The sequence below is a fragment of the Patella vulgata genome, chromosome 5 (assembly GCF_932274485.2).
Source record: "Patella vulgata chromosome 5, xgPatVulg1.2, whole genome shotgun sequence".
Taxonomy (NCBI): domain Eukaryota; kingdom Metazoa; phylum Mollusca; class Gastropoda; family Patellidae; genus Patella; species Patella vulgata.
In genome coordinates this window covers 2,617,234-2,885,063 of record NC_065883.2, presented here as the reverse complement: position 1 = coordinate 2,885,063, position 267,830 = coordinate 2,617,234, and the positions used below count along the sequence as shown (strand labels likewise).

The 267,830-nt window shown below is 36.7% G+C and overlaps 6 protein-coding genes and 1 long non-coding RNA gene across 12 annotated transcripts; 4 read left to right on the top strand and 3 right to left on the bottom strand.

Annotated features, from left to right (window-relative positions):
* The first annotated feature begins 8,443 nt into the window (after nt 1-8,443).
* LOC126821643 (protein-glucosylgalactosylhydroxylysine glucosidase) lies at nt 8,444-17,053 on the top strand. Its single transcript, XM_050550105.2, has 8 exons — nt 8,444-8,620; nt 10,620-10,843; nt 11,739-11,922; nt 13,010-13,219; nt 13,497-13,706; nt 15,075-15,178; nt 15,931-16,059; nt 16,706-17,053. Exons 1-8 carry the CDS (start codon nt 8,554-8,556, stop codon nt 17,051-17,053), a joined length of 1,476 nt encoding a protein of 491 aa, XP_050406062.2. The 5' UTR covers nt 8,444-8,553.
* An 8,656-nt stretch (nt 17,054-25,709) lies between these two features.
* Nucleotides 25,710-29,064, bottom strand: LOC130013043 (uncharacterized). The gene is made up of 4 exons (XR_008788327.1): nt 28,970-29,064; nt 28,443-28,543; nt 27,193-27,312; nt 25,710-25,984 (listed from the first exon to the last, which is right to left on the bottom strand). It is a non-coding gene; the product is annotated as an uncharacterized LOC130013043 (long non-coding RNA).
* A 1,032-nt stretch (nt 29,065-30,096) lies between these two features.
* On the bottom strand, nt 30,097-53,095 carry LOC126821015 (uncharacterized). The gene is made up of 23 exons (XM_056100882.1): nt 53,020-53,095; nt 51,854-51,897; nt 51,038-51,065; nt 50,102-50,161; nt 49,289-49,356; nt 48,155-48,210; nt 47,042-47,066; nt 46,095-46,123; nt 45,441-45,496; nt 44,305-44,519; nt 43,603-43,664; nt 42,636-42,797; nt 40,825-42,228; nt 39,888-40,138; nt 38,997-39,092; nt 37,910-38,019; nt 36,291-36,375; nt 35,622-35,738; nt 34,390-34,477; nt 33,139-33,243; nt 32,642-32,681; nt 31,784-31,930; nt 30,097-30,274 (listed from the first exon to the last, which is right to left on the bottom strand). The coding sequence occupies exons 2-23, from the start codon at nt 51,889-51,891 to the stop codon at nt 30,097-30,099; spliced, it is 3,420 nt and encodes a 1,139-aa protein (XP_055956857.1). The 5' UTR covers nt 51,892-51,897; nt 53,020-53,095.
* A 4,534-nt stretch (nt 53,096-57,629) lies between these two features.
* Nucleotides 57,630-70,595, top strand: LOC126821026 (adipocyte plasma membrane-associated protein). Its single transcript, XM_050549280.2, has 9 exons — nt 57,630-57,798; nt 58,309-58,407; nt 59,227-59,342; nt 60,139-60,231; nt 60,539-60,655; nt 61,264-61,435; nt 63,158-63,292; nt 63,649-63,841; nt 65,787-70,595. Exons 1-9 carry the CDS (start codon nt 57,683-57,685, stop codon nt 65,994-65,996), a joined length of 1,251 nt encoding a protein of 416 aa, XP_050405237.2. The 5' UTR covers nt 57,630-57,682; the 3' UTR covers nt 65,997-70,595.
* Nucleotides 70,596-81,808: 11,213 nt separating this feature from the next.
* LOC126821017 (protein PALS1) lies at nt 81,809-168,298 on the top strand. 5 transcript variants are annotated; one of them, XM_056101137.1, is made up of 15 exons: nt 81,809-81,915; nt 83,092-83,221; nt 107,709-107,818; nt 112,321-112,378; nt 131,013-131,996; nt 133,347-133,633; nt 143,705-143,857; nt 149,682-149,757; nt 156,937-157,106; nt 157,676-157,881; nt 158,344-158,483; nt 159,245-159,406; nt 160,338-160,540; nt 161,210-161,323; nt 162,537-168,298. In XM_056101137.1, the coding sequence occupies exons 1-15, from the start codon at nt 81,823-81,825 to the stop codon at nt 162,720-162,722; spliced, it is 3,072 nt and encodes a 1,023-aa protein (XP_055957112.1). In that variant the 5' UTR covers nt 81,809-81,822; the 3' UTR covers nt 162,723-168,298. The 5 variants fall into 5 exon arrangements, with proteins under 5 accessions (XP_055957112.1, XP_055957117.1, XP_055957114.1 ...); XM_056101142.1 differs by lacking the exons at nt 81,809-81,915; nt 83,092-83,221; nt 107,709-107,818 and adding an exon at nt 111,969-112,200 and having other exon boundaries at nt 112,321-112,369; XM_056101139.1 differs by lacking the exons at nt 81,809-81,915; nt 83,092-83,221; nt 107,709-107,818 and adding an exon at nt 111,969-112,200.
* Nucleotides 168,299-171,684: 3,386 nt separating this feature from the next.
* Nucleotides 171,685-178,980, bottom strand: LOC126821025 (CCA tRNA nucleotidyltransferase 1, mitochondrial). The gene is made up of 8 exons (XM_050549279.2): nt 178,802-178,980; nt 178,057-178,441; nt 176,742-176,871; nt 175,704-175,830; nt 174,517-174,602; nt 173,766-173,873; nt 173,168-173,280; nt 171,685-172,104 (listed from the first exon to the last, which is right to left on the bottom strand). Exons 2-8 carry the CDS (start codon nt 178,432-178,434, stop codon nt 171,706-171,708), a joined length of 1,341 nt encoding a protein of 446 aa, XP_050405236.2. The 5' UTR covers nt 178,435-178,441; nt 178,802-178,980; the 3' UTR covers nt 171,685-171,705.
* Nucleotides 178,981-182,397: 3,417 nt separating this feature from the next.
* Nucleotides 182,398-266,041, top strand: LOC126821016 (circadian locomoter output cycles protein kaput). 2 transcript variants are annotated; one of them, XM_050549263.2, is made up of 10 exons: nt 182,398-183,027; nt 184,170-184,342; nt 243,718-243,771; nt 244,327-244,487; nt 247,230-247,338; nt 249,740-249,855; nt 250,551-250,735; nt 251,977-252,083; nt 253,782-253,926; nt 256,151-266,041. In XM_050549263.2, the coding sequence occupies exons 1-10, from the start codon at nt 182,993-182,995 to the stop codon at nt 258,531-258,533; spliced, it is 3,468 nt and encodes a 1,155-aa protein (XP_050405220.2). In that variant the 5' UTR covers nt 182,398-182,992; the 3' UTR covers nt 258,534-266,041. The 2 variants fall into 2 exon arrangements, with proteins under 2 accessions (XP_050405220.2, XP_050405221.2); XM_050549264.2 differs by lacking the exons at nt 182,398-183,027; nt 184,170-184,342 and adding an exon at nt 210,454-211,039.
* The last annotated feature ends 1,789 nt before the right edge of the window (nt 266,042-267,830 follow it).

Below are 267,830 nucleotides of genomic sequence, written 5' to 3'. Positions count from 1 at the left end.
GCGCCATCATTTCTATTTATTTTATTGGTTAGATAAACGAGATGTCACGTAGTAGATAACCCAATCAAAGATAACAGAAGTGTCATCTAATGTCAAGTTAAACTACGTGTGATTATAGAAGACGAGTGGAGAATATATGGTATTTAACTTAACGACAGTCGACATTATCCATATAAGGTAAATGAAATGAAAAAAACACAACACAATTTATATGGAATACAATCACTGGTTTATACACATATAGCACCAAGTATTCTCTTACCGTTATCAGGGGATCACGTGGCTAAGTGGGTGAGACGCTAGCTCGCTAGCCTGGAGATCGGGTGTTCGATCCCTGCATTGGCCGAGAAAGTTCATCCAGAGTTTCCGGCGTGGTTCTCCCTTGTCAGTGATGCAGGACGGAGGGGCTGACAAGGAAAGCTGTCTAGTCGTTCGGATGTGACGAAAAACCGAGGTCCCGTGTACACATTGGCGTGCACGTAAAAGATCCCTTGGCAGTTGGAATTCGATATAAGAGTAGGCCTTAGTGCCGCTGTCCGGACAAAATTTCCCTCATAGCACACTGTATGGCGTATGCCCGTCTTCATTAGCCCAGGTTAGGAGCAGAACAGTAGGACGTTACACCCCATTTCATTTCATTTCATTTGATCATGAATTTTGTATTTGATAACGATAAGAGAATACTTGTTGAAACGTTGTGCTATATGTGTATAAACCAGTGATAGTATTCCATATAAATTATGTTGTGTTTTTTAATGTGCTCAATAACTAAATGCCACTCAAGGATTATAAATGAAATGAACGGGGGGGTTTAACGTCCTACTTTTCTGCGCCGACTGGGCTAATGAAGACGGGTTTACGCCATACACTGTGCTGTGAGGGAAATTTTTCCCGGACAGGAAGTGACGCTGCCGTTTACTTTTATTTAAAATTCCAAATGTCTAGGTTTCTTTTACGTGCACGCCAATCCTTACAACTATACGTTGTCCCTTCTATAAGGTGATTGTTTAGGTGCAGAAGGGAGGCGGATGACATTGAGAGTAACACATCGTAATTATTGTAAATGAGTCTGGTACACGAAGCAGTGTATGCTTAGATGTTTTGATTTTAGTCTTGTATTTTAAATAAATTATTCTAATGTTTGATCCACATTACTGTTAGTAAATTGTTCAATTAGCTAAGTCGCTTTGATTTAGGGAAAGAAAGAAAGAGCGAGGGAGAAACTAAAAAGAGTTTAACGTCACTCGACACAAGTTAGGTCATTTCGGGACTAATATATGGTTCAAATTTATTTTGATAATTCGCTTGCGTGAGGAGCAAACCGGACAACCCGGAGTAAAGCCCCAAGGTTGGACAGGACTCGTGTCACATAAAGCGTAATGTATCTTTAATCCGGTCCTGACCACGGGGGGGGGGGGGGCTGAATGGTTAGCGTGTGCGCGCAGCATCATAAAGTCTGTCATTGAGTCAACTGGCGTGGTTTCGAATCCCTGGTTGAACGTGACAAGGAGTAGGGTCGCCTGTCCAACCTCGTGGGTTTTCTCCGGGTCCTCCGGTTTCCTCCCACTACTAAAAACCCCTACGCACAAGCGAATTATTGAAATAAGGTTAAACCATATGTCGGTCCCGAAATGACATGTGTCGAGTGGACGTTAAACCTCTCTCTCTCTCTCTCTCTCTCTCTCTCTCCCTCTCTCTCTCTACTCTCGTCCTAGATGTTGTATATTGCTGGAGAGAGCCATGGTGGCTAAGTGGGTAAGACGCTGGCTCGCTAGCCTGGAGGTCACGTGTTCGATTCTTGCATTGGCCGAGAAAGTTTATCGGGATTGTCCGGCGTGGTTTCCCCTTGTCAGTGGTGCAGGACGGAGGGTCTGACAAGGACAGCTGTCTAGTCATTCCGATGGGAGGAAAACCGAGGTCCCGTGTTTACATTGGCGTGCACGTAAAAGATCCCATGACAGTTGGAATTCGATATAAGAGTAGGCCATAGTGCCGCTGCTCGGGCAAAATATTTTCCTCATAGCATACTGTATGGTGTATGCCCGTCTTCATTTTCCCAGTCGGAGAAGAACAGTAGGACGTTAAACCCCATTTCATTTATATTGCAGGAACATGATCGCTGTTTTTCTGTTGGTGGCGCTATCTGTAAATACAGAATGTACCGAAGAAATACCAAAAAGATGTCAGATCGTTCATCAGAACAAATATACTGATGTTCCATGTGCAGGCTTGGGTGATTATAGATATGGTGAACTTCCTGAAGCAGCCACAGTTTTACAAACATCAGAGTAAGTTCACTGTTTATAGGAGAGAGAGGGAGGGGGAGTGAGAGAGGGTGGGGGGGGGGGTACTCGACACAACTAGGTCATTTCGGGACTATCATATGGTTCAATTTTATTTCAATAATTCGCTTTCGTGTAAGGGTCTTTAGCAGCGGGAGGAAACCGGGGGACCCGAAGAAAACCCACGAGGTTTGACAGGCGACCCTACTCCTTGTCACCCGGAATCGACACTACGCCACTTGACTCAGTGACAGACCTTATGATACAACACGCACGCGCTAACCATTCGGCCATCTGTGACTAACCATCACTATCAACGTTGGTGTCCAATAATGATGACACGTACATGTATGCCAGGGGCGGATCTAGGAATTTTGAAAAGGGGGGGGGGGCGCCGCAAAATGAGGGCACTGACGATCACAAAAATTGACTAACCTGAAGAAATTCACGATTTTCGCGCATTTTGCAGCAATGGCAGTCTTCTCCTTCTCCAATTCGTTGCGTTTTATTTCACGCCTCGGTATTATGATGGGAAAAAAGACGAATCTATTTCCTAGCCACTTCACTATTTTAGCCTTGTAACTTGTACTGTCCACACATGAAACAATGCTACATCAAGTTGCACCCATGCGCGTCGGTGAGGGGCATGAGTGTATACGCCGCCGATTCCACAAGATGCTAGCATTGATGTCTGTCTATAGTCACTCTATAGGATTAGGGCATCATCAACTAAACAAGTCGATGTTTTGAGTCATTTGGGATCCCTGCAACGGGTTGGGAACGGACATATTTGGGTCTGAGAAAAGGCACTTTCAGCAGTAAAAAAAGGGCACTGTTGAAAATTACCCCCCCCCCCCCCCCGGATCCGCCTCTGTATGCATAAGATCAAATAATATTTGTTAACGCAATTATTGTTCGAGATCAGTGACGTTTTATTCATTTTATTACGAAAAAAAAAGTCGTGCCATGTGTTAATTAATTCTATTGACAGGCTTCACGCTCAGTAGTTCTTTATAATAAAACCTACCTGCATTTATAAAAAAAACACCTGTATTCAATCCTGTCTCACGCAAGACTAGACAGGTACGCTGCATACAACTATGGATGCATTTAAACAATAGTTAGATTTTTTTAAATTTAGTGATATTTATTCAAGGTGTTTTTTTATTTAAACAATTTCAATTTAAATACTGTACATTATAGATCTAGTAGAAATCTAACAATAAACGTACATTAAACATTACAAGGCCAAATCGAAACGATAGACACCTAACTTCCCAAAATACAGATCCTATTTCGTTTCGTTTTTTATAGTTTTGTAGTGTAGGCCATCGAAACGAAATATAGATCTGTGTTTTAATTAGATTGGTAACTTTCTAAAAGGAAATGAAATGAAATGGGGTTTAACGTCCTACTGTTTTGCTCCGAACTGGGCTAATGAAGACGGACATACGCCATACAGTGTGCTATGAGGGAAATTTTGCCCGGACAGCGGCACTACGGCCTACTCTTATATCGAATTCCAACTGTCAAGGGATCTTTTACGTGCACGCCAATGAGAACACGGGACCTCGGTTTTTCGTCCCATCCGAACGACTAGACAGCTGTCCTTGTCAGCCCCTCCGTCCTGCATCACTGACAAGGGAGAACCACGCCGGAAAATCGGGATGAACTTTCTCGGCCAATGCAGGGATCGAACACCCGACCTCCAGGCTAGCGAGCCAGCGCCCTACCCACTTAGCCACCGTGATCCCCCTTTCTAAAAGGGCGAGCGTATGGAAATAGCGGTGAATATGAAAGAAAGGTATTCACATGAGTGTTTAATCTAATTTGAAACTCGTCATTACAAAATCGATAAAAAAAAAATAAAAAAAATGTAATGAACTGCCGCGGGTTATCTTTGGGCATCCGCATTCAATGGCGTAATTAGAGTTTGTGCCACCGTTGGCGATATATGGAACCCCCAACCACCACCCCTTAAGAAACACAACTCTATATACATCCCTTTACGAGAGGGAGAGAGCAGTGCTGTCGTTGAAAATTAGAAATGTGTCGGGCGTTCCCATTCTGCACACAGATTAGTGAGTAGGCTCAGTGAGTAGGAGGTCCCGTGTTCGATCCCTGCGTTGTCCAGGAGAGTTCATCGGCGGAATTATCTGGTGTGATGCAGGTCACAGGGACTGGCAAGGGACAACGTATAGCCGTTCGGATGGGACAAAAACCCGAGGTCCCGTGTACAGATTGGCGTACACGTAAAAGATCCCTTGACAGTTTGAATTCCATATAAGAGTAGGCCGTAGTGCCGCTGTCCGGGCAAAATTCCCCTCATAGCACACTGTATGGCGAATGCCTATCTTCATTAGCCCTGTTGGAGCAGAACAGTAGGACGTCAAACCCCATTTAATTTCTAAAATCATCGGTTTAGGACTTAAATTTCGGTCGACTAGCTAAGTGTCTGTTCTCAATGGGAGCTGATTGTAGTCAGACTGTAGCACTACATATAACAGACTTGAAAAGAAACACACAGTGGTCCGTTAATCATACCATAATCTGATAAATAAACTATACCAATATATGATGATGACTCTTATACATCTTCCCTACTGTCGGACGTTATATAACCAGGAGTTTACTGACAGTAAGTCACACTTAGAATAGAGCTCATCCCGATTTATGCCTATTTCATGTTTTATTAGAACACAGACAATTCGTGACTAACATAAATATATACAGAGTTGAAAAGTCAATATAATGTACTATCAAAAACCAGCTGGGGTCAGTAAGTTCTATGCACCTAAATGATTGATCAATTTGATGAAAAACATAGACCACTTTGTCACAAGTCAACCTATAAATATTTACAGGGTGTGGAAATATGTTCCCGATTGGCGTTGAATAGAATTTAAAGGATATGTTCGGTGGAAGACTCTAGGACTTCCACAATCATGACAGAGGAGCCCCCCCCCCCTCCCCTCCCCTCCCCTCCCCTCCGCCTCCATTTCCCTCGGACGTTCCGGTGTTCCTGGTTGATGCCCGGGAGTTGGGAATATGTTCATTATCAAACGTGTTTTCGGTGTGTTTTAATTTAAAGATCATCAAATGATCCATGACTGATGCACCAGACTGAGGAATATGTTCACTATATTACGTGGGTTTTTTTTTTTAATTTAAATGTTTATGCCCAAGACCGGGGAAAATTTTCGTTATAACACCCGATGTTTATTTTTCTAAAAGTGATCCACGGTTGATTAACTATTATTATTTTTAAAGGTTACCAAAAGATCCCCGATTGATGCCTGAGATTGGTAATGGTCATATAGCTACAGTAATTCAGGGAGATGCCATGTTTATGAATGGTTTATATAATGGTTATAATTGTACAAGTCATCGAGCACGTATAGCGTCAACATGTGGTGTTATTACTGAATGTCTCACTAACTGTACTAGTAGATTATATAAACTAGATCTAGCTAGAGGTAACTGTACTAGTAGAATATATAAACTAGATCTAGCTAGAGGTAACTGTTCTAGTATAATATATGAACTAGATCTAGCTAGAGGTAACTGTTCTAGTATAATATATGAACTAGATCTAGCTAGAGGTAACTGTTCTAGTATAATATATGAACTAGATCTAGCTAGAGGTAACTAACTGTACTAGTAGAATATATAAACTAGATCTAGCTAGAGGTAACTGTACTCGTAGATTATATAAACTAGCTCTAGCTAGAGGTAACTGTTCTAATAGATTATATAAACTAGATCTAGCTAGAAATATATTAAAGGTACAACAACTACCTGATTACCTGTTTCGTGATTAAAAACACCTTTACAATATGAAATATCGTTGACAATAACGTAAAAAAACGTTTCTGAATATGTCCTGTGTGTAGAATTAAACGAAATTGTTTAGCAAATATGTTTTTAAAAAATAGAAGCACGCCCTGGGCCATAAACCCTGAAAGACTAAAAGTGGTTAAAGTTTCTTTTTAATTATTGCAATGGGTACCTTAATTTCTAAGCTGTTTCCTTTTTTCATTCCTGGTCTTCTGAGACCTCTTTCCCTTATTGTTTTGGGGGGCTCTTCAACTTATTGTTATTTTGCGTTTTGATACCTCTACCCCCTCTTGTTGTTTTTGTGTTTTGATACCTCTACCCCCTCTTGTTGTTTTTGTGTTTTGATACTTCTACCCCCTCTTGTTGTTTTTGTGTTTTAATAAGTCTACTCCCTCTTGTTGTTTTTGTATTTTGATACGCCTACCACCTCTAGTTGTTTTTGTGTTTTGATACCTCTACTCTTGTTGTTTTTGAGTTTTGATACCTCTAACTTCTCTTGTTGTTTTTGAGTTTTGATACCTCTAACTACTCTTGTTGTTTTTGTGTTTTGATACCTCTACCTCCTCTTGCTGTTTTTGTGTTTTGATACCTCTACTCTTGTTGTTTTTTAGTTTTGATACCTCTAACTACTCTTGTTGTTTTTGTGTTTTGATATCTCTACCCCCTCTTGTTGTTTTTGTTTTTGATACTTCTACCCCCTCTTGTTGTTTTTGTGTTTTAATAAGTCTACTCCCTCTTGTTGTTTTTGTGTTTTGATACCTCTACTCTTGTTGTTTTTGAGTTTTGATACCTCTAACTACTCTTGTTGTTTTTGAGTTTTGATACCTCTAACTACTCTTGTTGTTTTTGTGTTTTGATATCTCTACCCCCTCTTGCTGTTTTTGTGTTTTGATACCTCTACCCCCTCTTGTTGTTTTTGTGTTTTTATACCTTTACCCCCTCTAGTTGTTTTTGTGTTTTGATACTTCTACTCCCTCTTGTTGTTTTTGAGTATTGATACCTCTAACTACTCTTGTTGTTTTTGAGTTTTGATACCTCTAACTACACTTGTTGTTTTTGAGTTTTGATACCTCTAACTACTCTTGTTGTTTTTGTATTTTGATATCCCCACCCACTCTTGTTGTTTTTGTGTTTTGATACATTTACCCCTCTTGTTGTTTTTGCATTTTGATAATATACCACCTCTTGCTGTTTTTGTGTTTTAATAAGTCTACCCTCTACCACCTCTGGATGTTTTTGTATTTAAATGTTGTTTACCTGTTATTATTTAGGTATATTTATAGAAAGATATGAAGGTGATGGGTTTTATATGGAAATCAGAACGTACGCACATCGTGTTTTAAACCGATTGTTTGTTGTTGAAATAGAGATGAGTCGTCAAGGTAACGAGAATGTTACTATGGGTATCAAGGTGAACAGTGGTAAACCCAGCACTGATATCAAATATAACACACAACTAAAATACCTTAATAACGGCAAGTAAGTGTAGCCCTGTGAAATATATTACAGGGAGAGAGAGAGAGAGAGAGAGAGAGAGAGAGTGAGACTAACATATGGTTTCGTTTTATTTCAATAATTTGCTTGCGCGTAACGGTCTTTAATAGTAGGAGGAAACCCGAGGACCCGGAGAAAACTCACGAGGTTGGACAGGTGACACGTACAACCGGGGAATGAAGCTCACGCCAGCTGACACAATGACAGACCTTATGATAGAAATGAAATGGGGTTTAACGTTCCACTGTTCTGCTCCTATACTGGCTAATGAAGACGGGCATATGCCATACAGTGGGCTATGAGGGAAATTTTGGCCTACTCTTGAATTCCATCTGCCAAGAGATCTTTTTCGTGCACGCCATAGTATACACGGGACCTCGTTTTTTTTATCCCATCCGAACCACTAGACAGCTGTCCATGTCAGGCCCTCCTACCTGCACCCCTGACAAGGGGAAACCACGTTGGAAAATCGCGATGATCATTCTCGGTCAATGCAGGAATCGAACCAGTGTCTTACCCACTTAGCCACCGTGGCTCCGTTATATCACAGGAACGGAACGTAGAGTTGAGAGTGGGTCTCTCCCCTTGCACGAGTACATTTTCAGCAAATTCCCGTTACATTATCTAGTTTTTAACTATTATAGTGAGAACTGCCAGCTCTTTATCTAATCTTACATAATGTATCTTTAATAAACAAAAAAAACAAAATCTATAATTTCAGAATTTTAGTTGGTAGAACAACTGAACCGGAATATCCGTCTATTATTGGGGATCTACCTGTGGGTATTATATATGATGAAACACCTGATATTATAATTTCAGAATTTTAGTTGGTAGAACAACTGATCCGGAATATCCGTCTGTTGTTGGTGATATACCTGTGGGTATTATATATGATGAAATACCTGAGACTATAACGATACCTAATGGTATATCGGCCATGACAGTTTACTTCTTTACTGGTATTAGTCTACACAGTAGTGAATCTATCACTTATTATAATAAAGGTAGGCTATAAGGAAAAGGTGGGGTTTAACGTCCATTCGACACAAACTAGGTCATTTTGGGACTAACATATGATTCAATTTTATTCCAATAATTCGTTTGCGCATAGGGGTCTTTAGCATTGGGGGGGGGGGGGTAACCAGAGGACCCCGAGAAAACCCACGAGGTTGGACAGGCGACCCTACTCCTTGTTACGCCATTTGACACATTGACAGTCCTTATGATCTATAGCGGAGAGCCGAAAAAACCCATGCCGTTGGACAGGCGACCCTACTCCTTGTTAGGCCACTTAACTCAGTGACAGACCTTATGATTTATAGCGCATACGTTAAGCCATTCGGTCAACCAACCCTCCTAGGTTGGATATATAATACAGTTGACGAGTTGACGTCATGACCAACATCAGATAAATGTACAAAAATTCCATTATTAGTGACACGTTTTATTAAACATACAATATGCAAGAGCTACATGTAAATCTGTCTATTGCAGGTCTTTCTTTAGGCCTGAAATGTTATATAAATTATCAATTAGACATTATGTAAGAGGTAAATCTGCCTATTGCAGGTCTTTCTTTAGGCCTGAAATGTTATATAAATTATCAATTAGACATTATGTAAGAGGTAAATCTGCCTATTGCAGGTCTTTCTTTAGGCCTGAAATGTTATATAAATTATCAATTAGACATTATGTAAGAGGTAAATCTGCCTATTGCAGGTCTTTCTTTAGGCCTGAAATGTTATATAAATTATCAATTAGACATTATGTAAGAGGTAAATCTGCCTATTGCAGGTCTTTCTTTAGGCCTGAAATGTTATATAAATTATCAATTAGACATTATGTAAGAGGTAAATCTGCCTATTGCAGGTCTTTCTTTAGGCCTGAAATGTTATATAAATTATCAATTAGACATTATGTAAGAGGTAAATCTGTCTATTGCAGGTCTTTCTTTAGCCTAAAATGTTATGTAAATTATTAATTAGATATTTATTAAAGATGCATTTTATGGAAGGTAACGAGCTGACAGTTCTCACTATAATAGTTAAAGACTAGATAATGTAAAGGGAATTTGCTAAAAATTTCAGTTTTTAGAGATTGGATTTTCGGCCTAGCCTCTATCCTCATTACTAAAATCGGTACGATAGAAAACATAGTCTCGATTATCCATTTCATGATTAAATCATGAATGAAAGTTAAGCATTAAATCGGTCCCTAATCCAATAAATATCGAAGGATAGCGTTGACATGATCTGGATAAGTTAATTAATGTCTAATTAATCATTTAGATCACATTTCAGGCATATAAAAAAAGACCGGCGATTGGCTGATTTAGCTCTTGCATAATGTATGTTTAACATGAAAAGACCATAATCAACTCTCGATGCAATCTTATCTGTCCGATTTTCATTGGATTTGAATCCGATCTGCTGTTCAACGTCCGTTGATGATTAAGCGCAAAAATGGATAACCGAGACTTTGTTATTATCGTGACAGCGGTAACAATGACAATCGAGGCAAGGCCTAAAATTCAAACGCTAATATCTCGGTTCAGAGTGGAACAATTTGATTAAATTTTCAGCATATCCCCTTTACATTATCTAGTTTTTAACTATTATAGTGAGAACTGCCAGTTCTTTAAAATACTCGACGGATGACGTCTGACGTTTGGTGGTGACATATTTAATCCCGACCTGCTAATAGGATGAACTAGGAACCGACCATTAAGGTCTAGGGCGTTATCGCGACCATTTTGGAATTAGCCGGACGTCACCACAACAGAGATAAATGGGGTTTAACGTCCATTCGACACAAACTAGGTCATTTCGGGACTAACACATGGTTCAATTTTATTTCAAAGTAATTCGATTGCGCGTAGGGATCTTTAGCATTAGGAGGAGCCCCTCCCCCCCCCCGCCTCCACAACCCCCCCCCCCCCCACCCCCGTCGCCACAGATAACTTGGTTACTGGTACAAGAAATATTTGAATAATATTTGATTCAGGTATGGATTTGATGGTCAACCGAACTCTTCTTTCAACTCATGTGGATGCTTGGTTGGACGTCTGGAATAAAGGTCGCATTGACGTGGAAGGCAATGATGAACTGGCTAGAACCAACTATGCCACGTTGTATTACTTACTCAGTTCTCTCCCTTTACAAAGTGATCAACATAACTGGCCATTTTGGGGACTGGCACCGTGTGGTTTAGCTCATGGTGGCACAGGGGTACGTATTTTGGGGACTGGTTTAGCTCATGATATTTTAAGCTGAAAGCGGTAATTTCATATTTTCTAAGAAAGTCAAAACATAATTATTTCTATGTCTTTTGCTCAATAGGTTATCAACTCACTATTATACGACCATGGGCATTATTTCCCACCCTTCAAAATCATTGACACAGGAAATAATAACACAATTACCTCCATGCATTAGCTACCTTCAAACGTTGGAATTTGAAGTTGAAAATGATATTTTTGCCAATTTCTCAGCCGGCAATAGTGACTTATAGGATTAATAGGATTACTCTTTAACAAGGTAGAACGGTTTATGGATACCATCTATTTTAAGGCTTTATTTTAAAAAATTTTAAAAATATAACTTAAAAATATGAATTTGCAGGTTTAAAAAGTACGATAATCGTGCCTTCATATCAAAAAAGAGGTCAGTCAAAATATGCACAATTGTCCAAGGAACAAGCAGGTCAAGTTTCATGCCGATCGTTTTTGATGTTTCTCACGGTACCTTAAATCTCATCCCATTCCCTTCTTACAAGGGAGCCGCGATGGTTCAGTGAGTAAAACGCTGCCTATCTAGCCTGGAGGTCCCTTGTTTAATCCTGGTTTAGCCGGGAAAGTTCATCGGGATTTTCCGGCGTGGTTTTCCCTTGTCAGTGCTGCAGGACAAAGGGGCCTGACATGTGACAGCGTCTAGTCGTTCGGGTGGGACGAAAAACCGTGGTCCCGTGTACACGTTGGCCTTTCGGGCAAACTTTTCCTTGCAGCACACTGCATGGAGCATACCCGCTTTATTAATTCATTTGCCCGGTAGGCCTAGAGCAGAACAGTAGGTCATTAAAACATATCAGTTACTCCCCTTCTTACTACATGCTTATTTATTTTAGGATTATCGTGGCCGCAAATTCTGGGACCAAGAAACCTGGATGTTCCCATCGATTCTTCTACTTCATGTTGATATTAGTAAACTGATCATAGATTCTAGAGTGAGGAAGCTGGTTTCAGCGCAGGCTAATGCTGGTTTCCGTGGTTACAAAGGAGCCATGTATCCATGGGAAACGGCGTTCACAGGTAAGATGATTTAGATTAGCCAGAAAACCATCAAGATTCAAATTCAATAGAATTGAGAATTAAAGGAGCTAAACCCCAAATTCAATAGAATTGAGAATTAAAGGAGCTAAACCCCTAATTCAATATTTTCCATAATATTTGAAATTAAAAACAGGAATTAGAATTCATTATTGGTTCATTTCAATCAATATTGATTTAGTTATCTTGCCGTTAAAATATAGTATCCTAATATCCAATATTTAAGACATAATGAGCATTTTAAGATCATTACACGAGTCGTGTGTATATACTCTTCAAAAAAAGTAGGGGATATTCAGAAACAATATAAAACAGCGGAAATGCGCTGCTGTTTTTATTAGAGGTAACCAGTATATGTTAATAACAGGCCAATTTCCTACACATGAACATAAACAGTTCATATGGGCGGCTTATCTGACGGCCCCATTTCACTCGCAAAGAGATACGCCGTCAAAAGTGAAAACTGACGTTTTTGATTTTTGTCTTAATAATGAGTAATTGCTCCACCAATCCTCAGACATTCAGCAATTCGTCGTGGCATGCTCCTAATCAACCGTCCAATCATGATTTGGGGCAATCTGACCCACTCCTCTTGCAGTGCCACGGCCAATTCTTGTGGTGATGTCGGTTGACGTTGACGTCGACGAACACGTCTCCCGATCAAATTAAACGTAGCACACTAAAGCAGCGATAAGCTAAACAGTAAATCTTATGCAAGAACCGATAGGAAAGCAAACATGGATAGATAAACCAGCACACGGCAGTTTTCATCAACCCTTCCTTGAAGTGTCAAATTTCACATTGAACCCCTTCCACGTGTTTAGCGCTATTGCGTGTCGCATGTGCAACTCAGTGGTTCTGTTGGGGCGATAAGTTCTTCATCTGTGAACATACTCTCAAAGCATGTCAAGTGTCCATGACTATTTATCATATCACAACCTGCATAGGTATTTACATTTCAATATCCCCTACTTTTTTTGAAGAGTATATATGGTTTCGGGCGCCATTTGTAATGAAACCGAAGTCCCGTTGCACAGAATGAAAACGTTAAACCACATTTTCATTTCAGGTCTAGAAGTTGACTGCCCTGGTTCTATGGGATTCTCGGAACTCCATCTTTCCTCTGACATATCGTTTGCCATACGACAGTTTTTCTACCTGACCAATGATACGGATTTTATTTTACATGAAAAGGCTGGTGAGGCGATGCTAGAAATAGCTAAATTCTGGGAGTCGTACGTCTACCTCAATCCGACAACCAACATGTACGGATTTAACAGTAAGTTTTTTTATTCATGCTGTATTCATCAGTGGCGCACAGAAAGGGTGGCAGAGGGGGTGATGGTCAGGCATCCATTTCATGGGGGCATCCAATAAATTGAAATTAAGATATTTGAAATTTGAAATCGTCGATATTAACTTTGTTGTACAAGCCGCCATACTCTTAATTTGAATAAAGACTTCCTGACTTACAGTTATATCAATACCGGGCCCTGTACTTGAGTCTTAGGGTCAGATCACCAATTTCAATAATTTTGCGTTTCGTTTTGTTTTAGATGTAACTGGACCTGATGAATATAACGTTGGGGTGAACAATTCAGTTTATACAAATATTCTAGCAGCAATGAGTTTACAATCAGCTCAGATGGCTGGTAAAATGATGGGACAGGAGACACCTAAAATCTGGCAGGATATCCAAGACAGGCTATATATACCTTATGATCAGGATACAGCGTATCATCCCGAATTTGATGGCTATAAAATCGGTAAAAACATTTATCACAGCATACAGTCCTAGAGTACGGTAATAGTAATTATCATAGCGTACGGAAGAACAAAGAAGAAATATATTACTCGGCCTTGTGTCCTCAAGGTTTCGCCCAACACTGACGAATAACGATTGGAAATGAATGAAATGAAATGGGGTTTAACGTCCTACTGTTCTGCTCCTAAACTGGGCTAATGAAGACGGGCATACGCCATACAGTGTGCTCTGATGGAAAATTTTGCCCGGACAACGGCACTACGGCCTACTCTTATATCGAATTCCAACAGTCAATGGATCTTTTACGTGCACGTCAATTTTGTACACGGGACCTCGGTTTTTAGTCCCATCCGAACGACTAGAGAGCTGTTCTTGTCAGGCCCTTTTTGGATAACGGAAATTATACAGCTTGATAAGTAGTCCCCGACAGTGGCGGACTGAGTCTGAAAATATTGGTTGCCAGGAGACAAAGGGGGCTCACCCACCAATACAATTATATCATTTAATTCTTAAAATGAATAGATTAAATTTACAAAAAAATATGTAAGTGGACAATAGTAATTATCATAACCCGTAATAGAATTGAAGATATAATAGAACTATTAAAATATTTTCAGGCTAATAATTTTTAACTAATATTTATATATTTTTTGATAATTTATATTTTAAATATATTGTCTAATTTCTAAGGGGACCCACTTCCTCAGGGGCCCACTGACAACCTGGTCCCCGACGTTTCATTTACTATAGGTGTGTTGTCTACTGACATGCCGTCGCTGACAAACCATTAGCGTCGTCGCCGACAAACGCCGTCGCCGACAAACCATTAGCGTCGTCGCCGACAAACCTGCATGCCTTCAATTGTTAGTATTTAGACAGGTGTAAGGATATTTTCAAGCAAGTTTTAATGTTTTCACTTTTCGAATTACTTTACGAATGTCCAAAATATTTGTGATTAATGGGGCATTATGGGAGATAAGATAAAGAGTTGACAGTTCTCGCTATAATAGTTAACAAATAGATAACGTAAATAGAATATGCTGAAAATAAATTTCAGTCAAATTGATCCACTCTGAACCGAGATATTAGATTTTGAATTTTAGGCTAGCCTCGATCATCATTACTAAAGTTGGTACGATAACAAAACAAAGTCTCGATTATTCAGTTTTACGTTTAATTATTTTTCAAAAAATGTATTCCAGTCCGCTAGCGATGGCATCGAGAGTTGATTATGGGCTGATAAGTTAATTAATGTCTAATTAATAATTTATATAACATTTCAGGCCTAAAGAAAGAACTACAATAGGCAGATTAAGCTCTTGAATAATGCATGTTTAATATGAAGAATGTTTTGTCATTTATATTCCAGGAAGTTCTATTAAACAAGCTGACGTCATACTGATTGGGTTTCCCTTCATGTATAAGTATGAATCAGATGAGACCAGAAGAAATGATCTCAATATTTATGAAAAGGTAAAAAAAAAATCAGAAGTTCTAACAAATGTAACTGTTCATATCTGTCGGTTTATTTTTACTGATGGGTTTAACGACCTACTTTTCTGGCGGTGGTGGGGGCGAATGGTTAGCGCGTGTGCGTTGTATCATAACATCTGTCAACTGGCGGGGTTTCGATTCCCCGGTTGTACGTGACAAGGGGGTGCGTCGCCTGTCCATACCTCGTGGGTTTTCTCCGGGTCTTCCGATTTCCTTGCACTACTAAAGACCCCTACGGACAAACGAATTATTGAAATGAAATTAAACCATATGTTATTCCCAAAATGACCTATTGTGTGTCGAGTGGACGTTAAACCCCATTTTTCTCTATCTCTTTAAGTAACGTGCATTCCATATTATTCATTGTGTCATGAGTTACATAAGTATATAGACGCATTGGTCGAGAAAGTTCATACAGATTTTCCGGCGTGGTTCCCCCTTGTGAGTGATGCAGGACGAATGACCTGACAAGGACAGCTGTCTAGTCGTTCAGATGGGACAAAAAACCGAGTACACATATGTAGCGTGCACTTAAAAGATCCTTTGACAGTTGGAATTCGATGTAAGAGTAGGCCGTAGTGCCGCTGTCCGGGCAAAATTTCCCTCATAGTACACTGTATGGCGTATGCCCGTCTTCATTAGCCTATAAGGAGCTTGCGTTACTTATGACCAGGTGTTGGAAATGGGACAGTATGTGAACTAAAGGGGGGTTTTCCTTTTTTATCTTATAGGTTGTAGGAAATGGTCCGGCTATGACGTGGGGAATGTATGCCGTTAATTGGCTGGAACTTGGCGGGAATAAAAACCATGCTGACGAACTCTTTCTGCGGGGAACTAAAAATGTCCAAAAACCATTCTACGTGAGTAGCTGTTGAGGGCAATATGATTAAATTAAAATTTTATACTTTCGATGGACTCTATTACACGAAGATATGACCGGTTGTAGTGCAAGATCCCGTCAGAGGTCATACGAGCGGCTTTTGACCCTATGACGTTCGTGGCGTGCGATGCACGGAACAGTGGGTACTCTACTAGAAACATCAACGCTGATTGGTTAATCAAATTTCTGACGTCATACGGTCAAAACCCGGTCGTATGACCCCTGCCGCGACCTTCCACTACAACTAGTCAGATCTTCATGTAGTGTAGGCCATCGAAAGTATAAAAAAACGAAACGAAATATAGATCTGTATTATAATCAGATTGGGTTCACTTCACCCTATTTCCAGTGGAATTAGTAATAATTCGATATGTTTTATGAATGCAGAATGTACACAGAGAAACATGTCGCTGTAAATTAAGAACAGTTTCCAATCTATCGAATTAAGATAAGTTCCCTTTGTGTCTTTGTATCATAAGGTCTGTCATTGAGTCAACTGGCGTGGTCTCGAATCCCCGGTTGTACGTGACAAAGAGTAGGGTCGCTTGTCCAACCTCGTGGGTTTTCTCCGGCTCTCTCTCCCTTTGTGTCTTCCGGGTACGATAACTTGGTTCTTTCTTTTTCAGACTTGGACTGAGAATGCCGATGGAAGCGGTGCTGTTAACTTCCACACGGGAATGGGTGGATATCTTCAGTCTGTTATTTATGGTTATGGAGGCTTCAGAATTAACGAAAATAACCTGACTTTTAATCCCCAGATGTTGCCAGACACTTCACGATGGAATATAACTGGTCTGGATTATCGTGGAAATTCTTTAGATTTTTCCTTCCAAGTGAATGAAATGTTCGTGACGCTTACAAATCGTGTATCAACAATGGTTAAAATTTATCTGTTTAAAGATAAAACAACTAAAAGTTTATCATCGACGACACAAACTTTTTTGGTACAAAAAGCTGAAATTACTGTAGAATAAACACAATTAAAAAAATTGGTACTTTTTTTTAAAATCAAATGGAAGTGATAAAGCGTTTAACACCCAGGTATCAGACCACTGTGCTATTTAGCGTTGACTTCAATGTTAAATTCCGGCTATTTCTTGGCCTTAATTTATGTTTACCATTCCGTTGTTTGTAATCCATTTTATACACAGAGAGTCAAATGTTATTCGCTTCTCTGTGATCTGGTTTGGGGGAGTCTACATTCTCTGTAATCTGGGAACGCTTCCGCGTTGGTTCTCAAGCTCTGCCCTGGCGCGGTTTCCGATCCCTGCTTGTACGTGACAAGGAGTAGGGTCGCCTGTCCAACCTCGTGGGTTTTCTCCAGGTCCCCTGTTTTACTCCCATTGCTAAAGACCCCTACGCGCATGTGAATTATTGAAATAAAATTAAACCATATGTTAGTCCCTAAATGAGCTAATTTGTGTCGAGTGGACGTTAAACTCTCTCTCTCTCTATCTATGATATTGGGCAATTCAAGATGACCCTGGGTAGCGATTCCTGATTACATGGCTATTAAAGGCATGGGGTGCGTTCTTCCTTTGATTGTATTAAGGGTGAAATTTTTTTACTGTTTGAATCTTATACATAATATACAGAATGCACGATGCGGACAGAACTATTGTTTAAAACATATGTGCTTGAATTATCTTTGTCGTCTTCCAAACTATGTGGTAACCGATTTTAACCACTCGACTCAGACTAGGTCATTTCGGGACTAACATATGGTTCAATTCTATTTCAATAATTCACTTGCGCGTAGGGGTCTTTGGAAGTGAAATGAATCGTGAGCACCGTGTGACAGTATTGGTACTTTAATCAGGTTCTTGGATGACAACACTGGTATATACATCTAATAATAGTTTTATTCTGCTTCTTACAATATTAGGTACAAACATCGTGATGTAAACGACCGTAGAACTAACTATATGGAAGGAGTCATGACTTAATTAGCTTGGCTTAGCATGAGTGTGCTAACTCCAAAAGCTGTCGTCTCGTACCGTCTCGTGCCAAGGCGCCCGCCTAGCATGGCCTCCTGGACCCGCCTTGAGATTCGTTTCTGTTCCGAGTTTATAAACGTATTCGAGACAAAGGAGCTCATTAGACACCTGTCTAATGTATCAAGCATCATATGAAGGTTTAACATTCAATATAGTTTATCAGACAAAGAAAGTTAGATAAGACATGCCAACAACAAGTTATAGTTACGCAATGACATAAGGAATACTACCAAGATCTCCAGCCGGGTATTGATAGCGACAGGTTTATGTTACAATCACTAATACGTATTTTAATATGGCAGGACGCCTCTATGACATAAGTCATTATGTTATATACCTCTCTTTGTTTGAATAAAGTTATGAATTATATGAAATAACTTTTAAAGACTATTACAAAATTAGATACCTATGGAGTCGATAATTACTACTCTTATAAAGATATAAACAACAATAATAATAATGAAAAAATATATAAAAACAAACAACACTCGTAAAATGTCGTATACAAAAATGTCTATAAACAAAAAGAAAAGGTAAATGAAACACACACGAATTTAAAAGTTATATATACATGTAAAATGTCATAATATCCAAAAATGAAAAGGTCAATGAAAAACACACGAACTTGAAAGTTATATACACACAATCGGTCACACACGCGAGTCAATGAAAAAAAAACACAAACGAGATCCTGGTCACGGCACCAATTTATATGTGACAGTATTGGTACTTTAATCAGGTTCTTGGATGACAACACTGGTATATACATCTAATAATAGTTTTATTCTGCTTCTTACAATATTAGGTACAAACATCGTGATGTAAACGACCGTAGAACTAACTATATGGAAGGAGTCATGACTTAATTAGCTTGGCTTAGCATGAGTGTGCTAACTCCAAAAGCTGTCGTCTCGTACCGTCTCGTGCCAAGGCGCCCGCCTAGCATGGCCTCCTGGACCCGCCTTGAGATTCGTTTCTGTTCCGAGTTTATAAACGTATTCGAGACAAAGGAGCTCATTAGACACCTGTCTAATGTATCAAGCATCATATGAAGGTTTAACATTCAATATAGTTTATCAGACAAAGAAAGTTAGATAAGACATGCCAACAACAAGTTATAGTTACGCAATGACATAAGGAATACTACCAAGATCTCCAGCCGGGTATTGATAGCGACAGGTTTATGTTACAATCACTAATACGTATTTTAATATGGCAGGACGCCTCTATGACATAAGTCATTATGTTATAACCGGGAGGGACCGCTATTATACTCCTTGTCACGTACAGGTTGGGATGAAGACTACATACCGGGACTCAATGACAGATATACATGTAATGACCTAAAGCGCACGTCTTGGACGACTAGACTACAAATAGCGTTCAACCAAGGCCAACTGCAGATTTGGTCAAAGGTCACGGGATGTAAACAGGGCTAGCGCTAACACTAACACTAACGCTAACACTAACCCTAGACATAACCATATACCACAAGCTCGTCAATAATCACGTACCCTAACCCTATTTACATCTCGCAACCCGACCATCAAAATGTGAAACGGGCCAGAGTTAAGACTAGCAAATGTCTGGAGCAGCAATTAAAACCAATTATTTATTTCTAATGATTGTCTGTACCGATTTTGAATTGCACCACTTCGAAATAGATGTTTTATTTTAAAATCGCATATATGTGCAATGCTCCGAATAGAAAACATAATTGACACTATATGGCTCATTTTGGACAAAATGTTTCTTCGTCACTTCGTGCATTGAAAACTATGTTACCAAACGAGACATAAATTTAAATCTAAACATTGATGTAAATTGGAGAAAAATCGGTAACAGTGGCTTAGTGGATAAGACGCTGGCTCGCTATCTTGGAGGTCGCGTGTTCGATCCCTGCATTGGCCGAGAAAGTTCATCGGGATATTCTGACGCGGTTTTCCCTTGTCAGTGATGCCGGTCGGAGGAGGGTCTGGCAAGGTACAGCTGTCTAGTCGTTCGGATAGGACGCAAACCGGGGTCTCGTGAACACATTGGTGTGCACATAAAATACACCTTGGCAGTTGGAATTTGACATAAGAGTAGGCCATAGTGCCGCTGCCCGGGCAAAATTTCCTTCATAGAACACTGTATAGCGTATACCCGTCTTCATTAGCCCAGCCGGGGCAGAGCAGTGGGACGTTAAAGCCCATTCCATTTCATTTCTTTGAGAATATTCCATCACGGTATGCTTTTTATTTATTTATTTATTTTTTTCCCATCCAATCCTATAATTTTTTTTTAAAAAGTAATTAATTTTGGTTGGCCTGAAGATTAGATTTGGGTAATGACTGCTGTATAATTTGATGAGTATTGAAAACTATCTAAACATCGTGAATATAATTTTGAAGTTATATGATTAATTCGTTGAACAATTAGTTCAATCAGCCAAAGAGGTGTGCATCATTGTGACCAGGGACCTGTTTCGCGAAATTTTATCTAAGATAAAATCCAAATTTTAGTAATTTGATTGGATAATATTAGATTGATTTTAGTGCTTAGCCAATCAAAATCGAAGTATCTACTAAAATTTGGATTTTATCTTTAGTTAAGATTTCGAGAAACAGGACCTAGTATTAATTTGTAGTGTATATCGACTGGATAATCAAGTAAGGAATTAATCAAGGCAGATAACTCTGGATTAAACATGGCCACAAAACTAACTTGATTTTTATTTTCAGCTTGTAAGTTATTTAAAACCATATCAACTAGATTCATTCATTTACAAATATTTGAGTTTAGTGAATTACGTCGACACTAAGATGTAACTAGTCAAATTAGATCCCCTTTTATATGTCTGTCACCAAAATCTAACGCCGATTCGCCTTGCCCTTGCATCGGACTTTTCGCAAGACACAATCACGGTACCCACAATCACAACATTCAACATTTACATTGTCTAAATCAAAGAAGAAGCGAAGAATTATCGGCTATTGCACTTTCTCGCCTCTTCAAGTCTCTACGTCCACGGGAACTGGTAGAGGTGCGAAAGTGCAATAGCACCAAATTCTCTTAGTAAATAATATATAACAGGCATTGTCTGAGTAGAGCGAAGCTGATGTGATTGTTGTTGTTAATCAATTAAGTTTCTCAAGTGATACAGTTACAAATAATGTTAAATAATTCAATTTCGTTTTCCAAAGTGATTTTAATTTAGGTCTAAAATGTGGTCTGAATTTTTTTTTTTAATGAACAGTCTGTAGGCAACAGTTTTCATTTCACTATGGTGTTACCGGAAAAGAGCTTTGCTCAATGCTTTAGAGCGTAGCTTTATACTAATACTAGAAGAATGCCCGGCTTCGCTCAGGGGTCATAACCCCAAAAACGGAAGTGGTAGACTAACGCCACCTGGCCTATGTTACTCCCCGGTCCGAGCTAACCCTATAACCCAAATTTCAGACTCGGGGCAGACCTAGTGTAGCCGCCAACCCCGAACAGACAGACAAACAGACAGACAAATGACAGTCACAAATATTAGTATAGATAAGCTCTTTTAGCGGATTTTGAACAATCAAATATGAGAATATATAAAGCCACTTGTATTGACATGTAAGGCAAGCACAATTAGAATTTCTCTGTGCATTTTCTCTTATCACATATTTTCGTAGGTCTCAGCTACATACAGCTGAAACACCCAATTACATTTATTTCCATATTTTTTTTGTTTCAGTCATTAGAAAACCGCTTTTGTGCCAGAAAAAGGCCTACAGCATATCAAAAGATTGAAAAATGAATTTTATAAAGTCTTTATCAACTTATGCAACAGGCACAAGGTTGTTCAGGTACGGTGAATAATAAATAAATACATCAGAAAAGTTTGATTATAGAATTTTTAAACTATATTTTTCTTGCACAGCTAGAACTCTCTTTATTTACTGCATTTGAAATACTTGTAATGTTTTTTGGTGGACAGATTGAGATAACAAAATTGATTGCACAGCGATTTTTAAGTTTTGCTTCCCCCATTGTCAGTGGTGCAGGACAGAGGGCATGGCAAATAATGACTAGTTGTTTGGATGGGACAAAATTAATCACAATGTGACAACCTTGACATATCGGGCAATTTTCCCTCGTCACTGATGCGGGTGTAGGGCTTGGTAAGTAACGCCTAGTTGTTTGGGTGGAGCGAAAATAATCACAATGCAAACACGTTATGGATAGCTCAGACAACTGTGGGTATGTTTTGTTGCCAGGTAGTTCATCTTTCAGGGAAAATATCATAAGGTATTTCTATTATTTTTTATTTGGTAGGGGAGCCACATGTTGGCCGAGAAAGATCATCGTTATTTTTTTTTGGCGTGGTTTCCCCTTGTCAGTGGTGCAGGACAAAGGGCCTGACAAGGACAGCTGTCTAGTCGTTCGGGTTGTACAAAAAGCCAAGGACTAATGTACGCATTGGCGTGCCGTAAAAGATTCCTTGGCAGTTGGAATTCAATATAAGAGTAGGTCGTAGCGCCGCTGTCAGGGCAAAATTTCCCTCATAGCACACTGTATGGCGTATGCCCATCCATCTTCATTAGCCCAGTTGGAGCAGAACAGTAGGACGTTGAACCCCATTTCATTTCATTTATTTGGTAGATTATGTGTGTTCCTAAGACCTTTAATCAATTTAATTCATTTCATTTCAGTACAACACCGTGTCTGCACGAGATCAGAAAGTTGGCCAGGATGAGAGTAGTAGATAACAGTGCTCTAGGTAAAGCTGCTCGGCTTTCAGGAAAACCAGCGCGTGTTATTCACGTTTACAATAAAACTAGTGTCGGGACTGTCGGAGATAAAGTTTTAGTTGCTATTAAAGGACAAAAGAAACGCGCTTATATCGTGGGCGTGAAACAAAACCAGAAACCAAACATGCCCAAATTTGATACAAATAACATAGTTTTAATAGAAGACAACGGTTCTCCGACAGGAACAAGAATAACAGTACCGATTCCGTCAGCTTTACGAAAGAGAGGAGAATTTTCTAAACTATTATCTTTAGCGACTCGGTTTGTGTGATAGAAATTTATTTTAGAGACTGTGTGGGTGATGTAGTTGAATATGTGAGAAATAAATATTTGATATGACTTGGTTTTATCGTTTGGTTAATTAAGTGTAATGGTCGAGTTTATATAACAAATACAGCCAACTACAAAGTTTAATGGTTGAGTGCCAGACATTAAGTAATATATTGATATTGTACGAGTGCGATAGCATGAGGGCAATATCTGTATATTACGCAATGTCTTGCACAAGACCATTAAATAACTTAAAATACAGACAGTATCCAGCACTTGCATTTCAATGAAATACATCACGCCGGTCCAATATTACCACTAGTATAAATAATGTATGCTTGGCACATTGCACGTACGATTATTTGAAATAATGCTACGCCAACATCAAAGGATGATGTCACATCTGTATTTTAATTCTGGTTAATCGGACACAGTAAACCAACAGGACTTATTTGCAAATGTTAAAATTAGCTCTTATAAAAAAAAAACCTCCCCATATTTAAATATGGAGAATTGTATCATGATAATGAGAGTGCGTTAGATATAAATATTAAGGCCACCTGCGGATTTTGTCAAGGTCACAAAAAGTACACAGGGCTAACCCTAACCCACAATCACATCCCCTAACCCTGTTTACATCTCGTGACCTTGACGAAATCTGCAGGTATCCTTGATATTTAAATCTAACCAATGAGAGTGATTTCTTTCATTCATTAGGCAGGACAGCATTCCAAGTAGTATACAGGGGGGTTGGATGGACGAGTAGTCTAAACGTGCCGTGAACATTGAGTCAACTGGCATGGTTTTGAGAGCAAGCTTGTATATGCCGATTTTTTGCCCGCCCAACAGCCTCAGTTTTCTTTCTCTGGGTCCTCCGGAGAGAGAAATGGGGTTTAATGTCTACTCGATGCAAAACCAAGTCATAGGGGCCTTTAGCAATTGGGGGGGGGGGGGGGAACCAGAGGACCAACAACTACTGCTCCCCTCCCTAAATGATAATGAAACCTACATTTTGGTTGTTATAAAATGTTTATCAATCAATGAATATGGGTGATATATTTACAAATATTAACACAAATGGCAATTCTAAAATACATATAAGAAACAACACAAAGAAAAAAGCTGAGAAGGAAATAAAAAAAGAGAAGAACTAGGATAACGACTTAGAATGACCTCCCTTGTCTATTGTAATATGGGGGATGCTCGATTCACAGCCCAGAACGTTCCGAATTGACAGAATTGCAATCGAGTGACGCGGAATTCAGTCCTGTACTCCTGTCACTCCCAACGACGGAGGTGGTGTGAGTAGAATTGTGACGGCTGCATGGTTGGATGAGATATTTATATATCCAGTCGACGCATGCGTTGTAGTCTGAAGTCCCCATTTTCACTCGATTGTCACTATTTTTGGGATTGAGAGAATTCAATTCCGGAACGTTCAATCGAGTAGGCCCTATGATTATAACAAAAGAACAACATCACCTATTTTTCTAGGTCATGATTTGAACAAAATGAGGATTCACAATGGTGGTGGTTCGGTGACTTTTGTGCTGTCTCACTAACCAGGACTTTCCATTTAAACATTATGTTTTTGCAATTCTGACTTTCCATTCAGGAATTATGTTTTTCAATTCTGACTTTCCATTTAGAAATTATGTTTTTGTAATTCTGACTTTTGTTTACATGAAAATATTCAATGTATTTATTGAGAAAAGAAAATGCAAAAGAATTACTGAATGGTGCATCAACATATTTGTTCAATCATGACCATAAAAACTAACAACAAAACAAATTATAAAAAATCTGCCAACAAATCTTAAAAATATTAAATAAGTAAAAATCTAGCACTATGAGGATTTTTGTAGAACTGAATATTTGATGATTCTAGAAAAACATATTTAAAAATTGAACAAATTGTTATAATATTTTTTTGGCAATATTTAGTAAATAAATTATTGGCATTTTGTTAAAGAAACAATTTTTCTACTCAATTCTACATCAAACGGTTGTTAGATCAGTCAATTTCTGTAAGGCTAAACCCTAGGGGATTCCCGGTGAAATTCATATTGAATCCCTAAGCATATTTCACTGCAAATTTTTAATTTACTCTACAATTCTGGAACCTAACTCTTGTCAACATACAATAAGTTGCTTTCATTTTTTACTGTACAAACAAAGACGCATATTTTTATTAGAAATATTACTGACATGAATTTGAAGTCTGTATGGAAATTAAATATGAAAAATAGAGAGGTTCACCTATTTTTATTTTTGGTACTAATCATAAATATTATTCAGAACACGATAATGCTACATAGCATAAAAATATTTATAGTTGATGTCTATTAAAGGGAATGGAACCTTATTAACAACGACCTCTAGTGATCTTATTCTGGCCTCTATTTACTCTGGTTAAAAATATCCATATACTATAATACAGGTGACAATTCTATGGAATACAATAACTGCTTATTACTGAGCATTGCTTGATAATGACTAGAGAAGCCTAGATGAAACGTCGCCCAGTAATAAGCAGTAATTGTATTCCATAGAATTGTCACCTGTATATTCCAAATTATATATATACTAAATGCCATAGAAACAATTTAAAAATGTCCAAGGAGCAAAATATTTATTTTAACAGCATCCCTGATATCTGCCTATGACATGAGTGCAGTCAGTGCCTGAGTGTATACAAGTTTTATAAATCTGACAGTATGATGTATACATGGTCAGTTGATATTTAAATCGGACAGTATGATGGTCAGTTGATGTTTAAATTGCTATAAAATCTTGTATAAGTTTTAGTATTTGTTTCATACAGCCTCTTCCACTACATTCTTCCAGTTTACCTTGTAAACCTTCCACCCTGAAACAAACCAATATATTGCTTAAACATACATTATGTAAGAGCTAAATTAACCTATTGTAGGTCTTTGTTTAGTCCTGAAATGTTATATATACTATTTATTAGACATCAATTAATGTACCATGACTATAATCAACTCTCGGTGTCATCACTAGCCTGCGATATTTTCCTGGATGGGAATCCGATCTGCTGCTCAACGCTCATTGATGATTAAATAAAACCAGGATACGCCCACATTTTGGAAGAGATGGACAGAGAATTACAATTCAACAAAAGGCATCCTAATCTAAACCATCAGTTGTCAACCCTCTGTACAACCCTGGTTAGCGAGATACAAACCCCGGTAATAAAATCACAAACCCGGTAACCACGCCAATTGGGAACCATGGAAACCCTGGTAATAGTATAAATAAAAAGTCTGCCATGTGAGTCCAATCAGTCTGATACAAACAAAACTAGTCACTGACAACCAGGCTAACCAGGTCTTCATAGCCACTCTTATTGTTGTGGTTTCCCCTTGTCAGTGATGCAGGATGGAGGGCCTGACAAGGACAGCTGTCTAGTCATTCAGATGGCACGATAAACCAAGGTCCTGTGTACACATTTGCGAGCACATAAAAGATCCCTTGACTGTTGGAATTCGATATAAGAGTTTATCGTAGTGCTGCTGTCCGGGCAAAATTTCCCTCGTCTTTATTAGCCCAGTTCAGAGAGAGAGAGAGAGAAATGGGGTTTAACGTCCACTCGACACAAACTAGGTCATTTCGGGACTAAGATATGGTTCAATTTTATTTCCATAATTTTGCTTGCGCGTAGGGGTCTTTAGCAGTGGGAGGAAACCGGAGGACCCGGTGAAAACCCACGAAGTTGGACAGGCGACCCTACTCCTTGTCACGTACAACCGGGGATTCGAAACCACGTCAGTTGACTCAATGACAGACTTTATGATACAGCGCGCACGTGCTAACCATTCGGCCATCCAACACCCCAGTCCAGTTCAGAGCAGAACAGTAGAACATTGAACCCCATTTCATTTCATTTTATAGTCACAGTCGATCTTGTCACACACAGACCTTATAATCATTTAACTTTAGCCTCTAGAGCGTACACAAGATTTTTAATAGTCATCAAGGACCATAACTCTGGCACTTCAGATGGACAAACAGGGGCCCATGACAACTAAAATGTGGTTGTATAACAAAACTTACTTGATGTCACCAATCATTGGTTTCAGATCGATCTTGGGTTTCAGAATATTCACAGGGTCAAAGGTCACATAAACTTTAATTTTCTTCACAGTTTGTATATTCAGTACATTAAACTCGACTCTAGAAATAAAAAATATAAATCTTCAGATAGCTAAACTCAACTCTAGCAATAAAATACATAAATATCTAGATCAGATAGTTAAACTCAACTCTAGAAATATAAATATTCAGATAAACTCGACCCTAGAAATAAAATATATAAATATTCAGATTGTTAAACTCTACTCTAGAAATATAAATATTCAGATAAACTCGACCCTAGAAATAAAATATATAAATATCTAGATCATTCCCCAAAAACTCCAAATATATAAACATCCAGTACCCTAAAATATAGATATTATACAATCTGATTAAAGTACAGATCTATATTTCGTTTCGTTTGGTTTTTTATACTTTCGATGGCCTACACTACATGAAGATCTGACCAGTTGTAGTGGGGCTTCGTGTCAGAGGTCATACGAGGGTCTTTTGACCCTATGCTGTCAGACATTTGATTAACCAATCCACCATTGATGTTTCTAGTGGGTTACCCACAGTTCCGTGCAAGTCATGACAAAAACTTGCCTAACTGACCGTTTCATTGGCTAATACCTCACATCATGGAGAAAGCTGGTTATATAACAACTATTCCAGATCTTAGTGTAGTAAAAGACAAGTAAAACAAAATTTTGAACTATAAAAAACGAAACGAAATAGAATCTGTGTTTTAATCAGATTGGATATTATATAGATTAGAAAACCAGTGGGGGAATAGCAACACAGTATTAATGGATATAACGAGAAAAGTGGAGGGGACGGGGAGCGGCAACACTCCCTTAAAAAGAGTAGTAGAGGCTAAACAGGCCGGTAGATGTATGTAGCTGCTGGATCAAATGATTGTACCGGCGGAGAGAGAAGCTGGTCAAGCCAGTAGATATGTGGCACTGCTGGATAAAACGATGATGCCGACAGAGAGAGGGAACATTAATATTCAGACGTAACGGCAAGTTAACGACATGTTAATGTTAACAGGGTTTCCAGCAACAGACTTTCTTTTAAAGATAACAATCCATTAACTCCATGTTAAAAGTTCTTCTTTCTAATTCCCTAATTCCAACTGCCAATGGATCTTTTACATGCATACATTGCTGGCCCTAGGCTTTTCGTCTCACCCGAAGAACTATGACTATCCATTGTGTTTATCTTACCTATACTGTTGTATATCTACCATATATAGGTCATCAACTCGACAAACATCATTTATTACATTCTCTACTGTACACATAACATCTGATACCACATCTAATAACTATAATATAATACACATAACATCTGATACCACATCTAATATCTATAATATAATTATATATTAACATTTCGGGAGAAAACCCACAAGGTTGGTTAGGTGACCTTACTACTGGTCATGTATGGGTCTTAAAGATACATTATGGAATATTAGATAAAGAGCTGGTAGTTCTCACTATAATAGTTAAAAACTAGATAATGTAAAGAAATAATGTTGAAATTTCAGTCAAATTGCTTAACTTTGAACGAGATATTAGCCTCATGACAGCCATCTTGGTAATTTAAATTTTCTCAAGATTGCCAGGTTGGCATCATCCAGATTCTTAATCTACACATATTGAAGATATATAATCCATCAAAAACATCAGGTGGACTATATTTCCATGTTTGTCGACCTGCTGCCGGACTAATTGCATAAGTCAAAACTTACCTGTGGTAATCGTGTTTGTCCTAGGTATTGAGATAATAACGGTTGTAAATTCAAGTGGTCCACAGCTAACATATGACCCAAATGAAACCATGGAGACGACGAATCTGAAGAAACAAAGATAGGTTGTCAGGCAATGTAACATAGACACAGCAGCTAAATTGACCAAACAGTTCAACCAAGTTGATGCTGGTTTATTCTGTTGCAGGTAATAGGAGTAGTTAGCAGAGAGAGGGTGTTTGGGTAAAGAGAGTTAGGAGTTTAACTCGAGTCAACACAAATTAGGCAATTTCGGGACTAAAATATAGTTCCATTTCATTTGAATAATTTGTTTGTATTCAAGGGGTCTTTAGCATCAGGAGGAAACTAGAGGTAATAGGAGCCGTACACGTTTCTTGTAAACTCCAATAACTATATCGTCTTTTAACACTTTTATTCTGCCATTCACTTCCCTAACTCACTCTCTCCACTCCCGCCATATTCCACACATCTAACAAGGACAGCTGTCTAGTCGTTCGGATGGGACAAAAAACAAAGGTCCTGTGTATACATTGGCATGCATGTAGAAGATCCTTAGACAATTGGTATTTGATATCAGAGTAGGTCGTTGTTCCGCCGTTCAGGCAAAATTTCCCTCATAGCACATGCCCATCTTTATCAGCCCAGTCGGACATTAAACCCCATTTCATTTCTAAACAAACAACCCATGAAGTAATTATCATAAATAATTAAAACTTGATTGGAATACTGTTCCTCATAGTGATATGTATCGGTAATCAGATGATAATCTGTTTGGATTATCGCAAATGAGAGAGAGAGAGAGAGAGGGAGAGAGAGTTTAACCTCCACTCGACACAGACTAGGTCATTTTGGGACTAACATATGGTTCAGTTTTATTCCAATAACTTGCCACGTAGATGGTCTTTCGTATGGGAGGAAACCGAAGGACCCAGAGAAAACCCACGAAGGTTGGACAGGCGACCCTACTCCCTGTCATGTACAACCAGGGAATCTAAACCACGCCAACTGACTCAATGACAGACCTTATGACACACCGTGCACGAGCTTAACAATCGGTAATCAAACCCACCCCCCGTGCACAGGATAGACCCTTCAACCCCCTCATGAAATTAAACATTGTGTATAAATTTGTTACCTTGTAAAAGAGACTGTATTTTTATTCCACGTATTTGATGTTGATTATCGGTTATTTTATAATCTACGATAAATTGGATGGTATCTTGTAGAAAGAGGAAGGTAGCTTGACTTGTTGTATAATTCTCCTCTAGTATACACCAGTAATGTAATCTTATCAAGTAAAAAGAATAAACAGTATTTATTAAGGATACATCAAGTAAAAGAATAAACAGTATTTATTAAGGATACAGTATTTATTAAGGATACATTATGTAAGATTTAGATAAAGAGTCAATCTGATTACAACACAGATCCTATTTCGTTTCGTTTTTTATAGTTCAAAATTCGTTTTATTTCTCTTCACAACACTAGGATCTGGAAGAGTTGTTATATTACTAGCGTTTTGGTTGAAGTGAAGGATAAGCCAAAAGCCGCCTGTATGACCCTTGACACGACCTTCGAGTACAACTTGCCAGATTTTAATGTAGTGTAGGCCATCAAAAGTATAAAAAAACGAAACGAAATATAGATCTGTATTTGAATCAGATTGATAAAGAGCTGACAGTTCGCGCTACTATAATCGTTCAAAAATACAAAATAAAAAAGGAATATGTTGAAAATTTTACTCAAATTACTTCATTCTGAGTGGAGTTATCATCGATTACAGTGTAGTCATGATTGTCATTGCTACCGTTGTTACGATAATAAAAAATGTCTTGATTATCCATTTTTACCTTTAAGTGCGTAGGTCGTTATATAACGTCCTGGACAACTGCCACTCACTGTGTGTAGTGCGTAATATGCCGCCTTGGAGGTATTTTCCCCAACCTATTCTTAGAACATAGTACATAGTTCTTCGTCACTTCGTCAAATTAATTACACAATAGGGGGTATTTAACGTTTTAAAAACGTCTCGCTTAACGGGTTAAATTATATCATTAACTGCCAATTCTATTAAATCTAGAGCATCTGATGGCATTGAGAGTTGATTATGGCCTTGGTAAGTTAATAAATGTCTAATTAATAATTCATACAACATTTAAGTCCTAAAGAAATAGGCCGATTATAAGTATAATGATCTTCAAGTTCAATTTCAATACGCCTGGGAATGAGATATCAATTCTTGAAATTCTTTCTTAGTGGGCGAGGTCTAGAACATTTATTTAGGCGACAAGATCTTGTACATTTTGTTAACAGATGAGACAGGTTTTTTGTTGGTAAGGATTTGAACAACTTAGCTGTAACTATTGGCAACTAACGATGACCAGCTGCTATGACCAGTGAAGGAAGACTATATAGCAAGAACGTGAGATAAATTCTTAGCCAGATAATTTTTCTAAAATAGGATTGGAACCAGTGTGAGTCCCAATTCAAACGGCCAGAACCCAAGTTCACAAAGCATTCTCAGACTTAAGTTAAGAATTTACTCAAAATTGTTCTCCTTTTAACTAAAATATAGCCCATTATAAAACTTTTGTTGTTTTAATGTATCAAATACATGAATAAGAAACTATGTTCACAGTTTTGTGTTTCTGGATCAAAGATATTTCTCATTATAACCAGTGATTGAAAGTTGACTAAATTCTTAACTTAAGTCTGAGAATGCTTTGTGATCTCGTGGCCTGAGCATGGCTCCCGCAGCCTGGCCAGCCCCGTTTAAAACTGTTATAAATATCTTACATTTCCTGATGTTGTAAGTTTAATTTGAGTTGTTTAACTTGAGCATGATGATCGACAAGTTTATTATGATCGTGATGATTTCGTTGTTCAAGTTTTTGCAGATCTTTCTGTATTTCTGATAACTCTTCTTCCTTCTTCATCTTCACACTGAAAAAAAAAGTTAAAATTTCCTAGCATCCATTGTTTTTTATTTCACCTGCATTATGGTGTAACGGTGATATATTTAAACGGTTTTTAAAATAGACCTCTAGAGTGTCCACAAGCTAAAAATACAATTTTCTTACAATTAGGGGCCATAATCCCTGAAAATATGGTCCTATACATGCCAATATCTGTCAAACACACAAAGACTAAATAAACAATTTCAATTTCATTCAATGGAAGGGGAATAAATCATTCTCATAATACTTAGTGCTTTTCAACTAAAATCTTTGAAGTAAGGATTAAAATGTCCGTCAACTAGCTTCGTGTTCCAAGCAGGACTGATTGAAGACAGAGAGAGAGATGGGGTTTAACGTCTACATGACATAAACTAGGTCATTTTGGGACCAACACAACGTTCAATTTTATTTCAATAATTCGCTTGCGCATAGGGGTCTTTAGCAGTTGGGGGAAACCAGAGGACCCAGAGAAAACCCACAACAGGCGACCCTACTCCTGTTCATGATCCTACTGCTTGTCACGAACAAACAGGGAATCAAAACTCGATGACAGACCTTATGATCCAAAGCGCATGTGTTAACCATTCGGCCACCCACCCCATCCAGATTGGTTTGAAGGATTGTATAATAATTTGTAAAAAGGAAAAAATCTGATACCTGTACCATAACTAAATACTTTTAAAAACAAGTAAATTACCTTTCAACTTCTGCCAGTTTTATTTTCTTCTCTTCCATAACTGAAAAAAAAACCACAAAGACTTTAAAATATTGCGACAATTATACAAGAAATTGTTCCAATGTGAAATAACAGCATTTTGCCCTTACAGTGGCATTTCTTACTTTATACCCAACTTTTGGGAGCCACGGTGGCTAAGTGGGTAAGACGCTGGTTTGCTAGTCTGGAGATCGCATGTTTAATCCCTGCATTTTTCCGACGTGGTTTTCCCTTGTTAGTGGTGCAGGATGAAGGGCCTGACAAGGACAGCTGTTTTTTTTTTCGCATCAGACGGAATAAAGGCCCCATGTATACATTAGGACGTTAAACCACATGTAAAAGATCCCTTGGCAGTTGGAAGTCAATATAAGAGTAGGCTGTAGTGCCGCTGTCCGGGCAAAATTCCCTCACAGCACACTGTATGGCGTATGCCCGTCTTCATTAGCCCAGTAATGTTGATTCATCAATACTAGGCCTACCTTTTTTCAAATCATGTTGACGTTTTTCAATTTTCTCTCTTTCTGTCAAATCAGCTTTAGGTTGAGCTTGTAAACGGGCTATTTCTTTATCAATATCCATGTGAACTGAAATAAAACAAACAATAAAAATAACGTTGATTTACATTCACATACTGGTAGTCAATCTGATTAAAAAACAGATCTTATTTCATTTTGTTTTTTATAGTTCAAAATTTCGTTTTACTTGTCTTTACTGCACAAGGATCTGGAAGAGTCGTTATATTACCGGCGTTTTGGTTGAATTGAGTGCTAAGCCAATGTTACGGCGACTTCATGGCGACTAGATCTGGAAGAGTTGTTATATTACCGGCGTTTTGGTCGAATTGAGTGCTAAGCCAATGAAACGGTCTGTTAAGGCGACTTCTTGGTGACTAGAAACGTCAAAGGTTGGTTAATTAATCAATGTCTGACATCATAGGGTCAAAAGCCGCTCATACAATCCCTGACACGGCCTTCCAGTACTACTTGTAAGATCTTCATGTAGTGTAGGCCATTGAAAGTATTAAAAAAAGCAAAATGAAATATAGATCTGTATTTTATTTAGATTGACCAGTCGTTATATTTCTATCAAATCTTGTACTGATCACTTGGCTTCCATCCCATATTTCAACCAATGGGAGAGAAAATAAAGTAGATCTGCATGTGTAGCGAACACAGAGATAGATATGTGAATTTAACATCCACTCGACATACAGTACACCATGAGGGACATTTTGCCTAGACTGTGGCTCAACTTTATATCTGTCAAGAGTTATTTCAAGTACACGTCAATGTGAATATGGGACCTCGGTTTTTCATCCACCGAACGACTATATGTTGTCCTTTCCGAGCTATCTGTGTTGCACCACTGACAAATGAAAAACCAAGCAGGAAAATCCAGATGAACTTTCAAGTTCAACACATATCATAAGCGTGGTTACGATTCCCCGGTTGTACGTTACAAGGAGTAGGGTCGCCTGTCCAACCTCGTGGGTTTTCTCCGAGTCCTCCGGTTACCTCTCACTGCTTTAGACCCGTACGCGCAAGCGAATTATTGAAATAAAATTAAACCATATGTTAGTCTCAAAATGCCATAGTTTGTGTCAAGTGGCCGTTAAACCCCATCTCTTTCTCCCCCCTCTCTCAATTCCTCTTTCTCTCTCCCCTCTCCCTGTGGCTCCTAGGCCTACATCAGTACATTGTTGTTTATATGATATATATTATATATATTACCTCTGTCTACATCAGTACATTGTTGAGCCATGTCTGTTGTATGATCCAATATCTCTGAAACAGCTTTCTCTAATTCTACACTTTCTACCTATAATTATTATTATACTTTATTATTTATATTTCTAGCGTTTTCCGAGATTCTATCAAGATTATTGTTAAAATTGTTTGACGTTCTAACTCACGACGTCAATTGGCAGACTACCGCCATTCACGGGATGACCACCATCAAAATCAGTCGAATTATCTGTATTATTTATTTTTTTAGCATTTTCCAAGATTCTATCCAGATTATCCCCCCTTTTGTTAAAATTGTTTGACGTTCTAACTCATGTCGTTTAACACTACAGATAACAGAAGATCAGCATAATTGAGACCTTTATTGAGAACATGAAAGACATAAACCGGGAGGATCAATTTGAATGAAATTATCAGCATATTGCCTTTACATTATCTAGTGTTTAACTATTATAGTGAGAACTGCCAACTCGTTACCGAATCTCCCATAATGTATCTTTAATTACTTATCATTTACCACAATTACTTATCATTAACCACAATTACTTATCATTTACCACAATTACTTATCATTTACCACAATTACTTATCATTTACCACAATTACTTATCATTTACCACAATTACTTATCATTAACCACAATTACTTATCATTTACCACAATTACTTATCATTTACCACAATTACTTATCATTTACCACACAATTACTTATCATTTACCACAATTACTTATCATTTACCACAATTACTTATCATTAACCACAATTACTTATCATTTACCACAATTACTTATCATTTACCACAATTACTTATCATTAACCACAATTACTTATCATTTACCACACAATTACTTATCATTTACCACAATTACTTATCATTAACCACAATTACTTATCATTTACCACACAATTACTTATCATTTACCACAATTACTTATCATTAACCACAATTACTTATCATTTACCACACAATTACTTATCATTTACCACAATTACTTATCATTAACCACAATTACTTATCATTTACCACACTTACTTATCATTTACCACACAATTACTTATCATTTACCACAATTACTTATCATTTACCACAATTACTTATCATTTACCACAATTACTTATCATTAACCACAATTACTTATCATTTACCACAATTACTTATCATTTACCACAATTACTTATCATTTATCATATAAAAATAAATTGAATTTAGATTTACCTTTAATCTTTGATGGAAAGTTTTCTCGGTTTCACAGCGTAAACTTTTCCACTGTTTTTTCGCCAGTCGTCTACATGCCTGAGATAAACCAACTATCTCTTTATGTAACTCACCTCGCTAAAAATATAAACAATATATAAATTGTATGTAAGATAGGTTGCGAAGCAACGAAACATACACCCACAGCAGCTAAGCCATTTATGTTGCCCGACGTGGTTACCCCTTGTCAACGGTGCAGAACGGAGGGCCTGACAAGGACAGCTGTCTAGTCCTTTGGATGAGACGAAAAACCGAGGTCCCGTGTATATATTGGAATGCACGTAAAAGATCCCTTGGCGGTTGGAATTCGATATAAGAGTAGGCGATAGTGCTGCTGTCAGGGCAAAATTTCCCTCATAGCACACTGTATGGCGTATGCCCGTCTTCAGTAGCCCAGTTCGGAGCAGAACAGTAGGACGTTAAACCACATTTCATTTCATTTCATTTATGTTGCTGATCTTAATGTTTAAGTCCGCTTCCACCGAAGGTGATATCGCAGACAAGTTGTCTTATTTTCATTTTTATTATAACTTTAGTCTCTAGATCATTCACAAGGAATTGTAGCCGACAGACGGGAGTGACGACAATCTACAACCAATCGCAACATGGGCGTACAATAAAAACACGAACCTGAGGTGCATCTCTGACCAAAGCGAACAACTGGGGTTCACATTTACTGACTTCAGCATTCAACTCCTCCAATTTATCATTCTCTCTATAATAACAAATTTAACACATTACAAACTTTTCGTTAACTCTAGAATAACAAATCTTACATAATTTAAACTTTTTGTTAACTCTTTAACAATTTGAACACATTTTAAACTTTTCGTTAACTCTATAACAAATTGACCACATTTTAAACTTTTCGTTAACAGGCTGAGTGGGGAGTCATTAGGTACCCCAACAGTATACTAATATTTTAAAAATTTTCCCAGAGGCAAACCAACAGATCCAATTATTGGTTTAAAACCAATTTCATTCTTTCAGGCATGTCTGATTGATCATCATTATTGAAGTTTTTGTTAATGTCCCATAATTTCATCATAATTGTATCATCGTTCTTAACTTAGGCTGTCTGCCTACAGTTAGCTCCGCTTAAGAACAGACACTAAGCTAGTTGACCGACATTTTAAAGTCCTAAATCGACGATTTTAGTCGAAAACACTTAGTAAACTTCGAAAATCTTGAGAAGTATTTATTCTGCTTCCATTTAATGGAAATGAATAATTTTTTTATTCTTTGTGTGAATGCCAGATGTGAAACAATATACTTTGAGAATTTTGTTACATGTTTATTTAGTCTCTGTGAAACTGAAAGAAATCACGTTACAAAACAGTATACTAATATTTGGATATGGCGGTAATTTAGGGCAGAGATCTATTCTCAAGGAATGAAGAAGATGGAGAGAAAGAGAGAAGTGGGGTTTAACGTCCACTCGACACAAACTAGGTCATTTCGGGACTAACATATGGTTTAATTTTATTTCAATAATTTGCTTGCGCGTAGGGGTCTTTAACAGTGGGAGGAAACCGGAGGACCCGGAGAAAACCCACGAGGTTGGACAGGCGACCCTACTCCTTGCCACGTACAAACGGGGATTTGAAACCTCGCCAGTCGACTCAATGACAGACTTTATGATACAGCGCGCGCACGCTAACCATTCAGCCATCCAACCCCCCTGAAGTGGATGGATCTCTGTGTGAGGATGTTGTATCATTTGCTTTATAAAGACTATATAATCCTGATAAAAATGTCACTCTGTAGAGTCTGTACTATTAATTGATTACTTAGTATTATGTCCATTCACTACTACCAATATTTGTTCCAATGTTCAACTGCTGATATCATAGAATCTAAACCCTGTACAGATAATAAACCTACCGCTTTTTTACAACTGTTTCTACAGAATACTGTTTGTAATATCATTAGAATCTAAACACTGTACACCTATTGTTTCTCACAACTGTTTCTACAGAATACTGTTTCTAATATTATTACTATTAGAAACCGTAATACATCTACTGTTTGTTACAATGTTCAACTTTTTCTATAGAATACTGTTTATACCAGACCAGCTGTTTGATACAACTGTTTCTAAACTGTTTGTTACAACTGTTTCTAAATTGTTTATAATAGACCTACTGTTTGTTTCAACTGTTTCTATAGAATACCTTTTGTTACAATTGTTTCTATAGAATACTGTTACAACTGTTTCTTCTATAGAATACTTTTTATAAAAGACCTACTGTTTGTTACGCTGTTCAACTGTTTCTATCATAGAATCTAATATTTCACATTCCGGTACTTTAATTACTTTAGCTGCCAAAACTTCCTGTAAAACTTCTAGGTTTACTTTCTGAAATAAACAAATGTAAACAATTACAACATGTTTATGTAAACAATTACAATATAATGGCATGTAAACAATTACAACATAATGGCTACGTAAACAATTATAATACCGGCATATGGAACCAATGTACAACGCAAATATATGTAAACAATTTACAACGCAAATATATGTAAACAATTACAAATACATGTAAACAATTACAAATACATGTAAACAATTACAAATACATGTAAACAATTACAAATACATGTAAACAATTACAGATGTGAACAATTTCGAATGTAAACAATTATAGTTGTAAAAAATTACAAATATAGGTTGCTCGGCAACAAAAGATACACCTGCAGCAGCTAAGTTGTCCGGGGTGTCAACGAGGGTTGCATATATTTTTACTTTTTTTCGAAAATGAAATCATTTACAAGACACTCAAATCTGATTACAAGTAACAACCCATTTGGCTTCTAGTTCTGCTCTATTCTAACATATAATAATGTAATATCAATGTATATAAACTCATTACATTCAACCGTTTCTGTTTTTACTGTAATTTCTAATCAATTATGTTCGGTGACATATGCAAAGAGTCCAAATTGAATGGCAGTCTTTCACGTCTGGTTATTCCAGTCTACACCAGTAGTATTCTCCTGTGGGATATGTTTAGCCTCGTTCATCGAGTCGCTTCATTACAAATGGTGCACGAAACCATTCTAGCATGCAATTCGTGCGCCAATTTTAAAATTTTCATTTTGTCTTAAATATTGGATATCAGAAGCCCATCTTTTCACGGTAAGATAACAACATCAATGTTGATTTAAATTGACCAATAAGTTGTAATTGCAATGTCGAAGACTGTGGATATTACTGAGTTAGAGGCTTGCCTCCTTTAAGTTAAAACTTATAAAGAGTTAAAATGGTGGTCCTTTACATTATAATATATGAACATATCTATCAATATTTAGTAAAGAAGTGATAAAATTTACCTCTCTGATAACAAGACTACTTCTTCTAGCTGCCTCAATATAATTAATAGACATCTTCTCACAGAATATATCAAACGTCCATGGACCACACATAGACTATAAAAACACAAACAGAGATGGTATATATTTATAACATTATAGTATTCATTCACACAGGGCACATTTTGATTTAGCAGTGGGAGGAAACTGAAGAACCCCAGTGGGTATTGTCACTGCAGTCAATATATGACATGAATTGCAATTCATATCACGATTCACAACCAGGTCAATATTTACCAAGAAAACAACAGGATCAATTGATATTTTTAGTCCTGAAGAAATGAAACTTTTTATATCTCGATATTGATGTGGATCAAAATAAAGACCAAAACAATTTAAGAGTGTTTGTGTAGGCCTACCTATGACATGTGACATGGATAATTGCCGCTGTGCCTCATAGCACACTGTATGCCCGTCATCATAAGCTCAGTTGGAGCAGAACAGTAGGGAGAGAGTGAGAAATGGGGTTTAACGTTCACTCAACACAAATTAGGTCATTTCGGGACTAACATGGTTCAATTTTATTTCAATAATTTGCTTGCATGTAGGGGTCTTTAGCAGTTGGGGAAAACCGGAGGACCCAAGAAAACACACGAGGTTGGACAAGCGACCCTACTCCTTGTCACGTACAACCAGGAAATCGAAACCACACCTGTTGACTCAATGACAGACCTTATGATATAGCGTGCCCACCACCCCAAGAACAGTAATACGTCAAATTCTATTTCATTTCTGTTTCAGTCGAATGAAGACAGTTTTACACAGACCTAATTATCTAAAGCGCACGTCTTAACCATTCAGTCGCCCCCCTCCCCCCCACCCCCATTAAATTATCAATTAACAATATCTGACCTTAGACATGGAGAAAGACAAACTACTATTGGAACTGCCGTGAGATATAGAAGAATTATTAGATGTTGAAGTCCGTGTCACGGAAACAGTGTTACTAGTATTGACATCTGAGGTATTATTGGTCGACTGATGATCTACCCGGTCGCCATTTTTAACATCATGTGACAAGGTTGTTGTTACGGTAACATCTGTCTTCAACATGGCTTCCGGCATTGGTTCATCATCGATATCCAAATCGGTACTTGGTGAAACTAGAATAAGGAAAGAAATGGATTTTATATTTAAGGTTTTTTCCTGAAAGAGAGAGAGAGAGAGAGAAATGGGGTTTAACGTCCACTCGACACAAACTAGGTCATTTTGGGACTAACATATGGTTTAATTTTATTTCAATAATTTGCTTGCGTGTAGGGGTCTTTAGCGGTGGGAGAAAACCGGAGGACCCGAAGAAAACCCACGAGGTTGAACAGGCGACCCTACTCCTTGTCACATACAACCGGGGATTCGAAACCATGCCAGTTGACTCAATGACAGGCCTTATGATACAGCGCGCACGTGCTAACCATTCGGCCATCGATCCACCCCCCCACCCCCCCCCTCCTGAAAAAGAACGACTGTGTATGAAATTCAAGACAATCGGATGATAACTTTAGGTCCTAGAGTGGATACAAAATTTTTCTAGTGATCATGGGTCATAACTCCGACAGCATCTTTTAGCCTCCAGAGAGTACATGGATGAATGAAAGAATGAAATAGGGTTTTATGGCACATCAGCTTCAACCCGGATATATTGCGCCAAACACATGGTGAATAGTATGAGACAAATTAAAGTTAGGATATCACATAAAGTATTCATATACACAAATAAAAACAAATATCACAGTATATTAAATAATTAAAAATGGGGAGAAATTTCATGTGAATACAATATTTTTATTACCTGACTTTACACTGGATGTATCGCGATTCAGCTGTTGACCGTCTGATGTCATTTCAACACACTTTTCAACTTGAGCAGGTTCTACTGTCGCCATTTTTTCTTCTTGTTCATTTACTTCCATATTTTCTCCTGTATTTTCATGTGTTGATGTTTGCGATTTAGACAGCGAATCAGTTCTATGTTGCTTGATTCGTGCCTTCGCTTCAGCTTGCGTGGCATCCAAACTCTGAAGTCTTCGTTTTAGACTTGGGTTCTCCTTTCTAACCAGATCAAACGTTGAACGAGTAATGTTAGGGTTGGTTTCTGTTTTTTCAGTTTCATTTGCCACATTTTCTTCTGGTTTCCTGTCTTGAGAGAGAAAGACGTCATTTTGCGTATCCACATCAAGGATGTCAATTCCACTAAAATCAGCATGTGAGACAGTTGACAAGCTCGGCAATCTTGCAGATGGACGTTTATCAACAACGCACTTTTCTATTTTTGGCACAGCTTCTTTAGCTATTGGTTTCTCTGCCATAACAATGGAAGTACGAAGTTGACTGTCTTTCGATTGTGATGCATTCGGTGATTTAGCGTCCGTCGTGTTCATGGTGACATTGAAGTCCAAATCCAAATCCATGGCCGAGGTTCCAAAACAAAGACCCGCTGACTGAGCAGCTGGTTTATGTAACTGGTTAAATTTCTCTTCCGCTTTTGTGTAAAGACTCTTATCGTGAACTTCTAAGTGTACTAAAGGATTTGTAACGCAAGTTGAATTGTCAAACGACGATTTCGATTGAGAATTTATGACTGATTCTGCATCTCGCGTTAAGCTGACCTGCGGCATTACATTCATTTGAGATTCAATTAATTTTTTATTTGTTTTTAAACCAGCAGAGATTTCGGCAGTTTTGTCCTTGAAAGAAACTTCATCATCTTCTTCTTCGTCCTTATTTAGAAATAGTGATAGATCTAGCTTGGAATTAACATCAAAAAGAAGATGTTTATTTTCTTTATCATCACTGATTGGCGGAACAAAGGTTGAAGCAGGAGGAACGGAAACAGGATTTATCAATCCCATTGATATCTGAATATTTTCTTTGTCAGAATGATTGGTCAAATCTGCGATGCCGTCCACGCACGTTAATTCCATGTTTGCCGATACACCCGATGAAAATCTACGAGTTACGTCAGTCAGACTTTGTCTCTTGTCCAACATCAAATTTTTGGTGAGTACATCGGTCAGCTCCATGTTGGCCCCAGGTTCACTTTGTGAAAACCTTACTGTTGACGTTATGTCTGCTAAACTTTGCCGTTTTTCAAGGGTTGGGTTTTGGGGTAATACTTCCGTCAGTTCCATGTTGGCGTCGCTGTCAGATGCAAGTTGAATAGTTGGTATGACCAAAGCAGGATTTGAGTTCTGACCTGAAATATTTTGATACAAACACAAATTAATTATCAGAATAATTCTTTAGATGGTATAGAATTTATTTTTTTTATTGAGAAACATCAATGAAGGAACTGTGTCATCCTGGAATCAGAACCATTTATATTCTGTACTAATGTAATAATAATAATAATAATTTATTTATAGAGCGCCTATAATCCAATATTGTATTGCTCTATGGCGCTATTACATTATGGTAAAGTCCAATATAAAAATATCATGAATCAAAAACCATAACAACTCTAAGGTATATAAAACATCTCAAAAATAAGATTTAAAAAGAAACAAAAGAAACACCACCAACATTTCACAATTAGAATAAAATATGGTATTTCAGTTATTATTATCAACATATCACAGTTCACAGTAGCCATGACATTTGTACCTGGAATTATGTTGGTCGGCAGAACGTCAGTCATTTCCATACTGGCTTCACGTTCATTGGTCGGAATTACAAGACCGTGGTTATTCTGATTTTCATTTTGTTCTGCAAGGGCTGCACCAATGATTCCTGTAAAACCTGCCGTTATTTCACCGAAATCATCATCTAAATAAAACAAATTCATGATTAGAGATTAGATTGGGGACAGGCTTAACATCAATCTGTTTCACAGAGGATTACAAAAGTCTTCTAATATCTCTGTAAAAGATGACTACCTTCAACATCAGCGGCAATCATTGGCTTAATGGCGTGTGCATTGCTTACATAAGACCTTACTTGTTGGGGCTGAATGGAGCCTTTTACACATTTTAATACCCATTTACACTAAATAGGAAATAACTTTTACCTACAAATACTTCAAATGTCTTTATTTATTTTTTTAATACATAAAAATAATGTTTTAGAATTTAATTTGTCGGAGGAAAAAAGGTAATATTTGTGGCTCATTAAGTCGCATCGATGTCATCCTTATCAGTGATTGTCGCGGCCTAGTGAATATTCACTGCTGATCAGTGTGGCCTAACATGTGCTCTTTAGATCATAAGGTCTGTCATTGAGTCAAGTGGCGTGATTTCGATTCCCCACTTGAAAGGTAATTTAATTGTTTTTAAAAGTATTTAGTTATGGTACATATGTCAGATTTTTTCCTTTTTACAAATTATTATACAATCCTTCAAAACAATCTGGGTGGTTTGGGTGACCGAATGGTTGGTGGCCTGAATGGTTAACGCCTGCGCTTTGGATCATAAGATCTGTCATTGAGTCAACTGGCGTGGTTTTGATTCCCTGGTTGTACGTGACAAGGAGTAGGGTTGCAAGTCCAACCATTGTGGGTTTTCTCCAGGTCCTCCTGTTTGCTCCCACTGCTTAAGACGAGATTATAAAATTACATGTTGGTCTCATAATTTACCTGCATCAAACATCAAGCCAGCACCACGTCGTCTAGGTTCAGGTACTGCATTACTGGAAACACTACAACCAAAGATGCAGAACAATTAATCAAACACTGGGATTGGAAACAACAAAAACACGGAAATATTATTCATGGACAACCAATACATCCTTTAATAAAAGTACTTGTGATTATTTATATGGTCTTAATCCCTATATTTAACTTTTCTACTGACACATTTGTGCTTTAATCTCTATATCTAACTATATTCTGGCATTTTGGGGCTTTAATCTCGATATTTAACCCTTATTCTGGCATTCTGGGGCTTTAATCTCGATATTTAACCCTTATTCTGACATTTTGGGGCTTTAATCTCGATATTCAACCTCTATTTTGAGATTTATTCTGACACATTCGGGTCTTTAAAACATAAATATTTAACCTGTATTCTGGCGCATTGGGGCTTTAATCTCGATGTTTAACCTTCATTCTGACATGTAGCGGGGGATTTAAACTATATTCTGGCACATTGGGGTTTAATTTTGATATGTAACCTTTTTTCTGGCATGTTGTGGCTTTAATCTTGATATTTAACCTTTATTCTGGCATGTTTGGGCTTTAATCACTATATTGAATGCTATTTTTGGTTGGGGCTTTAATAAAGATTTGTTTTCTGTGATCCCTGGGGTTATACATAAAATAAAATTGATTGATATTTACTCCATTCCTGATGCCAGATGTGATAAAAAGGACAAAGCTGTTATTTTATTCTCTGGAGGTGGTGCTGGTTGTTGATATGTTGCTAGGATACTAGTATTATGGTTGTCATGACGAACGGACATATCACCACAACAAGCTGTCATGTCCATATCCTCCACATCTAATCGTGTGTTGTTCAATACAGATAAATGATCGGGAACCTGGAGACCATAACTCTAATAAATAAAAATAAATCAAACAGTAACACATGGAACTAATGGAGAGTTTCATCATAGGTTCATGGTTCTCCACTCTCCTGAGAAATGACATCCAAAGGTGACATTTTTGGTTCTACTTTTGGGGGGTGGTCGAATGGTTAGCGTGTGCGCATTGAATAAGGTCTGTCATTGAGTTAGTCAGCGTGGTTTCGATTCCCCTGTTGTACGTGACAAGGAGAAGGGTCTCCTGTCCAACCTCGTGGGTTTTCTCCGGGTCCTCCAGTTAATTACTGAAATAAAATTTGTCTCCTCTTTCTTGAGAAATGATATACCAAAGGTGACATCTGTTATTCTACTTTCAAATGGATGTCTGTTCTTCCTGTATTATAGTGCTATTAGTTCTGTATAAATTATTTTGTCTTCATCGATAACAGGGAACTAGACATGAACCTAGTGGCATGGAAACTCAGTCTGCTGTGTTACAGGTGGTCGGCAAAAGGTAAATTTTTCAAACTCAAATTTTTTCGTGCGACCTTTTTGACAGATGGACAGATGGATGAGTTTCTATTTGAAAGTGCAGTAATCTCATGTAATAGCAAACTTAAATTACGATGGAAACACTTTGACACGGGCCATTGTTTTCGGCGGCCATCAGACTTAATGAAAGCAAAAGCGTACAACCATAGGTAGGAGTTGGATCACTCGGCTCATGCGTTGATAAAGAGCGCAGCCTGGCGCGCTGAGTAACGTCAATTGCAGTGAAGATCATCGACGTCTCGAACAAACACGTTTCAATCACAGTTCACATGTTGAAAAGTTTAACAAAAACAGAAACATTAGTGACAATCAAAATTTATTTTTGGTTGTAGCTGTCGACTAATGAAATTTTCACAAAATCATGAAAAATAATTAATGAAAGTGTAAGTAAATCATACGAACCATTGAATCGTTAGCCGAGAGAGTTTGTATTGGACCTTTCAATAGTTGATCCAGACCTGAAATATAATATCATATTAATTAATTGTTTTAGCTCCGGAAAATAAAATCAATATGTTTATTCCAATCGTTGGTTAGTAAAGATACAGATTCACTGCCAGATTTGGATGAAGAGAGGCCTTAGAGTATTCCATTCATCAAAGTATAATTTAAACACAGCGGACTAAAGACAAGGGAAAGAGAACTGGGGTTTATCGTCCATTCGACACAAACTAGGTAATTTCGGGACTAACATATGGTTCTATTTTATTTCAATAATTTGCTTGCACGTAGGGGTCTTTAGCAGTGGTGACGGAAATCAGGGGACCCGAAGAAAACCCACGAGGTTAGACAGGCGACCCTACTCGAAACCGTGCCAGTTGACCCAATGACAGACCTTACGATACAACGCGCACATGTTAACCATTCGGCCATCCAACCCGGCCTCCCATTGATAGAAAAGCTCTGTAACTTTTCAATTAACATTGATTTAGTATTTACTAGTCTGTATTTAGACTTTCGTATCTTTACTGATTTTATTAAAATATTCATTTTGTTAAGAACATTAGAATAAAAATTAAGATTGATAGTTGCTAAGGAAGAACATAAACTTCTTACCTGATATATGTCCAACATCATCCTCCGTTCTGGAAATATAAAAAACATGATTCTATTGATGAAAACTATTGTCTACAATCAGACATTGTAATCACCTCAATTTGTGTTTGTAGTTTATTTTGTGTTACACAGAAAAACAGACAAGCTGTGAAGTGTTCATGGAATCAGGAATAATTTTCCAGTAAATTTTTTACGTTACTAGATTTTGTTATAAATGAAATGAAATGGGGTTTAACGTCCTACTGTTCTGCTTCGATTGGTGTAATGAAGACAGGCATACGCCATACAGTGTGCTATGAGGGAAATTTTGCTCAGGCAGTGACACTATGACTACTCTTATATCGATTTCCAACTGCCAATGGATCTTTTACGTGCACATCAATATTTACACAGGAAACGATTTTTTTGTCTCATCCAAAAGACTAGACAGCTGTCCTTGTCAGGCAAACCTTCCTGCATCACTGACGGGGAAACCATGTCAAAATCACGATGAACTTTCTCTGCCAATGCAGGGATCGAACACGCGATCTCCAGGCTAGCAAGCCAGCGTCTTACCCACTTAGCCACAGTGACCCCTAGATTTTGTAATTGATGTCATAAATGTACTGTAAGTAGCTATAAATCAAGTTTGTCAGGCTTGACCCATTTTTAGAGGGATAACAACAGTTTAAATTAAAGACTTTTTTGTCATGCTTTAAAATGTGCAATTGTTAATAAACTAATGATTAATAAAAAAAACTTGTTAATAGTAATAATAGAACACTAATTGTTAATAGAACTATTTATTGATAGAAAACATGTCAATAGAACTATTTAATAATAGAACTAATTATTAATAGAAAACTTGATAATAGAACTAATCATTAATAGAAAACTCGTTAATAGAACTAATTATTAATAGAACACTTGATGAGATGTGATGTTTTATAAATAAACCTAGTACTTACAACTCCACAGTATCATCTGCATTATCTGAAATAAAATTTACACAATTCAGTTCTTAAATCTCTTTGAAACTCTTAAAGAAGAACTTATATCAACCTTACAACTAAGATCATCTGGCGTTTCGGTAACTGGGAGCAACTGGCTTCAACTGAAACCTGAGCACCACTTACTCTTATAACTCAAAGCAGCTAGTTCCAGTCAGATAAAGCGAGTTGTCCATGTTTAACTCTCTGTAACTTGATTCAACTAGCGGTAAGCCCTCTTACAAATGGCATCAACTCATTTCCATGGAAATAACATCAAACGATAAGAAACATGTGACTTAATAAATAGGAAAAATGGAAGCGAACGAAGGCATCTACTTTTCAAATGTCGATAATAAAATAGTAAGGTATTCGCCATTTTGATGATCACATGATAAATAAATTAAAAGTTACATAATCGCCATCGACATGAGTCCAAATTCAGTTGCTAAGAAGTTGCCAACACTTGCAACTGTTTAACAAGCAGAAACCTGGGGCCTGTTTCACGAAATTTTAACTAAGAAAAAATCCAAATTTTAGTAATTTAATTGGAGATTGATTTTAGTGCTTAGCCAATCAAAATTGAAGTATCTACTAAAATTTGGATTTTATCTGTAGCTAAGATTTTGAGAAACAGGGCCCTGACCTGAAACGATTTCAAATGTTCAAGAACGGTCATACAAAGCTACTGGATCAGAGAGGAGAAATGGAGTATAAAGTCCACTTGACACAAACTAGGTCATTTCGGGACTACCGTTTCTTCAATTTTATTTCAAATTTCGCTGTCAAAAGGGCTGTCATGTTGCTGTACTTGGGATAAATTTGATTGAACGGGAAGAATAGACACACTCCCTCAAAAGCTCAAGTATCAAAAGTCAATCCAGCAATGGCCAGAGATAGATTTCTCGAGCCATTGTTTCGGGAATATGCACCAATTCAAGTAAGATCGAAATGAAACTTGGCATGTTTGTTCCTTGGACAACTGCGCTTTTATTTTTGATGTGAAGTCAAGATTTCAAGATGGTTGCGATGATGTCTTGCTCAATTCCGGGTTCATGCGAGTAAAATTAAGAAATGTAAAGAATACAGTACCATTTTTAGTATCTGGGCTGTCCTGCCATACTCTTGGTGAATGTTTTGGGAATTCTCTAAAAAAAAAAAAAAAAAATTAAATTGATTCATGTTAACCAATATGTGGAAATATTACATAAAATTAGGTTGCTAAGCAATTCGACATATGTTAGACAATAGCTTTTTCTCAAGTAGGCTTAAGTATTTTATATGAGTGAAAGAGAGAGAGACAGAGAGGATTTAACGTCTACTCGACAGTCGACACAAACTAGGTCATTTCGGAACTAACATATGGTTCAATTTTTTTTCAATAATTCGCTTCCATGTAGGGGTCTTTGGCAGTGGGATGAAACCGGAGGACCCCGAGAAAACCTATGAGGTTGGACAGACGACCTTACTCCTTTTAACATACAACCACGTACAATCGAAACCACGCTAGTTGACTCAATGACAGACGTTATGATACAACACAAACGTGTTAACCAAAACAATGTTTAAAGATACATTCTCACAAAAGTATTTATAGGGTAGTTATTTCCAATAAAAGTATGGCAAATATGGTTTAAATAGAAGGTAGAGATGCCCAATCTTTTAAGAAAAATACCGGATTCTCTGAAAAACACACATGAGGCGAGCACTGGGCAAAAATGTCAGAGCATCATCTACTGGCACTCGACAGATTATTGTCTGAAATCTTTAGTTAGAGAGCGGTTGTTATTTCTTGATCGATTGTTTAGGCAGTTTTGGGAACATTGAGAGGTTTAAACGTACAACAGACTCTGCAACTAAACGACAGAAAAGTAATTGGCAGAAGATAATCTAAGAATTTACTTTGGTTTCAATATGCATGGCAAATGGACAGTAACGACAAATACATTCTTAAAATGAGCCCTCCCTCAATCAGGACACAATATAGACAGCACAAACAACAAAACGCACATATCAGATCAAGTGAATGGATCCGTTGGGTGTATAAAAACATAATGGCAGATTGCAATCAAGTGACGCAGAATTGAGTTCTGTCACAGTTATGTCAGTCCTAAAAATGGAGGGGGTGTGAGTAGAATTGTGACATAACTAAACACAACGATTGTGTTTCAGCTGTCATGGTTGGTTAAGATATTTTCTTATGCAGACGGCGCATAGTATACTTACTTGATACTACATCTCTCAGCAAAACTGACTCGTCTTGATATTCTTTTACCATTAACAAATACATCACTCTAAATAAATATAAATACATCACTCTAAATAAATATAAATACATCACTCTAAATAAATATAAATACATCACTCTAAATAAATATAAATATCTTTCATTCTATAAATACATCACTCTAAATAAATATAAATATCTTTTATTCTATAAATACATCACTCTAAATAAATATAAATATCTTTTATTCTATAAATACATCACTCTAAATAAATATAAATATCTATTATTCTATAAATACAGCACCCTAAATAAATACAATATTATAGCTATCCGATTGAAACTGTAATAATCGGTTCGTTCGTTAGTCTGCTTCCAGCTAGGGTGATATTGTAGACAGTGGGATAACAATTACATGTAATACATTTAATATAGAAAGCTGTTATTCTATAAATACATCACTTTAAATTCTAAATAAATATAAATATCAATTATTCTATAAATACAGCACTCTAAAAATTCATTGACCTAAAGTGATTTATACTGACCATAATGAATACATGGACCATCGGGATTACATGTTGACAATAGTGATTACATACATTAATGGTGTGATTACATTGAAAATGATGATTACATTGACAAGTCATTAAATTAGATTACATTGACCATACTAATTACATTGACCATACTGATTACATTGGCCATACTGATTACATTGGCCATACTGGTTACATTGGCCATACTGGTTACATTAGACAAAGTAATTATATGGGAAAAAAATATATGGAAACATATGGAAATACACTTACCCTCTCTTGAACCTGGGTGGCATCCAGTTCTGTCAAACATGATCTTTTGATTTTTAATATCTAAAACAAAAACAAAAACAGGTTGTTAGGCAATAAAACATATACTCACAACAGCTAATTATATCATCGGGGGGGTGGGGGGGGGGGGTGGATGGCTGAATGTTAGCGTGCGCGCGCTGTATCATACAGTCTGTCATTGAGTCGACTGGCGTGGTTTCGAATCCCCGGTTGTACGTGGCAAGGAGTAGGGTCGCCTGTCCAACCTCGTGGGTTTTCTCCGGGTCCTCCGGTTTCCTCCCACTGCTAAAGACCCCTACGCGCAAGCGAATTATGTAAATAAAATTAACCCATATGTTAGTCCCGAAATGACCTAGTTTGTGTCGAGTGGACGTTAAACCCCATTTCTCTCTCTCTCTCTATATCATCAGAGTATTGCACACATGTAGAAGTTATCATATTTAATTCTACGTCACTGTCCTTTGTCACTCCGAGATTTAGTGAGATGATGTATAGCATGGGAACTATACATCTTAGCACTTGAAGATATCACATTTTTAATTAATATTGAAACCCAATAAATTAATAGTTCTTGCTAGCGCCAATATAAAACAATTTTATATTTATGTATGTTTACTGACTAATCAAATCAAACATGTACCAGTACGTCTACTGATTCATCAAATAAAAAATGTACCGATAAATCAGATAACTTTAGCTGTTCATGTTACATGTACCGAAAATTGAGGAAACTCAATGGGTTTAAAACACTGTGTATAAATTTTTAGTCAAATGGACAGATAAAATTCCCCCGCCCCCCTAAAATTTCTCAGATATTTGACTATACTGATCTCTTTCTATTGTCAAACTAAAGGTCATTTGAATGACATCTTTCAAAAAACAAATAATGGTGTAAAAAAAATTTAAAAAATTAATTACCCCTGATGATCGCCGTCCATCTTTTTTCCTGTAATGTAATATTTCACAATTAATAAACAACGAGCCAACTGATAAATAGATAACATGGACAATGATTTATAGCATTAGTACCAATCGGATTAAAATACAGATCTATATTTCCTTTCACTTTTTTTATACTTTCGATGGCCTCTACTACATGAAGATCTGACCAGTTGTAGTGGGAAGTCACGTCAGGGGTCATACAAGCAGTTTTTGAGCCTAAGATGATAGACATGTCATCAACCAATAAGTGTTGATGTTTCTAGCAGGATACCCTCAGTTCCGTGCATCGCACGCCCAGAACTCACTGCAACAGACCATTTCATTGGCTAATCTCTCACATCAACCAGAAAGCGGGTTATATAACAACTCTTCCAGATCAGAGTGTAGTAAAGACAAGTAAAACGAAATTTTGAACTGTAAAAAACGAAACAAAATAGCTTGCATACAGTGTGCTATGAGGGAAATTTTGTCAGGACCCTTCTTCAGTTTCTCTCTGCAAATTGGATCTCTTTGTTTTGTACCACCCGGAGCACTAGATTCTCTTTTTCTCACCAGGCCTTTCATCCTGCAACAAAACCAACCCAGACAGGAAAATCCAAATATAATTTCTTGGTCAACACAGAGACTGAATCCAGGGCATTCAGGTTAGTCAGCGAGTACCAACAGAAGGAAAGATATATTGGGGTTGACTGTTCAAATACAAATATTTGAAGACGGGGAATCATTTAACCGGCATTTAAATTCCCCCTTTTGGCACCTTGGATGCTAGCATGAAAAAAAGAGAATATTTACCCCAAGCCTTTAGGTTGGTCATTTTCTTCTTCATACATTTTTTCCTAAAAATAAAATACAAAATGATACTCATTAACAGTCTACATATGAATTATGAAATGGGGTTTGAAATTCCACTTTTCTGCACCGACTGGGCAAATGACGATAGACAAACGGTATACAGGTTTCTTTTATGTGAACACGGGACCTCTGTTTTTTGTTTCATCCAAATGATTAGACAGCTGTCCTCATCAAGCCACCACAGCTTACTATATGAATTATGTTTCTATGCCAAGGTTTATTTCAACTACATGACCCGACGAGGTATATCAACAAGCCAAGCAACTGTCTGTCAATGTCCGACTGTCAAAATTGCTAATGCTCAACTAAAAAGGAGACTTATTTTTAGCGTGCGCATTGTATCATAAGGTTTGTCATTGAGTCAACTGGCGTGGTTTCGATTCCCTGGTTGTATGTGACAAGAAGTAGGGTCGTCTGTCCAGCCTCTGGGTTTTCTCTGGTTTCCTCCCACTGCTAAAGATTCCTACTAACAAGTGAATTATTCAAATAAAATTGCACCATATGTTAATCACGAAATGACCTAGTTTGTGTTGAGTGGACATTAAGTATTAAGCCCCATTTCTCTTTCTCTCTGACGAAATTGGTTTTAATTGTGAATGCACTGTCCAACTATTGAGTCTATTGATACATGGACCAACATCTTGACCAAAATGTTTTTTGCAGTATGCCAAGACCTATCAAACTAACATAAATTTTAGATCCCTGTACTGGGTTGTACGCTAGTAAGTCAACAACTTGTACGCTGAGACTCTGAGTCTGAGTGTGATTCAAATAAATAAGGTCCACTCCCAAGTCCAAATGGAATGGATTCTGGTGAATTGACAGAATAGGTAGGATAGTTATCTTAGCCACTCCCCACACCACTAAAAAGTGATAGACCTACACTAATGACTTAGTTAATTTGTATAATACCGTACAGTCTACAACTGTACGTTTTGTGAGTGAATTGGATAGCCTACTCATCATAACCATTGATATTCATACTGAAATGAGTGACAGAATCGTTAAATCTAACGTTTATGATTTACGATAATTTCGGAGCCTACGATTTGTGTGAAAAACATAACAATAAATAAATTATAAATATGTTTAAATAGGTAACATACGGTCGTATCTAAACGATGAGAAAATAAATTTTCTTTCAAAACAAAACATTCGAAGTGTCCGCCATATATTCACGCATGCGCCCTAGAAATATCCGGTAAACAATAAACCCGATTAGCTCACAAACAGTGCTTGGGAATACATTAAATATTTTGTTTGCTTAGAATAACACTAGCTAACCGAATCTTTATAATCTAAACAATAAAACTTGTATTGATTTGATTTTGATGTTAATTACTGCGTTATTAACAAAAATATGTCCATGATTTGGCCAATAATTTGGAATTTGACGCGAGTAAGTCACCCCCTGATGGGGGTCTTTCATTGTAATTTATACCACGTACTGGAAAATATAATTCAAATTTGCCGTGTTACTTTTGTGTATTTCACCAAAATGAGCCCTATTATGTAAATGTAGATAGTTCTATTGTAAATGACACTTTGTTTTTTCTATATTTTTTTTTTTCATTACACCAATTACTGTTGTTGTTTTTTTGTTTTTTTAATACTATATATTATTATATTTTCTTAATGTGCGAATTGCTGCAATAAAATCTCATCAATTTTATCTTAACTCAGCGATATCAGTCTCGACTGAAGCGAACGTTAAGCCCGACGGAAGTTAAGCCATACAAACGAAACCCTCTGCGGACAAACTTAGATGTTTCTTTTGCTTTGAGTGTATTTCGCCGATTTTCTTTATCCATTGTATCCTAATGCGAAAATAATTACATTATGTAAGAGATAAATATGCCCATTGAGAATTTGGGACTTATATGTTACCTAAATTATTAATTAGACATTAATTAACATGATAAGACCATAATCAACTCTCGATGCCATCGGCTGGCTCCGATTTTAAGTAGATTCGGTCATTTGGGGATTTAATTTAAAAATGAAGAAGCGAGGCTAAGACTCGAATGACCAGTTACGAACCATGCACACATCTTCGCTCAAAATAAGGTAATTGAATGAAATTTTCAATATATTTGTTTTGCATTACATGTATCTATTTTTGAACGGCCAGCTTTTTATCTAAATCTTACATAATGCCCCTTTAATTGATTGGTTGAAAGTCGTGTCATTATCAGACCAGTTTGTGGTAAATATGTATTCTGAGATGATTATTATACTGTTTGTCCTGTTAGTAAATGTGTAATTATGTAAAATTATCATTTGTCTTGTTTGTAAATACATGTATATATCTATTATCTGTTATACTATATCTTTATATACATGTTCATATTGTATGCTGTCCTTAATGGATGTCTTGATACAATAAAATCTTATCTTATCTTATCTTATAATACAATGCATAAAAAGTTCGGGAGGTAGAAAACACCGGGTATAAATAAAATCAAATAAATCTCTAGTGGGGGGAAATTGTATTGGAGTTTTCTAACAACTGCTAGAAATCTTTAATATCATATCAGAAAATAAAAATAATCTCTTGAGTAAATTCAGGATCTATTTGTACAGGTCAAATGCTAGCCCAATCGAGTAGAAATATCGGACGTTAATCACCACTTCATTTCATTTTGACAGGTCAAACGCCGAATTTAAGAGGTTACGCGAGAGCTTGTTCATTTTATTCTGATTTTTTAAGTAGATCGAGGCATTTGCCATCTAAGCTTCAACTACAAGGATACTTGCGCACTAAACTTATTAAAACCTTTAAAAAGTTTTATGGCCGTCATATTGATTTGATTGGTAAATATAACGTGTCTCTCTCGGCTATTATTCTAGATATATTTAATTGACACGTATACTATTACTATCTCCCTGATAATGTCTACTACATCGTTAACACAGTTCATCGCGTGCATTTTGCATACCGATAGTTCATTGGCCAATCACGCTATTTTACCGACATTTCGCCTAATAGTTTGGATGCAGCTATGGCGGGTGTGGCGCAAGGCAGGGTAAGCTTACTCTTCCGGACACCTGTTACCACTGTTTGTCGTGTATTTTGTACACGAGGAGCAGTCCATTTGCTGATTACACTATTTTGCTTTAATACACTATTTTGCCTATAACGTTTTTTAGGACTTCGAATTCTGTCTTATGGTTTGGATTGTTCGTACTTGGTTTTATTTTATTTATTTAGCTTCGTTTATCAGACGTACGATTTTCATTATTCAATACAATTCTTTTCGCTAATCACCTTGTAAATAAATAATTCACTATGGCAGTGGTTCTCAACCTTTGGAACACATGAAAATATAGCGGCGCATCTGGTTAAATATATATGAAAAATATTTGACTTTTGCAAAATAAAAAAAATAGGTAAGTCAGATGGCATACAACCGTAGACAGAGACTAGTCATGGACACATAGAATGACTCGAACTAAATAAAGAAAAATACAGTTATGAACTTATCAGTAGACACCAGTGAATACTCAATTGGGATCACGTGATTTTTCGCATTTTCTTAGTGAGCAGTTCAAAAATTCGCGGAACACTTAGGGGATCTCGCGGGCGTCGCGGCACTCCTGTGTGCCGCGGCACACTGGTTGAGAATCACTGCACTATGTACATGTAACATGTAATTGTCTGCGATATTACTTCTGTAGAAACGGACGTTAAATAAATAAAATAAAACCAAGTACGAACAATCCAAACCATTAGACGAAATTCGAAGTCCTAAAAAAAAAAAAAAAAAAAAAACGGTATAGGCAAAATAGTGTAATAAGGCAAAATAGTGTAATCAGCATATGGACTGTTCACCGTGTACAAAATACACGACAAACAGTGGTAACAGGTGTCCGGAAGAGTAAGCTTACCCTGCCTGGCGCCACACCCGCCATAGCTGCATCCAAACTATTAGGCGAAATCTCGGTAAAATAGCGTGATTGGCCAATGGACTATCGGTATGCAAAATGCACGTGATGAACAGTGTTAACGATGTAGTAGACAGACATTATCAGGGAGATAGTATACGCGTCAAATTAAATTATACGCGTCAATTAAATATATCTAGAATAATAGCCGAGAGAGGCATGTTATATTTGCCAATCAAGTCAATATGACGGCCATAAAACTTTTTAAAGGTTTTAATAAGTTTAGTTCGCAAGTATCCCTGTAGTTGACGCTTAGATGACAAATGCCTCGATCTACTTAAAAAATCAGAATAAAATGAACAAGCTCTCGCGTAACGAATTAGTTGAGACACAAACACTCCATAAGCTGGTGATATTGGAATGTTACTACTAATAAATGGAAAGTTAACAATCGGAAAATCAAAGTCATCACGTTTAACACTAAGTTTATGGCAATTGTCAAAATCGAGACTCAGATCCAAGTAGGACGCGTAATTGTCACTGTCAGTAGTGTTTTTAATTTCGAGCTCATCAGGATATATGAATTTTACATAATCACTAAAGCTATTTCATACATACAAACACATTATACGAACAACTAACTCAGTGATTTTCAACCGGTGTGCTGCGGCAAAAAGGTGTGCCGCGAGATCCCCTAATTGTTCCGCGAAATTTTGAACTGCACACTAAGAAAATGCGAAAAACCACCACGTGATCACAATTGAGTATTCACTGGTGTCTACTGATATGAGGGGGTTGGATGGCTGAATGGTTAGCACGTGCGCGCTGTATTAAAAAGTCTGTCATTGAGTCAACTGGCAAGGTTTCGATTCCCCGGTTGTACGTGACAAGGAGTAGGGTCGCCCGCCCAACCTCGTGGGTTTTCTCCTGGTCCCCCGGTTACCCCCCACTGCTAAAGACCCCTACGCGCAAGCGAACTATGGAAATGAAATTGAACCATATATTAGTCCCAAAATGAAAATGACCTGGTTTGTGTCGAGTGGACGTTAAACCCCATTTCTCTCTCTCCCTCTCTCTCTCTCTCTCTTCAAAAGACTTGGTGTATCGGGGCTCTGATAAGGTCCCGATAATGTTTCCCACTCTTTTTTTTACCCGCTCTCTTCTGCCCTCTGTCTTAATAAACTGTGGCGAGGTAATAGGTCATGGTCTATCTTTTGGGGGCTTTATTTCGTTTTTAATGTTGTTTTACCAACGGTGTGATAAAACTGAACAAGGGCTAAACCTATTTGTTAATGCCAGCTCAAATTTCGTCACGGTCGCTGTGATGTAAATAAGGTTAGGGCACGTGATTATTGTCGAGATTGTAGGTTAGGATTAGGGAAAAATTGTAGTTCGTCTATTTATAGCAATTCTCTCTCTGTCTCTTTTCTAGATTGCCTTTTTGCTTTTCTCATGCCCATTTTTTGTTCAAGAATGGACGAAGAGGGTGTGAATTAACATTTCCTGCCAGGTTTTGGTAAATATTCATGATTTAGAGGCGGAAAGATAACAGAGTTTACAGGTTGGTTACGGTGATATGTGCGGCGAATAGTTGCATGTTCTTAGTATGCTTCTTCAAGTTTGTGTATCTCAAGATTTTGGTGGTCAACCTCATACTAAGTTTGGTGCAAATACATGACCATTTGTTTCTCTGTCTGTAGTGAAAAGCATTCAGCCCAACGAAAATTTGGGGATAAGTTGGAGCCGGGCAAAGAGGCCAGAATTAACATTGAACTTCAATGGGGAAATTAATGGTGGTCTGCCTCCAGATATTATGCAGTTACCTCCCATTAGTGCGACAAGGGAGGTAACTCCCATCTTTCCTGTTTGTAAACAAAAATAAAGATGTATCAAGAGCAGCGAAGTAACGTTCGACAAAGACGAACAGATGAGCAACAAGAACCGGATTCCACAGATGAAAGAGATACTACTACAAATACAGACTCTAAAAGATCGAGCGGGTAAACTGATCAAGCTTTACTAGTAAAGTTATTATGCACTTGGGCTATGACATCGGCTTTTGTGGGTTCAGACCACAATTAATGACCCTTGAAATCATAAATAAATTCAGTGGCATTTAATAGTTGAACTGAAAAGACACAGGAAAGACTTACTGTTTACTACTGGACGACGTTTCAACTTTTATTCACTAATCTTTATCAAGCAATGATGAAATATAAAATATGATGGGACATTTTATAGCCTACCTAATAAAATCAGGTACATGCAACTAATTTTCAAAGAGACCAGGCCCCGAATTCACAAGGCATTCTCAGACTTAACTCTTAACCGGTCTATGTCATTTTGACGACATGACGTCAAGTGGTCATGCTAAATAAAGGCTAAAGTGAAATATTTTGTATGCCTATTTCAAAAGACTATTGCCGGATAATTATACGTGATAGACTCTTGACACCAATATAGGCCTAAATGTATACATGTGTACTAATTTTTGTTTTCTTTATTTCCAGTTGGTGTGAGTTTTTAGCATCAGTTATTCTTGCTGTAATTCTGCTGATTATAATTATAATACTGGTCATCCCTTCTCCAATAGAACCTAAATCTTTCAGGTATAATTATACTACATATCATTCCTTCTCCAATAGAACCTAAAACTTTCATTCCTTCTCCAATAAAACCTAAAGCTTTCATTCCTTCTCCAATAGAACCTAAAACTTTCAGGTATAATTATACTACATATCATTCTTCTCCAATAAAACCTAAAGCTTTCAGGTATAATTATACTACATATCATTCCTTCTCCAATAGAACCTAAAACTTTCATTTCTTCTCCAATAAAACCTAAAGCTTTCAGGTATAATTATACTACATATCATTCCTTCTCCAATAGAACCTAAAACTTTCATTCCTTCTCCAATAAAACCTAAAGCTTTCAGGTATAATTATACTACATATCATTCCTTCTCCAATAGAACCTAAAACTTTCAGGTACATTTGCTTTGAATATTAAGAAATATTCTACTGCCATACGGAAGCTCATTTTAGATATGACAATTTCTAATCTCTGTTGCCAATCAAGGTTTAGGTGGCTGAATGATCTAACGTGTGTGCTTTAGATCATAAGGTATGTCACTGAGTCAAGTGGCATGGGTTCAATCCCCCACTTTTATTAGACAAGGAGGAAGGTCGTATGACTAGCCTCGTAGGTTTTCTCTGGGTCATCCGGTTTCCTTCCACTGCTAAAGACTCCTACACGCAAGCGAATTATTGAAATAATGACCTGGTTTGTGTCGAGTGGACGTTAAACCCTCCTCTCTCTCTCTCTCTCTCCCTCTCTTTCTCTCTCTCTCTCTCCTCTCTCTCTCAGGAAATGAAATCTTAGGAACATTTATAATGAAGTCAAACTAGGTAATATTATTTTGTTTCAGTGTTCAAAAAGCTCCCGAGTTAACAGGGGCATTAACTCCCAACACCAAGTTACGTAGTGCTCAACGTGTGTATATTGGAGAAGTAAATGGACCGGAATCAATATGTGTAGATGGAGGTAAGGTTGTTATATAATTTACATATGTTGATGCACAGGCACAGTTAGTATGATTGAGCCACAGTAGCTCAGTGAGTATGGAAATGAAATGGAGTTTAACATCCTACTGTTCTACTCCGACTTGGATAATGAAGACGGGCATACGCCATACAGTGTGCTATGATGGAAATTGTGTCTGGACAGTGGCGCTATGGCTACTCTTATATTGAATTCCAACTGCCAAGTGGTCTTTTATGTGTATAGCAACTAGACAGCTGTCATTGTCAGGCCCTCCATCCTGTACCACTGACAAGGGGGAACCATGTCAGAAAGTTCCAATGAACTTTCTCAGTCAACCTCCAGACTAGCAAGCTGGCATCCTACCCACTGAGCCACTGTGGCTACCTCACTGAGTATGGTACTGCCTCCTTAACTAGCAGGTTCTGTGTTCCATCCCAGTGCTGGTCAAAAAAGTGGCTCGAGATTTTTTCAGACTGTTTTCCCCATATCGCAAACAAAATGAGTAGCAAACCCATAATTACTGTCTTATGTGGTTATTATTTACCCTTAGACAGCTATATTGTTCAGCTTGGATGGCCATATTAGCGTTTATTATAGATTTGGCAGTCTGAATCTAATCCACTTAATATCTAAGCCATCTGATGACCTAGAAAGGTGATTATAGGCTTGTCATGTGAAAAGATGTCTAAATAATAATAATATATTTAATGTTTAAAGGTAGAAAAACGCCCTGCAATAGGCAGATGTAGCTCTCACATAATTTTTCTTTAATAGTTTTATTGATGTCTATTTTTAGAACATGTATACACTGGAACGATGGATGGTAAAATATTAAACATTCACAAAGGACAAATAACCGTGTTGGCTAAACTTGGTGAACCCCCTTGTGGTAAAGTATTATAGAAATATTGACCAAATAAGATGAAAGCAGTATTCATTAGCATATTTATGCTTGCTTTCATATTCATATTATACCTCTGCTAAAGACCCCTACGTACAACTGAATTATTGAAAAAAAGTTGAACTATATGTTAGTCTCAAAATGAACTAGTTTCTGTCAAGTGGATGTTAAACTCTCTCTCTCTCTCTCTCTCTCTCTCTCTCTCTCTCTCTCTCTCTCTCTCTCCGATTGGATTTCTGATATAAAAATAACAAGAGCCTCAAGTATCTTTATATAGCTTAATATATTATTGTAGGTGGTTTTGAGGATGAACCGACATGTGGACGGCCATTAGGTATGAGACTAGATCACAATGGTTATCTTGTTGTAGCAGACGCATACCTGGGTCTATTTAGAGTTAACGTAGCCACAGGTATGTAATAAAATAATCATTCTGTTTTACAGGTCTTCATTAGATAGATGCTAGTGATCTAAGCTTCCCTCTATCTTGTTGGGGGCTGACCAAGTCGTTTGGACTGAAGGAAAAGGCTTTATTAATATCAAATATGTATACTATCATAGGAGGCCTTAGGATATTTAATTAGGAATATGATATTTAATTAGGAATACACTATGTTATTAGAAAAACAATATTTAATTAGGAATACAATATGTTATTAGGAATACAATATTTAATTAGGAAAACAATATTTAATTAGGAATACAATATTTAATTAGGAATATCACATATCATATTTAATTAGGAATAGCATATTTAATTAGGAATACAATATTATTTCAAACATCCACATCCATATATAAAAATGAGCAGTGAAAGGCCAAATGGAGGGTGTGTGATGATGACAACCCATATTTAATTAGGAATACAATATTATTTCAAACATCCACATCCATATATAAAAATGAGCAGTGAAAGGCCCAGTGGAGGGTGTGTGATGATTACAACCCAGTAACCCCCTTCCAGCCCTTTAATATCAATTAATGTTCCATCGATCAATATAATTTATTATATTTCTTCAGGAGATGTCCATTCTTTGGTTCTTTCAACTCAGATGATTAGTGGAACTCAAGCCAAGTTTTTTAACGATCTAGATATTGCTCAGGATGGTACGATATATTTTACTGATTCCAGTACCAAATGGGGCAGACGACACAATCGCTATGCTATTGTTGAAGCAGACGATACTGGCAGGTAAGAGACACAGGATAACTGTGCATGGTTTGCATTTTTTGCTCAAATTTTTCTCAAAGCTTAAAAATACTTTCCCAGAAAAGTATTTATCGGGTGGTTATTTCCAATAAAAGTATGGCAATTTTAATAATAATAATAATTAATTTTTCATACAGCGATTTACATTAACAAATCCCAAACCGCTGTACATAAAGTTTATAAACATGTAAAAACATTAATTGGTCACTAAACATAAGCCATTTATGTTGAATAATATTTTAGAAAAAGGTATGTTTTTAAAGAGCATTTGAAAGATATTAATTTTGTAGTAACCAGGCAAGGAATTCCATAGGGTTGGTGAAAAAACACTGAACGCACGATCACCATAAGCTCTTGATGGTTTGGGTCGAAGTGGTTAATACAAAAGTTTCACACCGTCAGCACTACAGAGATTTCTCACCGGTGTAGCAACAGAAATCAGCTCAGTGAGATAGAGTGGCGCAGAAGTTGTATGACGGATCAACTTGAAAATTATACAGTTGGTATATGGAAAGTAGAAACATCCAATCTTACTAGAAAAATACTGGTTTTCCTGAAAAACACCCATGGAGTGCATACAGAACAAAAATGTAAGGGTTTGCCTAACCGGCCACCCAACGATTAGGGATGTCTGCTTGTGTGATGTCAAAGTTTGCACGCAGAGATTGTCTGATTTCTCAACCTTAGTGAGTTCTTGATGCATATATTGATAAAGTAGATGGTGAGCTTAAGCGTACAATAGTTTCTGAGATAAAAAACATGGAAAAAAACATGGGCAGTGAATAATCTGAGAATTTAATTAGGCTTCGATATTTTTAATAAATGGACAGCGATTAAAGACAACATCCTATTTCGTTTCGGTTTTATAGTTCAAAATTTCATTTTACTTGTCTTTACTACACTAGGATCTGACAGAGTTGTTATATATCCTGTGTTCTGGATGACGTGAGGGGTTAGCTAATGAAACGGTCTGTTACAGCGAGTTATTGCCGTGAGGTACGCGGAACTGTGGGTAACCCTCTAGAAACATCAACTCTGATTGGTTAATCAAATATCTGACGTCATTGGGTTAAAAGCCGCTTTTATGACCTCTGACGTAACCCTCCACTACAACCGGTCAGATCTTCAAATAGTAGAGGCCATGGAAATATTTAAAAAAAGACGAAATGAAATATAGATCTGTATTTTAATCAGATTGCACAATGGTTGAAAACTAAACTGATTATTGTAGAAATGTAGACTGGTGTACTTGACAAATTCTGTCAAGAAAAAGAAGCGAGAACAACAGAAAAAGTAAAGTGTACCATTTATATAAGGAGAAGCATTAATCAATGGAATTTTAGTTCATCATGTCAGTAAATATTGAACTGAATTGAACCATTTTTGAACTGATATTTCTTTTAAAGAATCAACTTTTACAATATCAATCATGCTGAGTGACTTTAAATAACAACATTGATTATATATTTATTGAATATACATGTATTGATAGGTTATTGAATATATGTATAGATTATTGTATATATTGATAGATTATTGTATATATTGATAGATTATTGTATATATTGATAGATTATTGAATATATTGGTAGAATATTGATTATTGTATATATTTATTGAATATATTGATAGATATTATATATATTTATAGGATATTGAATCTATTTCTAGATTATATTTATAGAATATTGAATATATTTATAGATTATTAAAGTATAATCCTAAAGACAAATCAGTTGAACAGTTAGTCAGTGGTCTGAGTTTTGCTAACGGTGTTCAATTATCGTCTAACGAAGATTTCCTGCTCGTCTGTGAATCAACTAAATATAGAATATGGAAGTAAGTAGGGTTTTATATTTATAATAAAATCTTTAGTCATTCGATGGTGATGCGAGAGCCATGGTGGCTCTGCGTTGGACGAAAAAAGTCATCAGGATTTTTCGATGTGGTTCCTCGTCATTGGTGTAGGACCAAGGGCCTGTCAAGGGAAAACGTATAGTCATTCGGAGGGGTCGAAAAACCGAGGTCCTGTGTACATGTTGGCTTGCTCATAAAAGAACCTTGGAATTCGAAATAAGAGTAGGTCGTAACAAATTTTCCTCATAGCACACTGCATGACGTATGCCCATCTTCAATAGCCCAGTCCGTGCAGAAAAGTAGGAAACTAAACACAAATGTATTTCATTTCATTTCAGGTATCATTTACAAGGATCAAAGCGAGGTGAAATGGAAATATTTGCTGAGAATTTACCTGGTATACCTGACAATATACGACGAACACCGCGAGGTACCTACTGGGTGGGACTAGCCGGGGCTAGGTACGCTGGAAAATTCAGTTTCTTAGATTATGCAGCAGATAAACCATGGTTACGAAAAATAATAACAAAGGTTTGTAGTTAATAAAAAATTTAATTAGTTTTAATTCCATCAACCCCTTTAGGAATGGTTTCGCTGTGAGTTCAAGGCAGTGTTGGGATTTCAACATTTTTCTTGTCGGACATTTTTTACCAAAAATAAAGGGGCATAACTCCTGTCGTTATTTAAGCAGGTGGTTTCAGACCAGTTGATACAGGGTTTTACAGTAAACTCAATCACAGTCGATACAGGGTTTTCCTGTAAACTCGATCAGAGCTTATACATCAATCACAGTTGATTCAAGGAAATGAAATGGGATTTAACGTCCTACTGTTTTGCTCCGAACTGGGCTAATGAAGACGGGCATACGCCATACAGTGTGCTATGAGGGAAATTTTGCCCGGACAGCGGCACTTCAGCCTACTCTTATATCGAATTCCAACAGTCAAGGGATCTTTTACGTGCACGCCAATGTGTACACGAGACCTCGTTTTTTTGTCTCATCCGAATGACTAGACAGCTGTCCTTGTCAGGCCCTCCGTCCTGCATCACTGACAAGGGGGAACCACGCCGGAAAATCTAGATGAACTTTCTCGGCCAATGCAGGGATCGAACACCCGACCTCCAGACTAGCGAGCCAGCGTCTTACCCACTTAGCAGGGCTTGCCAAGAGACGCGAGCAGTTGCTCGCGCTCGCGCTGTGCTCGCGTAAATCTACATTTACGCGAGCGGTTCGTTGCTCGCGTAAAATTTTAAGAAAAACCTGTAAAAATAATCAAAATATTGATAAGTTTATTGCCGAAACTAACCCGACAGTGTCAATAACGTCATAAATTGGTCTGTCAAACTGAGATTCACCCAGCTGCACGCGGCATTTCCTCCTTAAATTTGATTGGCTAATGAAGTTGCTCACCACTCGTGTTACTAAAAATACACTTGAGACCTGAACATCATGACTGGTTTTCCCACGAACACCAGTAACAAACGCGTGATAATCGAGTCTAAAGTAAAGAATGTTTACATCCGGCATTTGGCATTCACGCTAAATAAACACGTTTCAAACTAATATTTATCGGTATTTCTTATTTTATCAGAACTTCGGTTTTTATTCCATTGTGCAGTCGTATAATTTTAAATCTAAGCGTAATAATGGCCAAAGGAAACCCGATTGCCCTATCTACATTGATGTATCCACATTTATGTCGTGGGGTGAAGAAATCCATACGGTGATTGGTTTTAAAGAAGAGTCGTATGACTATGACTGTCAAAAACAGAAAGCGATGGTCACACATGTTTACTGCAAAGCCAGGAATAGCCATTTCATATGATTTTAAATTGAAACAATGTTACAAAATGTGTGCTCACGGAAACAACATTTTGCGTGAGCAATTTTTATTGCTCGCCTTGCTCGCCCAAGCCTAAATTTGCGTGAGCAGTCATCTGCTCGCCATCAATTTATTAGTGGCCAGCCCTGCTTAGCCACGTGATCCCCCACAGTTGATACAAGGTGTTACAGTAAAATTGATCACAGTTGATACAGGGTTTTACGGTAACCTCAGTCACTGTTGATAAGCGAATTATTGAAATGAAATTGAATCATGTGTTAGTTCCGAAATAACCAAGTTTGTGTGGAATGGACGTTACACCCCATTTCTCTCTCTCTCTCCCCCATTCATAGTGACAAGGAGTAGGGTCGCCTGTCCAACCTCGTGGGTTTTCTCCGGGTCCTCCGGTTTCCTCCCACTGCCAAAGACCCCTACGTGCAAGCGAATTATGTAAATAAAATTAAACCATATGTTAGTCCCGAAATGACCTAGTTTGTGTCGAAAGGACGTTACATCCCATTTCTCTCTCTCTCCTATTCTATTTAGTTTTCATAGATTATCTCCCTTGAAGATTAATGTTCTCACTGATTGTTTATGTTTTTATTTGTGAATATCATAGTTATAATAAGTACATTGTTTATTCTGTATTTCAGATTGTTTCACAGGAAACGTTAATTAAATTCGTGCCCAAATATGGTCTTCTGCTTGAATTGAATAATCAAGGGGAGATAATCCGTAGTTTTCATGATCCTACTGGAGAGAAAGTGCCTGCTATTAGTGAAGCTGAAGAAAAGGATGGAGTTGTCTACCTTGGGTCGTATAATTTACCGTATATGAGTAAATTAAACCTGCAGGGTTTATAGTTGGCCTCTTTTTCAATCTGATTAAAAAAAAGGGCCCTTATTCACGAAAACTTAAACTAAGTTACAACCTAAATTTTAAGAAATACTGCAACTTCATTGGATATATGCAAATTGATTTTACTGGTCAGCCAATGGAATTGCAGTATTTCTTAAAATTTTGATTGTATCTTAGTTTAAGTTTTCGTGAATAAGGGCCCAGATCTATATTTCGTTTCGTTTTTTTTATACTTTCGATGGCCTACACTACATGAAGATCTGACAAGTTATAGCGATAGATCACGTCAGGGGTCAAAAGACCGACTTATGACCCTTTTAACGACAGTTATTTGATTAACCAATCAGCATTGATGTTACTAGTGGATTACCCACAGTTCCGTGAAAAACACGCCTAAAGCTCGCCGTAACAGACCGTTTCATTGGCTTATCCCTGACGCCATTCAGAACACGAGTTAAATAACAACTCTTCCAGATCCCAGTGTAGTAAAGACAAGTAAAACGAAATTTTGAACTATAAAAACGAAACGAAATAAGATCTGTGTTTTAACCAGATTGCCTCTTGTTAAACTTGAGCTATCACTTTAGTAATCAGTATAAACAAATTTCATTTGACAGGATTTTAATATGTGTGGCCCGTGACAGCAAAATGAGCCAAAAGTCATTGAATATGATAAATGAACAAAAAATGTCGAAATAAACTAAAAATATCATGAGAAAGATATTTTTATACGACCACATTTCGTTGCTCCAGAGGTTATAGGGTAGAACTAGAAAGGGTTGTTACTCGTAATCAGTTTTTAATGTGTTGTAATGTGATGTAACTGACTTGCGACTCATTTACTATGACTGGTCACATATGGTTCAATCAGGGAATGTTTAAAAAAAGTTTTCAATATTGGAATCCCATTTGTTGATGCATTGCTAAAGTCTAGCACACTCAGATAATTTTGTGGGGTTGGATGGCTGAATGGTTAGCGTGCGCGTGCTGTGTCATAAAGTCTGTCATTGAGTCGACTGGCGTGGTTTCGAATCCCCGGTTGTACGTGACAAGGAGTAGGGTTGCCTGTCCAACCTCGTGGGTTTTCTCTGGGTCCTCCGGTTTCCTCCCACTGCTAAAGACCCCTACGCGCAAGCGAATTATTGAAATAAAATTAAACCATGTTAGTCCCGAAATGACCTAGTTTGTGTTGAGTGGACGTTAAACCCCATTTCTCTCTCTCTCTCTCCCAGACGATTTTATTAGGCATTTCTTTAAATGCTTTTTAATTACCCCCATATTCTTAGAACAAAAATTCTTGCAACGGCAATAGATATTGAGTTGCTAAATTTTTCTAACTTGTTGGATGTTTCTGTCAAAGAATTACTTGTTGCTCTGAAATCATACATCAATGCGACAGCTACCAATATCGAATGGGTCCATTTTGTTGTTGGACCAATCAGAGCATATATATATTACCATGTGATTTTATAAAATGACAGCTGCAATCTGATTACAATACAGATCTATTTTTCATTTCGTTTTTTATACTTTCGATGGCCTTAACTACATGAAGATCTGACTAGTTGTAGTGCAAGGTCACGTCAGGGGTCAAACGAGCAGCTTTTGACCTTGTGACATCAGACATTTGATTAATCAATCAACATTGCTATTTCTAGTAGGTTACCCCCACAGTTCTGTGCACCTCACACTCAAAGCTCCCTGTAACAGATCATATCATTGGCTAATCCCTCACATATCCAGAATGCAACTCTTCCAGACCCTAGTGTAGTAAAGACAAGTAAAATGAAATTTTGAACTACAAAAATCAAAATAGAATCTGTGTTTTGATCAGATTGCGTCAGTGAAAACAGAGACTGCAACCCGAGAACGGTTGCCTGCTATGTGGCAAGAACCAATCCCAATTTGGTCAATTTTTTTGTTAGACCAATCAGAGAATCTGTATTACCACACACTTCACAACATGCCCGATTGCCTAACAATTACTCATTGCTTCAGTAAACAAAAAAAAAATGTTCACTAGGCTTTACATTCAGAGTGGGGCTCCGGGCCTGACTAGAATCGCGTGGCCTCTAACGAGACGAAATGATTATTTCATATCCTTTTGAATGGCACACATGTGTAACACACAATTGAACGATTTGCAATACAAGAATAATTACATATTGTAACATGCTTAAGGGTGAATCTTGCATTTTGATTGGTCAATTAGACACTGTCATTTGGACAATCACACCCCTCTGTTTTAGTAATTTTTTTTAAAATGCTAAAATAGCATGTTACAATGTCGATAAACACTACCTGCGAAACAGGAAGTGTTTATCACTTAAATATCTGATCAAATACGAAATCTGTTCAGTTCCGAATGGCATACAATGCACGGAAATTGCATATAACAGCGGTTACCGTAAAACTTTCATCTGGAATTTGAATTTTTTCTCATTTTGCCATGAACTGCGGGGCCCCCTAAATCGCAGGGCCCCTCAGGCCCATGCCTAAGCTGGGCTTTGCATTCAGGTGTAAATATTATGGTTATCATAAAGTTTAATATATGTTGATGTAACTAGGCTAGTTGAGTGTTTTAATAATTGAAGTTATTTTGTGTATGATGTTTGAATATAAAATTGATAAATTAGTTTCTGAAAATGTTTAAAATTAAAATTGTTGAAGGTTTGGCATGAAGATGATTGCTTTTAGTTCAATACAATCATTTCAATAGAAATTTATTTGTGCAATGGTTGATGTTCTTATCGCAAATAATCTCTTGGTTTCAAACAATGTACATTTATATGTTGTCTTTGTGAGGAGGTTGAATTGTGGTGCCTTTGTATAAAGGTTGAACGATTGTATAATTTCAAATTTAAGATGTTTGAACCATTAAGCAAGACTTATGTCGACCTTGCAAGTGAAAGCAGCTGGGAGCAACTGGCATCAACTGAACGCAACTGAGAAAAGTCAACCTAAGCGCATCTTACAACTCAAAGCAACCACTTGCCTATGTTTAACTTTCTGCAACTCGCTTAAACTAGCGGCAACTATTTGCTGTCAACATGAGCGCTCTTATTACTGGCGTCAATTTGTTTCCATAGATATAACATCACAAGATAAGTGACATGAGTTATGTGACTTTATAAAAAGGCAACATGAAAGTGAACAAAGGCATCCACTTTTCAAATGTCGATGATGATGTCGACAATAGTGCAGTAATAGAATTGTGGTAAGACTGACCATGCCTTTGGGGTCCGTGTTCTTAGGTATTCACCATTTTGAAGATTGCTATCAGTTCCGAGTCAACCTGAGTGCTCTGAATTCAGTTCCTCTCAGTTGCTGATTCGATCGACATAAGCAAACTTGCAAGTGGTAAAGTTGACATAAGCCCCGCTTAAAACATATTTTAGTTAAATTTCAACTTTTAAGTGTCATTTAAATTTTCTACTATTATTATTTGACATCTGAATCATGTTGGTGAATGCTAGGAAATATGAGTATTTGATGTATATATACCCATATAATATTTACTTATATGAATTATAAATAATTTTCCTGTTTCAGTATTTCTAACCCAGCACCATAAATATGCAACTTAAGTAGCGCTTGGGAACAGTTCCTGATCCAATAATAATGTGAATAATTGTTTAGATTAAAAGTAATTGTTTAGATTAATAGTAATACTAATAATTGCATAGCTTAAGAATAATATAAACAATTGTTCAGATTAATAATAAGAACAAATGTTTAGATTTAGAATAATGTGAACAATTGTTTAGATTTAGAATAATTGTTCAGATTAAGATTAATAATAATTGTTCAGATTAATAATAATAATAATAAGAAGAAGAAGAAGAAGAAGAAGAAGAAGAAGAAGAAGAAGAACAACAAATGTTTAGATTAAAAATAATGTGAATAAATGTTTGGATTAAAAATAATGTGAATAAATGTTTGGATTCAGAATAATGTGAATAAATGTTTAGATAAAAAATAACATGAATAATTTTCTAGATTAAGAATTATATGAACAGCTATTTAGATTATGATAATAATTGTCTAGATTAAGAATTATATGAACAGCTGTTTAGATTACGATAATAATTGTCTAGATTAAGAATTATATGAACAGCTGTTTAGATTACGATAATAATTGTCTAGATTAAGAATTATATGAACAGCTGTTTAGATTACGATAATAATTGTCTAGATTAAGAATTATATGAACAGCTGTTTAGATTATGATAATAATTGTCTAGATTAAGAATTATATAGACAGCTGTTTAGATTACGATAACAGTTGTCTACATTAAGAATTATATGAACAGCTGTTTAGATTATGATAATAATACGAATAATTGTTTAGATTAAGAATAATTGGTTAGATTTGAAAAAATAAGAATAATTGAATATGTATTTAGATTATGAATAATATGAATATATTATTTAAATAATTGTTTAGATGGAGAATAAAAGAACAACAAATGAATTGTTTATTAGTGGTATTGGTTTAGAATTGGATGTATTTAATGTATAATTGTTACTGTTTTATTTGGGCTGATATTCCCAGTTATATTGTGTTCAAATGGCTTTAAATAATAAAAAAATAATTTTCTTTTTTTATGTATTGTTCTTAGTACTTGGGATAGGCAAGGCATGGATTTCTTGGTTGTGGGGGTGGGTTTGGGTGGCCGAATGGTTATAACACACACTTTAGATTTAAGGTATGTCAAGGAGAAGGGTCGCCTGTCCAACCTGATGGGTTTTCTCCAGGTCCTCTGGGTTCCTCTGACTGCGAAAGACCTGTATGCAAAAGCAAATTATTGAAATAAAATTGAACCATATGTTAGTCCCGAAATGACCTAATATGTCAAGTGGATGTTAAACCCCATGTCTCTCTCTCACTCTCTGATTCCCCGGTTTTATGTGACGAGGAGTAGGGTCGCCTGTCCAACCTCATGGGTTTCCTCCCACTGCAAGCAAATTATTGAAATAAAATCCGAAATGACCTGGTTTGTGTTCAGTCCAGTTAAGCCACCCCCTCCCTCCCTCCCTCTCTCTCTCTCTCTCTCTCTCTCTCTCTTTCTCTCTTGGTTGTCAACCTCCTACTATTCTGCACCATCCTGTCTAAAGAATATGGGTTTATTTATTATAGGTGTTGCATAATAAATTCTTTAAATTATATCTTTTATTAAAGACATCTTTCTTGGCTTTAGAAAATCCAGTTAAAAATCTCAACAGTTCGCCACTGGGATGTATAAAATGCTCTTCAGATCCCATGCAACCTTTGATTTGCCTATATATGGCAGCTACAAACCACACTGGGGTGCCAGAATAATAATAGAAACTATGCCAGATATCACGATTCCACTTATAAAAGATGATGAACAAGGTTTGTTGATGGGAAAATCATTGTGAAGTCCAGACAGGTTCCCATACCATGACATGAATATGAAATGGACTTTAACGTCTTGCTATACAGTACCAACTGGGCTAATAAAGACGGAACCCATTCTATCTATACTGAAAGAATTTGGGATATGTTAAATAATGCTACGTTTCCACTGTCGTGCGATGCGTTACGATAGGATTGTCTCTAATGAGTCCACGATCTTGTACGAGCAGATACATTCGGATATGTTTCAATACTATTAACACGATTGCTACGACTGACCTCAAGATATGATAAGACCTGATAGGATCACCACGATTACTCCACGATTAAAACCACGATTGTTACGACTGGCCACAATATATGACAAGACCTGATAGGATCACCACGATTACTTCACGATTAAAACCACGATTGTTACGACTGGCCACAATATATGACAAGACCTGATAAGATCCCCACGATCACTCTATGATTAAAACCACGATTTCAATCATAGCCCGAATCGTGACAGTGGGAACATAGCATAAGACAAAATTTATGTAACAAAGCCCATACAGTATACAATTATATAAATCATATTTAGTGCAAACTTTCCGGCGTGTTTCTCCCTTGTCAGTGACCTGGCAAGGGACAATGTAAAGTCTTTCGGATAGGACGGAAAAACGAGGTCCTGGGTACACAAGTTGGAATTCAATATAAGAATAGGACGTAGTGCCCCTGTCCGGGAAACATGTCCCTTATAGCACACTGAATGGCGTATGCCCGTCTTCTATAGCCCTTTAAGATACCACAATCAAGATATATCACCACCGAACGATGGTGACAAACATCTGACGATGGCAAGACACTCTGAACTTCAGATGGTCATCATCAGATACTCCCTTCTGAGACAATTAAAAATTTAATGGTGAGCAAACATTTTGATGTCCATAAAGATGTCTGGTGATGGTTAGTCAATCTGTATTCTCAACACCACCACCAAGGGATAGATGGAGAAGAGTGTGCTGGGCTAGGGGTCTCTAAAGAAGTTAATTGGCCCACATACTTTTGGCACACTCATAGCCAGTCGGGACAAGGGGTGTAGTTTCCCTCCAACAAATGATTTGACCCCTCCCCCCTTCCGAAAAAAGAAGTTGCCGATCATAGTTCCAAAATGTTCATTGTTCAGAGTGCGCTAGAGAAAGATTTTCTGGGCTGTCGTTTTGGTCTCACTCTTCTCTATAGTGCTATACATGGACCTAAATGGGCAGAAATATTGTCCCGGGGCTTCCGTTTTATATACTTCTGGGGTGATTCCCAGATCTCACACCAAACTTGACATTGTCTCCACCCTGGAATCTCCCCTGTTATTATTCCTGCAGAAACAATGTGTTTTTTCCAGTTGAGCGTGGCGCAAAAACTGCAATTCCATTCACTTAGCCCCGTGTGCAACACCCGCCACAAATTCTTTAAAGATCAGGTCCTAATAGTTTCACAAAGCATTCTCAGCCTTAAGTTAAGAATTTACTCAAAATTGTTTGCCTAATTATTTTAACTAAAATATAGCCCTTTATAAAACTTTTGTTGTTGTAATCTATCAAATACACCAGTTTCACAAAACAGTCTCAGGCTTAAAGATACATTATTGGAGATGAGATAAAGAGCTGGAAGTTCTCACTATAATAGTTAAATCTAAAGATAGACCAGAGCAATAGCAATTGGCAATGTACCGGTATATTTAAGTTCGAGAATGTTTCGTGAAACCGGGACCTAGGTGTTCATGTTGGCGCAAAGTCTTAGATTAATGTAATTCAATACATTCATATTTCAAATACTAAAAAAAAGTTCGGCAATATCTACGGTATCTTTTTTTTTCTTTTCGAACATTTGAATATTTGAGTTTGAAGTTGGGAATCTGCAAGTCACGTGAGGACATAAGGCACGTGGTTCAATCTGGCAAGTCAAGATGGCGGTGTTATTGAAGTTGTGTCAGAAAGTTGTCATTGGAGACATTTCGGATTTCTTGGTTGTTATTTAATTGTTAGTCTATGAGTAAGTGCAATGATGTCAAAGGGTAACGTTTTTATATCTTTACTGTGTATTATTTTTATGATAAATTCTTTCATCTTGATCTCAGGTAGGCAGAGTTTGTCAATTTTGTCTTGTTGAAAATGTCAACAACAGAATTTTATTTATAAATTCATTAGATCTACTTACTTTACGGGGTAGCAAATTAACGTTTTTGCTTTCAGATTTTAAGAGAAAAATTTGAAAACAGCCCCTGAAGTTGAAAACAGCCCCTGAAGTCAAACATCAGATTTCATTGTTCTGCTTGAATTATTGATCAAAATCTGACAGAATATTCTCAGGGGGAGACCACTCCCCCCTTCAGGCTGCTCAGTGTTATAGCCACTGCCCCTAAGGTTCACAAAAATTTAATAACAAATTCAGTAACAATCATATATGACATGAACTTTATGTCAACTCGAATAAAACAGGCAAAATAACGAGCCGCGAACAACTATATATAGGCAATACGATCTATCTATGTTCTACTGGGGCGTTCAGTGTACTATAGCCAATATTTTGTTGACATTCACTGTCGATGGGATTATGGATGGTGCCCTAGATTTGTATCCCCCTCTTAATCTCAGCTTCTTGATCCGCTACTGCATAAATATATATTTTCTGAGTTAAAAATTTCAGTCATAATTGTGCATTTTTCATCTGATTTTTTCAACTGCCCATTCATAAACTCGCTCAAAATAAACGTAATTTGACTGAATATTCAATACATATTCAATTTTCATTATCTATTTTTGACCTTTTTCTCTAATTTTTCATAATGCCTGTTTAAGTCAGTGCCATTTATAAATAAGAATAGGTGAGTTAACAGCTTGTAATAGCCAACAGGTGCATGATTCTTATAAAGGTGGAATAATCAATCATTATTATATCTTTTATAATATTATCAATCTACAATTGTTCATTGATTGATATGCAGTTTGCCTAGAATTTTCTTTTATTGTAAAATACAATTGTGGCTAAACTCTTTATCTGCTCTCTTACTGTAGTATGTACAATCAAGGTTAGTTTTAGATTTTATTGTAAAATCAGGGTTAATTTTAGATATTATTAGATATTATTATGAAAATCATTCTATGGATAAACAAGTAAAACAGGTACATGGAGAACAGGTACTAGTGTATTTTAAGGCGACGTTTCGAAGAGTTGTTATCAAGCTAATAAAGGTAAAGTAGTTTGGCTCTTACAGTCTTAACACAAGGTACAATTTTATGGATACACAATTACTGAGTTTAATACTAAGCGACGTTTTGACGAGGATCCCCTCTCGTCTTTATCAAGCAAATGATGTACAGGTATGTGAATAGTAGGCAAATATATACACAGTGCTGGATTAACCATAAGGCAAATAAGGCACGTGCCTAGGGCCAGCCAAAAATCCAGGCCACAAAAATAATAAAGTAAAACTTTTTTGATAATTATCAGGTGGTGACAAAAATGCTTGCCTTTATTTTTATGTAAATAAATTGCATCCTTCTTCATCTACGCGTTTGTCGTAATCTAGCTAGGCAGTGAATGGGAATATGTAGGCTACTTATAGTAAATACAGTACTGTCAATGTTCTGAATTTGTTTGTAATAAATTTTCTGTTGCTAAATTTAACTTAATTCCTTTTGTCAATGAGCCCAACATATCTGTATTTTCAGGCCACCTATCAAAATGTGCCTTAGGGCCAGCAGAGCCTTACTCCTGCACTGTATATACAGAATATGCAACAAAAATAAGAATCAAATACAATTAAATCTTAACACCTTTGGTTAGGGGCCATTTAAACAAAACCTACACAACAGAAACTCTTACAGGGATTAAAAAAGGAGAATCCTATTATTTATAAAGATAAATGTATTAACACTATTAATGGGAAACCAATTAACCTGAGCTATAGATAAACAAAAATATAAAGAGAAGTGTGTATGTATGGGAGTATGAGTGAACAAGAGTGATGCTGATGCAGTTGTAAACAACAACCTCCTTAATGAGTGTGGGGGTTTGGATGGCCGAATGGTTAGCATGTGCGCGCTGTATCATAAGTGTGTTATTGATCAAATGGCATGGTTTCGATTCCCTGAAATGGAGTAGGGTCGCCTGTCCAACCTTGTGGGTTTTCTCTGGGTCCTCCGGTTTCCTCCCACTGCTAAAGATCCCTACGCGCAAGCGAATTATTGAAATAATATTGAACCATATGTTAGTCCCAAAATGACCTAGTTTGTGTCAAGTGGAGGTTAAAGCCTACTCTTATATCGAATTCCAACTGCCAAGGGATCTTTTACGTGCACGCCAATGTGTACACGGGACCTCGGTTTTTCGTCCCATCCGAACAACTAGGCAGCTGTCCTTGTCAGGCCCTCCGTTCTGCATCACTGACAAGGGGAAACCAGGCCGGAAAATCGAGATGAACTTTCTCGGCCAATGCAGGGATCGAACACCCGACCTCCAGCCTAGCGAGCCAGCGCCTTACCCACTTAGCCACGTGATCCCCTACCTGTTTTAATAATATTGATCAACCACAGTTTTTATGTAACCCACTGGCTGTAAAATACATTACAATGTGTGAGTGAAGTTAAACTCTCTCTCTCTCCCTCTCTCTCTCTGTTTGTCATCTCATCCAAACAACTATATAGATACTGTTCCTGAGCAGACCCTCCATCCCGCACCACTCATACTTCTTAAAATGATCAGTGTACTGGATAAATAAATTATAAAGATACAAAATGTTTAGGTCTATATACAATCCTTGTATCATGATTTTTATAATCTCTTGGTCAGGTCAGTGCAGTGTGCTAGGAGGAACATTTTGCCCAGACAGTAGCGCTACAACCTATTCTTTTGTTGAATTCCAACTGTTAAAATAGTCAGTGTATGAGACAAGTAAGTCAGTGTACCATGTTAATAGATAAACTATCTTTGTCTTTGTCATCCCATCCAAACGACTAGACACTGTTACAGTTCCTTACTGTTAAAATGGTCAGTGTACTAGATGAGTAAATACATATAAAGATATAAAATGTTTAGTATATTATGTTTATAGATGAACTTCAACTATCTTTATCGTCCCATTCAAACAACTAGACATTGTTACTGTTCTTTACTGGTACTTGTTAAAATGGTCATTGTACTAGATAAGTAAATAAAGATATAAAATGTTTAGTATACTATCTCTGTATCATGTTAAAAGATAAACTTTGACTATCTTTATCTCATTAACAACAAACATGATCAAATTACTGTCTCATGTCCTTAAATATATCACCCAACTTTATATACACTGGTCTATATTCACTAGCAGGTACTTGTTCTATATCACAGAATTTACTATACAATATGCACTGGCTTATATTAAAGGTAATCATTTATTGGTGGGGTATAATATTGAAAATTGTTTTTTTGAGAGGGAGAGAGATTATTATTGCTACAATTCACATTGTCTATAGAGTTTGAGGAGAGAGAAAGAGATGGGTTTTAAGGTCCACACTACACAAACTAGGTCATTTCGGGACTAACATATGGTTCAATTTTATTTCAATAATTCGCTTGCGCGTAGGGGTCTTTAGCAGTGGGAGGAAAATGAAGGACCCAGAGAAAACCCACGATGTCTGTATTCATCAACAGGTAGATAATTTACCTGATATAATTAGTATACAACATGTTTGTAAGTAAGTTATTAAAGGTAATGATTTAATTGTGTATATTTTTAAGTTGGTGTATAATATAATATTGAAATTTGTTTTTCTTCTAAAGAATACTGGCTTATAAACAGGTTATAGTTTAAATGAAATAATTTATCATCAGTTATATTTTAGTACCAACATACAAGAAAACCTATTTAAACAATATAAAGACAGTTTGATATTGGTGTATATTCACTAACAGGTGCTTGCATAGTATAAAACATGTTGGTTTGTTTAAATCAAATAATTTATACAAGAAAACCTATTTAAACTATATATATAGGTGTATATTCACTAACAGGTGCTTGTATATAGTATACAACAACATGTTGGTTTGTTTAAATCAAATAATTTATACAAGAAAACCTATTTAAACTATATATATAGGTATATATTCACTAACAGGTGCTTGTTTATTGTATACAACAACATGTTGGTTTGTTTGTAAGTAGAATTTAATCTAATATAAGTTGTAACATGTCCGTAAGTGGTTGTGTGGGTCTGAATATGAAAGGTACATAAACAACAAAAAGAAAGTTTGTTGTGATTTAACATGACTCCAGGACTTTAAGTGTACAATACGGGATTGAAGAAAACGGCTCGAGGACTCTTGGTGTGTAATATATGGGATTGAAGAAAATGTTTTATAGAATACAAGAAAAGTTATTTATACAATTAAGATTTAACATGTGTGTTCACCAACAGAATATTTTGCGATAATTTACCTGGTTTCTGTCTAGGCTATAACATGAGTCTGTGTTTACCAACAGAACATGTCGAGGTAATTTTCCTGGTTTCAATTTAGGCTGTAACATGTTTATATGTAGTTGTGTTCATCTGCTTATATGAAAGGTAAATCATTTAATTGTGTAAATTTTTAACTAGTATCAAAAACATGTTTCACAGAATATAAGAAAAGTTTTTTATGCAATAAAGATAAATTTTGCTGTGATTTGTTTGTAATTAGATTTTGAGGGGGATCTGCTTAAGATTTCATTCTGTATAAATTGTTGTTTTTTTTTTGTTTTTTTTTTACAATTCAATGTTTATTAAAATCCAGCAATTTGTCTCAAAACAGGCCGGGATCTTATCAGTTTTAGTCGACCTGACAAAACGGCAGGTCACATCTTAAAGATATATTATAAGAGATTAGATAAAGAGCTTGCAGTTCTCGCTATAATAGTTAAAAACTAGATAATGTAAAGGGAATATGTTGAAAATTTCACTCAAATTTCTCCACTCTGAGCCAAGAAATTAGCGATTGATTTTTCAACCTAGCCTCGGTTATCATTACTAAAGGTGGTACGATAAGAAGCATAGTCTCAATTATCCATTTTTTGATTTAATCACCAGTGGGCTTTGAACAGCATATCAGATTCAAATCCAGTGAAAATCCGACACGTAAGATGGCATCGAGAGTTGATTAAGGTCTTTACATGTTAATGAATGTCTAAAGAAAGACCTGCAATAGGCTGATTAGCCCTTGCATAATGTATGTTCAAACATTTATTAAAACCCAGCAATTTTTCTGTAAATACAGACCTGGAACTATCAGTTTTAGTCGACCTAACAAAATTGCAGTCACAACTTAAAGATACATTATGGGAGATAAGATTACGAGATGGCAGTTCTCACTATAATAGTTAAAAACTAGATAGTGTAAAGGTAATTTGCTGAAAATTTCAGTCAAATTGATCCACTATGAGCCGAGAAAGAAGCGGGTGAAATTTTGGCATAGTCTTGGTCATCGTTACTAAAATCATTAATATAAACAGCTTAGTCTCGATTATCCACTTTTATTGATTTAATTATCAACGGCCGTTAGCGGCATATAGGAATCTAATCCAGCCAACATCGAAGGCTAGACTTGACATCGAGAGTTTATTATGGTCTGGATAAGTTAATTAATGTCTAATTGATAATTTAGAAAACATTTCAGGCCTAAAGAAAGACTTGTAATAAGCAGATTTTGCTCTCGCATAATGCATGTTTAACAACATGTAGTACCAGATATTTAGTGGATTCAAATACATCTTCATTAGCTCTGTCGGAGCAGAACAGTATGTGCTTCCTGTTTTTGTACTAGATATTCCAATCTTATGATTTTGTAAGCAGTTACACCCATGACAGAACCTAGCAACTTCCTTCATTTGCCTAGTATACCACAGCAAAACCTAGTAACTCAATAGTCAAATCAATGGATGAGTTGGGGTTTAATATTCATTCATTACTTTTTCCTTTGTTTTCTCAAAATAAGAAAAAAGTGAGTTACTAGGTTTTGCCTTTTGACGGGAGATTTCTTTTTCATTTCATTAACTAGAATATTTTTCCTTTTTTTTTTTAGAATTGAGTTGCTAGTGAAGATGGAGTTTGATACATTCTGAAGTAAGATATTATTACCGTATTATATATGGTGGAGATGTTTTTCTACAGTTGATTCAGCGACGCACGGATACAAGATTAATACTCGTTGTTTATGGTGTTAGGCCCTGCGTTACTATTTGTAGGCCTACTTGCTTGTTGGACTTTTCTTAACGTCTGCTTCAATCGAGGGTGATATCGAAGACTAGTGGTAGATCCATCTACATAACTGGGGTGTACGGTTCGGTCACTCATTTGGCTTAACATCCATTTCAGTCAAGGGTTATATCGCAGACAAGTGGTGGATTCATCTACGTAACTGTTGTATACGGTTCGGTCACTCATTTGGTTTAAAATCCACCTCCACCGAGCGTGACATCGCAGACAAGTGGTGGATTCATCTACGTAACTGTGGTTTAACATCCATTTCAATCGTGGGTGATATCTAAGACAAGTGGTGGATCCATCTACATAACTGATTATTCTACCTTTGTGGTATACAATTAGTTTGATCGTTTGGCACATCCACTTCAACCGAGGGTAAAATTGCAGACCAAGTGGGACTTTGTACTTGCTTATTGTTCATTTGTGGAATACGGTAAATGTTCGTTTGTTGGGCTTAACGTCTGCTTCAGCCGAGGTTGAACAAAGTGGTAGATCCATCTAAATTACTCTTTGTTGTAGTTTTGTGGAATACAATTCATTCTTTTGTAAGACTTGACGTCAACTTCAGCCGTGGGTGATATTGCAGAGAAAGTCGTATAAGTATAAGGCGCTGAAGGTCCACTTTCACAAAGGTTTATATTGCAGACAAAGTGGTAGATCCTACATTACTATTTGTTAGACAATTGTGGAATACGGTTTGTTCGTTTGTAGGATATTAACGTTCGCTTCCACCAATGGTGTTATCGCTGACGCAGTGGTAGATCCATCTACATAACTATTTGTTAGACAATTGTGGAATACAGTTTGTTCATTCATCAGGGTTAACTTTAACTTAATCTCAGCTTCCACAGGGGGTGATATCAGAGACACAGTTGTAGATCCATCTAAATTACTGTTTGTTAGACAATTGTGTAATACGGTTTGTTCATTCATCAGGGTTAACGTCAACTTTGTCTCTGCTTCCACAGGGGGTGATATCAGACCCTTTGTTGCTGGTTTATTCTTGTGAAACTACTGTGCGCTGGATTATAGTTAAAGGTCCATTGACACATGGATGAAGGGTTAATACTCGCTGCTTTTTGTGGAGGTTTGGGATAGTCAACCTAGTGTTAATATTTTGTAGACGGACGGATGGGTGAAGGAATGAAATAAAGTTTTTTCATTGTTAGTGGTATATGGCCTAATGTTATTTTGGTATAAGGCCTAGTGTTGTTGTGGTATAAGTGTAAGGCCTGTAACTAGTGTTTTGTGCGTGTAAGGCCTATAACTAGTGTTTTGTGCGTGTAAGGCCTATAACTAATGTTCTGTGCGTGGAAGGCCTACATGTGGAACTACTGCGTACAAGTATATAGTTAAAGGATTATTACGTGTTCTCTTGTTTTGTTTTTAATGTGAACTTTATTGTTTGTTGACTTGTAGTAAGAATATTTTCGTAGATGTCAATCAGGAATGTAATCAAACATTTTCTGGAGCCGATTTAAGCTTTGTTGAAGGAGAAGATGGCTTTGTAAAGAATATGGAGATTTGAATGGATACTTTACTATAGATTGTAAGTTAAAACCTCCTACTTTCACTCCTCCACTGATTCTATGCCAGATAAAGATATTTTTCTGTTTTATCCTCTCAGGGAGCCACGGTGGCTAAACGAGTAAGATGCCGACTCGCTACCCTGGAGGTCGTAGGTTCAATCACAGTGTTGGCGGAGAAAGTTCATCAGAATTTTCGAGCGTGGTTTCCCCTTGCTGGGAGGTTGGATGGCTGAATGGTTAGCATGTGCGCATAGTCTCATAAGGTCTGTCATTGAGTCGACTGCCATGGTTTTGATTCCCCGGTTGTATGTGACAAGGAATAGGGTTGTCTGTCAAACCTCATGGGTTTTCTCAGGGTGAATTATTGAAATAGAATTTAACCATGTGTTAGTCCCGAAATGACCTAGTTTGTGTTGAGGGGACGTTAAACCCCATTTCTCTCCCTCTCTCTTTTAGCCCATTATAGGCCATTCTAATAATATATTGGTGAAATGAAGTAGGGCTAAAAGATAAAAGGGTTTAAAATTAAATTTATGTTATTTTAATGAAGGAAGAAAATTGGCTATAGAACCAACTTACTGAAGTCAATTGTTATTTTATAATGGTCATCAAAAATATTTTTCAGAATTTTGGTGTCGTCAGTATAAAAATGGAAATATATGCAATGAAAAATCTCAACCAGATGAATGAATTTGACGAATTCCAGTTGGAGCATCAACTTGGAAAATTAAAATGGCATCCATATAAATATAGTCAGGTGGGTTCTTGTGTAAAGTTTTATACCAGGATAATAATTAGTGGCACAGTGAATGGTGCGCTTGGTCATTAAATGGCATCCATATAAATATAATCAAGTGGGTCCTTGTGTTAAGTTTTATATCAGGATAATAATTAGTATATTATTGAGATCAGTGGCACAGTGAATGATGGGCTTGCTCACTAAATGGGAGATCACATGTTCGATCCCGATCTGATTAAAATACAGATCTATATTTTATACTTTTGATGGCCTACACTAGATGAAGATCTGACAAGTTGTACTGGAAGGTCACGTCAGGGGTTGTACAAGCGGCTTTTGACCCTATGCCATTTCATTGGTTTATCCCTCACTTCAACCAAAACACAGGTAATATAACAACTCCTATCCTAGTGCAGTAAAAACAAGTAAAACAAAATTTTGAACTATAAAAAATGAAACGAAATATGATCTGTGTTTTAACCAGATTGGTTCGATGCTGACCAGGAGAGTTACTCAGAATTTTCAAGCAGAGTCATTAGTGAAGATGGAAACCCAGACAAAGAAAAAAGTATTAGTCCTTCGGATGGGACAACAACCTGAGGTCCTGTGTACGTGTTCATGTGAACTTAAAAGAACCCTTGGCAGTTGAAATTCAAGAAAGAGTAGACAAAATTTATCTCATAGCTCATTCTTATGGCAGTGCAGAAAAGTGGGACGTTAAACCCCCCCATTTCATTTCATTTGAGGTGATTTAGATGAATTTCATGACTGGACTTTGGTCATTATGAAAATATGTTAAACAATGATATAAAGAAATGAATTGAAATGGGGTTTAACGTCCTACTGTTCTGCTCCTATACTGGGCTAATGAAGATGGGCATATGCCATACAGTGTGCTATTAGGGAAATTTTTCCCGGGCAGTGGCACTATGGCCTACTCTTATATCAAATTCCAACTGCCAAGGGATCTTTTACGTGCATACCAATGTATAAATGGAACCTCCTTTTTCGTCAGACCCGAACAACTAGACAGCTGTCCTTGTCAGGCCCTCCATCCTGCACCACTTACAATGGGGAAACCACATCGGAAAATCCCGAATAACTTTCTCGGCCTATGCATTGATCGAAGCAGCGTCTTACCCACTTAGCCACCGTATCTCCCTATAATGATCTACAATATTTGATGTTTTACAGGATCCAAATGTTGTTGTTAACGAATGGGATGTGACAATGTATTTAACACGACATGAACGAAGATTTGGTTTTTCTGTGATGGGCGGGGTTGATGAGGGTTTTAACCCCAGAATTGATGATATTTCTAAAGGTAGGTGTACCTGAATATACGGGCTTGATGATATTTCTAAAGGTAGGTAAAACTTGATGATATTTCTAAAGGTAAGTATAACTGATTATACAGGCTTGTTGATATTTCTAAAGGTAAGTGTAACTGATTATACAGGCTTGTTGATTTTTCTAAAGCTAGGTGTAACTACTCATGCAGGCTTGATGATACCAGTATTTCTGAAGGAGGGGGTTGGATGGCCGAATGGTTAGCACGTGCGTGCTGTATCATAAGGCCTGTCATTGAGTCAACTAGCATGGTTTCGATTCCCCGGTTGTACGTGACAAGGAGTAGGGTCGCCTGTCCAACCTCGTGGGTTTTCTCCAGGTCCTCCGGTTTCCTCCTACTGCTCAAGCGAATTATTGAAATAAAATTAAACCATATGTTAGTCCCGAAATGACCTAGTTTGTGTCAAGTGGACGTTAAACCCCATTTCTCTCTCTTATTTCTGAAGGGGGGGGGATGGCTTAGTGGTCTAGAGTGACACGCTTCAACCTCTAGCTTGCCAGTCACCTGTGGCTTGCAGTTGTGATTTTGATCCCTCTGTGAGCATATGTGGCTTGGAGATTAGGGGTGCCTTCTCAACCTCGTGGGTTTACTACAGTTTCCTCCTACAAGAAAGACTCCTGCGCGTGGGCTAAGATAATATAAATGAAAATAAGACAACTAATCTGCCATATCAGCTTCGGTGGAAGCAGACGTCGAACACAACATTTCTGAAGACAGGTATAACTATTCATACGTACGTGACAAGGAGTAGGGTCGCCTGTCCAACCTCGTGGGTTTTCTCTGGGTCCGCCTGTTTCCTCCCACTGCGAATTATTATAATAAAATTGATCCATGTGTTAGTCCCAAAATGACCTAGTTTGTGTCGAGTGGATGTTAAACCCCATTTCTCTCTCTCTTTCGCTTTATCACAGTTATAAACAGCTCTGAACACAAGCATAACGATGTATTAGTTCCTAAATTACCTATTTCGTGTTTAGTGGACATTTTTCTCCTTCTTTCTCTTAATACCTAGTTAGGATAAGTCTCTCTCTCTCTCTCTCTCTCTCTCTCTCTCCCTCTCACTGCTAATGGAATAATGACAGTATAACATGCTACATTTGCCAATAATCTAATAATGAGTTGGGTATTTTATCTGAAGTCTGTCCAGAATACATGTAATTTGACAGGGTATTGATTCTGTAGTTATAGCATTACTGGGGCCAATTTAATACCGAGTTTAAAATAATAATAATATTTATTCTCTTCATTCTGTAGGCAAAAGATAGAAATTATCTCCGCATGATTAAACTTTGAACTGTTTTCTTTCTCTTTGCCCTAGAGAACATAATCCCTGAAATAAATAAACAAATAAGATGATTGGTGTGAAATCACTGAAATGTTATTTATCAAAGCGGTATTATGGAAGATTAAATAAAGAACTGACAGTTCTTGCTATATTAGTTTTTAAAAAAAAGATAATGTAAAGGGAATAAGGTGAAAATTTCAGACAAATTACTTCACTCTTTGCCGAGAAATCCTCATTTTAACGACACTGTAGCCTTGATTGCCATCGTTGTTTGTTGTTACAATAATAAAAAAAGTCTTGATCATTTCACTTTTTTACGGTTAATCATCAACAGCTGTTAAACCCTAGATCGGATTCTAATCTGTTGAAAATCATACCCATCAGATGGCATTGAGAGTTGATTATGGTCTTGTCATGTTAATAAATGTCTAATTAATAGTTTATATAACATTTAAGGCCTCAAAAAGACTTACAATAGGCAGATTTAGCTCTTGCAGGGTTTTTGACAGTAATTTTAACATCATTAGATTGCATTTAAGATTTGTGCTTATTAGAACTATGAAGCTATTATCCAAGTGAATGAAAGCCCATCCGGCCAGACACAGCTCAGTAGGCCTACTCCCCATATTGTCTGTATTTATTTTGTTGCTCTTCACACTTCCTCAAGTAAACTGATTTAGGTATAAAAGTTTAAAATTTCTGATCCTGAAGACTAGGTCCTGGTTTCACAAAGCATTCTCAAGACTTAAGTAAGTTAAGGATTTATTCAACTTTCAGTCAATGTTTACGAGGAATATCTTTCACCCAGAAACACAAAACTTTAAATTTATGCAACTTTCAATCATTGTTTATGAGAAATATCTTTGATCCAGAAAGACAAAACTTTGCACATAGTTTCTCATTGATGTATTTGATACATTAATACAACAAAAGTTTTATAAAGGGCTATATTTTAGTTAAAATAAGGCGAACAGGGGATCACGTGGCTAAGTGGGTAAGATGCTGGCTCACTAGCCTGGAGGTCGGGTGTTCGATCCCTGCATTGGCCGAGAAAATTCAACCAGATTTTGTGGCGTGATTCCCCCTTGTCAGTGATGCAGGACGTAGGGCCTGTCTAGTCCTTCGGATGAGACGAAAAACCGAGGTCCCGTGTATAGATTTGAATGCACATAAAAGATTCCTTGGCAGTTCGAATTCGATATAAGAGTAGGCGATAGTGCCGCTGCCCGGGCAAAATTTCCCTCATAGCACACTGTATGGCGTATGCCCATCTTCATTAGCCCAGCATAGGAGCAGAACAGTAGGACGTTAAACCCCATTTCATGTATGCTTAAAGGGGCTAAATCGCTGATATTTGCAACCTAGAAATTGACACAAATTGGTCGCAACGCATATTATAATGTAATATGAATATATATAAACTGATTTACATTCAATAGTTTTCGTTTTGACAAAAATTTCAAATCAGTTATGTTTGGTGAAATACTCCAGATAAGAATATGGCACCTCCGTTTAAAATGACTTGTGGAATATGTCAATCATCGTTTTTTGAGTCCCTTGTTACAAATGGCGCTGAAATGCATTATGGTACACGATTCGTGTACCAATGGTAAAATGTTTATTTTGTCTTAAATATTGGATATCAGAAACCCATCTTTTCCCGGCAAGATCACAACATCAATGTTGATTTAAATTGACAAATAATTCGTGTTTTCAAAGTCAAAGACTTTGGATGATACTGATTTAGAGACTTAGCTACTTTAATATTAAGAAATTTTGAATTCATCATCATTGGAAATACAGGAACGGAATCGAAACCGTTTTCTGAACTGATATTTCTTTAGGAGATGACAATATGTTAGTTTGTAAGAGATTAACAACCACTCAAACGTCTATCATTGAGTCGAAGGTGAGGTTTTTATTCTATGGTTGTACGTGACAAGGAGTAGGGTTGTATTGATTTTAGCTGTACTTGAGAAAAAATGTTGACAATACTATATACCCAAAAAACACCGGAAAACTACCGGAAAACACCATGTTATACTGAATACCGGAAAACACAGGAAAAACACTAAATACCGGAAAACACACTAAATACCGGACAATACCCTAAATAGGTAACCCGGAGACTGGCACCCTAAATATGTAACCCAGAGTCTGGTCCTCTGTGTGCCTGGGTTAGGGTTAGGGTTAGTTTCCGGTTGATAGTATAGTCCTTCTCCGGGTTACCTATTTAGGGTGTTTTCCGGTATTTAGTATGTTTTCCGGTATTTAGTGTTTTTCCGGTGTTTTCCGGTATTCAGTATAACATGGTGTTTTCCGGTAGTTTTCCGATGTTTTCCGGTATATAGTATAGCCAAAAAAATGTCAGCAGCCAGAGAGAGAGAGAAAAATTTCAGCAGCCAGAGAGAGAGAGAAAAATTTCAGCAGCCAGAGAGAGAGAGAGTATAATATCCACTCAACACAAACTAGGTCATTTCGGGACTAACATATGGAGGAAATCGTAGGACCCGGAGAAAACCCACGAGGTTGGACAGGCGACCCAACTCCATGTCTACTCTTTATCTAATCTCCCATAATGACCCTTTAAGATTGTGCCTGACATTGTCTGTGATAGTTGCCTTAATTCCAAGTCTCTCTCTCTCCTATGTTGAGGGGGGTGGATGGCTGAATGGTTAGCGTGCGCGCGCTGTATCATAAAGTCTGTCATTGAGTCGACTGGCGTGGTTTCGAATCCCCGGTTGTACGTGACAAGGAGTAGGGTCGCCTGTCCAACCTCGTGGGTTTCCTCCGGGTCCTCCGGTTTCCTCTCACTGCTAAAGACCCCTATGCGCAAGCGAATTATTGAAATAAAATTAAACCATATGTTAGTCCCGAAATGACCTAGTTTGTGTCGAGTGGACGTTAAACCCCATTTCTCTCTACTATGTTGATCCCTGGGTTGGCTGAGAAAGTTCATCGGGCATGATTCCTTTCTTGTCAGTGGTGTAGTACGGATGGCCTGGCAAGGGATAACGTATAGCCGCTAGGATGGGACGAAAACCGAGGTCCCGGGTACACATTGGCATGCACATAAAAGAACCCTTGACAGTTGGAATTTGAAATAAGAGTAGGCCAGGCAAAATTTCCCTCATAGCATACTGTATGGCATATGCCCATCTTCATTAGCCCAGTAGGATGTTAAACCCCATTTCATTTTCATTTTTCTATTTTGTTGACTGAACTATAATCCTACGCTCGTATTTCTTTCTCTCCTAAGAATTCCCTAAGGGCCCTTGTTTCTTCTGATGGAAGTAGAAAATTAATCCAATTATCTAAGAGTAAGATTGTCCGCTTCAATCCATTAGGGTGATTCACGTATTCATCATCTTCATTCGATACGTCCCCCATATTATTCAAATATTAACACGATGTTGATTAGAAGCTAGGGGAGTTTCTCGAGAAACAAATAATCTTAAAGGATTTCTGTTAATCCTAAGAAAAACCTGCTGAACGAAAGAAACTCCATCTGACGAGTGGTCGGTATAATGATTAGTCGTAGAGAACGTGATAAGTATATTGATGTTTATGATTGGTGGACGTGTGATGATGAATAGAACTCGCTGGATATTTCTGATGTGATCTCGTTAGCAGAAGACTTATAATCTTGTTATGACGTCCGGATTTCATGAAACGATTTCGTTATTTAGGTTGACAGCTCTTTTTGTGTAAATTATATTGCCAGAGGTTTTATGAGGCTGATTATTTGAAAGCTGTAAACAATTTTAGTCCAAAGGGTTCACGCTATCTCTATTGTCAAAGGATAACTTTTCACAAACAGTTTTAGTACAAAGGGTTCACAGTCGGAGCAGAACAGTAGGGCGTTAGACCCCATTTCATTTCATTTAATTTCATTTCATTTACAAAGGGTTCATGCCATTACTGAAGTAGTTCAGAGTCAACATCATATATTTTTGAACTTTCTTCTTTGAGCGGCATTTAGCAATTGACAGACGTGATAAACGCAAAAACATTAACTTACATTATGCAAGAGCTAAATCTGCCGATTGTGGGTCTTTCTTTAGGTCTGAAATGTTATATAAACTATTAATAAGACATTAATTAACTTATCCAGGCTATAGTATAATCAACTCTTGATGGCATTGGAATTCTCCGATATTAAATAGATTAGAACAGTTCAACCATAGTTTGAACAACCAGTATGGTGGTTGAAATTATTGCACACGTCTTGTCAAACCTTCAAAGGCTAATATCTTTGCTCGCAATAGAGTAATTTGAATGAAATTTTCAAATTATTCATTTTACATTATTTATTTTTGAGCTATTCTAGCAAGAACGACTGGCTTTTTATCTAAATCTTACATAATTTATCTTTAATATAGAACACAATTACTGTTTTAATTAAAACGACTGTTTTGTTGAGGGTTTTCTTAACATCATCTGGGTCCTCTGGTTTCCTCCCACTGCTAAAGACCCCTACACGCAAGCGAATTATTGAAATAGATTTGAACCATGTTTGTGTCAAGTGGATGTTAAGCCCCATTTTTCTCTCTCTCTCTCTCTCTCTCACTCTCTCTTTAAGAATGTATTTTGCAAAAAAAAAAGAGAATTCATATCAACGATGTCTCCATATAGAGAATAGATAGATTTTTTTCAATTTGCAAGTTTAAGTGACAGTGATGGAACGAATTCTTTTCCACATCAAAACTTTCAAAAAATTAGTCACAAATATTTTTAAATTAGTTGTCTGTTATTTTTGCAAAACAAAAGAGAATTCATAAAATATATTGTCAATTTGCAAAGAATGTTAATAAAACAAGTGGTTTTAAAATCAAATAAATAAAAAAAAAAAAGAAGAAATTATGTGTATGTCTTGTAACAAAAATTGTGTGTTTTTTGCAAAACAGAAGAGAATCCATAAAAAAAAATGGTCTCTATTCGGAAAATAAATTGTCAATTTGTAAATACATGTATTGTTGATAAAAGAAGTGGTTTTAAATTGAATAAAAAAAAAAAGAAGAAATTATGTCTTGTAACAAAGGAATTGTTATCAGATATTTTCTCCACTGGGAGAATAAAACTAAACGAAAACTTGCGTAGAATCAAACACCAGTTATTGATCAGTTTCATTTCACAGGAGAAATTGACAAAAGTTTGGAATAATCGGTTGGTATCTGTTGAGTTGGGTGTCGTCTGTTAATTGACGGATTTTATACGATAGCACGAGTCTTTTCACAGCCATATGTCAGGTTTATGGATTTGTGACCACTTGATAGACATATAGGAAAGATTTGGTCAGTATTCTGTATGTATAAAATGAACAGGAAACACAACCTTGTTTGAACCTTGGATTGTTTTCAACGGCAAAGTGAAGTGACGATGATCATTAAGAGAGGATAAAGTGAAAAGACTTGTTTATAGGGAAAAGGTTTTAATTATTTATAAAAATATTTCTGTAAATGAAACTGGACTTCTGTTGCTATGGGCTTTTTGTTGTTTGGCGTGAAATATTGTTTGAGGAATGACAGTGCCTTGAATTTAAAGACAGGAGTTTAAATTGAGAATATTTATTTCTGTTGCTATGGTTTTTTTTGTTATTCGGATGAAATATTGTTTGAGAAATGACAGAAAACTTATTTAAATGACGCCTGATCTGTTGCTATGGGTTATTTGGCGTGAAATATTGTTTGAGAAATAACAGTGGCTTGTAGTTAAAATTGATACAGAGAAAACTTATTTAAATAACTTCTGTTGCTATGGGTTATTTGTTTCTGAAATATTGTTTTTAAATTTTTTATTTAAAAGGAGATTTCTTGCTTAAAGATACTTTCCTGAGTACAAACCGGGTGATTTGAAGGTATATTTGGACTAAGAACATATTCAAACTAATTAATCTTTCTAAAATTTGCATTAAATCCCTCTCAAAACATTGTATTCATGAGGAAATACCCCAAGATATCAAAAATCTATTTTTAGAAGCCATGTTTGTCATGTAATTTAATTGAGGGAGGGCATCTCTACTCCCATTTATACCATATTTGCCAAACTTTTATTGGAAATAACTACCCTATAAATACTTCTGTGAGAATGTATTTTAATGAACGAGGATTTGGATTAGAATGGATCAAATGTTTCTTAATGGAGAATTATACATGTTTTCATTTCTTCTTAAATTGTTTATGGGATTAAAGTTTGTAGAGAACGTTTGGGAGTCGGATTATTAGACAGTAGACTTACATGTTTTTTTAAACCTAAATTGTTAATGGGATTAAAGTTTGTAGAGAAAGTTTGTGAGTCGGATTATTAGACAGTAGACTTACATGTTTTTTTAAAGCTAAATTGTTAATGGGATTAAAGTTTGTAGAGAAAGTTTGTGAGTCGGATTATTAGACAGTAGACTTACATGTTTTTTTAAACCTAAATTGTTAATGGAATTAAAGTTTGTAGAGAAAGTTTGTGAGTCGGATTATTAGATAGTAGACTTACATGTTTTTTAAAACCTAAATTGTTAATGGGATTAAAGTTTGTAGAGAAAGTTTGTGAGTCGGATTATTAGACAGTAGACTTACATGTTTTTTTTAAACCTAAATTGTTAATGGAATTAAAGTTTGTAGAGAAAGTTTGTGAGTCGGATTATTAGATAGTAGACTTACATGTTTTTTAAAACCTAAATTGTTAATGGGATTAAAGTTTGTAGAGAAAGTTTGTGAGTCGGATTATTAGATAGTAGACTTACATGTTTTTTAAAACCTAAATTGTTAATGGGATTAAAGTTTGTAGAGAAAGTTTGTGAGTCGGATTATTAGACAGTAGACTTACATGTTTTTTTAAACCTAAATTGTTAATGGAATTTATGGTTCGTACATAAAAATATTTAAATAACAGGAACTGAAATATTGGATGTTTTAGTGACAGTCCTTGAGGAAATATAATGTCTTTTTTAAAGATGGAAGTTTGCATTTCAGATGTAAAAAGTTTTAATAGCAATTAGTGATTGGGAGATCTCCATTCATGATATCAGTAAGTTTCAAATTAGGTTGTAAATGAGAGAGAGAGAGAGAGAGAGAGAGAGGAAGAGAGAGAGAGAGAGAGAGAGGAGAGAGAGAGAGAGAGAGGGGGAGAGAGAAAGAGAAGAGAGAGAGAGAAAGAGAGGGAAAGAGAAGAGAGAGAGAGAGAAAGAGAGGGAAAGAGAAGAGAGAGAGAGAGAAAGAGAGAGAGGAGAGAGAGAGAGAGAGAGGGGGAGAGAGAAAGAGAAGAGAGAGAGAGAAAGAGAGGGAAAGAGAAGAGAGAGAGAGAGAAAGAGAGGGAAAGAGAAGAGAGAGAGAGAGAAAGAGAGGGAAAGAGAAGAGAGAGAGAGAGAAAGAGAGAGAGAGAGAGAGAGAGAGAGAGTTAATGTTCACTTGACACAAACTAGGTCATTTCCGGACTAACACATTGTTCAGTTTTATTTCAATAATTTGCTTGAGCGTTCATGTCTTTAGCAATAGGAGGAAAACAGAGGACCCAGGGAAAACCCAAGAGGTTGGACAGGTGACCTTAGTCCTTGTCACGTACAACCAGGGAACCGAAACCACGCCAGTTTACTCAATGACAGGCTTTATGATACAGCGCGCACATACTAACCATTTGGCCATCCAACCCCCCCATGCCATAAGGTATACTGAGTGAATTATCAGAAAGATATTAAATAACTGTAAATGTATTAGGCACAAAAACTTAAGATCTATTATTAAGATTAATTGTTATTTAACCAACCTTGACATCTGTCTTATTTCATTATGTTGTTATAATTGATTATTTCAGATATTATTATCTTGTTTAGTGGGGGGTTGGATGGCTTAATGGTTAGCACATGGGCGCTGTATCATAAAGTCTATCATTGAGTCAACTGGCGTGGTTTCGATTCCTCGGTGGGTTTTCTCCTGTAGTACTATAGGACCTCTTTCGTGTTGTATTTGTTTCTTCGTGATCGTAACAAGACTACAGCATAAAATAGTTTTACATCTTTATTGCTAAGCTGTAATGGCTTTGCAGGTTCCTCATTCTAAATAATAATAGCTGCTAGGAATTTCTGAATGAGTTCTGATCCAACTTGCCCTAGACTCTAATTTATACCCCCTAATTTCTGCAGGTCTTCGATAACCTTGACGTTAATTTCCATAGGTCAATCAACAGTCAGAATTTGATGGATATTTTGACAATGATTATGATTTAACCAAAATATCACTGTTTTTTATGTATAACTATATATTTCTCTCTCTCTCTCTCTCTCTCTCTCTCTCTCTCACTTGTGTAATATAAAACATATGATTGGCTATTCTCATAAACAATATTATACAATATGCTTCTGGGACATTCTCTTGATTCAACCATTCTCTGATAAATAAAAGGGTAATACAATATTACACAGGATGCTTCTGGGTCTTAGATTTATTAACTTAATTTGATAATTCTCTGATAAATAGAAGGCTAATACTGCACTGGTACTGTAAAGTAACATTATTTAAAGTCATCGATAACAATTGTGCACATTATGGAGAATATATCTAATTTTTTACTCTGCTTAAACATGCATTATGCAAGAGCAAAATCTGCTTATTACAAGTCTTTCTTTAGGCCTGAAATGTTATCTAAATTATCAATTAGACATTAATTAACTTATCCAGACCATAATAAACTCTCGATGTCAAGGCTAGCCTTCGATATTGGCTGGATTAGATTCTTACATGCCGCTAACGGCCGTTGATAATTAAATCAAAAAAGTGGATCATGGAGACTATGCTGTTTATATTAATGATTTTAGTAATGATGACCGAGACTATGCAAAAATTTCACCCGCTTCTTTCTCGGCTCATGGTGGATGAATTTGACTGAAATTTTCAGCAAATTACCTTTACACTATCTAGTTTTTAACTATTATAGCGAGAACTGCCATCTCTTTATCTTATCTCCCATAATGTATCTTTAATTCACGCTTCAATGTACTCAGATTGATTGTGATTGATTTTTTAACACCAGTGGAAATTGCTGACTTTGCAGATATAATTTGATATAGTTTTCTAATCCAGAATCAAGAACAAACCCAAGATTTATCGACCAGAAAATAATTTGAGCAAAACACATTGTTGCTAAATTTTCAGTTCATGATATTTCTGTAAATTTATACGGAACGGAACTGAACCATTTTTGGTCGAATATTCCTTTTAGATTAAAGATACATTATGGGAGATCAGATAAAGAGCTGGCAGTTCTCACTAAAAGTTGTACTCGAAGGTTGTGTCAGGGGTCGTACGAGCTTCTTTTGACCCTAAGATGTCAGACATTGATTAATCAATCAGTGTTGGCATTTCTAGTGGTTTACCTACAGTTCTGTGCATGGCATGCCAAGAAGTCGCCGTAACGGACCGTTTCATTGGCCTATCCCTCACATCATCCAGAACTCGTCAATGATAACAACTCTTCCAGATTCTAGTGTAGTAAAGACAAGTAAAATAAATTCTGACGTTGGCTTGCTAACCTGGAGGTCCTATGTTCGATTTCCTGCATTTACCGAGAAAGTTCATTGAGATTTTCCACTGTGGTTCCCCCCCCTTGTCAGTGGTGCAAGATCGAGGGCCTGGCAAGGAACAATGTATAGTCGTTCAGATGGGATGAAAAAAACAAGGTCCTGTGTACACATTGGAGTTGGAGTGCATGTAAAAGATCCCTTGGAATTCAGTATAAGAGTAGGCTGTACCGCTGCTGTATGGCACATGCCTCATTGTCATTAGCCTATAGTCTGAGCGGAACATTAAGATGTTAACACCATTTCATTTCATTTGTTCTCCTCTATTTTATTGTGTAATTAGGATGGGTTGTGTGGCCGAATGAATTATATAATCACATTTGCTTTATATCATACGCTTTGTCATTGAATCGTGTGGCATGGTTTCATTATCCCAGCATAAACACCATTTTATTTTATTCCATTTCAACCTTGTGGGTTTTCTGCAGGTCCTTTGGTTTCCTCTCACAGCTAAAAAATCCTATGCGCAAGCGAATTATTGTAATGAATTTGAACCACATGTTAGTCCCGAAAATACCTATACTAATGTCCAAAAGAAAGTGTACACTGTGCATTTTCTGCTGCATCAACCAAAGTCGTTTTTCCATGGTATACGGTATTTGGGTAGAATGTCAATTTGTTTCACATTTTTATTTTGTTTAGAAATGTTGAGTTTGGACGCAAGAGACAAACTCAGTAATGCTTTATCAAATGTTTTTAATCTAAACAAAACTTAGTCATACTTTTAGTGTGTATACTTTCTTTTGGACATCAGTATAGTTTGTGTCGAGGGAGTGGACCTTAAACCCCATCTCTCTCTCTCTCTCTATCTTCCTGTATTTGCTATTACAATAAGAAAATATGGCTGTTCGTTTTCATAAGAAAATTAGCTCCGTTACTCTTGTAAAAAGATATTATTTCTATTGATATCCACCTGGAGCCCCCGCAATAATCACCGTCCAATTTGATAAATATCAACCTCCATTTTCCGGATATGATTTTCGTAAATCTAGGATTTCTCGTTAGAATACCACCTTAGGCATGTTTGCAATTCATGGCCAACTGAAGCTGAGTGGATTGGGGAAGTAGAAATTGTCTGAAAATTCCAATACTGGTGCTTTCGACTATTACCAGACGTAATTCCTGCTATTGGAGGATTAAAATGTTGTGGGAACCTTTTACAGAATCAATCAGAAGAAAAAAGGAAGTCGACATATTTTTAAGTTGGTTATATTTGTAACTTTGTTTATATTCATGGTGGTGAGTTGAAGCTGTGGTGGAAATAGAATTATGATATTGTAGTTTTTGGAAAGGTGCAACTGTTACAGACTGTGTGAGAGGTACATCCTCACTTGTGTCTATCATTTTGAGTGATTTTATTGGTTTATACATTATATTTTATTTGGAGTAGGAGTCTATGACATGATAATTTACAGTACTGATTTAATGGATTTGTATAAACAAGTGTTTTTATAGATTGATACCTTTATTAACATACATTATATAAGATTTAGATAATCTCTCTCTCTCTCTCTCTCGATGAAAATGTGATGTACTGTTTTATATCTATCATGAAATGCTAATAAGTACTTGTAGGAAAGGGGGGGGGGTGGATGGCCGAATGGTTAGCACGTGCGTGCCGTATCATAAAGCCTGTCATTGAGTCAACTGGCGTGGTTTCGAATCCCCGGTTGTACGTGACAAGGAGTAGGGTCGTCTGTCCAACCTGGTGGGTTTTCTCCGGGTCCTCCGGTTTCCTTCCACTGCTAAAGACCCCTACGCGCAAGTGAATTATTGACATAAAATTAAACCATATGTTAGTCCCGAAATGACCTAGTTTGTGTCGAGTGGACGTTAAACCCCATTTCTCTCTCTCTCACTTGTAGGAAAGACCTGTTTTAATAATATTGATCAACCAGTTTCTATGTAAAATAAATACAATACAATGTGTGAGTGGAGTTAAAGTCTCTCCCTCTCTCTCTCTCTCTCCCTCTCTCTCTCTCTCTCTCTCATATAGTAATTATTAGTGTGTTGTGTAGTCCCCCTTCACTTACTGTTAGAAGTAGCATAGAAGAATATATAACTAATTTATTTGGGCGACATTTCAAAGACTGAACTCTTCACTAATAACAAATACACCATTTGTGGAATTGGAATATTTGTAGACTTGCCAGAGGGGGAGAGAGTTATCTAATAAATTTTCCAATATCTCAATTGTCAATGTGGGTTTGGATAATTTGATTAAATATGATAATTATGATGGACATATTTGTCAGGTTTTCAACATTTTCTTTCATGGTCTTGAATCTTCTATAGAATTACTGATATGAAGTAGACCAGCTATAACTTAGTTTATTCGTAGTGGTAGCCATCTTAAATTGTCTGTACAATCATAATGCTGTGTCGGATCCCTGTTTTGGATTTCTCCGCGTGGTTCTAACTTGTAAATGTTGTGGGATTGAGGATCTGGCAAAGGACAATGTATAGTCGTTTGGATGGGATGCAAAATGAAGGTCCTCCTGTGTGCACGTTAAAGATCCCTTGGCCGTTGGAATTTGATATAAGAGTAGCACCGCTGTGTGGGCAATGTTTTCCTCATAGTACACTGTATGTTGTACACAGGTCATCAGTAGCAGAACACTGGGATGTTAGACCCCATTTCATTTGTTCTCCACTATTTTATTGTGACTCCCGTCTTCATTAGCCCAGTATAGGAGCAGAACAGTAGGACGTTAAACCCCATTTCATTTCATTTCATTTTATTGTGTCATTAGGGGGGTTGGGTGGCCGAATGGTTAGCACATGCTTGTATCATAAAGTGGCATGGTTTCAATTCCCCACTTGTACATGAAAAGGAGTAGGGTCGCCTGTACAACCTAGGGGGTTTTCTCTGGGTCCTCACTGCTAAAGACCCCTACAAGCAAGCAAATTATTGAAATAAAATTGAACCATATGTTAGTCCGGAAATGACCTAGTTTGTGTCAAGTGGACGTTTAACACCATTTCTCTCTGTCTCTCGTATTGTGTAATTAGGAAGGATACTTTAGGGTATTTGTCTAAATTTTACTTAATTATATAGATCTGACAGTAAAATTTGCATGCAATAGAATTTCAAACAATTTCTCCGAAAACTAACAACTCTTCCAGATCCTAGTGTAGTAAAGACAAGAAAAACGAAATTTTGAACTATAAAATAAAGAAACGAAATAGGATATATTATATTGCTATGTCAAAGATGCGATTCATACATTTGTACCTCTAGATTAAATCATTTATTTTGACAGATATCAGAGGCGGACTCAATGGAGGGCGGGAGGGGCGCGCACCCCCTCTAGTTTTCAACAGTGCCCCTTTTTACTGCTGAAAGTGCCTTTTCTCAGACTCAAATATGTCCATTCCCAACCCGTTGTAGGGATCCCAAATGACTCAAACCATCGACTCAAACACACCAGTCTGGGAAATAGCTCTTGGAATGGCTACAGATGCAAGGAAATGACTGATAATTTTCTTGGGACCCCCCCCCCCCCCCCACAGCGGCGTGCCCCGTCTCCGCGGTCAATGCCTTCATTTCGCAGCGCCCCTTCTTTTCAAAATTCCTAGATCCGCCCATGGATATTGGAATTTTGACAAGAGGAACATCCAGAAGTAAATTTGTTTTAAAAGAAATGAAATTGATAACATGGGCCACAAGATGTTGACATGCTAAATCAGTCTATTAGATAAAATCCCAAGCGTTTTTTTTCTCTCTCTCAAAATTTTCGGGCAAGTTATTGATTCGGTTTTGTCTGATTTAGTTTTATTCGTAATTAAACGGCAATGACGACGTGTGGTGCTGAATTTCACCGACGGAAAGAGATGATTGCGATCCAGTCGATAGAATTGATCTTTTTTTTGTGTGAGAGTCTACAGTTAAAGGTCCCCTTGTTTTGTACGTAAATTTATGGGTATTTGATTATGAAGGGTGGCGAATACATGACAATCAGGGAGTGATGTAAATTACTCGTAAATCTTCTTGTAGGTAATTAACCATTTTACTTTGATGTTCAACTGGTAATTAATAGGGATGTCCTTGAGGTTTATTGGAGAATTGGAATAGTGAATAGCTTTTTATACGACCGCGCTTACTCCTGATGTTACTTTATCAAGTTTATTATGAATTGTATCCCATCAAAGTTTTGGATTACTCTCTTTCTATCTTAATTTGAATTCACATTCTCATATGGATGTGGGGGGAGGGATGGCGGAATGGTTAGCACGTGCGCGCTGTATCATACGGTCTGTCATTGAGTCAACTGGCGGGGGTTTCTATTCACTGGTTGTACGTGACAAGGAGTAGAGTCGCCTGTCCTACTTCGTGGGTTTTCTCCGGGTCCTCCGGTTTCCTCCCACTGCTAAAGACCCCTACGTGTAAGCGAATGATTGAAATAAAATAATTGAACCATGTGTTAGTCCCAAAATCACCTAGCTTGTGTCGAGTGGACGTTAAACCCCATTTCTCTCTCTCTCTCTATCTCTCTCTCTCTCTCTCTCATATGGATGTATTATGTTGTCGCCCATGTCTGTCTAGGTGGACATCAGTTGGTCTGGATGTCCTTGGCATTGTTTCCAGACACTGTAGACGTCACAATGTTTTAATGGATTTTGGTGAATAGGTGTATCCCAGAGATCTCAAATGGGTTCGATTTTGCAGTGGATTATTGCACTAGATTCTACGGAAATCAACTACATAGCTTGTGGACCACCTAGAGGTGACAATATTTATTCCACTTTGCTGAAACTTGATATACATATTTATTACACAGAAATTGATTGTGGGTGAAATTGGACCAAAGCGTCCTGTCAAGATCCATTTTGCACATATTCAAAACTACTTTGATATGATTTATATTTTATTTATTGCCTGTTATGAATCTACGAATTTAAATTTCACGTATTTAAGTCTTGCTTAAAATTGTAATGTTTATAACAGTTTGTATGGAAAGGGTTACTCTAAGTTTTTGGAACTTGCATCTGATCCTTTTGATGTTTGGGGGGTTGGATGGCTGAATGGTTAGCGTGCGCGCGCTGTGTCATAAAGTCTGTCATTGAGTCGACTGGTGTGGTTTCGAATCCCTGGTTGTATGTGGCAAGGAGTAGGGTCGCCTGTCCAACCTCGTGGGTTTTCTCCGGGTCCTCCGGTTTCCTCCCACTGCTAAAGACCCCTACACGCAAGCGAATTATCTAAATAAAATTAAACCATATGTTAGTCCCGAAATGACCTAGTTTGTATCGAGTGCTCGTTAAACCCCATTTCTCTCTCTCTCTCTCTTTTGATGTTTGGGGGGTTGGATGGCCGAATGGGTTGTGTGTGTGCGTCGTATCATAAGGTCTGTCATTGAGTCAACTGACGTGGTTTCGATTTCCTGGTTGTACAGTATAAGGAGTAGGGGGGGGTTGCCTTTCCAACCTCATTGGTTTTCTTTGGGTTCTCTGGTTTCCTCCCACTGTTAAAGACCGCTTCGTGCAAGCAAATTATTGAAATAAAATTGAACCATATGTTAATTTTAGTCCCGGAATTACCTAGTTTGTGGCGAGTGAACATTTTGGTGTCTATGTTGGAGTTTTATATAATAATTTTAAGTAATTTTAATATCAAAATTATGTATTTAAGAAATCTTCAGTTTTTTTTTTAAAAAAATGAATAAAAAACAAATTTCGGTCCAAGGTGATCATGTCTTATTTCTGGAATTTTGAATTTACACTATTTTGAATAAATTGTCTTATAAAAAAATGAATAAAAAACAAATTTCGGTCCAAGGTGATCATGTCTTATTTCTGGAATTTTGAATTTACACTATTTTGAATAAATTGTCTAGAGTGAACTAGCTTGCCTTTTCGTGATAAAATCAAGAATTAAAAGGTTTCAGCGAGACGACGAGGAATCGCATGTTAAAGTGTCATCGAATTATGGTAAAGTTTTTATAACGCGGGAAATTGAAGTCCATGTGGAATAATTTACGTGTCATTAACGGAAGTTGTCATTGAAGGAGAAAAGGTGATTTAAAACCAGGGGAAAAAAATTGACACAAGTACCAATTTTTTTTCTTCTTAAGTTGGTTTGTTGCATTCTCTCTACAAGTTGTGGCCGTGTATATGCATTCATTGGTTTCGTTAACAGGATTTGATAAGTATAGTGAAATATTATTAAATGTACTGGTATTATAAATTAAGGCTTAACTTCCCCCATATCATGAAAATATAGTTTAAAAATTCAGTTTGGGAGATTAGATAAAGAGCTGGCAGTTCTCACTATAATAGTTAAAAACTAGATAATGTAAAGGAAATTAGCTGAAAATTTCAGCGATTGAGTTTCAGCCTAGCCTCGATCATCATTACTAAATTCGGTACGATAAAAAACATAGTCTCAATTATCCATTTCATGATTTAATCATGAATGAAAGTTGAGCAGCAAATCGGGTCTTAATCCAGTATACATCGCAGGCCAGCGATGCCATCTAGAGTTGATTATGGTTTGGATGAAGTAATTAATGTCTAATTAATAATTTAGATAAAGTTTCAGGCCTAAAGAAAGACCTGCAATAGGTAGATTTAGCTCTTGAATAATGTATGTTTAGTAAATTGACATCTGACATGAAATATGTATATAGGAAAAATATTGCTAGATGTTTGATATTCTGTTTCTGTGTGTGACTGCGAATAATATTAGATGGGACGCTGGTAGGAAAATATTGCTAAATGTTCGATATTCTGTTTACGTGACTGCGAATAATATTTTTATTTTAAGATGAGTCACTAGTAGGATTGTTAAATGACTATCTAGAAGAAGAATCCTTTTTGAATCAGATTGGTTTATAACACTGTGTGGAATTTCATTGTACAAATAACGTGACTTAGAAATACCATGAACTTGTCATAATGGGAATGGCTTCACTGGTCATAATTATAAGGAATATAGAAAAAAATATAACAGCTTCTTTTAGAATATGGTTGTTGTTGAGTGCGATTTCGCGTTACTTATCCTCGTAATATGAGTTATATTGAGTAGTAAATAATTAATTACAGCAGACCTACGTTTTTTGTCAAGTACTGGATGTATTAAGGTTAAATATGGAGATTATTTATTCGTCTATTTTCAGACATAATTTGCGTGTTACTAAAGCAAGCTTTGTTATTCTTCAGTCGGTCTGGAAAATATTCTCCAGATGTATTTTTCTTCAATTTAGGATACAACAAATTTATTGTCTGTTCTTTGGAAACAATTGTTAAATATTTTCTTCTTATTTCTTATTTAAAGGGACTATCCCGATTTGAACAGAGTCTCAAAAAATAAAAATCTGAGTACCTATAAAATTTAAGCGCCAAAATATAGAGGAATGGTGTATTTAGCCTGTCTCAAAATTTCAGCTCAAATTATTAAGTCGTTTGGACGTGAACGGAATTCCGTTTACTGTGGTTTCATATGGCGTGTAAAATATACAGGTGTGCCTAATCGGATATTTTTATTTCAAATTATATTATCACCATTGGTTTAAAAAGTAAGTACGAGTCGTGTGAGAAAACGGTCCATCACTTGCTTCATATTACTGCCGCCAAAATGCTCTAAAGTGAACGACGAGTATAATTGCCAGAATTGAAATTTCTATCAGGGATTCCGATTCTGATACCTTTATGATACCTGAAAATAACAGTAGACCTATTATACATGCAAACAATAAAGTTATAGAAGATTGGCTATCCTAGGATGAGAATTGATGTGTAAATACTGAAAATATATTGTGCAATACGGTGTGCAAATAGACTAAAGTCACCAAAAATAAAATGTGATCATCTGAATACTGGGCTAATGTATTATGTAAAGACAGATTTTTTAAGTTGTTGCATATTGTATTTATACTATTCAAAAAAAGTAGGGGATATTTGATTTTGGGGGCATAATACTAAAATATGCAAATGACAAATGACTACGAAAAAAGTCACTATAGAACCTACATAAGAAACATTTCCAGTTACATGTGACGCCCAAACGCACCAATAGCTACCGCATGGAATGCAGGTGATGCTTGGGATCATCATGGGGGTCCAACCCAAGATTTGCACGACTCTGACTTTGAATGTTACAGTCATTGTGGCATTGAATTCCAGGGTGGAAACATCAGTTTAATTGTTTTAGTGACCAGAAAACAAATTTTGATATGCGTCGGCTTACCCAAAATGAAAGGTTACGTGCCCTTGGCATGCTACAGATCGGCACAACACAGGCGGTTGTGGCGCGGACGATGAATGTTTCTCAGTCTGTCATAAGCAGGCTATGGTCCAGATACCGTGATACACAATCTGTACAGGACAGACCACGCTCAGGTCGACCATGGGCGACAACTCAAGCCCAGGATCGATTTATCTGTACCTTGGCCTTGAGAAATCGTGTCATCACAGCAAATCAGATCAGCGCTCGTCTTCAAACAGACACTGGTGTGAGAGTGAGTGGCCAGACGATTCGGAATCGACTGCATAGGGGTCACCTTCGCGCCCGACGTCCTCGCGTGATCCCTTGTTTGAGAGATCATCACATTCAGGCAAGACGTCGTTGGTGTAGGGATCGTCAACACTGGGATAATCGACGCTGGAGCAATGTGATGTTTTCAGATGAGTCAAGGTTCACTGTTGATTTTTTGGACAGACGTAGGAGGGTGTGGCGTCGTCGAAACGAGCGCTTCCAAGACGTTAACGTCATCAGACATGATCGATTTGGGGGTGGTTCTGTTATGGTGTGGGGAGGCATCACTGTTGCTGGAAGAACGGCTTTACATGTTGTTGCAGGGCGTGTTACAGGCCAGTACTACCGGGACAACATCTTGGCAGTCCATGTTGTGCCGTTCGCACGACGTCATGGCCGCCGTTTCATCTTCCAGGATGACAAAGCAAGATGTTACAGGACCAGGATCGTTACAGGTTACCTCCAACAACAGAACATCACCACATTACCTTGGCCAGCACTGAGTCCCGACCTCTCCCCCATCGAGCATGTCTGGGACATGCTTGGACAGAGGTTACGTCAACGTCAACAACGTCCTGCCAATGTCCAAGAACTTGCAGCTGCGTTGCAACAGGTATGGGACAATCTGGACCAAAATGACCTTAGACAGAGGTTACGTCAACGTCAACAACGTCCTGCCAATGTCCAAGAACTTGCAGCTGCGTTGCAACAGGTATGGGACAATCTGGACCAAAATGACCTTAGACGTCTCATTAGGAGTATGCCACGTCGGAGCAATGCTTGTTTGGCAAACAGAGGAGGATTTACCCGTTACTGACTTGGTTGTGATGCTGTGGTAACTTTGCTGTTTGACCCCGGGTATCATTTTACCCTTATAATGGTCAGTCTGTGCCTTATTTAGTCTAACGATCATTTGGAATAAATCGATGAATGTGAACTTCATTTCATTTTGTCATTTGTTTCTTCGTCAGTTTCATTAGGTGACTTTAATAACACTTAAAAATCAAATATCCCCTACTTTTTTTGAATAGTATATATCGTTAATTGTTTTATAATAGGCTCACTTGGGAAATAAAATTGTTGCATATTGTCTTTTTTATCACACATGTTTGGCAGATAGAATATTCTAGTTGGCGGGAGAAAAATATGAACATTTTTGTAGATAAAAATTATCATCCATTTTGTTAGAAAAAAATTGAAAGCCAGTGTGAGCCCTGGTCGGTGGTGCAGGATAGGGGGCCTGACAAGGACAGTTGTCTAGTCATTCGGATGGTACAAAAAACGGAGGTCCTGTGTACACATTGACATGCACGTAAAAGATCCCTGGGCAGTTGGAATTCAATATAAGAGTAGGCATTAGCGCCGTTGTCTGGCAAGGTTTCCCTCATAGCACTCTGTATGGTGTATGCCCATCTTCATCTTCATTCCTCCCACTGCTAAAGACCCCTATGTGCAAGAGAATTGTTGAAATAAAATTGAACCACATGTTAGTCCCAAAATGACCTAATTTGTGTCGAGTGGACGTTAAACCCTCTCTCTCTCTCTCTCTCTCTCTCTCTCTCTCGTTATTTATTTATCACGGACCTGTTAAACAGAAAATCCAACTGATGTGGCCTGTTGCAGATTTATTTGATTGTGACATTTTATTGCTTAAATACAAAAAAATGATGAAAAACAGATTGCCACATATTGTGCAGTTGTTATGGTGTTTGCTCTCTTAGCTTTTAACTGGTAGATTAATTTAGCAGAAGATTTCTAGCGTTTTCTCGTATTGTTATGTCTTCTCTTTTAGCTCCTAATTGTATTTTTAATTCAAGAAGCGAGGGATGGTAACACTCCCGTTTAAGAGTAAAAAAGGTTTTTTTTTTAATTTGAGAATCAAGGAGGGAAAATGGGAATATTCCCATTAAATAAATAGAAGAGATAGAAGTTTTTTTTAATTCGATTGAAGATAAGTAAATTGTGGTCTGGACATTTAATTGTTTTGTGGTGTTCTGGTATAGTATAGGATGATTCCATTGTTCAGGTATTGTATAGGAACGTTCCATTGTTCTGGTATAGTATAGGATCGTTGCATTGTTCTGGTATAGTATAGAATTGTTCCATTGATCTGGTATAGTGCAGGATCGTTCAGATGTTCTGGTATTGAATAGGACTATTCCAGTATTGTGACTGTTCCTGTAGTTTGGTATTGAATAGGACTGTTCCAACTTCCATTGTTTTGTTCTATTATAGTCCAAAACCATTCGGTGTTTTGGTATAGTAAAGGACCATTCCATTGTTCTGGTACAGAGTTGTTCTAGTATAGTACAGGGTTGATCTGGTGTTTTGGTATAGTACAGGGTCGATCTGGTGTTTTGGTATAGTACAGGGTTGATCTGTTGTTATGGTATAGTACAGTGTCGATCTGGTGTTTTGCTGTTGTTGAGTTGCCTCTTGTATCTTATAATTGGTACGAGTTCAGACTCTCGATTCCAGATTTTAAGACTAGTTCATTAGTTGAAGTATTTCCAGCATTAAAAACATTGGCTAATTATTATCGTAGAAACCTATTGTGTTTATTTGGATCTGACCGGTATTTCATAGTTTTAACCATTGATTGAAGGATATAGACACTTGTCCTGTGTACTTTATAAGATGGTACACAATCTGATTACAATACAGATCTATATTTCGTTTCGTTTTTTATACTTTCGATGGCCTACACTACATGAAGATCCAACCGGTTGTAGTGGAAGGTCGGGTCAGGGGTCATACGAGCGGCTTTTAATCCAATGACGTCAGACATTTGATTTATCAATTAGCGTTGATATTTCTAGTGGTTTATCCAACAGCTCCATGCACCTCACGCAAAAAACTCACCGTAACATACCGTTTCATTAACTAATCCCTCACATCATCCAGAACGCGGGTTATATAACAACTCTACCAGATCCTAGTGTAGTAAAGACAAATAAAACAAAATTTTGAACTATAAAAAACGAAACGAAATAGGATCTGTGTGTTTTCTTAAATCAGATTGAAGGTGTTATATGAGTTTTGAGGATTCAAAATCCAAGGTCGGAATCAGACATACAAACGATTTTCAATGTTAAAAATGAAACATATTTGTTGACAGTTGTTGAAATGTCTCTAGTCAATTTTCAGTGTTCAAATTGAAACATTTGCTAACAGTTGTTGAAATGTCAATTTTACGTGTTAATGATATTTCCAGTTTTGAAAGTTGATGGGGGTTTTTTTGATGACGAGTATGATTATGTCGAGAATTTAAAGCTTGTGTAAAAAAATCTAAAACTATAAGAATCCTACGATGGATTTATCAGGATATATCATATTAATTGTGGAGACAGCTGAAAAATGTGTCAAACTTTTTGGTAAGTGAATATTTTTATCTCATTGGGATACCAATCAAAGTGTTTAACAATTGGAATTTGATGAATATGGGTAGAAATGCCACTGCTCAGGCCAAATTCTCCTTGCAAAAAAAATCTCTATGAATGATTGAAGTATGGAGTTCAGGAAAGGATGATAGACCCTATTCTGGCTCTGATATACTCGTTAGCGTGCACGTAAAAGATCCCTTGGCAGGTGGAATTCGACAGCTGTCTAGTCGTTCAGATTGTACAAAAAAACAAGTTCCTGTATATAGGTCTACATTGGCGACTTGGTATGCATCTAAAGATCCCTTGGCAGTTGGAATTCGATGTAAGAGTAGACCTTGCTGATGTCCGGGCGAAATTCCCCTCATAGCACACTTTATAAGCCCAGTTGGAGCAGAACAGTAGGACGTTAAACCTAATTTCATTTCATTTATAACTCTATAAAAAACCTGAGATTCATCAAAATAAAAACCAAATAAAAGGAAAGCTTTTATCTGTAAACATGTTTGTTAGGTGGGCTTCATCCTACACAGAAAGTGTATTTGTTCTGAGCAGTTTCTTCCTTATTGAGTTTTAAATCACAATTGAAAACATTTTTATTTAGACAAGCTCTTGATATAAAGATTTATTTTTATACGCCCACATTTTCATATTGGATCGTAACTTCATGAATTATGGCTCATGATTGTACCAAAAATCATCTTTAGCTTTTGGACCCTCTAGAGGTTACAAGTTTTATCTGATTTTGATGAAACTTAAAATTTATGTTTATATCCCAAAGATCTGGGTTCTTTTCGATACTTCCTGGATTATGGCCTCTGATCGTCCATCTCTTGCTAAATGTGTGTGTCTTGCTTGGCAACAGCTTGTTTAATTATTATAAATTCTGAATTTATGTTTTTATTTATACAACTTTTCTTAAATATATGTTTTTATTTTTAAAGATTTTTTTTTCCTTTTAAATTCTTTTTTTGTATGCTCATATTTTTATGTGGATGTATATTGTCGTCGCCCCTTTCCATTGTCCGTTCTTCCACAATTGGTTTTGTGGACAATCTACACATCACAATTCTTATCTGATTTTGACGAAACTTAGCTCGGTCTCTGTCTATCTCTTGCAAAATGTGGGCGTATTTTGCACGGCAACTCCTTGTTGTGAAAGTGTGCGCTATATAAATAAATTTATAATAATATAATAATCTTGATCATCTTCGGTCGGCCAAATGGTTAGCGCATGCGCGCTGTATCGTAAGGTCTGTCATTGAATCAACTTTCGTGGTTTTGATTCCCCGGTTGTACGTGACAAGGAGTAGGGTCGCCTGTCCAACCTTTTGGGTTTTCTCTGGGTCCTCCGGTTTCCTCCCACTGCTCAAGAGCCCTACGTGCAAGCGAATTATTGAAATAAAATTGAACTATGTGTTAGTCCTGAAATTACCTAGTTTGTGTCGAGTGGATGTTAAATGTCATTTCTCTTTCTCTCTTTCTTTGTAAGTGGTGCAGCTGGTTGTTTGGATGGAACGAAAAAAAACTAAGGTCCTGGGTACGCATTGGCATGCACATAAAAGAATCATTCAAAGCCCACTGTCTGGGCAAAATTTTCCTCATAGCAAACTATATGGCGTATGCTCGTCTTCATTAGCCCAGTTTGAGCAGAACAGTAGCATGTTAAATTGTATTTCATATTTCATTTCCCCCTGTATTTTTGGTTTAAATTAAAGGGAGACAACTTGTTATTCCCTAGATAATTATTGTTTCAGGTTCCCCAGCTGATAAAGTGGAGTTATCTGTTGGAGATGAAATTGTGGAAGTTAACGGTATGTCTGTTGAAAAATGTTCCCATGCTGAAGTTATCGCTCAAATACATAAGGTAAGATTACTCTTTTCTAACTATTACAGTTGCTCGCTAGCCTGGAGGTCGGGTGTTTGATCCCTGCATTGGCTGAGAAAGTTCCTCCAGATTTTCCAGCGTGATTCCCCCTTGTCACTGATGCAGAAGGGAGGGCCTGACAAAGACAGCTGTCTAGTCGTTTGGATGGGACAAAAAAACAAGGTCCCGTGTACACATTGGCATGCACATAAAGGATCCCTTGACAGTTGGAATTCGATATAAGAGTAGGCCGTAGTGCTGCTGTCCGGGCAAAATTTCTCTCATAGCACACTGTATGGTGTATGCCCGTCTTCATTAGCTCAGTCGGAGCTAAACAGTAGGACGTTAAATCCCATTTTATTACAGTTGGTCCAAAATAAAATGGGATTTAACGTTCTACTGTTCTGCTCCGACTGGGCTAATGAAGACGGGCATACGCCATACAGTGTGCTATGAGGGAATATTTGCCCGGACAGCGGCACCACTGCCTACTCTTATCTCAAATTTAGGATGTTGGTATTTTATTTCTTAAAATGAGAAGGAATATAAGGAATATTCATTTTAAAGATACATTATGTAAGATTTAGATAAAGAGCTGAACATTCTTGCTATACTGGTTCAAAAATAGATAATTCAAAATGAATATATTGAAAAATCCATTCAGATTACTTTATTCTGAGCGAATTTATCACTGTTTGAAGTTTTGACCAGATGATTCATAGATTGTTATTATTGTACTTGTACTTATTACCGTACATTTTAATTCGCTGGGGGGGGGATGGCCGAATGGTTAGCGCGTGTGCGCTGTATCATAAGCTGTCATTGAGTCACAGGTTTCGATTCCCCGTTTGTACGTGACAAGGGGTAGGGTCGTCTGTTCAACCTCGTGGGTTTTCTCCGGGTCCTCTGGTTTCCTGACACTGCTAAAGACCCCTACGTGATAGCGAATTATTGATTTGAAATAAAATTGAACCATATGTTAGTCCCGAAATGACCTAATTTGTGTCGAGTGGACGTTAAACCGCATTTCTCTCTCTCTCTCTCTCTCTCCTCTTTTTCATTTTCATTTTTGGGGTGATGCTCTTTGAAAAAAGGCCAAGGCTCTACCAGTTCGACATGAAACTTGGCATGCATGTTCCTTGGAAATTGCACATCAATTGACAGACTTGGTTTCTGTTCCATAAGCTTGTACTTGTTTTTAGGCCGAGAACAGATTGTGTGTGGTGAGAGGAGTTCAACAGTTCAACAACTCTTTCCACCATTAGTCACATAATAGTTTTCATTTTGTTGTCAGTAAAAAAAAATAAAATCTGAGCCAGCTAGTAATTATCCATGTCAAACTGAACTACACTTTCTACACAGGTTGTCTGTTATCACTCGTTAGTTTAAAGGGCTGTTTGGAGAAATTTGTTTAAAGCAATTTCTAAATTGTATGGGTAGCGATACCACCAAATGTTTTGATATCTTGCTTTCTTTCAACTCTCAGGGCTAGCTCCAATTATTGATATCTTTTTATGCTCAATCTTATTAAAATACAGATCTATATTTCGTTTCGTTTTTTTATAATTTTGATGCCTTCTACAACATCAAGATCTGAGCAGTTGTAGTGGGAGGTCGCATCAGGGGTCATACGAGCGATTTCTGATTAACCAATCAGTGCTAATATTTTTAATGGGATACCCACAGTTGCGTGCACAGCACGCCAAGAAGTTGCCATAACAGAATGTTTCATTGGCTAGTCCCTCACATTAACCAGAACGCAGGTTATATAACAACTTTTCCAGATAGATCCTAGTTTTGTAAATACAAGTAAAACGAAATTTTGAACTTTAAAAACGTAATATGATCTATGTTTTAATCAGATTGTGTTTAATGGGGAGTTTGTGGAAATTTTTTAAAATTTATGCAGCTAGATTATTTGCATCAAGTTATATTCTTACCAATAAAATAACAATTTAACTCGGAATTAAAATTATATACTAATGACCAAAAGAAAGTATACACTGTGCATTCAAACAAAGTCATTTTTTCATTGTATGCGGTATTTGGGTACAATGTCCATTTGTTTTGCCTTTTATTTGCTTAGAAATATTGAGTTTGGACGCACGAGACATGTTCAGTGTAGTTTTATCACATTTTGTTGATTTAAACAAAACTTAGTCATATTTTTAGTGCGTATACTTTCTTTTGGACATTAGTATATGATGTGTTAGTCTCAAAATGACCTAGTCTGAACTGAGAGGATGTAGGACCCCATTTCTCTCTCTCTTTCTTGAACATAGTACAATTATTATCTCACTAAAAGTATCAGTCCCCCTTTGATATGAGGGGAGTTGGATGGCTGAATTGTTAGTGCGTGCTCGTTGTATCATAAGGTCTGTCATTGAGTCAACTGGCGTGGTTTCTATTCCTTGGAGTGAGAAGGAGTAGAGTCTGCTGTCCAACCTCGTAGGTTTTCTCCTGGTCCTCTGGTTTCCTCCCACTGCTAAAGACCCCTACGCGCATGCAAAGTATTGAAATAAAATTGAACCATATGTTAATCCCAAAATGACCTAGTTTGTGTCGAGTGGACGTTAAACCCCATTTCTCTCTCTCTTCAACCTTGTGGGTTTTCTCCTGGTCCTCTGGTTTCCTCCCAATGCTAAAGACCCCTACGCGCAAGCAAAGTATTGAAATAAAATTGAACCATATGTTAATCCCAAAATGACCTAGTTTGTGTCGAGTGGACGTTAAACCCCATTTCTCTCTCTCTTCAACCTTGTGGGTTTTATCCGGGTCATCCGGTTTTTCCTCCCACTGCTAAAGAGACCCCTACGCGCAAGTAAAGTATTGAAATAAAATTGAACCATATGTTAATCCCAAAATGACCTAGTTTGTGTTGGTTGGACGTTAAACCCCATTTCTCTCTCTCTTCAACCTTGTGGGTTTTCTCCTGGTCCTCTGGTTTCCTCCCACTGCTAAAGACCCCTACGCGCAAGCAAAGTATTGAAATAAAATTGAACCATATGTTAATCCCGAAATGACCTAGTTTGTGTCAAGTGGACGTTAAACCCTCTATCACTCCCCCCCCCCTCCCAACCTCTCTACCCCTTTAATATGAAATTAACATCCTACTTACCTGCACAGACTGGGATAATGAAGACGGGTAGTGCCCCTTTAACGAAGAAGTAATTAACATTAAGGGCAGGTATGACACTACCTGTGTAGTATGAGTACATGGTTTGTTGAAATACAAAGAAAAACATGGTGTAGAATTGTTACTAAATGAGTAATGATTATTCAAATTCTTCCCAACCTCGTCGCCATGTAAACAAACTCTTTGAACAATCTAAATCTTCAACTAAAACATGCAAATTTTTACTCTTTAACATTTAAAACATGCCGAGAAAAAAACAAAAAAAACAACCAAAATGTCAAAAGCCTGATGAAACATTTGTCAGTTTGAATTTTAAAATCTAGGTACCGATAATTTAATAAATTTATTTTTAAAATTTTGTAGGTGATTTATGAGAACGAATCAGTTATTTTATTTAATGGAATATTTGTTTGGGATTTTTTAATTGAATATGGGCGTTGGATGGCCAAATGGGGGGTTTGGATGGCCAAATGGTTAGCATATGCACGCTGTATCATAAAACCAGTACTGTCATTGAGTCAACTGGCCTGGTTTCGAATCCCCGGTTGTACATGACAAGAGTAGGGTTACCTGTCCAACCTCGTGGGTTTTCTCCGGGTCCTCCGGTTTCCTCCCACTGCTAAAGGCCCCTACGCGCAAGTAAATTATTGAAATAAAATTAAACCATATGTTAGTCCCGAAATGACCTAGTCTGTCTCGAGTGGATGTTAAACCCCATTTCTCTCTCTCTTTTTTAATTGAATAAGATAAAATTTATTTTTTATTAATTAATAAAGGTATAACAAAGAATTGATTGATGTAGGAATATTAACAAACGAATCTTTCAGTGGTTGTGATATAAACATATTTATTGTTTAAAAAAAAAAAATATATATGAAACTGTTATTCAACCTCTATAGCACCTGCTAAGCTTCTCCCCATGTGGTTAAAAACAAGCCAGGTTTGTTTACATTTGTCAATGGCTCAGGGGGCCTTCAAAGTTGACCTAGATACAGTTAAAGCGGCCATGTTGAATTACTGGCATAGTTGACTAAATGAAAGGAGTTGCAGTCAGTGGTTGTCGAGACTGGATCAGCTCGAGTCGTACAACCTGAAGACTCCAAATTAATTTAAATTGTGGATTTTAACTGTTTGAGTGGATTTTATTCCCGGTTTTAATGATTGTGGATATTTTTACCTGTGTGATTCTATATTTAGTTGATTAGTTCAGGTGTGTTGTAAAGTAAAGGTGTTCAGCTCAATCAAGGTGTGTAGGTGACATTCAACTTACCTGAACAAGTGAAGTAATCTATAGCTACCTGTATCTAACAGTATATTTGACAAGAATAAGGATTACTTTGTGTGATTTCAATTTATTTATTTTCAGTGTATAAAATCTAAGGCTATATGTCTGAGAGTAAAACGAAGAAGAAAAGGTAAGAAAGGTAAATATTGATATTTTATTTTTCTATTTTTTTTGTTTTTATCTTGAACTTGAAGATAACTTAGTTGACAACGAAAGATGACTCAAACTCCGATGTCCTGATTTACAGTTAGGCAGAGTTTGAACTTTGACTTGTATAGAGGTAATTAATGCTTTACACAACTCAACTATTCCATGGACCCAAATCAACCATTATTTCAATATTTTTTTTCAACTCATATGACAATAATTTATATCAATATTTGAAAATATACTGCTCTTTAATCCAATTTGTCATTTTTTTGATTTAAAATTGTAACATTTTTGTGTCAAAATTTCCCATCCCTGGTTGTACGTGATAAGGAGTAGGGTGGCCTGTCCAACCTCATGGTTTTTCTCCAGGTCCTCCGGTTTCCTCCCACTGCTAAAGACCCCTACGCGCAAGCGAATTATTGAAATAAAATTAAAATCATATGTTGGTCCCGAAATGACCTAGTTTGTGTTGAGTGGATGGTAAACCCCATCATCTCTCTCCTCTCTCTCTCTCTCAAAAAATTTCCCATAAATTGCTACTGTCAGACCTTTGTAAATAGGGGACAGGAGTGTGATAATGGTAACAAACATGAATAACACCACCTTATGGATTTACTACTTCATGGTTAATATTACAGACAATGATTCAATATTCTTACAGCTACCTAGTAGGTACCTGTATCTTTATCAGTTTGCTTGATAAGATACACCTGTCCAACCTCGTGGGGTTTCTCTGTGTCCTCTGGTTTCCTCCCACTGTTAAAGACCACTATGTCCAAGCGAATTATTGAAATAAAATTGAACCATATGTTAGTCCCGAAATGACCTATTTTGTGTTGAGTGGATGGTAAACCCCATTTCTCTCTCTCTCTCTTTTTCTCGGTTGATAAGATTCATGTACCTTTATGAGTATTGAAACCTGACAAACAAATCTTATACACGTACCTCTAATTCTAAACGTCACTCAAGGATAGAACAAATACATTTGCTATACATATAAAATAAAATAAAATTTACATAAATATAAGAGTTATTTAAAATTATATTCTTAGGCCTGAGGTCTAATAAATAATATTTGATTTGAACATTTTAAAAAAATATATATTTAAAACCTAGTTGATAACTGCATCTATAAATTTTATAAAAATACACACCTGTACCTGTTGATTGTTTTTATAATTATAGGAAAGATAATTATCGTTTATATTCTTCCTTCTCCGTTAAATTATATAAAATCAAAAAAATACCCCACACAAGATCCGGGTATTATATTGTAGCCTATTAATTTACATGTAATTTGAATTTTATTCTGCATTACAATGTTGTTCCTTTTGTGTATTCGGTGTTCAGTCATGAGTGTATTTATATCTGTTTACCTGTTTACATAATACAGACAGGTAGGATACAGGTAGGATTACCATAATACAAAAGTAAATGTAACACATGCTATTCTTCACACATAATTGATTTTTGATAACATTTATTATTTATTACTCAAGAAAACAGTAGATAAACAATAATCTTGTCCTGTTTCTTCGTACCAACTGAGCTATATGTACGTAATAATCTTATCCGGTTTCTCTACACCAACTGAGCTAGATAATGCTTTATTACACAGTTGAATGTTAAATACAAGAGTATGGTAAAGTATACATTACATTACAATAAAAAACAAGAAATAAGATTACATAGATTTCTACAGGTATACATGTAGAGAGAGAGATAGGGTTTAAAGTCTAATCTACACAAACTAGATCATTTCGGGACTAACATATGGTCCAATTTTATTTCAATAATTTGCTTGCGCTTTAGGGGTTATTAGGAAACCGTAGTACCTGGAGAAAACCCATGAGGTTGGACAGCCGATCAGGGAATCAATGACAGACCTTATGATACAATGCGCATGTTCTAGCCGCCCCCCCCCCCCAAAAAAGTATAATAATATTAAATTATATTTATACTGTTGTAAGGTACATGTATATTAGGCCTTGTTTAATGTTGATATTTAAACATTTCATTTATCAGCATTTATTATACATGTACATGTATGACATAATTTAACACACCACAATTTTTATAGGAAATCAATCACTGGTTTTGTTTTCTATTCTTTATTGTTTTTAGTATATTGACCTGAAGTTGACTAAACATCATAAAAATTGTGTTATGTTTAATGTGTTCCTCTTTCACTAAATGCCGCCTAAAGATTAAAGGTAAAACAATTGAACAAAAACAAGATATACACCAAAGAATTAATTAATTCAACAGTTAAACGATCTGGTTGTAATTCAGTGATCAATAAAATTGTTGTTTATTCAGGAAACTAATTAATAAATACATGTATAAATGAAGTCCTGTATCAATTAATTAATGTCATTAACAGGTAGTGAATGAGATTTAATTAGGATATATTTATACAGGTAATAGTTGCTATAAATATAGGTTTTAATGACTGCACAATAAAAAACCTATATGTATATTTATAGCAATAATTACATTGTACCTGTATAAATATATCCTAATTAGATCCCATTCACTACCTGTTAATACAAATCAAACTGGATCAGGCCTATCTCCTATGGCTTCCTCTGGTAAGTTTCTTAGGAAACACCTGTCTACTATATCACCTATGGTTGAAGTGGACGTAAAACTCTAGGAACTAACGAACTGCAGCACAATACGTGTACATGTACATGTATCTACAGCCCCAATATCTGTTATATCACCCAAACATTAAACTCAAAACAAACACAGCTGGATAATTTAATTTGCTCAATATACATTATCTACTAAAATAAATAAATTAATTAATGACAGGTTGTAAAAGGGACTTAATTCATATGTTATTTTTAAGGTAATGCTTACACACAATGTTCTTGTACATGTATATAAAAATGTCCCATTAAAACATACAGCACAGTGTGGATGATATGACCGCTATAGAAACTTGCATTCAACTCCAAGTACAACGGGATAATTTAATTTAGACAAGGTGTGTGAAATACATGTACATGTAGCTTCCACAGAAAGGATATCGCAGACAAAAAAAGACAGACAGACAATACAGATAATCTGGTTAAATACATCAATTAATTAATCAATCGCAGGTCTTAAAAGGGATCTAATTAAAAGGTATTCTTCAGGTAATTTTTACCTGACACAGTACATGTACCTGGATATAACCTGTTTAATTACAATATAGTGTGGCTCAGACAGTAATTACATTGTCTGATCAATTTATGTTTTGAGGATTAAATAGACAAGCTAATGTTCTAATGAATGTTTAACGACCGTACAATATGAATGATCAAATAGACCAGCTAGTGTCCTAATAAATGTTTAACGACAGTACAATATGGATGATTAACTTTAATCTTTTAGAGGCTTTTAGTAACTGGATATAACACTAAAACAGATAATTATATTTGATGTCAGACATTGAGAGACAACTCTTTGAAATGTCGTCCAAATAATTAGTAGCTGTTTTTCATAAGTATGTCGGAAGGGGGTGGGGTGGGGGATGTTTAGCACCTGCGCGCTGTATCAAACGATCTGTCATTGAGTCAACTGGCGGGGTTTCAATTCCCCGGTTGTACATGTATGTGACATGGAGTAGGGTCGTCTACGCGCAAGCGAATTATTGAAATAAAGTTGAATCGTGTGTTAGTCCCGAAATGACCTAGTTTGTGGCGAGTGGACATTCAGCCCTCCTCTCTCTCTCTCTCTCTCTCTCTCTCTTTCTCTCATAATTATGTTATACATCTACATCTAGTTTATTGATACTCCACTTGTTACACAATCTGGTTATATACATTAAAACCATTTAATTGATAATATACATTATTAACTTGTTCTGATCAAGTTACAGATACTAATCTCATTATCCTGGGAAATACGACCATGTACATGTACATTACTATTTGATAGACATTTTTATCTCATTACTAGTCATTACTGGTTACACTTGACTTAATATTATTATACACACAGCTACCTGAATCTCAAATATCTTTATTTGATTCTTTAATAAACATATTACACAATAACACAAGGTACAATTTTATGGATACACAATTACTGAGTTTAATACTAACCGACGCTTCGATGAGGATACAAATACTAACCGACATTTCCTCTTGTATCCTCGTCGAAATGTCGCTTAGTATTAAACTCACTAATTGTGTATCTATAAATATGTATCTTGTGTTAATACATGTACATTTATGTTCAATTACTCAATGCCAATCAAAGAAGGAATTACACAATATTCTTTTAAAGATATGTATACATGTACAAGATGTATTATACTGTACATGTAGTTAGAAATTCTACATGTACATGTAATGGTTTAATACGTGGCCGTTGGATCATAAGGTTAGTCATACATGTGTTCATGTAGAGTCAAGTGGCATGCTTTTGATTCTTCTCTTTACGTGACAAAGAAAACCTATCCAACTTTGTGTGTTTTCTCCGGGTCCTCCGGTTTCCTCCCACTGCTAAAGACGTCCCTACAGGCAAGCAAATTATTGTAATAAAATTGAACCATATGCTAGTCTCTAAATGACCTAGGTTGTGTCAAAGGGATGTTAAACCCCACTTCTCGTTCTCTCTAAATCTACCTGTACCTGTATAAATCTACCTGTATATACATGTACATTGTACATGTACATGTATATATTTGTATTATATTATTCGTCCGGTCTGTTTTCTCACTGTGTGAATATGTTGTTTAATTATAGCCAGAGGGTAAAAGGTACATTTACCTGTACGTTCTGCATGAACGCTAGCAGGTTTATATTTAGTTCTTAAATCTTACATGTACCTGGTGACATTGTCGTATTTATTGTATATTTTCTTTTCCCCATACATGTACACAGACATGTAAATAATTTTATTAAACATACATTTGCAAGAGCTAAATCTGCCTACATGTATTGCAGGTCTTTCTTTAGGCCTGAAATATTATCTAAATTATTAATTATCTAGACCACAATCAACTCGTGATGCCATCGCTAGCCTGTGATATTTAGCGGATTGGAATACATTTTTTAAAAAATAAGTAAACATATAAAAATGGATAATCTCGACTTTGTTTTTTATTGTACCGACTTTAGTATAAATGATGATCGAGACTAGCCTAAAATTCAAAAGCTAATATCTTGGTTCAGAGTGGTTCTATTTACGTTATCTTTTTTTTAGCTATTATATTGAGAATGTCAACTCTTTATCTTACATGTATCTCCCATATTTAAAAATCTTAGAAATATATATATGTATATACATGTACAATATTCTTTGATGTTGATAAAATTACAAGGATAACAGAAATAAAAGGGAACATACATCGACGATCTACCTACATTTTGTGAAAGGTGAACAGTGTTATATGTTTAAAATTCACTGAACTGCCAGAACTTACATGTAGAACAAACCGCAAACTGATTTTTTTTTTTTTGTCTGTCATCTGCTATCTTAATGTACATCTTTGTATATTAAACATTGTTTATAACTTGCTCGTCCAGTTCCTTGACATTTACCTGTACAATAGATAAATGTACCTGGTCGTCTTGTTACATTTGTACCTGTACTACCTGTTCCTACTGTTGTCACAGACAGTCACAATAGATAGGTGTACCTGCTAGTTAGGGTTTTTTTACCTGTACCCAGACAGTTTAAATAGTATATAGCCTGGAGTTGTTTGCTACAGGTAGATACAGGTGTATGTCAATTTGTATTATATACAGGTATGTGTAATAATAGTGCTCTAATATTTTTTATTGAAATGGAATAAAGGTAGTGGTAATCTTGTGACTTTATAAATCACAGTGGCTCAGGGAGTGTGGTGCTACATGTAACTCACTAACCAGGATGTGCCAGGTCCTTTGGATGGTACGATAAACCAGGGCCCATGTACAAGTGTGAACGTAAAAGAACCCTTTGCAGTTGGAATTTGACAAAAGGGAGAGAGAGCCAGAGAGAGAGAGATCAATTTTATTTCAATAATTTGCTTGGTTGTATACCGTCTTTAGCAGTGGTAGAAAACCCATGGGGTTGGACAGACGACCATACCCCTTGTCATGTACAACCGGGGAGTCGAAACCACGCCAGTTGACTCAATAACAGACCTTGTGTACACTTTAACCATTCAGCGATCCATCATCCCCCCCGGTTTGTAAAGTAGAAGTAAGTCAGCGATTGTTTTACTGATATATTGGTTCATTGTCCTATAGTGAGCAGTGGTTATTTAGTGAGGAAGACATTGGCTCATTAAACTTTTAAAACATATGATACCTTCTTTCAGAATCAATTGAGTTTTTGCTTTTACCCAAAAAATGACACAAATATTTATTTCATGACAAATGAGCCTACACTATAACCTGGAAGTCCCATGTTAGATCCTTGTGGTTGTCGAGAAAGTTCATCGGGACAACGTATAATCGTTCAGATGGGACGATTTCAGAGGTCCAGTGTACATTGTAAACATTTCACTGCACGAAAAGGAACCCTTAAAAGTTGGAATTCGTATGGTGTATATGCGTCTTTATTAGCCCAGTCGATGCAGAACAGTTGGATATTAAACCCCATTTCATTGTTCAACATCCATATCTCGTGATAAAAGATTAGATATCCTGGTTCAATGTTCTACAACAATAAATTTATTTCACTAAATTTTTTGTTCGTCTCAACTTCAAAAGTGTAAGAATGATGTATGTATATATATATATATATAATGTATTCTGGTGTAATTATATACATATATACATATTCATTGTGGTGTAATTTTATAGATAGACTAGCAGAATGCCGGCTTCGCTCAGGGGTCATAACCCCGAAACTGGAAGTGGTAGACTAATGCCACCTGGCCTACATGTATGTTACTCCCCGGTCCGAGCTACCCCTATACCCCAAATTTCAGACTCGGGGCAGACCTAGTGTAGCCGCCAACCCCAAACAGACAGACCTTGTCTGTCCAACTCCTAACAAGATAACAATAAAACATCTTAGTTATGTATTATAACTCTGGAGATAATACATGTTGCCACCAGGGTTTCTTTAGAAAACCTGTATTTACCATGATAAATTGGCATCAGCATCTCTAAACTCTGAAGATTATAATTATCGTATCAGTACAACAGTATTTATAAAACCTGTACACTGTACTTACGATTGATCGACAACTTTAAACTCTAAAGATATGTACATGTAATTACATGTATTATAATAACCACTGTATTTACCCTGATAAAAAGCCATGTTCGATACCTGCATTGACGGAGAAAGTTCATCAGGAATTTCTGGTGTGGTTTCTCCTTGTCAGTGGTGCAGCACGGTGGGCCTGACAAGGACAGCTGTCTAGTCATTCGGATGGGACAAAAACTGAGATCATGTGTACACATTGGCGTGCACGTTAAATATCCCTTGGCAGTTGGAATTCGATAGGCCAGTGATTCTCAACCAGCACACCAAGAAAATGTGAAACACCATGTGATCCCAATTGACTATTCACAGGTGTCTACTGATAAGTTCATAGCTGTGTTTTTCTTTATTTAGTTTGAGTCATTCTATGTGTCTATGACTATAGTCTCTGTGTACGGTTGTATTCCGTCTGACTTAAAATGTTTTTATTTTGCAAAATTCAGATATTTTTCATATATATTTAGCCAGGTGTGCCGCTATTTTTTCATATGTTCCAAGGTGTGCCGTTGGCAAGAAAAGGTTGAGAACCACTGCGATAGGCCATACTGCCCTTTTAGCCCATTGTACATGTATGGCATATGTCTTTTTTCATTAGCACAGTCGGAGGAGAACTACCGGTAAACTGTATAGGACGTTAATGGTTAAACCCCATTGCATTTTATTTTCTGATAAAATTGCGCCATTAAGATCATCAAGTTTTAAACTGTAAAGATTATTATAGTAAAACCACTAGGGTATTTATACAGTAATCAATATCTCCGCTCTCCAATCTTGTAAAGTTTTACATGTCTTGTCGACTGCGGTTGTCACATTGTCTTTACGCTCTTCTCTACATGGCCTATTACTCTGCTGCATTATTCTCTTTATCGTAGCACGGACCGTGGACCATGTGGTGGAAGTACACGAGACTCAGCGTTTAAATCACATATTTCTAGTGTATACAATGTATTTGATACCATTGTCAGGGTAATTGTAACAGGACCGCAGTGTACGAGACATAGCATTTACATGTAAATCATATATTTCTAGTGTACATTATATTTAATACCAGTGTCAGGGTAATCCTAACAGGACCGTGGACCATGTGGTGGAAGTACACAAGACACAGCATTTAAATCACATTTCTAGTGTATATAATGTACAAATGTATTTAATACCATTGTCAGAGTAATCGTAACACGGACCGCGGACCATGTGGTGGAAGGACATGATAGGCAGCCGTGTATACAATCGTATTTAATACCAGTGTCAGGGTAATCGTACAGGATTACATTGGTTTTTTTATAAAACATACACATTGTGTAATAATTGGTACAATATCTGTAACAGGTGCTTTATGTCCAGACTAGAGAACAGAATAATAATGTGTTATTATGTGATATGACCTGTTAAAACATACCATGTGGTTTTTATTACCGGTAGAAGTATTTAAGACAATGTTTAAGTCACATATTTCTGGATAAATTTTATAATTTCTAGTAAGTCTTCTTTGTCACCCACGGTCTGTCAGGACCTTGTAATTATATATGTAAGTAGGATGAATTGTCTACAACAATAAGAACTTTATGAAAAGTGTGTTACCAGTACAGTTTTAAGGTATTATTTTGTGACATATTAGATGCATGTATATTATATTCTATATTTTGAATATCTATTAATGTCAACTCTCTCCGACGTCATTGTTGAATCCATCAGCGATACATATATACCGGGCTGTACAGCCTCGACTACCCTTTTAAGGGAGGGGTTGGGGAGGGGGGCTGAAATGGTTAACACGTGCATGTTGCATCAAAAGGTCTGTAATTGAGTCAAGTGGGGTGGTTTCAATTCCCCACTTGTATGTGACAAAAAGAAGGGTCACCTGTCCAAAACCTCATGGGTTTTCTTCCCAACACGCAAGCGAATTAATGAAATAAAATTAAACCATATGTTAGTCCCGAAATGACCTAGTTTGTGTCGAGTGGACGTTAAACCCCATTTCTCTTTCTTTTGCCATTCACTTCACCGATCGTTTCGTAGACACGTAGATTATTCATTATCAGTGAACAAGGGCAGCTGTCTAGTCGTTTGGATGTGGCAAAAAAACCGAGGTCCTGTGTACACATTGGTGTGCACGTAAAAGATCCCTTGACAGTTGGAATTCAATATAAGAGTAGGCCGTATTGCCGCTGTCCGGGCAAAATTTCCCTCATATGCCCGTCTTCATTAGCCCAGTTTGGAGCAGAAAAGTAGGACGGTAAACTCCATTTCATTTCATTTTCATTATCAGTGAAAAATATAGAATTTTAAACACTGATCAACCTACATACATGTATAGAATATTATACTTGTTCTCAGATTGATTCATTTTCATGTTTCCATGGAAACAAAATTGACTTATATGTAGTTTTTGGTACAATACAGGAGACACTGGAATGTTGGTGACCGGTGTCTTGTTTGTTTTGTGTTCTAAAGGTTTAGCCACGGTTTACCTATTGAAACATAAATTGTGTTCTCTATGTAAACTCCTCAAGGGAGATTGGGTATACGGTGTTCGATAGAGATTTAGCATACCCTGCCTAAATCATGAGACCTATCGCTTTAGTTCACTTGGAGAGTCAACTGTACAAACTTGTGGGTTTTCTCCGGGCTCTCAGGTTTTCTCTCACTGTGCAAGTGAATTGTTGAATTTAAATTGAAGTCTATGTTAGTCCCAAAATGACCTAGTTTGTGTCGAGTGTACGTTAACACATGACCTCAAATCTGATTAAAATACAGATCTATATTTCGTTTCGTTATTTTATACGTTCGATGGCCTACACTGTACATGAAGATCTGACCGGTTGTAGTGATAAGTCGAGTCAGATGTCATACATGTATCAACGGCTTTTGACCCTATGACGTCAGACATTTTATTAACCAATCAGCGTTGATGTTTCTAGTGGGTTACCCATACATGTATGTAGTTACGTGCATCTCACGCCAAAAACTTGACATAACAGACTGCTTCGAAGGCTAATCCCTCACATCATCCAGAGGGCGGGTTTGATAACAACTTTTCCAGATCCTAGTGTAGTAAAGACAGGGAAAACAAAATTTTGAACTATAAAAAATGAAACAAAATAAGATCTGTGTTTTAATCAGATTTCAGGACCGCCACATATTTCGGCTTTAACACAGACGATGAGAATATCTAACATTTTGTTGGAAAATTTTTTGTTCGCAATGTTTAACTTGAAAACGTGATCTAATTAATAGAAACAATGTTTTCGTGAATGTTCGGCTAAAATGTTCCATCGTGCGCGCTTTATCATAAGGCCTGTTATTCAGTCAACTGGTGTGGTTTCGAATCCCCGGTTCTACGTGACAAGGAGTAGGGTTGCATGTCCAACTTCGTGGGTTTTCTCCGGGTTCTCCGGTTTCCTCCCATTGCTAAAGACCCCTACGCGCAAGCGAATTATTGAAATAAAATTAAATCATATGTTAGTCCCGAAATGACCTAGTCTGTGTTGAGTGGATGTTAAACCCATTTCTCTCTCTCTCTGTTTATTAGCCCAGTTGGTGCAGAAAAGTAGGACGTTAAACCCCATTCTATTTCATTATATTGTCACTGGTAGAGGTTGAAGTCAAAGGTTGTACAAAAGTTAATATTGTATTATGAATCATATTACTCATATTATGACAAAAATTTGTCAAAACTTTGGAGACAGAAATATTATAAATTTAGATTTGGATGGTTTTTTGTTGGTTTTCATTTTTTTTAGTTGATGCAAGTTGACAGAACTGTTATTAATTTAGATTTCATTGAATCTCTTGTAAATATTTTAAATTCAGATGTTCATGTTTTTCTTGATTTTGAAATTGATGCAAATACCAGCGGATAGAAATAGAATTTGATTATTTGATAAAACAACAACTGAGTATAGAAACTGGCAACCCATCAACTATTTGGCCTACAAGTTAACTCTGCCAAATTGAATCTATTTAGCTTTTATTAAGTTTTTATGTTAATATACGTGTAACGTAGTTGAAATAACTCACTTAGAATTACGATTATTATGTATTTTTTACGACTTCACTGAAAGCTTTTAGTGTTCAGCAATCTGGTTAAAACACAGATCCTAGTTCGTTTAGTTTTTTATAGTTCAAAATTTCGTTTTACTTGTATTTAATACAATAGGATCTGGAAGAGTTGTTATATAACCAGTGTTCTGATTAGCCAATGAAACGGTCTGTTACTGCGAGTTCTTGGCCTTTTATTGCACGGAACTGTGGGTAAACCACTAGAAAAGTCAACGCTGATTGATTAATCAATGTCTGACGTCATAGGATCAAAAGCCGCTCGTTTGACCCCTGACGTGAATTCCCACTATAACTTGTCAGATCTTCATGTAGTAGAAGCCATCGAAAGTATAAAAAATGAAACGAAATATAGATCTGTATTTTAATCAGATTGGGTTTTCGGGTAGGACAAAGAATTTAGAAGGGAAGTAAAAGGGGTTTATTATCTTGTTACTGAAATATTTTTTTGGAAATAAAATGAAATAGTATTTAACAGCCTAACTTTTCTGACTAGACTAATGAAGACTGCCATGAAAAATAGGGGAGCCGAAGTGGTTCAGTTTGTAAGGCATTGGTTCACCAATCAGCAGGTCCGGAGCTAATATACTATGACAAGAAATGAAATAAAATTGGATGTTTCTACTTGAAATCCATATATACATGTATACCAAAATTGCCATACATTCATTGGAAATACATGTGTACATGTATATTACCATCCCCGATACATACTTTTGTGGGAAAGTATCTTAAAAGATGACCTGACAATCTGGATGTAGTCTCTAATTACAAGTTGTTTATATGTAAGGCTGTATGTATGAGACAATAGAAACACACCCAGTTAAAGATAAAGATAATATATCAACTGGCCATTAGTTAGATTAAAGGTTATAACATAGATAAAAACAAGTACATTGTATATAAACCACATTGTACTCTTTGTTCTAGAAACATGGAAACAATCACAAAATGATCAGTATAAAATGTTATTTATTAAATAATGACTGAAGAATAGGTTCTAACAGTAATTAAAGATTTCATTATAGATATGTCATTATTAAAATACTCCTCCCACTGCGAATTATTGAAATAAAATTAAAAACCATGTGTTAGCCTCGAAATGACCTACATGTAGTTTGTGTCGAGTGGACCTTAAACCCCATTTCTCTCTCCCTCTTATTAAAATACTATTAAGCTTGGGTTCTGAGCGTAATTAAACAATTGTTGGATTGCATTAAAGATATGTGCTTATTATGGGGTTTAAAGTCCTACTGTTCTGCTACGAATGAATATGGGCATACGCCATACAGTGTGCTATGAGTCATGAAGGAAATTTTGCCTAGACAGCAGTGCTACAGCCTACACTTAATTGTATCCCATCCAAACAACTAGAAACTGTCCTTGCTAGGGTGCTTTGAGAACTTATAAGCAATTACTCAAATAACATCATGCTTCTAATCATAGTGCTGAATCCAAACCCATTATATACATATATAACCTGTATATTCCCGAAGCAACGGTCCGAGAAATCCCTCTCTAGCTGCCCATTGCTGGATTGGCTTCTGATACTTGAGCTTTTGAGGGAGTGTGTCTACGCTACAGTACACATACAAGTTTATATAATTATGATCTGAAACATGCCATTTAAACAGAGAAAGATAAACAAGTGGGGGAGTTTTCAAAATGATAAATATACTACATTGTACCTAAATTGATAATTAAACATTTAATCAAGAAAACAAAATCAGAATGTCAGCACTAGATAATGACCGGGTTTATATTCAATTAGATTAGAAAGAGGATGGCTGAATGGTTAGTGCGTGTGTGCATGCTGTGTCAAAAGGTCTGTCATTGAGTCAACTGGCGTGGTTTCGTCTCCCTAGTTGTACGTGACAAGAATTAGGGTCACCTGTTCAACCTTGTGGGTTTACTCCGGGTCCTCCAGTTTCCTCCCAATGCTAAAGATAAAAGGTATGCGGACACAAACTGATATATGTAATGAATGTGAAAAGTGTAAATATATTCATAATTATTTTATGTTGTACGAATTGTTTTAATTGATCGTATTCGTAAAGCGTGGTAAACTTACACTGAAAGCCATCAATCAAACCTCAATGATTGATAGGTTTAACTCCAGGCATTTCATCATATTCAATAGATTTCAATCACCCACATGAACGGCTTGAATAATGCATACAGGCATGCAGTTTAATTACGGATTGATTTATGTCTAATATTACTGTCTCAACTGTTTTACTCGTTCGGATTTGACACTGGGTTATGCAATACTACTTTCTCGACTGTGTCATCTGTGCATTCAGATATTGAACTGATTGGAAGCCGTCAATTGTTGTGTTTTGGTGGAACAAGTTAATTGGTCTCTGCTGTCAAGTTTGGTGGAATATTCGTCCAATTAATTTGTCTCTATCGTTGAATATCGTAGAGTATCCAAGTTGCTGATCATCATGTGAATCTTCGTCTATGTGGCTCAAATATTGTATTTTAAACGACTGATCATCTCGTTTCCTGGAAATATTCATCTACATTGTAATGTCTCGACTGCTGTGCAGCAAATTATAATTGTTCTAGGTACAAACTTTCAACATTCACAATATTATAGTTGGAAAGGAATTCCTCAGTTCGTCAAACGAAATTTGAGAGCTGAAGAAATTTTTTCCTGTTTTGAAACTATGAACTGATTTGAATTTGAACCATTTTGGAGATTCAACTTCCACAATATAGTTCGCAAGGAATTCGTCATTTGCTCTGATGAGAGTCGGAATACATGTAACGGAAGATAATCTGTCCTGATTCAACTTTCTACAAGTCCCAATTCTTTATTAAAGATACAGATAGTCGTGTTGGAATAATTACCGAGTTAGTCTAGTACCTGTCAATGGTCATTGGTTGTCTGCTATCTTATAGTGATAAGCTTCACACCAAGGCTAGTGACCTTCACCCTTGTTGCTCAGTCTCCTATCTGCAATGTCCACAGATTAGTTGGTTGTTGTTTCTGAGACAAACCAAATGTTTATTTGTTTAGTTGGAAGAAGAATTTCTGGTGTCGATCCACCTTTAACAGCTAACTTTTCTGACAGAGGTAACCTATATACATGTATAAATTATACAGGTGAGACAATGTAACACCTTTTAACATTATATAGCACCTTTTGATGTTCAACTCACTGCTTAATTTAGATATGTTAATTTGTTGCTATAATAGTTCAAAAATAGATAATGAAGCATGAATATATTGAAAATTTCAATCCAATAACTTTGTTCGGAATGAAGTTATGAGTATTTGAAGTTGGAGAATATAGTCTTGATTGTCACATACAGTTGTATCATTGCTACCGTAATAAACAAAGTCTCTGGCAACCATTTTAACTTTAAATTATTAAATGGCACAAGTGTTCTAATTTATTAAATATCTAAGCCATCTGATGATCTAGAGGGGGATGGGGTTTAACTTCAATTAACACAAACATATCGTTCAATTTTATTTCAATAATTCGTTTGCGCGTAGGTGTCTTTATCAGTGGGAGGAAACTGGAGAAAACCCACTAGGTTGGACAGGCGACCCTACTCCTTGTCACGTACAACCGGGGAATCGAAACCACGCCAGTTGACTCAATGACAGACCTAATGATACAGCATGCACGCACTAACCATTCAGCCATCCACCCCTTACCCCTACAATAAGCAGATTTAGCTCTTACCAAATGTACATTGTATCTTTAATGCAAGGAACCACAGTGATTTGAATACGACATACACTTCAAAGTATGGCGAGGAAAAGTGTTTTGAATCATCTGGCTGGGATGAATAATTAAAGAAACCGTTGGTGGAACTTTAGAGATCCATTGAGGGTTGGAAATTGGTCATGTTCAACAGATACATGTATTGCTCTGTTAAAGTTGACTTACATTTAAATGCTTATTAATTATGTTAGGGAAGGGTTGTTTTAAATTATGGTACATGTATGGTGTCAAAAATAATTGTTATGTTCAATGTCAATAATTATGTTAGTGAAGAGTTGTTTTGAATTATGCTGTACATGTATCGTGTCAAAAATAATAGTACATGTATCTCTTTAATTGTAATGTTCAATGTCATATAGGACACAGCTCACCAAATATTCCTACGCTGTCACCCACGAAACAAGGGTCAAAGTTATTTTTAGTCTTTAGTCTTTCCTTTTTCCCCCTTTTGCATGGCGATTTTTGTTGACTTTTTGGTGTAGAATCGAAGAAAAGGGTTTGAAAATACATTTTCTGCCAGATTTTGGTGAATATTCATGATTTTGAGTCGGAAGGATACAAGAGTTGAGAGGTTGGTTAGGTTGAAATGTAGGGCCAAAAATTGCATATTTACTTGTCTCTACTTCCAGCTTGTGTATCTCAAGTTTTCCATGGTGAACCTCATACGTGCTTTTGGGCAAGAGTTTGCCACATGTTGCTCCATCTGTGGTTGAAAGCGTTCTACTCAACAAAAATTTGGGAAAAAGTTAGAGCCGGTCTAAAAGACGAGAATTAACATTAAAGTCAATAGGGAAATCATTTGTGATCTGTGGCCATTAATTTGTTTATTGATGCCTTGTCTACAGTATAGTAGGGTGCTACATGTATCTCTCCTAGGAGGATTCCAGTATTGGTCCTGAAAGTCTCAGGATTTTCCGGAGTTGGATCCCGTTGTCATAGGGCGCAAGGAAAAGGGTAATTTGTATGGAACGAAAAAACAAGGACCTGTGTGTGCATAAAAGAAGTGTCGTTGGAACTACGTCTAGTTTGCCGTCCAGGCCAGATAACCCTCATAGCACGCTGTACATGTATGTTGTATGTCTGTCTTCATTAGCCCTGGAGCCTGTTTCACAAAATTTTAACTAAGATAAAATCCAAATTTGAGTAATTTGATTGGATAATATTAGATTGATTTTAGTGCTTAGCCAATCAAACTTAGGGTATCTACTAAAATTTGGATTTTATCTTTAGTTTAGATTTCGAGAAACAGGGCCCAGTTGGTGCAGAAAAGTAGGATGTTAAACCCCATTTCATTCATTGATTAGTCTCCTTGAAGAAAAGTCAGTCACGAGCCCTGTCTGTAATTACATGTAGTTATTTGTACCTGTATGTAATACCTTGTTGTATATACATTGTACAGGTAAATAGATCAGGTGTGGTCACATGTTCTACACTACCTCAGTACCTGTCAATCACAACCTTGTTAATTACCTGTGAACAACATGATTAGAGTGGGTGTGTACGACACAGGTACATATACTACACAGGTGTGGTGACCGAGTCATTCAGGTATTCAACTATATCCCCCCTGAGGGTTCAGCCAGGGGTCAGATTTAAAAGGTCAAGCCTATAACAACGTATGATGGTGTTGACAGTTTTACCTGCTTATCATTTCTCTTTGTGTGAATCATACAGGTGAATCAACCTCAAAATCAGGTTGACGATCTGTTTACCATCATGTCTGTCCTTTCCTTTATAAATCATGTCAGACATATAAAGGTTTGTCTGTTAAAATATATGTACATGTACATACAAAATGTGAAAGTAAATGAAGTTACATGTATATCTGCTGGATATGGTTGAATCATGTCAGACAGATGAAGGGTTGTCTGTTAAAATACATGTACATTGTATATACAAAATGCCAAAGTAAATGAAGTTATATCTGCTTTAAATGGTTAAACTCCTGAACCTTCATTAATTAGACTTGTAAAATCTATCTTGTGATGGAAACACTACCAGCATCTTTTGATACATGATAATTAATTCACAACTTCTCAAATGACCCATGTTCAGATAAAAACAACGAAAAGGTTGTCTGAACATTATATATACATGTACATGTATACATGTATATACAACACATTCTTTCCCAGATAAAAAACGAGGAAAAGATTGCCAGAACATTATACCATACATTCTTTCCCCTATAGTTTTATAGTCTTCTCAAATGGCACATGTTCAGATAAAAAAAAAACAAATGTTGTCTGAACATTACAATGTATACAACACATTCTATCCCAGATAAAAAAAAAACGAGAAAAGGGTTGTCTGAACATTACAACACATTCTATCCCAGATAAAAAAAAACGAGAAAAGGGTTGTCTGAACATTACAACACATTCTATCCCAGATAAAAAAAAAAACGAGGAAAGGGTTGCCTGAACATTACAACACATTCTGTCCCAGATAAAAAAACGAGAAGGTTGCCTGAACATTACAACACATTCTATCCCTAATAAAAAAAAAACGAGGAAAAGGTTGTCTGAACATTACAACACATTCTATCCCAGATAAAAAAAAAACGAGGAAAAGGTTTCCTGAACATTATACAACACATTGTTTCCCCTATAGTTTTATAGTCCATGGTACATTAAATGACTATGAGAGAATACAGCCCCTATAGTTTTATAGTCCATGGTACATTAAATGACTGAGAGAATACAGACACAATGTATTTTAGTTTTATATGTACACGAGACTAGTGATAAATGATTGCTCCGGTTTTAACTGACAATCTGATGAATTGCTGTACAAAAAGAACCCACCATGAGCAAGGAAATACAACCACGATTTTATCTCATAGTATTGGTTGGAGTTATTTTATCTCCGAGGACTGGTTAGAGATACATGTATTTTGTCTCAATATTGATTTACTTCCAGTAGGCCCAGTCATTGTTTCTATCTTTTTGGGGGAATGTGGTCGAAAAGGCCTTAAACTAAAAAACCCAAAAATAATAATCTTTTAGCTGTATAATAATATAATGTATAAAAGTTGTGGCTTGTTCACATTATTAATTTTTTTAAAATGACAATTTGACTAAATTTTGAGACCTTTGGTTCATGGCTTTGATGATAAAAATGACAGTTAAGCGTTACTCTTAGAGAAATAGAAATGAAATGGAATGGGGTTTAACCTCCTACTAAAAGATCCTTTGGCAGTTGGAATTCGATATAAGAGTAGACCATAGTGCAGCTGTCCGGGCAAAATTCCCCTCATAGCACACTGTATGGCGTATGCCCGTCTTCATTAGCCCAGGTTAGGGGCAGATCAGTAGGACATTAAACCCCATTTCATTTAATTGCCTGGCAACCTTTCTTCATTGGTTTTTCACAAGATTAGTTTAAATGTATTTTGTATTACACTTACACGTGGTAAATACCACATAATGTTTCTACTTCCTTCAGCATGAGAACTCCTCGTAAGTCACCTCCGCTCAATCCAATTATCTTCTGTTTCTCGGCTAAATGGTAAATTGATTCTGTCTTCAACTATGTACATGTTAAAAAAAATAAACAATTTGTATGTCGTCTCCTACAGTTTAATTTCTTTCTCACTTCATCTTTTTTTTTCTCTTCTTCCAGTTGCTGATATTGACAGAATTCATGATGCGTATATCATCGCGTCTGATCCAGGAACCAAGAGAAAATTGGAAAAATTCTCCACAACGCAACACGTTATTGACCCAGTGGATATGACCAAAGTTGATGACGCAAAACATTCACTGAATCATCACGATAAAACAGCTACGATAAACTCTGAATTAGTGTTAGTGGATAATCCTGTCTACATGGCTTCGTTAGAAAAACCGCGTAAATATGTCAACGGTCATACGCGTAATGGTGATGTAAACGGCTCGTCAGAATATATCGAAATGAATGGATATTCAGAAACAGATAACATGCCCTTAAAAGGCAAATCAAAAAATAAAAAGGAAAAAAATCAGAAAGCTGTCAGCAACCCGGATACGTTGTTGATCGAGAATATCGTGAAGCAAGGTTTGACCAATGGTCAAGGACGAATGGACAGCAATAATTCGTTAAATTTGGCCAAAGACAATATGTACGATAGTGACAACATAATGCATAGTGCCGAAAACTCGTTTGAAATGAATAATTCGGGTCCCCATCGAGAAATGGCTATAGACTGTCCGGATAGTTTTGTGGGGACCGCGAAGGTTCCACCCGTTTATCCTCCTCCCCAAACTTATAACAGTCTTCCCCACACAAAACATAATAAAAATCATAATGCGATGAAAAATACGGACTCCTTACAAAATATTCACAAATCGTCAACGCAACCAAGTAACGACCAGTTGGATAGAATACGCAGACATCAGGAAGAACTACGCAAACGGAAGGAAGAGGAGACGAAACATTTAAAAGAGGAAGAATTTTTACGGACATCACTACGGGGATCTAAAAAGCTGCAAGTGTTAGAGAAACGACAGCAGCCACCTATTGGTATAGATAATTCAGCATTCATGGTTGCCGATGACGACAGTCCAGATGGTGTATCCCCCGCTAAAATTGCTCTGACAGATAACAGATATATGAAGAAAAACATCGGTAAGTAAGTGATTCTTGTGTACATGTAGTTGTGTGAAGTGGGCATGAGATTAGGGATCTTGTCACAAAAATAGGGAGCTATCATAACAATAGGGTGATGGGTACTAGAATTGGGAGACAGGGACTACATGTAGAATAGGGAGATTAGTACAAGGATAGGGAGATTGGCACAAGAATAGGGGGATGGGGACTAGAATAGGGAGATGGGCACAAGAATAGGGAGACTGGCACAAAAATAGGGAGATGGACACAAGAATATGGAGATGGGGACTAGAATAGGGAGATGGGCACAAGAATAGGGAGACTGGCACAAGAATAGGGAGATGATGACTAGAATAGGGAGATGGGGACTAGAATAGGGAGATGGCACAAGAATAGGGAGACTGGCACAAGAATAGGGAGATGGCACAAGAATAGGGAGACTGGCACAAGAATAGGGAGGTACATGTAGGGACTAGAATAGGATATTGTTCACAAGATTAGGGAGTTGGTCACAAGCTCGGTGAGCTAGTCACAAGATCAGGGGTGTAGTCACAGGATTAGGGACCAGGGCACAAGAGAAGGGACCTGGGCACAAAATTAGGGACCTGAGCACATAATTAGGGAGTCAGTCACAAGATAAGGAAGCTGAGCACGTACTACATGTTCTGTGATTCAGATAATCAATCTAAATATGAAAAACATTTTGCACGAGTAATATCCATTTTATTTATTTGAATGTTTGTGGTATTACATGTACATCATGCCAATGAATAAAACTCTTTCGCCATACATGTACATGTATAATGATTTTAAAGTTTAAATGGATAATCAAGACTTTAATTTCCGTAACAATGATACTTAACAATCAAGACTATGTTTCCAAAGTTTCAGAATAATGTATTTTGACTGAACGTTTCAATATATTTATTTTTCATTATCTATTTTTGAACTATCATAGCAAAGGCCAACTCTATATCTAGATCTGGGGGGTTGGATTGCCGAATGGTTAGCGCGTGCGTGCTGTATCATAAGGCCTGTTATTGAGTCAACTGGCGTGGTTTCGAATCCCCGGTTGTACGTGACAAGGAGTAGGGTTGCCTGTCCAACCTTGTGGGTTTTCTTTGGGTCTTCCGGTTTCCTCCCACTGCTAAAGACTCCTACGCGCAAGCGAATTATTGAAATAAAATTAAACCATGTGTTAGTCACGAAATGACCTAGTTTGTGGCGAGTTTACGTTAAACCTCATTTCTCTCTCTCTCTCTTTATCTAAATCTTACATAATGCATCTTTAAAATTGAATTCACTATTGTGCATGCAATATGACGACCATGACATCCTTTTATTTTATTGGCTAATTGAATATTTCAGGTATTGAAGAATTATTTTCGTCGTTGAATCACATCAGAAGTCGAATAAACACGGTGGAAAATAAAGATGACATTACGTTCTTACGCACATTATTTCACAATAGTCAGTTTCAACAGGCTGTCGTAATACACAATAAAGTTGTTGAAGTGTCGTCACGGAGTCCACCACTCTATGCGGTGTCTGGTCACAGTCAAGATAACGTTAATGATGTTTTTACGCTGTGTGGCGACACGAGGGAGCCATATGTCGTGGAATTATTAACCATACTTAATAAACCTAATATTAAGGTAAGTCTCTTAAAAATATTGTCAACTGGTGTGGTTTCGATTCCCTGGTTGTACATGGCAAGGAGTAGGGTCGTCTGTCCAACCTTGTGGGTTTTCTCCAGGTCCTCTGGTTTCCTCACACTGCTAAAGACCCCGATATGCAAGCAAATTATTGAAATAAATTGAACCATTTGTTAGTCCCAAAATGACCTAGTTAGTGTCCAGTGGATTATTGAAATTATTGAAATAAAATTTAACCACTTGTTTGCCCCGAAATGACCTAGTTTGTGTTGAGTGGATGATAAACCCTCTCTCTCTCTCTCTCTCTCTCTCTCTCTGAAATGATTTTATTTAATGTGTTGATGTGACTTGGTTACTCAAGTTAGGATTATTGATGGCTCTACACATATTTCTGTGGTTGCAAGATGTTTGAGACAAATGTCGAAGAATTCTATTGAAATTCAAGTCGTTGCCGGGAGCAACATGTATGATGGAAATCAATTCTGTCTCTATTACTTCTTGACAATAGATACAGATATTATCGTATTTCTCATCATCTGAAATACCAGATAAAATATCCCCTCAAATATCCTCTCATTGATAAGGTCGGTTTTACCAATAGGATTCATCCTAGAGCCCACTGCAACTAATTAATGGCACTGCCAATCTGATTCAAATACAAATCTATTTTTCGTTTTGTTATTTTATACTTTCGATGGCCTACACTACATGTACATGAAGATCTGACCAGTTGTAGTGGAAGGTTGTGTCAGGGGTCATTTCAAGCAGTTATGGACCTTATGACGTCAGACATTGATTAATCAATCAACATTTACTTTTCTAGTAGTTTACCCAAAGTTCATGCACCTCGTGGTAACAGCCCGTTTCATTGGCTAATCCCTATCATCATCCAGAACACAGGTTATATAGTAAAGACAAGTAAAATGAAATTTTGAACTATATAAAAAACGAAAATGGATCTGTGTTTTAATCAGATTGTTGCACAGTACTGAGAGTATTTCGTTTTATAATATATTCAAAATCATTTCTTACATTGTAATATTTGTTGACATTTGGCCATTGCAAAAGAAATATTTATATTGGAGACTGGAGCATGCCAATATTTCTATAAATTTTTGGGGCAGCTGATGTGTTTGGCCTGTAGCTAACAAATATTTGAATCCGGCCAGCTCATTGGGACATGATTTTCTTGTATTCTGTATATTTCTTTTTTAGACACAAATGTTTTTTGTTTTACCAGACTATTCTTCATCATGAATTGCAGACATTTTGATAAACATATTGGCTCTCTAAAATGGACGTCCTGTAGTCGATCCTTGCCTTGAGAAAGTTCATAATGATTTTCCAGCGTGGTTAACCCCTTGTCAGTGGTGCAGGTCAGAGGGCCTAGCAAGGGACAATGTGCATAGTCGTTCGAAGGGGATGGAAAACAAGGTCCTGTGTATGTAAAAGAACCCGTGGTATTTGGAATTTGATATGAGTAGGCCGTAGCGCTGTTGTTTTGGCAAAAGTTCCATCATAGCACACTGTTTTAAGATTTCACATCTTCGTTAGCCCAGTCGAAGCAGAATAGTAGGACATTAAACCCCATTTCATCCCATCTTCGTTAGCCCAGTCGAAGCAGAATAGTAGGACAATAAACCCCATTTCATCCCATCTTCGTTAGCCCAGTCGGAGCCGAACAGTAAGACATTAAACCCATTTCATCCCATCTTCATTAGCCTGTCGGAGCAGGAAAGTAGGACATTAGAAGTTAAACCTCCTTACATTTTCCCAATCAATAATTTAAGACATTACTTCCATAAAAAAAAGGAAAATGGGGATAAGAAAGATGTATATCCACACATAAGATAAGATTATCACATGTAGGTTTGAGATAATAGGTTAATAAATTAAATTACAGAGAAAGGACAAAGATAATGTAGTAATAAATCTCCTAGCTGGATCTTAAAAAAAAAAACGATGTCAGTGGAAACTACATGGGTTTTAACTTTATTTCCTGTTGAATACACATATACAGTGATTCTATTAACAGCCTATAATCAAATCTCTTCTACTTTCTAAAGCCCATATTGTACCTTTATGTTTACTTTTGAGTTAAAAATAAAAATAAAAATAGATAAGTATATTTTAGGCTAGATAAATACTGTTCTGTATGTAAATATTTAAAGGTAGGCAGTAATCAGTGGTACACCTTTATAGAATTTATATCGGAGATTTGAGTCAAAAGAATTTTTATTCCAATAGCGAGTTTCAGCGACGGCCAAATTTACATGTACCTCTGTGAGTATCGATGTTTGTTCCTGAGTTCCTCCGACAAATTAAATTCTAAAACATGTTTTTTAAGTATTAGAAAAATAAATAAAGACGTTTGAAGTATTTGTAGGTAAAAATTATTTCCTATTTTAGTGTAAATGGGTATTAAAATGACTAAAAGGCAACATTTTGCCCGAAGCAGTAACGTCTTATGTAAACAATGCACACGCCATTGAGCCAATGATTGACGCCGCGTGATATGACGTCATGTGTTAAAGGCAGTCATCTTTTACAGAGATATTAGAAGATTTTCGTAATACTCTGTGAAACAGATTGCATTGACGGCTGCAAGTGAATTATTAAATACAATTGTACCATGTTAGGCCTGAAATTTTCTAGTTTGTATGTTTAAGTTTAGGTCAATAAAATCTAGCATACCATGTATTGAATAAATAAGTGAAGTGCGTTTAAGTCATGACCGTGATAGAAACAACAATACCATATATAGAATGTAATTAAATGAAGAAAGTTATAACTCAATCAGAGCCTTGTTAATTTTATTGACCTGTAGCAGACGTAAACTAATATAGTGGAATAATTTTCTCATTTTCTTCTCCCAGCATCTTGTTATTATTGGCTAATTGTATTGTAACACCATATTAACTCTCATGCGTCGTTAACTTCCATATTCCATTTTGAAAGCTGTTTGAACTTTCCACAAATGAAATGAAATGAAATGGAGTTTAACGTCCTACTGTTCTGCTCCTATACTGGGCTAATGAAGACGGGCATACGCCATACAGTGTGCTATGAGGGAAATTTTGCCCGGGCAGCGGCACTATCGCCTACTCTTATATCGAATTCCAACTGCCAGGGGATCTTTTACGTGCATTCCAATATATACACGGGACCTCGGTTTTTCGTCTCATCCGAAGGACTAGACAGCTGTCCTTGTCAGGCCTTCCGTTCTGCACTTCCCACAAATCAAATTACACGCAACCAAATTACTGCAACTATCGTCAGCATGTTGATAGCTATTTGAACTTCCAACCTTGTAGGTTTTATCTTGGTCCTCTGGTTTCCTCCCACTGCTAAAGACCCCTTTGCACAATCAAATTATTGAAATAAAATTGAATCAATCATATGTTAGTCCCAAAATGACCTGGTTTGTGTTGAGTGGACGTTAAACCCCATTTCTCTTTCTCTCTCACTATTAGCTACATGTACCTTCCCCCATTTCGGGGGGTTGGGTGACCGAATGGTTAGCATGTGCGTGCTGTATCATACAGCCTGTCATTGAGTCAACTGGCGTGGTTTTGAATACCCGGTTGTACGTGACAAGGAGTAGGGTTGCCTGTCCAACCTCGTGGGTTTTCTCCGGGTCCTCCGGTTTCCTCCCACTGCTAAAGACCCCTACGCGCAAGCGAATTATTGAAATAAAATTAAACCATATGTTAGTCCCGAAATGACCTAGTTTGTGTCGAGTGGACGTTAAACCCCATTTCTCTCTCTCTCTCTTCCCCCATTTCATTTTACGAGACAGTTTGTCTCATTATGATGTAGTTTTAACTAATGAAAGTATTTATATATTAAATGTTGTCGGATCTTGACAGTGTTTGGATTTTATTGACGAATGGCTTTCTCTTTCTGTAAACCTGATAGAATACCATTCTCATCACATGACCCAAATATTGATTATTTGATTGGACAAATAGGATGTCTCACGCCCGGTTAAACAGCGATAGGTGACGTTAATAAATTGTCTGAACCAATAGTCAGGACAGAATCCATCGTTTACCAGTTATTAGTACCGCTTGGTTACATTTTTCTAGGTTTTCTTATTCGATACAAATCTCTAATATAAACAATTTACATTCTGCGAACAGAGAACTATGGGAATGGTTCTAGATTATGAGCTAAATTGTTTTCTCAAATTTGAACCAAAGCCTTGAAATAAGGCACCTGTCACAGACAATGTCAAACACAGATTCAGGCTTTGTCTGGCACAAAACCTCTGGTGGCTGTCATTTTGTCCGGCACTAATTTGTCTTATTAATTGATATTATTAATACAAGTTGAAAATGTCAGGTACTATTTCATTAGTGCTGGACCCTTATTCACGAAAACTTAAACTAAGTTACAACCGAAATTTTAAGAAATACTGCAACTTCATTGGATATATGCAAATTGATTTAACTTGTCAGCCAATCGAATTGCAGTATTTCTTAAAATTTTGATTGTATTTTAGTTTAAGTTTTTGTGAATAAAGGCCCAGGACATTTTGTCAGGTATATCTAAAACCGTTGATTTCAGGCATGGAACGTCTACTGTGAGAATCAATCTCTGCCTTAGTTTTTATCTGATTAAAATACAAATCTATATTTCCTTGCGTTTTTATACTTTCGATGGCCTACACTACATGAAGATCTCACCGGTTCTAGTAAAAGGTCGTGTCAGAGGTCGTACAAACGACTTTTGACCCTATGACATCAGACATTGATTAATTAATCAGCGTTGACGTTTCTAGTGGTTCACCCACAGTTCCATACATTGCGCGCCAAGAAGTTGCCGTAACAGATGATTTCATTGGCTAATCCCTCGTGCCATCCAGAACGCAGGTTATATAACAATTCTTCCAGATCCTAGTGTAGTAAAGACAAGTAAAATGAAATTTTGAACTATAAAAAAACGAAACAAAATAGGATCTGTGTTCTAATCAGATTGCCCTAGTTTTGGAATATGAACAAAAATTGTCAAATGTGAATTGTAACAGTTACAGGAAAGTGTCAAACAAGCGGACATTAAAATCTATATACATGTACATTGTAACTTAACATAGGTTGGTTTCTGTGGTATTTTCATATTGTTTATAGTTGATCAGTTTTGTTTAACCTGGGGAATTCTGATGTTGATTTGATAAAACAAAAACCCAAGGATGTGTCACTTCTCGTTAGTTTTAGTGAACCGGTATGACAAATTAGTTAATTCATATTGATTTTAGCCTGTCTCGTACCAGAATTGTTTTTATAAGAAAATAATTTACTGACGTGATGTGAATACAATAATTTACTAGCGTGAGGTAAATATAACGATTTACTAACGTGATGTGAATACAATTTATTTCATAAAAAAAAAAAAAAATTTCCTTAGAATAAGAATATCGTCAGTGGGGAGTCAAATGGTCGTAATTTTGTCAGACTTAATGTTAGATATTGCTATTCTTACTTGTGTATGCGCCCACATTCAAATTAGGTGGGGGTTGGATGGCGGAATGGTTAGCGCATGCACGCTGTATCATAAGGTTTGTCATTGAGTCAACTCCCGTGGTTTTGATTTCCCAGTTGTACATGACAAGGAGTAGGGTCGCCTGTCCAACCTTGTGGGATATCTCCAGGTTCTTTGTTTTCCTCCCAGTCCTAAAGACCCCTACGCACAAGCAAATTATTGAAATAAAATTGAAAACCATTTGACCAAGTTTGTGTCTTGTGTCAGTGGACCTTACATGTAAATCCCATCTCTTTCTCTCTCACATGCATGTATATAGGCCCACATTCAAATGTGGTTGTATATTGTTGTTACCTTTTCCTAGCCTGGAGGTTGGGTGTTCGATCCCTGCATTGGCCGAGAAAGTTCATCCAGATTTTCCTGCGTGGTTCTCCCTTGTCAGTGATGCATGACGGAGGGGCTGACAAGGAAAGCTGTCTAGTCGTTCGGATGGGACGAAAAACCAAGGTCCCGTGTACACATTTGCGTGCACGTAAAAGATCCCTTGGCAGTTGGAATTCGATATAAGAGTAGGCTGTAGTGCCGCTGTCCGGGCAAAATTTCCCTCATAGCACACTGTATGGCGTATGCCCATCTTCATTAGCCCAGGTTAGGAGCAGAACAGTAGGACGTTAAACCCCATTTCATTTCATTTCATTTGTTACCTTTTCTGCCTCCTCTTTACATTGATACACATTGTTTATGTTAAGGAGACAAAGAATCCTATTCATTTTCAGTGATTTACATGTACTGTCAGAGTAGTGACCTTGACATCGCTGACAAAAATAGATCACAGTGGTACAGTTGAGTCAAATGGAGTGCCTTATACCACTTCATTTGTGGGAAGTTTCCATACATTGTACTGAATAAATGAGTGAGGCTCTGGTTCTCTCTCCGTGTTGACAGAGAAAATTATTCAGGATTTTCGGAGGGTAGTTTCCACTTGTCAGTTATATAGGACGGAGGTGCTGGCACGGAACAATGTTTACTGAGGTCCCGTGTACATATTGACATTCACGTAAAACAACTCTGGACAGTTGGAATTCAGAATAACAGTAGACCACAATGATGCTGTCCAGACAAAATTGGCTTCCTTTTTCCAACCTTGTGGGTTTTCTGTGGGTCCTCCGGTTTCTTCCCACTGCTAAAGACCCCTAATGTGCAAGCGAATAATTGAAATAAAATTGAACCATGTGTTAGTGCTGAAATGACTTAGTTTGTGTCCTTTTACCAACCTCATGGGTTTTCTGTGGGTCCTCCGGTTTCCTCCCACTGCTAAAGACCCTGACGTGCAAGCAAATTATTGAAATAAAATTAAACCATGGGTTAGTCCTGAAATGACTTAGTTTGTGTCGAGTGGACGTTAAACCCCATTTCTCTCTCTCTCTCTCTCTCTCTCTCTCTCCAGGCAAAATTAACCTAATCTTTTAGGAAAAGTTATTTGTGTACTGTAGATAAGTTTTGTATTTACTGTGATTACAGGAAGGTTAAAGAAACAGCTCTACTTTATATAATCGGTTTATTTATTTTATCATGAACAACCAGTCACAAACATATCTAGAAACATCAGCATGTATATTGTAGTGGTCATCTGGTTTTTATCTTGAACAACCAGTCACAAACTCTTGTCTTATATCAACAAACATCTAGATATGCAGCCAGTCTCTGGTGTTTGTCAACTTTATAACCCATAGCTAAACTATAACAGATAATGTTATTGTTTGTTTCAACTATTGATATGACATGTATGTATGGAAGAAGTTCAAAATGTAAAATAAGACAGCTTTTAACAAAAGTTTGCTCGAAAACTTGTAGTGAGCTTTCTTTTTAAACTGGTTTATTTTTGCCTGGGGGTGGATGGCCAAATGGTTAGTGTGCGCTCGTTGTATCATAAGGTCTGCCATTGACTCAACTGGCGTGGTTTCGATTCCCCGCTTGTACGTGACAAGGAGTAGGGTTGCCTGTCCAACCTCGTGGGTTTTCTCCAGGTCCTCCGGTTTCCTTCCACTGCTAAAGACCCCTACGCGCAAGTGAATTATTGAAATAAAATTAAACCATATGTTAGTTCCGAAATGACCTAGTCTGCGTCAAGTGGACGTTAAACCCCATTTCTCTCTCTCTCTACCATTTCATTTTATTTCTCTGAACAAAAGGGGAGAATTTGGTTTATTTGATTAAAGTATATGCCGTCCCTCTGTCAACACGTGTGGCCAAGATTTCGTGAGCACAATAAAAATATCTCAATCCTTCTCGACCAGTTGCACATTCTCTCAGTCCACTCTCTGGTCAGTCAAAGGGATTATAGATTATCCTTCTCAAACTCTGTTAATCCAAGACTTTGTCTCGGACACTAGATAGCAGCCCCATCACCATAGTAACAGTCTATTTATAACACAGTTTTGTTTTGTTTTTGGAAAGTTTTTCCCATTTTTATTTCCGCTCGTTGTCGTATATTGATTATTTTTCCGGTGGAGCTTTATTTTTATATTTCTGAAATTGTTTTGATTGCCAAAGTAAACCTTTATTAAAACTTTTCATCCTTAAGCTCCAAACAACAAAGGTTTCTACAAAGGAAAATTTTAAAATGAGTCTCAAAATGGTGTAATATTACATATATGTGCCAACTAAATAATTCTTTTATTAGATAACTTTACATGTATATTCTTTTGACATCTATTATAGATGACAAGGAGTAGAGTCGCCTGCCTACCTTTGTGGGTTTTCTGTGGATCCTCTGATTTCTTTCGACTGCTTCAAGCCTCCTAGGGGGGTTGGATGGCCGAATGGTTAGCATGTGTGCGCTGTATCATTAGGCCTGTCATTGAGTCAACTGGCGTGGTTTCGAATCCCCTGTTGTACGTGACAAGGAGTAGGGTCGCCTGTCCAACCTCGTGGGTTTTCTCCGGGTCCTCCGGTTTCCTCCAACAGTTAAAGACTCCTAAGCAAATTAGTGAAATAAAATTGAACCATGTTAGTCCCGAAATAACCAAGTTTGTGTCGTGGATGTTAAACCCCATTTCTCTCTCTTTCAAGACACCTACGTGCAAGCGAATTATTGAACAAAAACTGAACCATGTTACTGTTAGACCCCAAAATGACCTGGTTTTTGTAGAGTGGACATTAAACTCAATTTGTCTCTCTCGATTCACAGTATATCTAGCACTAATTTCTTTCACATTCGTTTAATATCAAATCTTTGTTTAAAAATTCGTAAAAACTGTTTAAAATCACCAAAAATCTTTTAATTTGTACTTGTGTCCAGTTTAAAGCTGACTGATTAATTTTGATAATTAATTTTTAAACAAAGGTTTGATAATAAATGAATGTGAAAGAAATTAGTGCCAGATACACAAGATTAAATGATACTCAGGTTACAGTGTATACTGTACATGTACATATTCTAAAAATAAGATTAATTCTTTCATGAATTTGATGGAATATTGATTTTCATATTGCTGTCTCCCTACCAGGTCCCCTCAGCTGTCAGGAAGTGATGAGGTTTGTTAAATCTCTATTAAAACTCCCCGTGGATATATGAACTGGAAATTATATAGACATTGATCCTGTAGAATACCGGAGATGTTTAAATTATCTTGGAATTAAGATGTCAAAACCAGATGCCATCTACTTCTTCGTATCATCCGATTGGAAATGAAATGAAATGAAATGGAGTTTAACGTCCTACTGTTCTGCTCCTAACCTGGGCTAATGAAGACGGGCATACGCCATACAGTGTGCTATGGGGGAAATTTTGCCCGGACAGCGGCACTACGGCCTACTCTTATATCGAATTCCAACTGCCAAGGGATCTTTTACGGGCACGCCAATGTGTACACGGGACCTCGGTTTTTCGTCCTATCCGAACGACTAGACAGCTTTCCTTGTGAGCCCCTCCGTCCTGCATCACTGACAAGGGAGAACCACGCCGGAAAATCTGGATGAACTTTCTCGGCCAATGCAGGGATCGAACACCCGACCTCCAGGCTAGCGAGCTAGCGTCTACCCACTTAGCCACGTGATCCCCCATCCGATTGGAACGAGGGGGGTTGGATGGCTGAATGGTTAGCACATGCGCGCTGTATCATACATGTAAGGTTTGTCATCAATTCCCTAGTTGTACTTGACAAGGAGTAGTGTCGCCTGTCCAACCTTGTGGGTTTTCTCAAGGTCCTCCAATTTTCTCCCACTGCTAGACACCTACGTACAAGTTGATTATTGAAATAAAATTGAACAATATGTTAGTCCCAAAATTACCTAGTTTGTGTGGAGTGGACGTTAAACCCCATCTCTCTCTCTCTCTCTCTCTCTCTCCCTCTCTCTCTCTCTCTCTCTCTTCGATTTTGTCCAATGGAATGACAAAATTGTGGTCCCTGAAATCAAAATAAAGTTTAGGCCGTAGCACATCTTTTAATTTTGTCCTATTTTTTGATGCCGTGTGATCCTTTGTGTGTCATTAAAGATCTCCTGGAAACCTATTTTTTAGATTGCCTTGATATAGCAGGAATATTATTTGACCACATTTTAAAAATAAACCTGTTTATTTATTTACAGGGATTATTACATGCCCATGATGAAATCGCAGGTTTCCAGGCCGACCCAATCACGGAGGATGTCTTACGAGAGGATGCGTTGGATTATCCGTTACTTCAATATGGCGAGGACAGCGTGAAGATAATCCGTCTAGAGAAATCTAACGAACCTTTGGTAAGTATTTGTACATAGGTGGAGAATTGGGTGGTCGAATGGTTTAACCTGTGCACTTTAGATCATAAGGTCTGAAATTGAGTCAAGTGGCGTGGTTTCGATTCCCCGCTTGTACGTGTCCAACCTAGTGGGTTTTTCTGCTGGTCTTTCGGTTTCCTCCCACAGCTGAAGAGCCCCACACTCAAGCAAAATATTTAAATAAAATTTTGACATGTACGCATTAGCGTGCACATAAAGATCACTTGGCAGTTAGAATTTGATATAAGAGTAGGCCATAGTGACACTGCTCAAGCAAAATTTCCCTCATTGCACACTGTATGGCGTATGCCCGTCTTTATTAAACTAGTTGGAGCAGAACAGTAGCAATGTTAAACCTCATTTCATTGTAAACTCTACTTGTACATGTACATTGTAGTTCATTCTCTCTTCCACTGTATATTTATAATAGTAATTGCAGGAAGACTGCTCCATACACAAACATCATAATACAAACATGTGCACCAGAGATACACTAACTACACATACATTACAAGAAATAAACAACAAACAAATACCAATTCATTCATGACAAAACACAACACACGGTATATATGGATGTAACCACTTCTCTATTATTTAATAACCACGTTTCGTAACACATACAGGTCACGTTTTCAAGTTAATGATAAATATCCATCTAGTCAGCCTATTTATACATATTTTAGCTTACACCAACTTAATTACAAAAACCGAAAGAAACCATTAACATAATTAGCAGTACCTAAACTAACCTTGTGTTGTGTTTTGTTATGAATAGTTAACCGTGCTTCTCGATGTCATTTAAAGAATTAATATCAATTCAGGTGAATGGATCTGGGGGGCAGCCATAAGCATCCACTACACGCTGTACACAACAATTAAATTACCTTTTGATCTGTTACACGTAGCTACATGTACATGTAGTCCTAATGACATTTTGCGGTCGTCCATATTTTTAACAAAATTCCAGTGATGCATTTATTGCCTTTCCTGGTAATTCAGTCCTCCGACAAGGAAATTGTCAAAAGTCCATTTACTTTGTTTGTTATCATATTTCACACAAAATTAATTATGTCTTTTCCTTTGTTTCTACCTGTACAGGTATGTACAGGTATGTATATTGACATTACCTCTACATTGTTGACAGGTCAAGTTGATGTTTTATGGTTCTTTTACCAGTGTCTTTATTTGATAAGTTGGGTTGTTACTGTAGCGTGGGTCCATTTGATGTGTTGATAGTCTAAGGCAGGCGTTCAAACATGTGAGACAAGAAGTAGGGCCGCCTGTCCAGCCTCAAGGGTTTTCTCTGGGTCCTCCGGTTTCCTCCTACTGCTAAAAACCCCTACGCATAAGCGAATTTATAAGATAAAATTGAAGCATGTATTAGTCCCAAAATGACCTAGTTTGTGTAGAGTGGATGTTAAACCACATCTCTCTCTCTCTCTCTCAAAAACATGTGGTCCGTGGGCCAGATCCGGCCTGCAAAGGGTTTAAATGTGGCCTGTGGAATAAATTTCAACAAACTGACATGTCAATTAAAGTTTTCCAGTCTCAATAAAACTCTGACTCTCTGCGGTATGTCATACAATGTAGATATCTAAGTTGTATGCAATACAAGAGAACGTTGTGTTCAATATTATATCTTGACAATTTGGAAACCAGTCTTAAAAATTACCTGTGTCAAGGACGTTTGGCTTTGTTTTTAGAATTCAATAAAGATCAAAGACGTTGGGCATTGTTTAGTATATCTCCGGCCCACCATGTCAGTGGTGGAGGATGACCAGCCTGGCAACTAACAGTGGCCAGTCGTGTGATGGGACAACTGCATGCCCATCTTCATTAGCCCTCCATCCTTAACAACTGACAAGGGGAAACCACACTCGAAAAACCTGACAAGACCTCATAAAGAAAGGACAGAATGATTAGATCTATGCACATTCCTAGAAAAGATATAACTTCAACGCCTCTTTAAAACTTGTTTAAATTTAATTAGAGTTGAAAGTATTTAAACTGAATTTGTTTTTTGTTTGTTTAAATAGTGCACTGTTATGATGGTGAGTGAACCGTTTGCACTTGTTAACCACATCACTGCGCCATTCTGTCAAGTGATGTGTGCATTTACCAAATATAGACGAACTGTCGCACTCTGTTTAACATAAATGGTGTTGTTAAAATAAATTACAATTTGTCCAAATGGTTAAAATCAGTGTCTGGCTGACGACATTGTTGTCATAGTTACACATTTAGTCTGCCCTTATCGTTGTATTTGTTCCAATATTTAGACAATGGTTAAAGTTTTGTATGGACTTTAATTCATTATAATGTACCGGTATTATCTTGTATGATTCATCATGGAGACAGGGTTAGGGTCGGGTTAATGTCTGTCTTGGTGAAACTATGGCGTGAGAATTCTGATGTTTAAATTCAACCTGTTATAAACTTGCAGACATGGAGATATTGATATTGGGTGTACATGTACCTGACAAAATATCGGGCACTACCTGACCTATTGATCATTGTGCTGAATAAAAGACGAATTGTACCTTAAAATACCTTAAACATACATTATGCAAGAACTAAATCTTCCTACTGCATGCAGGTCTTTCTTTAGGCCTTAAATGTTATCTAAATTATTTATTAGACATTAATTAACTTACATGTACCAAGACCTTAATCAACTGTCAAATATGTTTTTCGGTTGATGATTTACTGTAAAAAATGGATAATCAAGACTTTGTTTATTATCGTAACAACGGTAGCAATGACAGTGGAGGCTACACTGTAATTGTATCCCCAATGCAGCTCAGAGTGAATTAATTTAACTGAAATTTTCAACATATTCCATTTTCATTATCTATGTTTTAACTATTATAGCGAGAACTGTCAGCTCTTTATCTAATCTCCCATAATGTCACTTTAAGCAAACTATATTTGGACGTAAACAGAACTGTCAAGTCTTTTGTTTTTTTTGTATTGTAACAAGTGATGATAAAATGGCTGATAACCTGTTTAAAATGTCTAACTAGTGAAATAGATGATGACGAGTTAACTGGGTTTAAAAATGTTGAGTGTGATAGATAAGGAGGTTAATTAATTAAATGTAGAAACATTCTTTACATAGTTAACTACTGATATCAGATAATATATAACACCTGTCTTCTCTCCTATATATAAATATAACTAAACAGGTGCCCTCTCTTACCTAAAATATAATACACAATATAATATGTGACTTCTCTAACCAACAATATAATATGTGACTTCTCTCACCAACAATATGATACACAATATAATATGTGACTTCTCTCACCAACAATATAACATGTGACTTCTCTCACCAACAATATAATATGTGACTTCTCTCACCAACAATATGATACACAATATAATATGTGACTTCTCTCACCAACAATATAACATGTGACTTCTCTCACCAACAATATAATATGTGACTTCTCTCTCTCACCAACAATATAATATGTGACTTCTCTCACCAACAATATAATATGTGACTTCTCTCACCTACAATATAATATGTGACTTCTCTCACCAACAATATAATATGTAACTTCTCTCACCTAAAATATGATATGTGACTTCTCTCACCAACAATATAATATGTGACTTCTCTCACCAACAATATAATATGTAACTTCTCTCACCTACAATATGATATGTGACTTCTCTCACCAACAATATAATATGTAACTTCTCTCACCTACAATATGATATGTGACTTCTCTCACCTACAATATGATATGTGACTTCTCTCACCAACAATATAATATGTGACTTCTCTCACCTACAATATAATATGTGACTTCTCTCACCAACAATATAATATGTAACTTCTCTCACCTACAATATAATATGTGACTTCTCTTACCTATGTGACTTCTCTTACCTACAATATAATATGTGACTTCTTTCACCTACAATATAATATGTGACTTCTCTCACCTACAATATAATATGTGACTTCTCTTACCTATGTGACTTCTCTTACCTACAATATAATATGTGACTTCTTTCACCTACAATATAATATGTGACTTCTCTCACCTACAATATAATATGTGACTTCTCTTACCTATGTGACTTCTCTTACCTACAATATGATACACAATATAATATGTGACTTCTCTCACCTACAATATAATATGTGACTTCTCTCACCAACAATATAATACCTAACTGAATACAATAATAAAAACAATGGGAAATATTTGACAAGTGGCATCATGTGTTCTAAAAAGAATATTGAGTATATCATGCCTCATGCACCTTATTGATCACTACTGATAGCTAAATAGGAAGTGATATCAGATGTTCAATAAAGAGTGAGCATTCCATGTCCCCCTGTCTTGTAGTTGTATATAATACCATAGATTAGTGAACCTCGTCATTTCCTTGACTGGCATTATCACTGACGTCCTTTGAGACCCCGGAGCCATCTTGTCTAAGTGAGTAAGATGCTGGCTCGCTAGTCTGGGGGTCGCGAGTTCGGTCCCTGCATTGGCCGAGAAAGTTCATCAGGATTTCCCGACATGGTTTCCCCTTGTCAATGATGCAGGGCCTGACAAGGAAAGCTGTCTAGTCATTCAGATGGGATGAAAAACCAAGGTCCCTTGTATTATTGACCTTCACGTAAAAGATCCTCTGGCAGATCTAAAAGATCCTCTGGCAGTTGGAATTTGATATAAGAGTAGGCCATAGTGCCGCTGCCTGGCAAAATTTCTCTCATAGCACATTGTATGGCGTATGCCCATCTTCATTAGCCCAGTGGGAGTAGAACAGTATGCTTTAAGCCTTATTTCATTTCATTTTAATGACCCAAATCTCTGTAGCTACACTTTTTGTCGTTGTGTATAAAACGATTTGTCATAGCTATATGTCAGTCATTTATCAATGTCACAAAATCTATTCTCATACAACCTGACATTTCCTACAGCACCCACAAAATCTATTCTCATACCATCCTGCCTTTTAAACGACATCCACGAACTGTCAAATCTATTCCAATATAATCCGACGAACTGTCCAACTAATGTCATCCATGTAGGATGGAGATTAATATTTAACTACAAGTGGGTTGGGTTGTCAAATGGTTCAAAGCCCCAAGGAGTAGGGTCGCCAGTCTAACCTCGTGGGTTTCCTCCGGCTGTCCGCTTTCCTCCACTGCTAAAGACTCTTACGCGCAAGCGAATTATTGAAGTAAAATTGAATCATATGTTAGTCCCAAAATGACCTGGTTTGTGTTGAGTGGACATTAAACTAACTCTCTCTCTCTCTCTCTCTCTTTCTCTCTCTCTCATATATTAGCCTATGTATTAGCCTATCTTCCCCCAGTGTTTGGATTTTATTGACAAAATTTTATGAGTCAGAGTCCGCCCATTTTTCATAACCATCTATTTATTCTCAGACCTGCTATAATACATGTACATAATGACCCAATCAATCCATGCTACCCAAATTGATTATTTAATGATGAAAACAAAATCAGATATCAAAAGTAGATACATGTACATGTAACCGCCTAGCTTGGACTCAGTCAGATTAATATGATTTCAGTGAAACTCATACAGTAGGTGGAGCTGGAATAAGCTGAATATATTCTATTGTACAGGTACATTGGGTATACATGTATGTTGTCTGTACTGGATGCAGAATGGTGAACCATTTATGGAGCTGATATTCTTTTTCGAGATGCAACTTTCACAATCGTGTAGTCTGCAAGAACTTAACAATCTATTGAAATAGTAAATTTAAACATTTGATAATAAATGGTTGATTTGATATGTTTCAGGGAGCTACTGTTAAAAACGAAGGTGATTCTGTTATTATTGGTCGTATTGTGAAAGGTGGAGCGGCAGAAAAAAGTGGTAAGATTTTAATTTTATTTTTAAGATATGGAAGGTTGGTTTGGACTTGGATTTCAGAAGCTACAGAATTATACTACCACAGGGTTGAGTTTTGGTCACCTACCATGTTGTTTGTAGTTGGCAAGTGGTATCAAGTGTTCAATAAAGTGTGTTCACCTTAACGCTTTCATTGCGTCTACCCGGTAGTACCGGGTATTATAAAATGTCGTTAAAATACGCGTACCCGGTATTACCGTGTACTCAGTAAAGCCCTCGCTAAAATTAGTACCGTAACTGCAAGTGCCATCCATCTATTGTATTTTCTATACACTAGAACATATTTCCACGCGTTTCAAAGTGGCAAACCATAAAATGGCGGAGTGCATAGTGACAACGTATATGATGCACTCTCGACGAAGTCATGAATGACGTCTTGCTGACCAACACGTGGACAATTTCGAGGTGGGTGATACACATAATTCGTTTCCAGTTACTTAATAATGATAGTAGTCAGGACAGTGATTGGTATTATGAAGTCGTGTGTGATTTGTTGCAGGATGTTCCGCCTATGACTATGTCTCCCGTGCATGATGAACAAGCCCAATGTGAACACGATAGCCCTGTGTCTGCAGTAGATTCTGACAATAATTCTGATGTTGATAATAATGCTGGCCTGCTGGATTGTAAAAGACGTAGGCAATTCCTGAGTCCCGAACGTGTAGATCTATTGACTGACTATATTGATAATGATATGGGACTTGGGGATGAAAGTGAAAGTGAAAACAAGGTATTGCAATCCGCACGTGGTCATGGTAGCGGGAGACGTGATGCGCGTGTTCGTGGTGGCATTGTTCATGGCTGCTATTGATATTTTTGTTCATTTTATATACATGTATCTTTATCAAAATCCAGTGAAAAAGACAATATCTCATAAGTATTTCATGGAGAAAAATTTGTTTTCGTGTTAGCTTTAGTGAGAAATGAGAAAACCAAAATGGCCACCATGACGTCACGTGACTACATTATTATGCAAATTTCCAAAATTCTATTTTTTCCTCTTAGCCCAACCTCATGCCCATCCCAACAGACAAAAAGATTTTTCATAAAAGCTTCCATAAGTACTGTTTGGCTTTCAGTTCCAACCCCCCTTTTTTTCCTCAAAATTTACGTCTAGCATTGAAAGGGTTAATATGTTATAATTTGTCCTTTATAGTGTGTTGTCCACCCACTGCTATGGACACCTACGCGCAAGAATATTTGAAATAAAATTGAACGATATGTTAGTCCCGAAATGACCTAAGTTGTGTCGAGTGGACTTCAAAGCCCATTTCTCTCTCTGTTTTATATCGCTACATATTTTTACACTATCCTTACCAAAAAGTTGAATCTATTATTGCTTGAGATGGAAGAAAGATTAAAGGTTACTTGAGATTTCAGTACACAGAGCCATCGGCAGATTTCTCTCACTTCCATATTTTTTCGATTTATTTGCAATTTAACTTTTTCTAGAAATATTTTATCAACAAATATTAAAATTTAATTTTGTGAGTAAATTTTGCGTAATGAAATTTTGAATAGGTGTAAATTGATATTTGTGTTTTGCCACTACACGATAGTATATAAAACCATCCCACATGTACTGTACCACACTGATCCACAGTGAATATTCGCTAGGCCGGGACAATCACTGATAAGGATGACATCGATGCGACTTAATGAGTCACAAATATTAACTTTTTTCCCCCGACAAATTAAATTCTAAAACATTTCTTTTATGTATTAGAAAAATAAATAAAGATGTTTGTAGGTAAAAATTATTTCCTATTTTAGTGTAAATGGGTATTAAAATGAGTAAAAGACGCCATTCTGCTCGAATCTGTAACGTCTTATGTAAACAATGCACGCGTTATTGAGCCAAATCTTCCAAATAAATCTGTTTTAAAAGAATAAAACAAAGTTTAGAAAGGATTCCTTGTGTAGAAAAATCACATATCAAGTCCTTTAATTTAAAAGAGTGAAATGAATTTAATATTTTTTACCACCACGCTTATAGTACGCTATATAAAACCATTGTACCTTATAGAATCTTCCAGATAAATCCGTTTTAAAAGAATGAAACAAAGTTTTTTACGAGTTCACACAATCAAGTCAACAGATTGCTTTAGCTCTTCTCTAAATAAACAAGTTACCCAGACGAAGATAGAAAAACGGGTTTACATAAAGTTTTGCGTCTTTGAAGCGAAATCCTCGTTAAGCTGTGTTTATCCTTTAATCAGACGGATTACGTGTTACATCAGGTTTCCGTGGCTACTCTCAAACATATTTTAAACGCTCGAGAAAATCAAATCAATCGTGGCAACATATTTTTACTCATATTTTAAACAAATCGGAAGTCAAACATACCTTGTGGTTTTTTGATGTCTAGAATTTTAACCAATTAAATCTCGTAACGACCTGTTGTTGATTTATGTAGTACGTGTAAATAGTTCCATATAAGGTCGTTGATCCCGATCGTGCATTTTACTACAATGTCTCATTTTTGGGGCTTAATTCATTGTAAAATGTACTTAAATTGATCACTTAAAGAGGGGCTACGGTGGCTAAGTGGGTAAGACCTTGGCTCACTTGACTGGTTGTCGGGTGTTCGATCCCTGCATTGGCTGAGAAAGTTCATCCAGATTTTCAGGCGTAGTTCGCCCATGTCAGTGATGCAGGACGGATTGCCTGACAAGGACAGCTGTCTAGTCGTTTGGATCTGACGAAAAACCGAGGTCCTGTGTACAAATTTGCGTGCACGTAAAAGATCCCTTGACAGTTGGAATTCGATATAAGAGTAGACCGAAGTGCCACTGTCTGGGCAAAATTCCCCTCAATTTCATTTGATCGCTTAAAGCCATCAATCCTGTGCATTATTCGTGCAATATCTAATGTCACAGTTTAATCCTGTCTAAAATAATCGTCTGTCCAACCTCGTTCTCCGGGTACTCGGGTTTCCTCCCACTGCTAAAGACTTATATGTGCAAGCAAATTATTGAAATAAAATTGAACCATATGGTTTGTCTCCCTCTCAATATGTTTGATCCTCACACTTACAGGTGGTGCTGGCTTTTTTATATTCGAAAAAAATGCCAAAGGATATCAGAGTCTTTAGATGGAATAAAGTCACATATATGTCAGTCGTGTTCGTCAATTCAACCTGAGATGATAGGTTACCTGATTATATGATCGTGGGAGTTGAATGAATGGTTTAACGCATAAGTTCTGTCATTGATTCAACTGGCTTGGTTTCAATTCCCCGCTTGTATGTAACACAAAGAAGGGTCACCTGTCCATTGTCCAATCTTGTAGGTTTTCACCGGGTCCCCGCTGATTCCTCCAGCAGCTAAAGACCCCTATTGAATTATTGAAATAAAATTGTAACATGTTACTCTCGAAATGACCTAGTTTGTGTCGAGGAAAAACTAAATCCCATTTTGATTTCTCCCTGATCGAAGGTCAATTTAACCTGAAATCATAGGGTTACCTGGTTGCTTCTTCACCTTTGATGTTGTAGAGGTAGATAGGTAAATAAAACTATCCTGTGTTTAAACTGTGTTTATGTTACACCTACAGTTAAAACACACAACTTGAATCTTATATAATTTATCTACCACACTCAATTAACCCTATCCCTCATGGGGGGTTGGATGGCCGAATGGTTAGCACGTGCGTGCTGTATCATAAAGTCTGTCATTGAGTCAACTGACGTGGTTTCGATTCCCTTGTTGTACGTGACAAGGAGTAGGGTCGCCCTTTTCGGTGGTCAAGGAAAGAGGATTTGACAAGGGACAATGTATTGTCTTTTGGATGGTACAAAAAACAAAACTGAGGTCGAGGTCCTATGTACATGTACACATTGACTTGCACAGTTGGAATTCAATACATTGCCCGTTTTCATTAACCATGTCAGACCAGAGAAATAGAACATTAACCCAATTTCATTTCATTTTATAAGTTGGAGCAGAACAGTAGGGCCGTAAAATTCATTTCATTTATGATAATATCTTTTTAACCTTATCTCATTCTACTTGAAGTAATCGGAATAATTGATTTTAGTTTTCAAGCGTACATCCTTAACACAAACAAAGGTTTAGTAACTATATGTTCATATCAATATCTACTGAAATATGTAAATATCTATAATACTTAACAGTAGGACCTTAAACCCTATTTATAATACTTCAAATAGAGCTTCCTCAGGCCTGGAAATAACACTTTTAGATGTACCTGACAAAATGTCAGGCACTAATGATATAAATGTAGTACCTGACATTTTCAACTTAGTGCTGAACATGTATTAATAATATCAGCAGGGGACTTGACAAGTACATCATCTAGCTGTTTGAGTGGGGAATAAAAACTGAGGTCCCATGTGGACGTTGGCACGAAAAGAACCCTTCACAGTTGGAATTCGAAGTAAGAGTAGGATATACTACCACTGCCTTGGCAAAATTCCTTGTAAACCGTCTCTGGATTTAAACATACATTATATAAGATAAAGATCTGGCCATTCTTGTTTTAATAGTTTAAAAATAGATCGTGAGAAATGAATATATTGAAAATTTGAGTAAAATTACTTTATTCTGTGTGATTTATGAATGTTTAAGGTTTTTACAAAATGTAGCGTAGATTGTTTTTTTATTTATTTTATGGTTAAACTTTTAAATGACGAAGAGTTGATTATGGGCGTGTCATGGGAATAAATGTTTAAATAGAAATTTATATAACATTTGAAGCCATTGTGTGTGTGTGTGTGTGTATCTGTTCTACGGATGAGAGATTTTGAAATGTACTGCGATTGTTTATAAAATTCAGTCACATAATTGATTATTGTGATTGTGATCCAACTTGGAAAACTAGTTTATTCTTCCTATACATCAAGTTTTTTTTTAGATTTTTTCTATCTGATTCTGGCTATGTTTATTCACCTAGTTCTACAGAGGAACTCTATATAAAATCCCGAGTTGCACATGCGTTCTTCTCTTGGTTCTACAGAGGAATTCTATATAGAAATTCGGGAGTTGCACATTGCCTTCTTTTCCTGGTTCTGAAAAGATGTAAACATTCTAAAAATCACTTCATCTGATATTTGTATTACATGTAGTTGTTTGCACTGTCTGTATTTTGTGTCGTGTCTGTGGGTTATTTTGTGTAATTGTTTGTGTGTGGTGTGGTCCCCCTGCACTCACATATACCTGATTCTTTTGTGTGTATACTTGTTGCTTGGCAATACTTTGTTTAAATTCTCTGTGCATACTACTTCATAAAAAAAAGTTACGAACAGTAATCAAGTATTTTGTTGTGTAAATTTTAAGTCACCAAATTAATGTTTAATTGGTCAACACTTCGAATGTAGAAATTTATTGGAAAACACCTCAAATAGATGCTATGTAAATATCAATAGTTTCTAAATATTCGGAACTTAGGTTCACAATTTTAATTTAGGTCAGGAATTTGTGCGTAGTTATAGTTAAAATGTGGGATTATTTGTGGTGAAATTTTTCGAGAGAATAGTTGAAGCTGTTAAAGGAGATAATCTTAAGGCCCGTTAGCTTAAAGCATATACAAACATTTAGAACTAATATTGACCTTCACTTTCAATGTCTTGTCTCTTACTTGATGACTGAAAACAAGTCTAAATATGTCTTCACAATATGGTGTGAAAACTCTACAAAGACAGATTTCTATGTAGTAACACCTTGACACCAATTATTGAACGACTCCTTCTTATGGTAAAAATGTATCGGACTACCTTCCAAATATTTCTAGAAAGGTTGAATAAACCAATTAGTCGTAAGTCACATGTGACAACTGGATAGTAAGATGATGTAGAAATAGATACATGAAGAGATACCACTTACTCTCTCTAGAACAGCCGATACCACTTGCTCTCCCTAGAACACCTGATACCACTTATTCTTTCTAGAACACCTGATACCACTTACTACCTCTAGAACACCTAATACCATTTACTCTCTCTAGAACACCTGATACCACTGATTCTTTCTAGAACACCTGATATCACTTACTCTCTAGAACACCTGATATAACTTATTCTCTCTCTAAAACACCTGATACCTCTTACTTTCTCTAGAACACCTGATATCACTTACTCTCTCTATAACACCTGATACCACTTACTCTCTCTAGAACATCTGATATCACTTGCTCTCTCTAGAACACCTGATATCACTTATACTCTCTATAACACCTGATACCACTTACCCTCTCTAGAACACTTGCTGTCACTTACCCTCCCTATAACACCTGATATCACTTGGTCGTTTAAGTGGCATTTTATTAATGAGAGTAACAAACAAGACACAATTATATAGAATACAAGTTACTTGAAAGATTTATTTCTGACAATGTTTCAAGAGAACACTCGTTGAAACGTCACTGAAATAAATCTTTCAAGTAACTTGTTTTCCATATAAGTTTGGAGCAGTAGGACGTTCAACCCCATTTTATTTATTTCTTGTATTCCATATACAATGTATAATTGTGTCGTGTGTTGGTTAGCTATAAAAAGTGATTGGGTGTCGTATACCAGGCAGAATATGTATATTTACACAGTTTCGTTTAGCTAACAAGATTGTTTGAATCTGTGTATTTACTGTCAAACAGAGAGAAGACCAATTAGAAAGAAACTGTTTAAACATTAGTTTTTATGTGATTGTTTTAAACTAAATCAAATTGAATCATGTTTACAAGTCAGTTATAACTCATGTTTACAGTAAAATCATTCATGTCATTATAAATACACATTCTTTTAAACGATTCCATTTCATAAATATACGTTGTGTTTTCATGATTTTGTTGTTTTTCTTATATTTATTAAAGTTTTTTTTAGGTGATCTTTTTTTATTTCCCGTGGGGGGTGGATGGCCAAATGTATGTGACAAGAAGTAGAGCCTCGTGGGTTTTCTCCGGGTCCTCCGATTTCCTTCCACTGTTAATGACACCCTACGCACAAGTGAATTATTGAAATAAAATTGAACCATATGTTAGTCCCTAAATCTCCTAGTTTTATGTTGCGTGAAAGTTATACCCCATTTCTCTCTCTGTTTATGTTATTGGATTAAAGAAAAGCATGCGTAGTAGTATATACTGATTAAATAAAATTAAAAAGTGAATTTGTTTTTTGTTTTTGTTTTGTAGGGTTATTACATGAAGGTGATGAAATAGTTGAAGTAAATGGTATTGATATGAGAGGTAAAAACGTTGACGATGTCTCCGAGATATTAGCTAATATGAGTGGTACTATATCATTCATGGTTATACCAGTTACGCAAGAAGTTATCCCCCCTTCTCCCCCCCAACGAACACCAGTAAGTATTTTAACAATATTATCATTTGTTAGGAAGCCATGGTGGCTCAGTGAGTAAGGTGCTGGCTAACCAGGAGATCTGTGGGTCAAGCGGCTGGTGTTGTTCGAGAAAGATCCCCTGGTGGCTCAGTGAGTAAGGTGCTGGCTAACCAGGAGATCCGAGGGTCGAGCGGCTGGTGTTGGACGAGAAAGATCCCCTGGATTATCTAGCATGGTTGCCAACTTGTCACTGGTGGAGTATTGAGGGCCTGGCCAGGAACAGTGTCTAGTCGGTTGGATGGGTAGAAAAACAGGTCTTGTGTATGCGTTGGCATGCACATAAAAGAACCTTGACAGTTGGAATTCTGAATGAGAGTAGTCTGTAGCGCCACTGTCCTGGCGAAATTTCCTTGTAGAACACTGCTTGGCGTATGCTGTATGGTACAATTTTATTTTGTTATATGGTATAATTTTATTTGGTTATATGGTGCATGTTTGTATGGTACATGTATAATTGTATTTGGTTACATGAGTATAATTGTATTTGGATATATGGTATAATTTTATTTGTTTATGGTTATTAATTTTCAGACTGTACATCTACGAGCGTTGTTTAATTATGATCCTGAAGATGATATGTATATACCATGTCCTGAGTTGGGTATATCGTTTATGAAAGGTGATATTTTACACGTAATTAACCAGGAAGATCCACATTGGTGGCAGGCGTATCGTGAAGGAGAACAAGAACAACAATCATTGGCTGGTTTAATACCCAGTAAAACATTTCAAGAACAGTAAGTTATTCATTGACCAACAACTACCCTTTCTTTATCGGATACGGGGGTTGGGTGACCGAATGGTTAGCATGTGCGTGCTGTATCATCAGGTCTGTCATTGAGTCAACTGGCAGGTAGGTCACGTCATGGGTCATACGAGCGGCTTTTGACCCCATGATGTCAGACATTTGATTAACCGATCAGTGTTGATTTTTCTCGTAGAATAGCCACAGTTCTGCGCAAAGCACGTCAGGAACTCAATGCAACAGACAGTTTTATTGGCTAATCCCTCACATCAACCAGAACTTGGGTTATATAACAACTCTTGTAGATCCTAGTGTTGTAAAGACAAGTAAAACAAAATTTTGAACTATAAAAAACGAAATGAAATAGGATCTGTGTTTCAATCAGATTGATTGATTACGTTATATTATTATGTTGTATTATCGTTATATTATTATGTTGTATTTTGATTTGTAGACGTGAAGCTGCAATGCACGTGTTAACACCAGATGGCAAGGAGAATAAGAAGAAAGGGAAATCGTGCGCTTGTGGTAAAAAAGATAAAAAGAAGAGCAAGAAGAAGAAGAAACAATCCTTATATAGCGGTAGTGGTGAAGGTGAGTAATGTGCTAGATCATAAGGTCTGTTATTAATGGTCACTTGTCTAACCTCATGGGTCCTCTGGTTTCATCCCACTATTGAAATAAAATTGAATCATATGTTAGTCCCAAAATGACCTAGTTTGTGTGGAGTGGATGTTAAACTTCATTTTTCTCATTGTCTTTGTCATTAATGGCGTCATCTGCCCAACCTCATGGGTTTCTGATGGTTCTCCGGTTTTATCCCACTGCTGGGTGGAGTGGCCGAATGGTCTAGTGTGTGGGCTTTAGATCAGAGGGTCTGTTATCGAGTGGGCAGGTCGTATGGCCTAATTGTTATGCGAACGGGTTCTATCATAAGGTCTGTCATAGAGTCAACTGGCGTGGTTTAGATTCCTCAGTTGTACTGGACAAGGAGTGGGTTGCCTGTCCACCCTTGTAGGTTTTCTTCTTGACCTCCGGTTTCCTCCCACTGCTAAAGATCCCCTACATGCAAGCGAATTATTGAAATAAAATTGAACCATGTGTCGGACGCAGGAAATTTTGAAAAATCGAGGTGTGAATGGAAATGAAATGGGGTTTAACGTCCTACTGTTCTGTTTGTGTCCATTGGACATTAGGACTTTAAACCCCATTTCTCTTCCTTTATACAGCTAAAGATCCCTGCACTAGCAAATTATTGAAATAAAGATAAACCATATGTTAGTCCCAAAATGACGTTCCAGACATTCTGGCAAATTAACAAATCTCTTAATTTTCTTTTTCTGTTTTTATTTCAGATACGGAGGAATATTTAACGTATGAAGAAGTGATGAGATATTACCCACAACCCAACAGAAAACGACCAATTGTTCTCATTGGACCAGCAAATGTTGGTCGTCAAGAATTACGAGATCGGTTAATTAATTCCGATATGGACAGATTTTCCATCATAGTTCCACGTATGTAAACCATTTTAAACTGGAGGTGGGGTGGGAGTGTTCAGTGGTCTAAAGTGTTGACTTTAGATCATAAAGTGGCATGGTTTTGATACCAGGCTTGTACGTGACAAGGATTAGGGTCGTCTGCTCAACCTGATTGTTTGAGAGAGAGATCACCTAAATAAATTAATAGCTGTTTTGCATAAAGGGCCAATCTGGATTATATTTTGGAGAATAAAACTGTTTAATTTTGTGTTAAAATCCTGTAAAATGCTCTTCCTTAGGGCCGAGCAACTAACTCAATATTTGTGATAAATTTTCACTTAATCCTGTCAGTCTTCATCTGGAAATTGAGACCGGTGTCCCAAGCTGCATCATACTTTTCTTTAATAAAAATAACGTGTAGATGAAATCTACCTTTCATTATCAAATACAGCACGCGGGTCATGCACTGTATAGACCCCTAAAGCAATGTCAATATACTATCAGGTCACCTAACACGTGTATCCCGATAAGTGGTCTTGACGTTCACGTCCAAACGATCCAATATTTTAGGCTGAAATTTTGAGAAAAGGTAAATACACCGTTCATCTATAATTGGGCGCTTAAATTTCATACGTACACAGACTTTTATTTCAGAGACTCTGTTAAAATCGGGACAGTCCCTTTACATAATTTGAGTCAACTGGCGTGGTTTCGAATCCCCGGTTGTACGTGACAAGGAGTAGAGTCGTCTGTCCAGCCTCGTGGGTTTTCTCCGGGTCCTCCGGTTTCCTCCCACTGCTAAAGACCCCTACGCGCAAGCGAATTATTGAAATAAAATTAAACCATATGTTAGTCCCGAAATGACCTAGTTTGTGTCGATTGGACGTTAAACCCCATTTCTCTCTCTCTCTCCCTTTACATAAGTATGTGTTATAGTTAGTTACATTTTTGTATCGTATTTTTGTAGATACGAGTCGACCTAAGAAAGCTGATGAAACAAACGGAAAGGAATATCATTTTATTTCCCGGGCAATATTCGAACAAGATATACAGGAGGGTAAATTCGTGGAGTATGGAGAATTTGAGAAGAATTATTACGGAACAACACTGGCCGCTATACGACGTGTCATTCATCAGGGCAAAATATGCATACTTAATCTGGAACCCGAGGTGAGAAAACTTAAAACATTTCACAGGTTTATTCTTTTTGGAACACCCGATGTCACTTTGTCACAGGCTGTATATATGAGACCCAGGGATGGAATGGTGACTTACTATAATCAGGGGGTCAATGGTTTTAATCAGGGGGTCAATGGTTTGATTCTGTGTATTTTTCAGACTGGAAAAGCATCTAGTTGTTAAGAAAACTGAGGTCTCGTGTATACCATTGGGTGCATGTTAAAGATCCCCTGGTCCTGTGTACACTATTGGGTGCACGTTAAAGATCCCTTGATAGTTGGTCCTGTGTATACCATTGAGTGCACGTTAAAGATCTCCTGATAGTTGGTATTGTGTATACCATTGGGTGTACGTTAAAGATCCCCTGATAGTTGGTATTGTGTATACCATTGGGTGTACGTTAAAGATCCCCTGATAGTTGGTCTTGTATATACCATTGGGTGCACGTTAAACATCCCCTGATAGTTGGAAATTGCTGCTGTCTGGGCAAAATGTCCCTAAGGAATCTTTGGCATGGATATATGCACTGGAAACAGAATGACAGATTCTGAAATCTGAACACAGAATCCATTTCAATATCTGTACCTTAACTTCATTTTTCGTTGAGATGTAATTTTAATTAGATGAATATTGGTATGTTTACCTGTTGATTTATTTCAGTCGTTAAAGATAATGAGAAGTTCAGATTTAAAACCCTATGTGATTTCCGTCCATCCAGGAAATCTCGAAAAACTTCGACAAATTCACATCAAGCTGGGTAAATCTCGAACAACTGTAAGTAATTCTACTAATGGTTTGGGCGAGGGGGGTTGGATGACCGAATAGTTAGCTCGAACAGAACAGATTGAATCATAAGGTCTGTCATTGAGTCAACTGACGTGGTTTCGATTCCCCTGGTTGTATGTTACAAGGAGTAGGGTCACCTGTACAACCTTCTCGGTTTTCTCCGGGTCCTTCAGATTCCTCCCACTGCTAAAGACCCCTGCATGCAAGTGTATTATTGAAATAAAATTGGACCATATGTTAGTCCCGAAATGACCTTGTTTGTGTCGAGCTGACGTTAAACCCACCTCTCTCTCTCCATCTCAATAAAACATTAAACTTAAACATGCATTATGTATTATTTAGATAAAAAAAACTAGCCCTTCTTCCTACAGTAGTTCAAATATAGATAATTCAAAATGAATATATTGAAAATTTCATTCAAATTACTGTATTGCGAATAAAGATATTGGTCTTTGAAGGTTACACATGATGTTTGCATTGATTGTAACCAACGTACTGGTTGTTCGAAGCTTGGCTGAACCGTTCTAAACCTACTTAATATCCGATGGCATTGAGAGTTGATTATAGTCACTAACTGGTCACCCCCCTGCCCTCACACACATCTCACCACAATTAAAACTTAAACAAATTAATTTATTGATTAAACATATATTATTCAAGAGCTAAATCTGCCTGTTGCAGGTCTTTCTTTAGGCCTGAAATGTTATCTAAACTATTAATTAGACATTAATTAACTTATCCAGACCATAATCAACTCTTGATGTCATCGCTAGCCTGTGATCTTTACTGGATTTGAATACATTCTGTGATGGATGATTTTACGCGAAAATGGATAATCGAGACTATGTTTTTTATCGTACTGACTAGTAATGATGATCGAGGCTAGCCTAAAATTGAAAAGCTAATATCTCAGTTCAGAGTGGAGCAATTTGACTGAAATTTTAAAAATTCTATTTACATTATCTATTTTAAGCAATTAACATAAGTAATAAACACAAAACCATAATATGGAACACAATTACTGTTTTAATTAAAGCGACGTTTCGTTGCGGGTTCTGTCAATGTTTTCAAGCAAAGGTGATCAACAAAACGGTGCTTTAATTAAAATAGTAATTGTGTTCCATATTATGTTTTTGTGTTAATAATCTCCCATAATGCAGCTTTATAAAAGTTAAATATTTGTATTTTGTATGTTTTATAGGATGATGAGTTAAAACAGATAATTGACGACGCCCGAGAAATGGAAGAAGTTTACGGCCATTACTTCGACTATGTTTTAGTCAACACAGACATGGATCTGGCTTATGATGAATTATTGATGGAAATAAATCGTATCGAGGTGGAACCACAGTGGGTGCCACAGGAATGGGTGCATAATTTCATGTGAACAGATTTATACGGCGTTGATATATGACGAGTGATCGGAAAATTTATTATTTATGAAAAATTAAATCGGCGTAATTTTTTTTATCAACTTCCAAAATCTGGAGACGATGCAAAGGAGAAATAAACCAGTGTTAATATATGACGAGTGAACGGAGAATTTATTATTTATGAACAAATTAAATCGACTTAATTTTTTAATCAACTTCCAAAATCTGGAGACGACAATATTTAGGAGTAATAAACCATGGATCAGGATTTTAATCATTCAGCGAATTAAAAACTTTGTCGCAGATGATTTTCACGTGATTAATGATTTACGAACATATCATCAGTGTAAACATATGACAAGAGATTTATGAATGAATTTATGTTAATAACAACAACTTCCATTATACGAGTGTTTAACGTTGGAAACCATATATTCAAATAAAAAATGTTAATAAAATACAGGCGTTTTTCATGGAGAGTTTAAAGTGGGAAACTATATTTTCAGAGTAATAAATGTTGTGTGATAGACATGGTGAAACTATGACGATATTTAGACAGAGATTAAAATCTTGAAGATAGAATTGTGAATTTTGAACACGTAGCATACACTTGATAATCTTCTGGTTTTTCTTGGGACGATGCACTTCAAATAAAAGCCTAAGGCTCCACCAATTCCAGTATGATCGACATGATACTTGGCATCCTTGTTCTTTAGACAATTGCGCATTGATTGGCGGATTTAGTTTTTTAATCTGGCGTTGAAATTCAAATGTCTACGATAACGTCACCTCAGTTTGTTGTTCATATTTGTTATATCCTAAATTAATGTTGACGTCATATATCCCTTACTTAAAACCCATTCTTGTAGCAAACCAAAGTGTTGTGGATCATTTTTAATCAGAAAACATCCAACTTCAACAAAATATCAAAATTTAAAATAATCAAGACTTTAAATAAACAAAACTGTGAGATGAGAGGTTTCGAAGATAGATTTCTTTAGATGGTGTTTGTGTCACATTAACCAACTGTGGAATACGAGCAAGACAGAAATGGAATATATGTATAAATGGTTGTTTTTGAAATATTATAAAAAAATAATATCAAAATAACAATTGATAAATGTAGGTGATGTCCGTATGATCGAGAATTTTGCAATCGATAAATTCGGCACAATAATTTGGTCTTCCACTTTTTTATCTTCGTCCTTTGTCAAGTCTTCCAAGTGACGTAAAGATGTTGAAGTTATAAAAGACGAAAAACAATCTTCACATGTACGAAGCCATGAACATGTTTGAACAGAGATGAAATTAAAAGGTTATGACGGAACCTGAAACAAAGGGGGAGAACTCTGTTGAGAATAAACGCTACTTTGCGAACATAATTCAAGTTGATTTTAATAAAAACGTCTACTTGAGATGTGAAACGCTACGGTGATTGAGATGATCAGTTTATAGGGTGGCCAACAGGGATAGGATCGGTGTTTGAAACTACAGCTGTTTATAGCCGGGAATAGAAAGCTTTTATGACATCTAAAAGCCTTCAACAAATTGTAAGAGGCCTCATGATACAGAAGGCCTGAAAGACTTTTATGAGTAGCTGTCCGAAGATCCTCTTCAGACTCCTAAATGTTTTTATACATAGAATATGGTGTGTTGGGTATTTGATGGCTACAGATACGTCGATGTGTCAGGCTCGTCTGTACGACTAGGCGTACATGTATACGGTGTGTCAGGCCCACTGGTATGTGTAGGCTACATGTCGGGTTCATCTGTATGTAAAGTCTACAGTTACTTCGATGTACCTGTATGTAAAGTCTACAGATACTTTGATGTATCAGGCTTGCTTGTAAGGGAAGGCTACAGGTCACCCTCATCTCTATGTGATGGTTACAAATGTACAATGTATCAGGCTAGTTGGTAAGGGAATGCTACAGGTACTATATTATATGAAGTGTCGAAAGCGTCTGTATAGTATGTGTATGTACGACGTACGTGTATGTGAAGGGTAAAGGTACAGGTACTAAGGGGTGTCAAGGTCATCTGCATATAAGGGTACAGGTACTACTAGGTGTCAAGGTCATCTGTATATAAAGCATACAGGTACTACGAGGTGTTAAGGTCATCTGTATATAAAGCATACAGGTACTAGCTGTCGAGGTCACCTGTATATAAAGGTATAGGTGCTACAAGCTGTCATGGTCGTCTGTATATAAAAGGTACAGGTACTACCAGGTGTCGAGGTCACCTGTATATAAAGCATACAATTACTACCAGGTGTCGAGGTCGTCTGTATATAAAGTATGAATGAGGCATAAAAAATGGGTAGATATAACGATAAGAATGAATTGTGATTTTATTTTTTAGCATATTAAATTTTTTACAGTTTCAGAGATTTATATGTATAGATATTATAATCATTATTGAATTTATAACAAATATACCATGTACATTCATATCACGTAGCGATCATTTATAGCAAAAATATCTTATCGTGTACATTCTTATCATTTAGCCGCCATTAAAGATACATTATGTAAGATTTAGATAAAGAACTGGACGTTCTTGCTATAATAATTTAAAGATACATTATATAAGATTTCGATAAAGAGCTGGATGTTCCTGCTATAATAGTTCAAAAATAGATAATGAAAAATTAATATATTGAAGATTTCAGTCAAATTACTTTATTCTGAACGAAGTTATGAGTGTTTGGACAGGGTGTTCTAATCCATTCTATACCTAAGCCATCTGATGGTCCAGAAAGTTGAGTATGGACTTGTCATGCAATTTCATGGGAATAAACGTTTAAATGATAATTTATACAACATTTGAAACCAGAAAAAGAACTTCAGTAGCAAGATTTAGCTCTTACATAATTCATTTTTTATAGCAAAAATATTGTGTAGCAATCATTAATAGCAAAAAAAAATATTGTGTAGCAATCATTGATAGCAAAAAAAATATTGTGTAGCAATCATTAATAGCAAAAAAAAATATTGTGTAGCAATCATTGATAGCAAAAAAAATATTGTGTAGCAATCATTAATAGCAAAAAAAAATATTGTGTAGCAATCATTGATAGCAAAAAAAATATTGTGTAGCAATCATTAATAGCAAAAAAAAATATCATGTATATATAAATATATATATCACCTTGTAATCATTTGTATTCATGTTTGATAACAGAAAATAACATTTGACAAAACTTGGCTATACCATTCATATTGTTGTCCGGTTCGTAAGGTCATAGAAATATATATATGTATCAGAAATCATTTTTGTAATTTATTTGTACTTACCTGGTATTGTTTTTTGGCTACTGGTAACCATAGTTATCAGATTCTTCTGTCTATTTCTGTTCTAGATAATAATACCATCAGTCCTGGTAGGTAATTAAAAAGGTTAACACTGACTATATCAACAAAGGGTCTTAGAACTTCACATTCCCTAGATGTACGTGACAAGGATTAGGGTCGCCTGTCCAACCTCATGGGTTTTCTCCCACTCTGCATTCTTGTTGAAGTCGGGGATTAGCATCTGTTACGGTGCATGGTAAACCACTAGAAACATTAACGCTGATTGATTAATCAATGTCTTGATGTCATAGGGTCAAAAGCCACTTGTATGAGGTCTAATGCGACCTTCCACTAATATTGGTCAGATCTTCATGTATTAGAGGCCATCGAAAGTATAAAAAAAAACGAAACAAAATATAGATCTGTATTCTAATCAGATTGAAAAACGTCAAAAATGAACTGATTGACAAATATTTTGTATTGAAAGTTTTAGTTAAACATTTGATCACCTGTTGACCTGTAATAGAATCCATTATACCTGTTGATTTGATCACCTGTAACAGAATCCATATACCTGTTGATTTGAAAGCAATGAAAACATATATTTATAAAATGCTCAAGTAATTGATATTAATTTTGTTGTGTTTATTGGCAATAAATGACCTATGTTGTGACAAGGGTATTGAGTATATTTCATTACTTTGTATCATTTAATTGTGATTTTTTTTTTTATATATATTTCTATATTTTATGTTTTGTCATAATTATTTCGTAGATATTGTATAATCCAAATAGTGCTTAGATCATTCATTACTTACTTGTATAGTTACATTCCTTATTATATCGGTGGGGTGGGGGGGGATTTTGAATATTATTCACCATATGTTCGATTGGGCATATTCCTAGTTGGACAATTTAGGACGTTTTAAAATAGCGTCGGACATGTCCGGAATATACGGGCGAAATCCCATCACTGGTTGTGTGGTATTAATCCATGGGGTGGGGGAGGGGGTGATTATTATTCACCATATGTCCGATTGGGCATATTCCTAGTCGGACAATTTAGGACGTTTTAAAATAGTGTCGGACATGTCCGGGATATACAGGCGAAATCCCATCACTGGTTGTGTGGTTGAATGGACTAACGTTTGCACTTTGGATCATAATCTCTGTCATTGAGTCATGTGGAATGGTTTTGATTCCCTGTATGTACGTGACAAGTAGTGAGGTCACCTGTCCAACCCCGTGGGTTTTCTCTGGTTTCATTCAACACTGAAAAAAAAACCTACGTTCAAGAAAATTATTGAAATAAAATCAAATGATATGTTAGTCTCGAAATGACCTAGTTTATGTCAAGTGGAGGTTAAACCCCATTTCTTTCTCTAACTGTATCTGGTTCATTAGGCCACCCTCTTTCTATACTCTCCAACAAGAAAGAAGGGTGTAAGATGTATGATGTTAAAATTTGGGGGATGGGGTGCTTACTCATTTAATTTCAGCGCCAGAGACTTGTATATTCAAGTCCTTTCTGACAGGGGAGCAATCATTGTTTGGTTACCAGGATACCGCTTTAAACAGTTTAAAAGATAGACGTCAATAAAACAGTTTAAAAGATAGACATCTATTAAACAGTTTAAAAGATAGACATCTATTAAACAGTTTAAAAGATAGACATCAATTAAACAGTTTAAAAGATAGACATCAATTAAACAGTTTAAAAGATAGACATCAATTAAACAGTTTAAAAGATAGACGTCAATAAAACAGTTTAAAAGATAGACGTCAATTAAACAGTTTAAAAGATAGACGTCAATTAAACAGTTTAAAAGATAGACGTCAATTAAACAGTTTAAAAGATAGACGTCAATTTAACAGTTTGAAAAGATAGACGTCACTTGAACAGTTTAAACAGATAGACGTCATTTGAATAGTTTAAAAGACTTAGCTTATATAAACAGTTTAAAAGATAGATGTCATCTAAACATTTTTCGATCACAGGTCCAATATGGCAGTGGTAACATAATGCTCGTTTCCTGCTCCATTAAGTTGTTTTCTCTATCAGATGTGGTTTAAACAGTTTAGAAGGTGTAGAATGTGATACACATTTAAAGGTTGTAAAATAATGTAAATAGTCCATGTATTAAATAGTTTTAATAAACGTTTTCTATATTTGAACACCTGTCTGTACTTGTATATACCATGGTTTTTTTAATATGTGTTATATATATATCTATTTTATATACGATATTATTATTATTATTATTATTATAAACTCAGATCTATAAAAAATAAAATAAATATAATTAAAATGATGTATCTTGTTTATAATCCACCACTGAATGAAGTTAAAATGGACTCCGCCCCTCCAGATTAAGTATGTGCTCATCACAAGTCATAAGCCATTCCAAGATATCTTTAGGAAATGAGGGAGCGAGGGGGGGGGGGGGGTCTAAGACACGTGCTTTAGGTCTGTCAATGACCCTAGTGTGGTTCGATCCCACACTTGTATGTGACGAGGAGTAGGGTCACTTGTCCAATCTTGTGGGTTTTTTCCGGTTTCCTCCCACTGCTAATGACCCTTACATTCAAGCGAATTTATGAAATAGATGTGTTTCATAGGTTAGTCCCGAAATGACCTAGTTTTTGTCCAGTAGATGTTAATCTCTCTCTCTCTCCCAAATTTTGTAACGCTGTGGCACACTGCACATAACATATGCCAGTTTTTATCAGCCAGGGTCCTAAGTTCACAAAGCATTCTTAGACTTCAGTTAATTTACTCAACTTTCAATCATCTTTTATGAGAAGTGTCTTTGATCCAGAAACACAAAACTTTGCACATAGTTTCTTGTTGATGTATTTGATATATTAAATCAACAAAAGTTTTATAAACCACTATATTTTAGTTAAAATAAGGCAAACAATTTTGAGTAAATTCTAACTTAAGTCTGAGAATTGTTTTTTTAACTCCTGGGGTTGATTCAGAAGAGCAAGATGATAAAACCTCATTTCACTTGATAACTTGGTGATCGTCGGTCTAGAATGTCCTGAGATGACTTAATAGCAAGAGTGACGGTTGGATCTAATTGATAAGGCCAACTTCATTTTTGGTCAAAGTTCACGAGATGTAAACAGGACTAGTTCTAATCCCAACCCTAACCCTAACCCTGGACCTAGCCCCAATGCTTACCCTAACCCTAACCTACAATCTCGCCAACAATCACATACCCTAACCTTGTTTACAATTACATCTCAACGACCTTAATGGAAATTGAGCTGGCCTTAACAATAGATTTAGCCATCGAGTGACGTGGAATTCAGTCCTGTCACAGTTCTGTAGAGGTGATGCAAGTAGAATCTTGGCGTGATTAAACACAACAAATATGTTTCGGCTGCCATTGTTGATTGAGATATTTTCGGCTGCCATTGTTGATTGAGATATTTTCGGCTGCCATTGTTGATTGAGATATTTTCTCATGGAGTCGGCTCATAATTCCCCATTTCACTGGATTGTCAATATTTTGGGGTTTGAGAGAATTCAATTCAAAAATTCTCTTGCGTGTAGGGGTCTTTTAGCAGTGGGAGGAACCCAGAGAAAACCCACGAGGTTGGACAGACGATCCTACTGCTTGTCAAATAAAACTGGGGAATCAAAACCACGTCAGTTGACTCAATGACAGACCTCATGATACAGTGCGCACGTGCTAAACATTTGGCCATCCAACCCCCACATTTTTTAATCAAATTAGTGATGTTTCGATTATTGGTTTCACCATCGGTATTTAGCCAATAAGTGGTCCATCAGAATCGATATTGATGGTTACTCATTCATTTTGGGGATTCTTGATTTGCCGATATCTGTTTGAGTTATTTTAGTTGCTGTGCTTGTGACTATATTCAGCCATAATACTAGACTCAACCCTCACATAATTATAGATCATACTTTTTTAATTAATAATACAACAAACAAATAAGTTCCCAACAGATGGTTGTATTTCCAACTCTATTCATAAAAAATATGGGAGTAAAGTCGTATGATTAGGCCAGAATCGACAAAGACAAGAAGCTATCTGATGTCGAAAAAACAAATATTACGCATATCGGCACATCATTAAGTATTGTTTAATGGTTGAGAGCGAGACATTACGTAATATATTGTAACAACAAGAGGACCGTGAGACCATTAAACAACTTAAAATACAGACACTTGCACATGGGTTCAATATTTTAACAAGTTACGCTTGGCACATTGCCTGTACGATTATTTGAAATAATGGTACGCCAATATCAAAGGATGACGTCACATCTGTATTTTAAATCAAATTAATGTATGGGTTGACAGGTAATCTGCACAGAGGCCCTGACAAGGACAGCAGTCTAGTCGTTTGGATGGGACGAAAAACTATGGTCCTGTGTACACATTGGCGTGCATGTAAAAGATCCCTTGACAGTTGGAATTCGATATTAGAGTAGGCCGTAGTGCCGCTGTCCGGGCAAAATTTCCCTCATAGCACACTGTATGGCGTGTAGCCATCTTCATTAGCCCAGTTCGGAGCAGAACAGTAGGACGTTAAACCCCATTTTCATTTCCGGTAATCTGCAGGGAGAAGATCGTCATATGTCAGCTGTACTGATGCAAGAAGGTATTTTTTTGATTAAGATAACTCTTGTCATCTTAAATTTTCATGTATTGTGGATTCAGACCACTGAAATCTAGCAACCTCATTAAATAATTAACAATTTCTATGTCTCGTCGAGCTGACTCGAGTTGTCAACTCTTTATCATAAATCCACTTCGTTTACAATATATTCAATCACTCTCAGAGTAAATAAAATAATTCAAAGTTAAAATATGTCCAGTTCTTTAACAATGTGATCACTGTTCTATCGAGTCATCTTGATATATTAAACAAAACAAGATGACATCCACGCACTTGTACAAAAACGTAGCTAAACACAACTACTAAAAATAGTAGTCTGATGTGTATCACTGTAACCAGGGTATCATTTAATCTTGTGTATTTAGCCTTGATTTATTTCACATTCATTCAATATCAAATCCTTCAAAATTAACCTAAATCATCTCATTTAATTGTGTCCATTTTAAAGCTGACTGATTAATTTTGATAATGAGTGTCCAATTTATAAGTCTTTAATTTTCTGACCACTGTTCAAAAATTAATCATTATACATCAATAATCAATTGGGTTGTGTTTTTTTTTAACAGTGATCGAGAAATTAAATGCTTGTAAATTGATTAGATGATTTTGGGTGATTTTAAATGATTTTTAAACAAAGATTTGATATTGAACGAATGTGAAAGAAATTAGTGCTAGATACACAAGATTAAATAATACCCAGGTTACAGTGTATACAAAACGTTGTATATCCTGAGATATGCTCTGAAAATTAAACCATGATGGACATCATTTTAATATCTCTTGGCTAAATCTATTTGTTAAGGCCAGCTCAATTTTTGTTATGGTCGTTGAGATGTAAATAAGGTTAGGGCATGTGATTGTTGGCGAGATTGTAGGTTAGGTTTAAGAGTTTGGGGGAGAGGTTAAGTCTTCACATAAGCACTGACCTATGATGAAAAATTGAGCTGGCCTTACCATTAAGCACTAACCATATCTCTCTGATAGATTTCATTCAGTCGCATTATAATAATAACACATAATAATAATAACGTCCATTTTTTTTATCATAAACCAAGTTGTGTAACAATACGATCCAGTTCTAATAATAATTCCTCTTTTGTTATTTGATAACCTCTTTCCTTCCATATGTTTCTCAACTCGTTTAATGTCTTGGCGAATATCGGCCCCTTAGGCACATTTTTCTGGGTCAGATCGTGACCCGTGATTGGAAACTTAGGGGGAGACCACTCCGATATAGTTCGTAGTAACGCTGTATCTCCTTTGTATTTAATCAGTTCTAAAATTCTTTCTTTCATTTTCGGTTCTTTCGCGTCGACTATCAAATCACTGAAATATTTTAACGGGACACTTTCCTCAAAATCTTGGCTACGTTTATCGATGATAAATAACGCTAATCGTATTTCTTCCTTCGATAGTTTCAGCCGTTGATCAACTTCATAAACCTATAAAAGATGAAAATTTTATTTCCGTAAAAAAATGTGTTCTGAAAAATCTCTATTTGATGTCAAAAAATGTAAAGGAGAGAAAGAGAGAAATGGGGTTTAACTCCACCGGACACAAACTAGATCATTTTGGGACTAACATATGGTTTAATTTTATTTCAATAATTCGCTTGCGCGTAGGTGTCTTTAACAGTGGGAGGAGACCGAGGGCCCGCAGAAAACCCACAAGGTTGGATAGGTGACCCCACTCCTTGTCACGTACAACCAGGGATTCGAAACCACGCCAGTTGACTCAATGACAGGCCTTATGATAAAGCGCGCACATGCTAACCATTCGGCCATCCAACCCCCCAATATGTAAAGGAATGTTGTGTATGAACTTTGACCCTGTGAGAGGATTGAGATCTCCTGGTGATGTTTGAGACAATCCATGTTCCTGAAGCAACGCCTGCGTGTTTTACAACATCTAGCCGTTGCTACATTAGTCTGACATTCCCAAACTTATAGGTACGTTATCTCCCTTTAATGCAGACAAATGAACAATAGCTTTGTTCAGTGGTTGTAACATAAACATACTCAAATCCAACATGGTGATCTCCACGGAAACCTTGACATCGAACGAACCTTAAACTTTGCAGCTCGTTTATCACAGGTAGACATTTTAGCTGGAAAGCACCAATTGAAATTGGTGATGTAATTTGCAGGGTATTACGTGAAAGGTCTTGATAAGATGTACATAGTTAAAGCGAGATCAAGCCTTCTATTGAAGCTGGGGACAATCAGGCATAACAGTTCTAACTCTCCAACTGCCACGTTTTTTTTTATGTACATGTAATTTAGCACTGGGAGGAAACTGGAGGACTAAGAGAATTACTAAAATAAAATTGAATCATATGTTAGTCCCAAAATGACCTTGTTTGTGGCGAGTGGGCATTAAACCCCATTTCTCACTCCATCGCAGCATCTTTGTATATTTAAATCAGAACTTCTATTTCATGTTTTGTTGTGATTAAGAAATGAAAGACTTGTCTGAAATAAAAGAAGGAATATCGAATAGACTTGCCTGATTTTCATCTTCTAATAAAGCAGATAATCTAGTCATAGGTAGGGGAGACAACCCTTCTGTTAACTGACAAATTCTTTGAAATTCTTTTATATTACATTTATCTGGTAGACCTGTTAAAATGAAAAACAGAAGATTTTTATTATCAACCAAGAGAATTTGTTTGACTCTATTTTGATATTTCAGGGGTGGTCTGACAGCTTTGCCTCAAATTTTGCATACAATATAATTTGAAAATTCATCAGGAATCAAATCAAATAGAGAACTATTTTTTTTACCAACTTTGTTTTTAATGTCCTGAATTTCTTTACCAAACAGACTAACAAAGTCAGTCATATGTGTGTGAAATAGCTTTATTTAACTACCGCTTCCACCAAGGTGATATCGCAGACAAAAAAAACGGTCATATGTAATGCTGTGTGCTATAAGGGAAATGTTACCATGGCAGTGGCATACTGGACAACTCTTAGTTTAATGTCCAACTCTCAGGAGATTTTCTAATAGTATACATTACCCAACGGAACGGGACTGGAGGAATTTTCTTGCCCAACATCAATACTTTCATTTATAACCCCAAATTAACGGTTTAGAAACCTACCCATATAAGGAGTCAGTCCTAGTGACATCATGGTCTCCATTATATAATCAGCGTAATTACCAGTAATTATTTTACGTAATTCCATCCAGATTCTTTCTCCTGATATACCTGAATGATATAAAACACCTGTATGATACCTGGTATACCTGGTCCATATGATATACCTGGTCAATATAATAACATGATATACTGGTCCATATAAAACATCAAAAGAATATAAACTGCATTAACTAATAATCAGGAACATTCTGGCAGGGTGGGATTAAAGAGGCGGGGTAGGGGGAGGGGTGCAACCATGGGCCCCCAATGTGATTCGAATTTATCATGTTGTATATGTTTGTGTTAAATAAATCTATCTATCTACTATACTGACATACAAATTATATTTGTGACAGACAATGACCAGAGTATACCCCCTTTACACTGTTAATACAAGGGTCCAGGTGACATTTTCAGCCAGGGGCCCAGTCCAATTCAACCTTAATCTGGCCCTGCATTCTGGATTGGCTGTGTAGATGACAAGAAGAATATGACTACCGATTTAGACTGGACAAAACACATTGGTGTGCACGTAAAAGATCCCTTGGCTGTTGGAATTCCATATAAGAATATGCTGTAGCGCTGCTGTCCTAGCAATGTTTCCCTTATAGCAAATTGTTGAAGAGTAGGTACAAATGTTGCTGCCAGGTCAAAATTCTCCATAACTTTGTCAATGACAACCCACGATCAATTTAAGTTGTAAGAATATTACCTGCTAGACCCTGGGAGTTATTTCTAATAGCTTCCAATGTTTCAGCATCGTGACTGTTTGGATTAGAGGCAATTCTTCCATAAAATCTGTCAAGAAAAAGGAAAAAGTCTATTTTATTATATTTATCTTGTGACTAGCAGGATACCCGGCTTCGCTCGGGGGTCATAACTCCGAAACCGGAAGTGGTAGACTAACGCCACCTGGTCTATGTTACTCCCTGGTCCGAGCTACCCCTATACCCAAAATTTCAGACTCGGGGCAGACCTAGTGTTGCCGCCAACCCCGAACAGACCGGCTTCGCTCGGGGGTCATAACTCCGAAACCGGAAGTGGTAGACTAACGCCACCTGGCCTATGTTACTCCTCGGTCCGAGCTACTCCTATACCCCAAATTTCAGACTCGGGGCAGACCTAGTGTAGCCGCAAACCCCGAACAGACAGACAGACAGACAGAAAGACAGACAGACAAACGACAGTCACAAATATATATATAGATTAGGGTTTAACAAATGTTTATTATTACATTTTTTGTCTACATTTATTATCTGATTCCCTCAAATTATAAGTCATGTAATTGCTAAAATATCATGAAAAAAACACATTTTATTTTTTACAGGTACTGATTGGTACGATGAAAGAGATAAGTTGCCATAGTTAAAATAAATGAAAATGAAATGAAATGGAGTTTAACTTCCTACTGTTCTGCTCTGACTGGGCTAATGAAGATGGGCATACGCCATACAGTGTGCTATGAGAGAAATTTTGCCCGGGCCTACTCTTATACTCGAATTCCAACTACCAAGGGATCTTTTACATACAAACCCATGTCTTACCCGTTTAGCCACCGTAACTCCCAACTCTACATGTAAGTCTTTTTTGGTCATCACGATTAATAATTCGCTTGTGCGTAGAGATCTTTAGCAGAGGAGGAAACCTAAGAAGCTGGAAAAAATCTGTGTGGTAAGACAGACAACTCCACCGCTCATGGATCGATACCACATGACTTGACTCGATGACAGACCTTATGATACAAAGTACTAACTCATTATACTATTTGACCAACCAACCCCTGCTTCCCTTGCATGGACGACAAAGGCCTCAGAATGGCTGCTTATAGGATCCATCTCCAAACCACACACGTGACGACTAAAACAAAATTAGAGAAGTGAAGATCATGTTTTAATTTACCTGAAATATCTCAATATACGTAAATAATCTTCTTGTATTCTTGCTTCAGGATTTCCGACAAATTTGACTTTACGTTGATCTAAATCTTCTCTTCCATGAAAATAATCATACAAAGTTCCATCAAATCCTGAAATAAACATTTAGAAAATACCAATGCTAGATAGTCGGATCAAAAACAGGCCTGTCTATTTCATCATACATTAAACTGACGGTGGATATGTTATATGACGTCATCCAACAATAAAAAGACTCTTAACTAGCAATCAGCCTACCGCAGACTGCAAAATGGAATTCAGAGGAGGCTTAATAACGGTGTACCGAGACCAAACACAGTCGATGGATTGCGCCAGGCTTTCCTGAGAGTGTGGTTCCAGGTGCCAATGGCGTTCATCAATCGCCTGGTCAACTCCATGTACAGATGCTGCGCTGCTGTTATTGACACTCGCGGTGGACACACCAGGTACTAATGTATAGACTGTGTACAGACTCTAAACCTTCTCGTAATGTCTTGGAATTGTGATGAATTAATCACTAATGTGTCAACATACTGTTCACAAAAAATTGCTTTGATCCATTTAGTAAGTCATTTCCTAGAATGATTTGATTAAAGTGCCTCTCTGATTTTGAAATCGTACTGACATTTCTTTTGCTGTTTATTATGCATATTATAGTAATAACTGCCAGCAGCTCTTTATCTAATCTCCCATAATGTATCTTTAATAAGTTTAATAATAATGAGTTCCACAGGGTAATCTGGAGTTGTTCCCCCTTCTCTCAGTGGTGGAGTGCCTCGTTGTTAAGATGGGACATAAAACCAAGGTCACATGTATATGTTGGCATGCAGGTAAAAGAACCATAGGAAAAAATTCCCTCATAGTCATAGTACACTGTATGCCTGACTTCAATAGTCCGGTCAGTGCATAAAATTCCCTCATAGCACACTGTATGCCTGACTTCAATAGCCTGGTTGGTGCATAAAAGTAGGACACTAAACCACATTTCATTCATTCATTTATTACTAATAAGGTCTCTGCTTACCTAAAAACATGGCGTTGATGGTCAGATCTCGTCTGTTGGCATCCAGCTGCCAATCACGTGTAAATTGAACCTCAGCATGTCGTCCGTCTGTTACAACATCAATACGTAAAGTTGTTACTTCAAAATTCTCCTACAAAACAAACAACATACCTTATAGAAATAGGTTAAACATACATTATTCATGATTAGTAATAAAGATCGAAGCTAGGTCCTTAAATTCCAAATTTTCGGTTCAGAGTGGATCAATTTGACTGAAATTTTCAGCATATTCCCTTTTACATTATCTAGTTTTTAACTATTATAGCGAGAACTACCAGCTCTTTATCTAATCTCCCATAACGTATCTTTAATATTTGTTAGTATAGGGTGATCAAGGGAGATAACTAGAATAGCAAGACATTGATCATCATGTTTGCCATACATTCTTTGCAAGTTTTTCACAAATAACCTACCATTCTTTTATATAATTGAAGTATTATATTATTTTTTCATAATAATAGGGTTGTGATTGTTTGTATCAGATGAATATTGGATAAATCATCCTACACTGAGATTTGTTGTAGTGAGATTCATAGATTCACAATACCCGGCCAGATGTTGATTTGTTAGTTTTATCATAAAGTACTGACTGTAGATTGTCATTAATTCTAAATTAAAACAATTGTAACAGGCATTGAACCTGTGAGCTCAGGCATTATATCCATCCATGACTAAGGCAGTTGGAAGTATTATTAAACAGGACAGAGCAAGCTTGACGTCCCCACATATACTATACACAACCTTGACGTCCCCACATATACAAACAATCGCACAGCACACCACATCCCTGCTCTACTTCTACCGAATGAGCCACACTTAATTTTCAAAGACCAAGTCAGTAGGTCGTATATTTAAATTCAAGACACAGCTAAAGACACCTACGCACCAGGAATACAGGTAATGAATTGATTTTGTAGGTGGTATGTAAATATCCCAGGTTTCGTCGTACGTCAATAGGAAGTATATTCAAACTAGGGACACCACGTACAGGACAGAACAATCTAGATGTCCCTTGAAACAAAATGAAATGGGGTTTAACGTCTTACTGTTCTGCTCCGACTGGACTAATGAAAAAGGACAGATGCCATACACCATACAGTGTGCTACATGTATGGGAAATTTTGCCCTGAAGGCGACACTACAGCCTAATCTTATATTGAATTTCAACTAAACCAATGAACTTTCTAAACCAACACCAGGGTTGTTAGCGAGCCAGCGTCCTACTCACTGAGCCACCGCATCCACCTTCTACCATACAAACAAAACCCTAACTTACCTTATCATTAATCCTGGCTGTAATGGTGCCATGTTTTTCACCCTTATTGTTAATTAATCGAATCTTCTCATTTTCAAACAGTTCTTTCATCTGATCGGGTGTCGCCGTGGTAGCGAAATCAATATCTACAGGAAGTTTATCCATGATTAAATCACGTACAGCGCCACCTGCTATTCGTAACTCATGTCCGTGCCGATTAAATATTTCAACTAATTGTTTCATTTCTGGCGTGAAAAGATTCTGGAATAGTGGTGTATCTAACTTCATGGTCACCAATTTCCCTTCTCTTCGATAGGCGAATGTACGATGTATATTTTTAAACTGTTTTGTTTTTGTTATGATTTGTTGGATTCCTCGTCTGAATATATAGCAATTCATTGAATATCTGAAAAAAAAAATACAAAATAATATTCCACGTAAATTAAAGAGGGAGAGAGAAAGAGAAATGGGGTTTAACGTAGGCATATGGCATGGCATTGCCACAGAGCCACCATGTTTCGAAAACTAAATATTCCACACTGAACCCCAGGATTATTAACTTATACTGTCAATCTGTTGTATTTATCATGATGTGTCTCTTTTTATGTTTCTGTTATGAGTGATACCTTTTTAAGAGAATCAGCCAAATTGTGCGTACCGCATCTCTCTAATCTACTTCTACTAGAGTTCTACTTCTAATGACTAATGGTCACATCCCACGAATATAAGGATTTTTCGATATTTTTTCTTATGCCATAATACTTACCCATAAATTCGCCTGGCAGTTAGAAAGACTGTGCACAGTTATTGTTAAATTACACAGATTTGTGTAAATTCAACCGGTACAATTAGTTATTTCCGATTATTTCGTGGGATAAATTGCGTTTTCAACAGCAATAAACTTCCAACGGGGGCTGACATCTTTCAATGGGAAGTAACTCTGATTAAGAGTAGTACCGTAGTCTTGTTCAACCTGGCCACTCTGTTTTTTATAGCACAAATCAATGAATGAAGTTGAGACGGGTTCGAGACTACGTCATTAAATAGATCACGATGTCATGACACTGGATAAAATTAGAAAGGTCGAGATTTCCCGACTGGGTCATGATGACGTCATATAACGGATGATTGGTAAACATGTTTACGGTTCTTCTCGAACAACCGAATGGGTTGACTGTTTGCGCAATACTGATGACATGACAGTTTTTAGATTAAAAAAACCCAACACATTAGGCCTATTAATTTGTATTGCATTAGACCAGTATTGGAAAGTCAAAGTAATGATGCAATTTGACGTTTATATTGATCTGCAGGTGGAAACAGGCCGCTTAGATGGACTTTTTATGTTACGTGGGATTACGTGCTAGTCGGCAGGTCAAAGGGGTTGTTTACACTTCAACACAGTTGGTTGAATTCAACACGTGCTCGACTTCAACTATAGTATATATACGACGTTTACCACGATGAATATTGTCTTGTTCCAGAAATGTATGAAATTTTATAAATTTCCCACTGGATTATTTTTTGTGTTTTTAGTATTTTATTACTTTGAAAGTTTGTTTACTTAGTGACATTGTATTAATTATTGGAGAACATCTTGGTTGTCATCCGGTCAGGTAAGTTCCCCTGTTTTATTGCGCATGCACTTCCGTTACTCTTGACAGTTCTTGAGAAAATAATTTAGCATAGTTCGATCGAGGCCCCGGATTAAGAAGGGGGTGGGGCAAATTGAAATTAGTTCGGTACTAATTTTTTTGGGCTATGTTTAGCCTATTATTTTATATTTTGTTTGTTTTTGCCAAATCAGATCTAGCATTCTGACATATAAATTGCATTTGTATCGCCGACAATAACCAGAATACTATATAGGTTCCTAGCTTTTGACAGATGATGCAATTGAATTAGGCCCCAGAGACATTTTCAACCGGCCCGGCCCATTCAATCTTAATCCCGCCCTGCTAGTACTGTACGAATATAATCTTTGAATAGCATTTAACAATTGAAGAGGTGGGATGGCCGAATGGTTAGCACGTATCATATAAGTTGTCTGTCATTGAGTCAGCTGGCAGGGTTTCGATTCCCAAGTTGCACATGATAAGGAGTAGGGCCGTGACAAGGAGTAGGGTCGCGTGTCCACCCTCACGGGTTCCGGGTCCTCCAGTTTCCTCCTACTGCTAAAGACCCCTACTAGCAAGCAAATTATTGAAATAAAATTGAACCATGTGTTAGTCCCGAAATGACCTAATGACCTAGTTTGTGTGAGAGGATCTCTCTCTCTCTCTCCCTCCCTCCCCCCCCTCTCTTTACCAATTGAATATTATTAGTGCAGAAAGGTGGGATGTTAATGAGTCAACTGGCGGGGTTTCGATTCCCAAGTTGCACATGACAAGGAGTAGGGCCGTGACAAGGAGTAGGGTCACCTTAGTGCAGAAAGGTGGGATGTTAAACCCCACTTCATTTTTTATACTCCCACATTGACATTTTGTCATGTTGTCGCCCCTGTCCGTCGGTCCGGCATCCACAAGCTGAAGTTAGAGGCTAAAGTTAAAGTCTCATTGACTTTAAATTTCTACACAGGGTTTAAGGTCATGAGACACAAAAGCCTATTGATTTTCAATGGTTTCCGATAATTACTGCCAGAGTTATGGCCCTTGATCACTTTTAATTACTGCCAGAGTTATGGCCCTTGATCACTTTTAAATATCTTGTGGATGCTCTAAAGGCTAAAGTTAATATTCGAATCACTTTAAATTTATACACAGTGTTTCAGTTCATGAGATGAAGAAGTCTATTGATCTTCAACGATTTCCGATAATTACTGCCTGAGTTATGGCCTTTGATCACTTTGAAATATCTTATGGATGCTTTAGAGAACAAAGTTATCAACTGATTGATTTTAAATTTATACACCATGTTTACAGTCATGAGACAAAGACGCCTATATATATAATTCCGATAATTGCTGCCAGAGTTATGGCCCCTGATTACTTCGAAAAATCTTGCTATGCTCTACAGGCCATTGACTTTATATTGTTACAGAGTTGAAGGTCTTGAGATTCAATGATTTTTGATAACTTAAACAGCTAAATCCATGATTATTAAATGTTTTGTATACTTGACGTTAGGATGGGGCAGAACTAGAAGCCAAACAAATTCTAATGACTTTCTGATAATTATTTAATGAGTTGTTACTCTTAATCCGGTTTTAGTGTATTATAAATGTTTCATTACCGACCAAAGAAAAAAATTGCAACAACTCTCGTTGACTGCCTGAACGATTTTGCTGCTGTGGGTGTGGTCGTATGTTTCGTTGTCTGGCAAGCTATCGTTTTTCTTGTCATCTGTTTGAGAAGGTTTATATCTCGGGGTTCAAATGCATTTTTCAGCCCGAATTCTTCCTGTCAGAGGTGTAGGCCTTAGAGAAAAAACATGGCCCCGAGTTCACAAAGCATTCTTTGACTTAAGATAAGAATTTACTCCAACTTTCAATCACTGTTTATGAGAAATATCTTCGATCCAGAAACACAAAAAATTGCACATAATTTCTTATTAATGTATTGTATACATTAAAACAACAAAAGTTTTATAAAGGGCTATATTTTAGTTATAACAAGGCGAACAATTTTGAGTAAATTCTTAACTTAAGTCTGAGAATACTGGGGGGTTGGATGGCTTAGTGGTTAGCACATGCGCTCTGTATCATTAAGCCTGTCATTGAGTCAACTGGCATGGTTTCGAATCCCCGGTTGTACGTGACAAGGAGTAGGGTCGCCTGTCCAACCTCGTGGGTTTTCTCCGGGTCCTCCGGTTTTCTCCCACCGCTAAAGACCCCTACCCGCAAGCGAATTATTTAAATAAAATTGAACCATATGTTAGTCCCGAAATGACCTAGTTTGTGTCGAGTGGACCTTAAACCCCATTTCTCTCTCTCTCTCTGAGAATAGTTTGTGAACTCGGGGCCTGATTAGTGATCAAATGATCTAACACATGTGCTTTAGAACATAAGGTCTGTCATTGACTCAAGTGGTGTGGTTTCAATTCCCACCTTGTCTTGTACTAGATAAAGGCGTATAGGGTAGTCTGGGATTTCTCCAGGTCCTCCAGTTTCCTCGCATTGCTACAGATCCCAATTTCCCGAAATGACCTAGTTTGTGTCGACTGGCCTTTAATCGCCCCCAAAACACATATTTGAAGATCCTATATGTTATGCATGTTGTAATTGTTGATTATGTGACATTGCTAGGCAACCAATATGTAAGGTGATCTACACAAAACAAACGTGGAGTAAATGATTGTAAAATTAGACAAAATTATTTTGTTTCTTTTCAGGACATTACATACTTTGAGTAAATCATCTTAAATTAATGCGAAATTATTTTGTTTCTTTTCAGATTACGTACGCTGAGTAAAGGCAATTACATACACTAATTAAGACAGATTACATACTAATTATAGACTACATACACACATTGATTACAGAAGGTTACACACACATTATTACTTTCAGGAGATTACACAGCCGCTAATTACAGATTACATACATGTACACTAATTACAGATTGCACACATACACTAATTACAGATTACACACACACTAATTACAGACTTTATACAACACTAATTACAGGAGATTAAACACACTCTAATTACAGATTACATGCAACACTAATTACAGATAACATACATGTACACTATTTACAGATTACACACACACACACAATAATTACAGGATATTACATACACACACTAATTACAGGAGATTACATACAACACTAATTACACTAATTACAGGAGATTACACATACACTAATTACAGGAGACTGCATACACTACTTACAGGAGATTACACATACACTAATTACAGGAGACTGCATACACTAATTACAGGAGATAACAAACACTAATTACCAAACACCTGATTCGGTTATCATTTAGTTGATGAATTGAAGAAGTCAAAATGTCTGATGGTATTACTCCACACAGATTAACAAGGTAAGGTTTACAAATTGATCATTTAAACTACAGTCTACACTTATATTGAATTCCAACTGCCAAGGGTTCTTTTATGTGCACTCCAAAGTGTGCACGGGTCCTTGGTTTTTCGTCCCATCCGATTGACTATATGTTGTCCCTTGCCAGGCCCTCTGTCCTACACCACTGACCACGGGAAACCATGCCGGAAAATCCTAAGAAACTTCTCGAATGAAACCATGTTCGAACACAGGACCTTCGGGTTAGCAAGCCAACGTTTTACTCACTGAGCCACTGGGGCTCGCTTTTACTTTTAAAAAAAAACCAGACAACAAGTGAATCATATTATTGAAGATACATTATATAATATTTAGATAAAGAACTAGGCATTCTTGCTATAATAGTTCGAAAACAGATAATGTAAAATGAATAATTTGAAAAGTTCATTCAAATTACTCTTTTGCGAGCGAAGATATTAGCCTTTGAAGGTTTGACAAGATGTGTGCAATAATTTCAACAACCGTACTGGTTGTTCGAAGCTAAGTCTCGCTCCTCCATTTTTAGCATTTTTAGCTGAACTGTTCTAATCTATTTAATATCGGAGAAATCTGATGCCATCGAGTGTTGATTATGGTCTGGATAAGTTAATTAATGTCTAATTAAACATACATTATGCAAGAGCTAAATCTGATTATTGCAGGTCTTTCTTTAGGCTTGAAATGTTATCTAAATTATTAATTAAACATTAATTAACCAATTAACATTAATCCAAACCATAATCAACTCTAGATGGCATCGCTAGCCTGCGATCTTTAGTGGATTATGAGCCGATTTACTGCATAACTTTCCTTCACGATTTAACGATTAAATGGATAAATGCTGTTTATCGTACTGACCTTAGTAATGATGATCGAGGCTGTGCGGAAATTTCAATCGTTTAGTTCTCGGTTCATAGTGGATCAATTTGACTGAAATTTTCAGCAAATTGCCTTTACATTATCTAGTTTTTAACTATTATAGTGAGAACTGCCAACTCGTTATCGAATCTCCCATAATGTATCTTTAATAATTTAGAAAACATTTCAGACCTAAAGAAAGACCTGCAATAGGCAGATTTATCTCTTGCATAATGTATGTTTAAATGTTTTGTTTATATTTGTTAGAGGAGAGAAGGCAAAAATAGCAGCCAAACTTCGTCGGGATAAAGAGGCCGTAGAAATGTCAAATTTGATTAGCGAAATACCAGTTGTACCAGAGAAACTAGAGAAGTTAGATAAATGTTCAATGATCCAGGTTGCCAGTTCTTACATTAGATTAAAAGACTACTTGAAGAAAGGTAGGAGTTTATTTATATACAATCAAATCTGTCACATGTCAATCACATGACCTATATCTACCAATCGGATTAAAATACAGATCTATATTTCGTTTCGTTTTTTAATACTTTCGATGCCCTGCACTACATGAAGATCTGACTGGTTATAGCGGAAGGTCGCATCAGAGGTCATATGATTGGCTTTTGACCCTATGATGTCAGACATTTGATTAAACAACCAGCGTTGATGTTTTTAGTGGGTTACCCACAGTTCTGTGCACCTAATGGCAAAAGCTTGCCGTAACAGACCGTTTTATTGGCTAATCCCTCACATCATCCAGAAAGTGGGTTATATAACAACTCTGCCAGATCCCAGTGTAGTAAAGACAAGTAAAACAAACTTTTGAACTAAACAAAACAAAATAGGGTCTGTGTTTTAACCAGATTGAATATCTACAAGCACTTTGTCAGCCACAAATTATTACACAGACATAAAAACACTCATATAACAATGGACATATTGGATATACTTGATTGAACATTCCGAAATTTAATTGGAACAAGCAGAACTGTGACAGGATGCAATTCTGCATCACTTGATTGCAATTCTATCAATTTGTGATATTATGTCCCGACAATTGAGCATCCCCTATGTCCATGTGTTTGATTGTGCTGGGTATTGCCACTGCAGTGACGATGCGATACATATTAGGTTTCAGATGCTACGATATCACAATTCATAACCAGGTCAATATTTACCAAGAAAACAAATGGATAAATGATATTTTTAGTCCTACTGATGTCGAAGAAATAAAACTGTTTTGTATGACGATACTAATGTACATGTAGATCAAAATAAGGATGAAAACAATTAAGAGGGATAGGTTACAAAAAAACCCCATGAAAAACAATCGTGATACATTGATTTGACCTCTTGTGATTCAATATGCGAATCGTGAGAGTGAATCGTGATATATGGATTCAACGATTCATCGTGCCAGCTCTAGTGTTTAAACCATCTGACCACCCAACCTCAATATGTCATAACACATCAGTCTTATTATATAACAGCTACCTAAGTGGGTAAGACGCTGGCTCGCTAGCCTGGAGGTCGGGTGTTCGATCCCTGCATTGGCCGAGAAAGTTCATCCAGATTTTCCAGCGTGGTTTCCCCCTTGTCATTGATGCAGGATGGAGGGCCTGACAAGGACAGCTGTCTAGTCATTCGGATTGGACGAAAACCTGAGGTCCCGTGTACACTTTGGCGTGCACGTAAAATATCCCTTGGCAGTTGGAATTCGATATAAGAGTAGGCCGTAGTGCTGCTGCCCGGGCAAAATTTCCCTCATAGCACACTGTATGGCGTATGCCAGTCTTCATTAGCCCAGTTTAGGAGCAGAACAGTAGGACGTTAAACCCCATTTCATTTCATTTCATATATAACAGCTACAACTCTGTATTGATACATCCAAGCTGAATAACCAGTTGACGTAACTGTCCTAGGATATAGTTTGTGTCAGTTGACATCTGGAATTATCTTCCAAAACATATTTGGGAAAATGAAACATGAAAACTCGTGTATTTACCAAATACAGGTAGATGTTCTAGAACAATGTTCAGTTTTTCTGAAGTGCTTAGGAATCACTTTTAGATCTTAGAAATGAAATGAAATGGGGTTTAAAGTCCTACTGTTTTGCTCCGAACTTATCCGAATGACTAGACAAGATATTTGTTATAAATATTATCATTAGTGGCAGTGGCAGGATATTTGATCAACGATTTTCCAACAGAGGATTTTCTGACATGAACATCTGTCTCAATCATGTTGATAAGTAGAATCCTAACCCCAGGGGGGTTGGATGGCCGAATGGTTTGCGTGTGCACACTGTGTCTGTCATCGATTCCCTAGTTGTACATGACAAGGAGTAGGGTCACCTGTCCAACCTTGTTGGTTTACTCCGGGTCCTCCAGTTTCCACCCACTGCTAAAGACCACTGCACGCAAGCGAATTATTGAAATAAAATTGAACCATATGTTAGTCCCGAGACTTAAACTCTCTCTCTCATCGTACCATTGAAAAGATTTGATATGGACATTTAGTTTAATGTTAGATCAATTCCCATATTGGTAAAATTTTGACCAACCACAGGGTTTACATCAGCATAGTTATCTCCCTTATGTGACCACCAAGTGACCTATAACGCCATCAATTATTAATTTCTGTCATCTGATGAAATTTTGTATTCCATGCCTCAGTCAACATCCATAAAACTTAATATGGGAATACAAGAAATAAATGTGACAGATCACACTGTAACCTGAGTATCATTTAATCTTGGGTATTTAGCACTAATTTCTTTCACATTCATTTAAGATCCTATTTCATTTCTTATCTTTCAAATTGTATTTTATCTTACATGTGTTCAAGGCCATTTAAATTACAAATAAAAGGAAATGAAACTAAGATCTGTCTTTGATATTGAAATGAAATGGGGTTAATCTTCCTTCTTTACTGCACCGACTGGGCTAATGAAGAGAGAGAAATGGAGGTTTAACGTCCACTCGACACAAACTAGGTCATTTCGGGACTAACATATGGTTTAATTTTATTTTAATAATTTGCTTGCGCGTAGGGGTCTTTGTGGGTAAACCGGAGGACCTGGAGAAAACCCACGAGGTTTGACAGACGACCCTACTCCTTGTCCCGTATAACCGGCTGATGAAGATGGGCATACGGCATACAGTAAGCAAATTATTAAAATAAAATTAAACCATATTTTAGTCCGAAAATGACCTAGTTTTACATAATGGAACTTTGTTTAGTTTTAATTCCTATTTTAGATGATGACATACTAATAAATTAACAGGATATCATGATCTCCCTAATTACACAAAAGCACATAAAAGATCCCTTGGCAGTTGGAATTCGATATAAGAGTAGTCCGTAGGGTCGCTGTCCAGACAAAATTTCCCTCATAGCACACTGTATGGCGTATAACCATCTTCATTAGCCCAGTCGGAGTGGAACAGTAGGACGTTAAACCCCATCTCATTACATTCATATCTGTAACTTACGTACACAAATGAATCATCTTGTTATAACGATCAGATTCACACTAGGAGCCATGACCGAAGTTTTAATAAATATTTGATGTGTGTAAAAAGAACCAACTCCATTTCAAAGTGTAAATGTTAATAAACTGTGAGTCTGGAAGGCATTTATCGCTCAGATAAATAACAAACTGTGTTGATCAACTAAATTACAGAGAGATATAAATTCTGTCCATAATGACTTGAGGAACACAGAAACACATTTATCAAGCAGGATGTGAGAACTGAGTCTTACTTTGATGAGGTTTTCTATTTTCATGGTGAAATTTAATTGAAACAAATGGATTGAACTTGAAATCTCCAAGAAGGATGTTTATGAAAATAGTCTAACTTTGATGGTGTTTTTTATTATGAAATTAATTGAACCCAAACGGAACAAAATTGAAATTTTCACATTGTTTCTGGGTGATTGCTTTTTAAAGTTCTGATGCACCATTGGTATTTTTCGAAAAAATTATAAACATTTTCTCGATAATCTACGCCAATATATAACATTTAATTAAACATATATTATGCAGGAGCTAAATTAAATCTGCCCATTGCAGGTCTTTCTTTAGGCCTGAAATGTTGTCTAACTAAGCTATCAATTAGACATTAATTAACATATCCAGACCATAAACTCGATGCCATCTCTATATCCTGCGATGTTTACCGGATTTGAATACATTTTATGACGGATGATTCAATGTCAAAACGGATAATCAAGACTTTGTTTTTTATCGTACCGATTTTACTAATTTTCAGCATATTCTCTTTTAGTTTCTATTTTTTAACTATTATAGCGAGAGCTGTCAGCTCTTTATCTGATCTCCCATAATTCTCCTTTAAGAAAGGAAATGAAATGAAACGAAATGAAATGGGGTTTAACGTCCTACTGTTCTGCTCCTATACTGGGCTAATGAAGACGAGCATATGCCATACAGTGTGCTATGAGGGAAATTTTGCCTGGACAGCGGCACTATCGCCTACTCTTATATCGAATTCCAAGTGCCAGGGGATCTTTTACGTGCTTCTCCTTTAAGGAAACAAAATCTGCAAGCTTGTCTTGTGGAATTTTTTATATGTGTTATCAGTCCTCCCTACTACACTCCTGCAATAACTATTAATCTATAAATCATTGTTTACGTTCCATTCACTTTATTAATGTTGAAATGTCTGTATTTTATATCCCATCCATAGGTTTGTCTTTGATTTGTGTGTGTGTGTGTGGTGTGGTCCTCCTGCACTGTATGGATACGTGTGTTGGTTGTTTGTGGTGTCTGTATTTTGTGTCCTGTTCGTAGGTTTGTCTTGTGTATTTGTTTGTGTATGGTGTGGTCCTCCTGCACTGTACGTATTTGTGTGTTTGTTGTTTGGGATGTCTGTATTTTGTATCCTGTCCGTATGTGTGTAATTGCTTGTGTGTGGTGCTGAATACTGTCCTCCTTACTATTAATGTAAAAGATTAATTGGGGTAAAGTAAAAACAATTCACTATGATACAGACCACATTTTGTGACCACTGTGTCTGCCAGTTCAGTTACTAAATGCCATTGAAATAATTTAGTATTGAACAAGTTAGAAATAAACCAAGGTATACTAAATATTAACATGTAGTGTAATAATATAATGAATTAATATTGGTTTTATTCCTGCAATAAGTCACGTAGCTGCCTTTAACCTTGTACATGTATATCATAAATATTATTTATTGACTTATAGTAAGTATAACTATGAAATAAGAATTGATTTGGCGAAGGTTTAATTACATTTACCACCATCATATTAAAGTACTGGAATGTTAATGACGTTTTGACTCGATAAAGCATGGAATTTTGATATTGAATACATTTGCATATATGAATATGACAAGTGCAAAATGATTAACTCTTTACATGGGTCTTTATTTGTAAGTAGGGGTTGAGTGCTTTAGAACATTAGGTCTGCCATTGAGTGCCGTGTTGTGGTTTCAATCCCATGCTTGTACCACACAGCGGCTAAGTAAGAGGGATACATCATGGTTTTGAGTTTTTGCGCCCCCCCCCCCTTCAGTTTTTGCGCCCCCTTGAAAATGGCACAAATCATGCGGTTTCAACATTATAATCATAATGCTTAACCAGTATCCAACAGATACCGTGGGTCAGATATGCTACAAATCGATTCAAGCATCTTCCACACAGCCCAATATTTCTCGGTGGCACTAGGAGTAGGAGGGGCCCTCCCCCCGTACACACCATTGTTTTTTTGTGGGCCCGGATAGAATCATGGTTATATAGAGAGAGAGAGAGAAATGGGGTTTAACGTCCACTCGACACAAACTAGGTCATTTCGGGACTAACACATGGTTCAATTTTATTTCAATAACTCGCTTGCGCGTAGGGGTCTTTAGCAGTGGGAGGAAACCTGGGGGACTCATAGAAAACCCACGGGTTTGGACAGGCGACCCTACTCCTTGCCACGTACAACCGGGGATTCGAAACCACGCCAATTGACTCAGTGATACAGCGCGCACCTGCTAACCATTCGGCCATCCAACCCCCCCTCATGGTTATATAGCATTTGGAGCTAGAAAAATACCCTGCAATAGGCAGATTTACATGTAGCTCTTTCATAATACATTAGGATTCCGTACTTGTAATATTTATTATTCTGGCTGCCAACTAATTAAAGATTTAAGAGTTTTCAAACATTATATTTAATAAATGTGAAAGTTTGTCAGATTAAATCAGTCTGTAGATAATCATAATAAAATATATTTTAACTCTTGACAATAACCAGACGTGGTTGTTATTATAAATTAATAACTTTAACATAAAATATTAAATTTGACTCCTCTGATATGTTGTTTTTCAATTAGTATTGGACCAATTTGATTTCAGAACGGGAAGCTAAAATCAATTTTTTCTCAGAATTTTTTCAGTCAGGCCTAAGCATTTTAATACCATTTTTCATCTAAAAGGGCTATTGTGGTCGAATGAGACCAGAATGTCCCAGGTTCAGAATCCGTTGTGGGCCGATGACGAAATTTTCAAGCTTTTTTTCGCATATGACATGGGTGACACCTTTTGGAGCTGACAGGGAATGGGACAAAAAGATGGGGTCTAACTATGTACATATTTGTGTACAGGTAAAAGGAGCCTTGGCGGTTGGAATTAAATGAGCGAGGAGTAGCCAGAAACACTGCACTGTTTGAGCAATATTCACCCCCTACCCCTCTCTCTCTCTCTCTCTCTCTCTCTCTGGGGGGTTGGATGGCCGAATGGTTAGCACGTGCGTGCTGTATCATAAGGCCTGTCATTGAGTCAACTGGCATGGTTTCGAATCCCCAGTTGTACGTGACAAGGAGTAGGGCCGCCTGTCCAACCTCGTGGGTTTTCTCCGGGTCCTCCGGTTTCCTCCCACTGCTAAAGACCCCTACAAGCGAATTATTGAAATAAAATTGAACCATCTCTCTCTCTCCCTCTCCCTCTCTCTCTCTCTCTCTCTCTCTCCCATTTATGCAAAACACATTCAAAGCTGGAAGATATAGGATTTTATATTACAGCCCATTGTTTTTTGTATTTGCGATATTATGTTGCATGAAGAATGATTAAAACGGTTGATGCCAGGATGTGCAATGTATGTTCTCACATAAAGATAATAATACATTGATAAACATCAAACAATATTACCAGCAGTTATTATTTATTAACGTTGATTGCACAAATAAACGCCATGTTTCTCTGATGTATTTTAAATATTTATACCAGAATCAGTCGGTTGAATTTGTATTTTTTGGTACATAAATGGAGTAATGGGACGATAAAACTAAAACTATCGTTAATAGATACGGTTAAATAGTTTTATGATTGTAAGTCCATTTAGAATTGAATAATTGATGGATTATATTCCATGTATAATGTATATTAGTATAGATAAATTGCAGGGATTCAATCATATTGTCATAATGATTGTAAGTAAGCTTTTATTGCTTTTATTAATTCATATCGTAGCTCAATCCTGCTGTTTGTTAGTTCGATGTCAGATGATTTATCAGTGGGGCTTCAGTTTATATTATATTATTTGGTCATTACACAGATACGAATTGAAATGAAATGGGGTTTAACATCCTACTGTTCGGCTCCTATACTGGGCTAATGAAGACGGGCATACGCCATACAGTGTGCTATAAGGGAAATTTTGCCTGGGCAGCGGCACTATCGCCTACTCTTATATCGAATTCCAACTGCCAAGGGATCTTTTACGTGCATTCCAATGTATACACGGGACCTCGGTTTTCCGTATCATCCGAAGGACTAGACAGCTGTCAAGGGGAAACCACGTCGGAAAATCCCGATGACAGATACGAAGGTTGGACAGGCGACTCTACTCCTTGTAACGTACAACCAGGGAATTGAAACCATGCGAGTTGACTCAATGACAGACCGTATGGTTTCAACCCACGAGGTTGAGTCAACTGGCGTAGTTTTGATTCCCTGGTTGTACGTGACAAGGAGTCGGGTGGTCTGTCCAGCCTCGTGGGTTTTCTCCAGGCCCTCCGGTTTCCTCCCACTGCTAAAGACCCCTACACGCACGCTAATTATTAGAATAAAATTGAACGATATGTTAGTCCCAAAATGACCTAGTTTGTGTTGAGTGGATGTTAAACCCTCTCTCTCTCTCTCTCTCTCTCTCTCTCTCTCTCTCTCTCTTAAATAAAAAACATTATTTGAGGTAGGCAGATGTTATTGCGAAATATTTCACATTATCTATTTTCCGAAGTTGGATTGTACATCTGAACGACCATTGTGTCTGTCCGCACCATTGGTTGGTTATATATTTAAATTGTCAAGCAATTGATTACTGTTTGTTCTATTTGTTTATTGTTGTGCAGTTTTCCTGTTTTGTCTACGTTAATTTACATCCTCTATCTGTGTAGTGTACACAGACAGTATGCATATCCTGTTTACTATGTAAATTTACATCTTGATATGTCATATTTCAGTCAAGTTGACCCTCTTCAGATACAGTATGTAGACATTAGACAAGGGATAGGTTATATAGGGTTCCCTGTTTAAAATTGAAAAAACAAAAACCCCAAATCAACAAACCCATGTAATAACATTTAGTAAGTTTAGAATGTTCTTTTTTTATTAAACATGGCGTAATGTCACAGACTGTTTACTCAACTGTTTACTGAAATGATCAACATAACCATAGTAACTGATTGTAGCTAGGTGATTGGAGTGTTTGAGGTTAGTGGGGAGTGCACCAGATCATATTCAATCTGTGATAAAATTAGGTGTAAAAATGCAATAGAATAGTACAGCCCCCACCCCACCCCCTACAAATTAGGTGTAAAAATGCAATAGAGTAGTACAGCCCCACACACTCCACCCCCTACAAATTCGGTGTAAAAATGCAATAGAATAGTACAGCCCCACACACCCCACCCCCTACAAATTATTTGTAAAAACGCAATGAGTAGTACAGCCCCAAACACCCCACCTCCTACAAATTAGGTGTAAAAATGCAATAGTCGTACAGCCCCCACCCCTACAAATTAGGTGTAAAAATGCAATAGTGTAGTACAGCCCCACCAACACCCTCCACCCCCACCCTCCTACAAAAAGCCCCATCAAAATACAATTCCTCTGTATGGTTGCACCAAGTAACATGTAGGCAGTTTTTTATTTGATCTACAATGTGTTTGTGGAGATATGGACAAACATGCTGTCGACATCAGTATAGCCCCCTACCCCCCTCCCCCTTTACCCCTACTTAGAAACATTTGATTTGATATTCTATGTATCTGGCCTGATACATACAGACATACTGTCGACACGAGTATTATATCTCCAGCAGGTCTCTCCCGCTAATGGCAACCCACGGAAATGAAATGCTCATCTGTTATCAATAGGTTTAATTCTACCAGAAACAAATCTTTTATCTGAATTGACCAGAAAATAAACCATGGTTGTTGAGAATTATAAATAGAAGATTTGTTTTCCTCGTGAATTTATCTCTTTCCTCTTTGCGTTATATTTTGTGTAAGATAATACAACTGTCAAGTAAGATAAATCTTTAAAAAAAACGTTGGGAAATGAAATGAAAAGAAATGAAATGGGGTTTACATGTAATGTCCAACTGTTCTGCTCTGAACTAGGCTAATGAAGACAGAGATATGCCATACAGTGTGCTATGTGCCCGAACAGCGGCACTACGGCTTACTCTTATATTGAATTTCAACTGTCAAGGGATCTTTTACGTGCATGCCAATGTGCACACAGTACCTCGATTTTTCGTACCATCCGAATGAGTACACAGCAGTCTTTGTCGGACCCTCCGTTCTGCATCACTGACAAGAGGGAACCATGCCGGAAAATCTGGATGAACTTTCTCAGCCAATTAATGCAGGGTAGTATTAAACAAGGCTAGAGTTAAACACATCAAGTTGAAAGACAGCTGGACGAACATCAAATATTCCTGAAAACCCCCCAAAAACTATAGATTATTAAAGATACATTATGTAAGATTTAGATAAAGAGCTAGATATTCTTGCTATAATAGTTCGAAAATAGATAATGTAAAATGAATAATTTGAAAATTTCATTCAAATTACTCTATTGCGAGCAAAGATATTAGCTGTTAAAGGTTTGACAAGACGTGTGCAATAATTTCAACTACGGTACTGATTGTTCGAAGCTAAGTCTCGCTTCTCCATTTTCAGATTAAATCAAAATATGTCTGAACTGTTCTAATCTATTTAATATCAGAGAAATCCAATGCCATCGAGAGTTGATTATGGCCTGGATCAGTTGATTAATGTCTAATTAATGATTTAGAAAACATTTCAGGTCTAAAGAAAGACCTTCAATAGGCAGATTTACCTATTGTATAATGTATGTTTAAGTGATATGTGCCATGTTTTGACAATGTGCAAGGTGTTAAATCAATTTGTGTTTTCTTGTTCTGAGAAATGATTTGATATGAAAATGATATTCTTGCGACAAGAAGATCAAACAATTTATGATTGGCGGTACATGTAGATCCTGTTCATACCCGGGATTAATATTGCTAAGCCAATAATAATCATCCTAGCTTTCCTCTTCACCAAAATACACAGAGTTCATGGTCAGGTCAAACAGCTCACATGGGATGTATTATTATTATTGTTGTTTCAGCATCATAAATGTATTAATCTGTTAAAGAGATGATCAGGGGACTATTAAAATGGGTCCCTCGATCCATCCGTCCGTCTGTCTGTCTGTACGTCACGTTTTTTGAGACACAATAACTTTCCTCCTAATTGAGCTAGAATGTTCAAACTTGGTGTAGGTGTTTATTAGGTCAATATCTTGATGGAGTTTGAAGATGATCATTTTCTGCTTATGGTAAGCAGAGATAAGCAATTTGATTGGTTGATGCTTTGGGACACAATAACGTTAGTTCTAATTAAGTGAGAGTGATGACACTTGGTGTATAGTTTCATTACATAATTACCTTGACTAAGTTCAATAATGAACATTTTCTGCTTAGGGTAAGCAGAGCGATAAGCAATTTGATTGGTCAAGACTTTGGAACATAACAACTCTGCTTTTAATTGAGGTAGAATATTTAAACTTGATGTAGATGTTCATTAGGTGAATGTCTTGACTGAGTTCAATGATTAACATTTCCCAGTAAAGCTAAGCAGAGCTAAGCAATTTCATTGGTGGAGAGAGAAATGGGATTTAACGTCCACTCGACACAAACTAGGTCATTTCGGTTCAATTTTATTTCTATAATTTGCTTGTGCGTAGGGGTCTTTAGCAGTGGGAGGAAACCGGAGTATCCGGTGAAAACCCACAAGGTTGGACAAGCGACCCCACTCCTTGTCGTGTACAACCGGGGATTCGAAACGACGCCAGTTGACTCAATGACAGACCTTATAATACAGTACGCACATGCTAACCATTCGGCCATCCAACCCCCCGTCTTTGGTTGGTGTTTTGGGACAAGATAACTTATTTGATTCTAACTGATGGAGAGGGATGAAACTTACCAGGCACTTCAAACCTTGATTGAGTTCGATGGTGAACATTTTAGGTTTAGATTTTTTTTATCTTGTATAGATAATCAGTTTGATTGCTAAATACTTTTTAAAAAGGTAAATGTGCAATTAATCAACATGTGTCATCTATTTATTTCGGGATTTGGGTGGGGGGACATCAGCCTCATTGTTGGCTTGTTGTTGTATTGTTACAAAACATATAAAAATACCTCATATCATGGACACTAGTGCAAGTGCACTAAATACAAAATATGCACATAAAACAGCTTCAAAAGTATTATAAATAGATAGAAATAAAAATGTGAGTATTTACAGAATACCTAATAAAAGACTAGTTTAAACCAAAATCATCAAGTATGGTATCGTGAGGTTAGAGTATTATTCAAGCCCTATTATAACTGAATCCTATTATGACTGTACCAAGAGCTTGGTTAGGGTATCGTTCAAGCCCTATTATAACCGAATCCTATTATAACTGTACCAAGAGCTTGGTTAGGGTATTGTTCAAGCCCTATTCTGACTGAACCCTATTATAACTGTACCAAAGGCTTGGTTAGGGTATCGTTCAAGCCCTATTATGACTGAACCCTATTATGACTGTATGTCAAGGGGGGATGGATGGCTTAGTGGTTAGCACGTGCGCGCTGTATCATTAAGTCTGTCATTGAGTCAACTGGTGTGATTTCGAATCCCCGGTTGTACGTGACAAGGAGTAGGTTCGCCTGTCCAACCTCGTGGGTTTTCTCCGGGTCCTCCGGTTTCCTCCCACTGCTAAAAGACCCCTACGCGCAAGCAAATTATGGAAATAAAATTGAACCATGTGTTAGTCCCGAAATGACCTAGTTTGTGTCGAGCGGACGTTAAGCCCCATTTCTCTCTCTCTCACTTGGTTGTCAATGCTTAGATAGGAGAGAGAGCAAAGATGTGTATCATACAGAATGAATATTCTACAGATGACTATCGTATGTAGCAACACATAATTAGTGATATCTTTACTATCATCTTGTGTTGTTCCACTTGGCTTAGAACTTCTCTCTTAATCTAAACAATCTATTCCCTAGTTAAAATAACACAAATTGATTCTTGATGTTCTCTCTCGCTGTGTTTTCATATCTTCAATGATATTTTCATTATATACTGTGTTGACAATAAGAAATTGTTCTTTGTTCAGATCATAATTAACTCTGAGTTACTCCAAGAAATCACAAGAAAAGTTTCGTTTTTTGTTTTAAAGATGTAAGATTGAGATAAAGATTGGACTGCAGGGGCTTTATAACAGTTAAAAAATAAATCGGCCTAATTGAAAATTTCAGTCAGATTACAGAGCAAAGTTATGATGGTTTGAGGTTTTGACTACGAGTGCCGTTAATTGTCTTGGGTTGCCAAGTACATTTGCCACAATTATAAACCAAGTCTCAGTTTTCTGTCTTTCAGTTGATAGTCCCTATTTAACAAATATTTGGTGGATATTGTCTAATCCGCTCAATATCTAGAGAGTTGATTGTGGGCTTGTCTTTGAATAAATGAGAGAGAGAGAGAGAGGAGAGAGAGAGAGAGGAAATGATGGAGTTTAGTGCCCAGTCGACACAAACTAGGTCATTTGGGACTAACATATGGTTCAATTTTATTTCAATAATTCGCTTGCGCGTAGGGGTCTTTAGCAGTGGGAGGAAACCGGAGGAACCGGAGAAAATCCACGAGGATGGACAGGCGACCCTACTCCTTGTCACATACAACTGGGGAATAGAAACCAAGCCAGTAGACTCAATGACAGACCTTTTGATACAGCGTGCTAACCACTCATCCATCCAACACCCCATAAATGTTGAAATAATAATTTATATAACATTTGAAGCCAGAAAAAATGGAAGACCTGCAATAGGCAGATTTAGCTCTTACATAATGCCTGTTTAAGTTATAGGTCTTCATATTCATAATGGCTGTTCAAGTTGTAGGTCTTTATATTAATAATAAGAGATATCTTCATTTCAATCTATAGGGCTTCTTGTTTGTATAGAAAATCTGGTTGGAGTTTTTTTTGCATTTGAACAATATCTCCTTGTGTAGAGATCAAAAACCAAAATAGCGTAGAAAACATTTAGTGAGTAAAAAACAGATTACCACCACAGGTAATGTAGCCAAAGAAATTCGCCAGATTTAGAATTTTATCACCAGTATTTTGATCGCTATTGTCAGAAATTACACTCAAGGCAGCGAAAGCACTAGTTCCACTTCCACATATTTACGAATTACAAGAATATGTTGAATATGTGTTCAACAATATTCTTGTCTTCATAACCGGTATATGTAAGGGAGGAGGTGGATGGCCGAATGGTTAGCATGAAAGCAACTGCATCATAAAGTCTGTCACTGAGTCAAATGGTGTGGTTTTGATTCCCCGGTTGTATGTGACATAATTGTCCACAATTGAGATACAGAAATCGTGGTGCACATAAAAGATGGCTTTGTCCTCAAAATTTCTTGACAGAATTCTCTCTCCTCGATATTACAGATAAAACAATAGAAAGTAAACAATGTTTATAATTTATTACATTGCTAGCCACTGAATGATCGTGTTGATTATTTGATTTGCCTGTTTTTCCTTTTCAATGAGGTGACCCCAGCATGACACAAACTGATTGGTCTGCCTTCCTGTTTAACGAACTACAGAGTGAGATTAGAATGTCACAGTTTGATTGGTCTGACGTCCTGTGAGATCAGCAGTAAAACAATTTGATTGGTCGTCTTTTCTTCCTGTTTTAAAGTGTGCTGCCAGCGGTGACATAATTTGGGTCAATTTCTTCAAAGTAATATATATATAATATGCATTACAGGCACTTTCAGATGTTATGAATTAAACCGATCAGATTTCAGCGAAAAGTAATTTAATCTAGGAAAGAAAGTTATCTTTTACAGTTGTGTCGTGGGGATAAAAAGGATGGCGAATATCGATCATGTAGCTTACAGAGGGGGGAAGGGTTACTATCGATCATGGTTGCTACAGAGGGGAAGAGGGGTTATTATCGATCATGTAGCTTACAGAGTGAGGGGGTGGGGGGCTAACTATCGATCATGGTACATGTAGCTACAGAGGGGAAGGGAGAAGCGGTGATGACTCGATCATGGTAGCTACAGAGAGGAATGGGGGTGACTATTAATCATGGTTGCTACAGAGAGGAAGGGGAGGGTGGTGGCTATCGATCATGGTTGCTACAGAGAGGAAGGGTGGTGGAGGGTGACTATTGATCATGTAGCTTACATAGAGGAAGGGGTGGTGACTATCGATGATGGTAGTTTACAGAGGGGTGGGGGGGTAACTATCGATATTGGTTGCTACAGATAGGAAGAGGGGTGACTATCGATCATGGTAGTTTACATGGAGGAAGGTGACTGCCGATCATGTAGTTTACAGAGAGGAAGGGTGGTGAATATCAATCATGGTGACTATCAATCATAGTAGCTACAGAGAGGATGGGGGAGGGGTAACTATTAAACATGGTTGCTACAGAGAGGGAGGGGGAGGGGGTAACTATCAATCATGGTTGATACAGAGAGGGAGGGGGAGGAGGTAACTATTAATCATGGTTGATACAGAGAGGGAGGGGGAGGAGGTAACTATTAATCATGGTTGCTACAGAGAGGGAGGGGGTAACTATCAATCATGGTTGATACAGAGAGGGAGGGGGTAACTATTAATCATGGTTGCTACAGAGAGGGAGGGGGTAACTATTAAACATGGTTGATACAGAGAGGAAGGGGGTAACTATTAAACATAGTTGATACAGAGAGGGAGGGGGTAACTATTAATCATGGTTGATAGAGAGAGGAAGGGGGTAACTATTAAACATGGTTGCTACAGAGAGGGAGGGGGTAACTATCAATCATGGTTGATACAGAGAGGGAGGGGGTAACTATTAATCATGGTTGCTACAGAGAGGGAGGGGGTAACTATTAAACATGGTTGATACAGAGAGGGAGGGGGTAACTATTAAACATGGTTGATACAGAGAGGGAGGGGGTAACTATTAATCATGGTTGCTACAGAGAGGGAGGGGGTAACTATTAAACATGGTTGATACAGAGAGGGAGGGGGTAACTATTAAACATGGTTGATACAGAGAGGGAGGGGGTAACTATTAATCATGGTTGATACAGAGAGGGAGGGGGTAACTATTAAACATGGTTGATACAGAGAGGGAGGGGGTAACTATTAATCATGGTTGATACAGAGAGGGAGGGGGTAACTATTAAACATGGTTGATACAGAGAGGGAGGGGGTAACTATTAATCATGGTTGATACAGAGAGGGAGGGGGTAACTATTAAACATGGTTGCTACAGAGAGGGAGGGAGAGGGGGTAACTATCGATCATGGTAGTTTACAGATAGGAAGGGGGCCTAAATTCATGCAATCTTTAAATTTTTTTAAAAATACAGTTTATTAAATGATCAAAGCTAAGCCATTGAATCATCAGTATTCATTGAAATATATTTTAGGTTATATTTTCATGAATGCTGAATAGGGTGTGTTAATACCGTTCTACTTTCCTGAAACAGTGAAGACAGGCCATATCCCATACCCTGTGCTTAGAGAAATTTTGCCAACGTTGTTGTTTTAATGCATCAAATACATCAGCAAGAATAGGGTGTGTTAATACCGTTCTACTTTCCTGAAACAGTGAAGACAGGCCATATCCCATACCCTGTGCTTAGAGAAATTTTGCCAACGTTGTTGTTTTAATGTATCAAATACATCAATAAGAAACTATGTGCACAGTTTTGTGTTTCTGGATCAATGATATTTCTCATTAACAGTTGAGTAAATAGCCTGGGAATATTTTGTGAACTCAAGGCCAGGAGAACCTTCTCAATTGACTCCAGGATCGAACCCTCGACCCCTGGTTACTAAGTCAGCATCTTACCCATTGATCTACTGTGGCTGCCTTTCATGAATGATGTCCCAGGATCAGACTGAACATTGTCATAAAAATGTCACTGAAAGGATATTTATTTTTATTTGTAGAGGAAAACCTTTAGAATCCTGACTGAGTAATAACTAATCGATGTGAAGTATATTGAACCCAAAAATAACTTTCATTCAATAACATTCTAATTTATACAATAAATTCTCCCTAGACATGTGCATTAGGAGCTGATTGGTAGTGGTGAATCAGGCAATCCTTTCAGACAGGGGTCAGGTAGAGGTCAACCATTGAATAAGGTGTGACAAGTTTTTATCAAGAGACATTGAGTTTATATCTTATTGTAAAGTTTTCATTGAAACATTGAGTTTATATTTTATTGTAAAGTTTTCATTGAGACATTGAGTTTATATTTTATACTAACATTTTTATAAAATATATATATTAAAGTGAAATTATAGTGAAGTTTTCATAAAACAACTGCATTCAACTAATTGATGTAATAGTTTGACTGACCACTGAAATCAACCAATTGATGTATTAGTCTGACTGACCACTGCAGTCAACTAATTGATGTAATAGTCTGACTGACCACTGCTGTCAACTAATTGATGTATTAGTCTGACTGACCACTGCAGTCAACTAATTGATGTAATAGTCTGACTGACCACTGCTGTCAACTAATTGATGTATTAGTCTGACTGACCACTGCAGTCAACTAATTGATGTAATAGTCTGACTGACCACTGCAGTCAACTAATTGATGTATTAGTCTGACTGACCACTGCTGTCAACTAATTGATGTAATAGTCTGACTGACCACTGCATTAAACCAATCTCTCTCTCTCTCTCTCTCTCTCTCTCTCTCTCTTTCTCTCTTGATTATCTATTATGTTATAAATAGGTTATACACGTGTATGTAAATGTATTGACTGGGTGGGTCAACAGCCTTTTAGACCATAGTAACTAGGTCGGTGTCATATCTGAAATAGAGCATGTCAGGTTGATATGATTAGAATTTTTTTCTTATTGTATCCAAAAGATTTGACCTTTGTTTTATTCTGTGGTTTGTATCTTGTTTTATAAAGGTTAATACATGTATTATCTACATCTAGGGGTTTACGGTCTGGGAGTTATATGAAGCTTGATGTACAAAAGGCCAGGATCTAGAATTATCAATACAATATCGGTTATATCGGGACTCATACATCTATCGTATTATCAATCCCAAAACAGATGTTCGCGTATACTACTATCACCAAATGCTGAATTTCTTTTTCTTATTTTTAAGAATGCATAATATATTTCTTAACTTTTCACATAAAACAAACAATATGGCTGACATTAAGATTATCAGCCTGTCTGTCATTAATTTAATATGTTAATATTTTGATTTAAGATGAGATGAGAAAGGAGAAAGGGTTAAGATCTTTATTAACCCTTTGATATGATTTGTATGTAATGTATATTTAACTGAATATAAAGTAATATTGAAACAGATTTGTAATTGGACTTTTTATTCATGAACAATGACCACCTTCTCCACAATTCTGCCCATCAGTAATGAGCTACACCCACCCCTACTCACAGCTCTTCCATAAGATAAGATAAGATAAGATAAGATGTTTATTGCATCAAAACGTCCATTATGGACAGCATACACTTAGACATAGTCATATACATTCAATAATACATATTACATAGACAACTCAATACATTCATACAAACAGTATACTACATGTATATGTATTACATGGCTGTTTATTCAAATGAAGAATAGCCCCGAAACACCATGGTGATACTACTAATTAACACTGTTCGACTTTCAGGGAATGTAGCTCACGGACATGTGTTCTCTTAAGTATCAGAAATGAATACACATTCTTGGAATGGATCCTCAACACTTTATTTCAGGAGAAAATAATTAATTTCTAGTTACTTAGAAAGTGTTGACTTAAACATATTATTATTGAAGGATTAAGACTCAAGGCATTTAAAACAATAGTTAGAAGAAACTTAACGGATCAACTACTTTAGTTGCCAGCCTGTCATAAATTGACTGACAGATTAATTGCTGTCTGCCTCTAATGACTAACCAAGCATTAATGAATATTAAAATATAGATTTAAAATTTAAAACAGAACTAAAAAATAATAAAATAACATATGACCTAGACATCGGTTATACTACTGACACCATGCTAAAGTCATAGTACTACTGCCAGGGCAAAATTCCTCTCGTAGCACATTGCATGGTGCATGTCTGTCTTCATAAGCCTAGTTGGAACAGAACAGTAAGACATTAATCTCGATTTTATTTTCAATTCAATTGAAACAATTTCTAGTCAATCAGAGATAAATGAATCAAATCCCAGAAGTTTAAAGATTTTACTGCCACCCATGCAAGAATGGGTACAGTAGATTTGACAAAGAGGTGTGGGAAAGCACTTACAAAAATGAAAAAAAATTCTAGTCAGCCAGAGATAAATGAAAAAGGCAACGAAATTGATCATCTGGTAAAGTTGAGATGTGAATCAAATCCCAGAAGTTAAAAGATTTTACTGCCACCTATGCAAGAATGAGCACAGGAGATTTGACAAAAAGGTGTGGGAAATCACTTACAAAAATTAAGGATGAAGCCAGTGTGAACACAACACTTTAAGACATCTTGTAAACTTGACGGCAAGGTTGGTGAGTTGTGAATTGTCGCAAGTCTTCACAGTCCCTGTAGTGTAAATTTGCACCATCTCGTGGTCATGCATTGGCCACGTTTTTTGTAATCGGTTGAAATAAGAACTGACTCCAGTGCATACCGCTGTATCCATGTTAATAACAAGCTATATATGTATTTATCTATTTCTATAACTTGTTCTATTTTTATCTGTAATTAACAGCGGTATTGAGGCTACCAAGTAGAATATAGTGAAAACTCAGAATACACTTTTACTATCATATTCCTGAAGCAATGGCCCCAGAAATCCCTCTCTGGCCATTGCTAGATTGGCTTCTGATACTTGAGCTTATGAGGCAGTGTGTCTATTCTTCCCTTTCAATCAAATCTATCTCAAGTACAGCAACATGACAGCCCTTCGTTTAATCTGGGTCTTCCCTAAAACTTTGGACAGTGATTTAAGATATTAAAAACGGTGAAAGTATGTTCGTCTCCAAACAGTATTGTTTACATTGTTTTCGATTTGATAGCCTCATTTGTCAAGCAATTAGTTTTTCTGCAATATTCTGCTATGCACTGGTTAATTGGATATGATAAAATCATGTGTCATGAAGTAATGTTATGTAAACATATTTGGTCCAATTTGGAGCTCTGTTTTAAGTGTAATGCTTTTGTAACGCAGTTAGCTATTGGTTCTTAATCGGACCATTGACCAGTCATAATTTGGAACAGAAATTTGCCTTGGTTAAAGCAGTGTTAAGTGCCATTAGGTATAATCAAACGAAACACTGTGCGGAGTATGTTTTACTAATACCTTCACTGATATATTGTCATTTGAGGAATTCTGAATCCCTTGTAAATGAAATGAAATGAAATGGGGTTTAAAGTCCTACTGTTCTGCTCCTATACTGGGCTAATGAAGACGGGCATATGCCATACAGAGTGCTATGAGGGAAATTTTGCCCGGGCAGCGGCACTATCGCCTACTCTTATATGGAATTCCAACTGCCAAGGGATCTTTTACGTGCATTCTAATGTATACACGGGGCCTCAGTTTTTCGTCTCATCCGAAGGACTAGACAGCTGTCCTTGTCAGGTCCTCTGTTCTGCACCACTGACAAGGGGAAACCACGTCGGAAAATCAGGATGAACTTTCTCGGCCAATGCAGGGATCGAACACCCGACCTTCAGGCTAGCGAGCCAGCGTCTTAACCACCTAGCCACCGTGGCCCCCTGAATCCCTTGTAACCTACGATATTGTGAAGGTTTAATATCTAATATGAATATCTATCCAAATATGGTTAACTTCGGCTCAGTATTTACAAAGATATTAAATATAATATAATCTATTTGACTATATTTTACTGTTGAATAAACCTAGGAAAATTAGATATTAAATATAATATAATCTATTTGACTATATTTTACTATGGAATAAACCTAGGAAAATTAGATATTAAATGTAATATAATCTATTTGACTATATTTTACTGTTGAATAAACCTAGGAAAATTAGATATTTTCATAATAATGTACATGACAATCAGGGACATCACTCTTCATATCACTGTAACCTGTGTAACATTTAATCTTGTGTGTCAAGCACTAATTAGTAATTTCTTTCACATTTGTTTAATATCAAATCTTTGTTTAAAAATTGTAAAAATCATTTAAAATCTTGTTATACATCACTGTAACCTGGGTATCATTTAATCTTGTGTATTTAGCACTAATTTCTTTCACATTCATTTGATATCAAATCTTGGTTTAAAAATTCTTAAAAACTGTTTAAAATCACCAAAAATCATCTAATTTGTACTTGTGTCCAGTTTAAAGCTGACCATTCAATTTTGGTAATGAGTGTCCAATTTACAAGCATTTAATTTCTCAATCACTGTTAAAAAATAAACAACCCATTTGATTAATGACGTATAATGATTAATTTTTGAAGAATAGTCAAAACTAATCACTCAAATTTATACTGGACACAAGTTGAAGTATAAATTACATTATTTTGGGTGATTTTAAATGATTTTTACAAATTTTTAAACAAAGATTTGATATTGAATGAATGTGAAAGAAATTAGTGCTAGAAACACAAGATTAAATGATACCCGGGTTATTTTGTTGACTCATCAGAATTATCTTGTGATCTAGAGTATGAATACTAATAGTAGTTTTTATCTATGTCAAACTCTCTATTTTTATCTATGTCAAACTCTCTGTATATATATTTTTAAACCAGTGCTAATGTTCCACTGACTCTTGACCCACACACGTTTTAGGTTGAGCATTCATGCACCAGCGTATTCACCTCTATGCTAGTATCAATGAACGATTGGTTTTCACCAGTATATATACATGTAATTTAATATACTTTTAGAAACCTCTGTAAACCTTATTCTATGTTAGTTGTTGTTAATTATTGTATTGTACTTTGTATTGTATCGCGTATATACAATGCAGTTGTGTAATAAAGCATTATTATTATTATATTTATTACAACTATCTAACAAGCTAATATTCCACTTACATGTCATTGTCTATTAGCCTATAATCTCATGTTTACAGCCTGCAGTTTATTACAACAAAAACATGTGCAAGGGTAGTACCTCCATGCAAGTACGAACAAACTGGGTTTTTTTCACTGGTATATACTACAAAAAGCTAACGAGCTAATATTCCACTTACAAACCATTGACTATAAGCCTATAAATCTCATGCTTACAACCTGCAGTTTATTACAACAGAAGCATGTGCAAGGGTAGTACATACATGCAAGCACGCACAAACTGTGGTATACTACAAAAAGCTAACGAGCTAATATTCAACTCACAAACCATTGACTATCAGCCTATAGACCACGTATATCATGTTATTCCAATATATTATTCCATGTAAAATATATTTTTGTATACATGTATATTGATGTACGTATATGTATGTTTTTTATACTGGTCTTAATGGACGTAATATGCAAATAAAAAGTTGTTTAGTCTGCAGTTTATTACAACAAAAAAAGAACATTTATCAATATATGAGTGTAGTACCACCATGTTAGTACGAGAGGTTTGTTTTTTTACCTGTAATATTTACTGGCGTACGACCAGCTTACTGACCTCCACGTGTGGCGTGTGTTTATAACGATAGAGAGTTGTTGTGTAAGCATGGTTTATAAACCAGTTGTCTACAGCAGTCTGTAGTGAGTGGTTGGTCGGTGGTTTGTACTCTAGTTCACTAGTGATATCATACAGTACTATATACCACTACCAGTCGTCTACTTGCTGGTAGACTACAGGACATTATATAACAACAATAGTACCACCATTATTGGCACTGGCGCTATAGTTCCTGGCAGTCTGTTGTGTAACAAGAGAACGATGCTGGGATATTTGAAACCATTCTGATGATCTTATGCCATATGATATATGCAGTACTTCAAATACTTGAAATGATTGTTGTGTCAATCCGAGTGTATTCTAGTGACATAAAGACAGCATAGCAGTCGTTTACTATAGGCACTGGAAATTGGTGTGTGGCGGAATTTGTCATGTGCAGAATTTTCTTAAGGGATATTCCAAGGATTGGAAAGCGAAAAATAGTAAAGTGACCAGTTATTTTAAAAGCCAACACATTTTACAAGTTGAAGGATGATTAGATTATTTTTTAGCAGAATTAAAAATGGAAATCAGAAATGGTATCAGGTGATCAGGAAGTTTTAACAGTGTCATTATAGTTGATTGGACGATAGTGAATGATTGTTCAGATCAAAGAGATGTGGTAACAGATGTTCTTGATAGTTTAAACATATCTTGTGTCCGTGTTGCAATATTTTATATTTGAGGATAAATGGGAAGTGGTATCGGGTGTTCTAGAAACAGTAAGCATACTCTGTCTCATGTACAACACCTATCAATACTATATATCTAGACTAGGTGGTATCAGATGTTCTAAAAACAGTAAGCATACTCTGTCTCATGTACAACACCTATCAATACTATAATATATCTAAACTAGGTGGTATCAGATGTTCTAGATATAGTAAGCATACACTGTCTCATGTACAACACCTATCAATACTATATCTAAACTAGGTGGTATCAGATGTCCTAGAAACGGTAAGCATACACTGTCTCATGTACAACACCTATCAATACTATATATCTAGACTAAGTGGTATCAGATGTTCTAGAAGAGGTGAGCATACCCTGTCTCATGTACAACACCTATCAATACTATAATATATCTAAACTAGGTGGTATCAGATGTCCTAGAAACAGTAAGCATACACTGTCTCATGTACAACATCTATCAATACTATATATCTAGACTAAGTGGTATCAGATGTTCTAGAAGAGGTGAGCATACCCTGTCTCATGTACAACACCTATCAATACTATAATATATCTAAACTAGGTGGTATCAGATGTCCTAAAAAGAGTAAGCATAGCTTGTGTTATATCAAGTTTGATTATTCAGATGAATAAGAAGTGATATCAGGTCTTCTAGAAAGAGTTGGCATTGCTTGTATAATATCAAGTTTTAAAACAGGAGGATCGTGAATGATTGTTAGATCTGGTGTAGCTTTATTAATATTATTTAGGAGCGAAAAGGTAATCTGATTATTTTGATTTTGATATACGTCCGCGAATAAATTTAGGGATTTAATGTTCAATGATATCCATGGTTTATGCATTAAAGATACATTATGTAAGATTTAGATAAAAAGCTGGCCATTCTTACTATAATAGTTTGATTATGCAAATTAAATTTATTGAAATTTTCATTCAAATTGCTCCATTGTGAGCGAAGATATTAGCTTTTGAAGGTTTTGACGAGATGTGTGCATTAATTGCTACTACCGCACTGGTTGTTCGAAGCTTACCCTCACTTCACCATTTTTAGATGAAATCAAAATATGGCTGGACCGTTCTAATCTACTTAATATCGTAGATATCCGATGACATCGAGAGTTGATTATGGTCTTGTCATGTTAATTAATAGTTCAGATAACATTTCAGGCCTTAAGAAAGACCTGCACTAGACAGATTTAGCTCTTGCATAAATTTAGGAATTTAACGTTAACTGTTGATATAAATCTAGGTATAAATTTAGAATTTAAGCAAAGATTGATAAAATCAGTGCACTTGCAAAATGTGGAAATTTCCATAATAAGAGATAAAAAAAAATCCAGGGGTGTGACTCTTGCCTCGAGCGTGTGAAAGGCCAAATACTACATACTAGTAGATAATTTATGCGCTTGATATCTTAATGCACATTTTTGGTCCTGACGTGGGCCAAGGGCTGACAATTCTCTCTCTCTCTCTCTCTCTCTCTCCAGTTTTTGCTATATGTTGTTCTATCTAGAGAAGTATAAAAGATATTGAAGGGTACATATCATCTGTAGAATGATTTATCACATGTGATATGCTTAAAGATGCATTATGTAAGAGCTAAATCTGCCTTGTGCAGGTCTTTATTTTGGTTTTAAATGTTATTAGCAGGGTTGGGTGGACGAATGGTTTGAATTATGAGGACTGTCATTAAGTAAAGTAGCGTGGTTTCATATACCTGCTTGTACGTGACAAGGACCTATGCACAAGTGAATTATTGAAATAAATTGAACCATTCCAAAATTACCTAGTTTGTGTTGAGTGGATGTTAAACCCCAATTTCTTTCCCTCAGTGACATCATATATACCTAAATTGAGACCTTGTTTATTTCCATGACAACGGTACTTGACAATTGATACTATTTAGGCTATTTTTTGTTAAAATGTAAAACTTTCATAATATCGCTATATATTCATTTTTTATTGTCAATTTTGGAACTATTGTAGCAAGAATGGTTGGCTTTTTATCTAAATCTTACATAATGTATCTTTAATACATATTTAATTTTAGAGGTGTTATGTGAAGGAAATGTTGCTATAGAGACTATTATATGTAAGACAGTTTCTCTACCTATATTACCTGTTAATTAAAGGTATATAGAGACTATGATATGTAAGACAGTTTCTCTACCTATATTACCTGTATATTACAGTTTCTCTACCTCTATACCTGGTTACCAAGTTACATAAATAAAACTGTTAATAATCTTATTGTGGTATAAGTGATGTCTTCCTGGCATGATTGTGTCAAGTTGATGCTAAACCCCATTTCTCTCTCTCTCTCTCTCTCTCTCTTTCCTGGCATGTCTGTGTCGAGTGGATGCTAAACCCCATTTCTCTCTCTCTCTCTCTCTCCTGGCATGTCTGTGTCGAGTGGATGCTAAACCCCATTTCTCTCTCTCTCTCTCTCTCCTGGCATGTCTGTGTCGAGTGGATGCTAAACCCCATTTCTCTCTCTCTCTCTCCTGGCATGTCTGTGTCGAGTGGATGCTAAACCCCATTTCTCTCTCTCTCTCTCTCTCTCTCTCTCTCTCTCTCATTAAACCTGGGTATTGCTTCTACAAACATTATAGTAACTTCAGAATATTAACGGTAATTTTGTTTGACCTTCAATCTATGGCTAAATCTAACCACTGTTGATCATCTTTTAAGAAGTTTCACGTGTCAGAACCGTCTGTGACTCAACCAAGATAAATTGATTCCTGAATTTGATTAAACTGTCGTTATTTTTATATCACGTAGAGTCGGTCTCGAAATGGTAGTGTCTGTTTTGGTTGTGTTCTCTGGATTAAGAAGAAAAAATGAAAAAAAAATGAGGAAAATTTGTTATCGATATTTACTGTGTGGCAATAGATCGTCGACCCTTGATGTCTAAAAACTATATTAGTTGATGGGAAACTTCGATTTCAATAAAAAAAGCAGTGTGATAGTTTAAAAAAACAACCTAGTAATTATAAATAATTATGACCTTATTATTCAGGGGGAGAGGTGGGGGACTGGGTGGTCGAGTGATATATTGAGTGCATTTAATATCATAAGATCTGTCATTGTGTCAAGAGTCGTGGCTTCGATCTTGAGTTTTATGCGATAAGTAAGATCACCTGCCAGGTTGTTTCACCCCCGTTCATTGTTTCAATATTTGAGGGGGGGGGGGTGGATGGCCGAATGGTTAGCACGTGCACGCTGTATCATAAGGTCTGTCATTGAGTCAACTGGCTTGGTTTTGACGTGACAAGGAGTAAGGTCACCTGTCCAACCTCGTAGGTTTTCTCTGGTTCCCTCCCACTGCTAAAGGCCCCTGCGCGCAAGCGATTTATTGAAAAAAATTGGACCATGTGTTAGTCCCGAAATGACCTTGTTTGTGTCGAGTGGACCTTAAACCTCTCTCTCTCTCTTTCTCTCTCTCTGTCTCTCTCTTGAATTCAGTTGAATTGATATTTGTTATTTCTTGTTGTCTGTCTGGTCCACATGTTTGTCATGAGTTTCATTTGTGTGTAGTGTTGTCCTCCTTCACTTCTACACTTACTACTAGAGATAACCTTACTTTAATCACTTTACACATATTCTGTTGACAAAGTAATACAGTTGAGTTATCGTGGTGTAATCATAGCATGAAGTGTATAATAAACTGTGTAGAGTGTTATTGATTCTCACGGAGAGTTCATGTTATTTAGTCAAGTCGACAATTTTAATTTTAACTCAAGAAGAGTACATGTTATTTTTTTCTTTGTTTTAGCGGTTCTGTATATTTGTTAGTTGACGACGGATATCGAAGTGTGTCGCCAGCGGACACATGCTGGGTGAATTATTATTGTATCTTAATTGGTAGCCTGATGTCTGCGGATTAATTTCTACCCAGTGTGTTTTCACGATATATCTATCATATGGAAATTAATTTTAAAAACTGTAATCGTGACTTTGGGATACTGAATATCTTATGGCTTCTGTGATTTATGACATATCACCATTTTTAATTACTTTGAAAAAAGAAAGAAATATCTGATTAAATGTGTTTTCTAACTGATTCAACGATGAAGAATAAAAGAAAGAGAAGCCGAATTCCCGTGTTAATAGGACGACAGGATATTTTTAAAGCCAAACGGCGAAAACTAGGTAATTATGGCCTTAATTCTTCCTGCATGCTTTTATTTTTTTTTATCTGTATTAATATAAGCCAGAGATTAATCCGGATGATTCCATTTTTGAACCGTAAAGCTTATTGTTGATTATTGATTTTTAAACCAATATTTAATTTTTAAATTTGTCTAATGGGGTGGGGTGGAGCTTTCTGCAGAAGGGGGTTTGATAATCTGTTTCATAGAGGTATTGTGAAAAGTCTTCTTATATCTCTGTAAAAGATGACTGCTTTTAACAAATGTCACCATTTTATTTTGGAACCAATTTTTAAATTTAATATTTAATGGGTAAGGTGGGTGTTTTGATGGTTGTTAAAAGAATAATCATGTTATTTTTGAACTTATGTTGTAATTATAATTTGGTCTAATGGTGAGGGCGGAAGGGGGTAAGGTTCTGGAGATGGGTGTCCAATGTGGGGGGGGGACGGTGAAGTCTATAAAGCGCAGCATCAGGGAGCAACTACAATGAAATTGATTCTTTGTTGAGAATTGTACGCGAACGATGAACCAAATTACATGTACATACCTCTTTTATATACATGTATTAGTATTACTATCACGTGGAACTAATGTTTATGATATTACCCCAGACACAGTATGATGGAGACCATGATAGTGACCACGACTGTCAAACGTCGTTAAATAATTGCGGTATAAATAATTCATGACTATATCCGGAAGTAGATTGCAGTAGATAAATCTCCATATTATAACGATTGAGGAAATGATAGAATTCTTGTATTATCAATGGCTGATGGTTTACTGTTGGTTGATCAGTACACATGCCATACATCACATACATCACATCTTATCTTCTTCACTCATCAATTTAAAGGGATCGTAACACTGAAGCCCATGTATTATTTAAACTTGTGTATTTAGCATTAATTTCTTTCACATTCGTTTAATATCAAATCCTTGTTTAAAAATTCGTAAAAATCATTTAAAATCACCAAAAATCATCTAATTTGTACTTGTGTCCAGTTTAAAGCTGACTGATTAATTTTGATAATGAGTGTCAAATTTACAAGTGTTTAATTTCTCGATCACTGGTAAAAAATAAACAACCCTATTGATTATTGATGTATAATGATTAGTGATCGAAAACTTAAATGCTTGTAAATTGGACACTCATAATCAAAATTAATCAGTCAGCATTAAACAAAGATTTGATATTGAATGAATGTGGAAGAAATTAGTGCTAAATACACAAGATTAAATGATACCCGGGTTACAGTGATCACATTTCCTCCATTCTCATCTTGTCGCTCCTGAATGAATTTAAAGGGATCGTTTAAGATGCATTGGGTTTTTGTTTTAACAAATATATCAATGGAGTTATGGGTTAAAAGGGATTGTTTATGATGTATCTTGGTTTTTTTTTTTTTTAAAAACAAATATTTCAACAGAGTTATGGGGTTAAAGGGATTGTTTTTAACAAATAGTTCAAAAGAGTTATGGATTAAAGGGATTGTTTAAGATGCATTGTTTTATTTTTAAAACAAAATAGTTCAAAAGAGTTATGGGTTAAAGGGATTTAAGATGTTTTGTTTTTAATAAATATATGAATGGTGTTAAAGCTCAGAAAAAATAAATATATCAACAGAGTTAGGGCTGAGAGAAAGTTATAAGTGATCTTGTATAATATGAGATCACATGGTTTTAATAAAGTTAAGTATTATTTTATGATCATTTTGAGTGCAATACAACACCCAGTTCAATACAGCACCCAATTCAATACAGAACCCAATTCAATACAGCACCCTGTGTAATACAATACCCTGTTCAATACAGCACCCAGTTCAATACAACACTCAGTTCAATACAACACACAGTTCAATACATCACTCAGTTCAATACAGCACTCAGTTTATAATACAGCACTTGGTTCAATACAGCACCCAGTTTAATACAACACTCATATGAAATCATTTCTATTCACTACAGCTCTCTCAAGTGAGCATTTAAATTTCAAAACAGCACCTAGTTCATTACAAGAATCATTATAGTTCAATACAAAACCTAGTTCAATGCAGCAACCAGAGCAATCAGCGCCTAGTTCATTACAGCACTCAGTTAAATAGAGCACCTAATTCATTACAGCACTTAGTTTATTACAGCACCTCAGTTCAGTTCAGTACTGAGTTCAATACAGCACTCACATGGGAACATTTCAGTTCATTAAAATGCAGACAAGGGAACATTTCAGTTCAAGACACCACTCACATGGGATCATTTCAGTTCCATACAGCACAGTGTGGTTTCCCCTTGTCAGTGGTGAAGGAAGGAGGGCCTGACAAGGACAGCTGTCTAGTCGTTTGAATTGGACAAAAAACAAGGTCCTGTGTACATGTTGCCATGCACATAAAAGATCCCTTGGCAGTTAAAATTTAATATAACAGTGGGCCGTAGTGGCACTGTCTGGGCAAAATTTGTCTCATAGCGCACTGCGTGGCGTATGCCTGTTATCATTAGCCCAGTTTGAGCAAAACAGTAGGACGTTAAATCCCATTTCATTTCTTGTAGAACTAAAAATTACCAGTATTTGAGCATCGGGGCAGAGTCCATCTTTATTCATTTTTATTTTTCTCTGTGCGATATTAATATCTGTTATCTCACCTAGAAATTTTAAATCTGGTTTACCTTTCAAAGTTCAAATATATATATTCATCATACTCGGTATTCATAAAAATAAATAAAATATGTTGAAAGTTGTAGATAAACCTGGTGTATATTTTCATGTTTATCAAGTCTATCTAAATGGTTTTAATGTTTTTAGGTGCAAAAAATGAAACTGAGTTTAATGGTATGAGAGAGAGAGAGAGAGAGAGAGAGAGAGAGAGAGAGAGAGAGAGAGAGAGGGAGAGAGAGAGAGAGAGAGGGAGAGGAGGGTTAAACCTCCAATCGACACAAACTAGGTCATTTTGGGGACTAACATATGGTTCAATTCTATTTCAATAATTCGCTTGCACGTAGGGGTCTTTAGCAGTGGGATGAAAACTGGAGGACCTGGAGAAAACCCATGAGGTTGGACAGGCAACCCTACTCCTTGTCACGTACAACTAGGGAATCAAAACTACGCCAGTTGACTCAACCTCGTAGGTTTTCTCCGGGTTCTCCGGTTTCCTCCAAACGGTGAAAAAAGACCTCTAGGTGCAAGAGAATTATTAAAATAAAATTAACCATATGTTAGTCCCGAAATTTTAGCTCTCAGTCAATAAATGGGCTGCATTCTTAGAATATTTTGTGAATATGGCCCCAGTGTATATCAAGTCGAATAAACTATTCCTTAGATACATGTAACAATTATTGGGGATTTAAATCATTTGTAATTGGATTGTCCAGACATTTCTGTAGAAGACCTGGATTAGTTACAAGATTCCGTCGGCCTTTAAGACATTAATTCTGAATCAATTCAATGGAATATTCTACTCACAGAATACAAGAATTATTTTCAAGTCTCTCTTGCATTCCACGTTTTATTCAAACAATGATTGAAAAGTCTAGACTCTATTAAAAAGAATCTCTCGTTTATTTTGACAAGACGGAAGAAATGATCTGGACATGAATAAAAACCAGATGTATTATGAACAATATTAAAGTCTCTAATTGTCGTTTAAGGGATTGGGTAATCTCTTGTAAGCTGTAATATGGTGAAAGTTGAATCTCTAAAAAGAAATGAAATGAAATGGGGTTTAACGTCCTACTGTTCTGCTCCTATACTGGGCTAATGAAGACGGGCATACGCCATACAGTGTGCTATGAGGGAAATTTTGCCCGGACAGCGGCACTATCGCCTACTCTAATATCGAATTCCAACTGCCAGGAGATCTTTTACGTGCATTCCAATATACAAGGAACCTCTGTTTTTCGTATCATCCGAAGGACTAGACAGCTGTCCTTGTCAGGCCCTCCGTTCTGCACCACTCCTAGTCACGTACAAGCTTGGAATTGAAACCACATGTCTCAACTCAACTACAGACCTTACGATCTAAAGCATGTGTACAGAAAAGATATTAAACCCCATTTTATTTCCGCTGACCAATAATATATTTCATTAGAATAATGGTTGCTCAAATTCTTGTCTTCATGTATGTTTTATTTAATGAAAAAAGACAAACATTAAAAACTGCATGCCAGGAGAGAGAGAGAGAGAGAGAGAGAGAGAGAGAGATGGGGTTTAGCATCCACTCGACACAGCCATGCCAGGAGAAAGAGAGAGAGAAATGGGGTTTAACATCCACTCGACACAGACATACCAGGAAGACATCACTTATACCACAATAAGATTATTAACAGTTTTTATTTATGTAACTTGGTAACCAGGTATAGAGGTAGAGAAACTGTAATAAACAGGTAATATAGATAGTCTCTATATACCTGTAATAATTAGGTATATATACAGGTAAAGAAACTTGTCTTACAAGTGAAAACTATTATCACATATCATAGTCTCTATAGCAACATTTCCTTCACATAATACCTCTAAAAGTAAATATGTATTAAAGATACATTATGTAAGATTTAGATAAAAAGTCAGCCATTTTTGCTACAATAGCTCAAAAATAGATAATGAAAAATGAATATATTGAAAATTTCAATCAAATTACTTTATTCGTATATAGCGATATTATGAAAGTTTTAAGTTTTGACAAGAAATAGCCTAAATAGTTTCAATTGTCAAGTACCTTTGCCATGGAAATAAACAAGGTCTCAATTTTGGGTTCTTTAAACGACCGTCTTTGTGAGTGGCATCCATATTAACATTTAATGAAGATATGGCTGATATTGTCTGATCCCCTCAATATCCAATCCACTCAATCTGATGGCTTCGCATAAAAGACAGGGAAATTGGGTTTAAGTCCACTTGACACAAACTAGGTCATTTCGGCAAATTTCGCCTGTCCAACCTTTCTCTGGGTCCTCCGGTTTCCTCCCACTGCTAAAGACTCCTACACGCACGCAGACTATTGAAATAAAATTGAACCACGTGTTAGTCCCGAAATGACCCAGTTTCTGCCAGTGGAGATTAAACTCTCTCTCTCTCTCTCTCTCTCTCTCTCTCTATCTGTCTCTCTGTTAGTTACTTTCTGCACAATCTGCACATTCCTTTATAAGAAGCTGATTGTCAAGGAAGATGGTGAAATATATAATCATTAGGCTTAATGCCAGATATATACACGATGTATGTTACATTAGTTATGTTTACCCTTGAGTATATAACCAGGTTTTGTGAGTTTTACTTGTACAAGTTTGGTTAATTAACTTGTTTAACTATCTTTACATCAGCCATTGTTTTGTTTTTTATTTGTTTTAAAAGTATTTCTGGTTTTAATTCAGTTATTCATTATCTTCTTTAAACATACATTATGCAAGAGGTAAATCTGCCTATTGTAGGTCTTTCTTTAGGTCTGAAATATTATCTAAATTATTAATTAGACATTAATTAACTTATCCAGACTATAATCAACTGTCGATGCCATCTTATCTGTCAGATTTTCATTCGATTTTAATCCGATCTGCTGTTCAATGTTGATGATTAAAAACACAAAAATGGATAATCGAGACAGCATTAACAATGACAATAAAGGCTTCAGTGATTGTAAAATAAGTTTTTCATGGCTTAGAGTGAAACAATTTTTATACGCCCACATTGAAATGTGGTCGTATATTGTTGTCGCCCCCGTCCGTCCATCGGTCTGGCATCCACAATTGCTTGTAAACGCTCTATAGGCTAAAGTTAATATCCGATTGACTTTAAATTTATACACAGTGTTTAAGGTCATGAGACGAAGAAGCCTATTGATTTCCAGCGATTTTCGATAATTAACACCAGAGTTATGGCCCTTGATCACTTCAAAAGATCTTGTGGACGCTCTAGAGGTCAAAGTTAATATCCAATTGACTTTAGATTTATACACAGTGTTTAAGGTCATGAGACAAAGAAGCCTATTGATTTTCAGTGATTTATAGTGAGAACTGCCAGCTCTTTATCTAATCTTCTATCATGTATCGAAAATTTCTCTTAAGTCTCCACCAATTCAAACACCACTGACATGAAACTTGTTTTGTAAGAAATATATCTTTTCTGTTAGTTCCGAGTTCCGACTGCTATATGTGTTTATGGACAAGACATGTTATATGAATATATTGTTTTAAACTCTTGTTTACCCTGTGTTAGATAATAAATACTTGCAGCTACTCTAATAATTACACATTGTCAGAAGTGTTTCCCCCCTTGAATGTGTTTTGGTAAGAAATATATTTTTTTTCGTTAGTTCCCAGTTCTGACAGCTATATGTGTTTAGGAACTAGACTTATAAGTTGTTTTTTTTTCATTAGTTCCGAGTTTTTATGGCTATGTGTTTAGAAACGAGACTTATAAATATATGGTTTAATCCTTTTGTTTGCTCTGTATGGAAAGATAAATATTTTTAGATTGTCAAAAGTGTTTCCCTTGAAAGATATAATGCGTTTTGGTAAGAAATATATTTTCCCGGTTAGTTCCGAGCTCTGACATCTATGTGTTTAGGATCATGACTTGTCTTATAAATATATCATTTAATCCTTTTGTTTGCCCTGTATGAAACGATAGATATATTAAGATTGTCAAAATTGTTTCCCTAATGAGTTTTGGTAAGATATATATATTTGTTCTGTTAGTTCCGAGTTCGGACGGATATGTGCTTAGGATCGTGACTTGTCATGTAAATATATCGTTAAATTCTTTTGTTTGCCACGTGTTCGTTATAAATATTGATTTGAAAAACTAGATAAGAAAGAAGCAGATGATTAATATTACGAGACGTTATTACCATCATTTCCTAACTTTTCTTGAGAATGAAAGACGTAACACGACAATCCACTATCTCGTGATGGAAAACAAACGTCACTTAGCAAAGAAACGTTAGATTTGTTTTCCTGTAGTCGTGTGATAATATCAGCCCACGTCTCCGAGCAAAGCGTAAAACTCTATAAATGTGAGCGGAACTAACTTGCCCAATAATTGACTTTCAATTCCAGTAGAGGAAAGGTCTCGCTAGAGATAATGAAAGCAAATTGGTTTTTCAATGAAAGCCGATTCTCATTGTTGGTTAGATTTTATGGAGTAGAATAGCAGAAATCTACAGTGCAATAAAATATGCAGCAGGTTATCGTCAAATAAATCATTTTGTTGAATCAGCAATATTATTGCCTCTAAGACATTAAAGAAATAAATTTGGGTATTGATATCTCCTTGAAGATAAAACGGTGAACAGAAATGCCACTGTCTTGGCAAACTACACTATACATAAAATAAGATAAGATGTTTATTGCATCAAAATGTCCATTAAGGACAGCATGCATACATATACACTAAGACATAGTCATATGCATTTAATAATACATAGACAACTCAATACATATGACCTTAGTAAAGAAATATACAGCAACTGTTGAAGATGAAACATTGGAGAGAAAAATGCTGCTTTGGCAGAATTCTACTCCACTACACTGCACATATGACCATAGTAAATAAATATATAACCATTATAGTTGATGATAAAAAACAGTGGAAAGAAACGATATTCGCCTTGCACTATAAATATGACTATGATGAATAGATATACAGCAACAGTTGAAGAAAAAAACATTGGAGAGAAATGAGGCTGCCTTGGCAGAATTCTTCTCCACTACACTGCACATATGACCATAATACCCTTGTATGGGACTATTTGAATTTGGGAGTTCTGGGTGGCCCCAAATTCTTTAATTTCTTTTTACCTGGAATTAGATCAAAAGGTAACATTCACAAGACTGAATATTCCAGTTCATATTTCCTAGAATCTTACAAAGTGAAAGTCACCTATTGGTGTTTTTCTGGGTGAAAAGTAGAGCATCTAGAGAACCAACCCCCCTATTCATATAGCCCTGTATTTGATTAAAACACAGATTTTATTTCGTTTCGTTTTTATAGTTCAAAATTTCGTTTTACTTGTCTTTATTACATTAGGATCTGGAAGAGTTGTTATCATTGACATGTTCTGGACGAAGTGAGGGATTAGCTAATGAAACGGTCTGTTACGGCGGGCTTTAGGCGCGTTTTGCATGGAATTGTGAGTAATCCAGTAGTAACATCAATGCTGATTGGTTAATAAAATGTCTGACGCCATAGGGTCAAAAGCCGCTTGTATGAGTTCTGACACGACCTTCACTACAACCAGTCAGATCTTCATGTAGTCTAGGCCATTGAAAGTATAAAAAAACCGAAACGAAATATAGATCTGTATTGTAATCAGATTGGTCTTTGACACATGATAGTTTCACCTTATGTGGTCTTTGATGGATGTTAATTTTACTTGTAAAATGTATATATAATGGGTCTATATCATGCTAACTAAGATCTTTATAACATGAACACTTCTTGTGCTGGTTGTAAAGATGAAAAATGAGCTATTACCATGTCATGGTTTCGTATATTACCATTTATTACCATAAACTAACACAACCTAACACGCTTTCGGCGCAACTAACTCATCATAAATAACCGTTTATCGTTTCATTAGTGTGTTTTCTTCAGAATAGTTTTTGGTTTTTTTTTTTTCAATTTCAAGCTGCTTTCTGTGATTATGAAATGAAATGAAATGAAATGAGGTTTAACGTGCTACTGTAGACTAGGATGGACTCTTTCAATATTCAGCATCCTATACCATCCATTCTAATATTACCTCTGCTTTGGTAGGGTTGCCTGTCCAACCTTTTAGGTTTTTCTCCGGGTCCTCTGGAGAAAGACCCCTACTCACAAGCAAATTATTGAAATAAAATTGAACCATATATTAGTCCCAAAATGACCTAATTTGTGTTGAATGGAGGTTAAACTCTCTCTCTCTCTCTTTCTCTCTGCTTTGGGGAAAACCTTGTGAACACAATAGAAGGCTACAGTCAATCATACTTATGAACACCATCTGAACCGTGTGTGTGAAATAGCTTTATTTAATGTCCGCTTCTACCAACAATCATCTGAACCAAACTCCAAGTCCTGATATTTAACTCCACCCGTAACCCTGTGGTTCTTAACCTTTTTTAGCTAACGGCACACCTTGAAAAACATGAAAAAATAGCGGCACACCTGGCTAAATATACACATTTCGTAAGTCAGACGAAATACAACTGTAGACACAGACCAGTCATAGACTTATCAGTAGACACCAGTGGCAGTGAATAATCTATTGGGATCATGTGGTTTTTCGCATTTTCTTAGTATACCGTTCAAAATTTCGTGGCACACTGGTTGAGAATCACTGCTGTAACCCAAACCTTAACCCTTCTTAACTTCCACTACCAACAACAATCACCTGAACCAAATCCCAAATCCTGATATTTGACCCAAACCTTAACCCTTCTTAACATGCATCTATCTGAATATCTGAATTAAACCTCAAGTCCTTATATTTGACCTAACCCGTAACCCAAACCATAACAACCCTTTTTAACTTGCATTTATCTGTATGGGCTGATGGTTTTGAAAGCTGTTAAGATGACTGGACAATATCTGACGCAAACTCTAACCATTATTATCTCTGTGAATGAAGTGACTCTAAACCTAACCCTTATATTCTATCTGAATGGAGTGATGGTTTTGAGAAAGTGTTAAGTTGACTGGACAAGATCTGTACCAATTATGTGATTATATAGCTCACAAGTTTTTTTTCCCGGTCTCTTCTATCTTACCATATTGATTATGAATTAAGCTTCGTATTCACCAGTTTTATATGAAACCACTTGTTGATTGATCGAGTTTTAGTGAGATTTCTACATGTACTTGAATAATCTCTTTTTAAAAACACAGAATCACTTGCTGGTTTTAGTTACATTGGATTATTTCAAATCATGAAATATATAAGGCCAACAAAATTACTGTGTTTATGGTTAAGCGACCAACACTATTTTTTAGTAAACAGATATTCTGACCGACCGACCGACGAACCGACCATATTTTTGAGGGGCCAAGTAGCCATAAACACGGATATTATCTGCTGTGTTGCATTTTGTCATGGCAGCAGCATTTGTTTCAGTAAATCCTACACTAAATAGTTTTTATCAAATCTTCTACTGTTAGCGAGTCAGCGCCTCATCCACTGAGCCACTATGACTCACTATCTTGGTTATGAGAGTCAGCACTGTATTCACTGAGCCATTTTGGCTCCCTGACCTGGTTATAAGAGCTACATCCCCTTCACTGGGTGAACTTTGCTCGCTGACCTGGTTATGTGTGCCAACGCACTACTCCCTGAACCATTGTAACATCTGACTGTGAATGGATCCGTCAACATGTCATATAAGTTAATATTGGTATGTGGAGATTGAACAAAATATAAACAGCCTTCATGATCAAGCGTCTTACCCACGGAGCCACCGTGACTCCCTTAACACCATACTCTCTAAACCAGTGTGAATGGATCCCTCGACATTTAACTTAAGTTGTTAATAATATTTGTACTTGGAGATTGAACAGGGTAAAAACAGCCTTCAAGTGGTAACTTGATTATAATACGTACAGAGATCAGATGAAGTAAGAACAGTTGTTATTCTATAACTTGATTATAAACACATCCTAATAAAACGTCTTTATTGTGTGAGGAGAAAACTTACAGACCACCAGGCCAAGGAATGTTCGTTTTCATATATACATCATAACTTACAGACCACCATGCAGATCAAGGAATGTTCATATCATAATAAACTCTTTGTCTCAAAACTTCATATTCAACATGTAGTAGCTATGGCTGTTGATTCAGTCAGATTTACCGGTTATATTAACAATCTGGTGTAGTTTGAACCAGGGCTGTTGTTTTCGTCAGATTTATCAGTCATATTAACCATATTAAAATCACTGTAGCCTTGATTGTCATTATTACCACTGTAGCGATAATTAACAAAGTCTTGCAATTATCCATTATTATTGCGTTTAATCATCAACCGACGTTGAACAAAAGAACGGATTCAAATCCAATGAAAATCGGACACATTAGACCCACAAACCAACAAAAATGGGCAGGCAAGAAGGGGAGAAAGGAGACGGAGAGAGAATTGCTATAAATAGACAAACTACAATTTGTGGGTACCGAGATGGTGAAATTTAATGGTGGTCTGCCTCCATAGTAGTGGGGATTAAGCTGTGAGAAATTTTCCGAAAAATGAAAATCACAATCCATTACTTTCAATCTCATTAAAAAACAGATCCTATTTCATTTCGTTTTTATAGTTTAAAATTTCGTTTTACTTGTCTTTACTACACTAGGATCTGGAAGAGTTGTAATCATTGACGTGTTCTGAATGATGTGAGCTATTAGCCAATGAAATGGCGTGTTTTACACTGAACTGTGGGTAATCCATTAGCAGGGTTCCCGCGGTCCTTGAAAATCCTTGAATATCCTTAAATTTAAAATTTCATTTTCAAGGTCTTGAATATCCTTGAATTTCGCGGAAATAGGAAAATATCCTTGAATTTCAGTTGAGATCCTTAATTTTGTTTCAAATGTCTTCAATTCCTTTTAAATATGAGATTATAACGATAGTTGGTAATGTTTTGGTTATTTTTATAAGATGAAAAATTGTAACTTTAGGCTAAAAAATGTCCTTGAAAATGCTTGAATTTGACGTATATTTATCCTTGAATATCCTTGAAAAAATGTTTGACGAAGCCGCGGGAACCCTGATTTGTAACATCAATGGTGATTGGTTAATGAAATGTCTGACCGCATAGGGTCAAAAACCGCTTGTATGACCTCTGACGCGACCTATCACTACAACCGGTCAGATCTTCATGTAGTGTAGGCCATCGAAAGTATAAAAAGAACGAAACGAAATATAGATCTGTATTTTAATCTGATTGCGTTACTTTATATAAAATTGATCTTTGGTAAAATATAAAATGCGGACCAATAAAAAGGCTTGAAAAACATCTGATTTAAACCAGATCCCCCTGTATTCTGAGTTTTAGATTAAGAAGTTCGTGACTCATTGGATACTGAAATGTCATTAATTCATGAAACTGAGTCTGAAATGTCAATTTTGTTATTCTATTTCTTTTGATTATATGATCGTATTGCCTCCTTCATTAAATAGTCTTCTCTCAAAGAGTCTATTCATTCCCCTTGAGTCTCAAATTTGTTAATATTTTTTGCAATTCTATAATTTTTGTTTTATGAGTATTGCATCTTTACCCTCTTCCTTATAGCATCACTATGTATACAGACACACGAACAACTGAAAGGTTGATTGTTTTAGTACCAGACGGAACCTCCCAGTACAACTGGTCAGATCTTCATGTAGTAGAGACCATCGAAAGTATAAAAAAACGAAGCGAAATATACATCTGTATTTTAAAGTAGCTAAGTCTCTAACTCAATATCATCAAAAATCTTCGACATTGAAAACACGATTTATTTGTCGGTTTAAATCAACATTGATGTTGTGATCTTACCGGGAAAAGATGGCCCTCAGATATATAAGACAAAATAAACATTTTACAATTGGTACACGAATCGTTTACCATAATGCGTTTCAGCGCCTATTGGAACAAGGGACTCAAAAAACGAGGCTAGACATATTCCACAAGGCATGTCAAATGGTGACGTTATATTCTTATCTAGAAAGCATGCCCGATAAATACTATCGGTGTAGACTGGAATAACCAGAAGCTAGAGATTAAAATTCGATTGAGAATACTGGCGTATGTCACCGAACGTAACTGATTAGAAATTATAGTAAAAACAGAAACGATTGAATGTAAAACAATTTATATACATTCACATATTACATTATTACGTGCGTTGCGACCCATTTGTGTCAATTTCTAGGTCCCAAATATAAACGACTTAGCTCTTTTAATCAGATTGTGTATAAGACTTCTGTGTAACAACTTACATACGGTATATCTAGGTTCAGAGTTTAGAAATTTGACTGAAATTTGTCAGTATTTATTATCTATTTTATTATAGCGAAAACTGTCAGCTCTTTATCTTATCTTACACTAATGTCCTTTTAACTTTCCACATCCCTTCAGATGGCTGTCTTGACAATAATCAGATTAAAACTTTATTCCGTTGACACTGATCCTAGGTTTGCGAGTTCTTAATCATCTTCAACATTCATTGTTGTCCCGGAGGAAATACATTTTTTAAAAGTGACGCTAAGATATTTGTTGTTGTCCCGAAGGAAATATATTAGAAATTTGTAAATCATGATGTTAAAGAGTTTTGAAATTGGTTCCATAAATAGACATCTCTGTCATGATTTTTTTTGAGAAGTTGTGTATAATAATAAGACACTGTCTGTTGCTAGGGTGATATGATTTCTGCACATGAAGTCATTGGTAATGTGATTGGTAACGGTCGAGCAAAGATTCGTCTTGGGTTTGCTCCAGGGCCAGTCATTTTTCCTCCTTGAGGACGTTGAAGAGCTAACCTTTATTTCATCTTGGGGGGGTGAGGTGGGGGGGTGGATGACTGAATAGTTAGCGTGTCTGCGTTGTATTATAAGGTCTGTAATTTAGTCAACTGGCATGGTTTCGATTCCTCGGTTGTATGTGACAAGGAGTAGGATCACCTGTTCAACCATGTGGGTTTACTCCCACTGTTAAAGACTCCTACACACAAGCATATTATTGAAATAAAATTAAACCATGTCTTAGTCCCAAAATGACCTAGTTTGTGTTGAGTGGACGTTAAACCCCATCTCTCTCTCTCTCTCTCTCTCTTTCTCTCTCTCTCTCTCTCTCTCTCTCTCTCTCTATTACATCATAAGGGTTTTGGAGGGTAGAGCTTTGATGCTTGAGGGTATTTGATGCCTAATAATTGATTGCACTTACAGGATGTTTCTTGCCAGTCGTGTATCTCTGACCAGCTTTAAAAACTCTAATAGTAAGTGCAGGAGGACCGCACTACACGTACAATTTTTGTAAAACAAAAATCTACAAGATAAATCTGCGGACAAGACAGAAAATAGACATTGCACCAAATAAACAAATATCAAATTAAGTGAATGGATCCTTGGGCCAGCCGTAAGGGTCCACAAATTTTCTCACTCCGGATCAAACTAAGGATTCTTCTGGTCAGTGAACCTGTGTCTTAATCACTGAGCCACCATGGCTCTCTATTCATTATAATAGTAACTGCAGGAAGACTGCACCACACACAAGCATCAACCAGAAGACAAACGTGCGGACACAAACTACCCAAAAACAAATTCATATACATGTATTAGATCATTAGTTAAATACAGAACCGCATCAGTGTATTATGCTATCATGTAATAATATCTTGGGGTATACGATTTCTGGTTAACTTAACATCATGCAAGATCTGTGACGTCGAATAACGTTAATAAAGTTGATATTAATATCACAAATGATTATAAAACCATTCATCTCAGACAATTGAACTTTATGGAATATATTGTCTGTTGTTACTTCATCAAATATTTATTGTAATATATTGATTTATCATCCTCCAAAATAAGATACGAACTCAGAGTCTCTGCAGAGAGAGAGAGAGTGAGAGATAGAGAGAGTGAGAGATAGAGAGAGAGAGAGAGAGAGAGAGAGAGTGAGTGAGTGAGAAGAGAGAGAGAGAGAGAGAGAGAGAGAGAGAGAGAGAGAGAGTGAGTGAGTGAGTGAGTGAGTGAGTGAGTGAGTGAGTGAGTGAGTGAGAGAGAGAGAGAGTGTGAGAGAGAGAGAGTGTGTGTGAGAGAGAGAGAGAGAGAGAGAGAGAGAGAGAGAGAGAGAGAGAGAGAGAGAGAGGTTGGGTAGACAAGAGTGAGTGAGTGAGTGAGTGAGTGAGTGAGTGAGTGAGTGAGTGAGTGAGTGAGTGAGAGAGTGAGTGAGTGAGTGAGAGAGTGTGAGAGAGAGAGAGAGAGAGAGAGTGAGTGAGTGAGTGAGTGAGAGAGAGAGAGAGAGAGAGAGAGAGAGAGAGAGAGAGAGAGAGGTTGGGTAGACAAGAGAGCAAAATAGGCCATTTCGAGACTATGGCATGCTTGGGGCCTTTCACAGTTGGAGAAAATACAAGAGGGCCCTTTCACAGTTGGAGAAAATACACAAGGTTAGGCCGGCAACCCTACGTCATTTCAGGACTAACATGTGGTTCAGTTTCATTTCAATAATAGGCTTGATCATAGGGGTCTTTAAGCAGTGGGAGGAAATCGGAGGATGAGGAGAAAATGTACGAGGTTGGGCAGGTGCCACAAAATAAAGGATGGTTGGTGGCACGGACAAACATAGAAATATTGGATTTTGTGCAAATCACCCTAGTTACGTATGTAATATGAATAGTAGCATATTTACTTAGAAATGTGGGTTAATAGTGATGTGAAAAGATAACAATTCCAATTTAAAGTTGCCACTTCTCAGGGACGAATTATACAGATGGCAGCCATTGTACAATTTGTATAAATGCCTTGTATACTGGCAGCCATTGTTTAAGTGTGTTGTACACTGGCAACCCTTGTTCAAATGTTTTATATACTGGCAACCCTTTTGTAAGTGTGCTGTACACTAGCAACCCTTGTTTAAATGTTTTATACACTGGCAACCCTTGTTTAAGTGTATTGTATATTGGCAACTCTTGTTTAAATGTTTTGGGGATCACGGTGGCTAAGTGGGTAAGGCGCTGGCTCGCTAGCCTGGAGGTCAGGTGTTTGATCCCTGCATTGGCCGAGAAAGTTCACCCAGATTTTCCGGCGTGGTTCCCCCTTGTCAGTGATGCAGGACGGAGGGCCTGACAAGGACAGCTGTCTAGTCCTTCGGATGAGACGAAAACCTGAGGTCCCATGTACACATTGGCGTGCACGTAAAAGATCCCCTGACAGTTGATATTCGATATAGGGCGTAGTGCCACTGTCCGGGCAAAATTTCCCTCATAGCACACTGTATGGCGTATACCCGTCTTCATTAGCCCAGCATAGGAGCAGAACAGTAGGACGTTAAACCCCATTTCATTTCATTTCTGTTTAAATGTTTGATACACGACAGGCAGCCATTGTTTAAGTGGCAACTCATGTTTAAATGTTTTATACACTGGAAGCCATTGTTTAAGTGTTTTGCTCACTGGCAACCCTGGTTTAAATGTTTTATACACTGTAAGCCATTGTTTAAGTGTTTTATCAATTGACAGTTTAAAGTAAAGAGAGAATAATCAGTCATCGTGTAGCCAAAAATATTTTTAGACTTCACATCTAGAATTTTCTAAATGAATACTAAACGTGATTTACAGATTGTAAATAGTAAAAACCACAGACCATCCGGTGCAGTGCCAGAGGATGAGATTAGAAAAATAATGACCATGAACTTTTAAAAGAGACATCCCAGTGTGGTAATATTTTAGTAAAGATAAGCAGTTTTATTAGTCGATGCTTTGAGATATGATAACTTCAATGCAGTCAATGAATTGAAAATATCGCTCTCCTAAGAAAACTCTCCCAGTTTCGATAAGAAGAGTGATTTAGAAATTAAGGAGAGTGATCTGATATCAAGAAGAGTGATTAGTTACATGTATGTGATGGGGAATGGTTCTAAGATCAGTAACTGCATGTAATGGGATCATTCCTGGTTTCATAAATTATAATAAACCCCCAATGACTATGTAAAGGAGAGCGATTTTCAGTTTTAAAGGGAGGGGAAAAAAACTCCCCTCGGTCAACATTCAGGTGAGAATCCGGTGCTCGAGAGCGATCGCTCGCCTAAAAAAAAACAATGACTGTCAATGGTGATTGACTGATAGTCATGGTGTACTTTCATTACCTTGCTCAGGTATGCAGAATGACGTATGATAATCTCTATTGCACCACTGCTGGCCCAAGACTGTACATGCTAAGTGGGAAAAACGCTGGCTCGCTAGCCTGGAGGTCGGGTGTTCAATCCCTGCATTGGCCGAGAAAGTTCATCCAGATTTTCCAGCGTGGTTCCAACTTGTCAGTGATGCAGGACGGAGGACCTGAAAAAGACAGCGTCTAGTCGTTCGGATGTGACGAAAAACCGAGGCCCCGTGTACACATAAAAGATCCCTTGACAGTTGGAATTCGATATAGGAGTAGGCCGTAGTGCCGCTTTCTGGGCAAAATTTCCGTCATAGCATACTGTATGGCGTATGCCCGTCTTCATTAGCTCAATTGGAGCAGAATAGTAGGACATTAAACCCCATATCATTTCATTTCACTTACAACTAGCCGCTGGAGGCGTTCACTTGACTCAATATGTACGTTTGTTGTTTGAAATGTATGTGTATATTGTATCCTATCGTGTGTATTTCTTTGTGTGTGGTGTGGTCCTCCTGCCCTTTTTCATATATTTGGGGGGTGGGGGGGCCAAATGGTTAGTCTGTCATAGAGTTAGCTGACGTGGTTTTGATTCCCCATTTGTACGTGACAAAGAGTAGGGTCGCCTGGGTTTTTCTAGGTCCTCCGGTTTCCTCCCACTGCTAAAGACCCCTACGCGCAAGTGAATTATTGAAATAAAATTGTACTATATGTTAGTCCCGAAATGACCTAGTTTGTGTCAAGTGGACGTTGAACCCTATTTCTCTCTCTTTTTAATATATTTTTGGGTCATCTGCTTTAGAATTAAACCATGTCAAGGTCATAAAGAATGTTCGAGATTTAAAGGATATTCCAAGGTTTAGCTGCCAACTGGTTCTCCACTTCTGCTGATATATTCACATGAATTTGCTTTGCATGCTCATTTATTAGTAGGCATGGTAACATAATTATTGTGATGCTTTTAGAAACCAGACAGAAAGAAAATGGGGAAGAATTTTTTATGCAGTCATCAATTGCTATTATCCACATATCAAGCAGAGTTTTTCGGTTTAGAACACATGGAATTATATTTTACGAATTGACAGTTTTACGAGACATGTTGTAAAACATTAGAAGCATGCTTTTATTTGATTTAGATTCTTAAAGTTAGAGTTATAGCTTTCTTGTGGGTTACCCACAGTTCCGTGCACCTCACGCCAAAAACTTGTCATAGCAGACATTTTTCCCAGGCAGCGGCACTATGGCCTACTCTTACATTGAATTCCAACTGCCCAATTCACTCTGAAAACATGAGATTGGGTAAATTGTAATTTAAATTTGGATATTGTTTACATTCTTATCTCAATTCTCATATCCTCATTTTGAATAATAAATGGCATTCCACACCAACACTGGTGTTAATTATTCATTATAAATGTTGGGGGTTTTCTTGGCTAGGAGGGATCCACGGTGGCTAAGTGGGTAAGACACTGGCTTGCTAGCCTGGAGGTTGCATGTTCGATCCCTGCTTTGGCTGAGAAAGTTCATTGGGATTTTTTTTTTCAATGTGGTTTTCCCTTGTCAGTGGTACAGGATAGAGGACCTGACAAGGACAGCTGTCTAGTCATGCAGATGGGATGAAAAAAAGGAGGTGCCATGTATATATTGGCATGCACGTAAATGATCCTTTGACAGTTGGCCATACTGCCACTGCCCAGACAAAATTTCCCTCAGAGCACACCTGTATGGCATATGCCTGTCTTCATTATCCCAATCTGAGCAGAACAGTAGGACTTTAAAACTCATTTCATTTCATTTCATTTCTTGGCTAGGACCATAAAAGTAGGAAGTTAAACGCCATTTCATTTAATTTCAGGAATATGAAAATATCAATATATAGCAGGGTAGCATATGTCTCTAATTCATTTGATCTTCTCAACCGTAAACTCGAATATTAATAGATAAAATGATTATATCTAATTAGAGTTCTCTGTGAAACTGATGATAAATCATATTAACATTAGATGCATGAGAGAATGTGATAGCTTCCATGTATGCATGGTATGATGATAAGCTATTTGACCTTTCAGGGGTCAGCGTCTAGTGAATTTATACTGTTGATTATTAATTACATATATAATATCCTTACATTATTAGAATCACTTGTTGTTGTTTATATATATATATACCAATAGGAACAGAGATCACTGACTTTATGCTGATCGCCATGGTAATAAGTAATTTGCTTTTATCTTACTGATATTAACAACATATGTACAACAACACTACTGTCAGTCATAATAAACATATCTTACAGTAAAAACAGAGAGAGAGAGAGAGAGAGAGAGAGAGAGAGAGAGAGAGATGGGGTTTAACATCCACTCGACACAAGCTAGGTCATTTGGTTTAATTTTATTTCAATAATTTGCTTGTGAAAGGAAACTGGAAGACTCAGAGAAAACCCACGAGGTTGGACAAGCGACACTACTCCTTATCACAACCGGGGAATCGAAACCACACCAGTTGACTTAATGACAGACTTCATGATACAGCGCACACGTTCTAACCATTCAGCCCCCCCCCCCCCCAGTAAAACAGACAAACATTTATACTTCTTAACCCCAGTATCGTAACACTGACAAAACAAAACATCAATTAAAGGGGCATAGTGGACGATTAGATAAAGAGTTGGCAGTTCTCAATAATAAGTGCAGGGGGACTGCACCACACATAATTTACACAGAAACAAATACCTGGACAAGACATCATATATACATATATTTGTGACTGTCGTTAGTCTACCACTTCCGGCTTCGGAGTTATGACCCCGGAGCGAAGCCGGGTATCCTGCTAGTAAACAAATAATTAAAAAAAAGTGAAAGGATCCGGGGGCTAGTCGTAAGCATTACATGTATATAGTTAAAAACTAGATCATGTAAAGGGAATTTGCTGAAAATTTCAGGCATATTGATCGAATTTGAACCGAAATATTATAATAATTGAATTTTAGGCCTAATCTTAATCCTCATTACTGAAGTCGGTATGATAAAAAACATAGTTTCGATTATCCATTTTTGGATTTAATCCAGTGAAAATCTGACAAATAGGATGACATTGAGAGATAATTAAGGTCTTTTCATGTTAACAAATGTCTAAATAATAGTTTATATAATATTTCAGGCCTAAAGAAAGACCTGCAATAGGCAGATTTAGCTCTTGAAAAAAAATGTATCTTTAAACATAATCACATTCCAGAATGTAGACAAACTTTTTATAATAGAAAGATTCTGATCGGCATTCAGAAATTTAAAAAGGTATCACTTTGAATTAGTGTGAATCAAATTGAATTAGGTTCAAGCAAAACTTCAAAATAAAAATGTTATTCTGTCATCATCCATTCAAACCTCAAAAACAACACATTATCCGGTCAAACCTCCAAAACAACACATCATCTAGTCAAACCTCCAAAACAACACATCATTCGGTCAAACCTCCCAAATAAAACCTCATCCAGTCAAACCTCAAAATAAAACCCTTTCCAGTCAAACCTCCACATGAAACCTCATCCATTTGTGAAAATGATTGACAGATGATTGTGGAAATGATTGTGGGAATGATTGTGAAAATGATTGACAGATGATTGTGGAAATGATTGACAGATGATTGTGGTAGAATAGATATCAAGTGGTTATATTTATTGTGAATATGTTGACCTTTTGATGACTGACTGAAATCAATTTATCACCGCATGTTGACATGGTTCCGTTATATATTGTCTGTGATATATAGATATATTACATACTGTCTGTCATATATAGATCTATTACATACTGTCTGTCATATATAGATATATTACATACTGTCTGTCATATATAGATATATTACATACTGTCTGTCATATATAGATATATTACATACTGTCTGTGATATATAGATATATTACATACTGTCTGTCATATATGGGTATATTTCACTGCCATATAATGTGGATAATGTACAATTATCGTGGAAACATTTCCTGTTTTATTTAATTCTAACATGATTCAGATCTACTGTTATCAGTGTTGATTAAATGACTGCCGTTTATAACAGGTGTTTTCAGCAATAACCATTTCTACAAAAATATCTGTTCATTGAATTAATTCAGTAAATATTTCAGTAAAATAGTTTCTGTCAAAGTTATATCTTTTTTTTGTCTTCAATGGAACCGAGTTGATTTATTAGCAGAATGATAAACGCTGACTGCTTTGACAATTTATCGATTTCCCTCCAACATCCAACACGTCCATCGTGTTACTTCATCGAATAGATAATTAAATGATGTCATAGAATCTAGGACATTAACTGTTAGTCTTGGTGTTCTGTAGGAAGATTGGGTCGTCAAATCGTTAGCTTTAGATCGTAAGGTCTGTCATAGAATCTAGGACGTTAATAGCTAGTCATCGAATAAATAATTAAATGATGTCATAGAATCTAGGACATTAACTTGGTTGTATGTTGGGAGATTGGGTGGTCAAATCGTTAGCTTTAGATCGTAAGGTCTGTCATAGAATCTAGGACGTTAACAGCTAGTCTTGTAGCCTGTTCAGACGCTTATTTTTAAACCAGTTCATAATCACTGGGGTTTTTAAGACAGCATCGTGTTGCGTTCACACGTACTATAAGCCAAACCAGTTGAACTATTCTGACCTCTTTGGTCGGAGGTTAGAGTTAACTACGCATGGGTAGCTTCATATTCTTTATTCGGTTCTAGCACGCTTTCGATAACATTGGCACTGTCTGACCCCGATATTTTCACAGGAATGTAACTAACTGCGTACTGCGCATGCTCAAAGCAAGCTGGAGCCGGGGTTTTTAAGCCAACCTGTTCAGACGGCTAAGATGAACCAGTTTAAAATAAAAAGCCTTCTCGAAGACAGGTCACGAGCTGGGTTTTTTAAACTGGTTTATTTGAACCACATTTGCATTCAGACGCTGGTATGTGACGAGTGCGGTCGTTCGCCCAACGTCATGGAGTGGTCTAACACATTCTTTTTGTATCATAAGATCTGTCATGGAGTCAAGTAGAACGTTGAACCCCATTTCATTTCATTTCACACGTTCCATTCTATCATATCTTTAATTACGTAACAGAATGGTGATATTGCAACATGGCCAACCTTGACGATGTTATGAGATTTCTAGAGGACAAACTGGCTTGAATCTGACAGGTTGATTCGATAACGGGTGATTTGTTGACTGGTTTAATGTGAGTGAAAATATTGATCCAAGGAAGAGAAGAATCGTATTAGTTTGTTGTCTGCTCGACTGGAAATCCTTCAGGAATTTTCTCTGATCAATCAGATGTCTTTAATCAGCAAGGTCGGCGTGAATGAAACAAAAATATGAATGAACACGATTATGAAACGTGAAGGCTACAGCTGGGTATGAATGAATCGTGAAGGTTTCAGCTGGGTATGAATGAATCGTGAAGGCTACAGCTGGGTATGAATGAATTAATCTTGGGTAGATGTGTGAATGGGTTTAATGTCCTAATTTCCTGCTTTAACTGGGCCAATAAAGTTTGGTATCAGTGTACTATGACCAGGAGAGAGAGAGAGAGTTTAACCTTCACTCGACACAAACTAGGTCATTTCAGAGCTAACATATGATTCGATTTTAATTCATTAATTTGCTAGTGCGTTGGGGTCTTTAGTAGTGAGGGAAAACTGGACGACCCAGAGAAAATTAATTTTTCATTATATATTTTTTTAACTATTATATAGCGAGAACTGTCAGCTCTTTAATTAACTAATCTTACCATAATGTACCTTTAATCTTCTGGCTTGATTCAATTGAGGCTACAGTGTCATTGTATCACCGATATCTCGGCTCAGAGTGAAGTAATTTTCAGCATATTCTGTTTTAATTATCTATTTTGTAACTATTATAGTGATAACTGTCAGCTCTTTATCTGATCTTACCTTATGCCCTGTTAATTTATATATTTCCCTACTCCTTGCTCCGTAACTTACTTACTGTTCTCAGGTCTTGCACATTTGATAGTAAAAATAAAAACTTTATAATCCTTAATAGATTAATGGATTAACTAATGGATTAACTAATGAATTAACTGTTCAATAAATATTATAATTCATAATTACAGACATAGATTAGGCCTTGTGTTCGGGACCTTGGTTTTCGTCCCATCAGAATGACTAGACAGCTGACAAGGACAGCTTTCAAGTCGTTCGGATGGGACAAAAAACCTGAGGCCCTGTGTATACATTGGCGTGCACATAAAAGATCCCTTGGCAGTTGGAATTCGATGTAAGAGTAGGACATAGTGCCACTGCCCGGGTAAAATTTCCCGCATAGCACACTGTATGGCCATCTTCAGTAGCCCAGTTTAGGAGCAGAACAGTTTTGGTGCAGTTTAATGAATGAATAAAATCTTGATGAAATGGATGAAGAGATAAAATGGATATTTAAAAAAGTTGATTTTATGAATGTTTGAAAGAAAGAATGAATAAAATCAATGAATAAATAAATATCTTGGATGAATGAAATAAATGTTTAAAAAAAAACATGGCAAGATAATTTCGTTAAATATGTCTGGATACAGAAAGAATAGACAGATGAAATAATTGATTGACGTTACTTAGTTTCACGTAGACACAGACTGAAAAATTAGAAAGTAAAATAATTTAGAAATAGAAAGCTAGAAGCCGATTTATTTGTAAAATATAATTATCTGGGTGTATGTTTCCGTATTGATCCATCTTTTTATAGATTTAAAACCCGTCTCATTAGACACTATTGTCCATCAAGTATGTTTTAGGTTGTTTTTTTTACAATTTTTAGTAATGTTAAAGTTTGATTTGATATTTGTGTACAGAGGTTTGAGATACTGGTTTATGAAAAATAAATTTTTCAAAATAGTTTTCATATCTTCACCAAGAGTTAAAAACCTAGACCGAGTTTAAAAATGTTGATGTTGTAAAGAAACTGTACCCAGTTATTATATTTGAACAATAACTGAAATTTTTATATGTATAATTCATTTTTACACGCCCACATTGAATATAATTTTACCGATTATTATTTGAATTTTTTCGGATTCCAGTAACAAATGTCAATTATCTATTACATTTATTATCAAAGTTCTGATCTCAGAAATAATTAAGCTAATTACAGGTACATTTATGTAACCTGAGAAAAGTCTCAGATAACCATTTTGTCTGTTTTAATTCTGGTCCTCGTTAAGCCAGTTGGTGCTGAATTGTATCACTGAGTTCCATTATTATCAAACTTTTATATTTAAAATCGCCAATTCCAATTGTGTATTTTTCAGACAATCCAATTTTTAACAGCCTAATAAATTCATGCTAATTAACATGTACTCAAATTGATTATTTAATTAAAGATACCGTCCCACGTACAGACTGTGTGATTAAAGATACCTTCCCACGTACAAACTGGGTGAATATAGATACCTTCCCATGTACAAACTGGGTGATTAAAGATACCTTACGAAGTATGTGATTTGATGATATATTTGGACTAAAAACATATTCAAAGTAACCAATATATCAAACATTTGCTTCAAATCTTTCTCAAAACTTTTTAAAGTGAAAAAAAACTACAGCATGCTGTAAATATATATTGTCAGCAGACTTAATTGAGGGAAGGCCCATTTAGCCTACAGATTGTATTTGTCATTTTTATACGCCCACATTTTCATGTGGACGTATTATGCCGTCGCCCCTGTCCGTCCGTCCGTCCGTCCGTCCATCCGACCGTCCACAATTTGTTTGTGGACACTCTAGAGGTCACAATTCTTATCCGATTTTGACAAAACTTGAAATATAGGTTTATCTCCAAACGATCTCGGCTGCTTTCGATATTGGCATGTATCGGATCGAAACTTCATGGATTATGGCCCCTGTTTGTACGAAAAATCACGTTTTTAGCTTGTGGACCCTATAGAGGTCACAATTTTTATCCGATTTTGTTGAAACTTGAAATGTAAGTTTATAACCAAAAGATCTCGGTTCCTTACGATATTCGCGCATATCAGACAATAACTTCCTGAATTATGGCCCCTGATTGTACGAAAAATCGCGTTTTTAGCTTGTGGACCCTATAGAAGTCATAATTTTTATCCGATTTAAAAACCCATATTATTATATCACCATTACACCCTAAGGCTGACTGAGTTCGAATTTCGTGAAAATTGGTCCAAAATTGACAGACAAAATGGCCGCCGTTCGTTCTCAAATAGCGTAAGAATATGGTATATCAAGGTTGTGGACCCTATAGAGGTCACAATTTTTATCCGATTTTGTTGAAACTTGAAATATAAGTTTATAGCCCAAGGATTTCGGTTCCTTTCGATATTCGCGCATATCGGACCATAACTTCCTGAATTATGGCCCTTGATAGTAGGAAAAATCACTTTCTTGTCAGCTTGTTCTCTGTCCATCTCTCGAAAATGTGGGCGTATCCTGCCTGGCAGCCGCTGGTTTGTTGTCTATTTACCATACATATCAAATTAAATTCTTAGATTATATTGTGCCGTTTAATCGCAGAATAGGCCCTATGATGTACGTGTGAACCCCTCACTCTTCCCACAATGGCCAACATTCGATCAAGAAATAACAAGCCCTCCCCAAGTAAAGTTTTCAGACAATACGCCGTCAGGTTGCAGGTAGTGATAATTTTTGCCCAGTGCTTAATTGCCTCGTGTGTTTTTCAGAGATTCCAGTATTTTCTAGTAAGATTAGGCATCTCTACTTTCTATTTATACATGTACCTGATTTGTCTTATTTTTATTGGAAATATCTACCCTATAAATACTTCCATTGGATTTTATCTTCAAGACAACAAAACAAAAACATCAACATCAAATTATTCAGAGAACTATATACATGTACCGGGTTGGTGGTGCTGTAGCTTGTTATACACCTGTACCGGGTAGGTGGTGCTGTAGCTTGTTATACACCTGTACCGGGTAGGTGGTGCTGTAGCTTGTTATACACATGTACCCGGTAGGTGGTGCTGTAGCTTGTTAAACACATGTACCCGGTAGGTGGTGCTGTAGCTTGTTAAACACATGTACCCGGTAGGTGGTGCTCTAGCTTGTTATAGCTCCAGCAATAGATATCACATTTTTGTCAATACTTAACGGAATTGAACCATTATTGAACTAATATTCTCATTTCGTCACATCTTTGTAATACGAAATTGAACCATTTTTAGACTGATAAATACCAAACAAAATAGAACCATTATTAAACTAATATTCATATTAGAGTTTCAACTTTCACAATATAGAACCATTATTGAACAGATATTCATATTAGACATTCAACTTCAACAATATTATAGTTTCTAAGCGATTTCTCAATCCCTCAAATGATGGTCATAGGTTTAAATATATCTACATGTAATGTTGACTAGATTATCAGAAAACTGTACAGTGGTTGTTTAACTAAATAAAGAAAAAAATTAATGTTGGAAATTGATCTAAAACCATTCATAAGATAGATACAGCTGATAAATGACTTGGGTTTAACTTATTTGTGGTGTGTTTTTTGAGTAGTGGTCAGATTCAGAGGTTGTATTAGTTAATAGACCCAATAGTCTGGTTAACCATGGGAGGTTTTTATTAGTTAATAAATCCAATAGTCTAGCTAACTATATATGCCTACAGCATTCTGTACAGAATCTCCTGTTCTAATTTAGCAAATGACCAGGCTTTGAGTTCACAAAGCAATCTCCGACTTTTAATCACTGTTCATAAGAAATGTCTTTGATCCAGAAACACAAAACTTTGCACATAGTTTCTTATTGATGTAAAGGATACATTAAAACAAGAAAAGTTTTATAAAGGGCTATATTTTAGTTAAAATAAGGCGAACAATTTTGAGTAAATTCTTAACTTAAGTCTGAGAATGTTTTGTGGGGGATTTGATGGCTGAATGGTTAGCGTGTGCACGTTGTATCATAAGGTCTGTCATTGAGTCAACTGACGTGGTTTCAATTCCTCAGTTGTAAGTGATAAGGAGTAGGGTCGCTGTCCAACCTTGTGGGTTTTCTCCGGGTCCTGCAGTTTTCTCTCACTGTTAAAGATCCATACACGCAAGCGAAATTTTATTGAAATACAACTAAACCATATGTTAGTCCCTAAATGACCTATTGTGTCGAAGGGACATTCTACCCTATTACTATCTCTCTCTCCCTTGTTAATCCCATCCTAACAACTAGGCATTTTATCCTTGCCAGACCCTGGGGCCTGACACCACTGGAAAATCAGTCTGGAAAATTTTATTATACGTAAGTTTGTCATAAGCATGTAAAGTGCATTTGTAAATAAAACTACCCCCCAATTAAAACTATCCCATCATATTTAATTGAAGTCACTCTCTTTATATGTTGAGGTCAGTGTGATCGTGAGAAGGGGTTGATTAGCTGCCAGCTTGTCAGGATTTCCTGGTGATGTCAAGTAGACTAGATTGAGTGACCCAGACGCTGAGTGCATTCACTGTAAACTAATATGACATTCAAGGTTGTTTTTTTTTTTTTAAACAAAATTTTATTTGGAGAACTTCAAAGGGCGAAGGCTTGTTAGTACATGTACATTAGTTAACTTATGTAAACCAAAGTATTTAAACATACATTATTCAAGAGGTAAATCTGCCTATTGCAGGTCTTTCTTTAGGCCTGAAATATTATATAAATTATTAAACATATATTATGCAAGAGCAAAATCTGCTTATTACAAGTCTTTCTTTAGGCCTGAAATGTTATCTAAATTATCAATTAGACATTAATTAACTTATCCAGACCATAATAAACTCTTGATGTCAAGGCTAGCCTTCGATGTTGGCTGGATTAGATTCCTATATGCCGCTAACGGCTATTGATAATTAAATCAATAAAAGCGGATAATCGAGACTATGCTGTTTATATTAATGATTTTAGTAATGATGACCAAGACTATGCAAAAATTTCACCCGCTTCTTTCTCGACTCATAGTGGATCAATTTGACTGAAATTTTCAGCAAATTACCTTTACACTATCTAGTTTTTAACTATTATAGCGAGAACTGCCATCTCTTTATCTTATCTCCCATAATGTATCTTTAATTAGGCATTAATTAACTTATCCAGACCATAATCAACTGTAGATGGCATCGCTAGCCTGCAATTATTCAGTATCTTCTTCTTTAAACATACATTGTAATAATCATATTAAACATGCATTATACAAGAGCTAAATCTGTCTATTGCAGGTCTTTCTTTAGGCCTAAAATGGTATCTAAATTATGAATTAAACATTAATTAACTTATCCAGGCCATAATCAACTTTTGATGTCATCTTATCTTTTCGATTGACATTGGATTTGAATCCGATCTGCTGTTCAGAGTCTGTTGATGATTAAACGCAATAATGGTTAGTCGAGACTTTGTTAATTATCGTGACAGCGGTAACAATGACAATCAAGGCTACAGTGATTTTAAAATAAGGTTTTCTTGGCTTAAGAGTGAAGCAGCTTGACTGAAATTTTTAGCATAATCCATCTACATTATTATCTATTTTTTAACTATTATAGTGAGAACTCCCAGTTCTTTATCTAATCTCCCATTATGTATCTTGAATATTTGATTACCGGTAATAAAGTGTCAGTGGTAGATAAGAGGTCGACAAGGACTGTCGTTTAGTCAAGTGGTTTTGATTCCCCGTTTGTAGGATCGCCTGTCTAACCTTAAGGGTTTCTCTTGGTCCTCCAGTTTCGTCTCACAGCTAAAGACCCCTACACTCAAGAAAATTAATGAAATCAAATTGAACCTTATGTTAGTCCTGAAATGACCTAGTTTATGTCGAGTTGATGGACGTTAAGCTCTCTCCTCTAAGGACGTTAAAAGGGTAAACATACCTCCAGGACTCCACCACAATTTATTTAGCCGTTGCGCAGTGTGGAAAATGTGACTGAAAGATTTGTTGCTTAGCAGATCAAATGCAACTGAAAATTTGATTTCCCAGCAAGAAATCTTGCTTGTTAGTATTAGGCCTATCAAGAAATCTTGCTTGCTATAAATAAGGCCCATCTGAATACTAGGATGATTTTGTTTTCTTGCCTGATCATAGACGTCCTGTTGCCTATACAGGATAGAGAGTCTGGCAAACAACAGCATCTAGTTGTTCGGATGGGACAAAAAACAGCATCTAGTTGTTCAGATCTTGTGTACACATCACATAAAGAATCCTAGTCAGTTGCTGCCCGGACAAAATTCCCCCCCCCCCATAGGATTTTAAAGGGACAATAACACTCGTGCTGGCTTGACAGCTCCAAAAAATAAAAAATAGCCTTATTCTAAGTACTAGATGTGTTAGTGTCCTACTTGTTGTGTAAATTATCCATTAAATCCTATTTTACTTGTCCAGAGGGTTCAAAAATATTTTTAAATCCAAGTCACATTTGAAAAGCTTTACGTCAGGCTTTTCAAATCATTTAGTTGAATTTTTCCAATTTTTTAAATTAGGTGTGTTAAGATGAAATTTGTATCATCAATTAATTGGAATATTGTAAAATAGTGCAATTTGTTGACCAGAATAAAGATTGGGACATATTATTCAGTTACAACAAGAGTGGTATTGAGCCTTTAAAAGATCATTTTATTTCATTTATCCATTCTGTTGCCTCAAGTTGCCTGGTGCCCATTTTTACGAACCCTGTACAATGCAGGCCTGTATCTAGCGGGGAGGGGCAAGGCGGGCAGCCCAACCAATGTCACTCAGCGTTACAGGGCACCTATACTGATATGGGCAAGTTGGTCGTTGGTTTTGTATTGCGTCCAATGGAAAGGGTGCAGGTTTGGCTAGCTACAGGCCTGGCATCAGCCATGTTACCTGTTTGATGTTTTCATATATTTTACCTATAAATGGTTAATTCGTCCGTACTGTTCTTGACAATTGTTAACATCAACCTTGTTATTATCTGTTCCTGGTTTGGATTGTTTTATGCAAACACCTGTAGAATTTGACCGTATCGTAATAACGAAACCCTGGAGTTTACACCTGATAAAGGTGAATTAGGATAGGTCTGTTTATTGACAAACTTCATGTCAGGTGTGATAAGGGCACCCAGTCTCCTTAAAGCTGCATTATGTAGGAGATATAAATCTGTCTATTGCAGATCTTTCTGTTGACATCAAATTTTATATAAATTACTAATTAGGCATTTATTAATTTGATTAAAATACAGATCTATATTTCATTTCGTTTTTTTATACTTTCGTTTTGTTTTGTTTTTTTATACTTTCGATGGCCTACACTACATGAAGATCTGACATGTTGTACTAGAAGGTCACGACAGTGGTTTTATGAGCAGCTTTTGACCCTATGTCGTCAGAAGTTGATTAATCAATCAGCGTTGATGTTTCTAGTGGTTTACCCACAGTTCTGTGCATCGCGTTCTCACTTCAACAAGAACGCCCGTTATATAACAACTCTTCCAGATCCTAGTGTAGTAAAGACAAGTAAAACAAAATTTTGAACTATAAAAAACAAAACGAAAAAGGATCTGTGTTTTAATCAGGTTGGACATTCATTCACATGCCAAGCCCATAGTCAACTCTCTAGATCATCGGATGGTTTTGATTTTCAACGGACTTAAGCACAAATGACTGTTAATAATTTAATTTAAAAAATGGATAATCGAGACTTTGTTTATTATCATAACAATAGTAGCAATGACAATCATGACCTCTGCTCATAATGAAGTAATTTGACTGAAATTTTCAACATATTCTCCTATCATTATCTATTTTCAACATATTCTCCTATCATTATCTATTTTCAACATATTCTCCTATCATTATCTATTTTCAACATATTCTCCTATCATTATCTATTTTCAACATATTCTCCTATCATCATCTATTTTCAACATATTCTCCTATCATTATCTATTTTCAATATTTTCTCCAATCATTATTTATTTTCAGCATTTTCCCCTTTTACTATCTAATTTTTAACTATTTTGGCGAGAGCTGTCAGCTCTTTATCTAATCTCCCTTAATAAAGTAATTTGAGTGAAATTTTCAGCCTATTCCATTTACATTATCTATTTTTGAATTATTATAGCGAGAACTGTCAGCTCTTTACCTAAATCTTACATTATGCATTTTTAAAGCGAGAGAACGCTGAGAACTGGCAGCTCTTTATCTAAATCTCACATAATGCATCTTTAAAAGATTCATGAATAATTGTTTGCATAGGTTAAAAGATTGCGAAATTTGCACTCAGTGTGAATAGGTGCAGACGTGAATAGGAGTAGGGATACGTGCATGAAGGATGTAAAGTTGTCTATCAAATAAACAGACCACATCACAACCTCACCATGTGCTCTTTCCTACATAAATAATAAAATAGGAAAATCTTGTACAGATGTTTACGATCAATTCAACCAGACGGCCATTAAGATACACAAAGTCGCCACATAATTTTGGTTATTTTTTTTTTTATTTTCAGGAATCAATTTTACTCAGTTCACCTGTTTTATTTTAATCTTTAAAAACAGTGGTGGAACGAATTAATTTGATTATTTTGTGAAGTGGGTGATTGGGAATGAATTAAATTATTTTTGAAGTGGGATGGGGTGGGGATGGAGTGAATGAATTAGATTCTTTTGTGAGGTAGGTTGGGGTGGGGTCGGGGTGGGGTGAATGAATTAGATTATTTTTTGAAGTGGGGGGAAGGGTGGATGAATTAGGTTACTCTGTGAAGTGGGGGGGGGGGGGTAATGAATTTGTTGATGGATTTATGTCTGTGTATACTCTTTAAAACTGATGATGAATGAATGAATAAGATAATTTAATGTGGAGGGATGAATGAATTAAATAATTCGATGAGTAGAGGGATGAATGAATTAGATAATTTGATGTGATGTGGAAGATAATTTGATGATGAATGGATTAAATATTTTGAGAATGGGAAAAATATAATTCTATAATTTTGTTATGGATTGAATCAGATGAATGATGTCCGACATTGAAGTGTATTAATATAAAATATATTAGTCACAAAATGATCAAACTATGGTGTTTAATAGAGAGAGAAAGAGAGAGGTGGTGTTTAACGTCCACTCGACACAAACTAGGCCATTTCGGGACTAACATATGGTATTTAATTTTATTTCAATAATTCGCTTGCGCGTAGGCGTCTTTAGCAGTGGGAGGAAACCGGAGGACCTGGAGAAAACCCACGAGGTTGGACAGCCGACCCTACTCCTTGTCACGTACAACCTGGGACTCGAAACCACGCCAGTTGACTCCATGACAGGCCTTATGATACAGCGCGCACATGCTAACCATTCGGCCATCCAACCCGCCTGGTGTTTAATAGACATTAACCCTCATTCCATTCCTAAAAGCTTGGTAGAATCTCTTATTGGTTTTCAGAATAGGCGAGCCACGGTGGCTGAGTTCATAAGATGCTGGCTAGCTAGCCTTGAAGTCGCGGGATTGTTCCTAGTGTTGGCCAAGAAAGTTCATCAGGGCCTGACGAGGTCATTTGTCAAGATGTTTGGATGGGACGCAAAACTAAGGTCATGTCTACACATTGTTATGTACGTAAAAGACCCCTTGGCAGTTTGAATTCAATATAAGAGTATGACCTTGGTTTTTCGTCCCATGCGAATGACTACACAGTTGTCCTTGTCAGGCCCTCCGTCCATCACCTCTGACAAGGGGAAACCACGCCAAAACAATTTTTTATAGCCCAGGTGCTAAAGATGGTGGACAAACCTACTAGGTGATCAACGGGTGAAATAAAGCAGTGGATTAGAATCTTTGTGATTGATTTATTGATTGATTTATTGATTTATTTATATTTTATAGATATGATGAGATTAAATGGAAGAAGTGATGAAGTTTTATATTCAAGTGAAAATGGTAATTAGATCATCAGATATCATTCTTTATCATTATATTTCTAAAAATCTGGGTGTGGGATGAGGGGTAACTTATTCATGAAAAACTTGAATCAACTGTACCATTGTCGAGTACATGTAACATATTGGCTAAATATTGATTGGTTACTATTACTTTCCATTAGTTAACATCAGTTGCCATTAGTGCACTGGTTTCCATTAGTTACCATTGTTTGCATTAGTTGCCATTAGTTAGAATGGATTCCATTAATTGCCATTAGTTAACACTGATTTCCATTAGTTAACATTGTCTGTTATTGAGTCAAGTGGCATGGCTTTGATTCCTTGCTTGTATGTGACAAGGCATACGGTCCCCTCTCTAACCTCATTAATTGTGTCCGGGTCCCCCAGTTTCCTCCCACTACTAAAGACCCCCCACGCATAAGCATATGTTAGTCCCAAAATGACCTAGTTTGTGTTGAGTGGACGTTAAACCCAATTTCTTATTCTAAAAGAGATAAACAATTTGATTAGTTGAGACGAAAAGGCTTGTTTATTTTGAACGTGAATATTTCAGAATATGATGAAGGGAAAACTTCCTCCTGTGTTCTTCCACCAGGTCTGTTTGAAGGAAATTTGATGCTGGATGCTCTGGGTGGGTTCCTGATATTTGTCAGTAAATCAGGGAACATATTGTTTGTATCAGAGCAAGTAGAGGAATATCTTGGTTATTCACAGGTAAGGTGTTACACCTATCTCTGTCCTTAACCCTTGAACCTTTACCCTTGACCCTTTACACTTGACCCTTTACCCATGTGATGCCAACATGTGCACTCGACCTGTTTTTTTATTTTTTTACCATCAAAGCAACTAAACAAGGTTAGATCTAATTGATAAGGCCAACTTCAAGTTTGGTCAAAGGTCACAAGATGTAAACAGGGTTAGCACGTGTACGCTGTATCATAAAGTCTGTCATTGAGTTAACTTGCGTGGTATTGAATCCCCGGTTATACTACATGACAAGGAGTAGGGTCGCCTGTCCAACCTCGTGGGTTTTCTCCGAGTCCTCCAGTTTCCTTCAACTGCTAAAGAACCCTACGCGCAAGCAAATTATGGAAATAAAATTGAACCATATGTTTTCAATCCAGAAATGTCCTAGTTTGTGTCAGTGGACGTTAAACCCCATTTCTCTCTCTCTCTCTCTAATCCTCTGTATCCGTTATACTCCACTATACCCTGGGTTAATCCATGGGGTATTCAAAATATCTGCCCTTGATCTTAGCTTCATTCTATGAACCAATCAAACAGTATACGTGATGGTGGCTTTATTCGCTCAATTGTGAGAAAGTTTTGAAAGAAATTTAATTATAAAAGAGACATGCATACAAAAATATGTCCTAAAAATATTTTGATGTCACTTTTTATGTATTTAACAATTTCTTTGATTGGTCGATAAAAATAGCACAATCATCAAGGGCAGATAATTTGATTACATGTCTCTCTCATGGTTGAACCGGAATGAGACCACTGCGGATATCAAGGATGCCACTATCTTTGATAGTGTCCAGTGGTAACATGTTTAAAGTTGGTATTATCTTTCTTCTTGTCTGTTTCTATTCTACGGCTCTGTTTATCGTCGTCTTCCAATTTACTGTTTAATTGAGCACTTGATCCAATCCAGATATTTCCACTAAAGAATGTTTGTGATACTTGCATCATTCATCGATCTAGAACAGAAAATGACCTCTCAATCTTTCAGCACTAGGAAATAGGAAGCCGATTTTTTATTAGTTGTTACCTTAGAACAAGATTCCAGATTGGTATGGTCGAAACAGGAGGATTTCATCTTGTTTTTATTTACATCAGTTACATTGAAAATTAAATACAATAAATGAAATATAAATAAAAAATATAATAAAATTAGTTGAAACTGCACATTTTCAGATGATACTGGAACATTATTTATGGATAACAATTACTATGGTTTATTACACTGTGATGTTTCAACAAGATTTCAAGCATATATCAACACAGATAAATAAAATAGAATTATAATGATTAAAGATACGTTCCCTTGTACAAACTGTGTGATTTGATGATATATTTGAACTAAAAACATATTCTAACTAATTTATCTGTTAAAAATTTGCTTCATATCCCTCTCAAAACGTATTTGTCAGGAGATACCACAAGCTATGAATAAACTGTTGTAAATTCTTAATTATTTTCTGTCAACTACTTTTTCAGCCGTTTAATTGCAGAGGCTTTTGTACGTTAACACCCCTCAATGTTCCCAAGCTAGCTCAGTCAAGCTAGCACACAATAAGCTGGTAGACAATAGTCAGGTTGCCAGTTAGTAATACCCATACATTTTTGTCCTGTATACGCTCCATGAGTGTTTTTTGGGTAATCCAGTATCTTTCTAGTAAGATTAGGGGGCTCTACTTTCCGTACATACCAAATTTGGCATAATTTTTATTGGAAAAAACCACCTGATAAATACTTTCGTGACAATGCATCTTTAAAACAGTGAGGAGAATTCTAAGTACGACAATTTATTCTAGACCAATGGCACCTGCACACTAAAGCATCTATAGCAATGACGCCATCCCACTCAAAGATATTCAACCATAAACAGTATTGAACCTTTTTTAGTTTTAGAAGAAATTTATCACCGAGATAGGATGAAACATTTGAAAATAATCCTTGAGTGACATTTAGAGATTGAACACAATAAAATAAAAATGTTTATATGGAATACGGGCACAGGTTGTGATTGATTGGGCTTGACAAACAGTGAAGATGTTTTAAAGTTAACGACGCAATTTTATGTTCGAATTGAAATAAAATGAAATGGGGTTTAACGTCCTACTGTTCTGCTCCTAAACTGGGCTAATGAAGACGGGCATACGCCATACAGTGTGCTATGAGAGAAATTTTGCCCGGGCAGCGGCACTACGGACTACTCTTATATCGAATTCTAACTGCCAATGGATCTTTTACGTGCACGCCAATGTATACAGGGGATCTCGGTTTTTCGTCCCATCCGAACGACTAGACAGCTGTCCTTGTCGGGCCCTCCATCCTGCATCACTGGCAAGGGGAAACCACGCCAGAGTTTTTTGTTCGAATCTGAAGGAAATTAAATAGGTTTTGTTTAATGTCCTACCTTTCTATTCCAACTGGGATAATGAAAACAAGGAGTAGGGTCGCCTGACCAACCTTGTGGGTTTCCTCTGGGTCCTCCGGTTTCCTCACACTGCTAAAGACCCCTACGCGCAAGCAAATTATTGAAATAAAATTCAACCAATGACATATAACCTGTGTAATCGAAACCACACCGGTTGACTCAATAACAGACCTTATGATACAGCGTGCACGTACTAACCATTAGACCATCCACCCCCCAAACTCCACCCTGAAGGAAATTTATAGCTAGATATATTATATAACCATATGTTTATTTGTTTCTAATTTCAGGTTGAAATGATCGGAAGACCGATAGAAACTTTCATACATCAGAATGATTTACATGAAATAAAAATAAACATGAAAATAAAGAAGGGTGGTAATCTACATACATTAGAGGGTTCGTATTCAATTCTTTTACTTCTGGGAGCCACAGTGGCTCAGCGGGTAGTATGTTGGCTTGCTAACATGGAGGTTTGGTGTTTGATCCCTGCATTGGTTTCCCCTTGTTAGTGGTGCAGGACAGAGGGCCAGGCAAGGGACAATGTATAGTCGTTCAGATGGGACGAAAAACTGAGATCCTGTGCACACTCACGTGCAATTAAAAGATACCTTCGCAGTTGGAATTCGGTATGAGAGTAGGCCATAGTGCCGCTGTCCGGGCAATATTTCCCTCATAGCACACTGTATGGAGTATGCCCGTCTTCATTAGCCCCATCGGACCAGAACTGTAGGACGTTAAACCCCATTTCATTTCATTTCTTTTATCTCTAACCCAGTGAGGAGAGAGAGAGAGAGAGAAATGGTTTTTAACGTCCACTCGATACAAACTAGGTCATTTCGGGACTAACATATGGTTTAATTTTATTTCAATAATTCGCTTGCGCGTAGAGGTCTTTAGCAGTGGTTTGAAACCGGAGGACCCGGAGAAAACTCAAGAGATTGGACAAGCGACCCTACTCCTTGTGACGTACAACCGGGGATTTGAAACCATGCCAGTTGGCTCAATGACAGGCCGAGTGATACAGCACGCACATGCTAACCACTCGGCCATCCAACCCCCCCCAGTGAGGAGGTGGGTGGCTAAATGGTTTAACTGGTGCACGCTAGATCATAAGGTCTGTCATTGACATAAGTGTCATGGTTTTGATTCCCTGCTTGAAAGTGACAAAGAGTATGGTCGCCTGTCCAACCTTGTGGATTTCCCTCTCAGAACCAAAGACCCCTACCCAAGGTTGGGTTGGATGGCCGAATGGTTAGCATGCGTGCGCTGTATTATACGGTCTGTAATTGAGTCACCTGGCAGGGTTTCGATTCCCCGGTTGTACGTGACAAGGAGAAGGGTCGCCTGTCCAACCTCTCGGGTTTTCTCCAGGTCCTCCGGTTTCCTCCCACTGCTAGAGACCCCTACGCAAGCGAATTATTGAAATAAAATTGAACCATATGTTAGTCCCGAAATGACCTAGTTTGTGTTGAGTGGATGTTAAACCCCCATTTCTCTCTCTCTCTCCCCTACTCATGCGAATTATTGAAATGAAATTGAACCATGTGTTAGTCCCAAAATGAACTAGTTTATATTGAGTGGACATTAAACCCCATTTTTCTACCAATATTGGAGATATATATTTCTATATATCTATAGAATGACACAAGAATTTTATACATATTTAAATTAATGGGGTTTAATATCACATCAACAAAATATATATATATCAGATAGTTAGACCATTGTTATTATATATCATGGACAATGATCAATCTGTTCAACTAATTACAAACCTATTGTCATCAGATTGATGATATTAACCAGGTGTAAATATTGATTAATCTATTAATCATTATTGATTGGTTTATTGATTAATGTAAGGTAATATTTACCTGTAGAATATAGACTATGTTTATTGCTGTTTAGATGAATAGGGATGGATATTTACTAATTATAGTCGTATAGTTTTTCATTCACTATCTTGATATTTGATAGTTTAAAGATGCCTTATGCAAGATTTAGAGATGGCTGTTCTTGCTATAATAGTTCAAAAATATATCATGAAAATATTGAAAATTTCAAATTACTTTATTTTGAGGCAGGAGTTGGATGGCCGAATAGTTTCCTCCCACTGCGAAAGACTCCTACATGCAAACAGATTATTGAAATAAAATGGAACCATATGTTAGTCCCAAAATGACCTAGTTGTGTTCGATGGCTGAATAGATAGCGCATGCACATTGTATCATAAGGTCTATCATAGAGTCAACTGCCGTAGTTTTGATTCCCCGGTTGTACATGACAAGGGGTAAGGTCACCTGTCCAACCAAGTGGGTTTTCTCTCTGTCCTCCGGTTTCCTCCCACTGCTAAAGACCCCTACACGCAAGCGAGTTATTGAAATAAAATGGAACCATATGTTAGTCCCAAAATGACCTAGTTTGTGTCGAGTGGAAGTTAACCTCTCTGTCTCTCTCACTTTATTCAGAGCAAAGTTATGAATGTTTTAGGTTTTTACAAGAAATGGCCAGAGAGTTGATTAATGGCTTGTCATGTGGATAAATGTCTAAATAATGATTTATATAACATTTGAAGCCAGAAAAACATCTGCAAAAAGGCAGGTTTAGCTTTCACATGCCGATTCTTTCATCCATTCTTGCCAAAAGATATGATATATATTCATGATACATGTTTTGTTGGTTTTTTTAAGATAATATTTATTATAATTACATGCGGATTCTTTCATTCATTCTTGCCAAAAGATATATATTCATAATACATGGTTTTTTTTTAAGATAATATTTATTATAATTACAGGAGGACATATTAACAAGGATGAGATATTAAACTCCTCACACTGTCGTTCATTGTATATCCGTATGAAAACACATTTAAACGTAGCCAGATCTCCAGTTAAAAAATCAGGAACTATGGTAAGATATAAACAAAGGAAAAAAGAAGGGGCGGGGGGTGACCATGCCAAGTTCAGATAAATCAGTCTGAAGAATTCAATTAGAACGAAACTAGTCACTGCTAAAAGAGATAACTGGTCAATTCGCCCATCCTTATCTACCTATAATGGTAAGATATATTTATTGGTCATGTTGAATGGTAATAGTAAGTGCAGGAGGACTGCACTACACACAAAACCAACCTGTGGACATGACAAACTACGTATAGACATTGCAAGAAATAAATAACAAATGTATCGAGGGATGTAACTACATGGTGAGCTGTATGATGGTTCGTTACTTGAACTAGTTTACGGCTGCGTCTAGATGACGAGCCATCTGAAGGAGGGGGGGGGGGACCGAATGTTGTATGGACGTTTAGATTAAGTTCTTTTCTGTGGTGTCTCCACTTTATATATATACTTGGTCAAGATTGTTCTGTCCTGTGATGTCCTGTGTGTAAATGTACCATTGGCATGCACGTAAACTATCTCTTGGCAGTTGGAATTTGATATAAGAGTAGGCCATAGTGCCGCTGCCCGGGCAAAACTTCCTTTATAGCACACTGTATGGCATATGCCTGTCTTCATTAGCCCAGTCGGAGCAGAACAGTAGGACGTTAAACCTTTTTTCATTCATTCATTCTATTACACTGTAAACATGTTTTAAAATTCTAGCTGACACAGTGGATAGGCCAGATTAAAGTTCGTCCATCAAAGAAACCAAAAGGTTACAGTGTAGATGGGATCGTGTGTATTTGTCATCCAGTTCAATCGGACGCTATTTTAGAAATACGACTGGAAGGAAATATGTTTATGAGTCGACATGATTTAGGAATGAAATTTTTATTCTGTGAACAAAGGTCAGTTGAGAATCATTAATCTTTAGGTTTGTGTGAAAAGTTAATTTAGAAATTCCGACCTTAACGAAATGCTAGCAGTCTACATTTAAATGATATCCAGGTTATAGCTCATAATATAGTTATTGGAACTCTTGGAGCTGGCTCAGCTGTGGTGTGCAATTGTTGGAACTGTTCATGCTGGCCCTAGTGGTGTGCACTTGGACAATTAGCAGCTGTTAATATACTTATCAAATTTCTTCATTTTGGGTTGGGCCTGCCACTTCTCATTTTCATATGGCTTGTCATTTTGGGTTGGGTTTGTCGCTTTTACTTGTTGTATATGTCAGATATAGAGACTATATGACAGAGACTATAGAGACTATTATGATGTAAATCTTCTATATAAGTTATGCACTGTTAGAGATAGATCATTATTGATATCTATAGCACTGTATATAGAGGAGGCGTTGTGTTCTAGACAGGTATAGTTGTTATTCGTTATTAACTCCAATGGCACCCCATCTTGTTATTACCTATTGATATATACATGTATATACTCAATAACAGAATAATAATATTTATTATAGACATATATATATATATATGTATGTTATATTCTATGTACTATGGGTCTATGACCTTGTATTACTGAATAAAGTATTATTATTATTATTATTATTATTATGTCAGATATAGATGAAGGGAAATAACTCCAATTATTGGAATATAATTTGATACATATATACCACCATTAATCTCCCCATTGACTTCAATGTTAATTCTGGTCTCTTTGCCCAACTCCAAATTTTCGTTGGGCTGAATGCTTTTCACTACAGACAGAGAAGCAAATGGTCATGTCTTTACACCAAAATTTGTATGAGGTTGACCACCAAAATTTTGAGATACACAACCTTGAAGTAGCACACTAAAAAAATGTAACTATTCGCCGTACAAATCACCGTAACCAACCTGTTAACTCTGTTATCTTTTCGCCTCTAATATTTTCCAAAATCTGGCAGAAAATGTTAATTCAAACCCTCTTCATCCATTCTAGACCAAAAAATCATCAAAAATAGGCATGCATAAGGGGAGAAAAGAGACAGAGAGGGAATTGCTATAGACGAACTACAATTTGTTGGTACCGAGAGGGTGAAATTTAATGGTGGTCTGCATCCAATTAATTGGAACTTTTTCTGTGTCCATTAATCATACAAGTGTTTGTTGATGTCATAATTTAATAAATGATTTAAATATTTTTTCAGAATAATCCGCTTAATTGGCTATAGACCAGATGATTTAATTGGTAGAACAGCGTATCAATTTCATAATCCACTCGATACACCCAATATCAGCAACTGTCACTCTAACTGTAAGTTAATTTCTTTTCTTCCAAGATACAATTCTATAGAATACAATTACAGGGCACAATTTTATAGAATACAAACAGGGCACAATTCTATGGAATACAATAGCAGGACACAATTCTATAGAATACAATTTCAGGACCTAATTGTATAGATTACAAATACAGGACACAATTCTATAGAATACAATTGCAGGACCCAATTCTATAGAATACAATTACTGGACACAATTCTATAGGCTAAAATTTCAGGACACAATTCTATAGAATACAAATACAGGACACACATCTATAGATTACAAATATTGGACACAATTCTATAGATAACAAATACATAACACTAATCTATAGAAAACAATTACAGAACACAATTCTATAGATTACAAATACAGGACACACATCTATAGAATACAATTACTGGACACAATTCTATAGATTACAATTACTGGACACAATTCTATAGATTACAAATACAGGACACACATCTATAGATTACAAATACAGGACACACATCTATAGAAAGCACAATTCAATAGAATACAATTACTACTGATCAACTCTCGAGTCTTTATCAAGAGTAGCATATACGGATGACAATTCTATGAGGGATCACGTGGCTAAGTGGGTAAGACGCTGGCTCGCTAGTCTGGAGGTCGGGTGTTCGAACCCTGCATTGGCCGAGAAAGTTCATCCAGATTTTCCGGCGTGGTTCCCCCTTGTCAGTGATGCAGGACGGAGAGCCTGACAAGGACAGGTGTCTAGTCGTTCGGATGGAATGAAAAACCGAGGTCCTGTGAACACATTGGCGTGCATGTAAAAGATCCCTTGACAGTTGGAATTCGATATAAGAGAAGTCTGTAGTGCCGCTGTCCGGGCAAAATATCCCTCATAGCACACTGTATTCCCGTCTTCATTAGGCTAGTTCGGAGCAGAACAGTAGGACGTTAAACCATATTTCATTTCATTTCATTTCACAATTCTATGAAATACAGTTACTGTTTATTACCGAGTGAGAGAGAGAGAGAGAGAGAGAGAGAGAAATGGGGTTTAACGTCCACTCAACACACACTAGGTCATTTCGGGACTAACACATGGTTTTAATTTTATTTCAATAATTCGCTTTAGCAGTGGGAGGAAACCGGAAGACCCGGAGAAAACCCACGAGGTTGGACAGGCGACCCTACTCCTTGTCACGTACAACCAGGGAATCGAAACCCCGCCAGTTGACTCAGTGACAGACCCTATGATACAGCGTGCGCGTGCTAACCATTCGGCCATCCAACCCCCCATTACCGAGTGATGTTTAAACTAGGATTCACTAGTTGCTTGATAAAGACTAGAGAAGAGTAAACGAAACATTGCTCAGTAATAAACCCTAATCGTATTTCACAGCAGTGTGTTCTGTATATGTACAGTTCTATAGTTTTTATAGAAACAACATCTCTACTACTGGATTCTGATTGGTCATAATGGTTGCTATGGTTTCCAGATTATTCGCAGTAGAAACTGGGACAATTGTTATTATGAAACGGCAGTTCTTGTGATATAAAGCACTTGCAGAAGACCATTTGGCCACTACCCCACCACCTACAACTAATTAACACGGTCAATTTTTCTTCCATTCTATGCAGACAGTCAAATTTCTATTGTCCTGTTTATTCCATGTGATTGTAGTCCAAACTGATTGTCATTTCCTTCTTTCAGTAATCGTGAAGGGTGCTTCAACGAGTAAATTCTACAGGTTTATGGGTAAAAATGGTGATTGGATATGGCTGCAGACGCGAGCGACGATTATAAAAAGTACGACAAATGAAGCCCAGTATATTGTGTGTATGAATTATGTAATCAGGTAGGTGTAAGAATATCAAACTCATTTAAAACACAGATCCTATTTCGTTCTTTTCAAATCCCCGGTTATACGTGACAAGGAGTAGGGCTGCCTGTCCAACCTTGTGGGTTTTCTCCAGGTCCTCCGGTTTCCTCCCATTGCTAAAGACCCCTACGCACAAGCGAATTATTGAAATAAAATTAAGCCATGTGTTAGTCCCGAAATGACCTGGTCTGTGTCGAGTGGACGTTAAACCACATTTCTCTCTCTCTCGTTTCATTTTTTATAGTTTAAAATTTCGTTTTACTTGTCTTTACTACACTAGGGTCTGGAAGAGTTGTTATATAACCCAAGTTCTCTGGATGATGTGAGGGATTAGCCAATGAAACGGTCTGTTACGGAACTGTGGGTAACCCACTAGAAACATCAACACTGATTGGTTAATCAAATGTCTGACGCCATAGGGTCAAAAGTCACTCATACGACCTTTGATGGGACCTCCCACTACAATTGATCAGATCTTCATGTAGTGTAGGCCATAGAAAGTATAAAATAAAACGAAACGAAATATAGATCTGTATTTTAATCAGATTGTAAGAATATGTGGATTCATTAGAATAAAAACAGGTTTTTTGATTGGTTGATTCAAATATTATTGAAATATGACATAAATATTTACAAATATGTAGCTGGTTAAGAACGTATAGAATCGGTGGGTGGGGGCCTTGAAATCATTCATAAGGTCTGTCATAGATCCAAGTGGCGTGGTCAGGGCTCACGCTGTCGGTCGCCAAAGTCGTAATTTACGATAAAAATATGAAAGTGGCTATTAAAATTTGATTTTGGTGATAATTTTGGCGATTCTTTTTGAGAATTTGCGGAAAAAAATCTTAAAATTCTAATCGTATTTATCCTAGCTGGATTAACCATTAATTAATCGAGTATCAATCACGTGGCTGAATACTATAAATTAATCAACTGGCTGATAATCCGGATTGCGCGTCAATGACTAATACTTATCAGTTGTCTTGGATTAATGATTAGTTAATTGATAATTGCCATGATGTAAATAAAGCCTATCGCAAGTCATTATTTACTCCTACTGATTAAACCAAGCGGTGATTATTTGATGTTTCGTTTCGTCTTAAAAAAAATGGTAATGATCAAAATAGCCAACAGATCCTTTCGAAGAGAATTAAATATTTTGATAGTTGAACTGTGGCTTCATATAGGGCATATACAAGCATGCCGATCGAATATCATTTTTTCCAATTATATCATCACCTGGTCGAAAATGTAAGAAAGAGTTGAATAGCGACGATTCTTGAGCGAGAAACCATTTCGCCATATGTATCATATTACCATCGCAAAAATGCTCTAAAGGTGAACATCTCTATCAGGGATTCAGATTCTGATACCTTTACGGTACCTGGAAATAACTATAGGCCTATTGTACACGCAACACATAAATTTACTGAAAATATATTGTGCAGTACGGTGTTCAAATAGACTAAATTCACCGCCCCCCCCCCCCCAAAAAAGATCTTCTTAAATCCAAAGTTGTTGTATATTGTATTTTATATCGGTAATTGTTTTAGAATGTTAATAAGCCTAGCTGAGACATAAATTCGTTGGATGTTGTCTTTTTTTATCACACATTTTTGGCAGATAAAATTTCCAGTTGGCGGAAAAAAAATTATAACATTTTTTTATATAAAAATTATCATCCATTTTGGCAGAAAAAAATTGAAAGCCAGTGTGAGCCCTGGGCGTGGTTTCTATCCCAAGGATAAGGAACAGAGTTATCTGCCCAATCTCTTATGATGCTACATGCAAGGAAATTATTGTTGAAATAAAATTGTACTAAGTGAAGGCGCTGGCTCGCTAGCCTGGGGGTCGGGTGGTCGATCCCTGCATTGGCCGAGAAAGTTCATCAGGATTTTTCACGGCGTGGTTTCCCCTTGTTAGTAGTGCAGAACGGGGGTACCAAGGACAGTTGTCTATAGTCATTCAGATGGGACGAAAAAACGAGGACTCGTGTATATATTGGCGTACACGTAAAAGATCCCTTGGCAGTTGGAATTCGATATAAGAGTAGGCCATAGTGCCGCTGCCTGGGCAAAATTTGCTTCATACCACACTGTATGCCCATCTTCATTAGCCTAGTCGGAGCAGAATAATAGGATGGTAAACCCCATTTCATTTCATTTCATTTATATTGAATGGTTTTTGTTTTTTTTTTCAGTCAAGAAGAAGGTGAAAAGTGGCTGAAAATGGAACAAGAGCAGTTTGGATTCACTGATCCAAATGTCCGTGGATGCCTTATCTTTGATAGTAATGATCAGGTTCAAGGGTCTTGTAGTGAAACTATTGAACTTTCTGACCCTGTCGTTATGGATACGGATGTAGAGAAAGATGAGATAAATATGGAACCAGACACAAATTTCTTAAACATTAATTTTGATATCAACAGTACAGAAGAATTATTACTCGACAACGCTGGTATCGCCACGTCGCCTGTCACCATGTCACAAAGTGCAGATCCGTTTCTGTGTTCGACGAGTACGTCCTCCAATAATCCAGTGCCGATTCAATCTCCGTTACACGTCGGCGCAGCTGATAATGTTGTTCATTTTAATCAACCACCCGATGAAATGGATATTCTAGATGACATTCTGGAAAATATCCAACACTTCCCATCAGAAACTCAATCCAAAACGATCTCCACGTCTTTACAGACGCTACAAAATCTACCGTTACCATGTCAACTAGGCTTCGAGGACCACGAAGAAGCAGAAGTGTCTGTGCCACAATGTGATTCCCAAAACAACACTAACTCTTGCTCACTTTTAAGTTTGAATGCTTCCCAGGAGCGTCTCTCTTCTCAAATGGACGATAAAGCAAAGGATCTTGGTTCAACAGACAACTCCTATGTTCCTTCGCTATGCCCCGGAAATAATAATAATAATAATGCCAATCCATTAATTCGTCACTCCTGTCAACTTGATCTGACATCCCCCTACTCTTGCCTATCCAGTTCCTCTGGATCATTATTACGATCGTTACTTTATCGCGATAGATCTCCGCCTCGTATCCCCAAACAACCAGTTTCTTCCCGTTCCCCAGAATCCATTCCTAAATCACCTTCTGCTCAAAACCTCTCATCCAGCTTTTATACGACCTCGAGCTCGTCAGACAAATCGCCATCTTCTTGTAAAAGTTTGCTGAGTGCCGTTCTGTCCGGAAATGCCACGCTAAATATTCCAACATGTCAGAAAAACTTACCGCAAAATAATTCAAGCCATGTTCAGAAGATCGCTCCGACAAATGTTGAAAACCGGACTTTCATCAGAAAGTATTCATCGTTGACGAACGTTCCTCAGTCAACCAATGAAATGATTATGAATTCATCGTGTATACGTGGTCATACCTGTCATTCTGGAAACTCGCATAAAACTGGAGTTAGTCATTCCACTGGCGTCAATTTTAATTCAGCTGTTAAAAATCCACCAAATATCAGCTGGCAAGGATTAAAAAGCAGTCACCTTAATGCGAAACCCCTAGAATCTTCTAATTATGTGGGTGAACGCTATGATATCCCAACATGCTCAGGAAAACGCCGACGATGTTCTCAGGATAGCGTTGCGGCTAGTGATCTATTTGGTGCGTTGAGTGATCTACCTGACGATTTACTGGATGTTGCTATGCAGTATTATGATAACCTTGGAGACGATCAAACGCAGGCACTGCTGGAAGAATTTGGACAGGATATCTGGGCGAATACGGACGACTTATGTACCGTTACGACAGAAACTCAGGTTTCTCCAACTTCAACAAACAAAAAACAAACAAATTTTGGATCCAGTAATACAAGACAGATCTTGTCGCAATCGGCCAATCAACCTTCTTCGATCAAGGTTCTTAATGATTTAAATTCTAGTGATTCCACAACCTTAAGGCAAGAAAATGGATTTAATTTTTTCTCTCCAAATCGTGATTTATCAGTGTCTAGAAAATGTCTTAAACCAGGATGTGATAAAACTGTTGATAATAGTAATAATAATAACACCAATTATCAACGATTCGGTGGATGTTGTAATCGTGATGCGTATCGTAATAAAATTGTTCAAGATGGACTCCAATCTCCGACTGTTTCTAGTACGCAAGCCAATAAAAACATTTCAAATGATTTAGAAACTTTGAGTGGGTCGTCGTCGTCGGAGTGTAATACAGTTGTGAACGACGGGACCGAAGATAGTGTGTACAGTCAAAGTAGTTCGAGTCCGAAGTCATGTCAATCTATCGGTGTTCAAACGGCTTACACGAACACAGACACTGTCGACAATAAACTACGCCCAAAAAACGCGTCTGATACAGCAAACAAGTCCAAAACTACATCCAAGATGTCCGAGTTGGAAAAACATTTACGAGGCTATAAGTCTTTCAGTATGAGTAATATAATAAATACGAATCAAAGCACAACTTCCTGTTCCGAATGTGAAAATATTGCGCGTTATTCAAAGATAACACCGTTCTTACATAAACTGTTAACGGGAGAAATTACTCAAGATATTTATTATCAAGTTGATAAATATATACTAGAATCCGAGAAACAGCCAAAATTATGATAAAATGTATTTTAGGCCATACAAAAAACATTATCCTGCTTCCCAGACAATCTCTACCAGAGAGAGAGAGAGAGAGCGAGAGAGAGAGAGAGAGTGAGAGAGAGAGAGGGGGAGAGAGAGAGAGAGCGAGAGAGAGAGAGAGAGAGAGAGAGGCGAGAGAGAGAGAGCGAGAGAGAGAGAGAGAGTGAGAGTGAGGTTTGACACGTCCACTGGACACAAACTAGGTTATTTGGGGAATAACATATGGTTCAATTTTTATTTCAATAATTCGTTTGCGCGTTGGGGTCTTTAGCAGTGGGAGGAACCGGCCATCCAACCACGCCATATTGCCGCTGCCTGGGCAAAATTTCCCTGATAGCACACTGCATGGCCCATTCCCAATTGGAGCAGAACAGTAGGAAGTTAAACCACATTTCATTTTTTGAAATAAAAACAGGTTATGCGTCCCTTTTGGAGTGAAGTGGGATTACCGGAGAACCATAATATTTTTTGTACATGGCCTTAGAATCAAACATTGTTAATATTAAACAGTTTTAATGTGTGAATATATTACATTGTAGTTACTAATACATCATTGTATGCAATAGAGAGAGAAAGAGAGAGAGAGAAATGGGGTTTAACGTCCACTCGACACAAACTAGGTCATTTCGGGACTAATACATGGTCCAGTTTTATTTCAATAATTCGCTTGCGCGTAGGGGTCTTTAGCAGAGGGAGGAAACCGGAGGTTGGACAGGCGACCCTACTCCTTGTCACGTACAACCGGTGAATCGAAACAACGCCAGTTGACTCAATGACAGACCTTATGATACAGTGCGCACGTGCTAACCATTCGGTCAACCAACCCCCCAGTATGCAATAGCAGTGTATGTCAAAGCAGTGTATGCCATAGCATAGTGTGCCATTTTTCTTTCAAAGAATTAAAGTTTCTGAACATCATTTGAGCAATTTTGAATTCCTTGCAGACTACAATATTGTGATAAGTTCAATTTTAAAAGGAATGTCAGACTTGTGATAAGTTTATTTGTAAAAGGAATGTCAGACTTGTGATAAGTTCAAGTTCATTTCTAAAAGGAATGTCAGATTTGTGATAAGTTCATTTCTAAAAGGAATGTCAGATTTGTGATAAGTTCATTTGTAAAAGGAATGTCGGACTTGTGATAAGTTCATTTCTAAAAGGAATATCGGACTTGTGATAAGTTCATTTCTAAATGGAATGTCAGATTTGTGATAAGTTCATTTGTAAAATGAATGTCAGATTTGTGATAAGTTCATTTCTAAAAGGAATGTCAGACTTGTAAAAGGAATGTCAGACTTGTGATAAGTTCATTTGTAAAAGGAATGTCAGATTTGTGATAAATGCATTTATCAAAGGAATATCAGACCAAAAAGTTTCAATTCTGTAAATATGTTATGAATATGATGATGTAATTACTAATGCAGTATAGTATGCCATTTCTCTTTTAAAGACTTTGAACATCATCTGAGGGATTTTAAAAGCTTGTATACTACGATATGGTCAAAGATGAATTTCTAAAAGGTATATCAAGTTTCAAATGTGTTCTGTATTTTCAAAGATTTAATGAATTCAGAATTTGTCGAACATTTAACATTTACTGTAAGCAATATATAAGATTTAGACAAAGGCCACCGATATTTTTAGCATAAGTCTTTTGATGGGCCTCGTTGTAATCTAATTGAATAGAGCTCTGTGGATTATCTCCCATGGATATTTTGATTGTGTTTTCTTTTAGATAATCGGTTTGAATATATTTTAGCATCGACTAAATCGGGGAAAATTTGATATGGAATTTCCTAAAGTTTACATTAAAAATTATTTAAAAAGCAAATATACAGTCTAGTGAATGTAGATCTCTTATTGTTCACTGTACCACGGTAACTTTAGAATAGTACGCAAATACAAGTCACGAACCGATCATGACATCACTGCATTCAAGGCAGATCTAGTTGGGGCCACACCTGGCACATGCTTGTGACTATGGCACCTGCTGACCACCACCCCCCCACCCCCCACACCCCCTAACCATAGTCTCTGGATCTGCCCTTGTCATTATTCATCTTGTAATTGTGATGTATCAAAAATCGAAGACAGTCAATCCATGGGCAATTGTCCAAAGAACAAGCGTGTCAAGCTGGTTAAGCGTTGAAGAATGTATGCACCAATTTTAGGTTTAAAGCCAGTCGTTGAAAGAAATGGCCATACTTGTATTTGTGCTGTAGGGTATGAGAATTGAATGTTATAGCCAGTAGCTGAAAGAAACGGACATATTTGTGCTGTAGGGTATGAGAATTGAATGTTAAAGCCTGTATATGAAATAAACGGTCATATTTGTGCTGTAGGGTATGATATTTGAATGTTAAAGCCCGTATATGAAATAAACGGTTATATATTGTGCTGTAGGTGTGATATTTGAATGTTTTAACTGTGAAATATGTAAAAAAAACAATCTGTTATTAAAGATATAAATTAAGAATTAAGAGAACTCTGAATGATTTTTATTCCCCACGAACATTTGCTCATACAACTGTTTAGATATATATATATATGCGTGTGTAATCATCTCAAAATGTGTGTTCAGAAAACATTTTGACATTATTCTTGATTGACTTTTAAATGGTTTACATCTTTGTTATTTAAAGGGGTGCTACCAGATGGTTTGCTCGGCTGAAACAGCCTTTTAATATTATTTCTTTTTTAATTAAATATCTAACTAAGAATAATACAATCTGATTAAAACACAGATCCTATTTCATTTCTTTTTTTATAGTTTAAAATTTCGTTTTACTTGTCTTGATTACACTAGGATCTGGAAGAATGTGAGGGATTAGCCAATGAAACGGTTCGTTGCACGGAACTGTGGGTAATCCACTAGAAACATCAATGCTGATTGATTAATCAAATGTCTGACGATATAGGGTCAAAAAACGCTCGTATGACCTCAGGTGCAACCTTCCAGATCTTCATGTAGTGTAGGCCATTGAAGTAGGCTACATGTATAAAAAAACGAAACAAAATATAGATCTGTATTTTAATTAGATTGAGAATAAAAAGATCCAAAACTGGAACTTGCCCGGAGTTGAAAGAAAGGGAGATAACAAAACATTTGGTGGTATCATTACCCATACAATTTAGAAATTGTTTGGAACCTTGATATTTGTTGATGGAAGCAAAAACAGTCCTTTATTAAATCCATCAGGATCTGCAAAATATTCTTGCCATTTTTAAGCTTTAAATTTTACAAATTACATATTTTGTCATATGAAAAATTTAAGAAATCCTTTAACTATTTTGATCTAGATTTATCCACATCCAGGTGATCATAGAATTGAATCCACTGTGTTAAATTATTTGTGTTAAAATTTGTGATATTATATTTAAGATTACAAGTGTAACGGCTAAATCTAAAAGTTAAGGCCAGCTCAATTTTTGTCAAGGTCGCTGAGATGTAAATTAGGTTAGGGCACGTGATTGTTGGCGAGACTGTAGGTTAGGTTTAGGATAAGCATTGGGTATAGGTCCAGGGTTAGTGTTTGGGAGTAGCGCTAGCCCTGTTTACATCTCCTGACCTATGACAAAAAGGGGATCACGTGGCTAAGTGGGTAAGACGCTAGCTCGCTAGCCAGGAGGTCGGGTGTTCGATCCCTGCATTGGCCGAGAAAGTTCTTCCAGATTTTCCGGCGTGGTTCTCCCTTGTCAGTGATGCAGGACGAAGGGGCTGACAAGGAAAGCTGTCTAGTCATTCGGGTGGGACGAAAAACCGAGGTCCCGTGTACACATCGGCGTGCACGTAAAAGATCCCTTGGCAGTTGGAATTCGATATAAGAGTAGGCCGTAGTGCCGCTGTCCGGGCAAAATTTCCCTCATAGCACACTGTATGGCGTATGCCCGTCTTCATTAGCCCAGGTTAGGAGCAGAACAGTAGGACGTTAAACTCCATTTCATTTCTTTTCATTTCATTTCTATGACAAAAAATTGAGCTGGCCTTATCATTTAGCACTAACCCCCTGTAACATTTGTTATATTTTTCTTATGTGATTCCATGATGAAGAAAATTGTGAACTTTAGAAAACAGAAATATTTCTATGTATGTGTACATTGTGATAAACCAAATACTTATTATTGTATATACAGCTATGCATATTTATATTTTGTGATGACCAGCAAAGTTACCGATTATTTGTCAACAGTATTAAACATAAATTATGCAAGAGCTAAATCTGCCTATTGTAGGTCTTTCTTTAGGCCTGAAATGTTATGTTTAATTAGACATGTATTAACATAAGACCGTAATCAACTCTCAAATGCCATCTTATGTGTCAGATTTTCACTGTATTTGAATCCGATCCACGTCTCAATGCTTATTGATGATAAAATCAAAAAAATGGATAATTCAGACTTTGTTTTTTATTGTACCGACCTTAGTAATGATGGTTCAGAGTTGATCAATTTGACTGAAATTTCCAGCATATTCCCTTTACATTATCTAGATTTTAACTATTGTAGTGAGAACTGCCAGCTCTTTATCTAATCTTCCATAATGCCCCTTTTAATTGAAATTTCCAAGTTCCATGTCAGCAGCAGTGTAGTATCAGTTAGGCGTAAACATAAGGGATGGGATGTTGAACCCATTATTTCTTTTTATTTTATTTAACAAAAGATGGTGAAGCACACCAAGAAAACATATAAAAAATTTGAGAACTTTATTCTGAACGGAGTTGTCACTGTTGGAAGTTTGGACTAGAAATAGGCATCAACTGTTTCCGCACCATCTCCGAGAATTGCCGATTGTTTGATTGACAGACGGCAACTCCGCCCACATATTCTCGATTATCAAGTAACATTGTCAATGCGTACGGTACCCCCGATTGTCAGTTCTTCCATCTGCAGTCTCCGGGAGTGACGTGGGTGATTAACGGTAAATGTTATCTTGGTCAGCCATTTAATCATTTACAGAGTTGATTTTGGGCTTGTCATGTAAATAAAGGTCTAATTTATAATTTCTATAACATTTGAAGCCTATAGAAAGACTTGCAATAGGCAGATTTAGCTCTTAACTAACTAATGTATCTTTTAAGTATTGGAACAGGATGTATAAGCTTGCAGGTCAAGTCCCCCACCTACTACTTACCACCACCTCCTACCTACCACAAGACCCAGTTAACATTGAGGGTTAGATTTACGTAAAGTTTACGTCATTATGGTCAGATTTTGCTTAGCGTCCAATAACCATCACAGGATTACGAAAGTCTTCTAATAGCTCTGCTTTCAACATATAACGTCACATCATGCGACGTCAATCATTGGCTTAATGACCCGTGTATTTTTTTTTCATAAGACGTTACTGGTCCGGACGGAATGCTGCTCTTTACTCATTTTACTCATTTTACATACCAATTTACACTATGTTTACCTACCTATACTTCAAACACCATTATTTATTTGTCTAATGGTATAATTTAATTTGCAGAGGGAAAAAGTTAATATCGCGAGCTCATTAAGCCGCAGACTTCAAACATCATTATTTATTTGTCTAATGGTATAATTTAATTTGCAGAGGGAAAAAAGTTAATATCGCGAGCTCATTAAGCCGCATCGATGTCATCCCTATTAGTGACTGTAGCGGCGTAGCGGATATTCACTACTGACCAGTGTGTATCAGGTAGTCGAATTGTACTGTTGCAGAACAATTTTATTATTATTTTTATTGTAGAAAATGATCGGTAATTTATGTCGGTCTAAAACTCGTTGTTATGTAGTTTATGAATTTTTATAGTCGATAAAAGGAGTTACCAAAGTAATAAAAAGACATTATATATAGGCCTACCGTATTTGACAAATTAACACAGGAACGGATCCGGGGATTTTAAAGGCGGGGCGTTGTCAGGTTCCTGTTAAGGAAGTTTGAGAATTGACAATGCATGATACCATCATACATACAAATTAAGCTTTTTTAAGGAGAGAAATCCAACACCCCGTTTGACGTTGATTTTTATTATGAATTAATAGGATCATATTGTGATTCAATTTCCATGATGCGTTTATTGTGGTATCACATTATATTATTTTCTCACCCCCCCCCCCCAGAAAAACAGTTTGCTGGTCACGCTATAATAGTTCAAAAATAGATAATATAAAATGAATATATTGACATTACTTTATTCAGAGCGAAGATCGTTGATTATCGTTGCAACAGTACTTGATAACCGAGACTTCATCTCCATTGTCTTGTTTATAGTTAAACTTTTAAACCTCGCAGATGTTTAAATCCATTTAAATCTCAGCCACCCGATGGTCTGGAGAGTTGATTATAGGCTTGTTATGTTAATAAATAGTTTATATAACATTTGAATTCTTACATACTGCATCATTAATAAAACAATTACCCACTGCCTTGGCAGAATCCAATTAATTAACAAGCTTCGGGAACTAGGCCACTTGTCATCAAGAATGTAACCTCTTCATTGATTGAGCTAAGCAAAATACATAAAAGCACTGATTTAGCTATCAGCCAATCAACAGTCTGTGTTCGGTAAAATATTTGGTTTAAGCGCCTGTGAACAAATCTCCCGGCTTCTATAATTTGATTAGAAACAAAGTACAGCTATTATTAAAACTATGTTCTAGCTTTTGTCTTCAGAATTTTTTTTTAGTTTTTCAACTATAGTTTTGTCTTCAGAACAAATTATGTCTTTGAATATCTTTAATTTTTTGATCTTCGAAATGTGCTTTTGTCTTCAGAACAAAATACATCATTGAATAAAAATACTTTTGATTTTTGAAATCTGTTTTTGTTTTCTTCAGAACAAAATATACCTTTGAATAATGGTAAAATACTTTTGATTTTTGGAATGTTCTTTTGTCTTCAGAATAAAATATATTCTTTAATAACATTTTTTTTTTTTTTGATTTTTGAAATGTGTTCTTGTCTTCAGAACAACTTTCAATAATGAAAGAAATATTTTCCATTTTTGAAATGTTCTTTTGTCTTCATAATAAGATATATACTTTAATGAAAATATATTTTTGATTTTTGAAATATGCGTTTGTTTTCGTAACAAAATATATATCTAATAAACTATACTTGTTTTATTATTTTATAACTGGTTTATGAAATAAACTTGTAGTTCTGTTATTAATGACTATTTATGGCAGGTTTATAAAATAAACTTGTAGTTTTGTTAAATATGACTATATTTTATTGCGGGAATATTATTCTATTACTACACTGGTTTGTTATATCAGGAGAATATTATTCTATAACTACACTGGTTTGTTATATCAGGAGAATATTATTCTATGACTACAGTGGTTTATTAGATAAACTTGTATTTTTATTGTTTATAAAATAAACTTGTAGTTTTTTTGTATATTGCTGAGTATTATTTGTAGAGTATTTTGTAAGTATAACTAATACCCTGTGTTATTGTGTTTAAAGTGTTCATGTCTTGTTATTTACCAGAAGTAAAATATCTCTAATAGAAACATATTTATTCTTCTTGGGTTTTTTTACATCAGTGAGAAGAAGCCTATTAAATTCCAATGATTTCCGTTAATTTCTTCTGGGGTTATGGCCCTTGTTTCACTTTGTTGAACCTTGTGAACGCTCTAACAACAGACGTTATCACCCGATCTGTATGTATCATTTACATTGGTGACACGAAGAAGCTTGTTGAATTTCAGCAATTTCTGTTAATTACGTATAGAGTTATGGCTCTTGTTTCACTCTGCTAAACCTTGTGAACACTCTAGTGACAATTCAAATCAAATAAATGACTGTCACTAGATAAGAGAAAACGAGAAAAATAGAAAAGGTCCGTGCATTACCATGTTTTTATTAATTATAGAATAAATAAAAACAAGGGAATGTAAGGACTATGTCTATTTGTCTATTTTTCTCGTTTTCCCTTATCTAGTGACATTCAATTATATTTTTTTGAATTGTCAGATATCCTCCCACAGTCTTCGAAGGCATTATTAGTTGGCAGAAATTCGCTTGTGTACCTGTTATCACTTGTCACTTCAGTCAGGTATATAGAAGGATAATTCGTGTTTTCCTTTTGCGTTCGTCACTTCCCTTTCTTGAGGTCTTAATAACACTGCTATCGTATCAATGATCTTTGTGTTAAAAGTATATTTGGAACGTGTTTAACCAGTTCTATCACATATGTGATAATGACTTGCACCAATATTGCCCTTTAAATTCAATCATTCTAGGTATCCCAGCATCGCTTACCATAGGTGCTGAATTTACATAAAGAGGGACCCTAGACTATTCCACATATGGGGCCCCTGGCATTCCTCACGACTGAGGAAGATGAAGCTGAAATTGTGTTTTAAACACAATTTACCTTTCCGTCAGAGACCTGTAGCTCCTCCCACTTTTTATAATAACGTCACCTTAAGACGACATTGACGCGCCTTCGACATTTATAAACAAACATGGCGATGACAGACTGGAAATTGCAAACATAGCTGGTTGGTTAAAACCCTTTTGTGGGCGGAGTCGATAGAGAGGTCAATTGAGCAAAGCCGAGGACGATGACGGTTGTTTAAGTCTACACAGCATAAATAAATGTTTATATACAACTGGCGGTAGTTTTTTATTTGATGTCCATAGCAGTTATATCTCATAAGAACCTGTCATGACGTCATCATAGGTTGATATATTCGGTTCATATCAACCGCTGATGACGTCATCTCAGGTCGATATATTCGGCTCATATCAACCACTGATGACGTAGATGATCGAAATAATACAAAGAACACAGAAATAAATTTTGATTCTTTTGGCAATTAAAAATTGTTATGATAAAGTTTGTAGCATTCAGGACTGAAATAGACGGCGAACTTATCGGCATATTTAAATCGGTTATCCATACTCCGGACTAAGATATCTTTCAGAATTTTCTTTCCGTCCACATTTTGATTATTTCTCCATAAACTCCACGACTTGAAAGTATTTATCGCCCAAGAGTTCCTTTGTAAAGTATTTTTGGGTACAGTCCACTTAAAACAGTCGGCCAAATCATTCTTTGAACATAACCGAAAACCTTAAATCACGGTTCACTGTCAGAATTATCGGAAGAGATTGCCTTTTGATCCAAATTTTCTTCAGACTTTGGTTAGATCCTCATCGATATTTGCATTCACATCTATTCCATCGTCAATATGTTGGCTAAAAAGGATTGATTATTCGTCTGACTTCGTATTACTATCCATTTTGTTTTTGCTTTCAATTAAATAACTCCAAAATGGCGACGTATAACAAAAACATG

What these genes read in the sequence shown, in the direction of transcription:
- LOC126821016 (XM_050549263.2), top strand. Translation starts at nt 182,993, where the DNA reads ATGTCTGATGGTATTACTCCACACAGATTAACAAG. An exon ending in ACTCCACACAGATTAACAAG is followed by an intron (nt 183,028 to 184,169) that starts GTAAGGTTTACA and finishes TATATTTGTTAG; the next exon opens with AGGAGAGAAGGCAAAAATAG. An exon ending in AAAAGACTACTTGAAGAAAG is followed by an intron (nt 184,343 to 243,717) that starts GTAGGAGTTTAT and finishes TATATTTTATAG; the next exon opens with ATATGATGAGATTAAATGGA.
- LOC126821025 (XM_050549279.2), bottom strand. Translation starts at nt 178,434, where the DNA reads ATGAATTGCTATATATTCAGACGAGGAATCCAACAAATCATAACAAAA. An exon ending in CGTATATTGAGATATTTCAG is followed by an intron (nt 174,603 to 175,703) that starts GTAAATTAAAAC and finishes TTTTCTTGACAG; the next exon opens with ATTTTATGGAAGAATTGCCT. An exon ending in AGGACTGACTCCTTATATGG is followed by an intron (nt 173,281 to 173,765) that starts GTAGGTTTCTAA and finishes TCATTTTAACAG; the next exon opens with GTCTACCAGATAAATGTAAT.
- LOC126821015 (XM_056100882.1), bottom strand. Translation starts at nt 51,891, where the DNA reads ATGTATGAAGAAGAAAATGACCAACCTAAAGGCTTGGG. An exon ending in GCTGAGAGATGTAGTATCAA is followed by an intron (nt 48,211 to 49,288) that starts GTAAGTATACTA and finishes TTTTTTTTTTAG; the next exon opens with AGAATTCCCAAAACATTCAC. An exon ending in TGGTCAGAGATGCACCTCAG is followed by an intron (nt 35,739 to 36,290) that starts GTTCGTGTTTTT and finishes TTATATTTTTAG; the next exon opens with CGAGGTGAGTTACATAAAGA.
- LOC126821026 (XM_050549280.2), top strand. Translation starts at nt 57,683, where the DNA reads ATGTATCAAGAGCAGCGAAGTAACGTTCGACAAAGACGAACAGATGAG. An exon ending in GAAGCAGACGATACTGGCAG is followed by an intron (nt 61,436 to 63,157) that starts GTAAGAGACACA and finishes ATATATTTATAG; the next exon opens with ATTATTAAAGTATAATCCTA. An exon ending in ACTAAATATAGAATATGGAA is followed by an intron (nt 63,293 to 63,648) that starts GTAAGTAGGGTT and finishes ATTTCATTTCAG; the next exon opens with GTATCATTTACAAGGATCAA.
- LOC126821643 (XM_050550105.2), top strand. Translation starts at nt 8,554, where the DNA reads ATGACAGTTTACTTCTTTACTGGTATTAGTCTACACAGTAGTGAATCT. An exon ending in CAACATGTACGGATTTAACA is followed by an intron (nt 13,220 to 13,496) that starts GTAAGTTTTTTT and finishes GTTTTGTTTTAG; the next exon opens with ATGTAACTGGACCTGATGAA. An exon ending in ATGTCCAAAAACCATTCTAC is followed by an intron (nt 16,060 to 16,705) that starts GTGAGTAGCTGT and finishes TTTCTTTTTCAG; the next exon opens with ACTTGGACTGAGAATGCCGA.
- LOC126821017 (XM_056101137.1), top strand. Translation starts at nt 81,823, where the DNA reads ATGAAAAATCTCAACCAGATGAATGAATTTGACGAATTCCAGTTGGAG. An exon ending in ATCCATATAAATATAGTCAG is followed by an intron (nt 81,916 to 83,091) that starts GTGGGTTCTTGT and finishes GATGTTTTACAG; the next exon opens with GATCCAAATGTTGTTGTTAA. An exon ending in AATTGATGATATTTCTAAAG is followed by an intron (nt 83,222 to 107,708) that starts GTAGGTGTACCT and finishes TTATTGTTTCAG; the next exon opens with GTTCCCCAGCTGATAAAGTG.